Source organism: Mirounga angustirostris, unplaced genomic scaffold (genome assembly GCF_029215605.1).
Source record: "Mirounga angustirostris isolate CCGP_5_RB_7025 unplaced genomic scaffold, mMirAng1.0.hap1 SCAF_13, whole genome shotgun sequence".
NCBI classification, from domain to species: Eukaryota; Metazoa; Chordata; class Mammalia; order Carnivora; family Phocidae; genus Mirounga; species Mirounga angustirostris.
The window spans coordinates 16,251,923-16,537,117 of NW_026991721.1; the positions used below are offsets into that span (position 1 = coordinate 16,251,923).

The 285,195-nt window shown below is 53.3% G+C and overlaps 2 protein-coding genes across 7 annotated transcripts; one reads left to right on the top strand and one right to left on the bottom strand.

Annotated features, from left to right (window-relative positions):
- Positions 1-29,362: 29,362 nt before the first annotated feature.
- TP53I11 (tumor protein p53 inducible protein 11) lies at positions 29,363-45,295 on the top strand. 2 transcript variants are annotated; one of them, XM_045893857.3, is made up of 9 exons: positions 29,363-29,535; positions 30,068-30,194; positions 38,968-39,040; positions 39,811-39,959; positions 40,562-40,620; positions 40,854-40,902; positions 41,318-41,414; positions 42,380-42,481; positions 42,981-45,295. In XM_045893857.3, exons 4-9 carry the CDS (start codon positions 39,831-39,833, stop codon positions 43,112-43,114), a joined length of 570 nt encoding a protein of 189 aa, XP_045749813.1. In that variant the 5' UTR covers positions 29,363-29,535; positions 30,068-30,194; positions 38,968-39,040; positions 39,811-39,830; the 3' UTR covers positions 43,115-45,295. The 2 variants fall into 2 exon arrangements, with proteins under 2 accessions (XP_045749813.1, XP_045749812.1); XM_045893856.3 differs by lacking the exon at positions 30,068-30,194.
- TSPAN18 (tetraspanin 18) lies at positions 45,293-227,193 on the bottom strand. 5 transcript variants are annotated; one of them, XM_054511975.2, is made up of 11 exons: positions 226,902-227,193; positions 194,481-194,557; positions 72,710-72,792; positions 65,420-65,508; positions 65,136-65,204; positions 63,700-63,894; positions 56,779-56,853; positions 55,510-55,608; positions 54,755-54,937; positions 50,501-50,584; positions 45,293-48,410 (listed from the first exon to the last, which is right to left on the bottom strand). In XM_054511975.2, exons 5-11 carry the CDS (start codon positions 65,196-65,198, stop codon positions 48,363-48,365), a joined length of 747 nt encoding a protein of 248 aa, XP_054367950.1. In that variant the 5' UTR covers positions 65,199-65,204; positions 65,420-65,508; positions 72,710-72,792; positions 194,481-194,557; positions 226,902-227,193; the 3' UTR covers positions 45,293-48,362. The 5 variants fall into 5 exon arrangements, with proteins under 5 accessions (XP_054367950.1, XP_064432677.1, XP_064432678.1 ...); XM_064576607.1 differs by lacking the exon at positions 65,420-65,508 and having other exon boundaries at positions 65,136-65,208; positions 72,710-72,794; positions 226,902-227,192; XM_064576608.1 differs by lacking the exons at positions 65,420-65,508; positions 226,902-227,193 and adding an exon at positions 226,579-226,719 and having other exon boundaries at positions 65,136-65,208; positions 72,710-72,794.
- Positions 227,194-285,195: the final 58,002 nt, after the last annotated feature.

Consider the following 285,195-nt stretch of genomic DNA (forward strand, 5'->3'; position numbering starts at 1 on the left):
GGGCTCCTTCTCCAGCCCTTGGGGATAATCGTCTGCATTTCCTGGAGGCAGGAAGTGGTTGGAGCAATCAGCTGGGCTCTGTCGGAGATAATCCTCCTGGATACCTGCCCATCTCACACTTCTGGCCTGGCCCAAGTCCCCACAATGGGATAGTGGGTGCAGGGAGGCCTGGGAAAGCTGCTGGACCCTGAAATGTGGATGTCAAAGCCATGGCTCCCTGAGGCCATCCATTGTTAAAAATCACACAGGTTTCATATTGATTCTTGAGTCAAATCCTGGCAAATGACTTATCCCTTCTTTCCCCTCTGTGAGACCAGGATAATAACTCTGTGGCCAGGATGGAAGAAATAACAGATGGGAACTTGGCGAGGACAGAGCTTGGCCCAGAGGGAGCTCGTTCCTGCTCCATTAATCTGAGCCTCAGTTTCTTCATTTGTGAAATGGGAATAATCATACTGCAGTGCAGCCACAGTGAGCGCTAACCCTAGGAGTACGACCTCTGGGGTCCCAATCCTAAGCGGCCTGGGACTAGTCACTTAACTGCTGTGTGCCCCCTGTCCCTTCTCTGGTTAGTTAAGGGCTGGGTGAGGGAATACAGATGAACGGAGCCCTGCACACAGTGCCGTCGGTAGCTCGTATGGGAAGGGCTTGGCCAGTGCCTAGTACCTCCTAAGCGCTCCCTAACCAATGGATGTTTTGTTCTTGGAGTTCTCTGGCCCCCATAGTGAGGAAGGTCACCTCCATACACCTCCACAGCCCTACGGCTTCAGCCTCCAAGGCACAGGCCCAGCGGGCTGGTTGCTGTGCTCAGGTGGGTTGCATGGAGTTGACCTTGTAAAGAGCACGGGCCCTGTGTGCCCCCCGCCCCACGTTTGGGGGCCTTTTCAGGCCTCCGGCTGTCACCCTCAACACACCCCTTCCATCCTCTTCCCTCCCCACCTAAGCGCCCATCCTTCACCCACCTTGTTCCCCGCCCGCATCAGCGAATTGGTGATGACTCACGATAGAGCTGGGGTCGAAGCTGCGTGGGTGATACCATCCTTCTCAGAGGCATTTACCTTCCCACAGCTCCCGAGAGCACGGGCCCTGCCATCTCGGAACGCTTGCCAACACCAGGACCCTTCTTCTCCCCAGGGAACAGTCTGACATGGCAACCCATTCCAGGTGGCAAGATGTTCCCCTGAGATGTCCTGCAAAGACCTCTCCGGCTCACAGGGCTCCGCGTGTTGGCGTCGGTGCGTTCCTGCCTAAATGGGAAAAAGCAGCTTCCAGTATTCTGTCTGATGCCTCCTATAATGAGAACAGCAGCTGTGGGGGCTTTTACCTTTCTTTTTCTGGACTAAACAGGCCTGGACTGCAGGCTTCCTTTGCCTCCCTCCCTGATGCTCAAACACCCAGGACAGACAGACTGCCAAAGCCAGGGGGCTCCTTCGGCCCTTTGGCCTCTGAGCAGCCAGCCTGGGCTTAGCCTCCCTCCCATCAGGTAATCCAGGGACCGGGCCAGAAGCCCCTCACGGCTTCATGTGCCCCCAGGAACTCAGCCAGGCTCTGGGCCAACCAATGTGGGGACTAGAGGCCAATCCACGGTCCATTTTCAAAACTGCAACTGGGAAGGTGAGGATTTGGGTCTGCACCCTAACCACCTCCTTTGTTAAATAAAACCAACCTAGAAAACAGAGTGCAAACCTCCAAACCACCTGTCTGGAGCTCAGCCAAGCCCGGGTAGAGTTCAAGCAATGTTGACAGTATTGGCAAGTCCGGGCTCTGGGCTGGGCCTGGCCTTAGGGACGAAGCTACACCCCCCACCCCTGAGATGGTCACAGCCCCGTGGGGAAGAGAGACTGAAGGGACTCCAGTTCCCTGGGGCGGGGGGGGGGGGGGGGGGGGGCGGGCGGCGCAAGGTGCTGTCCAGGGTGGACCCGGCTCCCAGGTGCAAACACATAGTGAAGTTTTGCTGATGGCGCTGAAGCCTGGTGCTGAGAGCCACGCAGCCCACAGCACACCCCCTTTCCCTTTGGGACCCTCTCTGACCTTGTCACTTTTGACAGCTCCTCTCCAAATACACAGGGTCCTATCTTTCCTCTCCACCTCCTGGAAGCAGCCCCCAGCCTCACTGGCTGCAGTGTCCTCTCTCCTAGATCCTGCCCCCCCAACACCCCTGCACCCCACACCCTCCTTGTATCACCTTCTGTTACTTGAATGTCCCTGCTGCACCCCCACCACCATCCTCCCCCGTCCCCAACCTAGAGACCCAGCTAGGTACTTTCCGAAAGAGTCATCATTCCCCTGAGGACAGATTACCCAGTCTCGTTTCAAATTAAAAGCAGCTCAGCTTTATCAAGGGCTAAGCTGATCCTGAAGTGTTTAAGCTCAAACGGCAAGGCTTCCAAGGCATTTCCTGCTAATGAGATTAAATGAGGTAATGTGTGCGGAGCTGGACGCACTTTGGGATCCAGCCCTCAGACCACCACGGGGAGTCTTTGCTCTCCTTTGATGTCAGGTACTTTAGAGGGAAAGTTTGCAGAGCTTAGCCACCTGTGTGATGCTTGGGCATGGAAGGGGCGCCAGGAATGGGGTGAGCAGCAACCTTCAGGCATGAGTGGGTAAAGGCGGGTTGTGTATGAGCGCATGCGTGCATGTGACCGAGAGGCGAGAACAGAGAGGTGTGTTGTGGGGTCCCACCACGTCCCACCGGATCTCGTCTCTCCTGTGGGGTCTCACTCAGCTGCTCGGTCTTGCTGCCACCGCCATGCTGGCCTCAGGAGGTCACTGTGGTCAACACAATCCCTTCTGGCTTGGCCTCAGCCCCTTGCCCTGAGTTACCCCCAGCTGAGCAGAGACTGGTTGTCATTTCCAAAATGATTTTGCGGGAAGAACAAGGTAAACACCCAATTATATGTATGCTGGCTCTATGGCCCATGGTGATTTCTTAAGGCCAGATTTCCCATTCCAGACTAAGGGAACAGCAAAGACATTTTTGAATCTCTGATTCGCTGCTTAGGATAGCCACACATCTGGACACGCAGGGATTGTTCTGGACACTCTCTGCTGACTAAGTGCCAACTGCGGTCCCTCATCAAGCTGGGGGAAGGGGACTTCCTTATCTCCTCTTTCCTGCCCTGTTCAGGCACTGTGCTGGGGGCTTCATGTTGTTAACTTACCCATTCTGAGTAATGACTTTGTAAACACAGGGCCCAGAAAGGTCAAGTTTCTAGTCTAAGGTCACAGAGTTAGAAAAACCAGCTTCAGTTATGGAACATCCTCTGTGCTGGGTGAAAAGCCAATCCATATTGTGTATGGAATATCACTGGACCCTCCCAAAGGACTAGTAAAAGCTTAGGTGCTAACAGCTAATCATATTGTCCCCCTTTTACAGATGAAGAAACAGATGCTCAGAGAAGGGAAGTGATTAGTCTGCTGGGACCCTCCTAACTTTCTGAGGGCTTTGCCTCGGTGACTACGGTAAATGTAAGGATTTTCAAGCGCTCAAGCTCAACTGGGGCAAGAAGCAGGGGGCTTTTGGGCCCACCTCTGCCCGTGTCCCCATCAGGCTGGGGTTCCATCTCTTGGACTCAGCCAGGGCAGGAATTTTGCATGCTGGGGTTCTGCTGAGCCTCTGCCAGATCCCCTCCCCCCTCCTCCTCCGCCAGCCCCTGAGTCCCCCCTTCCCCAGCACAGGACTAGCCCCAGCCGAGTTCCTGGATCACCTCCTGGGATTCAGGGTAGCCCTCCCTCCTGGTGCTGAGTCCCCATGGACCTTACTTTTTCTAGCACCCAGCAGGACCTCAATTGTCCTCTCCAGTAGGGTGGGCTGGCGGGCTTCAGGGGCCAAGACCCTCAGGCTTTAATCCTGTGTGACTTCAGGCGCATTAACTCACCTCTCTGAGCCTATTTACCTCTTAAGATACAACTGATGGTAGTACTCTACCCAGAGATGACGCAAAGCTTTCTTTACCCCTCGCCTCCTTTTCTTTTTCTCATTTTTCCCGTTCAGTGAGCACTATTTATATAGCGCTTACTCCGTGCCAGGCACGGTTGTAAGCACTTTTATTCCTAATTGAATCCTCATAACAACCCTGTGAAGGAGGCACCGTTAGTCTCTTATTTTACAGATGACAACTCTGAGACACGGAGAGGTTACAGAACCTGGCCAAGGTGACACAGCTTTAAAAAAAACAACCACCTTGAGATGTAATTGCCATCTAACATTATTTGACACACAGCTTTTAAGAGGCAGAGGCAGGAATCAGAGGCGGGCCCCAGAATTCACGCTTTTAACTTCCTCCCCTACACCGAGATAAGGTGTATAAAGCATTTTGGTGTAAGATGCAACCAAGAAGAAATGCTTCATAAACAGTCACTGTAGTTACCATGTGTCTTCAAAGCAGGTCATCCGACTTCTGTGAGTCTCCATGTTTTTCGTCCCCACAGTGGGACCCGTGATGCCTCCATGGCAGATTTCAATAGAATGATGGGTGTGAAGTGCTCGTCACAGATCCGCACACAGATCAAGCCACGAGCTCTCGGTGGTCCTCTCTGGAAGGCACAGGTAGAGGGGGCCGAGGACTGACTTTAGTTAAGACATATCCACTGAGCCTGCGAGAATAGGTGTAGAAAAGTCCCCAGCCTTGGGGGGCCCAAGTGAAGCAAGAGATGACACAGCAGATGTCCAAAAGTGTAGGACCTCTGGGGGTCCAGGCTGGGGGAGGGGATGTGGGGGGCGTCAGGAAGAAGGCTTGTGAACACTTATGGGGCCAGCTAATCTTCACAACCACCCTGAGCAAACAAGAGTCTCAGGGAGGAGACACGACAAGGCCAGAGTTCAAGAAAGGGGTGACAATGGGCTTTGCATCCAGGACAGGTCTGTTGTTCCTCTCCCCTCCGGACTGGCCTTTGGCGGGATGATGGGCCTCAGCTACAGGGCCACAGTCTGGGTAAGGAGTGACTGTTTCCTACAAAACGTCCAGCAGAAGGCAGGAGAGAGTCCCTCCTGAACAAGGGTCCTAAATAAGCAGGGGCTCCTGTGGGGTACGGGGCTGAGGAAGGCGCAGGGACCTGGCTTAGGACAGGGACAGACGAGAGACTGAATCAGGAGCAGGGGTGGCCTGGGCCTGGGGGCGGGTGGGCAGGGTCCAGCCCGGGACTGGGGCAGGGGATCCCCACTGAAATCCAGAGAAAGGCTGAGAGCACACCCCTGCCTCTTCCCATCCCACCCCCCAGAAGACTTTCCCCACGCATAGGTCTCAGAGCCATGTGCCCTGGGACCCATGGCTAGAGGGTGACAGGAGCCCTTTCCAGGGAGGCTGTCCGTTGTCTTCAGAGGCAGGAAAGCCACTTCCTATGGGCCCAACCGTCCCTTGAAGAACCAGGCCAAGCCCAGCGGTCTCTGTCTTCACTTTAAACCAGAGGAGGGCTACAGTGGATTCACCCAGAGCCATAACCCCAAGAGGGCAGATTCGTTTTCTTCCTGGAGAGCTCCTTCACAGCACCTCCATTTCCCATCGTGACAGTGACGGCCCAGCCCGAGTCCAGTGGCCCCAGAGTGAGGTCACTGCAGTGAGGTCTGACCTCAGTGTTGCCATGGGGACGCTCCGGATGCCACTGCCACCTGCCGAGCCACACCTTTCTTCCAGAAGGAGTGGGAGGGGCAGCGACTGATGTGGAGACTATGTGTCACCCTGCTCCTGGCCCACCAGGCTTGTTTCCCCCCAAACATAAATGGTCATATTGGGGTGGGCCAGGGAACGCTTGTGGGGCCTGCTGGCTCCATTGTGTGTGTGTCTATGTGTTTGGGATGCAGGGAGAGGAATGTATGAGCCCTCCCGGGGTGCTGCATTTTCTTCTCTCCCTGCGCCACTGGGCTGGGATGCTGCTCATTGTGCTCCTCATGGACCCAGACTGCCATTCACAGCAACCTGGTCTCCATAGCAACCAGCTGTGACATCACAAGGAACCTACAGACCCTGTAGCCCCGGCAGAGGAGAGGAAGCGTGAATGCATCCTGCGGGGCCCAAAGGCTCCCGCTTCCCCTCCTGAGGCCCCTCCTGTGATAGGGGAAGTGGGCGTAGAAACCCCAAGTGGGAGAGGGTCTCTCCTCGGAAATAGCAGGTTTTTCTGTGAGATGCAAACCGAGGCTTCTCTGGAGGTTTGTGTGGAGTCTAAATGAAGTCTCCCTCCCCCCACTTCCTCCTCTCTCTCTCATCCCTTCAAAATTACATCTCCATTTCCTCAACTGGAAAATGGGGATAATAGAAGTCACTCTTCGTTGAGCGATTATTATGTGCCAGGCACTGTGGATTTTCTCATCTGCCTCATGACAACCCAATAAAGTATTTTCCTTTTAGAACTCTTCCTTTTATAAGTGGAGGAGAATGAAGCACAGCAAAAGGATTTGAACCCAGACAGTCTGGCTCGAGAGTGTATTCACAGCCTCCCCGGGGCTCACTGCCACCTCTATTTCCAGCCACGCTGTGGTAAACGGTTCCACGCGGGCTTCAACTCACTTTGCATTGCCAGCATCTCGCCTCATGTGAGCACAAAGCCTTTATCTTTTTTTGCCCTGGGGCTTGTGCAGTGCCCAACCTGGACTGCTGGCAGGAGCATGCTCAGCGTGAGGCCATACTGAAGGGGGCAGTTAGCTTCCACTGGGCCACTCTCCACCAGTGTGGCACGGGAGCTGATGGATGGGTGATTCTGTCAGTCTGTCATCTGGCTGACAAGCCCGAGAGGCTTTTCTGCTTTCCTTTTCTCACTTGTGTCGGTCCCCTGTTTCTGCTCTCTGGGATCACCTGAACACAGGTCCTTGCATTGGGTTCTGCTGAGGAGGGGACCCCAGGCCAAGACAGTCAGCACTACGGTAGTGCCGTGAGCAACACCACAGGGCAGCATTCTGGACCTGGAATCCATGGTGAGATGCAGTGAGGCCCCTGCTGCAGTGGGGTGGGAGATGGGGACAAGCTTGGGCAGATGAGTATCACATTTATTGAGACTGTCTCTCTGTACTGGGCTGGCACGAGGTACGGGTGGACGGTGAAGGACGGGGTTCTGGGTAAGCTCTAGCATCTAAATGACATGGGGGCAGTGGTAATGATAAGGATGGTGGGGTTGGCCAGCTTCTGTTAACTGCTTTGGCAGCCTTAAAGAAAGAAAATATCACGCTCGGGCGCCTGGGTGGCTCAGTCGGTTAAGTGTCTGCCTTCAGCTCAGGTCATGGTCCCGGAGTGTCAGGATTGAGTCCCGTGGGCATGGGCTCCCTGCTCAATGGGGAGCCTGCTTCTCCCTCTGCCCTTTACCCTGCTTGTGCTCTCTCTTGCTTTCTCTCTCTCTCTCATAAATAAATAAAATCTTAAAAAAAAAAAAGAAAAGAAAATATCACGCTCAGTCAGTCTGATGTCAATTCAGGGCAGGCCACGAAGACCCAAATCCAACGTTGCACTGTTTAAAGACATACCCTCCTCCTGCAGCCAAAGGGGACCCTGTGCTGAAATCAGGCTCGGGATGGAGCTAAAGGGGCGGCAGGGCTGCAAAGGGGCTGAAGGCACAGCCCAGACAGACCTAAGCAAGGTCAGGGCCCTGCTGGGCAAAGTGTGGGACCCCGACACCTGAGCTGGGGATGTTTGGGTGGATGAATCTGAGGACCCTGGAGGCCCAGACCCCTCTGAAACCTGGACATGGGACTCCCAAAACTCAGCAAAGCACTCGTTGGTCAGTTGAGGCAAGGGGCCGAGTCTGGGCTGCCTCCAGGAAAGGCCAGCATGTTCCTCCCCTAGCCTGTCCCCTGGTCAGGGCCTGACTGAGAACCCCCAGCCACTGCTGGGTAGTGTGCATTCTCAAGAAGACACCAGGTCCACAGCTTGCCTCACATCAAAGGAACATGGGACTACTCAAATCTTGAGCAGAAAGACAAGCTGGCCAAGTGGGGACTGCCCTCAGCTTCGGCTCGGCTGGCCCTGGGTTCTAATCGCGCTCAGGGCCCAGGCGGAACGCTGCCCTGTCCATACCATCAATTGTTGGGACACTTAGGGGAAGCTCAGGGATCCAGAACGCACTATCAGTGACTGAGTAGGCATTTCTGCCGAGCGCTGCTGATAGGAGGCTACAGCCCTAAAACAGTCCTTGTCTCTCTCTTCAAAGCACAGTCCAGTGGGGAAGACAGACATGCGGAAACCAACGACTACCAGTCATGAGCGCTTTTTGAGATTTCCCTAAATGCTAGGCTTTGTGCTAAGCTCTTCCGATACCAAGTATGATAAGATCCGTCAAACATCCCAGTGAGGAGAGGTGGCTCTGCCCATTGTAAAAAGGGAAACGGGGGTGGGGGGCAGGGCTGAGATTTGCACCCGGCCTTACCTTACTCGGAAGCAGGTGCTCCACCCTCCTACATGGCCTACATGGAGCGGGATAGCCTGAGCAGAAGACCCATTTGGCCTGATGTGGAGATCCAGGAAAGCTTCTCAGACTGGTGCCAAGGACGTCAGCACATCCAAAAAGCAGGATTGATGTCAATCGTGGTTAGGTCATTAGTAAGCATTGATTGTGAGGGCTCAAGTTTTCGGAAATGACTCAAGACACCCGGGATCAAAGCCAGCATGAACTCTAGCCACTGCTCTATCCTCAGACAGTTAGGGAGCAGCCCCTGGCCCTGGCAGCTCCCCGGGTTCCAGAGCCTCAGCTCTGTTCCCAGGATCTGGGGAGTCCCAACACTCCTGGCTCAGCTTTTCCTCTCTCAAAGCCTTTCTGATGAAAGAGGTCTGGATGATGGGGGTCCCCATCGAGGTGTCTTCTGGCCTGGAGTGAGGTGGGGCCGTATGGTTGGGCTCCAGAGGTTTGCATCAGAGAAATCCACTCAGGTTGGGTTCGGCGAAAAGCGGGGACTTATTTATGAGGCCCCAGCAGTGTCTTCCAGATTGCTCAACCCAGGCTGGCAAGAAAGACCAGGTCTGGGGAGACTAGAGCTGAGGATGGGTGCCACTGGGCCTGGCTCGCTCTCCTCATCTGGGCTCCTCTCTGTCAGCTGGTTTCATTCCGCTCTCTCTTTGCCAAGCAGGGCCTTCCATTCTTCAGAGGCCGTGGCTGCCCGGAGCAACTGGGCCCACCCTCCTGGCTTGAGCCCAGCCATGCAAGAGACCAAATGGCTGTGTCCTGCTCTCTCCTCCCTTTCCCAGAGCCTAATGTTTGGGAGAGAAAATTGATTGGCCCAGATTGGTTCATGTGTCCAACCTGAGTCTAATCCCCCATAGCTGGGGTGTGGTGAAGCCCTTGGGGGTGGGGAGGGAGGAGTCACCGTAGATGGAGGGGTCTTTGGCTTATAGGCTGCGCAGACTTCCCCCAAAGCAGCCATGGCCAGGGACCTACCTCTGCATCTACCTCCCATCTTCTCTCCTCCCCACCCTTGCCTGATGCCCACAAAGAACGTTCTCTTTCTTTCTTCTCTCTCTCTCTTTTTTTTAAGATTTTATTTATTTATTTGTCAGAGAAAGAGCACAAGCAGGGGGAGTGGCAGGCAGTGGGAGAAGCAGACTCCGCACTGAGCAAGGAGCCCGATGCGGGACTCGATCCCAGGACCCTGGGATCATGACCTGAGCCAAAGGCAGACATTCAACAGACTGAGCCACTCAGGCATCCTGCAAAGAACTTTCTTAATGTTCCATTGACCCTCAGTGTCAAGCAATCTGTAAGTCATCAGCTAAAGCTCTATCCCAACAATAGAGTTAATAAAATTTCCATCCTTATAATTGTCATTATCATCTATTATTTATTGAGGCTTTCCTATATTCCAGGCATTGGGCATAGCTCTTTACTCTTACTACTTCTTTAATCTTTACAACGATGCTATGAAGTAGGGACTATTATTATCCTCACCTTACAGAATAAGAAACTGAGGCACAGAAAGGTGAGGCAACCTGCCGAGGTTGCCCTGGAGTGGCAGAGCTGGTATGGAAGAGGTCTGCATGGATGTGCTCAGCTCTGCGCTGGAGGCTGTGGGGACACGGAGCTATGTGGCTTCTGGTTAGTTCGGGAGGCCTCCCCACCCACCTCACCCCCATGAGAATCTCAGGGCCAGGACTGATGATGGGAGGCTGTGGCATGGCTAGAAGGGATCACAAGAGAGGGAGCACGGGTTTCCTGCAAGATTGGACTTGGGTCTCAGGATGAGTCGGATCTGAGCAGCAGAGAGGCAGTCAGGAGGGAAGGTCAGGAAAGACAGAGGAGACAGCTGGGTGGTGGCCCAGGCTGGCTGCAGAGCAACATCATGTGCCAATGTTTGGGTGGGTGGGGAGGCGCCAGATACCAGTGGGCCTGCCTTCCTGCTGTACCCCTGGAACCAGTGCTGTTAAGCACACGAGGCTGCTCCTAGCACTGGTCGAATTGAATTGACCTGAAATAGCAGGTAAAGGTGACCCAGAGTGGGAGGAAGGGGGTTTAAGCTGCGGCTGAATGAGACCACGTCCTCTTACGTCTGTGTGTGTAGTTGCTCTCCGGATTGGTCCCCACAAAGTCAGTAATGTTGACAAGAATCATTCTTCCTCATTTCCAGATGAAGAAACCAAAGCACAGAGAGGTGGAGCAAGTTGTCCAATGTCACACAGCAAGTGGAGGCTCATACTCAGTCCTCCTTAGTTGCAGATCCAAGATTCCCAGGAGGAAGGGGTTTGGATCAGACCTGGGGACAGGTTTCCTGTGTCTAAAAGAAATCATGAAATACTAAAACACTGCCATTTAAAGGGAGAGAGAGGTGTTTGGGATCCACACAGAACTGGGTTTGAATCCTGACTCTGTCACTTCCTAGGTGACCTTGGGCAAGTCAGTCATCTCCGTGAGGACAATGGCAGTGCCTCCAAGAGGGCTTTGGAGGACTGAAGGACTCAATGGATGCATGTGACCCTCATGGCGACTAAGCACTCAATAACTATGAACTGTTGTTTATTACCATCAATGTGACTGAAGTTGCTTAACCTCTGGGTCTCAGTTTTCTCAACTGGGAAATGGGGGTGATGTTCAGGAGGGATCCTGAACAGGGCGGTTGGGAAGACAAAACGAGACAACATGCCCAAGTCCTATCCCGGTGCCTGGCTTAACACACGTTCTTTCCTTCCTCCCTCATGTCAAATCTACGCTTGTAGCGTAAACGATGCACTGGTCTAAGAAAAGCACCACTTGCAAACTTGAACGCACAGGCATGAGCTGAGGAAGCATAAAGCACTTTCCCTCTCCCCCGGTGAGAGAACCTCCACGGCTTCGGGGTAAAACAGTTGTGTGCTGAGTGGGAGTACTTAGTGCCAGAGGGATTGTACTGGATTCCGCTTCCAAGATTCTCCTCGGGGCCTGGAGATGCAGTTAAATGGGGCAGAAGCAGCCAAGGCCGGCCATACCTCTGGGCAGTTGGGGCACATCTGCAAGGAGATCCTTTTGGCTGGTTAACCAGGGGTAAGGCAGAATGTTCTGGGTTATAGGACAGGGACCACATTCCTCTCCTGAAGACTGAGCAACAGACCTGAACCCCTCTTTGTTTTTTCTTTTTAAACAAACCACCAATTAATGAGTACTAATTATGTTCCAGGCACCATGTTAAGCAGTTTATATCCATCCCAGCCACTGCCCTCTGTGCAGCCTTGGGCAAAATTACTTAACATCTCTGAGCTTCATTCTCCTCATCTATGAAATGGCTTTAATAGTATGCCCACCTCAGAGGATTGTACGAGGATTAAATGAGCTAATACAGTAGCAGTCTCAGCGAAAGCTAGCGACGGGTTTTGCTGTTCATTATGTATTTTCGTCAATGTAATTTTCACAATGACCTTGAAAGTAGGAACAATTGTCCTTTTCCTCTTCCTCATCTCATGCCTGTTTGCAGGTGGAGGGGGGTGGTTGGAAAGTGAAAGCTGAGAGGTTAAATGAGTGGCTTCTGAGTGCTGACCTAAGCATGTGCAAATGTACGTGGAAAATGTGATAAGTCAGGTTCTTGAGCCTGAGTCTGCAGAGGATGGCTCCATGAGTCCAGGATGAGCCCGATGATGTGTTTGTAGTGGGTACAGCCTCCCAGGGTATTCAGAAGTGGGGAGCTGGGTCCAGTGACTGGGCAAAGCACCCCAAGCTAGGGAGGGGCAGAGGGTTTGAATGTAGAGATAAGACCCTAAACTAGCATTATTTACACAAAAGAATGCTTCCCACTCGCTTCTGCCCCCTAGGGCTGAGGAGGAGAGGTCCTCATCGGACCCTCTCTCCGAAGAGGAGGGCTGGGGGGACTCTCTTGAGCAAGGTCCTCCAAGCAACCATTTCAGGCCACCCCCACCCATCATGGCTTCCTTTCCCCAAAGCCACCAAGCAAGCCAAGACCGCGCTTGGTGGATTCTGGAAGGTTTCACCACCAGCCAGGGACGCAGGCCCCATGGGCTGCCCCCAGACTTCTCTCCCAGGCTTGTCTCTACCCTCGGGTGCCGCTGGGCATTCAGAGAGCCTCTGGCAAACTTCAGGAGCTGCCAAAGCATTTAGTTCCTTTGATCATTTTATTAATAAATGTGTACTGATGCCAACGACATGCAAACTGCCGCCTGGGAGCAGAAGTGGAAACATGCTCTGGGGAATTTTCTGGCTGGATGGTGGCGACATGAGAAACAAACAGGGATCTATGGGGAGAAGGGAGCCAGGCAGCCGGATGGCCCAATTTAGGGCATCTCGGGGCATTCAAGGACCTCCCGGGTTTGTGAAGACCTTTTTGGGAAAAGGAGAGTGCAGAGGAACTGGTTGGGAAGGAGCCTGGTGCTCCGATGCTCCAGCCAGAGGACTCGGAGCCCCTTGGGGCTGGGAGACTTGCCTGGCCCAGCCGGGGACAGCCAGACCCACCTTCTCCCCTAGGGCCCCCCTAGACCCTGGGTGTATGGGGAGGGGCAGGGTGGGTGGCAGTCAGATCCCACAGAGGATCTGAAACCCCAGAGCAATGGGAAGGGCAGGGAGGCACCTGCCCCCAGGCTGCCAGCCTGATGTCGGGCTCCGGAAGAAAGAGTCTGAATCACACGTAGGAAGTGGGGGTCCCCGGGGCCAGGCACATAGCAGACACTCAGTACACACGGCTAGCATTATCAGCACCTTTCCAGGATGTGGTCAAGAGAAATACTCAGAAATGCTGTACCCAATAACGACAGGCCAGAAAAGTGGGTCTTGATGTAGAAGTCACTGGCAGGCAACGTTGCGGGGGGCAAATTCCAGGCCTTCCTCGCTCAGCCTCGCGTGCGGGCACCAAAAGAGCCCTCTCCTCCAGCCAGGATGTGTGTTCTCTTCTATTACTGGCCAGTGAATAAATAATCGGAAAGCCTTGCCAGGATCCGCCGTTTACCCTTTAAGGGAATGAACTTCTGTTTCATTTGGGGAGTTAAAACAACAACAACAAAAAAAACCCTCCCCAGACAAGAGCCTGGGTTGGGAAGAGTGTTTATCCCAGTTTCTGTCCCCCAAGTGAGCTAGACAGATGGTATGGATGGCGATGGGAACCTGAAGATGCCCAGGAGAGGCTCCCCCGCAACCCTCCCCGCCCCCCCTCCCCGCCCCAGCCGCAGGCACCACCTGGACATGACCCCCTGCAGAAAGCCAGCACTGCCCACGCAGGGCTCTTCACTAAGTGCACCCAGGCCCTTAAAACAGCAAAACATGGAAATACATTTATTCAGTATACACTTGACTCAATCTATATATTACTCAATACGATCATTCCTTCACGATCATTCCTCAACACGATCATGCATTATTGAGTAACATATTATGAATGTTATCAAACACACCAATATAAATTAAAAAGTAAATTAAACTAGACTAAAATAGCTTTTGGAGATGTTTTAATAATGCTGAATTGTTTTCTGCCATCATTAGCTAAGATCTCAAAGCAAAAAGCTATACTTAAGGTTTGGCTCATTAGTTATAATGGTAGATATAAATTCTTCAAGTTGTCCCCTCACTCCTTTGTGAGACTTGGGGACCACGTTCTTGTCAGACCCAGTCCGACCGTCCTTGTCTTCGCTTTGCCTGCGGCAGTCTGAGCGGTTCCCCCCGGGAGCGGAGCGTCCATACCACCCCTCGCTCTGTGCTTATGCTCTGTTTAGTGTTTTCTTACTTTATTTTTTCCCCTTCATTTCCTGTTCTTTTTAAGTCCCTTGTCTGTTTGGTGAAAAATCAGGTGAAGGGTATTATAATCTATAAAGCTGCTGAACTCACATGAAGAGAACAAATTCTTTGCTAAAAGCCAGGAGAAAGGCCTGGCGGTAAGCCTCTCTGTGCAGCCCCATTCCCATTGGTCCCTGGTGTAACATTTGACATAAAGACCAAATATGGGCATCAGCATCAATCTACAAATACGGGTGAAGTTTAATTCTTCTCCCTTTTCTTTTTGATAAAATGGAAATAGAAATAACAATGTCTAATATTCTTTTCCCCTCAAGGAGCTATTTTGCACACCTCTTGATACAACACTTCAGAGACTTCAGTGTCAAGCTTCTCACTGTTCCCCTCTCCTTTTTTTTTTAAGATTTTATTTATTTGAGAGAAAGAGAGCACGAGTGCGGGGGGGAGATGCAGAGGAAGAGGAAGAAGCAGACTCCCGCTGAGCAGGGAGCCTGATGTGGGACTGATCCCAATCCCAGGACCTGAGCCGAAGGCAGACGCTTCACTGACTGAGCCACCCAGGTTCCCCCATCTCCCTCTCTTTTTAACCAGTCTTACTGCAAACAGTCGCCAACATGAGCTGATGAAAATATGGATGTGATTAAGCTACTGCCCCTTCCTTGCTTCCCATGGGCCTTGGGGGGACAAGTGAAGCTTCTTACCAGGTCTTGCTGCTTCTGCTTCTCCCAGCTCACCTGTCCCCCATCTTCCCCTCCTCCTCTCTCCTGCTGCATCGGTCAGGGGGGCCTCCCGAGCTCCTTGGTCCCCTCCTGCAGCACCTCCATCCCGCATAACACGCGCTGGCTTCCTCTTATCCTTCAGGTCTCAGTTCTCACGTCAGCCCTCAGAGAGGCCAGGGTCGGCCCCTCATCTAAAGAATATCCCCATGGGGCGCCTGGGTGGCTCAGTCGTTAAGCATCTGCCTTCGGCTCAGGTCATGATCTCAGGGTCCTGGGTTCGAGCCCCACATTGGGCTCCCTGCTCCACAGGGAGGCCTGCCTTTCCCTCTCCCACTGCCCCTGCTTGTGTTCCCTTCTCTTGCTGTGTCTCTCTCTGTCAAATAAATAAAATCTTTAAAAAAATAAAGAAAGAACATCCCCCCGCCCGCTACCCCTTCTCAGTGCCCCTTCAAGCATCAATCACATTTTGTCACTATGTAAATCTGTTTGTGGACTCTGCTCTCTCCTCCACTCCATGATAAGCTTGGGGACCACCAAGCTTTCACAGCTGTGTGCCCAGAGCCTGGTACATTGTAGGTGCTCAATAAATGTGTGAATAATGAAATGAATGCGTCAGATCTGAAAGGATCTACAAATGTTTTCTTGGACTGGACTCATCTCTTGGCCACAGCTAGAAGCTCTGGGATATGGGGAAGGAGCCTCCCACCTCCCAGGGCTCCTACCTCTCCAGCCTCCCTCACATCATGGAGGCCGGAGGTAACTGTCCAAGGCGCTCAGAGAAAGCCCGGAGTGGTTTTCCAGGGGGGGAAGAGGCTATGGAGAGGGAGGTGTTCACAGTCCTCCTTGAGGGCTGAGAACCTGGAGCGTCAGAGAGGGGTAGCGTTGTACCTAAAGACACACAGGAAGGTCAGGACAGAGAGCCCTGCCAGGAACGCAGGTGAAGAGACAAATTGGGGTTCTCTTGGTCTAATAGGCTGAGCTGCTCAGGGAGCTGTGTGGTCGTTGTGGGCAGGAATGCTGTCACAGGGCCGAGGCCTGACTTCACCCTCTCTGGGTACCGGAGTCTGGGCTCATATGATGCCCCTGGGGCCCTCTTGGGATGTCCACACAGCCCGGTCAAGGAGGCACAGACGCAGCTGAGAGACTTGTCGGAGCTCACCCAGGTAGTGAACGGTGGAGCTGGGATCACACCTGGTCTCTCCTGCACAAGGCGAGGCTCTTCTGCCCTCCCCCTCCCACCCTCCCACCCTCCTCTCCGTTCCCCCCTCCCCAACCCCTCCCCTCAGACCCCCCTGGTTCAGGCCCAGCAACAGCTGTGAGGCAATTTGCAGAGCTTGTCCACCCTGTGATTAGCCGCATTCGGGCGAGCAGACAACCGTGGGCGGGGTGGGGGGGGGTCGGCAGGTGTGGCAGTTCCTGGGCCCGAGCCCAGCTTCTGTGGCTCAGTGCCTGCCTCTAAAGGCAAATGAAATCTCACCCTGTGGGAAAGATTGGAGAGAAAGCAGGAGAAAATAGCTCCTTTCAAGAAAGGGGCCCAAAGGGACCTTTGTTTTACTAGATTCCTGGAGAACCTCTGTGAAGCGAAGTTTTTTAAAATATATTTTTAAGGAAAACGGAAGCCCAGGAGAATGGTGGGGTGCGGGGGGGAGGTGGTAGTGGGGACCATTTCTAAACGTTCTTCCCTCTTTGGGTCTCAGTGACTTCTTTACAGTGAAGGAATCGGCCTTGACAACCCAAAGCCCACAGCACGTGGGCCTCCCATTCAGGACGTTTAGACTCTGAGGACAGGCTGCAAGGTTTCCAGAAGGTGGGAACTTGATTTGGGTCTTGAAGGATTTGCAGGAGGAAGGCCAGGAGCAGTGACAGGTGGTTGGCCAGGGCCAGGTCTGGGGAAGCAGCCTGAGGCCTGACTGCAGGGGAGGGAGGAGAGGGGGGGCTGTCAGAGGGAGGCAGGGGCTGTGGTGGGGAGAGCCTTGACCCAGGAGCCAGAATACCTCCCAGCTCTGCCACTGACTTGCTGGCTGATGTGCTGTGAGGTCTCTGCCCCTTCCTAGGCCTCAGTTTCCCCATTGGCAAAACTGGAGGGAGAGGTTTACACTGGGCGGCCTCTGAGCTCCCCTGGCCTGCCGTGCCATCCCATCTCCAGCTGAGGCTGCAGGCCCCACTCCACTTCCCGGGGCCCTCCCACTGCTGGCTGTTGGGCCTGCTAATCCCCCTTGAACCCATTTCTTCCTGGCTGCTCTCACCAAGGGGGGCTTGTGGGGTTGTCCTCTCCCAGGAAGAGAGGACTCTGGGACTTGGCAAGTGGGGGGAAGGGGGCAGGTCTGGCCTCCATCCGCCCCCTCACCTGCCAGGGGCCCATCTGTTCCAGGCTGGGTCCCACCTGAGAGGCCATTCAGCGCTCCCTGCCTGGGCCTCCTCCCTGCCCCCACCCAGGTCTGAGCAGATGGCCCAGTTGCCATCCCTCCACACAAACCGGGGAGCCCCGAGGCCCTGCTGGAAGCGGGGGACGGTGGGGTCTGCCCTTCTCTTTCAGAATTGGTCAGCGTGCAATTTCAGACCCTGGGCCCCCTACCTCACTGGGCCTTTGTTGTCACACCCGGCACCCTCCCCACCTCGTGCTGCCCAGCCAACCCCCCTCCCCCATTCAGAGAGGCCCCCACATGAGGCACCACCACCTGCCTGAGGCCACAGAGCTCCTCAGAGGACAAGCCCGACTGGAGCCGGATCGCTGGCTCCTGGTGAGCGCCCCCTGCCTCACAGCTGTGGTCTTTAAACTGCAAGGGCATAGGGATCTCTTGAGGGGCTGGGGAGGGGGCTGGTTAGATTGTGACCTGGGAGGTCTGGGGAAGGGCCTGCGAATCTGCATTTTCGGTCAGCTTTTCAGGAAATTCCCAGGTCTCACGGGCGCTGCCATTCTGTCCCGTGTGTTTCGAGCCTGAATGGCAGTTAAGGGTCCGAGACGCAGGCAGGACAGGAATTATTCCCATTCCATGCAGTTTCACACGGAGCCAGGCCTGGTCCTGAATACTTAGGGCTCAGTTGATGGCTTCTGCACAACAGGCCCCTGCCATCTCCCCAGGGGAGCACAGGAATGGCCCTTAGATCTTCTCTGCCGCTCTTCCACCTCCTCCCAGTTATAACACTTAAAGGCCCCCAGTCCTAGAAAGATGATGATGTCTCCCCCGATCCCCAGTGCACTCCTAAATAAGATTAGCACTAAACTCTAAAATAACTGTAAGCATGTCCCATGATGGCGATAGCACTTCGGTGTGTTTAAAAAATATATTGAATTCTTTAAATTCATTTTATTGGTGGCCCTGCTTCTGTGGCGCCCACAGCAATATCCCCGTTTCCTGAGATAGCTCAGTGTCCCTGGGCCCCATCCAGTGTGGGGTCTGGGCGAGGAGCCCGTTGGCCGCCGAGAGCCCCACTCTTCCCTGGCCCTGGTCCTTCCTGTCTCCCCCACCCCCAGTCCCTCCAGATTTCCTCCCTCAAAGCTGGAATGCACCCGGCAGGGGAGACTGTGTCTCCAGGAGGGGCCCTGCAGCAGCAGACTTGTGGATGGGCACTTGAAATGTGTGTCTCTTGTCTCCTTGACCATCTGGCTTCCCTGCCTGGGGGGGCTTTGAGGGAAAGCCCAGGCTCCCTCCTCACTCCTGTGGGGAAGGGGCCCCTGCCTAGCCATCTTTAGAGATGAGAGAGAAGGGCAGGCCACCCAGGGATGCAGCCCAGAAGTCACTCACTCCTCTGGGGACACTGGTGTTAGATGGTGCTGGAAATGCAGCAGCTGGGAGGGTCAGCGGTGGCTAAAAAAAGGCAGCTACGTTGGGTGCCTTGTAAGGCACTGGACGTCCCTGGACCTCACTGAGGTAACACAGGGCCTATACCCTAATCCCACTTTATAGGATTATTCAAAGATGAAAAGAAACAGCACGCACACGTACAAGGCATTTAGCACAGAGCCTGGCTCGCAGGGAGCATGCAATACACTGTCCTTATTGTCACTACGAGGTACTTGGACATCCTAAGAAAGAGCATTGGAATAGGTATCAAGCTACTCACATTCCATTTTTTTTTTTTTTTTTTTGAGAGAGAGAGAGAGCACAAGCTGGGGGAGAGGCAGGCAGAGGGAGAGGGAGAAGCAGGCTTCCCGCTGAGCAGGGAGCCCGACGCGGGGCTCCATCCCAGGACCCCGAGATCATGACCTGAGCCGAAGGCAGACGCTTAAGGACTGAACCACCCAGGCGCCCCCAAGCTACTCATATTCTACTTTGGGCTCTGCCACTAATGTATGGGTGGCTTTGAACAAGTCTCATAGCCCTTCTTGGGGCCTCAGTTTCCCTATCTGTAAAATGAGAGGCTGGGACCAGATGATGGCCCTGACTTCCATCACTCCATCGCTTTCCAGAGCTCCCATGTGTCCTTCCTGACTCAGTTAAATGCCAGCATCTCCAGGAAGCCTATCCCGAGATGCCCTAGGCTGTGAACCTACTGTTCACCCCTCCAGCCCCCGCCATCTGCTGCATTCCTCCCCCCCTCCCCCCGTGCAGGAAGACTGGGTCCTGGGAGGGTTCCCACCCTGGCTGTGTGTGTCACCTCAACCTGTGATTTGTAGCTCTAGGGTGAATCAGGAGATTAAGGCGACACTTTGCCAGTTCCCTCGGGCCGATATTCCTCCCTCCATTTTACGGATGGAGACACTGAGGTCCTGGCTATCACACAGGCCATGCCACACAACTCAGGGAGCCTGGGAGTCCCAGAGCGTCAGCCTGATCTCCCGCAGTGATGGACGGCTCCCACAATCATCAAAGCAGTGACTGCTCCTTAAAGTGGTGATTGTTTACTCTTGACCGTGGGGGCCTTTCTTTTTCTCTTTTCAGTTTGCATTCACCAGCTGGGGGGAGGGGACCGCACGTAGCAAAGCAGAAGGTCAAGACAGAATAGGAGAGGGGGCAGGAGGGCTGGACAGAGGAGAGGCCAGAGTGGCTGTGGCATTTCTGACCATCTTCCAGGCCACCCTGGACCCCTGGTGGGCAGGGGAGAGCAGGGTGCGGGTAGGAGGCAGGAGGGTGGGGGCAGGGTTCTAATCCAGGGCCAGGGAAGCCACGCCCACCTCTGCTCTCAGTCTCCCCCTGATCCCCCCCCACCCCACTTCTCAGACACCCACAACAGGCCAGCACTGTGCTGGGCACAAAGATAGAGCAGCAACGAGAGACAGTCTTGCCTGGAAGGAGCTCTGGGCCAGCCCCAGGCACTTGGAACCTGGCTGCCAAATCCACTACAATGCCCTGAGGGCGCTGCTGGGGTCAGCTGGTAGGAAGCGGGAGGGGGCGTGTCTGTGTGGCCCAACCTTGAGTTAGAGGATGGGGGGAGGCAACTAGGGGATTCAGGAAAGGTCGCCAGAGGAAATGAACTGAGATAGGAGAAGCATGAGCAAGAGCCAGCCCATGAAGACCGGGGCATGACAGCGGAAGAAAGTCCAAGCAGAGGGAACAGCACATAGAACGAGTCCGGATGTGGAACAGAGTGATGCACAAGAGGGCAACTTGGAGTAGTATCCGATCAGAGTCTGTCTTCACCAGATTGCAAGTTTCTCTGATGCAAAAATGGAGTTCCCCTTATCATTCATTCCATGTATATATGTATGCATGCATGCATTCCTTCATTCTTTTTTTTTTTTTGGCTGGAACAATATAAAGTTTATTACAAGTCATGCAGAGTGAAGTGGCATGAAGATCTAGAATGGCCTTTACCCTTGGGGCTACCATGTACTGTTGCACAGGCTGTGTACTGCAATGCTCCCTCTGAGATAGGAGTAATGCCCTATGGCCCTGCTCTACACCGCCCTTAATTGGTAGTAATTATTCTTCCCCTGCCTCAGCTTATGTAATATGTATAGAGTATTCCACTGGGAATACAGTGGTGAGACAGATCAAGTCCCTACCCTCAGAGAAGGTATATTCTAGAGGAGGCAGGTAAAAGAAACAGGTAAATTTTAAAAATGTAAAGGCAATCTTAGATATGACACAATTCTCTAAGGACACGAAACAGGGTGAAGCAGTTGAAGGACGGGGTCTGCTCTGACTTGGTAATGTGGGAAGGCCTCTCTGCCAAGGTGACCTTTCAACTGACACCAGGGGTGAGAGAGAGAAAGGCAGCCCGGTGAAGGCCTCAGGGGAAGAGCATTGCAGGCAGAGGGAACAGCATGTGCAAGGGCTGGAGCTGGAAATGCTCAGGGGATGCAAGGCCTAGGGCCGCACTGTTTATCGTGACAGGGCTGGATTTTATCCTAAGCAGGAAGGAAAGTCATGTTTCCCAGTCTCTGATCAAGCTCCCTTTGAAAGAGTGACCGGAGGAGGCTCAGCTGGGAGCTGGGGGGCCAGTAAGGAGAGGCGGCAGTCCCAGTGGGAGCTGGGACTCCCAGCTTGGGCTGGGGAACTGGGTGGCGTGCTAGGACAGGTGGCAGGAGCCGAGGTGAAGAGGCCCAGAAGGGGCACGATCGAGGGGGGTATTCTTACTGCCCTCAGTGCCCATAACAACAAGAACAACGAATACAGGGGTATTCCTGAGCACAAAGCACTTCTGCAGCACTTTTTCTCACCTGGTGAAGCAGACAGGACACCAGTGTGTAAACGGAGGCTCCGAGAGGTGAAGAGTCCTGCCGAGTTCCCACAGCCTGGAGGAGGCCCACGGGCACTGTCTCCCTGCCTCAGTCTCCCCACTGACACCCACGCCCTACAGGCCTGGCTGGGGTCCCCCACAGCAGGGTGGCGACAGCACCAGGCCCTTTGGGCTCCTGTTGACTGCCTTGGGCTGAAAACACATGTGAGCAATTGGCAAAACACAGGGAAGCTGCAGTTCAACATGCTTAGACTGGCAAATGCAATGTGCCCTTTTCTTATGTAAGGACGCAAAACAATAATTTATTTATACTCAGAAGCCAGAACATCATCTCCTGCCAAAGCTTCCTGCAACCGCCCCTCCTCCACCCCCACCCCCACCGAGGGGCTTCCAGAATGCCCTGGGGTCTGCGGGGATGGTAGGGGGGACCCAAGGGCAAGAGCAGAGCTGCCCTGGGACCTTTCAAGTGAAGGCGCAGAGATATCATTGAGAGTATACCAGTCCTTAATTATTTCTCATCTGATTGCCAGAATAAGCCTGTGAACAGGAGATGAGAAACCTAGGAGACAGGGACCAGGGTTTGAATCTAGGCTCTGTCCCTTATCAGCTAGTCATTTGGGAGAGACGCTTGTCTCTCACTCGGAGCTAGGACAGCACCACCTCCTCGTGGAGGCTGTGTTGAGTCCACAAAGTCTCCTGCCTCTAGTAGGTGCTCAGTAAACATGAACTAACCTCGTGAGCCTGGGGTTGCTGTTATCCCGGTTTACGAATCGGCAAACAGAGGCCCAGGGAGGCTACCGAAGTTACCTGAAGCCACACAACTAGGCAGAGCCATTGGCAGGTTTGCGGAGTTCTGTGGTCTGGGTCTGAAGACTGTCACCAAGTATTAAATGTACCTGAGGGCTGTCCACTTCACCTCAGATTTACCTGGTGCTGAGAGAGACCCACTGTGTGCCAGGCCTGGCGGGGCGATACTTAAGATGAGCAGACGAAGAGCCACCGGCCCCAAAGCACGCGGCCTAATGCGGGCAGACGGCTAACAATAACTCCCATAAGGCAGTGTGTCGGAACTGTCAGCAGGTGCTCCGAGGGCTGGAGAAGGCTGCCTTGACAGAGGGGTTCCGGATGTTGGGGGGCGGTCAGGGTGCTGGGACAGACCTCCCAGAGAGGACCCGCTGCATGGTGGATGGGAGGAGGGCATTCCTGGCAGAGGGCCCAGCCTGGGCAAAATCCAGTAGGGCTGCAGCATGGGAGCATTTGGGGGGATGGCAGGGGCTGCTTCTCAGGGTCTGGGCATGGTGGGGCATGTGGGGGCCAGGCCTGGTGTGCCGATCCCCACTAGCCCAGAGAGCCATGGCGTGTCCTTGGCGCCATCTGTTCAGTGGACACCAGCTGCGGTGCTGCCTGAACCAAGCCTTCTCCGGGCCCCCGGATGCAGAGATGCACACAGTACTTTCCACCCTGTCCACAGCATCCTGCCACTCGGACCCCAAACGGGACACCGAGACACCAACTGATCCATGGTAGTTAGCAAGACCTGCTGTGGGGCACGAGAGAAAAAACGCGGGCTTTGGACCCATTTGGGGATAGGAATTCTTGGTGCCAACCCTTTCTGGGCCTCAAATCTCCATCTGTAAAATGCGTCACCTTACAGAGGTGAGCTGGATATGAAAGCCACGCGTCCTGCACCCACAACTTGCCCTCTGCGTTGGTCTTTTCTCTCTCCCCCAGCTCGGAGGGGCAGTGGTGGAGGGGAGGGGAAGCCCTGGCTCAGCCTCCGGTCTCCCCCGCCCCCCCCCCCCACCCACCCCCGCCCCAGGACAGGGGATCTGCCTCTGAGAGACCCTCTGCCGCGAGTGGAGGGCTGCACCCAGCCACGGAGGGGTTAACCCGCTTCGGGCGTGGGAGGAGGAGCGCGCAGGGTGAGGACTCCTTGGCAGGTGCTCCCTCCACCGCCCCGGAGCCCCCAGCCCGCCGTGAGCGCGCGGCACCGCGCCCGGCCCCGGCCCCGTTATGTAAGGAGGCAAGGAGGCCCCCGGAGCGCGGCCACCGGCCGCCTTTGTTGCTGCGATCCGCCTCGGCAGCGGCCCCGTGCGAATTAATAAACCGATCACTCAAAATGGCAGGCTGGGCTTTATTTATGTAGATTCGGGCTGGGGCACCCGGGAGGGAGGGAACGATCAACACGGCCCGCGCCTTCGGCCCAACTCCGCCCCGCGGCCCCCTCGCTCAGAGCCCCTGCCCTCCCTGCCCTTGGCCAGCACTCTGCTCCGTAGAATGCAAACACAATTACTCCAGAACCACACACTGTGGGTTCCGGGCCCATCTCTTCCACTTCTCTGATGGGAAATCTGGCAAAGGGAGACTCAGCCTTACCTGTAAAATGGGCCGAAGAATACCAAAGCGTCAGTTTGGGTGAGAGACTCTTAAGAATCGGCTTTGCAAACTCTAAAGCCAGGGTTCTCAGACTTTAGCTCCTATGAGAAATCAGCTGGAGGACCTGTGGGAATGCAGATGCTGCCCCAGCGACTCCTTCCCTCCAGACTGTGATCTGAGGTGGGACTAAGAATTTGCATGTCTAACATGTTCCCTGCCACCCTGTTTTGAGAACCACTTCTCCAAAGTGATTTTTTAAGAATTCGAATCCACTGTCGGAAACTCGAATGACTTTGGGTAGGGGGTGGGGCACTGCCTTGCAGGAGGGTGGGCTATCCCTGCCCAGGGTCAGCAGCATAGCCAGAGCCATCTGGGGGCACTGGGCCAGACTACCTGGGGTTCCAGTCCTGACCTCAGTGCTTTCTAGAGTGTGGCCTTGGGCAAATTTTGTAACTCAGGGGGCCTCAGTTTCCTCATCTATCAAATGGGGCTAATAATGGTACCGACATCCTGAGATTTATGACGATTAGATACATATAATGTGCCTAGACCGGTACCTGGCTCACAGTAAGCGCTCAGAACGCTATCTATTGAGATGATGATAAAGCCCTCTGGGGTATGGTCACCAAGTGGCCCAGCATCCCCTTGGGCTGGAGGCCGGTGAGGTGCTGGCCACAGCCCTAGCTGGCCACCTGGGGTCCAAGGCCCTGACCTCACAGCCCACAGCTCTCACTGTGATGCAGTCCTGGGGTCTATAATCCGCAGCCCCACCCACACAGCAATTCTTTTCAATCAGGGCTCAGCACCTGGAGAGTCTGACCCAGCCTGAGGCTTTGCAGAAGCATCAGCTGGACCCACAAGGGAGAGTCCACAGTCCGTCCTGAGTTTTGGGGTGTCTTGGGCCCCCAGACATCCCCCTCACTCTCCCGGCTGGAGGGAGGTGGAGGTGGAGGATGGCTTTCCTGCAGACAGCCACGTGTACCCCCACCCCTCCCCCCCACTCACTGCCATTGCCCCACGTTCATTCATTCCTTGAGTCAATGAACATTTATTGAGCACTTACTGTGAGCCAGGCCCCAAGCTCAGGACTTACATATAGAGAGTCTAACTTAATCCTCCAAGTACCCTAAGAGTCATCATGAGTTTCCTCTTTCCATGGGGCAGCTGAAGAAACCGAGGCTCAGAGAGGCTGAGAAAGTCGTCTAAGACCACAGAGCTAGTTAGCAGAGGACTAGGGCCTTGTGCCTAAATCCAGGATGGTCTAACTCCCAAGTCCTGCCCGTACCTGCCCTCTGGAGCTCAGCCCCCTAGAAGCAGGAAAGGGTCGGCTGTGGTCCTCTGGCCCCCAAGCTGTCCCACCCTTACTATAGGAAGGGCTGAGCCCCTTTGCTTCTACCCCCATCCTGATGGGTTGTCTCCCCCACAGGTGAGGAGCTGACAGCCTGCAGCCTGGCTGGTCGCAGTGAGGATGACTCATAGGAGGGAGGGCGGCCTCCAGGGAGTGGGGTGGAGGGAAGGAGGCCTGGGCAGTCTCCCCAGGCTGGAGGCGGGGGCCAGGCAGTGTGGGAAGGCCTGTCTCAGAGGGCCTGCTCCGGCAGGCTCCTCTCCATCCCCAAAGCTGTGCTCAGCCTGTGACCCCAGCAGTGGCGAGGAAACTCCCAGAGGTCTTACCAGGCAGGCTCTCTAACCAGGAAGGAAGCTCCAGCGGAAGTGAGGGGAACCGGGAAGGGGAACCAGGAGGGGTTATGAAAGCCTAACTCCTCTGCCTCACTCCCTGGGACAGTGGCCCCTTCATCCTGGTCCAAAATGGTGCTCCTCCTGGCAGCTTCAGCTAACCGTGGCTTGATACCTTCCTTACCCCAGAGCTACCTTTCACAGTTTACAAAGCACCAGCTCCTGCAGAGTCCCTCTCCCTTTCTCCTTCTGGTTACTACTACTAATATCAACAGTAGTGCCTGTTCCTTGCCAAGAGCTTAACATCTGTCCTCTTTGTTAAACTCCCAGTAACCCCTAAGAAGTAGGCTCTACCCATCCCCCCATTTTACAGACCAGGAAACTGAGGCTCAGAGAAATGAAAGCACTGGCCCATGACCCATACCTAGGATTTGAACCCAGGTCTGTCCGCTCTAGAACCCCTGGGTTCAACCACAGGGGCCTCTGATGACATCCTCTTCCTCTGCGTGCCCCACCCCCCATCCCGAGGGAGGGGGTCACTGCTGAGCCCAGTCCCCAGCCCCAAAGACTAGGCCCAACGGGCATTCCCCTGGCCTCTCCGCCTCGCCCCCCCAACACGAAGGTGCCAACGCTAGTCCCATGCCGCACCTTTGAAATCCAGTTGCGTTTGCGCTCCTCCCCAGGGATTCACAGCCTACACGTGATTTTGGGCCACGGACACCGGCATTTCCTGTGCCCATGCCACCCTCCGACCACGCACCTGCCCACATGCCACCCATCTGCACAGATGCACACGTGCACACACCAGGCACGATGAAGGTGCTGCCGCCCTTGCTGAAGGGGACGGGGCAGGCTGCTCCCAGGCTCCAGTGGGAGGCTGGTTGGGGGGAGTGACCCTCCCCCAGCTGGCTGGCCCTCGGCTCCACCTCCACGCCCACCCCACCCCACCGTCCTGGGGCTCTGAGGGACAATTTCACAAAGAGAATCCCAGTAAACATGATAGTACCAGGGATCAGAATTTCCAGTTTACAGATCTTTCTCATCTAATCCCTCACTTGACAATGACGAGCTCCCAGAGGCAGGCGTTTTTATATTTCCATTTCTCGGGTGCAGCAGAGGGTCACACAGCTAGTTAGGAGTGGAGCCAGGGCCGTAGCCCCCTTATCTCGTCCCCTCCGCTAATGCTCCTTCTCCCGAGCTGCAAATAATTATGACACCTCCTGGTCAGCAGGTCCGAGCACCTGTTCTTGCCTACCTTTGCCTTGTTCTTGCCTAGCACTTGACAAATGTCAGTTTCGGGCTCACGACAGCCCAGCACGGCGAACTTTTTTATGCCCAGTGTAAAGATGAGGTAATGGAGAAGCTAAGAGCAGAATGGCAGTCTAAGGAACGTTCCTGAACTAGATGCACATCACTTTAGAAAACTCTATGGGAAGGAAGAGAGCAAGAGTTTCTAGTGGGCGCTTTAGGGAGTGTAGACGCGGGGGTAATGGAGAGCTTCTTCCCTCTCCTGCCCACCCAGCCCTCTGCCTGTCACGGAGAGCTGTCTCCACTGCTGCTGCGTGTGCATCTGTCTCCCAGGAGCTGTGAGCTCCCCAAGGACAGGGACTGGGTCCTGTTTACCACCAGAGCCCCAGCACTCAGCACCTTGCCTGACACACAGTTAGGGCCCAGACAAGACTGCCTCCTTCATGAGGCTGGGGGGAGAGCCTTTTCCCCGCCCCGGGGTTCCCCGCTGATGGGCTTGGGATACAGAACACACAATCAAGACCTGCAGGGCTCAAAGGTTATCCACATCCTATGCCACCTAAGGTGTGAATCCCTCCTCTAGCACCCCTCATGGACTCTTCCCTGGCTTCTGCTTGCATGCTGCTAGTGACAGGGTGCTCACTACTACTAGGGCAATGCCTCACATGTTGGAGATCTTGGGGTGATTGTTACAGAGTCCCTCTTATGGATGTGAGGTCAGGCTCTTGGGTATGTACAGTGGTCACGCCAAGGGCAGCACTGACAATCAGAGGTGACACTTCACACTAGTGAGGTCGGTACCCTCCGAGCGGCAGCAACCCAGAGCCCTGCATGCTGGGAAGACAGAAGAGGCAACAAAGGAATTCATCATCCCAGACTGAGCCGGCTGAGACTCTGAGCTGTTGCAAAGACTACTATCGAGCCTCGAGTCCTGTGGATCTTGGGTCTGTGCTTCACCCAACACACTTAGGAACAATGCTGATCTGTAGCTCTAGCCATTCATTCATTCATTCACTTACTCATTATTGGCCATCCGTGACTGAGGGCTTTGTCTGGAAGCAGGGACGGTGGCACTGTGGGCCACAGAGGTGCCTCGGGATCAGAGTTGTTCCCTTGGTAATGAGGACAGCTCAGTCGCCAAGAGTTCTCGCGAGCCAGGTACTGTTCCGTTTACTTCTGTGTAAAGGGCACAGCCTCTCCCGCCCAGGCCCAGCTCTGGGGAGGGCAGTGAGAGTCTTCTTGGCAAACAGTCAGCGCTCAGTAAGTGTGCGTTGCTGCCGTTCCATAACCAGGGGCACTTCCTACTATGGGTCAGCCTCATTTTGTAGGCGGAGGGAACAAGCCACAGAGAGCTTAAGTAACTTGCACAGGGCCACACAGTTCCCAAATCGCTGGGCCAGGATTTGAACCTGGGCGGTAGGTCTTGTCCCACAGCCTGCTTGATTAACCCTTCAGGAACTGATGCGGAAAGAGCTCAGACCCAGAGTCAAAATGCCCACCTAGCTAGAGATCCGGGGCAACCACTCACCTCACCTCCACCTGCTCTATTTACTGATCTCATGAAATGGAGCGTGTCATCAACCTTGCCTTTCTGAAACCACTCCCCCACTCCCAACAGATAAGATGAAGAGAGCCAGGCATTTTGCTCAGAAGGAGGGTGCAGGGTGGTGGGATTTGGGGTGGGAGGCACATTACCGGTCACAGGGGTTTAAATGAGCCCAGAGTGGGTGGGGGCGTTGTTTGTAGGAGCCTGGTTCTTTTAGGCTGACAGGCTCCCAGAGAGTCTCCAGGACCCCCAAACCACACCTTCACCCCCACTTCCCCCACAGGATGTGCAGAGATAAAAGGTCTGACAACTGTGCCTCCCACCACATGTCCAGGAGCCCCAGATAAGATCTTTGTCCTGTGACAGTGCAGTTTAGAGCAACATCCCGGAGACCAGATCTTAGGGTGGAGGATGAAGAAGGTGGGTGTGTATGTGGAGGGGGTGGGTGTCCTGTGCAGGGGGAGAGAGAAGGGTGGGTCTAAACTGGAAGCCCAAATCAAAAGTCACTAACCATCATCTGTAAAATGGGATTAATCATGCCGCTTTCTTAGGCTGTTGTGAGAATCAAATGAGTTAATGCTCGAAACTCCTTGAGCACACGGTGCCTGGCACGGAGCGGGCGCTCAGCAGATGGTGACCATTGTTGTCACTGTGTTCCCTACACACTTGGGTGTCTACCAGCCACAGCAGTCCCTTCCATTTTAGACACTGGCCTAGGCCCCAGGGGATACCCCGAGGATATTTAAGACAGTGTGGTTTGCCAACCTGCGGGGGTGTTGAGAGTCTCAGGAAAGGGGCGCAGTCTTCAGAACTTGCCAAGAAAGTCTTCCCGGGTGGCGTGCGGGCCCTCGGCTTCGATTCTCCAGTGCCTTGTCCCGGGGCGTCAGTGCGCCCCCCACAGGCAGTCCCTGGGAGCCTTGGCCGGGGAGCCCCGGAGCCCAGTGGCCCCAGCCCCTCTCCCCCTCCCGCCCGGCGGCCCCCCTCGGGGGCGAGGCAGCCGGCGCGTGGGAGGGGACGGTGCGCCATTGGCTTGGCGCGGGACTGAGAGGAGGGACCAGCGCGGGCCGCCAGACTCGGGTAAACCCCGGGCGCGCAGGACGCCGCGCGCAGTCCCGCCCGGCCCGGCCCTGCCCTGCCCTGCCCCGCGCGGGCGGCACGATGTGAGGCGCCCGAGGGCCCGAGCGTCCCCTGGCTCGCCAGCTCCGCGCAGCGCCGGCGCCAGCATGCGCTAGGAACGTAAGTTCTGTTCCCCGCCGCCGCCTCCGAGCCCCGCACGCTCCCCTCCCGCCGCCGGCCGGTGCCTGCGCAGCGCAGCCCAGCCCCGCGGGGCTTCTGCCGCCGCAGTGACCGCGGCGGACCTGGGGACCCCGTGCGCGCGAGCTGGACGCCCCAGGACCTCTTGGCCCCGGCGGATAATGCCAGGACTCCAGGGGTCCCCCCCCGCAAGGCGCAGCCCCGCAGCCCCTTCGGTTACCTTCCTTGGCGCTCTCCACTCGCCGCCCTTCCCGCTGCCTCGGTTTCCCTCTCTCCCCCGGCTTTCTGCCTTCGCTGTCTCCTCCCCGTTGGACTGTTTTATTTTCCCCCTGCCTCCCCGTCTGCTTCGGAGCTAGAGAGAAAGAGGCAACAGCAGTTTCTGTCTCCCTGGGGTCTGACTGTTGTCCCCGCGCTCGGTTCTCTGTCCCCTCCCCCCCATCGCCATTGTTCCCCGGTCCGAGGAGTGCGCGGCACAAACTTGCGAGTGCCCCTCCTTCTGTCTTCGCCCCCGCAGGGCCGCGGACGGCGGTGGCGGAGTTCCCGCTGGCCGGACCCACTGGTTGGGCGGGCCGTGGGGGCGCCCAGCCGCCCGGAGCTCCCCGCCTGGTCCCCAGCTCTCAGGCCCGGGTCTCAGAAAGTGGGTGAGTGCCTGGAGCTAGGAGACGAAGGACACAGTGGAGGAGGAGGAAGCCAGACTGGGAGAGACCCTGGTCTCCGGGCCGGCGAGGGAGGAAGGGGTGGGGGTGGGGGAGGAGGCAGAAACCGTAGCCGCGCCTAAGCCCCAGTTGTTGGGTGGGAGGGTCCGGGAAGCACAGGTGGAGACGGCCGCCCCCCAGTCTCCCCTAAGTCGCGCGCTCAGCGGGAAGGTGACAGTGTGGGGCCATTGGCCTGGCTCTCGGTGGGCTGGGGCTCCCTGCCAGGGGCAAAATACTCGCACCCATCCTGGGGCGGGGTTGGGGGGTCTATCGAGGAACTGCCAGAACCCCGCGCGCATCCCTGGCGCGCCCGGCAGGGTCGGGCGCTTGCGTTGCCTCCCCTCGTTCCGCCCTCCCCGCCCCCACCCAGTGCCGGGCTCCCGCCTCCCCCTCGCGGCCCCAGGGGAGCGGGTTTCTTCTCTGGAGCAAGGTGGGCGGGGTGGGGGGCTGGAGCGCGCAGAGGCCAGAACCCCGGGGCTCCTCTGGAGCCAAGGCCGCGTGGGCTCCCCACCACCGCCCCGCGCTTCCTGGTTGATTTCCTTCGGACAAACTTCCTGGTGGGGCCGTCCTGCGGGGAGAAGGCATCAGGGCCGCGGGGATGGCCACCTCAACGGTGCGGCCTCTTGGACCTACACCTCTGGTGGCTGGTGTAGAGGGGCCCACGACCCTCTGCAGCCCAAAGAGCCCAGGGACACAGAGTGGGGTGGGGTGGGAGGTGCTGGTGGAGCGCCAGGAGGGGACACTCCGTGCCTTAGCCTTAGCCGAAGCTTCACACCAGCCCCACGCTCAGCCCCGCAGGAGGGAAAGTTTTTCTTGTTGGGTTGTTAGGAAATAAGGCACTGTGTATTCTCCAGGTCTCTGTTATGCCATCTATAAAATGGGCCATCTGGTCCTTGAGGTCCCCTCTGACTCCATTAGCCAGGAGCAAGCTGCCCTGGCTTCTCTTTTTCTGCCCACGTGTTGTGGGTTTAATCAGTTCTTCCAAATTTGGAGTGCAGGGCTGGGGCCCAAAGGCCTTCACCCATGTCTGGCTGTCAACACCTGCTGGATCCCTACCCCCAGGCTCCAGCTGTAGCTTCTCCAACTCTGTACTCTGCTGCCTCCCTTCCCCCCGCAAATCTTATGCTAGCCACCCCCCCCCCCCCCCCCCCCCGCCCCAGAGAAAGGGCCTGCCCCTCACTATGTGAGGGTAGGAGAGCAATGAAATTAGCAGTGACCCCTGATATGCATAGTTCTCGACTCTTCTTTCCTTTGATTGAACAAATTGTGGGCCCTATACCAAAGGTGATTTAGTGAACCAAGTGCCAGACAGTTCGGGGCACTGGGAAACAGCTGAGAACAAAAAAAAGATTCTTTCCCTCATGGAGTGGACACGTAAATGGTGGGGAGGGACAAATAATAAAGTAAAGTATATAGTGTATGGGGGGGTGAGGGGGGAAAAGTTGAGTGTCAGGCATGTTGAGGCTGGGGTGGTTTTGCCATTTTAATGGGGTGGGGTTGTCATTTTAAATAAGGTGGTCAAGGAGGCCTTCCTGAGGAGGTGACTCTTGAGCCAAGGCTCTGAAAGAGTGAACTGTGGGGATAGCTTGGGGAAATAAAGATCCTGCAGCGAATGGCCTGTGCAAAGGCCCTGGGGCTGAAATGTGTCCGCCATATTTGAGAAACTGTAAGGAGCCACTGTGGTTCCAGTGGAGTGAGGGGGTGGGGCAGAGATAAGAGGCAAGGCTGACTGAAAAGGGATAAAGGATGTCCCTTTCACAGATGAGGGAAGTGATGCTCAGAGACGACCTGAAAGTCTCCACAGGACATGCAGGAGCCACAACGGCAGGGCGGGGTGCCTGATGTTTTGCGTCCTGGTCCATACTATTTTCACTTCACCCTGCATCTCAGCTATTCACTGGCAACACTGGTTTGCGTCCCTGCCAGGGTCAGGCCTGGCCAAGTGCCAGAAACGTGGAGGGGAGCCACCCAGGCTTAGTACCTCAAGGTGTTCTGTATCCCTGCCACCCATTGTCAGCCGTTGTGAGCGCCTCAGGGCAGCATCTTCCTCCTGACCCAGCATGACCCTTGTTCCCTTCCCATTTCCTTCTTAAGGCCACCCCTTGTAAACACCCCATTTTGTATCCATGTGTCGCTCCTTGAAGGGGACTGAAGCTGGTACGGTCAAGGGGGAAACGGAGGCAAAGAAGCTGAGTCTCCTAGCCTGAGAATAACAGCAGCGACGTTATTACTGAGCATTCACTATAAAACGGGTACCATTCTAGGTGTTTTTGTGCATCTTCTCATCAGTGGGTTGTAGGTGTCCTTATTACACCCATTTCACAGATGAAACTGAGGCCCACAGAGATGGTGTCACTGGCCCAAGGCCATGCAGCTAATAAATGGTAGAACCAGGATTTAAGCACAGGCCTTATGAGTCCTGATCTACTCCTTTGACCCTGAGCCAGAGCCCCAGACCCTGGGGGGAGATGATCAGTCCTGGACTGTTGTTCTTGCCCATAGCATCCTGGGAAAAGTACAGGGACCCTTTTGCCTGCCTCCCTCAACCCACCCAGAAGGCAAATCACCTCCTGCTTCTGGAAAAGTTGGCTTAAAATGGTGGAGCATCCCTGCAAGGAAGTTCGCCTGCCCCCTTCTTGTCCTCCCATTTGGGAGGTTTGGAGAGAGGTGGGAGGGGCGGTGAGGGGGATGGCATGTGTCCGCTGCCCCCTCACCACAGCCCTGGTCCCCGGAAGCACCAGCTGCCTTTGAGGGCCCTGAGTGGTCACTGGGCTGGTGGGGGCCGGGCAGGCCCATTCCCCGTTGAAAAGGACAGAAATTCCCCTTGCACTCGCCCTCTGTCAGCAGGGACAGGGATGACCCAGTGACATCTGAGTGGTGACGGCTGGCCGTCGGGGGGCTGAATCCCCCTTGCACAGCAGCCTCAGACCCGGGGGGTGAGGCCCAGGGATGTCCCCTCCTCAGCTCTGCTCTCCCAGCCTTTCCAGGGTGCAGGGAATGTTTATTTTTGGTCCCCGAAGATCTGGAGATGTTTGTTTGTGATGAACGTTTGGGCTTCCCTCTGCCACTCTGGAGATCAGGCACCTTCAAAAGAAAGAGAACTAGTAGATAAATTCTGTGTGTCCCCAGGGGCAGCCCAGCAGCTGGGGCTAGGGCCTCGTGTCCTGCCGGCGAGTGGATTTAGAAGCCACATCGGGAACATGACAGAGACCACACTCCCAGTTTTCCTTAGATGAGGTGCCCGAGTTCCAAAGTCGGGCCCTGGTTTAGCTGCGGTGGCAGACAGAATCTCTGGGGACCTCAGCTGTCCTGTGTCCCCGCTGGGCCCCATACCAGCTCCCATGTTCCTAGAGGTTCTTGGAAATGGGACGTGGAATCCCTTCCTTGAGTCCGGGACTAGGTCTGTACCTCTGGCGGGCTTCGCGTCACGCCCCCTCCTGTCCCCCTCCAGCTCTACCTGTCGTCCCACCGCTCGCTTCCACCCTGAGCCCGGCGGCGGGGGCAGGTGATGGATGATGCGGGACCAGCTCCCTGTCTACTCATCTACTCGAGAGGCAAGGCTGACTCAGGCAGGCTCGGCCTTTAGAATGACTATGCTCTCGAAGGACGCACCTCCAGGAGGCTCTGCTGCTGCAGCCTCGCCTTGGCTTGGTGCCTTCGCCCCGAGACCCACATGACCAAACCTGCACCCGGGAAGCCACGGCGATGACGTCAGTCATGATGTCAGTCAGGCATCAGGCAAGCCCCCTTTGTGTCCTGTGACTTCCTGGTTTCGCTGTAATTCTGCCACCAACCTGGTAAGTCAGGCATCTTGACCCCCATTTACAGCGCAGGAATGGAGGGTCTGCATGGCTAATGGGCCCCAAGGCTCAGGCTAGGAATGAACATAGGTCCGTTCACGCCCACGCCTCTCCAGCACAGCCCTCGAGAAGTGAGATTCACTCTGCCTGAGGGCTCAGGCTGGGGGGTTCTGGGTTGGGGGTCTTTGAAAGGCCTCTCGGCCAAGGAGCTGATGGGCTGCCCCAGGAAGGGACCACGGGGTGGATGATGGGGCAGGGGGGCTCTGGACCTTCTAGCCTCCCTGGCCTCCTTGCTGGCCCTCTCCCCTTGCCCCCCCTTCTCTCTGACCGCCCGCCCGGAGGCCCCCTCTGTCAGTGCCCCCTCTCCTGGCGCTGCGTGGTCCCACACCCCGTTTCCAGCTATTTTGCTCCAGTGTGATAAGAGAACAATGGGTCTCCCCGTAGCCCTTCCCTGGTCTTGCTGGAGTCACAAGGCCTTAACCCAAGAGAGGCTAGACCCCAGGAAGGAAGGAGTTCAGATACTGGCAACCTGCCGGGGGCTTTCAAGGGGCGATGTGAGGAGGAAGATGGCTTACGGCTTAGCTCTTCCTAGAGGTCAGGTTCACCAAACAGCACCCCAGGCCCGGCACACACACACAGACCATCTCCTCTCAGGATATCCATTTATAGCGTAGTTAACTTGCTCCCGATTTCAGCTCTGCCACTTAACCCTGAGAAGCTTGATTAAGTCCCTCAGGCCTTAGTTTCCTCGTCTGTAGAATGGGGGTGACAGTACAGCCATTCTCATGGGGTTGTTTGGGGGCTGCCAAGAATTCCTGGCCTGGAAGTACTTGTCCTCTGCCTCCAGCCCTGGGGTGGATGCTCTCGGGGGCAGTTCCTGCCAGATGGGGAGGGACAGGGGGGCACCGTCCCTCCAGCAAAGGGTCTTGTTTGAAAAGGAAGTGGTTCTTGGCTGTGATGTTCAGCATCACAGTGACTCCACTGCATCACCGGGAGGCTCAGCAGCTGGTGGGTGTGCTGGGCCCCAGGCCCCCTTCCTCTGTGCCTCCCCCCCGCCCCACTGCTGGTCAGGTTTCTAAGCCAGCCCTCATGGGCACAGTCTCCATGCCGGGGACAGCTCTGCAGTCCGACTGTTTCTATGGAAACCAGGCTTCCTGGGAAGGCTGCAGGGGGTGGGGAGAGGTCCTTTGGGACCAGCATGGGAATGACGCCCCAGCCCCACCTGACCTGCCGCCAGGACAGGGCCTTGGCAGCCGCCCCATAAGCAATGCCGTTAATTGCTGTCCTGTATGGAGCCCATAGTAGGTGCCGGGCCCCCTAATTGCCTTTGCTCAGGGTCTCATCACAGCCCCGTGAGCTAAAAAATAGTACCGTGGTTTCACCAAGGAAGAAATGGAAGCTCAGAGTGGTTAGGAAACTTTCTTGAGGTCACAGATAAGAGAAAGAGTTGAGGTTTGAGCCCAAGCTTGCCTAATCACTAAGTATATGCACCCCCCCCCGTTCTCCCCTGACACTTGCACCCCTGATAAGTCTCTCTGTTCCCGGCCTCTCTAGTCATGACCCCCTCTGTCTTGCTGCCACTGGGAGCTCTTTGGGGATGTTCTTCCTGCCCTCAGATGTCCCTGCACTTGATGGGAGGGGCAGGCAGGGGCGTGGTGGGGGGGGCAGTGCTGCAGGGAGTCAGATCTTGGCCAGCGGTCAGGTGGGGGAGCAACCCCTTCCCCAACTCACGACTTGGTGACAAATATTTGGTGAGCTCCTCACATGCCAGGAAGTGTCCCAGGCTCCGTGAGCAAGACCTACAGAAAGCCCTGCCCCGGGGCGCTGATCTTCTAGCGATGGCCACAGCTTTTTGAGGAGGGGGGCATCGAGAGGTCTCACCACACTGTCTCCCCCAGTCCTGACCCCCACCATTTCCTGGGCACTGCATGGGCCAGACCCTTCGCCAAGAGCATCCGTACCCACTCTCCTATGTCTTCAGCACCCTAGACCCACTGGTCCGAGGCCACCGGCCCGTAGGAGAGGTCCGATTAGAAGCCAGCCCCGCCTGACTGCAAAGCCCCTTTCCTGCACTCGCCAGCCACTGGCTCGTTGGCCCTCTCCGGGCCTCAGCTTTCTGCCTCATCCAGTGTGTGTTTGGAGCTTCCCCTCCCCTTGGGCCCTGCCCCGTCTAACTGAGTGGGACCCCGGGTGTTCTGGGTGGGGTTAAGGAGGCCTACTTCCTGTGGCCCGGCTGCCCCTCCCTGGCCCATGCCGATGGAGCGCCCACCGTGTGCAGAGGTGCAGCAGGGAGATTCTCGGACTAGGCAGCAGCCCTGCCTTCAGATCGCGGGGTCTCCGGGAGCCCAAGTGCCCATGACGGGACCAGGGTATGGGCTGGAAGTGGCCCCCCGTGGCCACCCACACTGAGACCCACGGGAGTCCAGGCGACAGAGGAAGAGGATGTGTCCTGGGAAGGCCCCTGAGGAGGGGCTGTGTGGCCCTGAAGAATAAGGAGGGTGGAGGTGGGGAGGAGCAGGGCGCAAGGAGGACCTTCCTGGCTGGGCAGTGGTTCAGAACTGGGAACCACCATGAAAAAGGACAGGGACTTGCTGGCTTTATTGGGAATCAAGGTCGGAGAGGCCCGCCAGGCGCAGAATGTAGAGGGTCATGAACTCGGCCTCTAAGGGGCTGCAGGCTACCTTGTCCCAGCTCCTTGCTTGGCAGGTTCTCCTCCACCCGCCCCTGCTCTTAGCCTCGGGCAGCCTGGCACAGGGGAAGGGGGGAGCCCTGGGGGCCCTTCGAAGGGCAGCTGGCTCTGGAAAGGAAGCAACGGCCCTATCAGGCCGCTGTTCGCATTGTGCGCGGCTCAATGGCCACATGAAGAACGGGAAGTAGGAGTGTGGGCAGGCAGGGCACTTGGCCCCGGGCCCTGCGCATGTTCCCTCTCCTGGGCCTCCCGCACTCACACAGAGGGAATGTTCTTATTAACCCCATTTCACAGGGCAGACACTGAGGCTGGGAGAGCTACAGGGAGCTGCCCGAAGCCCTGCGGCTGGTAAGAGGGCAGACCCAGGATCCGAACGCACCCCCGGCTCAGCCGCGGTGCAGGGAGTGGAGCGGAGGGAGGTGCCCTCTGTCCTCACCTAGGTTAAAATGAGGCCAGGCTGAAAAACACCTGTGGAGTGGGAACGGGAAGAAAGTTCGAGGGCAGGTCTGAGGGGTCCATGTATGTGGTTTGCCTTGGGGGGGCATGGGGGGGGTCTGGCACGTGCTTAGGGTACTGCAGCTGTCTACCTGTGCTCCCCAGGCGGGGCCCCATGCTGTGGGGGAAGAAGGGACAGAACTCAGTGCTCAGAGTAGTTAGCTGTGCCAAGGCAGGTGTCGGGGACCCTACTCCCTGATTTCACTCTCCCCAGGAGGCCCTAGGGCCGTTTGAGGGTGGTGAGCTCCTTGCTGGCGGCTGGGCTCGGTGGGGAGGCCACCGTGGGTCCCTCCAGCCCAGGTGCCTGATGGCGGTGCCTGTGGATGAAGCCTGTCCCCCCTAAGAGTCATGCTGGCATCCAGTGGAGCCCAGGCCACTGCAGTCCCCTTGCTGTACCCCGTCCCAGGAGGCTGGCACTCCCACAACCCACAGCCCTTGCTTTGCAGGTTCGGGCCTGTGGTGCGGAGGGGAGCGTTGTGTGTGTGTTGGTGGGGAGGGCTCTTCGGGCAGAGGAAGGCAGCTGACGCTCTGAGCGGGGGTCACTGAGACAGCCTGGGGCCTGGCCGGCTTGACCTGAGTGCCACCTTACGCCACGGGACGGAGACCTGTGCGTAACTGTCAAACTCTGGAAACAACCCAGATGGCCTTCAGTGAGTGACGGGGTCAACCAACTGGTGCATCTTCCGCCATGGAATATTACCCGGCCCTAAAGAGGACCAGGCAGGGGAAGCACCCAGCAGCCCGAACGAGTCTCAGAGGCATTTTAGCATTACGCGGAATGGAAGAAGCCGGTCTCAAGTGGTTCTCGGCTATATGAGTCTATTTATCTAATGTGTTTGAAAAAACAAAACCAAGCTAGAGTGACGGCCCGGAGATCAGTGGCTGAGGGGGGCGAGAGGGGAGGGCAGGTGTCCTGATTTGCAGGTGGTCCTTCTCTGCATCTATACATGTGCTAAAAGTCATGTAACTGCAACAACAAAGAATGTCGGTTCTGCAGTATGTAAATTAAAAAATGAAAGGCCAGAGGGGAGGCTGGAAGAGGAAGGAGGGTGAGGGCTGGGCGCCCCGGTGCTTTCTTGGCTGAGGCCCGGCGAGGGAGGCGGGCCCCGGCGGTTCCCAGCTGTGGCTGGCAGCTCTCGTGGAGGGCTCCCAGGCGGTGGGAGGGACACCAGGCTGATTGTTGCCTCGCTCTGGAGTCACGAGAAGTGGTGGCAAGTGCTGAGGTGTGGGGACAGTGCCCGGCCGCCCGGGGGAGCAGTGTGGTTAAACCCTGCCTTCTCCGGTGGGGCTGGCCACCCCCCCATCAAATGGTCTTGGGCATTGGAACTGTCTTCATCGTCAACCCCGGCCACCTCCGTGCCCCCAGGGTTGGGGGGGGAGGGGACCGCATAGTGACCCCCATTTCGTAGATGAGGAACTAAGGCCCGGGGGCTGGACATCACTCACCGGAGACCCCGAGGCCGACCAGCGGGTGTCTGTGGGCCTCTGTAGAATGAGATGCTGGAATACGGCATGTGGTGCTGTCGGGTGGGGGGTCCTGGAGTTACTCAACCCTGTCTCTGTTGAACTTTGTTGACCTTGGTTTCCTCATCTGTAGAATGGGTGTAAATCGTTCCCATCGCGTGCCGGGGATGGGGGGGGGGGGCTGTGACTAGAGGAGCCCAGGGCCACCCCTGGGCCAACTCTTGGAAACCTTTGCCTCACTGGAGTCCACACTTTTGTCTCCTTTGCATAGGTTTTGTGCTGATTGAAGGCGAGACCAGCAGTCACCTCATCTCTGTGTCTCCCAGCCCAGTGCCTGGCACAAAGTAGGTGCCCAAGACTGAGCCCGAGGTGGAGCTGGGGGGTGGCTGGGGAGTGGGGGCTCTGGAGGATCGTGAGCAGACAGGGGTGGGGAAGAGGCCGGTAGTGGGTGTCTCCGGCCAGAAGGCTCTCCTGGCCATCCTTCCTCTGGCTCTCCTGGGTCCTGGGGACACCCCCCTCCCCTTCTTTCAGTCCTGGCAGGTTTGAAGGAGGTTGTCTGCGAGACAGGGAGGGAGGGCTTGCTGGACAGAGAGATTATCTGGGCAAAAGTTCAGTGTGGCACCTGGACCCCAGGACTTGGGCAGATGTTCCCTCTTCTGGCACAACTGGCCCGGACTCCTGTTTGCCCCCACCTCCCAGGAACCTTTGAATGTGGTCTCCACCTGGGTCCGAATGCCTTTCCCAGGCCCACACACTCCCCCAGGGCCATCTGTAAGGCTCCAACCAACCTGATTACCCGGGGTGTGCCATGTCCGTGGAGGCCAGATGGGCTCACACAGCTGGAAGAGCTTTAGGGACATCCTCCCCCTTCCATTTTATAGATGAGGAAGCAGAGGCCAGGAAGAGGAGAGGCCCTTTCATCAAACAGCCAGGTGGTTAAGGAGCCAAGTACTAAGTCTGGGCCCCCCAGATTTCTTGCCGGTATTCCAGATGCTGCCCCAGGCTGCCAGGGAGGTCTCACCAGGCCCCGGGGTCAGGTCTGGCTGTCCCTGAGGTCTGGGAGCTGGGCAGGACCTGTGGCTGAGGCTGGTGTCTCCCCTCCGCCCTTGTGTAGGCACCAGGCTCCAGGACAAGATGGCGGCCAAGCAGCCCCCACCTCTCATGAAGAAGCACAGCCAGACGGACCTCGTGAGCCGCCTGAAGACCCGCAAGATCCTCGGCGTGGGCGGGGAGGACGACGACGGGGAGGTACACCGCTCCAAGGTGGGCCGAGGGGCCTGAAGCTGGTCACACCCAGGGGTCCGCCTCTGAACACCCATTTGGGGAGGCAGGTCTGGCCTGCCACTTGGGAGAAGAGTAGCCACGGCCTGTGGAGCTGCGGGAGCCCTGGGACTTAGCGCCTTTTTTTTTTTTCTAGGAACTTAATGGAGATGTCAGGGCAATAATAACAAAAATGAAGACAGATCATTAGAATGAATTTCGTGCTTATTATGTGCCCATTACTGCACCAGTTGCTTTATAAGTATGATTTAATCCTGCTAGTCCTGGGAGATAGTTATGAACCCCTTTTATCGGTAAGGAAACTGAGGCTCAGAGAAGTCAAGGTCAAGCCAGTAAGTGGCACAGCCAGGCTTTAAGCCTGTGTCTAGCAGACCCCTGAGCTTTAATCTTACCCACCATATTTTCAGCTTCCCGTAAGCTCTGGTGTCAAGAAGAGGCAGAGGGGGGTGGCCTCAGTGTGACCTTCCCAGCCTGGGGGACCCTTTGGCTAAGCAGAAGAACCCAGGTGGGTCCCTGGGCATGCCAGGGGCTCAGGGAGGGGAGTGAGTGGGCTGGGCATGCCCCTGACCCCTCTTTGTCCACAGATCAGCCAGGTCTTGGGCAATGAAATCAAGTTTGCTGTTCGGGAGCCTTTGGGGCTGAGGTGAGCGTCGAGCGTGGGTTTTGGTGGGTGCCGGGTTATAGGCAGGTGCTGCGTGAGGCCCCGCCTCGTCAGCTTTGCCCCCGTGTCCCTGTGCCTGTGACTCCATCCCATTGCATTCCCTCCCCCTAAAACCAGTCATCCCTGGACCTCTTGGCTGGAGAGGGAAGGGTCCCCTGGGGCCTGGAGGTGGCAGCGAGTGGGCCTGGCTGTGACTTTTCTCTCCACGCCCCCAGGGTTTGGCAGTTTGCTTCTGCTGTGCTCTTCTCCGGCATTGCCATCATGGTGAGCCCCCCTCCCGCCCCCCAGGACCTGGCCCTGGGTCTGGCTCCCTATGTCCCGCCTCCGGGCCTCTCCTGGGGGCTCCCCTCCTGCCTTGGGGCTGCCTCTCCCCGCATGGCCCCGTGCTGAGGCCCTGCCTGTCAGGGCTCTCTAGCTCCCTCCACAGTCCCAGCCTGAACCCTGCCTGCTCTGGAGCATCCTGGATCGCATGGTCCATGTTCCTGACTCCTTGCCCCTGGGAATCTAGAGCCTTCTGTCCTGACACAGGGGAGTGGGGGACAGCCACGGCTCTGACACTGGACTACCCCAGACACCTCAGCCTGGCTTCGGGGCGGGGGGGAAGAAGGAAGATGTCCAGGGGGTGTTTCAGCAGCAACCCCCTCCCACTTTACTCTGAACTGCCCACCCATGCCCGCAGGCCCTCGCCTTCCCTGACCAGCTCTATGATGCCGTCTTTGATGGAGCCCAGGTGACCAGCAAGACCCCCATCCGCCTCTACGGTGGTGCGCTCCTCAGTGAGTATTGCTAGGACAGACGTGATGGGCAGCTGCGGCCCAACAGAGACGGAGAGGAGCTTGGTGAAGCCTTTCTTTGTGCAGGGGCTCCCCTTCCCAGCACCCAGCACCCCGCCTACCCCCTTCAGTCTCTGCTGGGTGTGTGCTGCCATCTTGTGGCCACTGCTGGAATACACCCAGGGGACGGGGCTGCGTCTCTGCCATCTTCTGGGGCAAAGGCTTACCGAGTGCTTACTGTGTAGTGCACCCCCTGGTCATTGGGGTGCGGAGATGAATGAGGCTCAGGCCCTGCCCTCCAGGACCTCGCCACCTAGAGGAGGAGGCAAAATCAACACAGTGTCTGGAAAATCCCTCCCACCCTTGGGCCTCTCGTTTGAACCGTCCTGTTTCCTCTCCGATTTGAGTCACACACAGTGCCTGGTAGGAAGCTGAAGTACAGCTTTTAAAGCTTAGCACAGGTAGCGTCCGTCCTCTTCACCCGAACATTCTATGGCTCCCTTTTGCCTGCAGAATAAAGGCCCAGTCCCTCCACCTGGCTTTCGGGGTGGTCTGTGGGGTGGATCCAGCCGACCTTCCCAGACCTGCCTCCCCCAGATCCCACAGTGGGCCCCGGACCCCAGCCACATGTCATGATGCCCAGCCTTGCTGTTTCAGCAGGCCTCCCTGCCTCTGTACACGCAGTCTCCCCAACCTCGTGCCCATGGCGCCAACACCCATCCCTCAAGGGTCTGCATCGGTACCGGGGGAGGGGGCAGGGGCTGGTGGTCACTGGGGCGCCTTCAAGCCCTTCACCCAGGCAGTGGGAGACCTAGGGTTATGCGGTTAGGTCGGATGACGGATGAGTTTTAATTTGGGGAGTGTGCGTGGGGGTGGGGGATGTAGAAATCTGGGATCCCGCCCCGCTCCCAAGGGGGTGGGTGGATCAAGCTGCCGGCTCCCAGTCTAGCCTTCTTCCCCCGCCCCAGGCATCTCCCTGATCATGTGGAACGCTCTCTACACGGCCGAGAAGGTTATCATCCGATGGACTCTGCTCACCGAAGCCTGTTACTTTGGGGTCCAGTTCTTGGGTGAGTCCTGCGGTGGTCAGCGAGACAGGGAGGCTGATGGGGTGGGGGGTGCGGGCAGGGCAGCTTGGCCCCTGGCTCTCCAGCTCCTGCCACTTGGCTTCCAGGAAGGGATGGAAATCTGAAATCTGTCTGGGGGGAGGGGCTCACGCGGCCGTGTTTACCTGTATGTCTGCACACTAGTGCTCACACTCTGGACACATACGTGTACCTTCTTGAATATACGTCATGCGCGTCCACGGCCTCCCACACGCACGTGCACCCGCAGCCTCCCCTAACCCATCGCTCACTTGTGTACCCAGCGCAGGTCGACAGCGCATACCCAGTGTGGCCCCCACGCTCGCCCTCACCCCCGTACCTGCCCCGTGGGGGACATCAGACCAGACATGTCCGTGAGGTCCGGCGGCCGGCAGGAGCCCCCGGCGCAGCAGGTCAGCCTGTGTTGGGGGCTGAGGCACACCCCTCCTCTGACCTCTGTCCCCTCCCGGTCTTTCTCCCGCAGTGGTCACTGCCACGCTAGCTGAGACGGGCCTCGTGTCCCTGGGGATCCTGCTGCTTCTGGCCAGCCGCCTCCTTTTTGTCGCCATCAGCGTTTACTACTATTACCAAGTCGGCCGAAAACCCAAGAAGGTCTAGCCACTCGCTGGGCCAGGGGCCCCTGTGGAGCAGGGAGGCCCCGGGACCTCCATTTCCCTCTGGCTCCTGGAAGGCAGGAAGGACCCCACTCGCCTTCCTTTCCTCCTGGGCACCCCCAAATGCTGTGATCTCCTGGACTTTCAGGTTTGGGGAGAGACAGAGCCTCGGCACCTCTGCCCTTCGCCCCACACAGCACCGCCTCCTTTTCTTGGCTCTCTTGGCCTCTGGATCCCCTGGATAGACACTGACTGAAGAGCTTGAGTCATGGGGTATTGGGCTAAGGCGAGGCTCCTGCCCCTTCCGCCAGGAGGCCCTTCTTTGGTTTGAGAGAGGTGTGCCCTGCTCCCCCGTCCTCCCCGCACCCCCACCCAGTCTAGTGCCCACACAGCTGAACGTGGCCTCTATGTATGCCTGGGGAATCTGACCGCTTGACCCTGTGCCCGTACTCGGCGTGGGCCCTCGCCACCCGTGGGAGCTGCCGTCGGCCCCGTCGGCGCACGTCCCGGCCCTTTGCACAGCCCAGCTGTGGGGCTGACAAGCCGGGATGGCTGTCTTTGAGCTGGTACCTCCCTCTTCAGCCTCTCTGTGAGGCGGGCCACCTGTAGCCAGAGCCTGTCCCCAGCCCAAGCCCGGCCACCACAGGCTCTGTCCTAGGACCTTGCTCTAGGCTGTTCTGCCTCCAGCCCAGCCCCTGGAGGCTCCCAGGAGCCGCCTCCCCGCAGCTGGCCTGGGTCCAGAGGCCACCAGCAGCCTCCCTCCCCCCCAGGCCGGCCCTGGCAGTGGGCACAGAGCGAACCCTGTGGAGGCTCCTGTGAGTGATGGGGTTTGGAGATGAGGAAGAAAGAGAAGCAGCGGCATTTCCTGGCCCCTTGGTATGTCCTTCAGGGTCTGCTGTCCGCTTGGCTCAGCCCCCTCACCTACCCTCACCCTCTCCCCAGGGTGCTGCCCTGAGACCCGGCGGGCTAGGACTGGGTGCCCTTCCAACTCAGCACAGGAAATAAATAGAAATATCTCAGCAGGCCTCGCTCACGTCCCCCACCCCAAGTGCCCTGGAGGAGGCGACGAGCGGCTCCCTCGGAGCTGAAGCACCCCCTGCCGTCCCGCCGCGCCCTTCCCGGCCCGTGGGCCCCCGTTGTCTGTCACTCCCCATGCTCCCCTTCCCTCTGGGACACAAGCATGTGCCCCAGGCGTGGTGGCCCTCATGTTCTGGGGACAGGTGTGGAGAAAGGCAGCCCGGGCCCCGCACTTGCTTCTCGTCTTGGAATCGAGTGTGTTCGGTGGGGCGAGGTGGGTGGTCTGCAGGGGCGGCCCGGCTCTGGCTGCTGCCGGCTACACCCCTGCCCGGGAACCTTGCCCTGTCGGCGCCGGGCCCACTGTCCCTGCAGCCACGCAGCTGGTCCCCAGCAGAGCAGTGCGACTGCTTCTGTCCCACAGCTGAGGGGAGAGGCCTCGTGAGTCGGGGAGCAGACAGGGACCTGGTGGCTAAGGAGAGGCTGGGCTCTTTCCTCACCTCCGTCTCCTGCAGTGTGGGTCCCTGCCCAGAATCCGGCTGCTTGCTCGCCTACCTGTCCTCCAGGGCCACAGTCCTGTCCTCCTGACGCAGGCCTTTTAAGGCCTCCTGACGTCGGCTCCTCCTCCGACGGGTGATGGGTGGTTTGTCCTTGTGCCCAGTGGGCATGGTGGCCGGCCGGGAAGTCGAAAGCTCGGGCTGGCCAAGCGGCCTCACCGCCCGCGCGGCCTTGCCCCTTGGGTGGTCAGGAGGGCCTGCCGGGATGACGCTAGCTTGACATTCCATGCTGCTGGCTTGGACATCGGCGCTAGGCCCAGGGGGAGGGAGCCTGGCAAACAGCCATGTGGTCTGGGGACATGGGGCGGGGGCACATTAAGGCAAGGAGCCATTGCTGGGATGGAGGCAGGGACGATGGAGAGGGGGACCCACACATCTGAAGAAGACCCAGGGTGGGCCCAGCTCTCCATCCTGAAGGCTTGGGACGACTCCCCCCGACCACCACCACCCTCTACCCTTGTCCCTGGAGCCCAGCACCCTCCGGCCAAGCTCCCGCCTCAGCCCCCATCTCCCCCCACCCCAAGCAAGACCACCTTTCTTCACAGTCACTATTTATTCTTCGTTCCTTCTTCTTTTTGTAAGAAACAGTCACAAAAACCAGTGCAAAACCATCAGTGTGGGTGTCCTGTTTTATATTACAAAAACTCCTCTTGATATAGAATATAAAAAGGGGGGGCTCCCAGGAAATAAACATGATAAATTAGCTCTGCTATCTACCGCAAGGAACATTTACAGTTTTCAAAATAGACTTTCGACCTAGGACCCACGGGGGGAAGGGAAGAGGGGGCTTCTGGGAGATGGGGATGCTGGGGCCTTGGCTGGTTTGGGGTGTCCGGTCTGGGCCCCTTAGGCATGGAAGGACGAGAGGGACAAGAGAGCCTCCAAACCCTTTGGATGGCTTCCCTCTTCCAAGAGGCAGGGGCTCTTCCCTGAGGGCAAGCACCTTTTGCCTGTCCTGGGCTGTATGTGGACCGGCCCAGTTAGATCTCAGTGCCTGGGAAGGGGGCAAGCCTGACTGGGGCTGGGCTCTAGTCTTCACGCCTCGGAATGGCTGCAGACAACCTTGCAGACCCCTACCAGCCTGGTCAGTGCTAGAGACTGCCCGCTCTCCCTTTCCAGCCCCGGTGTGGGCAGCGGCGGATTCGGGGCTCCTTGGTACCTTTCGGGAAAGCCCTTGGGGATGAGGCTCACCACCCGCCCTTGAACCTGCCTCAGCCAGATGTTCCTCTGGGACCTGCCCTGCCTCCCACTGATTCTCACGGGGGTGGGGGGTGGCAAGGGGTGGGAATGGACAAGACTGGGGGAGGGAGGGGGGCGGGTGCCAGAGGCCAGGCCCTTCTTACCTTGAAGGCCCCAGATTCTCCTGGCTGCTAGGGGACCAGATGGGACCCGGAGGCCTGGGATGCCCCTGGACTGGAGCCACACGGCTGCCCCGTGAGATCAAGTCCCGCTGTTTTTATTTTTGTCGACCTCAGACCAGCCATTTGCCTCTGCCAGGAAGCTGGAGCCAAGCATGTGGGTGGGTGGGTCTAGAGAGGAGCAAGCCCAAGGCCTTGCTCAGGCTGGGCTGGGCTACCAGCTGCAGGGCGCTCTGGGTCCTGGGGACGCCCAGTCGCTGGGGAGTTCATGGCATCATGTCCGGAGCTGCCAGGGCGGGCTGTTACAGGGACAATATGGAAAGCCCCAGCTTGGAGACCAGGAGGGGGGCCTGGGACTGGGGGGGGGGGAAGGGGGGCCAGCAGAAGGATGGGATGGGGAAGGGGAGAGTGGGGAGGAGGGTCAAACCCAACTTTTACAGCAGGCACAGAGCTCAGGGCTGCATCTCTAAAGGGGGTCGGTGGCAGAGCAGGGAGGCACAGGGCTCCAGCCATAGCTCCGTCTCTCCCAGTGGCTGGCAAGCTGGGAGGCTGGAAGCTGACCCAGGGCCTGGGATTCAGAATGGGCTCCCCCCAGACCCTGAAGGGGGGCTGTGGGGAGGAGAGAGGGCACCATGCTTACCCTCCCAACGCCATGCCTGTGGCAGACATCACTAATCAAGCCTTAATTGTCTGGCTGACATCACCAATCAAGATTATGCTGTCCTCCCCACCCCCTGACCCCAGGCCAAAGCTCAGATCCTCTGAACAGCCCCCGGCAGTCACTCCTGATTCACTGGGGTGGAGGCATCTTGCAATACAGTTGCCAACACTGGTCTAGAATGTGAGGCCTGTGTATGAGGGACTGGTTTGTGGGTGCTGTGTGGGTGTGAGTCTAGGGGAAAACCTCTCCCTGCCCGAGCCTGGAAGAAACACTCAGAAGTGTGCTATGGACCATGAAGGGACAGGAAGCCATGTGGCAGCAGAAATGAGATGTCTTGGAGCTCTTTAGCCTGCAGAAAATGGGGCTTGGGGGAGGCAATGTGTGGCCTTAATACTTTGGGAAGGAGAGAGAGTGAGTGGGATGCCATGGATGGAACCAGAGAAAAACAGAGAACTCTAATGTGCACTGAGCTGATGCTAAAAAATCAAAGCAGTCCGAAGACAGAAGTCTGTCTTGGGAGGTAGTAAGCTCCCCATCATTGGAGGTATGCAAGAAGAGGGTGGCGAAGTCTTGGCAGAGATCTTGCAGAAGACATCCAAGCCTCAGTTCTGGGTGGGGAGAGGAGAACCAGATGATCTTGGGGGTTCCTTCCAGCCCTGGGAGCCACAGAGTTGATGGAGAATAGGGAAGGGGTTGGGCTTGTAGGAAGAAGTGGGCAGTGTGGAAAAGAGACTGTCGTGTGTGTGTGTGTGTGTGTGTCCCTAGGGGCTTAGAAAGAAGTATGGGGAGGTGGGAGGGGAGCAGGGAGGACAGTCCAGAATTTTCTTAGCTGTGGAGCTGGGAAGTTCTTGACCAGCTGGCTTTCTCTCTCCTGGGGAAGGCAGGATGCTGAGGCCAGGGAGGGGTGTGAGCAGCAGATCTGCTGGGACCTACAGAGGCCTGGAAGGAGCAACAGGCAGCCGAGGGACGACTGGGTTCTTGTTCAGAATTGTCATGCATATGCTGTGTGACTGTGAATGAAAAAGTACCCCTCTCTGGGCTTTCCAGATTATTTGATCCAACAGATGAGGGAAGCAAGGACCCCGCCAGCTAGGCCATTCTTGGATCCAGTATCTGCAGCCCACTCTTGGCCCCAGCCTGGGGCAGGGATAATTCCATCCTCAGAGGACCAGGGGTTGAACGTAGGTTCCAAGTTCTTAAGGACATGGTGACTGAGTCTCCTTGGGGCCCCCCGGGGCTTTGTCGACCTCTGAGAGTTGCTTTTGCTTCCTTGTTGGCTAAATCCACACTTTCTTGGCATCTGGAGCTGAGGAGAAGGCCCAGGCCCGGGGCTGCCAGAGGCTGGTGGGACCGAGGAGGGAACCTGGTCCTGGGGTTCCTTTGGTCTCTAGTGCAGACTCCTCCCTGGGGTTCAGGTGCCAGGACCCCTGCAGAGAGCCCATGGCACCCACCCGGAGACCAGGCGGGGTCCATCAATCTGTAGTCTTGTCTTCATTTTGTTGTGTTAAAAAAATAGCTATTTTCCTCTGCCCCTTCTCCTGGCCACTCATCATGACCTCACCTCCTCCCCTGGGGCCAAGAGGGCAGGGGCACCGGGGAGGGGAGGGCTTTGGGTGCTGGGCAGTGATGGTGGGTGAGGCTTCAGGCTCCAGGCCACGCCCTCTACTGGATGCCCCGGAAGAGACACATGGCAAAGATCATGGCGAAAAGCTGCAGAGAAAGTAGAAGTTGGCTTGTCAGCCTGGGCTCCCAGCCAGGCACGGGGCTGTCCCACCCCAAGGGGAAGTAATCATCGGCCCAGAAAGGGGGCTTACCCATCGCTGGGCACACTCCTGCAGGAGGGATCCCTGACGTTCCCTGAGGGCAAGCACCTTTTGCCAGCCACTGGTCCCCTTCGTGCAGCATAGGCATGGAAAGAAGGGGGCTTTGGACATGGGTTCATATCTAGCTCCCCTATTTGCCAGCAGCAACCTTGAGCCAAACGTGTCCCTTCTCTGGGCCTGAGCCTGTCCTGAGGGCTTCCTGAGCGACAGGCCCAGTTCTAAGTGTTTTCTCAGAAACCTTTGACAGAGCAGGAGGCAAGGCACAGAGAGGTCATGCAACCCGCCTAAGGTCACACAGCTGCAAGGGAGCTGGGGTTTGAGCCTAGGCACTCTGACCCCACAGCCCATGCTGAGAAGTGCTGCGCACCCCGCTTTCTAGCTCACAGGAGGGGAGTAAGACTGAAGTATAAGGTGATTAATGAGGCAGTGATGCCCGTTAGATAGTGGATGTGGGAGAAAGTGCCCAGCATCATTAACAGGCCGGGAAGATGTAGCCCTTGCTAGAGTTGAGAGCACAATCGAACACCTCCCTAGGGCCCTGGGGGAGGCGGCGGTGGGCAGGCAGAGACCCAGATTCAGGGATGCCCCTCTGACCAGAATGGCTGAGGCCCCCACAGACAGGGGTCTTCTTGCAAGTAGCACAAGGGATAGTCCCCAGACCACAGGCTCAGGGCCAGATCTCTGGTCGGGGAATTGGGGTGGGGGAGGCGAGGCCGGGACAGGGATACAGCAAAAATCCCTTTTTGGGAGCATAGCTCTGCCTCCCATCAGGGTGCAGCTGGGCTTGTGGGTGGGGGGGCGGTGAGGACAGCAGGTCAAGAATACAGACATTGTCTAATAAGCCCCTAGTACAACCCGCCAGGCATGGAGTCCCCATCCTCTGCCATCCTCACAACGCCCCGCAGCAACCCCGGCCTGGGAGCAGGGTAGTAGCTCCATTTTGCAGAGAAGTCCTTTATGGCCCAGAGGCCCCATCTGGGGAGACGCAGAGCTGGAGTTAACCCCGAAAAGCCCGTGTTCTTCCTGCACGGGACACACGCCTGTGGATCCCACAGTCCCAGCAGATTTATCTGTCTCTCGTTCATTCCCCCCGCCCCGTCAGAGACTTTGTTCGCCTGGAACCGTGCTGGCATACAGTAGGGGCTCAATCTGTGCTTGCTGAATGAACGAATAAATGACCCCTCCCTCTGCCCCATCTCCAGTAGTCTCCACAAAACTGCTCCACGTGGGGCTAGAGGACACCCTGAGAAGGAGGGGCAGGGAGGCTGCCTGACTTCGTCTCCCCGCCCGCCCACGACTGGCTGAGGCCCGGGAGTGGTCTTTCCTGGAGATGGTCAGGCACCGGCTACGCGGTCAGTCCAAACTCCGGGAGGAGAGGTTTGAGATCCAGGAGCGGGGGAGGTGGGGAGAAAGGAGGGGCAGCTCCGCCCCTCGGCTGAAGCGCCACCTGGTGGCGGCGGCCGGAGTCTGCAGCTGCCTTCCTTTCGAGGGGGCTCCGGGACTGGGGCTGAAGGGGGTTTAATTAAGACCGTCCTTGTGAGGTCGACAGGGCCCCACAGGCCCTGAACCCCCCCGCAAAGAAAGGGCCTGATCTAGAAGCACAAGCCGCAGCCCCTCCCTCCAGGCAGCGGTGTTGAAAGTCTGTGGAGTTCTCTCTGGATCTCTGGGGAGGATTAGCCAGAGAGGAACAGGGATGGGGAGGCAGTGGGAGGAAGATTAGGGGGTGACTCTCAGAGCCTGCCCACTCACTGCCGGAGACTTGCTCAGATGAGCCCAGAGTCCAACAGTGACTCAGGCAACAGAGAGACCCAGCTGGGCTTACCGCCCCACAGTTCCCGCAGTGGGGGACCCATTTGGTCCTGGATTTAGGATGTGGAGACAGAAGTAGGCTGGGCGGTGCAGGCCATGGGGGATCTCTCCGGGACCCCATCTGTGCCTTGCTTCTGGGGAGCCGCAGAAGTGGGGGCTTTTACTTACCTCGATGGCCAGCACCCCTATGGCGAGGGCTCCAGCCAGGTAGACGTAGGTTTCAAAAGTGTTGAGGATCACTGTGTAACAGCCCTGGGAGGGAAGGACCAGAGGTGAGGCCATAGCTGGAGACAGTCTGGGGCCAGGGGCCAGCATCAGGACCGAAGCATGAAGCCTGGGAACTGGCCTGTGGCCCCAAGCTCGGGCAGCAGCAGGCTTACCCTGTCAAACCCCTGTTGGCACCGCTTGGTGGGGAGGGGGTGGGGGGCAGGAGGCTCATGAGCAGCAATTTGGCAGCATGACGCCAAAGCCCCTCCTGGCCCTCCAGCTCCTCAGGTGGGGCTGGGAACGGCCAGCCTGAGCACCGCATCCACCATAAACGCTTTGGGTAGCAGCCACAGCGATTGGAATAATGAAAAACTTCCCCCAAATATCTGGCCTCCCTGCTGCTCTCGAAAACCCAGGAGATCCAGGGGCGCCTGGTGGCTCAGTCGTTAAGCGTCTGCCTTCGGCTCAGGTCATGATCCCGGGGTCCTGGGATCGAGCCCCGCACTGGGCTCCCAGCTCCGCGGGAAGCCAGCTTCTCCCTCTCCAGCTCCCCCTGTTTGTGTTCCCTCTCTCGCTATGTCTCTCTCTGTCAAATAAATAAAATCTTAAAAAAAAAAAGAAGAGAAAAACCAGGAGATCCAGCAAGTGGAGTCATCATCTCTATATAGCGGTCCCTGTCAGATGGGACAAGGGTTCCCTGGGGGTCCACAACCCCCGTCATTCCCTGTTGAGCTACACCCACCCTCTCCACTCCTTCTTATTACCTGCCTGCTGGCTGAAGGATTTTGGTGTTCAGCCTCTGCCCTAAGGAAACAGCCCATTCCTCAAAGCCCAGCGCACCCTTTACCTCCTCCGGGCAGCCTTCCAAGACGAGCCCAGCCCTCCAGGCCCCTCTAAATGGATGAATTCCTGTGTTACTACTGCTCTTTCAAGCAGCGCTGGGGATATACACACTGAGATAAAGATGGATATAGACACACAGAGAGAGCACGAGCGATGCCCTCCACTGTTTACCATTGAACTCCAATGAGCAGAAATGAGGAAATCCCGAAAGAAGGTGATCCATGATGAATATTCAGACTCCCCCACTGGTATGAGTCAAACCCACCAATGCAGTTTTTCCAGCTCTTCTTCAGCCTTCCCTGGGTCAAGACAGTCACCCAGGCAAGTCAGGAATGTGTTCTCCTGCTGGAAACGAATCCAGGGCTCTCCCAATAGATGATGACCTTGCTAGAGAGGCCACGAAGATCACAGAGACCAGGCTTTGACTGACCGATGCCCTCACCTTGAGCCAGTCTTGCCCTACTCACTCTGCTCCAGCCCTACTGGCCTCCCTCTCTTGGTTCCTGGAGCACACCATGCTCCTTCCCACCCCAGGGCCTTTGCACATGCTGCTCTCACTCTCTGGCTGGAATACTCTTCCCATGCCAGGAGGATGAGAGTGTAGCTCTTTATGTCGACCATCACAGCAGCACCCAGACTCACAACCTGCCAGGGAGTGGGTGGGGAGCACTGGGGATAAAGCAGAGGAATGTGATGCTGTGAGGAGAGAGGGCTTAAGATCACCCAGACAGATGGGGAATATGGATGGTTTCCTATTGGTGGTCACCACTCTGGCCTGGAGTCAAGCTCTAGCAAGGTCATCATCTACTGGGAGAGCCCCGGATTCGTTTCCAGCAGGAGAACACATTCCTGACTTGCCTGAGTGACTGTCTTGACCCAGGGAAGGCTGAAGAAGAGCTGGAAAAACTGCATTGGTGGGTTTGACTCATACCAGTGGGGGAGTCTGAATATTCATCATGGATCACCTTCTTTCGGGATTTCCTCATTTCTGCTCATTGGAGTTCAATGGTAAACAGTGGAGGGCTAACTGAACATCCACAGATGAGTGCCCTCTGCCTTGGCCCTTGATGGCCACATAACCGAGTCCTGGCCATCAAGATCTATACAGATGTCTACTGGGGCTTTCTGGGAAAGACGGTGGTGCCATGCTTTCCCTTCTGTCTTAAACATGGGTGGGATGTCTGGAGCCATGGCAGCCATTTTGCCATCAAGGAAAGGCCACGAAGATCACAGAGACCAGGCTTTGACTGACAGGACAAAGCTACTGATGTAATGGGAGAAGCCACCACCTTCCAGAATTCTTGCTGTGTGTGAAACACAGAGGGCATTTGCATAAGCCCCTTTAGTTGGGATTTCGGGTCCTTGCATTCAGACGTTTTGCTCACTGATTCAAGACTGTGACGGGGATGCAAGGCACAGTCAGAAATGCACCCTGGGCTTTAGGGAAATGGGCTTTGGAGAAAAACCAAATAGTGATAGTCCCTCCACAGAGGCTTTGAAAAGGAAGGATGCTCAGGGGGGATGTGAGGGTCTCTGAAAAGGATCCCAGAAAAGGATCTCAGGAGGAACAGAGGAAGAGGCACCATAAAGAACTCAGGCAGCTGCAGGGACCCTCCCAAGGAGCTCTGATCCCAAAGTCATGCGCAGGAGATGGAAGGAGGTGTCATCACCAAGGATGAGTCCCAAAATGGGAAGTTTATGAGGATGAAGCCCTACAGGAACAATGAAGCCTCCCTGAACAATCCACAGGTGGCCTCAGGACATAGGCTTGGCTCTGGGCACCAGGCATCCCAAACAGCAGGGCCTTGGACAAGGCTGGACAAGCTAGAAGTTTGTTTGCCTTTCGTATGAAATCCTCAGCTGAGGTGGCCCGCCTGTTTCATGCAGCCTTCAGCGGCCCAGGCCCCTCTCATAATGCCCTGACATCCTAGGGCACCACCTTCCGCGGCCACGTCCCAGATGGCGATCACCACAGCTTCATGCCTGCCAGGGGGGAACGGAGGAGGGGCCGGCCCTGTGGTTTCTCTTAAAGACCAGATGCAAGTTGTATAAATGGCTTGGCTGCTGCGGGGTCACTTGGCCTCCCTGCCAGGGAAGCAGGAAGTGAAGTTTTTCCCTGGTGGCGATGGCATCTTCTAAACGCCATCTTTCCAAGGAGGACTGCTGGCTCTGCGACGGTATGAGGAATCTGAGGTCCAGAAAGGGTGTCACAGCAGGTAACAGTCCGGGCCTGCCTGACATCGAAGCCTGAGACCTCCCCCGCCTCCCCTCCATGTCCTGCAGCTTCTCCTGGAGGCTGAGACCCAAGCCCTTGGTGGCCCTCCCTGCCCCAAGCTCACAGTGGCCTGAACCCAGGGCCCCTGTGAAGTCCTCTGACACCACGTGTGTGGGGGAGGGGGTGCTGAGTTCCAAGCTGAGGCTGAGAAGACCTCAGCGGAGGGCCAGGGGCAGGCCTCAGCACGCGGCACCTCTTCTTGGGGCTCTCCGAGGCCTGCCCTATGGCCCCCATCCCAGTCTTGTCCAGCTTGGCATCTGGTTTTATTTTCTTTATAGTAATCATGACCATGTGAAATTATTACTTATAGTTTGCTCCTTGGTTATCATGCGCTTTCTTTAAGTAGATCATGAGTGCCTTGTCTCCCATCTCTTGCTGTGTCCCTTGCATCTGGAACTCTCCCAGGAGCTCCTCGTGAGAAGCCTAATCAAGCGAGGGGCATGGGGCATGCCCTGGGTTCATCCTTGTTTTCGCCCTCCCACCCCCAGCCTGGTCTCACACACACACACCGGAGGGGCCAGGGGCCCAGGGAGGGTTGCTGCTCAGTGGGAAGGAGGAATCAAGTACAAGGGCACTATCTGTCTCACAGCGGGTGTGTGTGTGTGTGTGCGCACAAAGCAGGGGCCCTGTGTCCCCCCGAGACGGCATGTGCAAGAAAGGGAAAGGGCTTCTTCCTGGGACTGAGATAAAGTCCTTGGGTGGCAAGAGAAACAAAGAGTCTGGTAGTTTCCCTGACCTTGGAGGAGAACCTTGCTCCCTGGGGGTCAGAGGGGGCTTCTATATGGCACAGGTGAGCTTCCCCCACAATAAGAGCTAAGGAGGGGCCCCCTCTATGTAATTCAGGTTTGAGCTCCTGACCTGCATTGTCAGAAGCTCAGGGAGTGCTCTCCCTGGACCACCGCACAGCTCCTACTCACCCTTTAACCTTTAACCCCTGACAAAGGCCCACTCCTCTGGCTGGGCCATCGCCGGCCCATCTGCCACCCTCATCCTTCCTCTACTGTGGCTGGATCTCAGGGACTTCACAGCCCCCACCCCCCCGCCCAGCTCTGGCCATCCAAGTCCCCCCGCCTGGGGCGGGGAGCGGGGCCTGCTACCTGCTTGTTCAGGAACAGGTCCCTTCCCAGCAGGCACTCGTCCCTGCTCAGCAGGACCCCGTCCCGAGTCTGCGGTTCTCTTCGGCAGCAGGCCTCGGGCACCTCGTCGCTGTCCAGAGTCAGCAGTCGGAAAACTGACGCAAACCGGAAGTCTTCAGGCCCATTGACGCCACAACAGCCGAACTAGGAGGAGAGCGAAGGGAAGAGTCTGGGGGGTGGGAGCTGGGCCCCGGGGGCAGAGGTGGACAGATGGCCTCCCCCAAGGCCACCATAAGGCAAGGTGGTGGAGCGGAGTCAAGATTCAGCTAGGGGTTGGCTCCCTCTTCTCCTCCTGTGTGACCCCGGGAAAGTCGCTCAACCTCTCTGAGCCTCCGGTGTCCTCCTGTGTAAAACGGGGATGGTGGTGACAATTCCCGCCTCCCCGGGCCTTAGCGCCCACTAAACAGTGGCTGTGATTACCCTCACTGACAATGACAGAGGACTAGGGTCAGGGATAGCAAACAGGTTTCAGCCGGAGTTTGGACTGTTGTTCGATGGGCCTTTAATGACGGCCCAGAATGCTGGGTGGATGGTGATTCCCAGGCCCAGGCTGGGCTCAGCGGGCCAGCCCTGACTGGTTAGTGATGTCTGGCGCAGGCACACGAGCCAAGCGGGCTCCGGAGGCCAGACGTTTGCTGCACCTGGCCTCGGGGCTTTGAAGGCTCACGGCATCCCTGGGCGGCGGGGTGGGGGGGAGGGGGGGGGCGGTCACTCACTGTGATCATGACCGAGTTCCAGGTAGCAGAGAAGACATCGGTGTCGTTGTTGCCCTGATAGTGCTTGGTGAGCTCCTTGGTGAAGAACTCGCGGGTGAGCTGCAGGAAGAGGCAGAGGGCGGTGTGAGACCCCCACGCCCCCCAGCAGCGTGGGGCAGCCCCCACCCTGGCCTGGTCTCTTCAGCTAGCTGCTTCTGGAGGGAGGCAAGGCCCCAGGGCCCCAGGGCTGGGCATTCTCCTAAACCACTCACTTGGGGTGGCCCCTGAGTCCCCACTCCAGGGCCTGTGGCCTCCCCTTACTGGATCACCGGCAGGAAGAGGAAGTCTACCCACACACCCCTCGGTGAGCCTGAGGCCGGGGCACGCACGGAAGCTCTCTCAGCCCTGCAGCTCTTCTCAGAAGCAGGGTTTATCCAGGTGGGGGGCTTGCTCCTAGCCCCACTCCCTCTCCCCGAGCTGCTCATCAGAGCCAGGGGGTACCCCGGGTCCCCGGCCCTGAAGAAGTCACGGTGTGGAGCGGGGAGTCTGCAGATCCAGTTTGTAGACGTGTCCTTGGAAGGTGCTCCTGCCCTCACAATATTCTCCCCAGGCCTCACCACCGTTCTCCCCGCTGTAGTGAAAGGACAGGGCCCTGCATAGTGCCCAGCTGCAGACTCCATTCTCTGCCCACAGAGCGGCTGCCTCTTCCCCTCTGTCCACGGCTTGCCTTCCTGCTCCCCCAGACCAGCTTGTGTCTCCGGACCCCTCACGCCTCTCTTTCCCTCCCCCTCCTGCTTCCAGGCCCCCTGTGGCTGCCGTGCCTAGCTCCTACAGACTCAGGGGAGGGGGCTGGTGCCCTGGGTGGTTGGAGCTCCTGGAAAAAGTGGCTGGTGAGGGCAAGTTGCCCAAATTGGATAATGGCCAGGGCCTCCACCGAAAGGGCTCTGCTCTGTCCTCCTGCACGTCACACATCCCAGGGCTTGGGGGATAGCCTCGCTGACTATCCCCTGCCCGTCAAACGATTATGGCTGGGCACGGGGTGGAATGGAAGATTCCAGAATCAGGTGTGGGTTGTATCAGCTGCTTTGGAAGAGCAGAGACCCTAAAGGGCCCTCCGATTCTGCCCTCTGGAAAAACCCTTGCAGGAAGAGGGTCACTGGGGTGGGGGGACCATGATTTGGGCTGGAATTGCTCGCTGAGAGGCTGCCGACTCTGCGGGACCCTCTCTGAGGAGGGGAGGGGCTGGCCACGAAGGGGGGCCGGGGCACGGGGGGGCCCCCCCGCACGTACGTTCTCCCTGAAGATGAAGGCCAGGATGGCTGCCGAGAGCTCCGCCAAGAAGATGATGAGGATGAACAGGAAGAACTGCAAAGAGAAGAGGCAGGCTCATGAGCCCCAAGGGTGGCGGGAAGGGGACAGGTGACCGCTCGCTGATGCACCCGTCCGTCTGTCACGCAATTGACCCAATGTACCAATTTTATGAGACAAAGGAACCTCACTGCCATACCCCAGACATTTTTTCATAATAGGCATACCAACAATTCATCTTTGGGGGCCAGCAAGGTAAACAAACAAATATGCCTTCCGGGCAAATGGCACCCCTTCCACGATGCCCCTTGTGCAGTGTTCAGCCTGAACAACGCCACCCGGTAGCCCTGGAGGGTGATCAGTGTTGACCTGTTTGGGCCCTTTCCACGTGGAAATCCGGAGTTCCCTAGGGACCCCTGATTGGCTTTCCCCACCCTGCCCGCCCCAGCACCACCTCTCCCTGCCTGGCCCTCTCTCCTTCCCATGAGCAGTGGGGAGACGATGTTTATCTTCAGCCACAATAAAGGAGCAAGATGGGAGGGAAGGTGATGGATCCAACAACATCTGGAAACCCAGGCGCCGGAGTTTGAAATCTAACAAGACCCTTCTCTGCTCTACTCACTGCATTTCTTGATGTTCCCCAAATTTTCCACGATGCCTCCTGTCTTGGGGCCCTTGCAGGCTACCCTCCCTCTGCCAGGAAAGCTCTTCCCTTTATGAAAGCTCCTCATTTTCCAGACCAGGCTCAGCCCAGCCCCTCGCCTGGTGGTGAGAAGCCTTTCCTGGCTCCCCCTCATCACAGTGCCCCACAGAGGTGCCCGCCCAGCAGCTGCTGCACGAGCCCCCCCCCTCCCCCCGCCGGCCCCCAGATCACGAACAGAAGCACAGAGGCTGTAAGAGCACGCGTGCTGCATTCCCAGTGTCCGCCAGCAAAGACGTCGGAACAGGGCTGTCAGACGAACCAGTGAATCCAGGACTGACCCGCTCACCACAGGACCTTGTTCCCTGCCACATCTCAGACCCTGGTCAGTGTGGGCACTGCTTTGGCTGAGGGCTGTTGGCAGAAGAAACAGGAAATGACTTTGCCTTTATTATTCAGTGTTGTAGGTGCCGTTGGCATTTCCAGTCTGTGACAATCCCGGAGTCGTCAGCCCACCTGGAGACCACCAGCAGAGGACCAAATGCCCGCTGCCCACGGAGACTGGTTCCTCCACACCCTCCCAGTCACCGCGGCCGGCTGCCCTGAGACCTGCACTGGATGTGCCCAAGCTGGAAGGAGGTGGAGGGTCCTGGGCTCAGCATCAGGCCAACTCAGCCTCTTTGTCCCTTCTTGTGGCTTGAAAAACCCCTTTGAGCCTCAGTTTCCTTGTCAGTAAAATGGGGATGCTAACATCCACTCCTGGGATCATCATGGGGAATCATGAAATAATGGATGTAAAAGTCTCTCTATGTCGTCAGAGGGCTGAGCAAAGCTTGTCGTCGAGGGCCTTACAAGTGTAGAAGGACCGTGGAAGCCAGCTCACGCGTGAGCCTCGGAGGGCCTGGCTGTCAGGGGTTCGCTCAGAGCGTTTCCTGCAGACATCCGTTGCTGTTGGCAACGCCCCTGGGTAGCCCTCCCCTGGATCGCATCTCTCCCAGTCAGAAGGTTTCTGTCACTTTATCCTCATCCTGGGAAGACCCCAGTCATGTTCCCTCCCTGACTTTTCAGCTCTAACAGCGACCGCCCCACACAGGCCCTGTGGTTTCTCCAAACTGCTTGGGCTGCAGACGGAGAGCCTCGGGATGGATTTCGAGATGGTCTATCCAGGGTGCGGATGTGAAACATTCCAAGACCTGTCAACAGCTTCATTTGTTTTTTAAATGTCCAACCCCAAGGAGAATGCCTTGCATAAACACCCCTTCACCCTCATCCCTAGTGGTCATCTATCTTCAGCCACGGGCTGGCTGGTCAAGCTGCCTCCCACATGGGCTCCAGCTCAGAGAGGCTTGTTTGGCCTTAGAAGCATCATGCTGCCTCTTCTCTCTCTGCTGGAAATTGTGGCTCAGGACTGGCCTGAGGGACTCTTCTGAGCGCTGGGGGTCTGTTTCCCCAGGATTGCTAGGGTCTGGGGGGAGAGTTCCCTGCCCAGAGGGCCCCCTGTGCCCTGGGCAGGCTTGCCCTCCCCACCCCACCACGACTCCCACAGTCCATTCTGCCAACCCCACAACCCCCACTTCCACAAGAGGCCGTGCAGCCTCTCATCCCCCGTGACAGTGATGGAGGCCCCTGGCAGGGCTCCTGGCACTTCCATTTGGCCGGTGATGGATGGGCATCCGGCCCTGTTTCACATGGCCGCCATGGGACCTCCTCCCTGCCCTCTGCCCTCTTGGTGCAGTCGCCGGCAGTTCCCAGGCTCACAAAGAGAGGCCCTGGAAATGGTTTCCATCCTCAGCGAGGCGACCGAGCTGGCTCTGGCTATCGATCATAGTTGAGACAGTCATCAACTATGGATGAGACCGAGCTCACGCCGCGTGCACAGTGCGTGCTCGGTGCCCCGGGAGCGTGGGGCACTCCGGGATGATGCAGCTAAAGGGCTTTGCACGAGGCCGGCACAGCACAGAGCTGCTCAGATGGTGGCTCAGAACCAAGAGGCAGGCACGGCTGTCCCGAGGGCAAGTGCTGGTGTGGGCAAGTCCCGAGAAAGTCATGCCGGCTATCCTCTATTGCAAGCTTACCACTGAGGCGCCATGGATCGTTCGCGGCTCCTTCCTTGGGGTGCTTTGGGCAGCCTGGTGAAGCAGTTGCGGTTGCCATCAACCCTTCCAGCTTACCCGGGGGGAGCCGGGGACCCGGAGAGGGTAACACACCCATAAGAGCCTCCAGGTCTGAAGACTTTCAGATTGCCCATAGGGTCTCTTGTGGACCAACCTAATTCTTTTAGTTTCATGTTTATCAAGTGCTTGCCTGTGCTGGGAATGGAGTTAAGCCAGATGCACATTTTTACCTTGAGCTGTGATTACAATACTGTGGCTGGGAAAGCAGTATCCTCATCTCCATTTTACAAAGGAGGAGCCTAGGTTCAGAGAGGTTAAGTAACTGCTCTCAGGTCACACAGCCAGGAAGTAGCAGAGCAGAGATTAGAACCAAGACTTTTCTGACTCCAAAGCCCATGCTCTTGCCACGCTTCTAAGACCACCTCCTCTCTGTCCCTTTATTCCAGGGCTATTCATTGAGTGCCTACTGTGTACCAGGCACTCTGCTAGGTCCTGGCAAACTCATATACACAAGGCAGATGTGGTCCCCATTGTCATGCAGTTTACGTTGAGCGGAGGTTCCTGATTGCCGAGATGAAATTCAAGAACCAGCCTAGTAACTCACTGAAGGAGAAAGTAGGGCTCTCCAGAGGGAGGGGGTCTGCAGATCTCCTTGCCATTGTCCCCTCCTGGAGCAGGGTTTCCCCAAGCCCTAGATGCCACTTCTGCCCACTGACCTTCTCCAGCACGAAATATCTTCCTCTTGCTTAACAGGGTTATCGCTGGTTATTTGGAGAAGCTCCCCCTGGACGCGGCCACGGGGCTTGTCCTGATGCCTCCGGCCTCCCGGGGCTTCCCCTCATGGGGCGGGGCCTTTCCCAGGGGTTTTAAGTTAATCTCACCTCATCCCATTTGCCGAAGGACACATTTGCCAGTAATTCCCGAACATCAAACGTTCACCACTTTGCTTCGGATGGAAAAATTAACAAAGGGATGGAAACTGCTATTTTGCCTCCTCGCAAACATTTCCAGACTTTTCTAGTCCATCTGCCTATGGGCACCTCTACTTTCAGTTCTCGTTTCTAATAAATGTTTACCAAATTTACATACTTTATGTGCCATTCAGCTCATTTATCTCCTCTAAATACACGCATCTCCTTTTGCTGTTCTCCTTTCCAATTTAGCATGCCTTTGTCATAAAATATTAAAAAAATTTTGTATCTTTAAAATAAATAGATTAAAAACATTCTGCGAATGACTCCTAGGCAAGCAACCACGAAAAAGGGATGCCACAAAAGGCCCATTATAGGCTGACATTATCCTATTGTATTTGAAAAGGCTGTAAAATTGATCGACAGGAGTGTTTGGAAACTGTATCTTTAGAAAAATTAATCATTAGGTGATGTGGTCATTAGGCTCATTGATCGGCTGAGGGTGATGGGGCCCTGGGGTTTTAGCCTCAGAGTGGGGGTTGGGGAGGGGATGCTCTGTTACCCCCACCCCAGGCCTCCCAATCGGCTGAGGTGGCCAAAGTCACTCCCTCTTGGTCCTGTTCGTGACGAGTCTTCTCTTCCTCCCCAGAAGGTTGAGGAACAGGGTCGTCAGGCTTCTCGAGGGACCCTGGAGGCTACCACGGGTAAGACATGGTGCCCCTCCTCAGCAGGAACCACCACACGGCCAGTCCAGGTCAGAAAGAGAAGCAGTTCTTGTATTTTGAGGTCATGTATCTTTTTGAAAACTTTCCAGAAGCTGTGGCATCTCTCCCCAGAAACATACATGTTCACACAGCAAAACACATGCAAACACATATGTATAGGCACACACCACACACACCACACACACACACCACACACACAATACACAACACACACAACACACACACAATACACAACACACACACAACACACACAACACACACACACCCAACACACACCCAACACACACACAACACACACAACACACACACAACACCCAACACACACACAACACACACAACACACACAACACCCAACACACACCCAACACACACACAACACACACAACACACATACACACCACACAACACACACAACACACACACAACACACACAACACACACAACACACAACACACACAACACACACAATACACAACACACACACAACACACACAACACACACACACCCAACACACACCCAACACACACACAACACACACACAACACCCAACACACACACAACACACACAACACCCAACACACACACAACACACACACAACACACACAACACACATACACACCACACAACACACACAACACACACACAACACACACAACACACACAACACACAACACACACAACATACACAATACACAACACACAACACACACAACACACACAATACACAACACACAACACACACAACACACAACACACACAACACACACACAATACACAACACACACACACAACACACACAACACACACACAACACACACACACACACACTAGGCCCTAATGTAATATTTTGCACATAATTTTAGGTGAATTTCAGACATGTGAGTCCATTTTAGGTTAGGAGCCTCTTGACTAGCCCTGGTCTGAGACACAGGGAGCCTGGGTCCAAGAGTCCCCTGCCTGTGACTTGCACTGAGACCTCAGGCTAATAGGCACTGGGCTTCAGAGAGGGGAGGAGAGGGGAGGGATGAGAGGAGAGGGAGAAGGAGGAGGGGAGAGGACACAGGGAAAGTAGGGAGAGAGGAGCAGAGACTAGGAGAGCTCAGGAGAAGGATAAGGAGAGGCAGCAGGAATAGAAAGCAGGAGATAAGAGGCAGAGAGACGGAGGCAGAGAAAACAAGAAAAGAAAGGGATGAACGTAGGTAGGTCTCCTAGATCTTGAGACTAATGGAGAGAAAAGGGAGGAAGGAGAAGGTGGCGGAAGAGAGGGGTGGAAGGGGTACTTTAAGGTTCTAAGGGAGCTCAGCTCTCCCTCGGTGGGCTGGGGCGAATCTCAGGTGGTCCCTAGGTCTTGGTTTTCTCCACAGGGACCATGTACCCATCCAGTGGCAGGCTCAGAGGCTGCCGGTTTGTGGGGAGGACTCTCAAGGCCCCCAGCCTGCTCCCAGCGCAGCGCCCCGGCCTGGCCTCCTGTCTTGGCTTCAGAGATGAGACCCCGGGGGGCTGAGGCAAAGCGGGGAAAAGAGGGGTTGGCGTGACCTGGGACCCACATCCCAGCTCCTTTTAAAGTACCCGTGGGCTCCCAAGCCTGCGTCGCCCCGGCTGGCACTGTAGAGGGCTTTCCGCCAGGGGGCGCCCGCAGGTTTCTTTGTTTCTCCTCAAATGCGAGGTTCGCAGTGTGCAGGCTGCTGAAGGCCAAAAGGGACCCCGGCTCCCGGGTCACACATTTCACAGCTGATTTCACTTCCTGTCTGGGATGTGGGGAATCTCACCGTGACACGAACGGGGGCCGTACGGCCTGTTCTAATCTGGGGAGGAGGCATGGTGCCAGATCTCTCCCTCCCAAAGCCACGGGAGCCAACGCACTGCAAGACAGTCCTCCCGCTGAGCCGCCCACGCGTCCGGGATTGCTCGACTCCCGACCCCTCCACCCACTCCCCCACGAGGAGCATCTGCACGTTGACCCACCCACACACACTCTTCCCTAAGCAGGGCTGTCTTCACCTGGCCCTGTAGCGCGACTGGGCTCCAGCTAGAAGCTCTCCAAGCCCTGGGCGCCCACAGGACCTCACTGGGGTGGGAGACCCACCCACCAAGTCCAGGAACATAGGCAGAGGCCCAAAGGACCCAGCCCACGGGAATACGGAAGGTCAGAGAAACAGAGCATCCGCTGGTGGCCTCATTTGGTGCCAACCTCCAGCTAAGCTGCCCCTTGTTTAACAAGCCAAGATGCCAAAGCTCAGGGAGGCTAAGACACCAGACCAAAGTCACATCATTAGTTAGGGGACAGAGCAGGGTGCACCTGAAACCCAGGCCTGCCCACTGCCCTCTCATCCCCCTGGGCCTCCCACCGCCCACGTGCCTGTCCACCAGGGCCACTCCTGGAGGACAGCCTAGCTCGCTGGCTCAGACCTGGGTGTGACCGCGGAGGGCCCTGCAGTGTAGACACAGGCCCCCCGCCCCCACTCTGCCCCCGGGGGCACCCACAGGTGGGGTGGGGGTGGGGCTACTCACAAACAGCAGCAGGCACTTGTTCTCACGGACGGCCCCACAGCAGCCCAGGAAGCCGAGCAGAAAAAGCAGGCCGCCCATGGCCAGGAGGATGTAGGCGCCCGTGATAAGCAGGGGGTTGGCGGCCACGATCTCCCGGAAGCCGGTGGGGTCCACCATGACCCAGATGCCGATGCCCAGCAGGCAGGCCCCACCCAGCTGCTCTCAGGGTCGGTCGGGAGCGGGGAGAAGAAAGAGGCAGACAGGGGGGTTAGACGCTCCACACACACACACACCATCTCCCCTGAGTCAGAACAAAACAGTTTGGCCTCATCCAGATTTGACTGGGGTGAAGTGTCTGAAATCCCTGTGTAGTGGGAGGATCAGAGGTCCCCCGAGGTCCCCCAGAGGCACGAGCCAGCAATGCCAGGCTGTGGCTAAGAGCAAACTGGTGAGCTTTGGGTGTCTGAGAGGGGTCTGTAAGCTGGTGGGCAGAACTGCAAGGCTTGGGGCTCGGAGCAGGAGACAATATTCTTAGGTACAGGGGTAGGGGCAGAGGGGCGGCGGAGAGGCCGGAAGGACCCAGCATTGGTTGGAGAGAAAGGGAAGGCCAACAGGGACTGCTGATGACAGAGTGCCCATGGTCACCCTGTGCTGGACACTGCCTTTCCCCTCCGTCCCTTACAAAGCTCTGGTAAAAGCTACCTCCTCATTGCTCTTAAGGTTTTGGGGTTCAACAATTGTGTGCTGAAGGCTCCTTCAAGGGCTCAGACTGAGCTGCCCAAGGGGACATAGCCCCATTGCAGGTGGGGACACTAGAGCTGGCCACCTGAGCGCTCAGGGCCTCTGTGCTTTCAAGTACAGAATCCACAGGCTGAATGCGGCTGGAGCTAAGCTAGCCAGTGCGGCCACATTCCAGGCACTTCCTAATAAACCAATCTTGCTTAGTTTTCAAAAAACCTGTTGAGGTAGGTAATGAAGGGATGAAGATACTGAGGTTCAGAGAGGTGAAATGTGTTTCTGATCACACAGCGGGTAAGATGCAGAGCCGGCTTTGGGTTCAGATTACATCAGGTGGTCACAGCAGCTCAGCCCAGCCAGCTCGGAGGCGTGCAACTGCACTGGGTTGAGTGGGGCTGTCTGGGCTGCCCTCTTCTCCTTCCCCTCCTTCTCTCCCACCCTCCACCAGGGGTCGGATCCCCAGGCAGCAGCCAGGATGAAGGCCCCTACCCTTTGTACAAAACATCTCCCCTGTGACCACGGGCTCTGTGGAGTGGGGCGGGCACCATTGGCGGCCTCTCGTCTGGGAAATTCTGGCTGGCTGGGGAGATTTGCTTCTGGCACTGGCCCCTGTCCTGCCCCCAGGACTCAGCCCGGTGTGACTATTTCTCAGCCACGGTCTGTTCTGCCCACCCAGCAGAGGCCTAGGGAGATCCCAGGCACGCTCCAGCAATACTTACAAATATGAAGAAATTGAAAACAAACATCAGATACTTCATGCAGCTGAGACAGTCGCCTTCCATGGTGTTCTACCTACAAGACAGCAAGCCCCTCAGTTTCCCTGCTGGGGGACCCCACCTAGAACGAACCCTTGCCCCTCCCCCGTGGGGCTTCCCCGTGGTCAGCCCTGCCCTTGCAGCCCAGATGGTGGAGGAAGAGGGAGACCGGTAACAATTACCTCTCTCGGAGGTAGCTTTTTACCTCGTGGGGCCAGAGTGAGGAGTGAGAACTCGGGGAAGCAAACCTGCCTGGGTTCAAGCCCAGTTCTACCGTCCGTTTGCTGTGTGGCCTTGGGCAAATCACTCTACCTCTCTGAATCTTGTTCTTTCCAACCTGAGAAAGGAGATTAAAAACAGAAGCTTCCTCCCAGCCGTATTGTGAGGATTCACGGAAATAATGCAGTAACATGCTTAGAACGATGTCCAGCAGGTGGCAAGTGTTCAGCAGGGCTGCCTCGAGACAGGGCTTGATTGCAGAGGTGAGCCTTCCATTGGGCAGACGAGCCACCCAGGCTCAGAGCCTTCAGGAACTTGCCAAGGTCATGGAGCAGGATCAGAATCCGGGCCTCACAAACTTCCTGCCGCCCCACACGCCCTCCTGCTTGTAGGACAGCCCAGGGCTATTCCATGGTGCCAATGGACGAGTGTCACAGGGGAAAGGGGGGGCGGGCACCTACCTAGGGGCCCAAGCCCCCTTCCCGAGGCCAGACCCTCCCCACGCCCTGACTACCTCCATAGTGAGACCTATGGCATCCCACCTACCTAAGGAGCCTTCCCCGTCTCTGCCTAAAAGTATGCCCCTGGTAGCGAGTCTCTGCATACTATTCTGTTCAGCCAACATTTACTGTGTATCGACTGGGTGCCACGAACTGGGGCTTGAAGCCAATAAGATGCAGCCCTTCCGCATCCCCAGGGGAAGCAGACAGCAGCATCTGCTCTCACGAGTCAGACCTCAAGCACACGGTCACGTCCATATTCAGTAGTCAGTATTGCCATACTTTCTTCATGACGGCCCGGGGAGCGACTTGGGGCAGGGGTCAGAGGTCCATGGGACAGGTGAGGAAACCAGGCTCACGATGAAAATAGCCTGGCCAACCTCCCCCAGCTGGTAAGGGCCACGGCTGCAGCTCAGCCTGGCCTGAGTCCCTCTCCAGGTGACCCCAGCAGGTGGTCTGCGCTTCCGTGACAGGACGTGGTGCAAAGGGTCCTGGGAGTATGTGTTGGACGTGGTCGAGTGTAGGGAAGCTGGTGCTTGGTTACTTTCCACGGTTTCCCATCCTCCCTCGGGAGAGAGCTGGGCTCAGTTTGTGGCAAGGCGTAAGTGATTATCAGAGAGATTGAGGGATTTGCCCAGGGCCACAGAGCGTGTAGGAAGCAATGCTAAGATCTAACACCAAAGCCCATGCACTGTGCCTGGTACACGGTGGGCACTCAGCAAATCTGCGCCGTCCCCACCCCAGACCATAACCCGATGCCCTCCCCGGCAAGGAAGGCCTCATAGTCTAAGGAACAAAGGGGCCAGGGCTATGCTCGCCTCCCGCACTCCTGGCTCATTCCACTTGGAGATGACAGGACCAGCCCCGCGCAGCATTTTGGTCAAGGCTAGAGGGTTTTTAAAAGTGCATTTGAATCCATGGGGAGAAAAGCACAGGCAGAACCCGCTGCTGGGGAAGGGCGTGCAGGAAAGGCTGGTGCCTCTCATCTCCTCTTCTTGTGGTTTTTGCTAGTGTGCCAAGCATTGACCTTGGCACTGGGCAGTGGCCATGGCACCACCCGGGCATCTGGGAGTCCATGAGGAAGGTGCTGGGTCAGGCAGCCAAGGGCCCTGGGGCCCGAGGGCTTCCCTCCTTACATGGCCTGGCTCCTGCTGGCTGCTCGGCTTGGCTGATTGAGCAGGGGACACCCAGGCAGGGCACAGAGTACCCAAGCCAGATGCGCTTTCTTATTTTATTGGGTGGCAGAAACCAAAGCATCAGACCACACAGTGATGAATACAAAGCCACTCCAAAAGAAAATCAGGGAGTGAACTTGAACCGAGGGCTCCAGGCTCAAAGCCTTTGTCCTTCCGAAGGTGCCTGGCCCAAGGGCTTTTGTTAGATTGGGTGAGAGGAGAAGGGGAACACAGGGTTCCTGGGGTCACCTGACTGGTCGCCACCCCTGGGAATAATAACATTGAGCATTTAGTAGGTGCAGGGCTCCATCCTCGGCACTAGACATGTATTAAGTCACAAAAACCTATGAGATAAGTACAATCATCATCCCAATTTTCTAGAGAAGGAAACTGAGGCAGAGAAAGGCTAGGCAACTTGCCTGAGGTTGCAGCTGGTGAGTGGTGAGGCCGAGATTTGAACCCAGGCAGTCTAATTTGGAAGAACAAAGGAGAGAGAGAGAGAGAGAGAGAGTGTGTGTGTGTGTGTGTGTGTGTGTGACTCTTCTTTCCTTCACTGAGCTGTGGCCTGAGTTTATGAAATGTCATCTGCCTCCAAAGCTAGAATCTGGTGACACCATCCACTCCGTCTCAGGGATCCTTCAAGTGCCTCCAGCCTCAGTCCCGCTCCCAGCCTCCTCCTCTCTCACCCAGATGTGGCCTCAGCCCTGGCCTGGGGTCTCCCTACCTCCAGCCACTCCCCTTCCAGCCAGTGCCCCCACAGGGGCCTTTCCACAAGGCACATCCAGCCACATCAGGCCCCTGCTAACCGCCTGGCCTCTACAGGAGACCAGCCACCCCTTAACCGTGGACTGCAAGGGCCTCCAAGACTCCCACGACCACCTTTTGGTATGCTTCTGCCCCATCGACATCAAAGGACAGTCCCCGGAGCTCACTTGGTGACTTGATCCCTTCTGCTCGGACTGCCTTTCTACCTCCTCCCTTCCCACTTAATTCCTGTTCATCCCTCAAGGCATCACCTCTATCCCCGACACCCTCCATCCTGTCCCTGCCTTCCCAAGAGCTCCCACGGCCACTGCTGATCTCCACCCCCGCCTCCCCCACACTGTGTAGGATTACGTCATCAGCCAGTGTTCTGGTGAGCTCCCGGAGGCGTGGGATGGCAGCTGTGCCCTCCTCCAGGGACAGAGCAGGGATTGGTACGTGGTCTGGACTGCATAAAGCCCCACCACCTAGCCAACGTTAATTAAACAGCACGGGCAGGAAGCCTGGCTCGAGGCTAAGGGCTTTGCGTGCATCGCGTCTTTGTGTCCTCGGCACCCCCAGCAGTTAAAAAGAGGGGGCTTGAGGATCCACACAAGCAGAGGGGCTCCCAACCTCCTCCTTTCCTCTCTCTGCTGTGCCCTCTCCAGAGCGAGGACAGGCCCCACGTGACTCCTTCTGATGCCCCATGTGCCTGCCTTTGTCTCCGGATCTTCTTGAGGCCGGAGAGCCTAGAGCTGCCCCGGATAGGCAGGATCAGGAGGACCTGTCCCTTCCTTTGTCCTGGGACCCAACCTCCCAGTGGGCAGTGGGAGGGCTGAGATTCGGTGGGGACCCCCAGGTCTGACCAGCTAGCTGTTTAGCCAGCCTGCCTTCTGATTGGTCCACGCCAGTGCCCACCCATTCTTTCTTGACCATCTTGACCCTCACCCTTAGCCGTGGGTCATCTCTGTCTCCTCCATCAGCCCTCAGCCCGGGCTCTCTGCCTCCGGGGCAGCTCCCCAGGATGCCATCTCCATGCCCACCTACCAGCCACACCCCTCCTCTACCTCTAGCCTTCTAGAAGCAGCATCTCACCTGCATCTAACACAGTGGTTCTGAGAACAGGCTCTGGAGTCGAACACACCTGGGCTCCAATCCTGGCTCTTCATCTTTCTACCGCTATGTCTTTGCTAAATGACCCAACCTCTGGGAGCCTCAGTTTCCTCGTCTGCAAGAATGGGCATTGGGTTGCCCACATCATCACTGTGGTGAGAAGTCAGTGACTACACTGGCCTGGAGCGGGGTGGACAGCCCTTCCCATGGCCACGCCAACCCGGCAGGTGTACGGGCCTCCCTGGGCCGCTGTGCGCCCTGAGCTCAGGACCCCAGGACAGTGGCCTGAACCCTAGGCGCTGCACTCCGGCCCCCTCTCCTTTTGGTACCAGGCCAACTCAACTCCACATGTCTGCTGAGACTCGGCGCCCTTTGGAAATGGGGACAAGGACAGGAAAGAATATTTATTCAGCACTGACTCCTTGCCAGCCACATGCCACCTCCACGAAGCCCTCTTTCAATGACCCCATGTGCCCTCTTTCAATGACCCCATGAAGAGGGAAGCACTGCCCATTGTACAGATAGGGACACTGAGGCTCAGGGAAGGGAAGCGACCTGCCCAACATCCCAGGGCTTATAAGCATGCTTCTCAGCCCACCCCAGATCCTGTGCTCCACCTGGTCTGGGGGCAGCTTTCAGGTAGAGAGAAGGGCAGAAGGAGCACTGGACTGGGAGTCCAGAGCCTGAGTCTCCTGCCCTGTGAGTCACTTCCTCTCTCTGGCCTCAGCATCTTCTTCTGCAAAATGATGGAGCAGTTTGATGACTTGTCAGTTCCTTCCATCAGGCTTGAACCAGATGGGCCTTTGGAGGGCAGAACTGCCCCACTAAGATGCTGGAAGTCTGCGAGACGCCAGGCTCTAGCGGCCCCCTCCTCGGCCCACCCAGGCAAAGCTGCTCCCCAGGGCAGGATCTGGCTTCAGCTGGCTTTGGCTTTGTAGCAATTAAGGGGCTTAATAAATACGGCAGCTCATAAACGGGCTACCTGTATTTATTACGTACCACGTTCGTTACCGATTACATCTAATGGGTAGCTTGTGGCGTGCTGGGCTCCTGGACAAATGCAGTAAAAGGAGCGTTGTCTCTGGGAAGAAGAGCCTCTGACAACCTCAAAGGTGAAGCAGGTAGAAAAATAGATGATGGGAGCTAGAGGGCAGATGGAGATCCAGAGGCCCAATTCCAGCTCCAGGGCGAGGGGTGTGAGTGGAGAGAGGGCGTTGGTTCCTGACCAAGGATCGAATCCCAGCCCTGCTAGGCTTCGCTGGTGGCTGGGGGCAAGTTCCTAAACTGCATGCATCTGAGTTTCCTTGTCTTTAAAATTAGTATAAAAATAATGCTTTCCTCATAATGCATGGAAAATAGGGAGCGCAGGGCTTGGCACGTGGCAGCTCTAGCAACAGCTAGTAACTGTTGGCAAATCTTAAATTCTTACCACGGGCCAAGGAACATGCACAATCTCAATCCTCATAAAGCTCCAGGGTAGAGGTAACTTTATCTCCACTTATCAGGCCAGGGAATTGGGGCTCAGAGAGGTGCCATCACTCATTCAAGGTCACACAGCACGGAAGTGCCTCAGCCAGGATTTGAACCCACGTCTGTCTTCATCTGGAGCCACAACTCTTCATCATCATTTTCGATAAGTGCAAATTACCTCGCCCCATTCATCCATCCTCCTCCACAATGCAGGCCTGTCTTCATACCTCCACTGGTACCTCATTTCTCCCTGTTCAGGGCGATCAGCCTTCTGGGCCATCATCCACCGCCAGGCTGAAGTCACAAGACTGACGCCAGCCCGCTCCACCTGCCACCAGGCGTTTCTGAGTGTGGGACACACCTCCTTAGCCAATTGGCCAGACAAGAGGGACAGACAGAGCCCAATCCCTGCCTGGGATCTGGCTGAGAGCGCCACTCACCCACAGAGCCCTTTGGAAGTTAAGTGAATCACAGCCCAGTTCCCTAATTTACCTCTAAGGAGGGTGGGGACATAGTCAGTCTCTGGAAGATGGGCTGAGAAGAATCTTGAGACTATGAGGTCCTGTTTCTCAGAAATGATGCTCAAAGGCACTTATGAAGGAGAAATGGAGGTCTCTCTGCTGAAGGGAAATGATACGCCCTCCCTGGGCCCAGGGTGAAAGGCCCACTGGGGTTTGCCCAATCCCTGGAGTTGACAGGGACCTGGAGGGGAGCCTGGCCCCTCCACTTTCCAGCCTCATGACCTCGGACAAACACACAGTTTCCCTGGGCCTCTGCTTTCACGTCTGCAAAATGGGGCCAGGAATGCTGACCTCAGGAAAAAGTGTGGGCTGAAGATCGAATGGGACTAGATGCAGGGCACCTCACGTCACACCTGGCACACGGTGGCTCCGTCCCTCTTCCCTCCCTGCGGCTCCGCCGTGAGGCGGCTCCTCTCCCCTACTCTTTCGGACAGCAATACACTGGCTAAGTTCCCCGCGTCAGGAGAGAGGGGAGGACTCTGATGCGGAGGATTTCTGAGTGGGAAGAGTGGTTCTCAAACTGGATTCCCTGAGACTGGCAATCTCCTAAAGCTATTTTCAGGATTGCAAAGAACACCTCAGAAATCATCCACTCGCTCACCACCAGCTGGCTCAAGGGGCAAGTATCTTGGGTTTTGGGGGCAATTAAATCACCCCAGGCTGGGGACCCTATTTCTTGGGTTGTTCAGAAGCTCTAACCCCCATGTATATATGACTTTGCAGTACAAAAAATGCAGGAGAAACTCGAATGTATGCCTAGGAAATGACTTGGTAAAGGCAGCACTGTTTGGTAGATAAAATCCTTTAAATCTTGGGGCCCAGAGGGATGAAATGTGGGAGTCAACATTGCAGGCAGAGTCGACTTCATGTGAGTTCAACTCCCCCCGTGCTCGGGGAGAGCGTGTAGGGGAGCCGGCTGGGTGCTGAGGTTCCACGCAGGGTTCTGACCCAGGGTGAGCATTGGGGGGGGGTTGGGGGCTGCGGCCCTGGCTCTCATGGTCTCAAGGCTCCTGTCGTGGTGCCTGTCATGGTGTCCCCTCACCTGGCCAAGTGACGGCTCTGGGCTCACAGACAGGTGTTTCATCATACAACGTGACCCCCAGATGCAAGCGACTACTCCTCATACAACGAAACCCAGTGGTTCAGAGCTTTAAGGGGATTTAAGGGAAACTTCTCTCTGACACTACTGATCGTGTCACTGGTGGTTTAGAAGCTGGTGCTTGTGTAATTTATGACACCAGCATTTTCCGTAACAGAAGTTCTCGGTCATAAGCAGGTAGGGCCCCCTCGCTTTGGAAATGAGAAAACAGGCTGAGAAATGGAAAGGGGGTGCGGCCAAGTCAGCAAACCAGTTAGTGATGGATGTGAGCCGAGCACCCTGGTCTTGAAGGCCAGGTCAGGGCCCTGGGAATACACTCCAGGCTCGGTCTTGTGCTTGTTTATGTTGGTAGCACGTCTCTTCCCTTGTTAGAACGCATGCTTCATAAAGGCGGGGACTTGTTTTGTTCACTGCCTTATTCCTTGAGTCCTGAGCAGTGCCTGGTACACAGTGGGTCCTCAATTCATAGGTCTGAATGAATGAATAGTGGGAAAAGAGAAACGGAGACAGAGTGCAGATCTCACAAATCAGAGAAACAAAGGTCAGGAAGAGAGGGAAAGACGGAGAAAGACAGACAGCAGGAAGTGACGTGGGTCGAGACAGACAGACTGAGAAAGAACTGAGGACGAGGCAGGGCAGTGTCAGGGGAGAGGGCAGAGGTACACAGGGAGAGAGGGGGCGCCAACTGCTGACTTGTCACCTGGGCAGTTCTTTGGGCGTCAGCAGGACAGAATCTCCCGGCCAGAGGGCCTCTTGTATATTCTTTTATTGGCCCAGCTTGTCCTAGAAGGAGAAAATATCCAATTACTATAGCAAGTCAGTAAGGAGCCGCCACGTTCAAGAAGCTGTTTATGAAAACCTGCCCTACGGATGCACACAGGGCAAGTGCCTGGCTAATCTGGGTCCATTAGCGCTAATGAAAAGCTCTCAGCAGCTGGGCCCACTCCAGCTGGGGAGGCCCGCACGGGGGGCCTGCCCTCTGCCCAGATGGCAGCTCCTGGGTCCTCCCAGGAGCTGTGCGGGGAACCACAGTTTTAAGAGACTCTCGGCTTCTGGCACGGGCTTCATCTGTGCTGATGGACCGCATGTGGCTGAGGCACTGAGAGGAGGCGGCGGGCCTGGTGAGTCACACACTTGGATGCCACCTGGATGTCACCTGGGCATCTGCAGCGAGGCCTCAGCCGGGAGAGTGACAGCAGGGGCATGTTCCTCAAACCCCCGCCCCAAGGGAGAAATTGGATGCTGGAAAGCGTTGCTTCGCCTCACAGAAGGATTTGCCAGAAGGCTCCTATAGGGAGCCGGAGCCCAGCCGTGGAAATGAGGGCTTGCTTTCAGCCGTCAAATGGGCCCAGATGGAGGCCTGTGTTCTGCCACACCTCTGGGGAAGCCCACGGCTGGGTCCTGTGCTAGGAGGGCCTGGAATAGTGAGGAGCTTGGGCCGCGGGGGGGGCGTTCTCATTGCGAGGAAGGGGGAGACTTGGGGGTCTCAGGTGCCAGATGAGATTCCTTCCCGTTCATATCAGTGGAGGGGTGGTGGACGAAAGACTCCTCTCCATCCATGCATGCATCTGCTCGGGAGACACGTATTGAGTACCTACTGTGTGCTGGGCGCCCTGTTAGGAACCGGGGATGCATCTAAGCTCACCCTCTGTGTCGGGTAGTGGCGGTGGAGGAGATTGGAGGAAAGAAAGCGATGACGATAGGGCTGGGGACCCACAGGAAGGAGGACTAACCGTCCACGGGTGTAACTCCACTCCACTGGGGGCAGTTGGGGGGGGTTCTTGGGGAAGGGGCAGCACAGGGGAGCAAGTCTTGAGGAAGCGTGGAGGCGAGGCTGGGCAGATGGAAAGGCAAGAGAAGGGGCCTCCCTCCTGAGAGCTCGCTGAGGCCCCCCATACCCCTATTTGGCCTAAACACACACACACATGGCAGGCTCGTCAATCGCCTGTCTTTGGATCTGCGGCAGAGAGCTTTGGGCTACAAGCTCACACGTGAGCTCCCTGAATGCTCACGACACCTGGAAGTAGGGCTCACGGAGGCACGGCCCTTTACCAAGAGGAAGCCAAGCCCGGCGGGGGAAATGGCTTGTCCAGCATCACACAGCTAGGACGCCTGGGAGCTGGAGTGCAAACCCAGAATGGGGATCAGAACGAGCTCTGAGAGAAAGTGCTTTATCCGCCCGTGTGGGATCACACTGCATCCTCACAGCAGCCCTGCTGGGTGGGCTATTGGCCCATTTTACAGAAGGAAACGGAGACTGACTGATATAAATGGCAAAGCTGAGCATCCTCCTGTGATCCCAGGAGATCCCAGGCAAGGCGTCCGAAAAGCCGTACTGGGAGCCAAGAAGGGGAGGGGGGCAGATGCCCAGCCCCATCTGGCCTAAACAGTGATGAATCCTGTGAAATCGGCCCTCGGGCTGAGGGGAGGTTCTGTGCACCCTGGCCCCTACCAGGCAGGACACAACCAGCAGGGTGGGCACGAGGGAGTGGGGGGAGCAGGGAGAAACCCCCTGGGTCCAGGTAACGTCCAAGAGGCTCTGGGCTGGAACTTTGTCCAGGGATGGCTCACAGGGCGAGAGGAAGCCAACTCAGGCTCCTTTCTAGAGCTAGGGTCTCTGCAGTTAGGGAAAGGAGCCCCAATTCTAGTTCAGGGGCTGTACCCCATGCCTAGCCCCGCTGCGGGGCTCAGGGAAGTGGGGAGGAGTCAGTTTTCTCCTACCCCTGTTTTTCCTCCCCCAGCCCAGCCCTGTCCAGCATCTCAGGCTGGCAGTTGTCCTGAGTATGATGTGACCCATTTTCCTCTGGACACTGAGACTGGAACGAGAGGCCCTGGTGGCACACAAGGCCCATCCAGTGACAAGGAGGAGGCACTGAACTCCGTTTGGCACCTGCCCGCCTCCTCTTCACTGGATATCCCTGCCCCATTGTATGCCGGCTCCTGGGCTGAAATGAGCTTACCCCTCTTTGGGGTTCCAACTGCCCTGAACAACCTCCCATCTCTCTTTGTCCTTCCTGCTCCCCCAGTCATGGCCTGGCTCCCGTTTCCTGACCCAGCAAAGATCTGTGTTAAGGGGAAGCTGGCAAAGGGCAGCCGAGGGGATGCCTGCCACATGCACCCCATCTCAGCTGGGACGGCACTTGCCTTGGCCAGCTCCTCTGAGACCTTCTTCTAGAAAGTCACTAACCCTCCCTGAGATGCCACATTCTCCTCTGAAAACTGTGATCCTCAATTTCAAAGTCAAATGTGGTTGTAAGAATTCATGATATGGGGGCGCCTGGGTGGCTCAGTCAGTTAAGCATCCGACTCTTGGTTTCAGCTCAGGTCATGATCTCAGGGTCCTGGGATCGAGCCCCAAGTCCGGCTCTGCGCTCAGCCTGGAGTCTGCTTGAGTTTCTCTCTCTTTCCCTCTCCCTCTGCTCCTCTCCCTGCTCATACTCTCTCTCTCAAATAAATACATCTTAAAAAAAAAAAACCAATTCATGATATGAAGCACATGAAATTAACTGATATGATATGAAAACCCTTGGAAACCTGCAAAGTACTTTTCCCATGGGGAGCTAGTATTACCAGTAATATCACATAGTGGAAATAAGTGGAGTCATCAGTGGAGGAGGGCATGGGGGAGAACCCTGGGCAAATGGCTTGGTCGGGATAGCTACAAACATCTTTCCCCTATGTGGCCCTAAATTCAAGTTAACTGCTACTATTTTGCGATAACTGACTCTAACGATAACTCATAGTACTGCGTGTTAACCACGGAGCAGGCTTTGCTAAGCATCTCTCCTTTGTACTCCTCGCCTACGAGGTCGGTACCCTTATTATCCCGTTTTCTATATGAGGCAGCTGAGATTGAGAGAATGTAATGAACTGGCCTGAGCTTATTCACATGGTTAGTCAGACACGGCCACGATTCAGGCATAAGCCAGCTGGATTCCAGATCAGAGCTCCCAACAAGACACCAGCCCACGGAGAGGACACGCGAAAGAGGAAGAGCTATGCCTTGGGCTCCAAAATTTCCAACCCAGGGCTGCTCTATCCTGAATCAGGCAACCAGGCCGACTCCCAGGGAGCCAGCTAGCATCCTCCCCTGTGCCACCTGGAGGTCCCTGGGGGATGACCCAATCCTGCCATCCCTTGACAGATGGGAGCCCTGAGGCCCAGAGAGGGGCAGAGACGGGTGAGGTCACGCAGTGCCTTGGGGTTCTCTTGTGCAGGCCCCTGCCTGGGCCAGACAGCTCTATTAACCTTGCCCCTCCCACCGCCCCAGATGGCGGTTCAATCCCATCTGCACAGTGAGGGCCCGGGAGGGGTTCTCTGATTAAGAAGAACAGCTCAGTTCATAAATCACTCCTTTTACTCTCACTGCCCTCGGCTCCCGGGCATACTTTCTGGAGAGAGAGAGAAGGAGGCAGGTGGACACGAGCGATGGAGAAGCCCCATGGGAGGAAGCAAATGCAGGTCTGGGCTGGGGTAGAGCCCAGAAGTGTCTTGCAAGCGCCCCAGCCAGGCGAGGGCGCTGTGGGCCAGGGCAGAGCCTTCAGGGTCCCACTGGAGCCACCACGCCCCGCAGCAGCCTGGCTTCCCACCAGCAGGGCTCTGCCCCGACAAGCTGCAAGATCTGGGCCAGTCTGCCTCCTGAGCTTCTGTCTCCTCACCTGTAAGATGGGGGTTTTCAGAGCCTTTGTGGCTACCGGGGGGGGGGGGGTAGGGTGGGGTGAGTGGGTGGGTGGAATGATGGAGCTTAAAGGGCTTTGGTGGCTGCACATCCAGTTCCTTCCTTCCTGCATGCCAGGCCCCTGCTAGTGCCAGCCCTGGGCGTGGGCCAAGGCGCAGACAGCGGTGGCTTTCCTCCCGCAAGGACTCACTCAAATCTAGTGCCAAGCCGTAACCCCACATTGGAGAGGAGTGTTAACAGCCATCCCAACCGAGTACTCTGGGCCAGCCCCAAGAAGCAAGGGCGGGGCTGGAGGGGGCGCTTATTGCGGGGGGGCCGGGGTGCGGGGAGCACAGGGCCATGATAAGGCGCTGTGTCCTGGGTGCTCACCTAGAGCGATCTTACTCGATCCCACAAAAAGCTAGGCAAAACAGACGATCCCACCATCATTCCCTTTCACAGCCCGGGAAACCAAGGCTCCACAGGGCTAGAAAGGTCCCAGAGCCAGAACCGACACCAGGTTTGCCGGCCTCTGAGCCCTGTTTTCCTTCATCAGGACACGCACGAGGCAGAGGCTTGTCAGGATAAAAATGACCCTTGCCATCAGGTTCAAAGCTGAGGGGGGAGGAATTATTTGCTCGCTGGCTGCCTGCTGGGCCTCCTCCCAAGACAGACAGTCTCGTAAACAAGCAATTGGCCCGAAATCCTGGTGTGCCTGGTGATGGCGCGGACATGGGGACATGGACACAGCTGAGCGGGGGCTCAAATCTAATTAGGCTCCCGGGGGCGGCACCGTGAAGGTTAACCAGGCAGAGCCTGCCAGGGATGCAATGGGATCCTAAAAGACAGCCTCTCCTGCCCCCCAGACTCACAGAATCGTGAATGTCGAGGGCACAGAACGTCTGATCTGCAGGTCTAGGAAGGTCCCATCTTGAGGGTCCCTGCCACAACCCTTTCCCCTGTCCCAGAACTCCCATGGGCCTGTTTCCATCAGAGAATCTTCAAAGAAGGAAGTGCCTTCGGGAAGGTGACCTCCAAATCTCTCTTTTCACAGCGGATGCTGAAGTCCAGAGGGGGACGGGGTCCTGCCCAAAGTCACACATCACAGCTGGAAGCAGGAGCTCCCGATTTTAAGTCTGCTGCTCTTCCCCGACTCAAGGCAGCCTCCCAAGACTGACATCTGAATTTATTTTGGCTCCTGACAAGATGAGGCACAGACCACCTTGGTGAATCCTCCCGACCACCTGGTAGTTGGGTGCTCTGGATCTACCAATGAAGAAACTGAGGCTCAGAGAGGTGAAGTCACTGGCCGAAAGTCACACCGTAGGCTGGAAGAATGGTTAGGACAGACAAAGCAGAATTCCTGTCCTTCTGCCCTGGCTGTCTTCCAGAGCTATGGCTGTAGGGACTTTGGGCCTGCTGATGCCCACAGTGACCCTTGCCACAATGCACACTTCCCATTCTCTCCATGGACCTGGGCTGGACTGAAGCCACAGAAGATGCTCATCCCAGACACAGGACAATGGGTCCATCCTCCTGCCTTGGCGCTCCGACGGCCTGTTTGCAAAGGCCTCTGGGGACAAAGGCTCTGCGCCCTCTTGCAGAGACTTTCACTTGCCACGGTCAAGGTGCTGAAGGCAAGGCAACCAATTTGAACTTGGACGTGAGCAGAGAGGAGCGGTCATTCCGTGCACTGGGCACAGGATTTGGCCTCAGGACAGCAGAATCCAAGGGCTGGGAGGGACAAAGGCCGGGCAGAGTGCCGATGCCGGCCCTCCTCCCAAAGCCAGTCCTGCCCTGTCCTCAGGCCTCCCTGAGCCTCAGGGAAAGGTTCCCTGACTGCCAGCCCTGGGACCCAGGGAAAGGGAGGCGGGTGGAGGAAATGAGCGGACATTCCAAGCAAACAAGGCTCCCAGGCTCCAGGGGACATCCTTGTGGGGCTATGACAAGGACACTTGGGTTCTGGGAGACGGTGTGGGTACCAAGCGGATGAGAAAGAAAGCCAGCCTTCCAGTGAGGGAGCAGACGAGAGATTTTAATCCTCTGGAACCCTCCTGCCTTTGGAGAGAGCCTGGGGCTCGGTGGGCGGGAACATCTCTTCTGCTTCCCCCAGAGATCTGAAATGGAACTGAATACAGGGAAGGAGGTGCTCGGGGCGTGGCTGGTGTCCGCTGGTCAGGGGTGGGCGCTCTGGGCCTCTTGGCCACCCACCCCAGCCTCGAGTCGCGTTCAAGGAGCAGAGTCCACACAGAGACCAGGAGGAGCCTGCAGGCCCGGCGTCCTCGTCAGGCTCGCTTCCTGAGGGGCACCCACAGGATGAAGTGTCGGGGGACCAGCCCATCCTTATGGTTTTCTAGCACATCCGTGCCAGCTAGAGGGAGGCTTCTCCAGAAGGGAGGTCGCCCCCATCCAGTAGCCAAGGACACCCGCCCAAGGGCACACCGCCCAGTCAGGGCTGGATGACATCGACCAGCCCCCCAGCCTGGATGTTTCCTGCCACACATCGGGGGCAGCCGTGGCACATGCTGGGGGTGGTCTCAAAACTCCGCCCGGGCACAGCCCACAGAAAAGGTGATGTGGCCGTGGCAGGAGCCACAGGATGCTGGCTCTAGGGCTGGAAGGGGCAGGGAAGGGGGACACCCGATGTGTTGTCCGAACATGTTGTCAGCCCTCTCCCACGAGACAGAAGCCCTTGGTGGCCAGAGCCATGTCTCCTGCCTCCTCTGAGTCCCTTCAGAGGATACACAGGGTACTGGCTGGAATATTATCGATCTAATAACTGCTCCTTCTTCCCACGTGCCAGGGATGGGGCTGAGCACTGTCCCCAACACCACCTTCAATGGGCCAATTATTTCTGAGTCACCGGGGAGTTCAGTGAGGCTCAGAGAAGGTGAGTGAGCATCCCACAGTGGCCCAGCTGGCTTCCGACCCCAGGAGGCACAGCGCTAGGTGCTAGAGCACCTACCGGCTGACCAGCTCTTAGACCACACTAGACAGAGCCAGTGGGCAAGAGAAGCCCGCAGGCCCGAGTCCTGGGTTCAAGTCCAGGAAGTTCTGTGTTGCCTGCCCTCTCTCTAACCCTGAGTCCTTCCGCTGTTTCCTCGGCCAACTGCATCTCTAAGCCTCGGTGGGGAGTAGGAGCCCCCAGCCCTCCCTCTTTTCCCACATTTCATCCCGCCCTCAGGGCCTGGAGCTGCAAGAGACCCTTTGAAAGACTTGGTAATCCATCCCAAAATATGCAGGGCTGTTGCTGGGGCAACCTGGTTGCTGCACAGCCCGGATTTAAATATTTAATGGCTTCTGAGGTATGAAGGGGGCCTGGGAACAGGGCAGGAAAGGGCACAGGTCTGAGCCCCAGGCGGGGCGGGGGGGGGGAAGGAGTGGGGGAGCCCTGGCAACTCCTCCAGAGAGGCCCCCACCTCCCATGTGCAGGAGGCCGCTGAGGGCTCCAGGCTGTGGCTGCCCCTAATGTCCCACAGGATAACACAGACTGTGACTGGGACCCAGGCAGTGGGTGAGACCCAGAATTCCACCGGTAGGGGTAATGGGGGGAGGTGACGGGGGGAGTTCTCTTTTGCAGGTGAACAAGAGAAATGGATTTTTTTCAAAAGGGCCTACTGTACAGTGGACGCCGTGTGAAGTTCTTGCCTTCTGTCCTTTGAACCTCACTATCATCCTATGGGGCAGGCCTAGTATTCCCAATTCACAGCTCAGAAAAGTGGGATCAGAGACGTGCAGTGACTGGCCCCAGGACACACAGCTGCTAAGCGGCAAACTTGAACCCAAGGCAGTGGCCTCCAAAGCCGGTGCTTTTTCTGTCAGCAGCCAGGGCCAGAAGTGCTGCTTAAACTAGTAACAGCAATGGCTAGCGTGTATGAAGTCCATTCTACGGGCCAGGCACTGTGCTAAGGGCTTTGCGTGTTCTAATTCACTTAACCCTTACGACGACACTGGGAGGTAGGCACTGTTACCCCCATTGTCCAGATGTGGAAGCTGAGGCCCCAAGAGGGGAAGTAAGACACCAGGATCACAGGTAAGCGGGGGAGGCTGGATTCAGGCCTCCACAGTCCACTCCGGAGCCAGTACTCTTCATCTAGTGCTTCTTCGTCTTTTTTTTAAATATTTTTTTTATTTTTAAAAAAGATTTTATTTATTTGACAGAGAGGGTGGGAGAGCACAAGCAGACGGAGCAGTAGAAGGAGAGGGAGAGGCATTCTCCCTGAAAGTAGAAAGAGGATTTCTACTCTCTGCCATGCAGGGAGCCCGATGCAGGGCTCGATCCCAGAACCCCGGGATCATGACCTGAGCTGAATGCAGACGTTTAACCATCTGAGCCACCCAGGCGCCCATCATCTAGCTCTTCCTACCCCACATTTAGAAATGTGTATAACAAAAACAACAAGTTAATTAATTGAAGTCAAACTTAAAATCCTTTTTTTGCCCTGGCGTTTTGTCCACATCCTCCAAAGCTGGATAGGATGGCAAGAAGAAATTCTTCCAACAACTTAGCAATGAAGATGAGTCAGCTTGAGGCTTGCTTTCATTGACTTGCTCTACACACAAGCCACGTGCACATAAACCCACACAGACTGCAACGTGACGGCCACACAGACATGTGCTCACAGACAGACAGACCCACGTGCACAGACAAATGTACAAACATATACACAGACACACAAATAGACACCGGACAGATGTAGCCACACACCTATGTACACACACGGGGGGTGTGCACGCACACACACACACACACTCACAGATAGGGCCACCGGGCACTTTCCGCCTGATTGAACTAACTATAGTGTCAGGAAAAAGACATCCAAAGTCACCCGGCCCACGCCTCTGCCAACATCAAGAATAGCTGGAACAGGCAAACCGATCGGATCTTATTCTTAAATATCTTCAGTAAGGAGGATAAACCCCACGACTTCATTCTGATGTCTCCTCAAGTAGGGAAGTTCCTCCTGGCATCTAAGCAAATTCCATCCTGCTTGACATTAATCACAGCACAACGCTTTCCCTCCATACTCTGCTTTACAGCTCCCAAAGCCTTCCTAAGCTTACACTCTTGCTTCATCCTCACAACCATCCAGCAAGGCAGGGCAGAGATTATTTTAATTTATGGGGAGTAGGGCCCAGAGGGTTAAGGAGCTTGCTTGAGATGACACACATACTGTTCAAGGTGGGCTTCCGTCCCAGTTGTCGGGCCCTCCCTTTGGCTGCTGATTTCACCTTTGTTTCAATGACCCAGTTTGCTGTCAATGTCACATCAATTTCACTTCTCTCCTCTCTGTCTTGAGCTTCCTTGTATCTCAGCCTGTGTTCAGTGAGGGGACTTCACTGGCCCTGGCTCACTTCCAACCTGCCTCTGTGATGCCTGGTGCAGCATGGAGAGGAGACCCCTCAAAGCTGGGTTATCCTGGGTGATCCCGAAGCTTCCCTACCCTGAGTTAACAGGTTTCTTGTACTGGGGCAGATGGGTGAGGCTTCCCCCCCATTCTCACTCACCAGGGCAAGAATCCCTGAACTCCCCCACACACACCCCTCCCCAGGACCCAGGAACTGTTGCTGGAGCAGAAATCAAGCCTGCTCCCTCCCCCTCCTAGCCTCCTGTCCATGGGGGTCACTGCCCCAGTTACATTTGCTTGGCAATAAATATTAAGAGTCAATGGGTCTCCCAGGGCAACTGCACTGAGTCTAGTCACCTGGCCCGAATTAGGGAGGCCACAACCCCTTCCCATAAAGGGAATGCTACAGGTATTTGCAGCTCAAGTTCTGGAGGGCAAACAACAGAAAAACCAAGAGACACCATGTCAGAGCTCCTGTCTGGCTAAGAAAAGCCTGCGAGGAAATGAATCAAAGGAAAATCTGGGGCGGGGCCTGAGTTGATGGACAGGCAGGAGTCAGAAAGCCCTGTTTTCTTTCCTCCCCATAAAAAATCATCCCAGCTGCTCCTAGGATGCAGGTCTTAAGGGATGCAGGTCAGGGGTCGGGGAGGGAAAGAGCTGGGCTTGGGTGGAGACAGGGACAGGGAGTAAGGAGGGGCGGGGGCTCAGACAAAGGGGAACGAAGGCATCCTCCATCCTCCCCAGAAGCCTGGTCATCAACTCCACCAAATATCATTATTTCCAGGCCAGGAAAGATGCTGGCAATCCCACCCAGAAGCCTCGGGGATGAGCAAGTATTCAGTCTTATGGAGCACCAGGAGAGGATTTCTACTTCCTTCTGACAAAATAATAATAATGAAAAATAAAACTTCTTCAGGTCCTGGTTTCCCCATCTGTCCAATGGGACAGAAATCCCTACCTTGTGCTCTTCCCGTGAGCTGGTGCTGGGCAGGATGGGAGACCTAGGGAAGGGGACAGGAGGGGATCTGCCAGGGACTCAACTGGAGCAGAGGTGGCAACTTTTTCCTTAAAGAGCCAGACGGTAAATATTTTAGGCTTTGCAGACATATTGCTTCTGTCACAATGATTCAACTCTGCTTTGTTGGAGAAAGTAGCCACAGATTGCATGTAAAGGAATGGTCATGGCTGGGGGCCAACACAAGTTTATTTACAAAAAAAGACGAGGCAGGATTTGGCTCACTGATTGTGGTTTGTGGAGCCCTGACCCTAAGGAGTATTTAGGGAGTGACCCTGCGTCAAAGCAGCAGATTAGAAGTGAATGTGGTTCCCCCTGTTGTACAGGGAGCAGAGAATGGGAGAGAACAGAACTGGGTGTTCAGAGAACTGGGTTCCAGGCTGTGCAGCTTCTGCCAATTCCCAACACCTCCCTGAGCCTCAGTGGCTTCACTGTGCACACGAGGATAAAGATGGAAGCGCTTCCCCAGCTTACGGGGAAGGTCCAAGGGGGGCCGTGTGGGTGGGGGGCAGTGCCCTCAGCAATCAGCAAACCCTGGCCAGGAGGCTAAGTTAACCACAGCAGGCAGGGCTCTGGCTGTGCCCCTGGCAGCTGGTAAGGGGGGCATGCCAGGGTCTGAACAGCCCTGGGGGGAGCTTTCCCGCAGAAGGGGCTGGAGGACTTGGAGCCGGTTACCCTCTGATGCCAGGGCCTGGCCCTACTTCCCTGTCCAAATCCTGGAATGCGTCCTTTGTCAAGCGCTCTTTGGAGCGGGGACTCCCCTGTACCAGGGCTGCCAGAGGGCCAGGAAGGCTGAGCCCTTGACCTTGGCCCTGCTACTGCTGAGTCTGGCACATGGAGACACCATGTCCGGCCAGCCCTGGTGGGCCTGCCTGCTGCAGGTCTTCCGTGGTTCTAACGAAAGGCAGATGACCCAGGCAGAGCCTATTATAAGCCAAAGATGAGCTCTTTGATTAGCCTCTTGTGCCTGGGAAGGCCTCCTCCCTCTCCTGGTAAGGCCCAACAGCAGTGAGAAGGGGCAGAGAGGCTGGTGGATGGTGTGGCCAACTCTGAGCCAGTCATGGCCTCTGCATCCCCAGGGAAGGGAGGAAGGCGTTGACGATGGTGATGATGAGTTAGCATTCACAGAGCACTTACTATGTGCCAAGAACACGTCTAAACACTTCATATTGATTAACTCACGTAATTTTTACAACAATCTATGAAGTGGGCACAGTTATTCCGCCCATTTTACAGATGGGGAAACTGAGGCACAGAGAAGTGGAGTAACTTGGCCAGAGTTGCACAGCTCTTAGGCTGGCATTAGAACCCAGGCAGGTAGTTCTAGCACGTGGGATCAGAGGGTGTCTAAGATGTCTGAGAGCTGGTGGGGCAAACCATGGAATTCTCCAGAATTAGGAAACCCACTAGAAAAGAGGGAAAAGTGGGGGGCTCAGGATCTAGGCTTTGATTTGCCACCAGCCAACAGCATACTCTTGAGCAAGTTACTTGTCCTCCGTGGGCTGCCCTGGGGAGACAGCATGGGGCGTGGCCAGAGGCATCAGAGTAACAGGGGGACTCATCTCTCCCGCTCACTAGCGTGCGGCTTTAGCTTCTCTGAGCCTCTGTGGACCATGTAGTCTCATGGTCATGCGAACACCGATGAGACCACTCTGCCTGAGACATGAGAAAGCTCTCGAGAAGTTGGAGCCGAACTATCATTGCTCTGGAAGCCATACCTTTGCCCGGCCGTCCTAGGCCCCGAGCCAGGTTCATGGCTCCCAGTGCCAATGCTAAGCACACATCTAGGGGTCATGGGCTCCATTTCTGGCTGGAAAGGATTCAGGTATTGTCCTTTTAGGAATGGAAATGGTGGTCTGAACATGTGACGAGCAGACCCCATCATTTAAACGTGTAAACCCAGCCCAGTCTGCAGCCTCAGAGCTCACAAACGCGAGTGGAATAAAGGGGTCCGGGTTTAGGAAGGCTCGCTGAAACAAGCACTTGGGGGGCAGAGGAAGGTGGGTCTCACCCCTTACGGCCACTGGATCACAAGGTGCACGAGCGTGGCGGTGAAGGCCCCACACGCTCTGTGCACACTGGGGCTACCCTGCGGAGCACACACAGTGGGTGTGCCAGCCACCCATGTGTCCTCTGCGCGGCGGGGGCGAGGGTCCTGGGAAGGGGCTTCAGGCCGGGCTCAGATCAAAGGCGAATTGCCTTTTTTGCAATTTCTGAGGAGGTAAGGATAAAAGGTATGTCCTTGGTCCAGCGATCTGGGTTCTGCCTCTCCATCTTAGAGTCTTGTCTCTGCCTCTGTCTGCTCTCTGTCCCCTGTCTAAAAGTGATCACACGTGTGCACACGCAAACCCCCCCCCCCACCACCACACACACACTGGGGAGGTGGAAGGCTACCTGCTTGTGTCAGCTGCAACGCTTCTCTGAAAGCACACCTCGCTGGGGGCCTGGACATAAATCCCCTAACCCTGCCCTGGAACTGTGACCCCCCCCAACCCCCTGCAGGCGGCGGCCACAGTTAATTTAGAGGCTCTGCATGTGTGAGCCCTTCTACAAAGCTGGCTTGCCCAAGGCAACCTCAGGTCCGGTGGGGCCCTGCTGGGAGGAGGGGGTCCTGGGGCGCCTCCTTGCTGGGAAAAGGAAGAACCTGGCAGGTGTTTCATTTCCCCATGGCAGCCCAGTAATTAAGAAAGGAAGCCTCAGCAAGTTCATGGGGCAGGGACCACATGGGGATGGGGTGGGAGGTGGGGGGGACATACAGAGCAGGCTTTTCAAGGAGGCTGTCCTGGCTCCAGTGTGACCTTGAGCAAGTCACTTCATGTCTGTGCCCCTCTAAGGTGACTTCAGAGCCACCAGGCCCTGACCACACGTGCAGAGCTAGGTCACGTCCAGGAAGACCCAAGCAGCAGGACTACATGTAGCTATCCCGAGCGTCAGGAAGATGATTCTGAGCTTTGCTTGAGGCCGTTACCCCCCTGGATGCTCCTTCCTTGGTGTAATTGTGAATAGCAAATGTTGGAGAAGAGAGTCTGTGGGAAATGGGTCTCCCGTAGAGGCATCATATCGGGCTTTCTAAGGTAGATGTTCCAGTAAGAGATAAACCCCAAAGAGAACCTGGATCCCATTACCTGAGGGACGAGGGGGGACAGGTGGGAATAAACCACCTCCTCGCTGTGTGCCCCCGGGGGCAGGTAGGGCCTCACCCCAGTCGGGGTGATACTCAGGAGCAGGCCCGGATGCACTCAGGAGTAGGCCTGGCATGCGGCAGGGGCCCCCGGGGAGGGTCCCCTCCCACGGCTGGGCTCCACGTATCTTCACACGCACCTCAGTGAAGGCTTCGACAACCTTCTGAGGTATGGATACTTTGGGCGTGTGAACTGGAAAGCCAGGTCTCTCTCTACTACTTTTTAATGAACTCACCCCATTTTAAGGTCAGTGTTCTCTCTGCAATAAGGACTTAGGGACCCTTGGTGCAACCTCAGCAGGGATGCTCAGCTGCCTGGCTGTGCCCAAAGGGGACTGGCCTTCCCTGGCAGTGGCAGGCCCAGGACTGCATGATGGGCCAGCGATGTGGGGGCTCCAGAAATGTAGGCAGCTTCTCCCTCTACTGACCCCTCTCCTTCCCAGCTTCTCCCCCCTGGGTGAGGCCTGGCTGACAGGGCCAGGATGGAGGAGGCCATCAGGGTTCCTGCCAGTCAGAGGAGGAAGAGAGCTAAGAGAGGAGCCATCCCTCACCAACAGCAGAGACCTGGCCCTGAGGCTGCCCCTTGTCCCTTGACCCAGGGTCAAGAGCTCTGGCTGAAGGAATCCTCTACCCCCTTGTCATTTACTTACTCCCGTCAACAATCCTCACAACAGTTTATAAGCCCCCCGCCCCCATCACTGGGCTCATCTCCAACCATCCTCCTTCTCCCTCAACCCACGACAGCCATACTGGTCTCTTCCACAGGGCAAGCACATTCCTACCTCAGGGCCTTTGCACCTGCTGGTTCTTCTGCCTGGGACCCTCTTTCCCTCAGCTATTCCACATGTCATAAGCCCTCGCTTCACTCAGGTCTCTGATCAAATTCTTCAGGGAGACCATTCCTGACCATCCCCACCCCCTCTCCCCACCCGCCTAAAATAGTCTCTCTCTCTAGTCACTGTCTGTCCCTTTGTTGTTCCTGTTATTTATGTTCTTTCCCCTTCCTTTGAACGCAGGAGGGCAATGACTCTGTCTGCCTGGTTCATTGCTGAATCCCAGCATCCGGTACAGGGCCTGCCACAGTGTGAGTGCTCAGTGGATGTTTGGGGAAGGCAGGAATGAAGGAAGGGAGGAAGGAATGAATCCCTGTGTGGGTCTCTTTCACAAATTTCTGATCTAACCCTTGTTAAAAATCCATCAAAAGGTGCAGGACCAGCTATAATTTGTGGGACCCAGTAAAAATGAGGAATCTTATTCAAAAGCTAAGAATTTCAAGAGGCAATAGCAGAGAGCATTAAACCAAGTGTGGGGCCTTTCTCAGTGATGGACCCTCCAACCCACCCCGGCTCTGCATCTGCCCAGATTGCATACTGTGACCCTGGCCTTGAGGACGTGTTATTACTGTTGCCATGGTGCCATTCAGAGATAAGAGGATCAGGAGGGTGTAGGGGCTTGGGCAACGTCACACAGCATTACGCTATGGCTTAGAACCTTACAAACTCTTACTCCCTGGTTCTTGCAGTGGCTACAGAAGAAATATCATTACCTCCACACACCTAGAAATCTTGGGACCCAGCCCAGAGAAGAAAGCGAGAGAGCAAAATTGCCTGCAAATCTCTTATTCACCTCACAGATTCATGATTTATAGATATATCATATATCATATCACACATATATATGGCATTTTATTTCAAAATATATCCAGAGTTGTTTTTTTTTTTTTTAAGATTTTATTTATTTATTTGAGAGAGAGAGAATGAGAGAGAGAGAACACATGAGAGGGGATAGGGTCAGAGGACGAAGCAGACTCCCTGCCGAGCAGGGAGCCCGATGCGGGACTCGATCCCGGGACTCCAGGATCATGACCTGAGCCGAAGGCAGTCGCCCAACCAACTGAGCCACCCAGGCACCCCAGAGTTGTTTTAATATAAAAAATAAGGTATTGTTTTCCAAATCTTCGAGGAGTGCTGATGTTCTATTAGGACATACGGGGCTAATCCTGAGAGTCTGGGTACCCGCTGGCTCGGGGATGAGTGCCCCAGGCCCCATGGGTACCCACAGCTCAACTGAGAAACCATTATCCCGGGTAGAAGACCCTAGGCTCAACAGCCCATACTACACAAGAAATGCTAGCTTCGTTCCCTCATTCATTCCCTCCCTCCCGCTTGGTCCAAAGGAAGCCTCCTCCAGGGTGGCCACAGACCCAGATGGCAGGGAGCCTTCCACAGGCCTGGGTCGGGAGGCCGGATCTCATTATTCCAACAGAGACAGAGGGGAGCCCGGCTTGGCTCATTCCTCCTGGGGAAATGTGCCTCGGCCTGTTAGCGGGAAGAGGAGAGTGTTATTACCCTGCTTAGCCAGCCAGGTTCACTCGCCACACTAATTGGAACACGTAATGGTTTGTTAATATAGTCTAATTTGGGGAGGCTGGCACACCAGGGTCTCTGGGGTCGGGGTGCGGCGTGGGGGAAGGGAGCCTCCCGTGGTATCACCAGGGAGGGCTGGGAGTGGGGCTGACACGCTGTTTGGTTTTTGGTGCTTGCCTTGCAAAATGATGTCTTTTTTTTTTTTTTTAAGATTTTATTTATTTATTTGACAGAGAGAGACACAGCAAGAGAAGGAACACAAGCAGGGGGAGTGGCAGAGGGAGAAGCAGGCTCCCCACCGAGCAGGGAGCCCGATGCGGGGCTCGATCCCAGGACCCTGGGATCGATCATGACCTGAGCCGAAGGCAGACACTTAATGACCGAGCCACCCAGGCACCCCGCAAAATGATGTCTTAATCCAGCAGCCAAAGACCTGAAGTCGGTTGTGCTGCCGGGCGGGCACGCGCGCGCGTTTACATGTGTACATGCACGTGTATGAGTGTGTCTGTGCATGCATGTGTGTGTGTAACTGTGTGCAGGGCTCTAGGGCCGTGAGGAGCGGGGCGAGAACATGGCTACATCACACCTACAGGCAGAACGCGGTGGTCGAATTTTGAGACCGCAAACAAAGACATCTATTTTCCCATGAATGGCTCACCCGGCCCCTATTAACACTAATTAGGAGGCCTGGGAATTCCCCATAACTTCGTAATTACTGTTAACAGACTTCACAGGGACCGTGAAGGAAATGGAACACCCCTGTCCTGTTTCACAGCCAAGGTGATGATGGTGCAGGCGATAGCCCCCCCCACCCCGCCCACAAGGCACTGGGACTCCCCCATGGGGGCCCCGATGTCCACACTGCCCAGGAGGCAGTCCAACCGAGGCGGGGGTGCCCTTGTGGGGAAACTCACTGGTGCGTGTGGCGGTGCTGGGGGAACTGGGGCAGGAGCTCAAGGAGGACAAGGACGTTATCTCAGGAAGAGACCCCGAGCTGAGCTTTGGGTCTGGAAGTCGAGAAGCAGACAGACCCCTCCGTGCCCAGGCCAACCTTCCCGGCCTCCCGCCCTCTCAGCCCCTGTCCATGAAGACGAACCATATTTTAATGGCGGCACCAACGAGGTGGCAAGATGGCAGCCATGACTTCACAGAGTCATCAGGCCCCCTCCGCAGCCTGCTGCGCCCTGCAGCCAGACGTCTTAGGAAACCACAGTTAAGCCATTAGCCGGAGCCCTCTGTTGCCTGGCGGTGGCATGGCCACTTCTGCCAGCTGACAGGCGCGGGGCCTTCCCAGAAGGGGCGGGGCAGGGGCCCTGCCCACAAGGCCTCATTCATGCACACAAAGACCCTCCCCGCCGCCCCCCTCCCGGGGGTCCTGCTGTGGGCCCTGTCAGGGCCTGCGGGGAAGCCGGCGCCGGCTGTCCCGCTGTCCCTCTGCCCCCGCTGGCCTGCTCTTCCAGCCCCCACCCCCAGGAAGAGCGGCCCGTCTGTCTAGCGCTCTGGGCCTGGCTCTGCTTCCAGAAGACAGCTCTTTGTTCTTTCCTGTCTGCCCAGGACCTGAGATTCTCCATCCAGGAGGGAGCTGAAAGCCTACGGTCTTAATCGTATTAAAAAGGGCTGAAATGGTATCAAATACTAACGGACTTTTGGTGATGTTTCTTTCATTCTTGATACTCAGGTGACTTCTATTTTTTTTTTTTCTCATAAGGAACATGTATGATTCATGATTATTCATTCACAAATCACCGTGAACGGGCCAGTCAAACCCCCCACTCTGAAGCTGCCGGGTCTCTCTCCGGGTCTCCCACCTTTTCTCCTGTTGTCCGCCTAGAGAACTTCTTCTCGCCCCTCAATGCCCAGCTTGACATCTCCTCAGCCATGAAGCCCTCCCTGATTTCTCCAGCCGAGGCCGTGTTTCCTGCTGATTGTTCTGCACTTTGGAGATGAGAAAATGAGGCCCAGAGAAGGGCAGGGGCCTCGCCAGTCCTCACAGCTAGGTCATGGGTGGTGGAGGCTACTCTAGAATCCAGAAGGGCTTTTGTTTACAGCATCCAGGGGTTGGCGGCAGGGAGGGGAGGCTTAGCAATATCCCCCCTTGATTCTCAACACCCCCTTCCTTCCCTGGAGCCAGCGCCTGCCCCATCGGGGACAGCCTTGACCTCCAGCTTTGTTCTGCTCAGGAATGAGCCAGGGTGCTCTTCTCTCTGCCTCCAGGCGCACAAATCAGTGAGGCACAGGATGAAGAACAGAGAATGGCCTGGTTGTTGTTCCACAAAGGGGAGTGGGGACAGGAAGCACTTGGGGCCCTTCCTCCCTCTCTGGAGCTCAAGGCTGTGTCTGCCACCCCTGCAAGGGCCAGGCCCAGCCTCCCTGCCCACCCGGCTCCCCACCCCGGCCCCTCCCTGGCTGGTCCGTTGGAGGCCTGGCTTACCCAGCCCCGTGGCCCTGGGTCTGAATCTCACTTTGCCCCTGAATAGCTGTGGTTCCACAGACCTGGGCCTTGTTCCTGGCAATACTAATAGTTCATACGACAGCCTACCCTCGATTAAGCACTACTAGGTGCCGGGGCACTGGGTAGGTGTTTCATATACGCCATGGCTCATCTTCATGACTCCACTTTCAGGCACTCGTTAGGGCTCCTGTTTTGCAGGTAGAATGTTGCCACTTCCCCAAGGTCAAGAGCTTGAAGTGACGGAGCTGGGACTTAAGCCTGGACCTCTGTGGTGCTTACGAGCCCGACTCCCCACGAAGTTATATGGATTGGATGAGATCATCGCACAGGCTAAGCACTCCACTGATAACGTGTCGACCATTATAGCTTTTCTCATTTTCACTCCTGATGAGAGCAAGCACTGAGGTGAACGAGCCGGGCTGAGCATCGACGGGCAGGCAAGGCTTCCTGGGGGCCCGGTAAGGGGTGGCAGAGCCCCTGGCAGTTCCTACCCGTGGAAACCCCAGGGCCCAGATTGCTCCTAGCCAGAGAGTGTTATTTGAGAGTAAATATTATCTTACCCTCCAGCTTAATCCAGACCAAGCTTATCTTTCCCACCAAAGAGCCCGCCGCCCAGAGAAAGTCAAGCCCTTTGCTGGCTTGCAGCTCTGCTGGGGGACACCAGATCTCTGGGAAAGCCCGAGAAGTGGTCTGGTATGTGGCAGTGGCATCAGAGAGACTGGCTCTGGGCTGGGCTGTCCAGCTCTCCAAGCCCACGCCGGGTTGGGGGGCGCCTGTGGGGGAGAAGGCAGGCCGGGGCACATTCCCCTTCTGCATGGGCCTGCTATCCCAGCCCCAGGGCAGATCTAGCTACAGTGGGGGTCAGGAACATGAAGCCCGACCTCCTCCTGTTTCATGCCAAGTCTGTTTATGCCACGTCTGTTTCCCTCCTGCCTTTTCCTTTGAAGCGTGGGCAGAACTCGTTTAGACCGGAGGCCCTGACCCTCCCTGGGCCCCCAGTTTCTCAAACAGAGGGTCACTAGATGGGGAGCAGTCCCAGAAGACTCTATGCTGTTGAGGGTTGGGGATCCTCAAAGGGTCCCGGGAGCCAGGCTGGGTCAGCCCAGCCCCTGCCCAACCTCTCTCTCTCATGCTCCCCACTCGGCTGTCCCCTAAAAAGTGCTGGCAGGGCCAGACATAGACCCGAAGGACCAACGTCCAGGTTGGGGGTCTGTGTGGGTCTTGATGGCAAAACTAGAAACAATGGGTACAAGTTACAGGAAGAGAGAGTTTGCCCTGATACAAAGAAGAGTATCCCCCATCTCCTGGGAGGACTGGAAATGTCGTATAGCTGTTAAAAGATAGATCTGAAATCAGAGAGACCTGGGGTTTAAATCCTGGCTTCCCCCACTTCCTACCTGTGTGACTTTGGGTAAGTGCTTCAACCTCTCTGAACTACAATTTTTGTCAGCTGTAAAATGATTCCATCTCAGAGGATAGAACCAAAGCTCAAATGATGTCAGGAAGCCTGGTGCATACCATGTGATCAGGATGCCCAAGTCTCCTTCAGTCCTGGGGCTAGTGAGCGGGCTGACACGGGGTATTCAAGCAGATGTCCGACGGTCTTAGCGTAGGGTTGGGTACAGAGGATTTCCTTCTTGCACTAAAATAAAGATTGAACTCAGTGTCTCTATGAGATCTCCCAACTCGAAGAAGACACACTCAGGACATGGCCTTGGCTGGCCGTGGGAAGGTGGGCATATCAGTGGGTGGGCACCGTCTCCTCGCACCTCTACCAGGATGTAAAAAACAGGCGTCCACATGTGGTATATGCTTCCATTAACACGAAATGTCCAGAAAAGGCAAAATCTACAGAGGCAGAGAGGAGACTGGTGATTGCCTGGGGCTGGGGGCAGGAATAGGAACCGATGACAAGAGGGTACCAGGTTTCTCTCGGGGGTGATGGAAATATTTCAAAATTACGTTGTCGTGATGGTTATGCAACTTCTCAAATTTATGACAAACCATTGGATCATACCTTGAAAATGAGCAAATTTCATAGTATGTAAATTATACGTCTGTAAAGCTATTAAAAAAAACCCCAAATAGCAACACCAACAACAAAGTCGAGAGGGGCCAATGCATGGTTGGGGGTGATGCCCACACCCCAGGGGAAGCATGGCAGTGGCAGACTGAGGCCGGAGGTCACGGCCAGTTTCGAGACTCCTTCTCCACCTGCGGGTTCACATCAGCACTTTCTTGTTATTTCTCACCCAGTAAGAGAAATTATAACAGACCCACTGGCTGACCTCATGAACACCCTGAAGTGAAGCCCCAGGGATGTGAGCAGGCAGGTTCTGCAGAAGGATGGGGAGCCCGGGAAGGGGGTAGCATGAGGAAGGAGGCCTACTGGAGACAGCCCTCCCAGGAGCCTCTGGAGGTCAGTGCTGGAGGATGGCTCAGGGCATTTTATAGTTTGGGATCTCTGAGTTAGGATGTAAGCCCAAGGCTCAGCCTGGCCTTGTCTCTAAGGCACTCGTGGGTCCACCTGAGAGAGGTGAGGATAGCACCAGTCATGTGCTGAGCGCTGCTCCCAGCCAGGGAAGGGCTGATATTTATCCTGCACATGTGACACCCTAGGGTCTACAGACGAGCACAGAAGACCTGTGCTCAGAGTCTACACACTGAGGAGAGAGCTGACTTCCTTGTGGTTGCTCCTGTGCAAAGCAGGAAAATAACTTTACAAGCAATCTGAACACTGTTGTCTTGACTGGTAGTGAGCTCTCCATTGCCGGTGGTATGTAAGCAGATCAATGAACACAGCTCTCAAGGAGTCAAAACAGATGACCTTGAAACCCTTCCTCATCCAGTTAGTCGGTAAGGCCACAAAGCCTTGCTGTTCCTTTCCCTTGAGGGTTAAATCTATACTCAGAATAGAGCAGAAAGGCCTAGAGCCACCCTGAAGGAGGCGGTCTGGCTGGCACCTCCTCCACTAGAACCGCAACTCCTCTGAGCACTCACCACAAATCCGCACTGATTGCTGGTTTGGGCTAATGTGATACTTGAGTACACACAGGCCAGACTGGGGCAGGCACTGCAGGGCTCCAAGCGAATGCACTTGAACCTGAACTACCCCAGAAGTGGGTGCCTGGGAAGCAGCGGCTGCCGGCCCAAAGCAGCTGCCGAGCCAGGCACATGGGCCCTGTCTGGCCCTCCAGCCGGAGGCCTGTTGCATACCTGCCCCCCACTCCGGCACCGGGGCCTTCTCTCTCCCTAGCTCTGGCCTCCCTAAGGACTCAGGATCCGGGCTGCCTTCTGCAAGCTCCCTCCTCTCAGCCCCGGACTCACCACAGGATGAGCTCATCAGAGGCCCCTTCCCAAACAAGAGCCCCAGGCCTGGGAGAGGTCCCGGTTCCCTTTCCTGCGCCTGCCTGGCCCTAAGAAGGCAGGGAGGGAGGCTGGGGCCTCTGAAGGAGGCCGGGCCTCCGAGGAGGAGGAGGTGGGGCTGGGGGCTTCCCCTGCCACCTTCTCTCCATGGGGCCGGCAGGCCAGCACTGAGGGGCGGAGGCCAGGGACCTCCTGACCCAACCCACCATCCACCTGGGCCCCTCTCAGCGGCTCCCAGCCTCCACCCAGCTCCAACCTCAAAGGGGGCCTGGGCTTGCTTTTCCATTTCTTGGTGCTGCCCCTCCAGGTCTGGAACCTAGATGTGCAGACCCTGTTGTAGTCTCCTCTCCCTCAGAGATGGTAAGTGGAGGCGCTGGGGGTAGAAGGCATGAACGCCCAGACTAATTACAGTGCGAGACAGTTACAGAGTGTTCTGGAGGTACTCAGGGCTGGACAGAAGAACACCACCTGGGCTTCAGCACTCAGTAGGTGTGGCTCCCTGGTGGGAATGTTCTGGCAACAGGGCAGGGCTCCTCCAAGACCCAGGGTATCGCAGCCCCACCCTGCCTCCGGCTCCCCATCCACCACAGGCTCAGCCCTGCCCTCCAGAAGACAGCCCAACGCCTGTTGGGGTCCAGAGAGACACTTTATCTCAACTACCCATCTTCCCAAGGTGCAGATCTCCCCCCACCCCCGCCCCCGCATAAACACTTTCCTGACTCTGCAGCACTGCTGGGGAAACCCAGCTCAGAGCACAAGAAGCCCATTGACTAGCCCTCCCCTCCCCCATGCCCTCCTCCGCTCTAGCCAAGCACGACCACTTGTAGGTCCTGGGCGGTTCTGCTCTAGCATGCCCCAGGGACTTTGCATGTGCGGATCCCTCTGCCAGGAATCCACTCCCCTCCACCAAGTCACACACAGATTTCTTTGTCTACCTCTAAGTAAGACATTCATAAGCCAAGCCTTCCCCAGCACCTCCCCTTCCCCAGCATGAGCCCCGTCACCCCTTCCATGCACCGCTGCATCAATGCGTTAGACCGCCTGCTACCTGCCTGTTGTGGTCAGTGAGTCTCAAACTTAAGTTTGCATGAGCATCCCCTTGGGGAACTTGTCAAAGTCCAGACTGCTGGATCTCACCCCCAAACCTCTGATTCATTAGGTCTGGGGTGGGAGCCTGCAGATGTGCTTTTCCACCAATTTCCTAGGCAATGCGGATGCTGCTGGTCTGGGGACCACCTTTGAGAACTGCTATTTAAATCCTGAGCTCTTTGAGATCGATCTTGTCTGATTTTTCTTTCACCCCCAGTCTCGGAACGATTCTGGTTTATAGTGGGTACTCAGTAAACAAATGAATGAGAGGTACTGATTTATCTGTTATAGCCAGTGTGGGTGGCAGGAGAATTTACTGAGACAAGTTTTCCTGATTTGTTCGCTCTGCTGCGGGAGCTCTCTCTCCCTTTTCCCAAGTCTTTGGCTCCCACGTCTTGGGGGTTGCTGGCTTCCAAGGCCAGGCACAGAGGTTGCTGCACCTAGGAAGATAGGCCACTTTCTGGGCCCTGGAAACTTCTTGGAGGGCATGGGCTGGAGCCCGCAGAAGTGGAGGGGTATAAGCCTGGGCGGGGGGGCGGGGGGGGGCAGGCAAAGGCAGCAGGCCCAGGGAGAGCATTGTTGGGCATCTCTGGAGATCAGCAAGAAGTAGATTTGGGGGATCCAAGAGCCACAGGTTCAAGTGCCTTGATCCTGGAACAGCCTTCCCAAGAGGTGATGGGACTTCCATGGGGCCACCCTGAAATGCCTGGGAGAGGCTGGGAGTCTATGCATCCAAACTCATGGCTGAGAGCTGCAACCAAACATCACCCTGGGCCCAGCGTGGCATGGAAATGGCCACTGCCCACTCGCCCTCACTGGGCCCCAAGGCTTGGCAAAGGAGCCTCCCATTAATGTTCTGGGCCACACAGAGGCCACTGAGACTCCTACAGGATTGTAGAGGGCAAGAATCCTCCCTCCCCAACATGCCTGGGAGGGAATGCCCTTCAAATGGGCAGAGGGGGCTCCACGGCAGATGGTCAGATCTGAGGAAGCAAAGGCAGGAGGCATACCTCGCACCCCAGTGTTGTTAAAATTCAAACCTGCTGCAAGTCCACTTAGCCCCGATGATATGCCGGCCAGGGCGAGGCCCGGGGCTCTGCCTGACGAGGGAAGCAGTGGGGCACCAGAGGGCACAGACGTGGAAGTGCAGACTCTCGGCAGGTGGACAGGAATGAGCGGATGTCCTGCCAGGAACATGGAAGCCCAGGCCGGACTGAGCCTGGGACTCCCCGACAGAAGAGGGAGCCCGGGCACGCAGCCGGACACGGTGTCTGCAAATCTGTCCCTCCAAGCTTGGCTTGAATGTGGCGCGCCCCAGGCCCCCTGCCAGGACTCTAGGACACAGAACACTTGAGAGCCTCAAGACTCAGAGCAAACTGCAGCAGGGAGGCCAGGCTGCCTCAAGGACACAGACTGGTCCCCCACCCCTCACCCCCCACCCCCTGATCCAATGGGACCACTGAGGCCTGGACTTCTGGCCCGGACGGAAATTCAACACAATAGCCACCTGGCCACCATCCCCACGTGACTGCACACCTGTCCCCTGCTCTTGGGGAGAAAAAAAAGGGAGGCAATTTCCAGACTTGGAAGCTGTACATTCAAAGAGAATGTTGCTAAGAAAGGGAAGAAGCTGGCTGGTGTGGAGGGGCGGGGTGAGGATTTGGGATTTGCTTTTTAATTTAAACCCTTTTGGATCATTTGAGTTTTTAAGGACCGTGTATTACTTCTATAACAATAACTTCTAAAAATAATTTTTGTCTTAACACAAGGCAGTCTACAAAAATCTGTTTGGAAGAGAGAAGTTTAGGCAACAAATAGCAGAAGGGGTCATCAAATACACCATCATCATCCTTCTGGTGCGTTCACCACATGCCCAGAGCTCTGCTCTGTGATTTTACACCCATTATTTAATCTAAGCTCATCACGGCCCTATGTGTTGGATGCTATTAGTGCTATCATTTTCCAGATGAGAAAATAGAATTTGAGAGAGACTAAGTACCATGCCCAAGGTCACCCAGCCCTGGAGCTGGGCTCTGAACTCTGCTGCATCTGGGGCAGGCGAGCTCCCATCTTAGATCAGGGCTCTGCCCCCCACCGCCTCCTGCAACCATGGCTAAGAAACTGACAAGCTCACAAACCATTTGTTCTGAGTCCGCTCCACGACTTGAAAACCATGATGTTGCCCAGGAGCCCAAATCAAATTGTCACAGGCAAACAAAGCCATAGCCTGGTGTCTCCAACCACCTTGGAAACTTGGACCGAGACTGGACAAGCATGTATTGCCGGGAGTTGGCTGTCATCTGTCCATCTGTCAATCCGTTCACCGGCTGCTGGCTGAAGGCCCTGCGTGTCCAGCTCCGTGCTGCATGCTTGCGGCCAGAGAGGGCGCGAGGCCCACAGCCACCAGGAGAGGACCAGGTGAGCACAGGGCAGATTGGGCCCCTCGGCGCCTTCCAATTTGCAGGCATCGTGTCCTCCGGAAATTTCCAAAACCTCTTGCAATTCGGGATCTAAACAGGCATTAATGGGGGTGTGAATGAAACAGAACCCTGCAATCCACACCCAGCAGAAGCCCTTCTTCTTCTCCAAAGTACTTAGTCTGCAGAACGCTGATGCAGCGCTTGGCAATCCGAACCATCTCTCTGGCCCAGGTGCGGTGCTGGCTTAACTGTGGTGGGTTCTCTGGCATTTCACCCAGGTCCTAGCCCCGAGATGGAAAGGGAGGGGTAACGAAAGCTCCAGAAGCCTGGGAGACGGGGGTGGGATTTCTCCCAGGGCTCCAGCCTGCAGACCCGAGCACGCTCGTGCTTGGCATGAGGTCCTGCGGCCAATGGTGTTGGTGGGGCCAGCCAGAGGGCAGAGGCTGCCCCAAAGTGCAGCCGGGGCCGCTGAGAGCATGGAGCTTGGCTGTCCTCTTCAACTTTCAGAGGCCCAGACTCACAGCAAGTGTTCAGTTAATATTTGATGATCGAATAAATAAATGTGATTTTGAGGAAGGCAGCTCTACCTCCACTTGGAGATGGGAGAGGTGTGACTTGGCCCGATCACCATATTTTGGAGGATGTGGACTTAAGCACCAAAGACTCTACTGAGGACCCTCCCACAGAGTCATAAAACTGAAAATATAAATAATAAGAACACAAATAGCATGCGTGGTATCACCAAGTACTGACCATCTGGCAGGCACACGGATAGGCACTTTCTTCCCTTAGTCATCTCATCAAATCTCTACAGCGGGCCTGTGAGATGCGTAGTATCATTATTCCCAATTTATAGATGGGAACACTGAGGCTCTGAGCATCAAGGCCATACTACCTGCAGAGCTAGGATCTGCACCCAGGTCTGACTTGGAAGAAAACCCTAAAGCTGGGAGGGGCCTCCCCCTTATTTTAAAACTGGCAAAGTACAGGACAGGAAGGCTGAGGACATGAACAGCAGGGCTGGGACAGGAGACCAAGTCTTCTGACTTCCAGCCCTGGCTCTGTCGTGACCTGCGAAGCTGCAGGTGAACATCATTTCTCCGTTCTGTGAAGAACCTCAGAGATGGGGGGATTCATTCCTCTCGGTCCCTGTGCAGCAGCCCCTCTTTTGAAGGGCCCCTCCACAACTCTCTTTCCTGAGGCTTAAGGAAAAAGAAGCCAAATGGAAGAGCCACTCAACTCCAAACCCAGGCTGTGGTTTAAGGCAGACTTGAGGATGGCCACAGGCCTGAGCAGCCAAGCCTGGAGGCCAGCAGGGAAGAAGCTGTCTGCACTCATCTCATTTCCTGCCTGTCACAGTCTCCCAAGCCCCAGGGTCCCACCTCCAGGCTTTTGCTCTCACTGTTTCTTCCTCCTGGGATGCCCTTCCCAACATCCTTTCCAGTCCCATATCCCACCCCAGTTTTCAAAGCCCAGCAGGAATGCACAATATTCCCTGACTTCTCATCACCATCACCACCCAGAAGTGACCTCTCGGTCTGGCCCTGGAACCCCCAAGCCTTCCTTTATAATTCTGCTCCAAACCCTCTTACTCTCTACCTTGTATGTCAGGGATTTGCTTTCATGCCTGTCTCCCTAGGACAGGCTGGGAGCGCCTTAAGAGGCCAACCTCTGAGGTGTTTCGAATGAATGAGGTATGGCGGGAGTGAAGGCTGGCCAATTCTTTCCGTTTACTCATGAGCACTCCCAGACTGGGTCTCTAACTGTGGCCTCCCCTCCCTCTCCAGGACCTATCACAAGCTGCATCTTACGCTCTGAGTCCTGGAGAGTGAGGACCAAGCCATTCCAGTATCTCTGCGGCATCAGTCCTAAGTGAGAGCTTTGAAAACCAGCATGGAAAAGAATCAACCCACAGACATTCACCAAGTTCAACTGCGGTTCAGCACTGAATGAGACACTGGACAAGGGGCGAGGGCAAGACACCCAGAGGAAGGGTCCTGCCCTCAGGGGATCTCCCAGAGGAGAGGGCAGGGACCTTCCCCCTTTGCTCACTCTCGATCCCTGGAGCCTGAAACAGCGCGGGGCCCATGGTAAGAACGCACTAGCCACCGGCTGAAGAAATGAATGAACACTCGTTGACCCAGCAGCACTGAGCACACCATATAAGGCAGGGTGGTGCTGAACGCTGAGCTGGTCTGTGTGGTGAGTCAGAGCTGCAGAATCCACAGGCGAGACACACACACACACACACACACACACACACACACAGACTGGGGCACGGGGGTTTGTGGTTGACAGAAATCAAGCGAAGGACCGAACATAAAAAGCACTTGGCCACAGCTGCCTGGGAGACAGCATCATATGCTGTGGTTTTTTATCTTTTTCCTGCAGAACAATCTTTTTTCAAATGAAATCATACACCACACCCTAAATGCATAACAGAGCTGCCACGGTGGATATCAGCTACTGCCGAGAGGCTGGCCTGCTCTCGTGTGCCCTGGAACCCCACAGAGGCCCCTGGGCTCCCCAGAGATGGGGTTCCCGCTCAGTCAGAGGCTGCCTCCTTCTCCCCCTGCCCCTCCCTCTGAGACGCCTCAGAGTGGCTGCGGCTGAGGGGAGGGCTGGGAATGCTCCTCTGGGAAGGAGGCCTTCACAGGCCAGGGGCTTCTGGGAGCCCATTTCAGACAAATACCCCCTAAAAGCGGCTCAAGAAACTTTCCCAGCCACGAGGAAGTGGGGGGAGAAAGGAAAAGATCCTCGCAGCAAGTGGAGGGGAACCCAAGGCAACCAAATGTGGGGTGGCTGAAATGAGGGGTGCTGCTATGGAGCACAGGGACTCCATGTGGGAAGGACTTTCGGGGACAATCCTTTTGTTTGTTTGTTTATTTTTAAAGATTTTATTTATTTATTTGACAGAGACACAGCGAGAGAAGGAACACAAGCAGGGGGAGTGGGAGAGAGAGAAGCAGGCTTCCCGCGGAGCAGGGAGCCCAGTGCTGGGCTGGATCCCAGGACCCTGGGATCATGACCTGAGCAGAAGGCAGACCCTTAATGACTGAGCCACTCAGGCACCCTACGGGGACAGTCCTTTTGGAAAGCGAAGCATCACCTGCAGATACATTGTGTGTGTGAGTGCGTGTGAGTGTGTGAGTGCATGTGAGTGTGTGAGTGTGCGTGCATAAATCAGGCTTTCAGATACCAGATCCACAGACCCCGAGGTACTCCTGTCAGGGAAAGGCCACCCCGGTGCTGTAAGCCATAGGAAGGACCCGTTTGGGACAAATCGGCATTCCCGTTTGCTCCACGGCCCCTGCCCCCTGCCATGGCCCGACAGGGTCATCTGTTTCATCTGCCTAGCATTCCTTCCTCCATCAGAAAATAGCACCCGGGTTTTCCCCTTGGGGTTCCCCGCCCTCTCCCAATTTCAGACCAATTCTCCCCTCCACCCAAGACACACACTGCCCCCCCACCACCCAATCCTGACCTAGTCCAGCCAATCAGCACATTCTCTCTTCCTGGTTTCAGTAATTGGTCAGAAATGGTCACGTGACCAGAGACCAGCCAATAAGCTTCAACTCTGGAACTTCTGTTGGAGCTCCTGGGAAAAAGCAGCTATCCTTTCACGGATTTAGAAATGAGCAGGATGTGGGTCTGGAGCTGTTGGTCATTGCCCCACCACCCCATGGGGTATGCGGTCCCCAGGATGGAAAACCCCAAGGAGGGAAACAGAGGACACAGACATGGGCACCATTTGAGCCTTGCATTCAGCTCTGCCTTGCCTCTACCAATAAACAGTCCCCAAATGGTCAATATATTGGAAGCCATTAAGAAGTGAATAAAATGCTTGTCTTGCTTAATCAGGTTGAAGATGAGGATTGGTTCCCAACTGACATGGCATCTGACCTCAGTCTGGCCTTTGCCCCTGGTCTCCCCAGCAGCCAGCCATCATTTCTGGCCCGTTGCTGGTTCTTGATGAGCTGGGCCACAGCTCCAGCCTTTCCCAGTTGAGCCTGGGGACCCTCAGACTTAAGGACTGGCTAGAGGCCAGCAGCCTGGCCAGACTCGCCTGCATCCCAGCCTTCGTAGCCATCTGGCACCTTCCAAGGGTTGTGTTTTGGCTGATCTAACTTTGGCTCAGGTCCACTCACTTTGTCCCCGGCCCTCATTGTTCTCCCTCATTGACCTTGGGCTCGGGTAGGGGAGACAGACACTAAACAATGAAAGAGAGTCCTGGAAAGCAGCCACTCCTGACCTTGGGGCAGGAAGAGTTACCCCAGGACTTTGGTCCATAGTCTCAAGGAGATGGCCGTGAGCAGAGGCTGCAGGGGGTTGGCGGGAGAGTATCGGGTTCGCATGTCAAACAGGCTGGGGAAAGTTCCAGAATCTCTTACCTGCCTTACCACCTTGGGCAAGGTGCCCCTCCAAGTTTTATAATCCCCAGCTCTAAAATGGGGTCATGCCACTACACACCTAACAGAAGGACTAAAAGTGCTCAAAACTGACAGCAGCAACTGCTGATGAGAAATGTGGAGCAACAGGAACTCTCATTCATTGCTGGTGGGAATGCAAAATGGTACAGCCACTTTGGAAGGCAGTTTGGCCGTTTCTTAAAAAGCCAAATATATTCTTAACCATATGATCCAACAATCATGTTCCTAGGTGCTGACCTAACTGGCTCACACTTAGGTCCACACAAAAACCTGCATGTGAATGAAGAGCAGCTTTAATCATAATCACTTAAAATCGGAAGCAACCAAGATATCCTTCAACAAGTGAATGGATAAGCAAGCAGTGGTACAGCCAATGGAATGTTACCCAGCAATAAAAAGAAATGAGCCATTAAGCCATGAAAAGACATGGAGGATATTTATTTTTTTAATTTTAATTTTTTTAATGTTTTTTTTTAATTAAAGATTTTATGTATTTGAGAGAGCGAGAAAGAACAGGAGCAGAGGGGAGGAGCAGAGGGAGAAGGAGAAGCAGACTCCCAGATGAGCAGGGAGCCCGACGCGGGGCTCGATCCCAGGACCCTGGGATCATGACCTGAACCGAAGGCAGACGCTTAACTGACTGAGCCACCCAGGTGCCCCAGACATGGAGGAAATTTAAACACACGTTGCTAAGTGAAAGAAGCCAGTCTGAAAAGACTACCTACTGTATGATTCCAATTATATGACGTTCTGGAAAAGGCAAAAGCATGGGGACAGTGAAATGATCCCTGGTTGCCAGAGGGATGAAGCAGGGAGGGAAGGTGAATAAAGGGGTGGGTCACATATTCTGGCAAGGGTGAGGGTCCCCCAGTATCTATTTTCCCCTTCTTCCTTCGAAATAGAGCTGCAATTGGGCAGACGGCCACCCAGAATGAAGACTATAATTTCCAGTGTCCCTTGCAGCTAAGTGTGCCACATGACTGGCCAATGGGACGTGAATGCAAGTGATGTGTGCACCCTCTTAAAGAAAGTGGCGCCCTTTCCTCTTCTGGTTTCCTCTTTCTGGCTGAGTAGAACAGAGAGGCTGCCATGATCCATCGTGGATCATGTAGACCAGCGATGGTGAAGCCACAAGATGGAGAAAGTGGGGACCCTAACATTTTTGCGTGGAAAAATCCTCTTAGCTCAGAATCTTACTTAGAGAAAAATCACCCTCTCTTGTTGAAGGAACTATTATTTGGAGTTTTTGTCCCACACAACCCAACCCACGTCTGGACTAATGCAAGGGCCTTCAAGGACGGTCCTGAAGGTTCTGTATAAAATAGGCAAATCTTCATACTCTCATTCATTCAACGGATCAAAGCCAGTTTACTGTGCTGGAATCTGGGGATTCAATTAAGAACGAGGCAGATGAACCCTTGCCCTCATGGACTCGCCCTTCTAGTGCAGGAGATGGGCCGTCAATGCGAGAATGAACAAAGTACTATTAGTACCAGTTAACATTTCTTGAATTCTGAGCTTACTATGTGTCTGTCCTGCTCTAAGCCCTTTTCGTATATTTCCTTCTTTTATCTTCACCACAAACCCAGAAGGTGGGTGCTGTTGCATCCTTGTTTGACCGACGAGGAAACCGAGATGCAGAAAGGTTGAGGAACCTCCCCAAAGTCACACAGCTAGTAATTGCTGGTTTCAGAATTTGAACCCAAGTCTGCTGGACTCTAGAGCCTGAACCCCTGGGCTCTCCTGCTAATGAAGGGTATAAAAGAGGACAGTGTGATCAAGGATGACAGGGTGCCCTGCTGATGGTTTCTATTAGCAACAGTTACAACAGACACAACGGCAGAACCCCGGGCTGAGCAAGCCTGAACTCCCTTCCCTGGGTGGCCGGGGTTGGGAGGTCTGGAAAAGGATCGGGCCTGTTTCTAGATGCCAAAGTCAAAGGTTTCAAGTCGCTCTGATGACGGCGTCAGAGGTCCTGGCCACTGCAAGCTCGGGCCGTCCAGGAGATGGCCACCTGTCACAGACAAGCAGATCAGCCAAAACTGCTGGGTTGGGGGCAGATCTCATCGGTTCATGCTGCCCCAGGGGGCTCCTTTCTGTTTGAGATGCTCTCCAGGCCCCGAGGGGGCCACATTATGAGGCAAAGATGGCAGGAACCTGGGGTCATGCATCAGGATAGAGGCCCCAGCTGAACTTGCCTGGAAACAAGTCTAAGACACAGAGATAAGCATATGCCTGTGTATGTACGCCCTGAATAAAAATACATAAGCATCACACCCACTGTGTCTAGCACAGTGCCCTTTGCAGAGCGGGGAAGCTCGACAAATGTTTCACGGTTTGCTTTGATGTAAAACATAAATGTATATGTTGGAGTGAGTGGGTGGAAACTCCACGAGAGTTTGAGTGCATTGGAGGAAAGAGCCTTCCTCGTGTGAAAATGCATTCTTGGGATGCTCCAGCCAGCCAAACCAATGGCTTCATTTTACCAATGAGGAAACTGACATCCAGAGAGGGGCCCAGCTGGAGTAACCTGGGCACACGGCAGGGGTCTGCTGCATGCCATCAGGTGGATGCTGGTCACGGATGAGAGTCAAGAATTGTTTCCCGGCTGTATCCAAACCCGGACAAGGTGTGAGAAGCAGGGCCCGCAGTGGCAGGTAGATCATGGCCTCGTGCTGGGCAGGGGACCCTGGGTAAGTCAGGGGTCCTCTCAGAGCATCGGTCTCCTCGTCTATAAAACAGGAATAATAATAGCATCTCTCTTCGAGGATTGCAGGCAGTTAAAATGACTTTCATAAGTCTGTGAAGCCCATAGCAGAGCCTTCACTTAATAAATGTTAGGGATGTGATGCAGGGGAGGATACTGGGAGTGCCTGCAGGGGGAGGTGGAGCACTGGACCGGGAGTTGCTTTGTGTCCTTGGCAAGTCTTTAGGCAAAAATCTCTCCATTCCTCCAGTCATTCCTTCCCTCTGCCCCCACCTTGCTCCCCCTTCTCTGCCTCTCCTGCACCAGCATGGGTCCCCAGCCCAGCACTCCTGCCTCTCCCTGCGGGCTGCAAATGCCCCACTTGCCCATGAGATCCCCACGCCCCAGCCCACATTTCAACAGCCAGCAAAATGCAAATGTCATTAGCAGTCTGTGAGCTGGTGAGCACTGATGTCACCAACTGGGGAGGGTTGAGGGCTGTGGGAGTGAATTCCCCAGGAGGGGTGGCATTCTTGGCTTTTTCCAGAAGGGTGAGATAGAGAAATAAATGGCTGCTGGAAAGAAGGAACAACAGAGATTGCTTTAGCAACATGCTGTGCAGCTGTGCCTTCCGGGGGTTCCCCACGGTGCCTGCAGTCCCTGCTTTAGCCCCCATCAGAGGGCTGTGTCTCAGCCTCTCTGGGCCTCTTCCCACACACACTTGATGAAGAGGCTTATCTGGGGGACCCCTAGCCTCCACCTTTCATTTCCACCCCAACCCACGCTCCCTCAAACTTGCTGAAAGAAGCAGACCACCCACTCAATGAACAGCCATGAAGGACCCCCAGCCCCCACCCCAAGATTTGCAGGCAGGAGTCCTGGGTTCCAGTCCCAATGACACACTAACTTGCTATGAACACTCAGGCACATCCTCTTGTTTATGGGGCCTTGGTTTTTTCATCTGTGAAAGGGGGTGTTGGGCCCACTGACAGTCCCTACAATCTCACGTGGTCAGCTCTAAAGCCTGGGCTCTAGTAACTCACAGGCGGAGATACCAATATAAGGCTCCTCCTTCTCTAACTTCCTGATGATAATGGCACCGATGACCCCAGTAGGTGACCTGAGGCTTCCTGGAGGAGGGGGCAGATGTGTGTGTGTGGAGATGAGAGCAGGGTGCTGTAGGCAGTGGGGCAGGGTGAGCAAGGGCATGGAGATACCCAAGTGGGGAGCCTTGAGCCAAGGCTGCCTGTCAGGGCAGAGCGGGAGATGAGATGCAAAGGTCCTGGGGTTAGTGCTTTATGTGCATTTCCTCATTTCATCCTCACTGTGTTGTCATTCCCATTTTATTGATGAGAAACTGAGGCTCAGAGCAGTTAAATAACTTGGTGGACCTATGACTATTAAATAGCACAGGTTAGATTTGAACCCATAGTTGATTTAAGAGCAGAAGCTCTTTATCGCTGTGGGATGCCCATCTAGACAGTTTAAAATAGAATGTGAACTAGAGAAATGTAGGATCCTGTGTGTCATAAACACCTGCAGATGAGCTCACTGTGGCATTGGAGGGTGGGCCACACTGTGGCCTGGAGAGGAAGCTCAGTGTGTGAACGTGTGTACATTGTCAATGTGTGTCTGTCATTGTTAAGTGAAGCTCCAGCCCTGAGTCCAGGCCTAGCAATGTCAGATGGGCAGGACGTGGCTGAGGGGCCGTCGGGGCCGTCGGGGCCATCGGGGCTGGGGAGTGGGCAGTCAGAAGGCCCAGGCCATCCCGCAGGGGCCCGCAAGCCCTGTTCTCCGGGCTGTGAGCTGGGCCTGGCCTGCGTCACCTTCCCTGGCTTCCATGTGACCAGAGGCCGATTCCCCTGCTGCCAGGGAGAGGGGCACATCCTGCCCTTGGCCCACATCTCCTTTGACATTCAACCTGCCTCTCTGAGTCCCAGTGAAAACCCACTGAGCTGTGGAGATGACCGCCTAAGGGAAAGTGCATGCCAACTGTAAAGTGCTGTGCCCACCAGTGTGGTTGTGATTCTAATCCCAGTGGCCAAGATAGCCCAGGGAGTCATAGAGAGTCCCCAGGGAGCCTTGAATGAGAATCCACCCAATGCCTTTATGTAAATCCCCTGTTCCCCTCTCCTGGGCCTTAGTTTCCCCATGTGCAAAACTGAGGATCTTGAGCCCAGATCCAGAGTGGTCGACAGCCCCCGGGGTCTAGTTTCCTTTGCCAGAATTTGCCATTCACAAAGTATCTGGATTTCATTTGTCAGAAACCAGAAGGCCATTCATGCAGCAGTCCGCTGAGTACAGCGGACCCAGGGCAGGGATATTTTGATGGGAGGTAAGAGGAACATGGTTGACCTAGAAGGAATGTGACAAATCTGGGAAGATGGAAGGAAGCCTGCAGGAAGGGAGGGAAGCTGAGCTGTTGACAGGTGATAGAACCTGGGCAGAGTCTTTCCCTAAGTTTGCGCGGGCTGGCCCTGGACTCCACAGAGAAGACACAAGGACGTCTGTTTCCTGGAGATCACTAGCAACATGAGGATTCACTCATTTGGTGAGCATTCACTGAATGCTTGCTCTGTACCTGGGACTCCAGGGGTGTTAGAGATGACTGAGGCACAGACTATGCCTTCAAAGAGGCTCACAGTTGTGGGGAAGAGAAGGCAATGCCCTTGTCTTCATAGTTCAAGGTGACTAAGGAGGGTTCATCATATAGCTCTGAGTTCAGAGGAAGGAGAGGTCCCTCCCAGTGTGGGCCCTGGGGAAGGCTTCCTGGAAGAGGGGGCAGATTGAAATGAGATGAGAGGAGGGTGCTGTGGGCAAAGGGGCCAGGGTGAGCAAAGGCATGGGGGCACCCAAGTGTGGGCTGGGTATTCAGGACCATGAGCCAAGGCTGCCTGTTGGGGCAGAATGGGAAATGAGGCAGGAAGGGAAGGCAGGGGTTGCCTGGGTAAGGTCTTTGAATGCCAGGCCAAGGAAGATGAACTTTGCTCAGAGGCAATGAGGAGCCACTGAAGGTCCTAGAGCAGAGGTGTACTTCAGGTAGATGAAAAGCAGGAAGGAGCCCAGGCACTTGGAAACAGATGGTGAGAGGGTGGAAGTTCAAGGGGCAGAGCCTGGTAGAGGTGGTGGGAGGGTAAAGGGATCATGGAGGTGGGGCGGGGGCTTCTGAAACTGGCAGGTCAGAGGGAAGGGACACAGGTGTGGGAGGAAAGATGCCATCTAGACCTGTCGGGGTTGCATCCCAGCTCTGCCACTCTCATGAACTGTAACAGCCCCAGGCAGGTCATTTAACCACTCCGAGCCTGTTTTCTTCTCTATAACGTGAAAAACATAAAGCCACTTCATGGGGATGTAGGATTCAACCGGATAATACGAGAAGCACTTGGAACATAGTAAGTGATGGTTGGATGCTTGCTTTCTAAAATTTAAGCTTTTATGGCTTTTATTAATTAGTGGTGCCTTTCCCTCCCTCCGGTGAAGACACTGGAGCTCAAAGTCAAATGACTGGCTGCACCCAGGGGTGCTGGGGCCTCAAATCACAGCCGAAGCAACTTATGAGCAAATAAACCTGGGCTGACTCTGAGAAAAGTCTTGATTTTAAAATATTGCTGAAGAAGAGGGCTGTTTTATGACTTTTGCACTGTGTGCTTATTAAACCCAAGCTATAAATGTGAACTAATAAGTAAAATGAGTCAAGTTAATGAAAAAAATCAACCTTCAGGACGAATCCATATTACCTAATGGCAGTCCATAAACATAAACATAAAATTTTAAAATACAAGAATGAATTGCAATGCCCAGCAGCTCGAGGAATCTGCAATTTCTCTCTCTGAAAAATAAAAGCTATTGATTTTAGCTTGGGTTCTCATTGCTCATGAGTGAGTCTTTGAGAAGTCATAAGGGAAGGAATTATTTCCAATTGTTTACTCACTAAGGATCATATGTACTGAATTTAAATTGTCTCCGATTCCGAATTAGTACAAACCAAATTAGAATCTGAGTACAGAAAAACTGAAAAGGCCCTTGGAGGCCTCTGAGCTCAGTTTTCTTTGTTTTACGGACCTGGAATCCAAGGGACAGAGAGGGAAAGGGACTCGCCCAAGAGCACACAGCAAGTGGGGTAGGAGCCAAGCTAGGATCAGGGCTCCTGGTAGCCAGGTCGGCATCCTGTTCTGGTCCCTGCAGCCTCTCATCAGGATCAGCTCATTCGATCAGGCCTTTTGGGGGGGCTGGGTGTTACGTTGGCCTCAGCCCAGGTGGCTCCTACCCTAAGAACTTTCTCCCCACTGCTGGAGAAAAGCAGCCTGCCCAAGAAAGGACCCTCAAGGCCCGTGTAACACGGAGAGCAAGTGAGTGCTAAGACAATGTGGCATATACTGTCATATACGGAACCCGTGAGCCCCGGTGCCAACCAGGCTTTGGCCGGGAAGAAGACATACACACTGGTGGCCTTGGGTTCTGTCTTGAGGGGGCTGCAGAGTAGCACAGACCCAGGCCCAGGGAGGCTGGGGTTCAGAGACCTCATTGTATGGTGGGGGAAGGGAAGGGGCTCTTAACCCCTCCTGGCTCTCTGCCCCTCTCTCTCTCACACGCACACACACGCGCACACACATGCACACAAGTGAACGAGCACAACAGGAACCAGGGAGCTTCGCCTGTGATTCGGGCATGTGTGTGTGCACGCAATTATGAAGCAGATGTTTAATTACTACCTGAGTGTTATTAATCAACACGATTAATACACAACCCACACCACATAATTACTTTGCAATTATACCAAAACGAAATATTTTATTGCTGAGGGTTTGCTAATTACCCGGCATTGCCAAAGGACAGGTATAATGGACAGCAATTTTTCTTCCTTCCTTCCCTCCCTCCTCTGCCTCCCCCTGCTCTCCCATTCATCTCCAGGGCTGCTGTCCCCACCACAGAGACCTGGGAGCTGAGGCAGGCTGCTGGCTCCTCCCCAAGGGGCTGCTGCGATGGTCACCTCTGTTTTACTGGGATCCCTAAATCGTCCTTGTCCTGTCCTCTCGGCCCCTCACTCCCACCCCGGGGGGCTTGAAAATGCACATCCTTTCCAGAACTAAAGAAGGTCTCCTGCAGGCCTGCCATTGGGGCAGGGGTGACCTGGGGAGGCTCTGCAGGCAGCTGCTTGGGGTTGAATCCTAGCTCCACCAGTTGGCTGCTGTGTGATTCTGGTCACGTTAACTGTGCCTCAGTCTCCCCACATGTAACATGGAGAGGATAACAGTAATTACCTCGGGGTTTCTTTTGAGCATTGAATGTGATACCAGGCATAAAGCACTTAGCACAGCACCCAGCACAGAGGAAGGCTTCAGGAATATCTATGATTGTTCTCATTTACCCAGAAATGGCCCCTCCATTCATCTTCCCAATCACCGGGTCTCCCAAACTGTCAGGTTTGTGGATTTCACTCTCTCCCTTCCCCTACCCTGACAGCAAAGTCCCGTTTACCTAGAAACATCTCACATTGTCCCCTTCCCACTCCGTCCCACCTCCAGGGGTCTCACTTCCCTAATCTGAGCCTTTGTCCTCTCTTCTGGCCCAGAGCCACAGCCTTTACCTGGTCCCCCTGCTGCCCCCCACCCCATTCCATCCTCCACCGAGAAGGGAGACAGATCTTCAGGAGAGCAGCTTAGACCAGGTCACTCTCCCACTCAACAGCCTTCTGTAGCTCCCCATTGCTTGTGCAGCAAGGTCCACCTCCTCCTCTGGTGTTCTAAGCCCCAGAAGATCACACATGCCCCAGGTTCCTCCTTCACTTCTTAGGGCATTAGCATAGCACAAGCAACTAAGATTTTGATGAAGAGTGAATAAATGTCTAGCTAGATTTTAGAGGCATCCATGTCCACCAAGCTAGAATGTCCCAGAGCATTTTATAAGCCTGCGTGTCTCCACAGACTTGGGGTTTATCCTTCACTATCCACGTTCACACCATCCTGGTTTCCTCCTACTTCCCCTGACAAACATCCTCCCTAAACCCAGCTACATTTAAGAATGGTCAATCTTGGGAGCGTGGGTGGCTCAGTCGGTTAGCGTCTGCCTATGGCTCAGGTCATAATCCCAGGGTCCTTGGGATCTTAGTAGCATCGGGCTCCCTGCTTAGTGGGGAGTCTGCTTTTCCCTTTCTCTCTATCCATCCCCCCCGCTCATGCGCTCTCTCATTCTCTCTCTCTCTCTCAAATAAATAAATAAATAAATAAAATCTTAAAAAAAAAAAAAGAATGGTCAATCTTGAGGGCATAGTAAATGTCCTGCTGAGCAAAGAGACCATATAAGGACGCTCAGATGCAGGGCTAGTGTGTGGTCCGTTTGAGAGATGAGCCTAAAGGACATCGTGACAGCCTCCGTTAGGGATGGCACTCATTGGGGAAAAAACCAAGAGAGGTGTTTGTGCACGTGGCCCTGGCCCGCACACAGCAGCCCAGTGAGGCTGATGTAACTACTTCTGGGTGAGCATCGACTCTTCCAGTTACCGAAATATTAAATAGTGTGGGCCACTCATTGAATCGCTCAATAAATGTAAGATGTCGGGCTCTGGAGTCAGACCACTGGTGACACAGTCCCGTCTCTACCTCTGGCTAAGCTGTGTGACTTTGGGCTCATGCCTTAACTTCTCTGAGACCTCAGTTCTTCCTCATCACATGCGGTTATCACAGCTCCTACTGATAGCCTTGCTGTGAGGAGGTCACGCACACTTTGATCAGTGCCTGGCATATGGAAAGAGCCAGACCGATGTTAGCTATTTTGTTATTAAGAAGAATAATAGACCCTGAGGGCGCCTGGGTGGCTCAGTTGGTTAAGCGACTGCCTTCGGCTCAGGTCATGATCCTGGAGTCCCGGGATCGAGTCCCGCATCGGGCTCCCTGCTCGGCAGGGAGTCTGCTTCTCCCTCTCCCACTCCCCGTTTGTGTTCCCTCTCTCACTGTGTCTTTCTCTGTCAAATAAATAAATAAAATCTTTAAAAAAAAAAAAAAGAAGAAGAAGAATAGACCCTGGGAATATGGCGATTCCACGTCTAACGCAGAACATGGCAAAGAGTATTAGATCAGCAGGTGGAGAAGATGCTGCAGAAACATTCCAATGCAAGGCAATAAAGTGATAGTCATTTGTCATTCATTCATCCGCTCATCCCCTCGGCCTCCTGTACAAGTCACTGTGTCAGGCACCCGGGAAGGCAGAGGGAGTCTGGCGCTGTCTCCGCAGTGAGGCTGAGCACAGCTCACCAAGAGCCGGGAGAGGGCAGGGGCTGGGAAAGCTCTACTCCCTGCTATCTCCCCAAAGCCTCACTTGCCTGTCACCCCTGGATGCTAGATGAATGGGCAGCTGTGCTGTTGAAGATGGGGGAGGCAGCACTTGGGTGGGTAGCTCCGTTCCAAGAGCTGGGGGGAGAAGAGGAGGAAAGGCATGCCAAAGCCCAGGCACAGCCGATGCGTCGGCACAGGGGTCTTAACTGGCGTGACAGGTGCGGGGCTCAGCAAACAGGCTGTGCTTGGCACCGGCGGGAAGGGACAGAGGAGGTGGGGTGGGTGGGCCCCGGGGCTGGGATAGAAGCCTGGGCCAAGGGGGAGCCAACAGAAACTCGTGGAGGGGCCACCGGGACCATCCAAGTCCTGGGTTTTCCTCCTTTGTCTGAAGTTCAAGCCTTGCTCTTGGGGGTCTGAAACCCCCTCCCAGGAAGCTGATGGATAGGCTTCCAGGTAGCTTGGGATCACCTCGTTCTCTTGCCTGGCATTTGCATAAAGCTCCCTGCTCAATCACAAGGCAAGGCCACAGGCAAGTTCTGGGTGGCAGCGGAAGCAGGACGAGCCCAGACAGAACCAGGAAGCGTGCCCACTCCAGGTAGCTGCAGGGAGGGGTACGCGAGGCCAGGATGCCGCTGTTTTCCCTCAGAGATGACGCGGGCGCAGCCACTCCTCTGCTGGCAGGCACTCAGGCTGCATGCGATGAAGGCGACAGGGAAGAGGACCTTCCTTCCACACCCCAAGGGCGTCCCATGTCCTCTCCCCATTCCATGAGCTCACTCGTCACGCACACCCAGGCACACACTCATGCACTCTGGCACCTTGCCTCCCTCAACGGTGGGCGAAGCTGATTCCAAACATCACTCACCCTGTGACCTTGATGCCTTACGTGAACATGTCTGAGCCTCAGTTTCTTCGTCTGTAAAGTGGGGACAATGGCACTTCTCGTTGCCAGAGTGAAATGAGAAGACACAAGGAGATTGGCTGGCGCCGGTGTCTGGGGCTGAGCGAGTCTTGATAAGTGGAAGTTATTATTAATATTACAATTATAGCTCCAATCACATCCTGGGAAAACCCCAGCCAGGCGGCTTCCTCGGCCCTCTGTGCCATCCTCCCGTCAGCAGGGACTCTGGGAAGTGGCTGACCTTCATCCTGGTCCTCAGTGGGATGGTGTGAGGCCCTCCCAGGCCTCTGGCAGCCCCAGCCCTGAAGGGGGACTTTTCCAACCCCCCCCCCCTCCACCGCAGCCACACACAGACGTGGTTTGGGAGTTGACCTTAGTTTTCTGGACACACAGTGGTCATTCCTTGGAACCATGGGGAAAGTAGCCTGGCATTATTAGGGCTTCTAACCTCTCCTGAAACGTGTCATTTCTCACCAGCAGAATGTATTCATATATCCCTTGTGAAATAACAATGGGAATAAATCATTCATTCGGACACAGACACCTCTGGGGAAATCCCAGGCCTTGACTGACCCCAGCGCTGAAGGCTTTGGCTGTGTTTCTCATTCTTGGAGGAAGGGAGCTGAGAAAATTGGCCTTTTCCTCTCTCAGCCCTGGGGACAGGGGTTGTCAGGGATCAGGTAGTCTACGACGGGCCTGTACGAGGAAAGGAGCTCATCTGGGCCAGGCCAGGCAGGAGACACCCCACCCAAGGAAGGTCTCCAAGCAGGCCAGGCAGTGAGAACAGGAAGCCTGGCCCCACCCACTGAAAAGGTGCTGAGGGCCTACTGTGCGCCAGGCCCAATGGAGCTGCTGTCCACATGCAGGTCTCGCCGCCCGTGACCTCCCTCGGTAATTCAGTTGCACAACCACGGCCACTCAGGTTCTGGTTCTAGGGAGCCGCCCCTAGATGAGGGGAGTGCCTCAAGGAGACAGATATGGCTCCTGCCGTCATGAGACTCAATGGTCATCGGGAGTCAAGTTTGAAACACTGAGCGACCATGACACGATCCCTTCGACCGTGACCTTCCCCTCCCCCGCTGCCATCAACATCAAGAGTTTCCAATGCGCTGTGCAACAGGCTTTCCCTCCTGATCTCATCGAATACCAGCCACAACCCAGCCGAGAGGGTTTGTGAGTTCCCATTTTATAGATGAGGAAGCTGAGGCTCAAACAGATGACACTTTGCCCAAGGTCACTTGCAAATCATACACGGCTGCACCTGGATTGGAACTCAGTCCTGCGTGACCCCTGGGGCCCAGCTCTTGGCTCCCACTGACAAAGAGCACCTGAATACCACCGCAGAGACGAGGGGTGGGAAATCCCAGTGGTTAGGGTCCCCCCTGAGCCAAGCTTGCTGTCCCCCTCTGCTGCCTCGTGTGACTCCTGGGCCATGTGGCTCGGGGGACCGCAGACTGGGGGAGGGAGCTCTGAGAGAAGGTAGAAGTAGGAATCACTGGTGACTGCCTCCCTGGGGCCACCTGGGCCCCTTCCCACATCCTTAGCCTGGGGGCTCTCTCCCTCTCAAGTGATTCTCATTGACGCTGGCTCATCCCGAGCCCACCACCCCCAAGTCCCATTATGTCTCAGACTTTGCAGCTCAGCCAGGTGGGTAACCAGCAGGGAATGGGAATTTTTACCTGTTAATTTGGTTCCTGCTACTTGCCAAGCCTGAGCAGCCCCACAGCCAGCTCAGAAAGGAGGAAGGGATAGAGGGATAAGGAGCCAAGTAGGGAACACCACATAGGCAGTCACTGGGGGCTTCACTGGGTGGGGGGTAGTGGTCCAGTGGGGCCAGGGGAGCCAGGAAGGGCATCTGGTTCCTAGGGCACCAGCCACCTGCTCACTCTGCCCCATTCTCGTGGGGAAAGGGCCAAACGCCTCAAAGAGCCCGAAGCTCAGGGGAAAAGCTGTGCCCTACCAGGGGCAGGTGACCCCTACCCCCTCAGCCTTCCTGCCCACAGCCATCAGCCTTCATTAACATGACCTCTCCCTCATGTATCTTGAGCATCTCACTTCCCTGGGCATCGTGTGCCATTTAACTCTCAAATCCTTTCCCATCCACCCTGCATCAGGTAGTATCATTATCACACCCATTCCACAGATGGAGAAACTGAGTTTCAAAGAGGTGATGTATCCTCAACAAGTTCAACAAGGCATTACTGTATGACCCCACAATCCCATTCTGAGGTATACGCCCCAAAGAATGAAGACAGGGGCTGATCAGATCTGTCACGCATGTTCACAGAAGCCAGAAGGTGGAAAAAGCCCAAATGGATAAACAGGTAAATGTGATATATCCATACGGGGGAATATTATTTGGCCAGAAGAAAGGAATGAAGTCCAGTATTGATACATATTATTATAACGTGGATGAATCTCCAAAACATGATGCTAGATTAAAAAAAACAGCCAGACACAAAAGGGCAAATACTGTATGATTCCATCTGTATGAAATATCTAGAATAGGTAAACCAATACAGACAGAAAGCAAATCAGTGGGGGCCAAGGGCTGGGAGGAGGGGTTTTGATGAGTACAGTGTTTACTTTCGGGGTGATGAAAATGTTCTGGAACTAGACAGAAAGGGTGGTTGCACAACACTGAATGTACTAAGTACCACTGAGGTGTTCACTTTGGTTAACTTTACATGATGTGAGTTTCGCCTCAATTAAAAGCAGAGAAAGGAAGAGTGGGAGAAGAGGTGACGTAACTCACTAAAGGACACGAGCTGGGAAGCAGGATTCCAGCTTCACGCTTGGGTCTCTGTGGCTGCAGGACCTGTGCCCTTGGCCACAATCTTCCAGTTGCCTACCATGCACTTTCCTGCCTCTGGGCCTTTGCTTCTGCTATGGCCTCCACCGGGAAGCCCCTCCCTCCTATTTTTGCTGTCAATATCCTACTCATTTTTCAGTAGCCTTGATTAAAAGCCACTCCTGCACCCGCAGCCCTTCCCAGTCTCCTTGGGGGTCCTCTCCATCTTAGAGGCCCACAGCCCTCTGCCCTCCCATGGCCAGCTCCCCCCTTCGGCCTCCTGCTAGACTTGGCACTGTGCAGGCCTTTCCTTCATCCCCCCCACACCCCCACCAGCCTCAGAGAATAACCACTCTCACAGGACCCTCGTCAACATTCAACAATATTCACGCCCACTGAGTTCATAGCTCTGCTCTTGGCATGCAGCAAGCACTCAATAAATGGAGGTTGTTCATGGACTGGGTTCACTCCTGAGGGGCTGGGACCTGCTGATTCACCTCTGCTTCGAGGGCACAGACCCTGCTCCCAGGGGACCTCCTCGAACAAGAGTGGAATGGAAGGGGAGAGACAGACAAACGCCCCTGACGAGCGGACACTTTCCTACCTGTTTTCCCGCCGGGCAGGAAGCCTGTCTGGGTTCACAGTTTAGGATAAATGCGACTCCTTTTCCTCTTGGCCGGGCAGGCCCCCACACACACCTGCCCAGAGCCGCTGTTTCTGTTCAGTGCCTGAGGCTCCTTGGACCAGCCAAGCCCTGACTGTTCCTGGTGTTTTGCTCCAGGAGGCCCTCCTACCACCAGGTTCCGAGGGTCCAGAAAAATCAGAAATTCCAGCCTCTCGGGAGACAGGCCCCTGCCTTGGGCTCCCCCCATCAAATCACAGACCTATCCAAAATCCCGGCTGGCAGGGACAGTGACCTTCATCAGACACCTGGGATGTATGCTGGGCGTGGAAACAGAGGTGTGAACATGACCCGACAGCTTTGAGCTGGAATGCTGGAGTCGCACGGAGCTGGGAGGGATTTGGATTCTGTCACTTCCTGGCTTTGCTGGACAGGTTATGTCATCCCTCTGAACCTCAGTTTCCTCATCTGTAAAATGGAGATAGTAAGAGGACCTACACCTCACAGGGCCGCTGTGTAGTTTAAAGGAGGTATTATTGTGTGCAAAGCACTCAGCATGGTGTTGGCACAGAGTAAAAGCTCCACCGATATAGCAATGATCGTGAGTGTTATTATTCCCATTTTATAGATGCAACAACTGAGGCCCAGGAAGGGCAGGAGGAGTTCTGTGGGAGTCACAGAATCCCCAAGCTGATGCTTTACTTCTCTTAGCAAGCCTGTGTTTCACTTATTTTTTTTTTTAAAGATTTTATTTATTTATTTGAGAGAGAGACAGAGGGAGCACAAGCAGGGGGAGGCGCAGAGGGAGAGGGAGATGGAGAAGCAGACTCCCCACCGAGCGGGGAGCCCAATGCGGGGCTCGATCCCGGGACCCGGGGATCTTGACCTGAGCTGAAGTCAGATGCTTAACCGACTGAGCCACCCAGGCATCCCAAGCTGGTGTTTCAGATGAGACACACTCGAAACAGCCACTGGCGCCTTGACAAAGTGTCCCTGGGGTTGGCACTGGTAACGGCTCAGCCTTCAGGGCAGAAATGCCACAGGCTGTGCTTACTCACTCACTTCTGTGTGGCTTGTGTGCCGTGTCGAGGGTCAAGGGAGATAGCATGGTGGGCGGGAAGGACACAGGGTTGAGAAGCCAAAGACCTGGGTTCAGGTGGGGTTTCACCCATTTCCTGGCCGGGTGACCTTGAGTAAGTCACAGATCCAGGCTTCTGTCCATGCAGTTCTCTTGGTTTGAAATGCCATATCCCGCTTGATGAACTCCTATTCATCCTTCAAGACCCAATTCACATGTTGCCTCCTATGTGAAGCCTCCAGCTATCGCAGGGCAAGGTGGCCACTCTTGTGCTGTGTTCCCACCACATTTTCTTCATCTCTGCAAATTCTCCAAGGGCAGGGACTGTGTCTGGCTTGTCCTCTGCAATGTCCACTGAGCATGATGCCCAGCATGTAGTAAAAACTCACCTAATCACGAATGAGTCTCTATTCCGGCCCCCCTTCCCTAGACACTGATCTGAGATGCGCACCTTACTCACTAGACTTTGAAAGCCCAAGCACATGACTCATTGAACTGTGTCCCCTCACGCCTGCCCAGGATGGAGTCAGGCTTCAGCAAAATTCAACTAAACTTGATCTCTCGTAACTGCTCTGTTTACCTCGATGGCTTCAACTACTGAATACGCAGTAAGACAACCATCAGGGAAGTACTGGATTAACTAAGGGAATGATACACATTTAAGGTATTAGCATGAAGAATAATTCCAAATACCCACATAGTGCCAACCTTTTCAGTGTGCTTTGGAAGCTCTTTTGAGTCTGCAATGGAACGTGAATTAGTTGAAGATGCCAAGAAATTAACTTCAAACAAAACATGGTGGCCAAATTAGGAAGTCCCCACACACGGGAAGGCAAGGAGAGGGGGACTTCCCAGATCTCGCCTCTGTGCTTGGCTGTAGATGGTGACCCAGACTGGGGAGGGGAGGATGGGAAGCCCCGCCCCCCTCACTGACACCCAGAGCAGAAAGAGGGGGCTTTGGGACCCGAGAAATCCAGTCCAGCCATTTGCCAACCCTGAGATCTTGGGCCAGTTCCTTAAACCTCTTTCTGTCAGGTGTGGGGTCACGGAGAGATGGAAGATGATGATGATGCCCACCTCACTGAGCGGTGATGAGCATTAGGGAAGGTGAGATAGTCAGATGTGGGCAGCACCAGGCTGGGCACAAGGAAGGTGTCAAGAAACATTCATTGCTTCCTTCTTACACTATCCTTGGGCACCATTCAGAGAGTGAAAAAGGGGGCACCCAGGGGGCTTGGTCGGTTAAGCGTCCAATTCTCGGTTTTGGCTCAGGTCATGATCTCAGGTGGGGAGTCTGCTTCCCCTCTCCCTCTGCCCCTCCCCCTTCTCTGTCTCTCTCTCTCTCTCAAATAATATAAATCTTTAAATGAAAAAAAAAAAAGAGAGAGTGAAAAAGCAAACCATAGACTGGGTGAAGTATTTGCAATACAAATGTATAGCAAAGGACTCATATCCAGAATATATAAAGAACATATACAAATCAATAAGAAAACAATAAAACAACCCAGTTTAAAATTGGGCAAGATAGCTTCCAGGCAGAAGATACCCAAATAGCCAACAAGCATATGACAGTGTGTCCCCGTAATTACTCGCCAGGGAAATGCAAATAAAAACCACCCTGAAATGTCACTACAGAGCCACCAGTTGGCTAAAACCAAACAGATGGATGATACCAAGTGTGGGGAGGAGGTGGGACAACTAGAACTTTCCTCGCCTGCTGGGAGGACTGTCAAATGGCACAACCATTCTATTTGGCAGCATCTATAGAAGCTAAATGTGTGCCCGCCCTATGACAATTCAGCATGCCCACTCTGTCACGCACCCAGAGAAATGTCTGCATGTGCCCACAAAAAGACGTGGATTTGAATGTGTGTCGCAGCCTTATTCATAAGCCCCCAAGGGGGAAACAACTCAATGCCCATCCACAGAAGAATGGACACATAAATTAATCTAGATGGTGGTCACTCCGTGTATTAAGGAACCCATTGAGCTGTACACTGGAGAAGTATGCACTTTACTGTCTATATTTTATACAGATATACATACATATATATATATATATATATATATATACTCGACATCAAAATAAGATTTTTAAGAAATTACTAGAGTAGATGACAAATCAGATCGAACCATCTCTAAGATCTACCAGCCCATTTACGATTCTCAGAGCCTGGAGAACAATTCTCAGGTTCTTGTGCTGGAACTCAGGGATTCTGCGTTCATTCTCTTCTCTCTCTTCCCTTCACTGTCATCTGGCTTGCCCAGAGGGGCCCCTGTTCTTGCTCCCTCTCCCTCTCTGACTTTGTATGACTCAGTCAGCTACTCCTGGCCTCATCACCCCATCTGTAAAAAAAAAAGGGGGGGGTCGTGCTGCCTGGACTCCCCTCCAAGTAGAGAAACATGGTCATGCACAGAAAATGCTCTCTGCATCACAGAGCAAAAATGCTAACTGCATTCCCAGAATTGCTAGCAGATGTATTATTGTGAATCAGGCAGAATTGCAGTCACTAGGGGCTCCTGGGTGGCTCAGTCGTTAAGCATCTGCCTTCAGCTCAGATCATGATCCCAGGGTCCTGGGATCGAGCCCCACGTCAGGCTCCCTGCTCGGTGGGGAGTCTGCTTCTCTCTCTCCCACTCCCCCTGCTTGTGTTCCCTCTCTTGCTGTCTCTCTCTGTCAAATAAATAATTTAATAAGATCTTAAAAAAAAAAAAAGAATTGCTGTCACAATGGCGAGGGTGTGGTTTAGAAATCAAGCTTGGCCCTCCTGTGTTTCTGTGGCATCGAGGGATCTAAGACAGTGGCCATGGAGCAGAAGTCATCATGGGAAAGGGACAGCCCTGGGTTTGACCTGGGAGGATGCTGGCGTGGTCCCTGAGGCTGTCAGGCCAGAGCCATACAGGGCTCATCCTTGAAGGAGACAGAGGCGGTGCTGAGCCTGGGGCTTCTGCCAGCCCCTCAAAGGAAGGAGCCTGGAGGCTGAAGTCTAAGATCCTGGGTTCCAGGCTGCCTTTGCCCTGATGTGCCGTGACACTGGCCACCTGCTTCCCACCTCTGGGGCTCACATTCCCCACTCACAATAAAGGGGAGGGCCAGATCATATTTAGAGATCGTTCCAACTATAACTGTTCATGAACCTACAAACTGCTTACTTCTTAACATCAAACTCACATCATGTCTCTCCCTGCTTAAAACCTTACCTATGGCTTCATATCAGGGTTCAAACAAAATCCAAACCCCTGAGCAAGTCCTCCTCCCTCCATCTTTGAACCCTCGAACCCATTCCTGCCCCAGGGCCTTTGCACACATTGACCCCTCAGCCCAGAACTCTCCTCTCCCCAGCTCTGCACAGCCAGTCTTTGCCTGCTTTATGGCCCCCGATCAGGGCTCCTCCTCAGATGCCTTCCCTGATCAGATAAAGCATCCCCCCTCCCTTGCTGTTTCTTTTCCCACCTTCCCACTTAGACGACGTGTAGTCATTTGATGAATTCGTGGCTCCCTTTTAAGTCCCATGCAGGCAGCCACTGCGTCTGTGACCGTTAGACCCTCTGGCCTCTACACAGTAGATGCTCGATAAATTTTTGTGCATGTTTTAAGTCTCCCGGGCAGTGCTCCGGAGCTCCTGCCGGCCTCAGGGGCTCATGTCAGTTCCCCGAAGGAAAGAGAACACCCAGGTACCGAGGGCCCATCCCGTGGGGGATTCCAGGCTCCCTGCAATCTTGCACCACGTTAATTCTCACTTACAAGCCTCAGAGACAGAAGGAGGAGGGAAACTGAGGCTCGGAGCAGTGAAGGGAGGTGGCCACGGTCACATACCGGTACCCGGGACGCCTGGGCGTGGAGACAGCCGGCTCTGTGCCACGTGCTGGCCTGTGACTCCATCTCTCCAGGCTGTGCTTTCCTCGTCCTCGAAATGGGGCTAAGATCGCCTGCCTGATCTACGAGCTATGTCGTGATCAAGCAGGAAAACTAGCACGCGAGGCTCTGAGTGCTGCCTGGCGGCGCGCTGCTGCATGGATGTCGACTGGCGCCAGAGCCTGAGGTTTGCTTTGTCCCCCGAGTCTGCACCTGCCCCGCCAGGGGGGCGGCCACGACGTGCACGATGCCTTCGGGAGCCAGCTGCCCTGCACTAGAATCCCCCTCCATTCCCGCTCAGAGCTGGGTGCCCGCGGGCGCACACATTATTCCATTCCTTTGAACTCCAGTTGTCTCCTCTGCAAAATGAGACGAATTCCCTCACCCTGGGGCTGTTATGAGCATTAAGGGAGATCACCTAGAAAAAGGGCTTTATTCCTTCCAAAAAGCACAGTGCGAATGTGGCTCGCCTTTTGATGTCTGAGGACTTCTAGCTATCATTCTATCAGCCCCTAAAAAAGGGAGGCACCTCCCCAGGTGAACCGGACAAGGACACTCAAGGCTGCTCCTCCCCACCGTAGGCACGGCAGGATGCCCACTCCAGGCAGTCTCCTTAACTGCTCAGCACTGAGTTGCGCATCAAGATCAGTCCCACTTTATAGATGGGTGGACTGAGCCACAGGTGGCCTGAGTAACCTTGCTCAAGTTTCCCTGGCTGTGGAGGTGGGGTTTTCCAGTTACAGCTTTGTGAGGGGATGAGGATGGCCACCCACTCTGAGTGTGGCATCCAGGGGCATGCACACAGGACAGGGAGGGGGCTCGGGAGGACAGGACTCCGCTCCGGGCCCAGGAGAACCATCCAGACCAGAGAGCCCCAAGGAATAAACAAACCACACCCACCTTGGCCTCCCTAGACAGACATTCACTGGCCTCTCTGTGACAGACACTGGCCCTGGCCTCTGGCTGCCTCCCTGCTGGTAAAGGTCCCCCAGACCCCTCAGTGGCTCCTGAGCATCTAGCCCCCCATCACCCTGTCAGCCCCTCCCATGCATGCTCAGTTTTGTGGGGGTGCTGCTCTTGGCAAGTAGACATTAGTGGGACCAAGAGAAGGCAGGTGGGGGGTGGCAGAAAGGGACCCTCGGAGCAGAGAGACCCCAGGGGGTGTGGAGAGAGGGAGGCACGGAGAGGCAGGAGAGGGCTAGATGAGAGGGAAGAACGGTAGAGGGATTTGGGTCCAAGAGAAGACGTGCAGGGGGAGACAGAGATGCGAGGACCCACAGGAGGCTGCAAGGGAAGGAAAGAGATGGGCCAGAGACCCAGGAAATGGGAAAGAAGAGCCTGAAAGAGGAACTCACGAGAGGGAAGTAGGCCGATGCGGGGTCATGTATTTGGCCTGATCCCAGACAGCAGCTGGGAAGTAAGTGGTCTCCCCTGGCAGGAGGCAAGGGAGGCAGCCTGCATGGAGAGGGGATAGGACAGGGAGCTGGGAGACCAGGGTCCGCGGCACCATGGCTCGGCACCCAGCTCCCCTGGGAGGTAAAATGAACAGAGCCGTATTAATGTGTCCACAGCCACCTGTTGTCCTGGGTTCTCCAGAGAAACAGACCAATAGGAGACCCACATCTATGGATGTCGAGAGATTTCTCTGAAGGAAGTGGCAGATGCTAACGTCAGGGCAGGCGAGTCTGGGATCCGCAGGGCAGGCCAGTGGGCTGGAAACAGGCAGGAGTCAGTGCTGTGGTCTGGGGGGAGAACTCTGTCTTTTCTGGGAAACCTCAGTTTTTGCTCTAAGGCCCTCCTACATACCCAAAGTCAACTGATTACAGACATCAGCCACGTCTGCAAACACCCTCACAGTCCGGACTGGTGTCTGGGCCAGAAACTGGGTGCTAGAGCCAAGCTAAGCTGACACACCCCCTAATGTGTCAGCTATGGTTGCCGTCAAGGCTTGCCACAAATTTCGCGGCTTAAGACAACACACACTCACTACCTTACAGTTCTGAAAGTCTCCAGGGAGATTCCTCTTCTCTGCCTCTTCCAGAGTCCGAAGGCTTCACCTGTGTGCCTCCTGGCTCCTTCCCTCTTGAAGGTCAACAGTGGCGCATGCACTCTTTATCCGGCTGCATCATTCTCACACTCCCTTCTGTCACCAAACCTCCCCTTGCCTCTGGTAAGCACCCATGTGATTAGATTGGCCCCACTGGGGTAATCCGGGAGAATCTGCCCCACGCAAGGTCTTTAACTCCTTTAACTCCACCCCATCACACCCGGGCTATAGATTACTTTCCCAGCAGAACCACGTCCCTGGGAATGATCCAGACCCTCAGGGAAAGCACAAGAAAGACTCTCAGGAAAGAAGAGAACTAAGAACTTCAAAGAACTATGGCATCAGACAAAGAAGTGACTACTCCAGCCAGGATACTGTATGCCCTGTGCATCTGCAGGGTGATGTCCTAACCTCTCTGTGACTCTTAGCTTCCTGCACTGTCTTCATGAATGGCTCCCAAGACTAGGCCCCACGTGCCACACACTCACTACGCGCTAGCTAGGAGCTTCGCCTACTGCAGAGGCACAGTGGGGGCTCCTGCCAGGGACCCCTTCTTCCTCAGAAGGCCTGCGCCTACTCACGGGGGGACTGTCTTTGGGCACCTGGGGCCCTCTGTCCTGTGCACTGGGAGCCAGAAGGGCCTGGAAGCGTACATCTCTCTGCACCACACTCAGATGGCCCTTAGCCAGTGTCTGCGGGTGTGGGAAGACGGAAGCTCAGCTCCCTGTCCCAAGTTGAGGCAGACTCTCCGAGGGGCAACTTAAGGGTCAGGCCCGCGCATGGTGCCTGCCGCTCCTGCCTTCCTTGGCTTCCTCACTTTCCCTGTCCTGCTCCCCCCGCAACCTTCTTACTGGCTTCTTCTGGAACTCACTCTTAATAAATCTTCTATCCACGAATGCTTGCCTCGGGTCTTCCCCTGGGGCATCTGGACTATGATCCACGTGTTATCCCCTTTAACAGCAACCCTGGGAGCGGAGTGCTGTGATGATTCCCATTTCTCGGAAAAGGAAACTGAGGCCAGAGAGGTTCCGTGATATGCCCAGGTTACCGGGTGTGTAAGTAGCTGAGCACGATTTGAAACCGTGCCAAGCCCGCATGCCCAGCCTCTTCTCTACGACTCCCCCTGGTCCTTGGAGACATGAGACATGAAGGAGGGGGTGCAGGGGAGATGCATTTAGGGAAGGACAATGGATGAAAACACCCTATGGGGCCTTGGAGCTCATTAAAGTTAAAAAAAAAAAAAAAGACTCATCATTTGCCAACTCGGCAGGCATAGTGTGATCTGAAACCCAATCCGAGCACCTCACCCTGGGGCTGCTTCCTTCCCGAGAAGGAACTCGGGTGCCTCTCCCCCTCAGAGCTCAGGCAGGGATCTGTTTCCTCGGGGGGGGAGGGAGGCTCCAGGGCCCGTTGGAGCGGGGTCCTTGTGCCAGAGCAGCGAGGTACAGGCTAGAAAGGACCTGATGGCTCGCAGTTCCCCAATCCCCAACCCCCCCACGCCATCTCCCACGGGTCCTACTGAAAAGGAGGAAAAAGAATCATACAAAGCTCCCTCTTTGCTCTTGGCATCTCATGGTTCCTGTCCGGGTTTAAGCCTTGGAAACAAAGGCTGATCCCTGGGCCACTCGTGGCTGGGCCAAGGGGACAGCAGGAATTAAGGACCCCTCAGACGCTGTCATAAATTCCTTTTCTGCACGTTATTTACCTGCCCAGCAGGCTCCATCTGGGTGGGTGATGGGCAAAGCAGCCTCCCCTCCTACATGGGCGTGAGCACGTAATTGCGGATGATCAGGAATGGGGGAGGTGTGTCTTTATTCCCCTGTCTGTGCCCGGATCCCAGAGGCCCCACAGGGTGACTTTTAGAAAGGAGAAACCAAAGGCCCAGGTGAGGCATGTATCAGAGCCGGGGTTTGCACGCAGGCCGGAGGGGACAGTATCTTCTCAGCTCCACGGCGTGGCCTGCCTGCTCCCAGCTCCACTTCCCTGCAGGGCCGACAGTAACCCAGAGCGAATTCAGCCATGGCAGGCGAGCTCCTTGCGGTGTGATGATGTTATTCATCCTCATGAGCCTGGTCTAGCATAGAAGAGAACATCATTCAACAGCGGCTCCCAAGGGGTCAAAAGTGGTCATTAAGGAAGGGCTGCTGGTGGTGACGGGAGTGGGGGACGAGGGCAGGAGGTCAGGGAGAGTAAGGTAACTCCCTTGGCATCAAGGCTGCTAGAGGCAGAGGAAGGGTACTTATCTACCAGCCTTCGTTGGCTCTCTGCCAGCAGGGAGCTAGGGGCCTTTCTTTGTCTCCAATCCTGAAATGAACCCAGCAAGGTAGTCCTATTATTCCACTGTACAGGTGAAGGAATGGGGCTCAGAGAGGTTAAGCTACTTGCCCACAGTCACACAGCCAATAGGAAGGAAAGCTAAGGAACACACAACATGCTACAGAGTTCAAAGTCAGGATAGAGTGTTTCTGTTGGAGGAGTAGAGGCAGGCTTCCTGGAGGAGGTGCCTTCCAAATGTGGAAACTTCAGGCAGGCGGAGAGGGGAGAAGGGTCATTCCTGGTGGAGTGAGCTGTGTAAGCAAAGGCACAGAGTGGGAGTGCAGAGTGGTGTATAGCCTTACTGGACAGATGACAAAGGGGCATTGTTGGAAAGTAAAGTCCCAAGGATATCCAGGATATTCAGGCCCATGCTCTGTAGAAGGCCTTGAAATGTCAGTGAAGACTGGCATTGGGAAGCCACTGAGGTTCTTTGGATAAGTGAGCGTCTCTAAAGGGAGATGGTGGGGAGGCTGTCAACTGAAAGAGGAGGTGGGCCGCAGGCTGCTGCTAGGCCAGGGAAGAGCAGGGGCATCCGGGACCTGAGACCATGGGGTGGGTGAGCAGGCACAGCTCCGGGAGGCCTGGCTGCAGCAGACCAACAGTCTCGAGCTGTGGGGCCAGAGGAAGGGGTCCCTGAGAGAACAAGGATGCCACAGAGAGAAACAGATCTTTCTGGGATAGTGTGGTTTGGAGGGAAAGGACAGGCAGGTTCCAAGTGTATCTGGCCGTCAACATGGACAGAGCAGCTCGGAGGTGGGAAGATTCTTTTGGTGCTGGAGGAGGGACACACTCGAGATGTGGAATTGGAAGTTCTTGGGTAGAGAACTAGAAATAAAAGCTGGGCTGGGGAGGAACAGGAGTAAAAGGGAAGGAGGGAAAAAGGAGAGAAAGGGAATGAAGGAATCATCCATTCATTCATTCATTCACAACACTGTTGGATGTGCTAGTTGTGCTGGGTACACAGATGTTGGCAAGGTGCCTTGAACCAGTGGATGAAAAGGAGGAGGCAGGTTGCTGGGTCTGAAATCCCACCCGCAGCCACTGAGGATGGGTGCTAACTTGGGGCACATGACTTGACCTCTCTGTGCCTCATTTCCCTCCTCTGGAGAAGTGAGTATAACGACGTGTATGTCATAAAGTGGGGAATTGAGCGAGATGACGTATGACACAAGTCAAGGGCTTGGACAGGTGGATCGCATCCACCAAACTCAGTAAGGGGAGCGATCTCCTTTTGCTCCCCTCCTCCCTCACCCCCTTTGATCAATGGCCTCTTCACTATTCTTCGAACACTCCAAGCTGTTCCACCTCCAGTGGTCTGGGCGCCTTGGCACTGGCTCTCCCTCTGCTTGGAATCATTTAACCCAGATCTTCACTCAGCTCACTCCCTCATTTCCTACAGGTCTCTCCTCATATGTCACCTCCTCCAAGAGGCCTTCCCAGACCACATTGTCTCTGGCACTCCAGTCACTCTCTGAAGGCAAGCTCCGCACAAGAACAGAGACTTTGCTCACTGTTTCCGAAGCACAGAAAATACGGCCCAGTGCCTAGTGGACATCCACATACATTTGTGAAAGAATGAATGAGTGAGTAAATGAATGACCCAGACATTCTGATGACCCAGACTTCTCCAACAGGACAGGGGAGCAGTCAATGAACTTTGTCAATAAGCAAGGTGACGTCCAGGTTTGGCTCAATGGGCCTGCCTCTTCCAAAGCCAAGTTCTAGGGTACCCAGGCCCATAAGGGCTTGGGCGAGGGACATTGACAGCAAAGGACAAAGGACTAAAACAACACTTGACAGCTCTGGTGTACCATGAAGCCCTAACATCTCTCCTTTGGGCCACATCTTTTGTCTGAGTCCCGAGCTCTGATCACACACATTATCTTTTCATCAGTTCCTGAGGTAGGTAGGACCTGTTCCTTTCAACAGGTCTGATGGGGTGGGACAGATCAGGATTCCCAGACGACCTCTCCCGCTTTTCTGCTTCAGCCCGAAGCCAGAACTCGACCCAGTGTCTAGTGGGCCATAGCTCCATGGGCCTCAGACAGCAACAGTTCAGTGGCATGTAACAAAACCATTTTAATTGTGACTTCGTTGGCAACATTTAATAAATGGGAAGCATATCTTTAAAAATCTGAGTTTTCAACTTTTTTTTTTTTTTTAAGTCCGGAAGATCTGAAAATACTGGGGCCACAAAGTAGCTTCTGTCTTTAGACGGAGGACGTGGTGAAATGTGTCACAGTCCCCGCCGCTCCCTGATGTCTCCCAAACCAGAAAGCCATGGTTTAAATGCCCATTATCATTCAGCCTGGACTCCTGGTTGGTTTGTCTGTTTGTCACTCAGCCTGCTCACTCATTTATGCTAGCTGCCTGGCTCCTGTAGGAACCTGAGTGATCCCTAGGCTAAGCTTCTTCTGCCTCAGTTTCCTTACCTGTCAACCAGATGATCTTCTCTGCTAAAAAAACCCAAAAAGATAGGGGCACCTGGGTGGCTCAGTTGTTAAGTGTCTGCCTTCGGCTCAGGTCATGATCCCAGGGTCCTGGGATTGAGCCCTGCATTGGGCTCCCCGCTCCTTGGGAAGCTTGCTTCTCCCTTTCCCACCCTCCTGCTTGTATTCCCTCTTTCGCTGTGTCTCTCTCTGTCAAATAAATAAAATCTTAAAAAAAAAGAAGATAATGAACATGAATGTGCCTACAGACTATGGTTGGTATCGAAATGAGGCTCAGTAAATAGTCCCCCTTCCTTCTCCTGCCTAGCTACATTGGCTCAGCCATTTGCTCCCCAATCGGTAAAAAAAATATGGAGTAACACCTTGATGCCAAGTGCCCTACAAGACACGGGGATGTGGTGGTGAGTGAACAGACATGGTCCCTGCCCCCACGGCACTCAAAACTCTTATTAAAGAAGTAATCCAGCAAATCAATCTGTAATTCCAGTTTGAAATATGTTCCACAAAGGCATTAAATTGAGTGGAATGAGAGAGAAGAGGAAGGTGTCCCCAAGGAGGTGGATCTGAGTGGAACACTGAAGGATAAGGGGGCAGGTGCAGAGGGCTGGGTAAGTGGTCTACACAGAAGGGACAGCCTGTGCAAGACCCCGATGCAAGAAAGGGCCCTCACTGTTCTAGGAACTGAAACGAGGCTGGTAGGGGGTGGGTGACATGTTGGGGCACGATGTGACCTGGTGAGGAGAAGAGGCAGACCATAGAAGGAGTAGTGGTTTTATTCTCAGTGCAGTGGGAACACAAGATGCTCAGAGAGGCATGGTTGTTCAAATTGCCTTTTCTCAAAATGCCTGGGCTATAAAACAACAATAAGATACTGCCACAGAATTATTAAAATGGCTAAAATCCCCCTAAAACTGATAATACCAAATGCTGGCGAGGATGTAGAGCAACAGAGACCGCCATTCATTGCTGGTGGAAGTGCAAACTGGCACAGTCACTTTGGAAGATGATCTGGTTGTTTCTTATGAAACTAAACATATTCTTACCATATAAACCAGAAATCGTCTTCCTTCGTGTTTAGCCGAATGAGTTAAAATTTGTGTCCCCACAAAAACTGGCACACAAATGGTTACAGGAGCTTTATCCATGATCATCATCACCAAAAAAACTGGAAGCAACCAAGCTGTCCTTAAATAGGATAAAGAAACTGCAGAACTTCCATTTGATGGAATATTGTTATTCAGCAATAAAAGAAATGAGCTATCATGTCAGAAAGAGACATGCGGGAACCTTAAGTGCATATCACTTAGTCAAAGAAGCCAGTCTAAAAAGGCCACATACTGTGTGATTCCAACCATGCAACATTCTGGAAAAGAAAAACAATAGAGGCAGTGAAAAGATCAGTGGTTGCCAGGGGTTGGGTAAGGCAGTCAGGACAGGCAGGAAGAGATGAATAGGCGGAGCACTCACGATTAACAACTGAGCTACCCAGGTCCCCCTATCTTCTTGGTTTTTTTTTAGCAGAGAAGATCATCTGGCTGACAGGTAAGGAAACTGAGGCAGAAGGAGCTTAGCCTAGGGATCACTCAAATCCAGAAATGCCTGCAGTTCATGTACCAACTTTTTATTTATTTATTTTTAAGTCTTCGCTGCTCCAGGAGCACAGGGGAATTTTAGGGTGGCGAAACGACTTGGTATAATACATACAGTAATGATGGACACGTGTCAGTACGTGTCTGTCAAAACCCATACGATGTACAACACCAAGGGTGAACTCTAATGTAAACTATGGATGTTAATTAATTAATGTATCAGTTTTGGTTCATCAATCATCACAACCATTCCACAATAATGCAGGATGTAAATAATAGGACAAAGTAGTGTGTGCGCATGTTTTGGGAACTCTGTACTTTCCGATTAAAATTTTTGTAAACCTAAAATTGATCTAAAAAAATAAAGTCAAAAAGACATAAACATACATTTAAAAAGAAAAGTCTGGGAGGAGACGGAGAGACTGGGTGAGCAGGAAGGGCTGAGTGGAAGGGGTGAGCAGGTGTCTACATGGGAAATCGTGGTGGAGGCTTCCAAGAGGGTGATGATGGAGAGGAGGAGGGTGGACCCAAGAGTTATTTAGGAGGTAAAATGCACAGGACCAGATGATGATGGGCCGTCTGAGGGGATTAAGGAAGGAGCGAGTTAAGGAGGATTCCCTGGCCGTGGCCTTGACGGTGGGTGGACTGAGACTCCATTCACCACAGTCCAGCTGCAGAAGGGCGAACAGCCTTGGCAGAGAGAACCTGAAAAGCCAGTACAGAGCTTGTGGAAAATCCAGATACTGGGAGATGTGGGTCTGGAGTTCCAGCAAGCGGTCTAGCTAGAAAGTGGGGAGTCTTCCTCCTCCTAAGGAAGTGAGCTCATGTTCGTCAGTTCAATTCAGCCAGCTTTTCTGGGGCCCCTCCTCAGCGTGGTGGCACTGTAGATTTACCCATGGCGACCTCAGCCCTGCAAAGTCCTCGTGGATCTCCCCATCCCCCCTCAGATAGGAAACAGTGTCCCAGAGAAACCAGGACAATTGCCAGAGGCCCTCCAGCCAGCCCAGGGCAGGGTGATCATGGGGCTCGCACCTCTTCGCCACCTTCTTTTGCAGGATTCCACACTGCCCTTTCCCCCACGCACCTGTCTCCAGAGCCCCGGGCACACCTGGGCTTAAGCACACATGCGGGGTTCCTAGCTGGCAAGACAGTGCTGCGAAACGTGGAAATGGGTCTCTCGAGGGATGTTTTAAATCGCCTATGGGTGAGAGGAGCAGGTATTCAAAGGTGGATAATTTTAGCCTGAGTTCAGGCTGAGGCTGTGACAAAGATGAACAAAGGTGACAAAGCTGAACCCCTTTCTCTACTCCAGTGCAGACATGCGGAGTCCAGGACTCGGGAGGGGCCGAGGGACAAGGGGAAACTACGGCCAAGGAGGGAGGACAGAAATTGGGGCACATGGGAATGCAGTGGGAGGCACGCTGAGTGGGGTCAGGGTTGGGGCCGCACGCTCAGCCAACTATCAGGAACCCATTCTTTCTAGACGTTGGCACATCGGCCAGGTGCTAGAGGCAGGGCTGGGCAGAAGGCAGGGGGGACGAGCACATCCTCTATCCTCGTTCCTTGCTTGTTTCCCACCGATTCTTTTATCCCCCACCCCCAGAACACTGGGCCTGGCTTCTGCCTCAGTTCTCTCTCTCCATACTTCTCCTTGAGGAGCCCCTCCCCCGACATCCGGAGGTTCAGAGCAGGGCACATGGATGGCATGCGAGGGACGTTCATCATCTAATTCAACTCTCCCACCGCATCTCTCAGTTTCACAGATGAAGCGACTGAGGCTCTGGGGGGTGGGGAGGGGACGGTAAGGGACTTCAGAGTCACACGGCTTCAGGGTCAGAGCAGAGCTGAGAGCCAGATCTCAGATGCCAAGGCACTCCTACCATCTCTCCCCAGAGCGCCCTGCCAGGCCCCCCAACATGAGTTCAGCATCAGAAATCATTCAAAACAGGAGCCCTCCAAGGGTGAGCCCCCTCTTGAGCTCTCAGAGCACTTGACAATGATGCCCGAGGCCTGCTGGTCTTGGTCAGTGTACGGGCTTTCCACACTGGGATCCCTGTCCCGTGTTAGGTTACATCAGGGATCTGGAAGAGCAGCCCCAGAGCCTGGAGGTCCCAGATGGGGTCTGAGGTCAGACGATGGCAGCCAGCCCGGGAAACCATGGGCCAGACAGGGAAGATTAAGTGGGAGCAGTGCCCTGTGGGAAGGAGTTCCGCCCATGGCTCCCACCCAGCCCACAGGGGGCCCATCACCCAGGCCCTCACCAACTAAAGGCTCCTGGGCAGGCCACAGGAGGGAGCACCCTAGGGCCCAAGCACCTTCAGGTGTTGAAGAAAGGGCCTCCCAACCAGGGAAGGCTGGGGCCAGCTGGGCACAGGAACCTACAGCACAGGGAGGGGAAAAGGCATCCAGGAGAAATGACCTTATGCAGAGAGTAAAACCATGCCCTTCCCCCAGAGCCCCGGCACAGCTCCTACTGCTCGGCTCAGACTACCAGCACCTGCGTGTGTCTCGCTGGACACACAGGCCATACAGACAGGAAGAGGCGGACCCATGGCATGAAGAGCAAGCTCTGCTTTCAGAGTCAGACATTTCTGGTTTGAAATCCTGGTGCTACCACCTGCTAGCTGTGTGACCTTGGGTAAGTTACTTAACCTCTCTGTGCATCAGTTTCCTCATCTCTAAACGGAGTGAGAGAAGATGAGGCACGTAAAGCTCGGAGCCCAGTGCCTGGCACCCAGCGAGCTTAGGGGCTACGGCTGGAGATACTCACGGCCAACAGACCCACGGACAATCCAAAAACGCCTGCTGTTCATGTACCAACGGAGGCAACTTCTTATTTATTTATTTTTAAGTCTTCCCTACTCCGGGAAAACCCTGGTGGAAAGCACCCTGGTTTCCAAGGCCACCTTGCCTTGTGCGTGCTACAAGCTGAGCCGAGCAAGCACCCACAGCTAAGCACACTAACGGAAAAACCAACCAGTGGGGTCTCCGTTGTAGAAGCCAGGGAAGTCTGAGGGTCCGTAAAATGGCCTTGTAAAAGAATCCAGGCCCCGGGTGATACAGACACCCAGACAAGCCAGCCGGACGCGATTCTCTCAGGCTCAAATGCTGCCCCAGAGACATTCCGGAACCCTTTCACGAGACAGCCAGACCCTGACTCCTGTTTCCTGTTCCCGCGCAGCAGGAACCCCCCAACCCCAATGCTTGGCCACATCCAGTCACGCAAGACCAGCCTTACCCTAGGAGGGGTTCAGCCCCTGCTGGAGCCCGAGAACCCCACAGCAGACACCCTGAGTGCAGCAAGGGTAACAAAGGGCGGCAGGACCCCGTCTGTGAGAGGCATGGGGGTGCTGGGGCTGGGCAGACCTCCACACAAAACCCCCATGTTTCCTGGCACATGGAAGGTGCTGGAAAACAGCAGCACTGAGCTGACTGCCTTCTAAGAGTCCTTTGGTTGGAGTCAGACACTTACAATGGGGGGAACTCTTTGCCCACCTTTGATACTCAGGAGGCACCAAGGGCCCTCAGGTCAGAACACCTCTGGTCTCCCGGCGTGGTGCCCTGAGTGGCACCCATGTCCCAAAAGGCAGTCAGTCAACCTCTCCATCCTCAGCACCACTACTAAAGCTTGGGCACACTCTGTTGTTTTCCTGGCCTCACTGAACTGTGAGGATCTGTTTGGTGCCTGTCTCTAGGACCAGAAAAGACTTTCTTGAGGACAGGGGTAGGCAGAAGTTGACTTGTATATTCCTAGCACCAAGCAAATTTGGCATGAGCTGGTGCCAAGAAACATCTGTGGCATGCATGGATGGATGGATGGATGGATGGACGGACAGGTGGATGGATGGACAGACGGATGGATGGATGATAGCCGTGTCCCTGCAGAAGCATCAGATGCACAGTCTGTCTTTGCTCAGGCTTCTCCGGACAGGAAACAATTATCTCAACAATCACAGCACAGTAAAAACTGGCCCTACAGGAAGCCCAGCCCCTGTTTACACTGAAACCTCCTCTTAGTGGGTACAGGACTGGGCCTCCAAATCCCAGGCACAGACCCTTGGGCCCTGGGCTTTATCTCTGTGCTTTCTCCTTCCTCCCATTGTCCTGCCTGGCTTCCCACAGCCCCAGGCCAGGGGCTGGCTTTGTTTGGAGGTCACAGAGCCGCCCTGACTGCCCCAAGACCCAAGGTAGAGCAGAATGCCCCACTCCCCTCCTGGGGGAATATTCTTTTCAGATCTTTCCCAGGGACCCTCCCGTCACAGCTTGGTTTCCTCAGCGACACTGAGGCCACCACAGACAGCTCCTGTCCTTGCCCCTTTTCCCAGCTGGCTCGTGGTCAGGGGCCCCCCCAGAGAGGCCACCAGATAAGCCAAAATGGGGAATAGACAACATTTTCCCACACCAAAGAAGTCACGGGACTGACAATTTTGAATACTAACTAAGAGGGGGTGTGGAATGAGGAGTGCTGACCCAACCTTCCCTAGCAGAGGGGGAAGAATCCAGAGCCTAGAGATTTCTTGGAACTCATCTAAACTCGAAGAAACCCAGAAGCCTTAACTCCAACCTCCCAACTGTGACAGTGAAGCAGGCTTGACAAGGAGGGAAGATTCTGGAAAGCAGGATGGGGCGGTGGCGGTGGGGTCAGTACCAAGCCTTGTGTTCAAACTGATTTACAGCAGCTGGCCACAGAGCAGAACTCCAGAACGTGTTCTTGGAGCCAGGAAGAAACAAGCCCCGTGCATCCTGGTCTTGCCGTGCGAGTAGGACAGAGAGACCCAGGGTGGCTGACTTCTTTCTCTTGCTCCCCTCCAGCTATCGGGCCCGAATGAGCTCCTCTACAGAGAGTGATACGAGGTGCTGAAGACAGAAATATCTCACGGCAATAGCGATCCTGTCCATCCTGCTCTTGAACCTAAGTGGTGACCTTCCATTGCTGATGATGTGATGATACTAACAGCAGCTCATGTTTCCCGGGGGGCCAACGCTACGCCACGAGTGTCTTGTTGATCCTCCAGTAAGTCAGGGAGAATTCAGAGAGGTTTGAAACCTGCCCAATGTCACACAGCCATGGCGGGAAAGAGCAACTCAAACTCAGTTCCACCAGCTCAGCCAACCCTTAGCTCCTTCAGTCCCCTCATCATGGTCTGGCAGGACTTAACATGATACAGTGGGGGAAACTGAGTCTCTGACCAATGATTTCTCTCTCTTTTGCTCTCATGAGCAGGGTCCTGTCTCCATTTAGGGTCTGACATTTTCCCAGTTGGACTGTGTCTCCTCAGGTTGCTGGCAAGTACTCCTCAGACAGGGCAGAGAGGGTAGCTGTCCCTCAAACACCCCTGCTCCCCTTCCAGAGAGAAAGGTTGTGGCTGAGAAGGGGCTGGCCAGCCAGGAACTACATTTCCCAGTCTCCTTTGCACCTATGTGTCCATGTCACCCATTCTCACCAATGGGAGTGAGTATAATGTGAATCCTTCCAAGTCAATGTGATGAGAAAAGGGCTGGCCAGCCAAGAACTACGTTTCCCAGACTCCTTTGTACCTATGTGGCCATGTGACTCATTCTCACCAACAGGAGTGGGAGTGATGTGATGAGGAAGCAGATGAGCCTTCTCAAGCTTTTCTTCCTCCTTCCATGGTGTTCTTGGAAGCCACAAGTTGAAGATGGAAGGAAGTAGGGGCCCTAAATACTGTGTAGGAAGCTGTCCTCCACTTTTGCTGAAGAGCTGCCGAGTGGCAAATAAATTTGCATTGTGGAAAGCTGCTGAGATTCATGGTTTACCTCGTGTGGCACCCAGCCATGTCCTAACCAATACGCTAGTCCTGGGCTCTTGGTTATTATGAACCTTTTCATCCACAATTGTTATTGGGAATGCTGTGGAAGAGCCTAGCAACCCCCAGAACCCAGCTAGAAGTTCATTTCATTCAGAAGACATTTACTGAGTACCCCCCATACCTGGCCCTGTCTCATCGACATGCAAAAGTTCCCTTGACCTCTCCCCCAATGCACTTGAACTCTCCCCCAATGCACAGCCATGATTCTCTCCCTTCCCTGTCTTTCACAACCAGACTTCTCTCAAAATCGTTGTCTGTCCCTCTTTTCACCATTCCCAAATCTTCCATTCACTTCTCAACCCCATTTCTCTATTGTGGTTGCAGGTTGGAGTCTCTGGACTTCTCAGAAGCTTGGTTCCTATATCAAATGGCCTCATCCTTTCAGGAGCATAGCCATCCACACAGCCTGTCTATGTACCTGATTTACTCTGACCCTCACGACTACCTCAAGGGATCATTATTCAGCTCCTTTCTAGACATTTCTGCAGACACCTACTGCATGGTAGATAACGTTCTAGAAGAGGAAGAGGTGGTAAAGAAACCATCCCTTGAGAAGCATTCAGTCCAGGTAGGGTAGTATATATCCCATTTTTCAGATGAGGAAACCAAGGCTCAGAGAAGCTAAGTGTCCAAAATGACATAGCTGACTGGTGACATCTTGCCCACTGATCTGACACACAGGAATCATCTGGAAAAGATGATCGATGAAGATAACATGCTTCAAAAGGTTCAAACCTTTGTATGAGTCTAACCCAGAATGCCCACAGGGGGACAAAGAAAAGGAATAAAACAATCCAGGCTCATCTTCTCTTCCCCCTTACTGTATTATCTGTAATGTTCTAACTAAAAGTCAAGTGCTCTTAATAATCCCCAGTGAGACCTAAGGAAATATCTTGGTCTTAATTTTAGCTCCATGCCAAATCGCCCGACATCATATTAGTCAAAATTATTTGACCTTCAAAAGTTACATCCCTTCCCTGTGTTTCAGCTTCCCCGAGTGTACAATTAGAGGGCTCACCTAGATGATCACTCGGGCTCAATGCAGTCCCCAATGTCTGTAACTCTAGGACATTCTTACTTGCTTACCAGACACTGGGAGCTGCCTCCCCTGTTCACTTGATCCTACTACTATGTTAACATTTTACTGGGTCTGTCACTAGTTTGAGGTCATGGATCTTTCATAACAACCCTATGGAGTAAGTGCTACCATCTTATAGATGAGGATATCAAGACACAGAAAGTTTAAGTAATTTGCCCAAAGATGCACAGCAAGTAAGTGGCCAAACCAGGATTCAAACCAAGCAGTCTAGTTCTCCAGGGTTACGTTGGCCCCTCCCACAGTGTCATTTATTTGCAAAAGATTCTGTCCCTAGCTCCTGAGGAGTGGACATTGGACACATGACCTTGCCCATTTACCACCACAGCTGATTGGACCAGGAAGGACACCTGTACCCAGGGCAGCCCATCCCTTGACCTTCGGAGGGGAAGGCATGGCCTGGTGTGGAAGGCACTCAGTCTTGCACAGGGAGGTTCAGGGAGCATGGCCAGTTGGATCTGTGGTGCTGATGTGAAACCCATGAGGACGTGGGGTCCATTCCCCAGATGGTTATGGTCAGGATAAATTAGCAGACCATGCTAGTCAAAGTAGAGAGAGCAGTGAGCCACCCGGGGGGATCCTGACCAGAGATAGAATTCCTCAGATGGTTTTCTGGCTCCAGGAGCTTAGAAGTGCCCCCATTTTTGCTCCTTGGATTTCCTGGAATCCCAACTATATCTTGAGAGCAAGTACAAGTAGTCCTCTATCCCCCGTAGTCCCAAGGAACTTGCTAAAACTACAACCTCTGAGCAAACTGATTTCCCTTGTCCTTGCCAGACACCTTTGCTGGGTCTGAATGTACCTTTACAAAACCAATACACTCATAAGTAAGCCATTGGCTCAGGCTCTGGACTCTTCTGTAATATAGAGATTTGTATTGTCACAATATTTACTGTTATAGGATTTGACAAATAGAGCACTGGTGTGAGAGACAATATGTATGGGGGGCAGGGGGGAAGAGAGATAGAAGTTTAAAAAAACAAACCTTCCCAGCTCAAGAAAATGGAAAAAGCAGAGTGCATAACAGAGGGGGGAAAAGTCAATTAAATCATGATAATTACTTCCGCTGCCATACCCGAGAGCAGCATGAACGTCTATTAATTAGGATTTCCATGTTGACTGTGGCCATTTGACTTAAATGAGGCTGCCAGTATGCTCAGTAAAAACTTTCTCCTGGAGAGCAAATGTGTGAAAATATTTTTACCCTGACAATTAGCAGTTTTAAAGAACCCTAAACACACACACACACACACACACACACACAGCCAGGTTCCCTGGGCCCCTGTGGTTGACCTGAAATGCAGTGGTCTCTGCAGCCCCAACCCCACTCCCAGAAGTCCAGATACTCTAATCTTACTCCTTATAATTATCAGCTCCTCCCAGCTCGCTCTCTCAGGAGCATGAAGATGCTTGGCGGGCTACAAATTCCTACACAGAAGCTCAGAACAGGAGCCTGAACGGTTATCTCGTCCAGCTCCAGCTTCTGGAAAGATCAGCCCAAATCACTCAAGAGAACAGTCTGTCTTAAGGTGACATGGAAGGAGAGGGCGTTCAGGATGAGTTGACTTCATCCTCAGAACACGATTCACATCTAGAAACCAGAAGCATCGGTGGCTTGGATACCAGTGCATGTTCTAATCAATCCATAAAACTTGGGTCTGAGATGAGCCTTCCTGTTCAGGCAGGCAAAGGCCTGCACTGTTTGCGGGACTGTCAGGTCCAACTGTGGAGTATCAGGGTCATGAGTGGCATAAGAGATCAACTGGGCCACTTGGCAAATGGGGAAACTGAGGCTCGGGGAACTCCGGTGGTATGCTTTTAGTAGCAGGGCCAGGATTCAGGCCTAGGCCTTGAGCACTAGCCAGGGCTCTTCTAGTGATATAACAGGCCAATCTAGGACACATTATATTATGTATCTATTATATCAGTATAAGAACTATTGCTATACAGTGTCTGGCATATAAAATAAGGGCAATAAATAAAAATTCATTTCCTCCTCCCTTCCCTGCAAGGATGAGGGAAAGACACTGTCTGCCCTGTTTCTCTGGGGGATTAGGTGGAGGATGGAGGGACAAGGGGGACGGTGGGTTCTCCCGCTCTGCCCCCAGTGAAGCTCCCTCGATCCCTTCAACATGGTCTGGCAGGACTTAACATTATACAGTTGGGGAAACGGAGACCCAGATCAATGATTTCTCTCTTTTGCCCTCAGGAGCAGGTCCCCCTCTCTTGCTTCTCAGAGGAGAGAAGCAGGGAGCCAGGTCTGAGACAAATGCAGGACACTGAGCCAGCCACCCTTCAACAAAATCGGTGCCACCTCCTTGCCTGCCCCGGTCAGCTGGAAATAGAGACCCCAGGCTGGAGGGGGAGGCGGTGGGGCAGGAGGGGGGCCCTGCTGAATGCTCTCTGGCCAGCTGGTGGGGCTGAGCCAGGAAATCCTCTGGTCCTCAGGCCCCAGGCTCTCCCTGGCCTCAGAGTCAGGGGTGGAGGAAGGTCAGGGTCAGGGCCCAGCAGGGCTGCGTCCTGGAGGATGTATAGAAATAGCGTCCTCTGCACAGGCAGGGCTCTCGGAGGGAAATGGGCTTTCCTGCCATTCACCGTCACTTCTGTAGCTGCCAAGTTAAACAACGGAGATTGCCCGAATCACACACTTAACCAGAGGCAAAATTTGGATATCCTGACTGGCAGACTAGTGCTCTCTGCTCCCCTAACCTAATAAACGTTCAAGGCTGAAGGGAGCAGATATTAGTTCTCAGCATGGAAAGAATCAGAGGTCTACAGACAGACTCTCCGGCTTCCCAGCTGAGGGATCTCAGCTCTAGGACGCTCCTCTCTGGCCTCAGACTTCCCAGTTACGAAGCAGGAGTAACTGCAGGTTCCCCAGGGCACCGTTGTCAGGGGGGATGTAAGTGAAGCCACACGGGGAAAATGCCTGGACCGCAGCAGCTAAGGGTTTGGACCCAGGGTCAGCGGTGCGGAGGGCCCTCTTATGCTCCGGTCAACTCTGGTGAGAACCTGTCTCCGTGGTCCCTGTCCCTTTAGCCTGGGCCCCAGAAGAACCCCATGTGGGGGAGACCACAGGCCCCAGCGGCTGCGCCTCCAAGGAGGATGAGAGGCACGTGGAGCAGATTCAAACCCCATCTGCAGCCAGAGCCCGGAGCCTGGAGTCCAGGCCAGGCCAGCCCAGCCAAGGTGCCGTGGACCCGCAGCCCTTGAACATGCGAATAAACATTGCTTTAAGCCACTGAGCTTTGGAGTCTTTTGTTTTGTGGCATTATTTTGGTGGTAAGTACCCCAACTCCCATTTTACTAGGAGAGAGAGGGTAAATGACTTGCTTAAGCTCACAGCGCTGGTAGACAGCAGAGCTAGGCCCTGCCCAGAGCCTCGGGCACACCTTTAGCTGCCTCTCCAGCATGCCGAGGTAGGGTGGATCACCCTGTGGCCCCCCGGAAGGGTTTCCAAGCAGGCCCTGGCACCTGCCCCTCCAGCCTCACACTTCCCTGAAAAGGGACCTTCCTTAAAGTAGCCCCATCTCACCTGGATGGCTCAGTCGTTAAGCATCTGCCTTCGGCTCAGGTCGTGATCCCAGGGGCCTAGGATCGAGCCCCGCATCGGGCTCCCTGCTCAGCGGAGAGTCTGATTCTCCCTTTCTCTCTCCCTCTGCTGCTCCCCCTGCTCATGTGTGCGCTCTCTCTCAAATAAATAAATAAATAAATAAATAAATAAATAAATAAATAAATAAATAAATAAATAAATAAATAAAATCTTTAAAAATAAATGAATAAAGTAGCCCCATCAGACTGCTTCCCGCAGCTCTGGCCCCAGAGCCCAGCTGGCCCTAGCAGCCCTGCCCTAAATGTCATCCACACCTGAGCCTGGGCACTCTGATGATCACCTCCTCATGCTTCCTGGGCAGGGTCAGAAGTGAGGAGGAAGGGGGGAGGAGGGAGCAGCGGACAGCAGGAGGAAGGGAAGGCTGCCAGGCTCTGGCTGGGCTGGCCCACCCTCTGCACCCAGACAGCGGGCAGCCTGGGAAATCTACACTCACTTTGATTTGGCGGCAGAATTCACTGGAGACAGCAGGCTCAAGGAGAACAGGGAGGGACAGGAGAAGCAGGCAGTTAGCATCTATTTCTCATCGACTCCTTCCCCAAGCGACTCTGTCAGGGTAGAGTCCCCAAATGTGGGCAGGGGCTCACCTCCTCTGAGAAGACAGCTGTGGCAGCACAAAGAATCGGGCATTTGCAGTCAGATGGGTTCCAGTCCTGGCTCTTTGGGCCTTAAAACCCAGAGAAAGGACGTACGATCCATCCCCAGGGCCGCTATGAGGACTTTATGGGATTCCAAGCACCAGGGCCTGGTATAGACCCCAAGTCAGGGCTGCACGTTAGCGACTACTGTTCTCTGGTGATGGGCTGTGCCGGGGGAACACACAGCACTCAATTCTGATGAACGGGAGGAGAAAATACACAGATGCCAAAGACAAGCACAAGCACAAGCATACCCAGCGTGGTCTCCTGCCAAGTTCAGGCAAGAGTGATCCAGAAATGAATGGACGGCGTGCCCGCAACCCTTCTTTTGTCATCCATGGCAGACATCACTAATCGATTACAACACTCTTTGCGGATCAGCCCAGAAGGGACCTCAGAATGCTCTCAGCCCAGTGTGTTGGCAGGTGCTACCATGGCTAGGAGTCAGCACTAACAGGAAATCCCATTTACCGTCCCTGCTCTCGAACAGCCCAATTTTCTCTGCCGCAGCACTCAGCCTCCTTTATGTTCCTGGAACATGCAATCCTGTTCCCACCTGGGTGCTTTTGCCGGGCCCTCTGCTTGGCACACTCCCCCTCCTCACGTCTCACGGCTGGCGGCTATCACACTCCATGCCCAACTGCTCCTCCTCAAAGAGAAGTCCCCGCTGACTGCTCGGTCTGAAGAGGGGCTACACACCCCTCCCTCCACCATGATGCCCTGTCACAATTTTTATTTTCCTCAGCGCACCTACCATGAGCTGTGTTCATTGAAGGTATGTATTTAGTATCATCACCCCAGCATCCTCGGGGCCTAGAACAATCCTCAGCATCAAGTAGGTGCTCAATAAGTATTTGTTGAGTGAATCCCATCAATCCTCAACAATCCAGAACCCCCTTCACTCACTCACTCACACACACACACCCCCAACAACGGCAGAGGCAATGCCTCACTTGGGCAGGCCTCTGGACCCACACCCTAGTTCTGGGGGTGCTCCCTGGAGCCCAGCAGCCCCTGGGGAGGGGTGGGTCAGCAGTGCTGCTGGGGAAGTAAGCCTTTGGCCTCTCATCATTCTCAGTCACCTTCTGGGAATGGGGACAGGTTTATTTTGGTGCCTTGGTTTCAGACCCGAGATGGGTTGAGAAGGACATTGAGATGACGGGAGAGATGCTCCCAGGCCCTGATTCACCCTAGTCTGTGTCTAGTTCATGGGTCAAAGTAGAAGCCGCATCCTAGCTGGGGGCCAGGAAGCACCCCACCACCACATCAGAGTCTGGAGTCCAGGTGGGTTTCCATTTATTTCCACACTGGCCAACATCAGGTAGACCCCAGTGTGAGGTCTCCTGAGCACTTCCGGCCCTGAGAGTCCACGATGAAGCCTCTGCACCTGCTCTCACCTCCTCTCTCCCCTTCACGACCACGGGCCACCACCCTGGAACTTCCATGCGACTGCTCCCCCACATGATGCCCATTTTCCCCCCAAACCTGATTTCCTCTGTCTGGAATGTTCTTCTGTCCACTCCTTGCACGGCCAGGTTCTTCTCATGGTTCAGGCCTTCACACAACTCTCACCTCATCAGAAACATACCCAACCACCCCGCCATCTTGTTTCATGACCCCTGTAGCACTTTCACTTCCTGACATCATCTCTTTTATTCACTTCCTTTAATTTTCCTCTTATATCTCTGCCCATCAGACTTTAAACTCCATTAGGCGGTACCTTGCAGGCCCTGTTCATAGTTTATATCCCTAGTTGGCTGGAGCTCTGTAGTGGCTCAATAAGCTATTGGCCAATGATGAATGAATGAATGAACGAATGAACGAATGGGACGACAGATACTGCCCACGACTCCCTGTGGGATCCAGTCCTCCTAGATGCAATTTCTCTCTGGAACTGCTGTGCTAACCCAGGCATGGTGAATTGTAGGGAAGACACAAAGTGTCAGTCAATGAATGAGCTGTGTAGTTTTCAGGGCCTCGGGTTCCACACCTGTAAAAGGAGGCATCACAACAGTCAACTCTTCTCAAACCCTGTGACCAGAAACCCTCCGGAAGGGGCTCCCACCTGCTGCTTTGCTACCTTCACTACCTGCTACCTTTCAAATCAGCAAATGAGCAAACTCAAGATGAGGCCTCCTGGTAAGGCCCGGTCCCTCCCGTCCTGTCCTGCCTGAGAAAGGGGCAATTCTTTCTTCTATGAAATAATGGGACGGGAGATGGTAGTTGCCTTTTTTTTTTTTTTTAAACATCCTTACTCTCCAACAGGAAGAGGCCATCAGCCAGATGCAGATGTCAGTCCTGCCTTAAAAAAAAAAAAAATTTTTATTGGTAAAGGAAATGAAGTCTGGGACCCTCCACCCTGATTCTCTGCTGACAGGCCACAAACAATGAGGCATTTTCTACCACACAATGAAGAATTAAACTGCCCGAGGACTCCTTTTTTACTTTTGTCTGTTTCCTATTTTGGGCTTCCTTTGAAAAAGTGGTTGTGCTGCTTTATAAAGTTTGATGATCTCTGAGGCCCCATTCCCAGGGTCTCTGCCCCCTTGATTCTTCTTTTCACATCTTGGCCTCTGCTTTGCTCAGACTTTTCTCCCGGTCTGGGTGTGCCCGCATCCTGGGTATACAGAGCTGGGCTGATAGGATGGCTCTGCCCGGCGAGGCCCTCCATGGTGGTCTGCCAGCGGCCATCGCACACTCACCCACACACTCCTTCCTGGGCCCCTCCGTGCCGGGTCTTACAGATTTTGCAAAAAAAAGGCAAAATCACAGCACTGGAGTTGTATGCTGTGTATGCCATGTGGCCAGAGCTGGGAGCCGTTGTACAGCCCCCATTTTCAGCCTCATTCAGAGAGACCTCGTGTCTTGTTCCAGGTCACACAGCAAGGAGAGGCCCAAAGCCAGTTCTTAGAGGTCTTTCTCCCAGCAGTGCCTGCTGAGTAGAAATTTCAAGAACCCTTTGCCAGCCTGTCTGGGAAGTGAGAAGCATAAACCTGTCTCCAACTTACTCGCCCTCCTGGGTGATGAGCACTGGGGCAGCCCCACAAAAGCAAGCATGTATTATGATCCCCACTTTCCCCTGTGGAAACTGAGGCTCAGAGAGCTTATGTGAGTGCCCATGACCATACAAGGAGTCCTAAGCGGACAAGATGGGAAAGGCACCCACATTGGCTCCAAGCGGATCCTCTTTCCTTTGTGTCTGTCCCCGAGTCACGGTCATGGGTCTCTGCCCACAGGGGGTTCAGCTGGCCTTTCTCTGCTCCGGATCATCCCTCTGGAAGCAGCTTGATGGAGCCCCTGTCTTGCAGAAGAAGGAAGCAGCAGGCTGCTGAGGTCAGGAGCAGGCTGGAGGAGCTGGAGAAAATCTGGGGCAAACTTCAGGGCTACTCTGAAGGAGTAAGGGGGCTGAGCGCAGGAGACCAGGGCTGCTGTGAGGTGAGGGGTGTGTGGGGCATCTGAAAGCGCAGGCCTAGTGCTGGGGGTGCTCCACAGAGACACGGCCGTGCTCTGTCATTTCACTGATTAACTCACACACAGAGTATTCATCTCTGTCACAGAGCAAAAGAAGTCACTTGTCACTGTGTGTGTGTGGACAGGTTTGGGCCTTACTGGGAGCCCCAGAGGCCCCACGGTGTCAGGGGCGGCAGCCTCCCTGGGCTAGGGGCTGTCTGCACCATCCCCTTCCCCTCCCTCGGACACCCCTTTTGCTAAGAACCCATCAGCCCCTCCTCCAGCCCAGTGAAGCTATTTCATGAACCTGGCATGTGCCTTAACAACAACACCTGACTTCCTTCGAGGGGTGAGTTTGGTGGGTAGGCAGCTGGAGAAGTCACCCTGTCATCTGCTGAGCTCCCCATTTCCCATGGGGCTTCCTTCTCTAAGCTCCTTCTTTGAGCTGGGATTGGCCAGTTCTGAAGGGGTACAAAAGTCAAAGTAACTGCTACTCCCCAACCAAAGGCAGACCCTAGCTTCCGGCCCTAACGCATAACTCACCTTGTGCTTTATGTAGGTATCAGATTCCACCTTAAATACACACACACATCCCAACCTTCAGGACCCCTAGAGCCCTCCAGCTGCCTAACCTTGTCTGAAACACCTGCCCCCCGCCCCCCGCCCTCACCGCCGTGGGAATGCCAGTCCCACCTTCTTGGTCCTCATCCTCCAGGGGCCAGATTAGGGAGTCACTCTCTGTGAAGACGGGTCCACACCCCCCATCAGTTCCCACCCCGTCTTCCAGCAGCCCCTAATGCACGCTCTGTGAGTGTTTATTTGCATGTTTCTCATCCCCACTGGACTGTCTTGCATGAGAGCAGCGGCATCCTCCAGCTTAGCCACAGCCTCTATTGTACACCAGAAACAGAAGATCCCTAGGTGGCACGCCTGGGTGGCTCAGTCGATTGAGCATCCGGCTCTTGATTTCGGCTCAAGTCATGATCTCAGGGTCGTGAGATCGAGCCTTGGGTCAGGCTCCGTGCCAGCGCTGAGTCGGCTGGTCCCTCCCCCTCTGCTCCTCCCCCAGCCCCACTCACACGCACGTGCTCTCTCTCTAAAATAAATAAATAAAATCTTAAAAAAAAAAAAAAAAGAAAGAAACAGAAAATGTCTAGCAAGGAAGGAAAGGGCGTAGTAACAATAATCACAGAACCAAGCCCCTGATAGGAGTCAGGCACCTGGCGAAGCACATTACAAACGGGAGCTCATTCCATGGTTACCGTAACCTTCTGAAGAAATTGAAGCCCAGAGAGGTTAAGTCATTTGTCTAAGGTCATCCAGCCAGGAGGTGGCCAGATCTGAACACAAGCCTGCAGATCTGGAAGGGACAGGCTGGTTAGGCCTGCCAGGCCACGGAGGACAGAAGATGTCCCAGCCTGGAGGCCCTCCTGGTGCAGACCTGGGATGCTTGTTTTGAGTCAACCTGGGGAGTGGCATGATTCATCTCCACGTGCAGCCTGAAGCAATAGCCCGATGGCGACACGTGGTGTGGACGGTCCTGCCGGTTCACAGGGTTCACTGTGACAGCTGTCATCCCAGGAAGCGAGCTGATCCTTCTATCCTCCTTCCGGAGCTTCCTCATTTCACCGCTGACAGCCAGCTTCGCTGAAGAGCTTGTCGGCACATCAGAATAGTACTGTGATTCCCTCGCTGAGCAAACCTTTGCAGATTCCCAACTTTATACTCGGAGCCAAAGGACGTGTATTTTAAAAAAGCATAAACTACGGTACAAGCCATCAAGGAGTTTATCACTAGAAGACTAATAATGCTTGTATTTCTAATTCTATTTCCAAGGCTAACTGCGGCGCGTGCCTCTCTCTCTCTCTCTCTCTCCTCACATCCTTTGAATGGTGTTGAGTGCCTAATGGAGGCAGTTAAAAAACCAAAACATCAGATTATGTCAATAAACATCAACAGAGACACAATCTCCCAGTGGGACAGCAACCCGTGGAAAAGCAATAGCGACCGTGTGAGAAGGCGCAGGCCCACGTGTGCACGCTTGTATGTGTGGATAAAACTCTACTGACCGGGAAAACGGAGGTATTTATCCGCGTTTATAGAACAAGAAGTTTGTTAATTATTAGGGATGAGATAGAGATCAACCACATTTTTCCCCACCTTTTATTTATTTTATTTTTTATTTTTTAAGTAGGCTCCATGCCGAACATGGGGCTTAAACTGATGACCCTGAAATCAAGAGTCACGTGCGCTACCGATCGAGCCAGCCAGGCGCCCCCAGATATTAACCAAACTTTAAATTATCAATGCCTGCTGGTTTATTAATATTCCCAAGTGACAATGCAGCATGAGTCTGCCTCATCCTTTAAAATGTAGGGTAAGTGGTATATACCCCAAAGATTTGAAAACAGGTACTCAAACAAATATATGTACACGGTGCTCTGAGCAGCACTATTCACAAATACCCAAAAGGCAGAAACAACCCAGATGTCCCACAACAGATAAATGGATAAGCAAGTTGGACCAGATCCATACAGTGGACTATTATCCAGCCATTAAAAAGGAACGGAGCACAGACACGCCTTGCAAGGTAGATGAACCTCTAAAATTTTATGCTCCAAGAAAGAAGCAGCTCACGAAAGGTTCCATATTGCATGATCTCATTTATAGGAAATATCCCTAAGAGGTCAATGCTTGGAGAGAGAAGACCGATTGACCTGGGGGAGAGGAGAAGGGAGGGAAACCGCTTTCCTGGGTAAGGGGTCTGACTTTGGAATGATGGACATTCTGAGAACTCGATAGGTGGCGTACCACACTGGGAATGAACGGAATGCCACCAAAGCCTTCATTTCAAAATGCTTCATTTTATGTTATGTGAATTGCACCTCAATAAATTACGTAACAGTTCTTTTTGTAGTACTTTACAGATTTTTTAAAGGAAAGCCCAAGCTTTCGCGATGATAGAAGGCAACAGCGTGATGCAGGACAAAGCACCGCTTTACGAGTCAGGAGCCTGGATCTTCTCTCTCTTCTAATCCTGGGACTTAAGGCGATCACTTTTGTGTGCTCTCAGCCTCAGTGGAGAGCCCCCCTCTATAGAACGGGGCCCGGGCAGGCTGTGTGAGGTCCAGCAGGTGCTAGGAGGGACAGTGATTCTGAAAATGTAACAGTAGTAAGCTAACATTTACTGAGGATTCACAGGCCAGTGACTATGCTGGCTGTTCATCTCATTTAATCCTCATAATGAACCCATTTTACAGAAGAGGAACCTGAGGTTTAAAGAAAATCAGAAGTACAGCCAGATTTCAAGTCCAGGCTACTCTCATCACAATACCACACTGTCTCCCCCCAAAGCATACTCTTTACCATTGTTCGGGAGAGCTGCTGGGTGCTGTGCTTGGCATATAGTGAGATAAACACCGAGCACCAACCCGCCCCAGACGCACGAACGCACCTCAGCTGCACACCAATGTTCAGTCCTGAGCAAAGGAGCTGGATCCTTCTGCCCCACATCGCACCTGTGGCTCTCTGCTTCTCAAATGGCTTCTTTCTTATTTCTTGGCATCCACTGATACGAATTTCCTTGAAAGTGAACTTCAAATTCAAATCCTTTTGTTACAACGACAACATTATCAGATGTTCTTAATGTGCCGATTGCCATCCTGGGTCCTGGGACTACAGAACTAAATAGGCATTTGCTCCAGTTTCAAAGAACTCGCAAGGAAGATACATGAGAAAATAAACAAGTATTCTCAATATTCTAAGCTCAGGGACAGATGTCTGCTCAGGGTGTGCTGGGTGTGTGTCAAAGGAACTCACAGGAAACTCAGCGTGGCACAGTGATAAGAAGGTAGGTCTGGTTCAAATCCTGCTGGTTTCATAGCTGAGCTGTGTGATGTTAGGCAAGTCACCTAACCTCTCTGTGCCTCATTTGTAAAATGAGGCCAACTGTACCTGGCTTAGAGCGCTGTGCTGAGGATTAAATAACTGAGGATAAATTAACATGTGAAGTGCTAAGAACAAGGTCCGACACATGGCAATTGCTACATAATTAGCGCTAGCTCTTATTACTACCACGGTCTCTGCCTGTGGAGGGTGTTGGCCTAGGAAGCGCTGAAGTCATGAAGTTCAAGAAAGACACCCGGCACACCACAAGAGCTCCAAATGCCAAACTAACTCAGGCCTATTTTCAAGTGCAAGTCCACGTGGAAATGCAAGTCTTGTATGAATAAGGACAATTACAGTTATCACAAACCATGGCGAGGAAGACAGAACCCGGAAGACTGTCCACAAACCCAGACCCACTGGGAAGTGAGAATATCAATTTCCAAGAAATGTTATATCTCCCTCCCTGCGTCACTGCCAGGCCCCAGGGAGTAATTTCATGTTCAAATTGCTTTTTAATCCCATGAGATTGCATCCTCCAACCCCGCGTGGTCTCCAGAGGATGCATTTGGACAATTTCACCTGCTTTGATGCTGCAAAGAAATGCAAAAGCCACAGATCAGGCAATGATCCCCAATGTCCCCTTTCTAGAAAGACAGGTGAAATGAACAGCATAAGCCTATGGGATGCCGTTACCTAGGGGATCCTTATATATAAAAAGGTGTAGGATTTTCCGGTCGATTTCCGGTCTCCTCTCCCAGCCTGCCCATCCTCACAGTGGTTCTCTGGATCCAGGTTCAGGAACGCCCACCCCTGGGGCAGGAGGAGCAGGGGGTGCCTAGCAGGACTGTGGAGGTTTCCAGTCCTCCTTCTATCTCTTCCAACTGTACGACCTTGGTCAAGTTACTTCACCTCTCTGAGCCTCAGTGCCCTCATCTGTAAAATGGAAATAATATCGCTTTTCTCATGGGATTTTTTACGGGAGCAATAAAATTTCAAGTGAAGTACTGGGCACATAGTGGGAGCTTAAAAACAAAAACAAAAACAAAAATCAAAACAAAGCTTCCTGAATTGCTAAAACGAAACATACAAAACAGTCCTCCTCTTGGCCCCATTCCACCTTCGAACCTGCAGGAGGCTGCCTCCCAGGACCACACCCCAGGGTCAAGCATCTAGGTCCTGGAACCCAACCAGTGCCTCATTGCCCCCTCTCTCAGACGAGTGGACTCTGGGTCTTCCCATCTGGATCCCACTGGAGGCAGTCAGATTTGAGTGGCATCCAGCCCACACGGCTTTCCCTGGGTGCCCAGCACTCCACACTCCACAGGAATGCCCCCCTCTGTGCCCCAGGGGTCCCACCACCCTCAACTTACAGATGGGGAAACTGATCCTCCAAGGCACTGAGTGACTCACCTATGGCCACCAGGAGCTCGGTGTAGCCGAGATCCAAACACAGGTAGGAATGCCAAACACCCTAATCCACTCAACCGGTATTCCCCAAACATGAGCCATTCCCATAACCCCTCACAATATTTGCAATATCCCCCTGCATATGACCATTGCTGGTTTCACCGTATCCATATCCCACCTGTACTATTTGTTACCGAATCTTGCTCTTTCGAAGGACTTAAAACCAACTCATTTTTTAAATCTAACCTTGTCTTAAGTAATACGAACTAGGAAACCCTGGGGTCGATGTGTTAAATCTATTTGATCAAATACTCATTTAATTACTATAAAGCCATTAAAATAAAAAGCACCCTAGTTCATGTAAGTTCCGTCTAAAATCACCTGGCCTGTCACATGCTGCCAACGGCTGATGCACTTCCTCTCCCTCTGGAAACGTGGAAGGAACCGGCCTCCCAAAGTTATGTTTGACTTGGATCTGCCAATGTTGCGGCCAGTGTTCCAAAAACTGCTGGATTGAGAGTTTGTGGAATCAGAAAGTGTTCTTCCAGCCCCAAGACAAGTTAGACAGATTTTTATCGTGGGACAAGTGGCATTAAAAGGAAAGCTTAGACAAGCTTCTGTCGTCATCCAAGCAAGTTGGAGGTTGTCTAACACGAACAGAACAGGCGTAGCTGAGCAGCTACATATCTTGGGAAACGCTCTGGATTCTTAGAAATCCACCTCCCCCACCCCCCAACAGGCCTAGTGCAAGTTCAACGGTCGTGGGCTTGTTATGAAGGAGGCAGGCAAATCCAAAACAGTGTCTTACTTGTCTTAAAATAAGATAAGCACTACATCCAACAAGCCCTTAATAATTTTTTTATGAACAACGTAAGTTGAACTTCATAAAGTACAACCCCTTAAAGGGGGAAGGTGTATTGGGTTGAGTACTGTCCCCTCAAAATTCACGCTTTTCATCGGAACCTCTGTGTGTGGCCTTATGTGGAAAAAAAGGTCTCTGCAGATGTAGTTTGTTAGGATGAGGATATACTTGCTGAGGGAGGGCCCTACCCGCAACGATCCGAGAGAACACACAGGGAAACAGACACAGCAGGAAGATGGCCATGTGAAGACAGTGGGGTAGGGTTGGGGGGACACCCAGGATGGCCACCAACTGGCAGAAGCAAGCAGGAAGAGGCAGGAAGCGTCCTTCCCTAGAGCCCTGACGGGGTGTGGCCCAGCCGGCACCTTGATTTCAGCCTCCTGGCCTCCAGAAATGTGGGAGATTACATTTCTGTTGTTCTAAGGCACTCGGTTTGTGGGTGATTTGTTACAGCAGCCTAGGAAACTAATACAGAAGGCGAGCATGGAGGTCCAGAGAAGCCAGGCGGCTCAGCTGAGGTCCCACAGTTGAGTTCATCTCAGGACTGGGACTAGAACCCCAGCCTCCCAGCGGGGGCGCCTGATCTTATCTTGAGGGGAACAGTAGCTTCCCAGAAACAGCAACCAGAACATCAGGTGGGCATCGAGAGCCCTCCCCTAAACCTTCCCTAATTTAACACTGGGAAAATGCCCGAGACATATTTGCCTCGGTGGAAGCAACTTCTTTTTTCTTTAACTTCTGTATCACAAAGAGCTGTGAAAAGTGGCCAGAGAGGCCACCTGTCATTAGCCAAGTCTCTCGATCCATTCTCACTGGCTTTCCAGACAGACGGATGCACACATCCGCGGCTCCCATTTCGAGGAGCCCCACCCAGGCATCCATCAGACCCAACCCTTACGAAAAGCAATAGCCAGCAAGGTCTGACGGGTGTGGACAATGCCGGGCTGCTCCAGTCCGTGGCCGAGGGGACCTGCTTTCGCTCCCAAGACGCCAGACAGGCACTGCTGATGACACCCCCCGGGGCGGCACGGGGTTGCTGCTAACACAGCCAGCCAGGAGGAGCTCTATTATTTTTCCATTGCTCGGAGGCTGGGCTTGTTGCCCTCCCCCCACCCTTAGACACCCCGCTCGCTCTAACCTTCCTCCCAGCAATCACCAGGGGAGGGGAGTGAAGAGCTTCTCTTGCTTTCTCCTCTTCCTCTTCCCTCCCCCCGCCCCACCACCGCTCCCCGCCTTCCGCAGAAATGCAGTCTACTTTATTGTTTTAGGCTGGGGTTTGTCAATGCCTTTGGACTTGAAAGAAAAATTGCGATCCACACCGTAAAGATAAACTCATCACACTGCTAGCATAGCAGCTACCAGAGGGGAGCTCAGAAACCTCAGACTGCAAGGGATCACACCCCCATGCACACTGGTCCGCAGATACTAGTTCAGCGGCTGCTAAGGGCTAGGCTCAGTGCTGAACTGAAGTGAGTAAGGCAGCCCTGCCTCCCTCCCTCCCTTCCATCCACAGATATTTGTTGAGCTCTTCTATTGCCAGGGACTATGATATATTCTGGGTCCAAAGGAGTAAAACAAAACAAAACAAAACAAAACACAAAAGACCCGACTTGGCCCCTGCCTTGTGGCCCTAAGTGAATTTGACATCTAGAAGCAGAAAGAGGCAAGGAGGAGAGTGAAGATGAAACACTGTAATCTGATAAAGACTAAATAGACAGGCTCTGGGTTGGCAACATTCTATTCTTATTTTCAGGGCTTAATAAATGCAGGTCAAACTTCCATCTAAGTGCGGAGAGGATACTGTTGGAAAGGGATTCTGTTGTAGGAAGGGTGATGGAGTGAGAATCCTAACTTCTTTTTCCAAAGCTGAGTTCATTATCCCTCTGGCTCCTCCAAATTAGCTGTTTCCCCAACCTTTGAATTCCCCTCATTTTTCTTGGCAGCCCCAACAATCTCATAGTAACCTCAGCTCAAAGGCTCAGACACATCATTTCAGTTCTTGCCCCACCCAGTTCCTTCCAGAGTCCTGTAGAACCTTCCATTGCCTCCTGCATCTGCCCCTTGTCTCCCTCTACCTCAGTGTCCCTGCCCCACTTGAGGCCTGTATCTTCTATTACTTGGACTTCTGCAGTAGGCAAGTCATTCCAGTCCATCCCCTCTCGCCTCTTCAGTCCATCCCCTGCACTCTATCCGAGCAAGAGCCCTAGACCACTGGCCTGATTCAAAGCCTTCAAAGGCTCCCTAAGGCTGAACAATTAAATCCAAGTTCAGCATTCAAGGACTTCCATCACCTGGCTCCAGTCCATCTTTCCAATTAATATTTTGCTACTCCTCTACACGTTCCCAGGGTTACCACCAAGAGGAATCATTCCTTCTTTGCTGAAAAGAAACGCCCCATGCTTTCTCACGGCCAGGTGCTGGAAGATGCTGAACGTAAGCTGGAATACCTCCCTCCCACCCCCAGTCCTTAACTCCACCTCAGTCAAGGATTTCTCCACCCCCTCCCACTTTTATCCCCTAAAAGCCTACCCTTGTGGATTTTGCTTCTGACACCATTCACACCCTACTTTGTGCTACAGTCAGTATTCACTCCCTTTATTTTCTTAGGAGGCTGAATCCCTAGGGGGCAGAAGTGTGGTCTTAGAGACCAGTGAATCACCATTAATGCCTAGCAGGCCCAGAAAACAGCACGCACTCCATTATTGGGTGGTAAGTAAAATCTCCTCTATTGTTTCTCTCCCCAAACCTGTCCACACACTGTCCCCTACCATCAAGGGCCTGGTGTGCCCATTTACCGTAGCAGCTCCGTGTTAAAATACCACCACTGTTTATAATAATGTTTTATACTCATGTTAAATAATAACATTAAAAATAATGTAGGGCGCCTGGGTGGCTCAGTTGGTTAAGCGACTGCCTTCGGCTCAGGTCATGATCCTGGAGTCCCAGGATCGAGTCCCGCATCAGGCTCCCTGCTCGGCGGGGGGTCTGCTTCTCCCTCTGACCTTCCCCCTTCTCATGTGCTCTCTCTCATTCTCTCTCTCTCAAATAAATAAATAAAATCTTTAAAAATAATGTGAACAACAACACTAATAGTATCAATGGGTTTGAGCAGACTCGGGAGGGATTCTCCTAGCAAAGCCCTCAATATACAAAGTCCTCCATCATTTCCTCTTCTTTCCCACTATTATGGGGACCAATACGGACAAGCTGAGGTTTCCTACCTCCCAGGGGGATGCCCTAGGGTCCCCCCACCAGTAGACCCCCCAGCCACCTCTCTCCCAAGTTCCTGAGTCTACCCTGATAGAAACAAGACGTGTGTGTGTGTGCGTGTGCGTGTGTGCGTGTGCGTGTAAGCAACGCCCATCCCCAAGCAGGTCCTTCCTGGGGAGCAGTCCTGACTTCTGCCTCCTGGCTCCCCCTTCACCCCTGTAATCCATTCTCCATGCGGCAGCCAGAGAGACTTATTTAAAATGCAAATTAGAACCTGGAGCTCCTGTGCTTAAAACCCTCTGAACATTTCTCATTGCACTTAGAATAAAATCCGGACTCTTCAAAGGCTTGAAGCCCCTACCCCCACCCCCACCCCCACCCCCCAGTGCTCTTTATCCCCCAAGTGTTCTCTCCCTCCCCACTCAGCCACATCCAGCACTGCTGCCCGGGTCCCTGAGCACAGCTCAGAGCTTTGCGTTTTCTGTTCCCTCTCCTGGAAGGTTCGAGACCCATTGAAGTCCCCCGGGGGGGCCTTTCCAACACCAGTGCTTCCAGACACTCCCTCTGTTGCCTCTTCCATGCATGAGGGACCTTTCACCTTCCTCATGAGACAGCTCCAGGACCTAAAGGGGAGTTTAAGTAGAAAATGAGAGGAGTGGGGACATCTGTCTTTGTTCAACACTTGACTGGGTGCCAAGAATGAATTACCATTAGGGTTTTTGAGTCTAAAGTTGGCTCCTGGACCTGGGTTCAAATCCCAGTTTCACCTCTTACTAGCTGTGTAATCTGGGCAAGCTGCTCCATCTTTCTGTGCCTCGGTTTCCTCGGGTATATAACGGAAATGAAGATGGGCACTCATGTTTGGAGGGGCATTAAGATGATGCCACAAATGAGACATGGCCCATGAAGGGCCCGGGGTGCACTCAGCAAGTACTGGGGCCACTGGAGAACTTCTAGGGGAGCAGGGCTTTCTGCAGTTTGCCATGCCCTCAGCCTTGCTTAGAAAAAGCATAGGTCTACAGGGTGCCCAGAACATTCCACAGACCGCATCCCTCCAACACAGAGCTGGCCCTTTCCCCCATGAAACTTCCTTCTCTCACAGCCACACCAGAGTCTGTGATGGGCCCCTCAGGCCTGCAGAGGTACAAACAGGCTCTTACAACTGGAATGGGGACAGGGCTTTGCGGGACTCTGGCCCCAAGTCACGTGGCAGGAGGAGACCAAGCCAGCCTCCAATCTGGACCTGCTGGCCTCCTGCGTCATCCTCCACCCAGGCACGGGTGGCCCCTGGAGCGCATCTCTGAGAGCTGTCCCACCTGTGCCAAACCCAGCTCAGACGCCACAGGCCTCTCTCCCTCCCCAGCCAGGCACTTCTCCTTTATCACGAAGGGGGGATGGGGCCCTTTCCAGCCAGAGCCACCCAGCAATAAAAACCTTCTGTGGGGACGAAAGCAGTGTCGCTCCAAAGCTTGGGACCCCTCGAGGTGCTGTGGCCCAGCTCCTTCCTTCAGACAAAGAAGGCACCGACGGCCCTGCTCCCTGAAGGCAGCCAAGAAGGTCCAGGGAGTTTAAATGACACTTCCACGGCCACTCAGGGGGCAGTCGGGGGACTTGGGACAATGAGGTGAACCATCTGCCTGGAGGCAGCACTTGGTATGCACCAGGTGTCTCTGTGTCGCTGCCTCGTTCTGACACTAGAACCTTCGAGAAGGTCACTCGACAGGCGGAGAACTGGGGGCTTTGAGCAGGTCAGAGACTCCCCCAAGGTCACGGGGAAACTGGAGCTGGGCTTCAAACCAGATGGCTTCCTTCTGTCCCCTGCACTCAACCGCCGCCCTGAGCCCCCTGACTCACGGGGACACTGTTCACTTTCTGCCGCGCCCGCACCTGAAGCCACTGTGCTTTCTCCAGATGCCACCTGTATACTCCTTTACTCCCCAGGTGGGTATTGGATGCCTTCTGTATGTCTTCTGTGCTAGCACACACACACACACACACACACACCCCCCGCCCACAGAGCCCACGCAGGAGCTCACACTCCCCTGAGAGACAGAGGTGAACAGACGAATAATAAACGGCCTGGGAGTTATGCTAAGGTCTGCGGAGGAAGCAAACAAGGGGCTATTGAGAAGAAGGGCAATCTAATATTGAGAAGAAGGGTTTCTGAGGAGGTGACATTCGGCTTATCGTTTTAACTGATAATTTGGAAGTTGTCAAACAGACAGAGAACACTACGATGAACCTCCGGGTACCAATCCCTCGGCTTAAATAATCTGCCATTCTTATTCTGATGCTAGTTTAAAATAAATAAATAAGCACGTGTGGTTTAAAAAGTGTCAGGCTGGGGGTCAGAAGACCTGAGGTTTGGTCGTGGCGCCACCCTTGACTGGTGGTGTGACCCTGGGCTGTGGTCAGGCCCCTGCAGCCCAGGCAGGGTGCCCGCAGGGCAGAGAGCCATGGTGGCCTTCGGGAAGTCTCCTTGGTGGGGAGCTCTGCAGTTACCCTGGATTTATGATCTGACCGAAGGCCTAAGAAGTCCCAACCCTGGGAATTGCCCCTCTCAGGGAGAGGCCACGAGAAGCCTGTGGGATATCCGGCCCACGTGGGCAGACCAGAAACCTGCAAACAGGTGTCACCTAGAATCTGCTGGAAACCCAGGAGGAGGCACCTTGGGGAGATTGGATGCGAATGCACTTTGAGCAAAGCTTCCCACTGTGGCACAAATATGAGCCCACTGGAAGGGGATTTAGCTCAGTCAGGAAAAGCCCTGGACAGGTGGCTTCTTCTCCCAAAGAGAGGGGCTCATCTACCCCCGGGCCTGGTCCCTTGTGTTGGATGGGCTTTCATTCACAGTGTACATTTCGAGTGTTAATGCTCAGCTTAGATGAAATTCAGCTAAGCCAGAAGCCGCTCCAACCCCAGATCTGCCAGATCCATGAGCTCTGGGGGCCTCCGACAATTCCTTTTACCTCTTTGTACCTTAGGGTCACCTTCATCACAAGGGGCCAACGTTGTAATACCTGCATGGTCATCCTGAAGATGGTGATCCGAAAGCAAGTCCTGAATCTTAAAGCACGCACCCGGGGGCAGGTGGCGGGGGTGGTGAGATCACCCTGGTGGGAAGAGTGCCTGTCTCACAAACACCTGCTAAGCATCCTGACACAGGCATTGGCAGCTAAGAGCAGCTCTGAAAGCAGCCTGCCTGGGTTCGAATCCTAACCCTGCCACCTGCTGACTGTGACCTTGGGCAAGGCTTGTCCTTCTCCCTGCCTCTGTTTCCTCTTCTGCAGGAAGGAAGTAATAGCAGGCGCTACCTCTCGGGGTTGTTGTGGCTGCATAGATCATCACTGGCACATAATAAAAACTCAATAAATGCTCCTCCTTTTGACATGCCAGCAAGGGTCATTTGCGTGGTTCTGCACCACAGGGCCCCTGGCCCGCCCGGGAGCCATGGCTCGTTCATTGCTGTTCTCCTATGCACAGAGGGGATGTCTGTGGGATGAAAATGAAATAGAGTGGGGGCTGGGGGCCCCTAAGGGAAGAATGAACTGGCTGATCTAATCAAACTGCTAAAGCTGAGGTTGGCGCTGTGTTGTGGTTGTGCTGTTTGGACCACGGGTGTGCGATGTGCTGGGGGGTGGGGGTGTTGAGGGACAGGCTCTTGGGGCTGCGAAAATCCTTCTCCCCAACCAGCCAGGTTTAGTCTGGTTTTCCAAGGGGACAAGGGTTCAGAGAGGTCTGGGGGCGGGCCCCTGGGGAGGGGGCCGGAGGGGTCTACAGCCTCACAAGACTTCCATTGTATCCTCCCCACACTGGCAGCCCCCCCCCCAGTGGCCCAGGCCCTGGGGAGCCCCTGCAAGAACAAAAACCAAGGGAGGGGAAGGGTGAGGAGGGGCAGGCACTGGCTGAGACAGCCTGAGAGTGGGGGTGGCGGGGGGAGGGCCAGACGTGCCAAGTCACAAAGGCCTGGGTGGGAGGTGGGCTTCACTGCATGCGCCCCCTCCTCAATTCAATAAGGAGGGACAGGGAAGAGATGGGGAAAAGGAGAAAGTAGCCAAGCCTGGACAGGGCTGAATAAAAGTCCTTTATTTGTCTTCACAGCCCTTAAACGCACAAACTTGAAACCCTAAACCCTCCCTCTTTATTTCTTTTGGATGTGGCTGGGCCTGGCAGAGCTTCTCCCTCTTGCCTGAGCTCCTGACCAAAATTATACCAGTTTCCTGTTTAAAATTCTCCAATTCCATGGGCTTCTGAGATGCTCAGCATCAGCTCCGGGACGGCTGGGGGCAGGGCAGAGGGTGGGCTGCCCAAGGGAGTCCAGACCCAAGCTAGGAAGGCAGATACCAAATGGAGGGCCCCCAATGTGGCTTGGCCAGGGGCCCCCCTAGTGGGATACCGTAGTGGTCAGGCTGGGGGCAGGGGAGGTTCTGGAACCTTCCTGAGACTATATCCTCGTTCTGCTACTTTCCAGCTGTGTGACCCTGGGCAAGCCACCTAATCTTTCCAAGTGTTGCTTTCCCCATCTGTGGAAGGAGGATGGTGATGATCACACCCCTGTCGAAGAGCTGCTTTGAGCTTTAAATGGAAGAAGCGTGGAAACTGCTTAGGACAGTGGCTGACCAGCTCAGGACTGAGTCAGGGATAGCCATTATTATGATGTTAATGATGGCACCATATTTGGAGTAATCCTCAACTGGGGAGTGATTTCCTAAGAGCTCAGTATGGGATGGCAAGACGCCCCTCTGACCCTCTTCAGTGACAGCCAGCAACTGAGTGCATATGAGGGGGGCTGGCCTGAAAAGCCTTTCCTGAACTGTGTTCAGATGTTAATAAGCCAGCAAAATAAGCTCTGCTGGTGAAGTCTGGGAAATGCTGGCTTAACCCCAGTTAAATAGGTCTTTTGTGTAGGCTTTTTCAGAGCCTTTATCCGACCCAATGTGCATCTTGACTCTCCAGAAAGGGAAGCAACATTCACACTGGTCCCTAAACCATTCTGCGGCACAACTGTTTAGAGCCAAGCGTTATTGTTCTGTGTCCGCCACTTAGGGAAAGGCCGATGTTATTCCACCCTAGGCATGGGAGTATTACTCACTTACTTACCTAACTACACTCTCCTGTCTTTCTGAACCCTTTCCCCTCCTTCATTCACATTGCACTCCACAAGAACTTCATTCTGTCAGGCCCCAAACGAGGCACAGGGTGGTAAAGTGATGAATCTGGCACAGAAACAGTCCTTAAGAGTCCTTAGTCCCATCAGGGAGGCACTGCAGGTGCCCCTCCTCCACTTTCGTGTCTCTCAGATGCTCAGAATCAAAATCTACTAGTCGCTATCCCTCTTGTCCATCATCCCTCACATCCAGGTCTACCCTAAGACAGGTCCCAAATCCAAGTACTGCTCACCTTTTCTAACTACTACTGCACTGGTCCCAGTCTCCATCATCTCTTGCCTGGATACTGTTTGGGCCTCCTCAATGACCTCCCAGCTTCCACTCTTGCCCCACCAGAGTCTCTTCTCCATGGAGCTAAATATAATCAGACATGCTACTCCCCAGCTTAACCCTATCTAACAGCTTCCTCTCACTAAACCAAAACCAAGTTCCTTGCTCCGTCTTCTAAGAACGCCTCCCTCGCTCACCAACTTGCACACAATTCACTCTGCTACTCGTGATCCTCCAGCCATGCTGGTTCCCTTTCAGATCTCACCCCAGGGCCTTTGCACTTGCTGGTCTCTCTGCCTGCAATACTCTTGCCCTGGAACTTTCCCCACAGGTCCACCTCAGCGAGGCCTTCCCTGACCACCCCACCCAAAGTAGCTCCTCCCATCCCAACCAGTTGCTACCACATTTCCCTGTTTCCTTCCTAGCTCTACCTCCGTTTAAAATTTTGTATGTAATCTATTTCCTCATTTATGTTCTGTCTCCTCACACTGGACAGTAAGAAGCTCCACGAGCACAGTGCCATCGTCTTATGTATTGTTCTAGGCTCAGTACCTAGAATAATGCCTATCCATAGAAAGGCTTCCCGAAATAGTTGCTGAAAGGACGAATGAAGGAGAATGTTCAGTAGAGAGTGGTGGGGACAGTCACTGAGTTGTGGCATCACTGAGTTCCCTCGTACTGGCCCGACTAGGAAAACTCTCCCACACCCCTCACCCCCAGGCCTGTCACACTTAAGGTCAGATCTGAACTCCTCACCACGGGCGGGCTCTGGCCACCGCATCTGCACTACGTACCCCCTGCTTCCGGGGCTCCAGCCATACTGGCCTCCCTAGGCTCAGCACTCAGGGCCGGTCCCTGTCCTCACAGCAGCTCCTGCCATGCTGGGACCCCTCTTTTCTCGCTTACCCACTGCAGCGAGAAGAGCTCGACAGCATCCAGCAGATGCCACTCCCAGTCCCCCAGGCCTGAAGTTGGCACGAGATGATGTTGACAATGCCTGCCCTGAAACCATTCTGCCTGAGTTCCAATCCAATGTCCCAGTGCTCACACGCAGATGATTTCTTGAAACCTCAGCTTCCTCCTCTGTAAAATGGGCTCAATGAGAGCCCTGCCTCCACTCATTCATTCATTCTGCCAAACAGCAGGGCAGTGGTGGCAGCAAGACATCAGGTAGGAGGCTCCTGCGCGAATCCAAGCAAGCGATGGTGGTGAAGACCAGACGTCTACCAAACTCCCAGTAGGTTCACACGGAGTAAATGCCACCTCCTTCCACCTGCCGCCTCTGGTTGTCTAAGTCCCCGGGGCCTGAGACCCCATTTCATGCTCTAGGAGCCGGAAGAAAGGTGGACTCTCTCCCCAAGCCCCCTGGAAGAATCAGTTTTACTTCTTGGAATCTGATCCGTTCCCAGGTGCTTTGGGGCATTAGGATGTGCCGCTGTGGGATGCACGTATTTTCTTGGTGGGGACACACGGGGCCACCTCCATGCCCTGAGCCCATGGCAGACTTGCTCCAAGGGCTTTCTGTGGCTCTGGAGTGATCTGGGACGGACCAGAGCCGCAGCCTGTCACCGGCACTGCCCACCCCAGACCACAGGAGCGGGCCGTGGCTGTCTAAGCACCTGTAAGTCCTTTCTGTGCCCTCCAACCCCCTCCGGTGCCCCTCCCTTGCCCCTTCCACACCACGCGGCGTGTCACTCATTTGTCTGTGTCCAGGACACCTTGTCCATCATCAGCTCCTACAGGACAGCTGACCGAGAACTCACAGGATGCCAAGGGAGAGCAGAGAACGGAGGCTCCGAGTCTTTGCTAACTGATTTTGACAACTGTAATTTCATTTTAATTCTTTACGCTCAGCCTTCAGAGTTCACTGGCAGATGACCAGAGGTGTGTGTTTTGTGCAGTGGAGGAGGCCCAGGATAAGAGACTTGTGTTCAGTTTTTACGGGTTTTCGCTGCCTCATGGGAAATGGATGTCAGGGTCCTCTGCCCCCGCCCCCACCCCTACCCCCCGGGGGCTCCCCGACCATCACAGATGAATTATCCTATTTTCCCACCACGGAGACAGAAAACGAGAACCCAGCGCTCGGGGTCACGCGGGCTGGCTAAGCCGCCGTCCCTGTTCCTGGCTGGGCTGTGCCTCCCTGGATTTCGCTGCCACCCTCTCTGGGGTGTGGCCTGCTCACAGCGGATCCCTGAATGTCGGGGAGGGGGAGGGCGGCGATGGCTGGTCTTGCCCCCTCGTGGTGCGCACGGGGGAGACAGTGACCAGAAAAGGACAGGTGTGTCCTCAGTCACACAGCAACAAGCAAACTGCAGACCTGCTGCTCCCAGGCTGGCGCAAGCCCACCAGCCCCTCCTCTGCACGGCCCCCCATCCTGCGCCAGCCTCTGGATTAAAGCAACACGGTATTTGTTAACATGCATATTCCCGGACCCCAGGCCTGAGCCTGCAAGCACACGGTCATTCATGGGACACTGGCATTTATCAGGGCCGCGGCTGCTGGGTTTCTTATATTACCAGCTCTGAGGGCGCCAAGAATCTCCCCCTGCCCCCAAGTAGCATCCTCATCTCACTTCTGGTATCCCCGGACCTGCAATTCTAGCCCTGCAGAACCTTCCCCCGGGGCTAAGCATTGCCCTCGGGGTTCCTCCCAACACGGATACCTGGGGAGGAAGTCCACAGTCACAACCCTCATGTCTGCTGAGCGCACGGCACTGTCACCCGTCCGATCCCCCACAGCACCGCAGGAAGGCAGACAAAGCAAGGCTCACTTTGTTCATCTTCCAGACGAGAAACCGCAGGCTCCAAAAAGTTGACTTCTCCAAAAGCACGTGGTCAGTGAGTTCACAAACCAGACTCTGTGGACATCGGAGCCCCACCGGACCCTGCTTGGGGGGTGGGGGCTAGGGAACAGGAGCCGAGATGCTGGGGTGCTGGGCGCGTGGGAAGGAGGAATGAGAAAGAGAGAGGCCCTGCTGGGGCCGCCACGGCCACCATGGTCTCCCTCCCCATTGTGACAGCCTGGAAAAGTCCATTCATTCATTCACGTATTCACTCATTCCTCACAGCCTCCTGTGGTGGGCTGGTTTGTAGGGGACCACCTGTTAGCAGTCTGCTGTTTTACAGACTGACTATGTGACCTTACCTATAATTAGGGGGTGAAACCTACTTCTCAGGGTTGCTGTGAAGGGTTTGAAAGTTACCTCCCGCATGTTAAAGTGCCTAGTATGGCACCTGGCGTACTCTCTAGTCTCAGCTACAGCTTTCCAAGGAGGGCGGACTCCTGGCTGTTTGCTCCTTGTTCATTGTTATCCCATTCTACGGATAAAGCAACTGAGGCTCCAGGTTAGGCAGCTCCATATTTCAGCCACTGGCAGAGCCAGAATTTGAACCCTATGTCTATCTGAGTCTTTAATGCTAACCCCCACCCTGAGCTCTCCACACACACTACACATACAAACACACACACACACACACACACACGAAGCCTCCGGCTATTTGGGCTTTAACTCTAGGAAACACTCAGTGGGGGTGAAGCTGGAGAGGCTGCAATTTCCCAAACAAAACTTGACTGTGGTTCTTTCTCTTTCTTCCTCTTGCTGTGCATCCAGAGGCAGCCCCTGCTCCAGCCCACAAGATGGGGCACCAGGGGAAGGGGGCCTCTTCTCCCGCCTCTAATGGCTAACGTTCATTCTCGAATAACGCAATCAGAGCTCAAGGATTAATGGACGTGGCTCCTGCTTTCAAGTCCCCCCACCCCCCGCTGACAGATCGCCTAATTCCTCCCCCCACCCCATTCCTGAACCTTGCAGGAAAAAATACAGGCGGCTTGCTTATCTTAGTGTGGGGTTGCCATGGAAACGGCATCCCTCGTGAGATGCACTGTCATAACATTTCAGGGCTGTTCAGAACACTTAAAGACACAGCCTCCTCCTCCTCTCCGGGGCCTCAGTCCTCCAGCAGGTTGTCAGATGCTTAGGGAGGGGGCGGGAGGTAAAGAACTAGGAGGACCCCTGGCTTTGGGAATGTCAGCTCATATCCTTCTATGGCTTGAGATCAGCTGATGCCTGGCAAGTGACTGGGAGGGCTTAGAGAACAAATATTCTTCAAGTGGCTTCTGAGCTGGGCAGTGGGCTCTGCTTGGGATTTTCGTGATCAATCACGCCACCATCCCCCCACAAAGTTAGCATGATGATGACCTCCATTTTACAGAAGAAAAAACTGAGGCTCAAGGAGGTAAGGTCACTGCAGTGGGCACTACTGGTGTTCCAGGTGACCCCGCATCCCAGTTTTAGAACTCGAAGTCTCGCAGCCCACGAAACCCCTTAGTCCCTAGCCAACTAGGGAGGGCGGGTCACCTTACCTTCACCCTCTTCCCCATCTCTTCTCCCCACAGACATGGTATGCATCCCCCTGCCCCTGGGGGCTTGAATGCCTGCACCTGTGATTTCTCTTCAGCAGATGGCCCCTGGGCCCCTAGAGCTGCTCTGCCCCGCAGCCAAGAGCTGGACGTGTTTTGAGCCAGAGGTGGCCCTGAGCCAGTGGCTGGCAGGCGTGGGAGCAGGAAAGCCCGGTTCCCCTGCCTTGATTGGAGACAAGCTCTGAGCCCCCCTGTGGAGTCGAGCTGAAGCCACCGTCTATGGGACTTTTCCCGGGACTGCCTGCCTTGGTATCCTTCCCTCCCTTAGCGGCAACACTGGGAGCAGATCCTTAACGCATCACTTGCATAGAACCCTCCTTGCAGGGTCTGCTCCTGCAAACTCCCCAGCCCCAGAGGCTGACCTCAGGTCATACAGTAGGCCGTGCTGGACTCCCCTCACTTCCACACCCCCCACAAATCCTGGACTGCCAGCCACACTGAAAGACCCCCTTTCCACACAGCCATGCCCGCTGCAACCCCCGGGCCTTGGCACATGCTATCTGTCCGCATTCTGCTCGACGCCTCCTTCCCAGGCTGCTCCCCCCGCATGGAGGTCCACTTGTCCCTCAAGAGCTAGCTGAGGCGTCCGCCACCAGAAGGGGCTCCGCGGGGCCCGGGGACTTCACTGCGTCTACATCACTCCCACACATGGCTCCACCAAAGGCCCACTCTGGAGAGGATGTGCCTGGTGTCCCGGAGCCGGCCGTGAGCCCCCGGGCAGGCCCCCTGCTTCCGTCTCCATGCCCCCACGACCCACTCAGGGCCCGTCATGAGGTGCTAACAGACACCAAACGAGGGAAGGAAAGCACCCGGAGGCGGTACCGGCTTCGTGCCAAGCAGCCGGCAGGACTTACCCTCAGGGCCCTACCCGCTCCCCCTGACTGCCTCTGCACCCGCACTGGGTCCCCTCCAGCCCCGGGGCTGAGCCCTCCGTGTCCACAGTCCCCTCTGCCTACAGCTCTTTCCCAAAGAGGCTCTTGAGCATGCGCCCTCCCTTCCTCAGGTCTCTGCTTAAATGCTCCCCTCACAGAGGTCTCCCTGACCTCTCTGTCAGCTGCCCCCACCATCGCACATTGATTTTCCCACTACCTTAAGTATATAGTTATTTATATATAATTGCTATATGAGCCAATAATAAATATATATGTATATTTAGTTATATGCATACGATTCAATATACAATATTTATAGAACTCCCTAGAAACCAATTCACTTTGACTATGTGCTTAGGTTTCTGTTGCCCCCACTGGAGTGTGAGGTCCCCAGGGAGGGACCTTTGTCTACTGCTGTGGCCCCAGTACCCAGAACAGTGTCTACAGCACATTGTAAGCGTTGGATGAATATTTCTGAATGAATGCATAAAATGCTAGCCCCTCAGGGACTGCTGAGAAACAGTGCTTTGACGTAAGTGCTATTACAAACTCACTATTACAAAGCTCACTGCGAGAAAGGACTTGTCCGAGGCTGCACAGCCAAGAACCAAGGGCACCACCCTGAATGCTACAGCCCTGGGGCCTGACCTCTGGCCTTGACCTTGAACCTTCTCCAGCAATGCCACACCCTGCAGGCCGCTCGGAGCCCGTCCCCTCTTTCTGAAGCAGATGCCTGAACCTTGGTGACCGGGCTCTCCTGTGGCTGGGATGCACTGGTCACTAGGGAGAGGCGACGGTCCACAGAAGGGGTGACTGGGCTGCCTCTGAGCACCCCTCGGTACCCACGAGAAGGAGGTGAGGCTGGTGGCAGCCTGGATGGTAAAGATTCAGAACGGACACAGACTCCCCCACCAGCCCCTTGATTACTGCCAAGGCCTCCAGCCTCCCCACACCGGGGTCCAGGTGGAAGCTCTCCAACCTCTTCAGGGACCCGACATGTCCGTTACTGATTAAACAGATGAGCCAATTAGTGCAAAAGTGTGAATGGAAATCATTATGATGTGTTTCAGGCAAACCTCCCTCTTTCTTCCAAAAAGTGGGAAGAGCAGGGGCCAAATGTGATTAGTCCCATTGCTCAGAGTCTAGACCCGGGCAGGAGTGTCTCAGAGGCCACCCCTCCCACCAGGCTTGTGATCGCACTGGGGACCTGAGTAGACTTCATTTTCTGAGAGCCTGGAGAAGGGTCTCTCCTGCTATGAATTAGCTGGTCGCAGCCCCACTTTACAGACAAGCAAGCTGAGGTTCAGAGAGAGAACACGGGATTCTAAACCCCATGGTGTCCTCTTTTGGGGTACCTCACTCTGCTTGATCAGGTTCCTTGGACGTCTGCCGTCCTATCTCCTTTCCCGCTCTCCTAGACCTCAGAGCAAGCGGGCATGCACACACCCGCATAAGCATACGCACCACAGACAGACGCCTTCTCTGGCCCCTCCAAGTCCAGCAGCAAAGTTGCCGCCTCATTGACTGATTAAAGGCTGTGAGTCCATGATTCTGAGGTCTTGGACTCAGGGACAGAATGAGGACACCCTCAGAAAGACCCTGCTCCCTGGTGTACCAGCCAGCATCCCTTGGCCCCCTACACCACTCGGAAAGGGGACACCGACATGAGGCAAGGGCTCTGGAAGGAGTCTTTCAGCCCCACGCACCCTGCACAGTCCCACACAGACCAGGGTTGGGAGGAGGTGGGCAGGGCTACGTTCGAACACGGACTATAATTGTTTTTCCTTTTCCAATGCTCGCAGTGTCCTGCCGACTGACTGTGAAAATAAAGACTCATTTCCTACTGATCTGGGGTCTTTTTTTTCCTCCTCATTCCACAAATACCACAGTTCTGGGTTTACGGCACACAGTTCGCCCCTGCCCTGCTTCTGGAGCAGCATAACTAATCTTGTAGCCTCCTCGAGAGCACATCTTCCTCTGCCAGCCGCTCTGAAGGACCGACAGGGCTTCGCCGCTTGCCAAGGCCAGCCCCACTTTTGTCTCACAGAATTTCTACAAGCCCCCTGCACGGTATCATTGCCAGCCTTTGTGAGACAAGGAAACTGGGGCTCAGAGAGGTTAAGTAACTTGTCGTACGCCACACAGCAAGTTCACAAAGGCACAGATAAATCACGGAAAAGCCTTTTCCTCAGCAGACATAAATGCTAAAAGAGCTATTTTCCTACCAGAAGGCCCCAATTTGGACAATGTAACCCCAGTGCTGGCTAACGATGGGAAGCGCCCTACAAGATCTGATGCTGGGTGGTTGTTTTACTCCCCTGCCCATGACTTATTTCTGTTGGGAAGTGAGAACCTCAGCTTCTCTGATGATCTCAGCTCTGCCTCGCGTAAACATTCATAAGCTGTGAAAAGAATTCATTGATGAATTCATGCAATACTCTCTCCTCCGTGGGTGAATGAAATCCAGCGACAGACGTGCCGACGTATCGGTGAGGTTGCCTCGAGGGGAGAATCTGCACGTCTTTCTTCCTTGGCTGTTTCCCCTCCTCTCTGGATGCCCCGCGTGGCTCTCACGGAAAGCTGAGGAGAAAGGCCCTCCGCCGCCCATGATTGCGTGGTTCCTGTGCTCTGCCCCGCACGCCGTCCCCCCCGGGCACAGCCCTGCCTGCAGAAAGGCGGACGCAGGCCAGACGCACGGGTCCTGCCTTTGACTTGGCCCCTCTCTTGCCTCCGAGCAGTGGGGAGGGCACGCGTGTAAAATCAACTCTGACGCATGACCTCCTTAACCCTGGCCAGCTTCTTCAGGGGCAGGAGAAACAAAGCCACCATCGAGGTGCCACCAGCTCTCCAAAGTGGCAGCCCCTAGCCACGGGTGGCTAGTTACGTTTAAGTCAATAAAAATCAATTAAATTAAAATGCCAGTCCCCCTCTGCCGCACTAGTCACACTCGAAGTGTTCAAGGGGGCCAGTGGCTCTCATGTGGGACAGCGCACATACAGGACATTTCCGTCCTCACAGAACGTTCCACAGGACAGCATGGCTGCCAGAGTTACTGGCGCTGTGGGTCCGCACTCTGCCAGTGATCACGTCCATCTGGGGAGCAAGGGCCCCGGGACGCAAGCTGCTCCCTGGCGAGCCTGCTCTCTGAGAGCCTTGATCTACCAACTGTTTACAGAGGGTCTCTGGGCCCCTGCATGCCTCATGGGAGAAGAGACATGAGGAAAGTATACCCAGCCGACTCCCATTCCCATAGTCTGCATTCTCTGTCTTGTCTCCATCTGCAAAATGGGGGTGTGATACCAGCGAGAATAGAACACACCTGGCCATGGGCCAGGCTCCCCACTGGCCCCCAGGGTGTCTGCCTGCCCTGGGCTGTCATCAGGGGCTTTAAGGCAGACACGCAGCCTGGGAACAGCAAGTGAGGTGAGCAGGGACACCGAGGGCTTCCGAGAGCTGCAGAGAACAGCCTCAGCCTATTACCAATCACCTCAGAAGCGTCCCAAACGAGTTGGCCGACAGCTCAGCCCGACCCCGGGATTTTTCCTGGACACAAACAGTATTCACACCTGCCAATCTCTAGGCCGTGTTTGCTCTGGAGCTGGCCAGAGGCTAAATGTTTTACATCTTTGAACCCTCATAATGAGCCTATGAGATCAGAAATTTATTTCCATTTTACGGATGGGAAAGTTGAGGCTCCGGGAAGCTAAGAAGGCCATTCAGTGTGGCTCTTAACCGCTCAGCTGGCTGCCCTCCTCCCCGTGCCTTTCCTCACTCTCCAAGAGGGTGAGAATAAGAGGAGTTAAGTGACGTGCCTAAGGTCATGCAGATGCTCATAAACCCTCTGCCGCAAGCCCTCTGCCAGCCGCGGGCACCTCGCATGCCTGCCCTCTGACCATGCCCATCCCAGCACTGCATTTGTGCTGGTTTGTGCTGGTACCATTGCTCAGCAGCCGGCAAGGGTGAGAGGCCCCAGGGCCCCGAGCTCAGCTTTGCCAGGTCTAGTCAATGACCCGATGCAGACAGTGTGAAACAGAGGCGGGGCAGGGGCTGCGGTGGGAGGCCTCCGGACAAAGGGAACGCTATTAATTGTATGAGCCACCTTGCCAAAGTCACAGATATTTTGTGGAAAAAACCCACCGTGGGCTGCAGCATGGGCCAAAACGCAAATGAGGCACTAGTGGGGGAAAGCTGGCTCCAGGGAGTGGGGCGGTGGGGTGCACACACCACCGGGAAAATTTTTACATTGGGGGAAAATATAACACCACTTGTCTCTCTTCCCTGGAGCAGCCGTGGGGCTGCAGGAGCGGGAAGGTCTGGAGTAGCACCCACAGCGGAGCTCTACAAGCATTTGCTGAATGAATATACACACGAAGAGAATGTACGAAAGGAACGGATATGGGAAAGCCATAAAAGAAAAAAAAATAAAGGACAAGAGGATGATAAACGCAAAGTCTGGAGTGAGAAGAGGTGGGCTCAGGCAGGGCACTGGGTCTTGGGTGGCTCTGGGTCTCAGCGGTGGGTGCTCATCTGTAGGACGCACTGTTACCACGAATCCCCTGCAATCACTGGCTGAATATCCTTCAGCATCTCATCAGGGTTTCACAGAAACATTCACAACGTGGACTATATGGAGCCCCTAGGAAACATCTGGATTTGTACCCTCGCCTTGCCCATGGTTAGGAGAGTGCGTTGTCTCATTACCATGGTAACGATTCAAATCACCATAGATGTTTTTAAGGCGCCTTTTATCTATATAGCGCTCCACATGTTGATAGCATTCACTACTCGCATCAATGGGTTTAAACTTCGAAGTAAGGAGTGCAGCCGTCCTAGGGCAGAAAATGCTAGAAACCAGCAGATCTGCCCGTCACTCACAACTCTGCCTCTTTCCAGCTGCGAGACCTCAAATAAGCCATTGAACTTTCCAGAGCCTTGGTTTCCCAACTGGGAAAATGGGAGAATATACTTGGGTGGACCATCTTGTCAGGCGGTGGCTCGTTAATCCTCGCTGATCAGCCGAGCATTCGTTGGGCCACGGCTGTGTGCCAGGCGCAGTCCTGAGAGCTGGGGACACAGCAGAGGACATGACGAAAGGAGCGGCTGCCCTCTCGGGGTCTGCTGTCCGGGGATAGACAGTGGACTAGGCATATGACAGCGGTACCTCCTTCCATGGAGACAGATAAGAGAAGTGACAGCACAGGGCCCCTGAGAACACTTACAGCAAGAGCTTCAACACTTTGGAGGGGCAGCACTGGGGGGTATTAATGCCTGAACACATTCTCATAATCTGTGGTCTTGCCAGAAAGGTAATGGGTCGACAGGATTGTTGTAAAGCCAGGAATGAAAAGGCTTTAGAGAACATGGGGTAAAAGGGAGACCAGGAGCCAGGACCAGGAGCTGCCCAGTGCACACAGGACAAAACCCTGCCCTACATCAGCACTGTTGGCAGTCAGCTGTTGCTGTGGACTCCAGTCTTCCCACCCCAGGCCCCGGCAGCTAAAGGGGAGGGGGGGAACGTCTGAACCGGCGTGATGACCAGCGTCCACTCCAGCTGGTGAGGGCTGGCACCCACGTGTCCTTAAACCATTTGCTTTGTGCCCCTGAGTCAAAGGGTGGGGTTCAAAACTGCACCCCAATCTCTCCCCACAAGCCACCAGCACAGGCTGTGCCCTGAGCCCTCCCTCCCCACCCCAGAGCCAGGCTGTGGCTCTGGGGTCCGCGGAAGTTTCCCTGATGAAGGCACAAGGAAGGGGAAGGCGCCGTACCTGCATGAACAGCCCGGAGAAGTGTGTTCTCAAGCAACAGCCTATGGGAAGGCAGCTCCAGGGGAAAGAATGTGGACACACAGCACTGGCCCAGACAGCCAGGGGGAGGTGGCAGAGCCTTGAGGCCACATGGGAGACACTGGGATCCATCCTGGGAGTGCTGGAAGTGAACCAGGGGCGAGCCACGACCAGATGTGCGAGGCCCGGAGAGCGCTCTGGCTGAGACAGGAGCGGTATCTGTGGGGCCTCGGAGGATGGGGGCGTGCCTGGTGTAAGTGAGTCCCCAGAAACAGCTGTGCCACATCCCAGATGCACATGTGCTGTGACTAGCTTCTTCGTCTGTGGCTTTCCTGTTCATTTCCTTTTTTTTTTAAAGATTTTATTTATTTATTTGAGAGAGAGAGAGAGCACATGAGAAGGGGGAGGGTCAGAGGGAGAAGCAGACTCCCCGCCCAGCAGGGAGCCCGATGCGGGACTCGATCCCGGGACTCCAGGATCATGACCTGAGCCGAAGGCAGTCGCTTAACCAACTGAGCCACCCAGGCGCCGTTTTTTTTTTTTTTTTTTTAAGATTTTATTTATTTACTTGAGAGAGAGAGAGAACACAAGCGGGGGGAGGGGAGTAGCGGGTAGGGGCGGAGGGAGAGGGAGAAGCAGACTCCATACTGAGCAGGGAGCCCGTTGTGGGGCTCAATCCCAGAACCCGGGGATCCTGACCTAAGCCGAAGGCAGACGCTTAACCAACTGAGCCACCCAGGTGCCCCATCCTATTCGTTTTCTTCACAGTGTCTTTCGATGAGCAGAATTTTACAACTTGGTGAAGTCCACGTCATCAAATTGTCCTTTTAGGGTTACTATTGTTAATGTCCCGTCTAAGAAATCTTTTCCTATCACAAGGCCATGAAGATATTCCCCAATGTTCTCTTCTAAAAATTAAAGAATTCCCTTCACTCAATAATAAAAAGAAACAGTCCAATCCAACCTGGGCCAAAGACTTGAATGTATATCTCACAAAAGAAGATATTCAAATGGCAATCAGGTGCTCAACTTCATCACCAATTAAGCCAGTACAAATTAAAATCACAATGAGATAACACCACACAACTACAGAGGGGCTAAAATTAAAAAGCTGAGCGTGACCACAGTACATCTTGACCCGGCTGCAGAGGACCCCAGACTCTCACACCTGGCTGGTGGAGGTGGACCCCGGGACGACCGTTTTAGAAAAGAGTGTGGCAGTTCCTTATAAATTAAACGCATACCTACCCTGTGATGCAATCTTTCCACTCCAAAGTCGTCATCCAAGAGGAAAAAAAAAAAGCGTATGGGGTGCCTGGGTGGCTCAGTTGGCTGAGCGACTGCCTTCGGCTCAGGTCATGATCCTGGAGTCCCGGGATCGAGTCCCGCATTGGGCTCCCTGCTCGGCAGGGGGTCTGCTTCTCCCTCTGACCCTCCCCCCTCTCATGTGCTCTCTCTCATTCTCTCTCTCTCTCAAATGAATAAATAAAAATCTTTAAAAGAAAAAAAAAAAGCGTATGTCCACACAAAGGCTTGTACTCAAATGTTCATAGTAACTTGATTATATAGCAGCCCAAGACTAGGAACATCCAAATGCCATCCAAGGATGAATGGATAAACAAATCATTGTAGGTACATACATATTCACCTCTATAATCGAACACCATGCAGCAGTAAAAAGTAATGAGCTACTCAACATGGATGAAGCTCAGAAACATTAAGCCGAGTGAAGGAAGTCTGACACAAGAGCGTGAACTGCAGAAGTAGGCCATGTCTAGGAAGTTCTGGAACAGGCAGAGCTAATCTATAGTGAGAGAAAGCAGATCCGTGGTTGCCTGGGCAGGAGCCTGAGGGAGTGCTATCTTGCTGGGAATGTGGATTACACGGGTATATACATGGTCAAAATGGAGTGGACACTTGCGATCTGCATGTCAATTGTGCCTCAGTGAAGTTGTAGTTCTTTCCAGGGGGGAAAAGAGAAAAAGTTGCCGGGTGTATGTACAGGGAGAGTACGTCGACCCAGGTGATGGATGGAGGTGTTGAATCCCTGTCTCGCACACCTGCAACAAATGTAGTAACACTGGATGTTTACTAACTGGAATTAAAAGAAAAACTTAAAAAAAAAAAAAGTATGTTGACTATTTTTAAAAAAAATTTTTAAGACCTGTTGCTGTTTATTTATTTATATCGAAATATATCTGACATACAACATTGTGTAAAGGTAAGGTGCACAACGTGTTGACGTGATACATTTATTTTTTAATTTTTTAGATTTTCTTAAAAATTTTATTTATTTATTTGAGAGAAAGAGAGAGCACAGACAGGGGGAGCGGCAGGCAGAGGGAGGGGGGAGAAGGAGACTCCCCACTGAGCAGGGAGCCCGATGCGGGGCTCCATCCCAGGACCCTGCGCTCATGACCTGAGCCGAAGGCAGACGCTTAACCGACTCAGTCACCCAGGCGCCCCAGACGTGATACATTTATATACTGTAAATGAGTGTTCTTACAGCAATAGCGCTTTTCTCAGCTCACATAATCATCCCTTCTTTTTCGTGGTGGGAATAGTTATGCTCTAGTCTCTTAGCTGGCTTGTTGACTATAATGCAATCTTGGTGCCTATATTCACGAGTCGGTGCATTAGATCACCAGGATTTATTTGTCTCCCAGTTGCAAGTCTGTACCCTTAAATGACATCTCTTCTATTCTCCCATTTTTAAAAAAGCTCTGCAGCCTGGCGTGGTTACCAAACATGCCAGGGATGTGGGAGGAGTGAGAGAGACACGCACAGGCTGCTGGAAGGTTCCATTCATTCGTCATCCAACAAAGATCTGTCGACCCCTACTGCGTGCTGTGACAACCTCTGAACAACAAAGGCGGATAAGATAGTGTCCCATCCATCGAGGAGCCAACAGTCATTGTGTGTGTGTTTATGTGCGCACATGCGTGCATGTATGTGCAAGCATGTGTCACACTTCTCTAGAAGTTAGCCTCATCTTTTCCAATGACCAACAAAAAATGTAATAGTATTTAAAAAAACAAACAGCCACTCAGCCACCTCTTGGTTCTCCCCGCCCCCGGCCCCTGGCAGCCCCAGCATCTGGACCTGCATCAGGTGAGGCGGTGGCAGGGTCTCTAAGTGGGTTCTGGGGACTGTGGGCCGGCCTCCAGCAAGGTCCAACATGCAGATGCCAGCAAGGTTTCCCAAGCCCTCACCGGGCCTCACTGCCTCTTTCCTACAGACAGTGCAGCTGGCTGGGGCCTCCGGCGCAGCCCCCCGATGACTAAGCCGCCGGTTTCTGGCTGCTCTCTTTGTCCTTTGCACAAACCCCTAGAGTAGCCGATTTCCTTAATGTGTGTGATAAGCCAGTCCTATCTCAGTCACTTTCTCTTAAATGGACAGAAGAAAGGCACTGACCAACCATACCTAAAAAGTAGGCATTCCACAAACAAGGCTCAAAGACCCTCCAGAACTTCGAAACTCTTCACCGATGTCCCCACTTGTCACTCCAGCTCTAGGATGCTAGCACGTTGCAGGGATCTACCTCACCCCATCCCGCCCCTGTTGGAAGGAGGGTTTTGATAAGGGTGACCGAAGTCCCCAAGTGAGTGCTTATGGCTGCCATCCACAGGGCCAAGGGCCCTTCCTGAGAGTGAAGCATCGGGATCCCCATTTTATAAGTGGGGAAACTGAAGCTCAGAGACGACATGACATGACCAAGGCCACACAGCTTGCCACTCGGCAGAAACTGGATTCCAGAGCTTCTGGTTCCAAAAGGAAGTCATAACAAGTCATGTCATTTTCTCCTTAACAAACCTCAGAATCATGAAGGAAATGCCTCCTTTGCTGCTACCAATATGTACTGGAATGAATGAATGAATGAATGAATGAAGGGAGGGAACAGGAGGAGTCAGGAAATGCACCCAGCTTCAGAGGGCATTTGCACAGGGCCCAAGATTATTCCCTGACTCAACCTCCCCACTCTCCCTGGAGCCCTGGCTGGGTTCAGCCTCTAGGTAAAGTGGTACCAACTAATCCAGAGTTCTGTAGGCCTGGAGCTGAGGAACAAGCAAGAGCATCCAGAAGTCTGGTTGCAGCACCTCTGTGTGCGCGCGCGTGTGTATGGGGAGGAGGGAGGGCCAGGGAGGACACGTTTGGAATGAGGGGATCTGCAGGAAGGAAGGAGTATGCATAGGCAAGGACATGTGGGTACTAAGCAGGACCCGGGGTGGATGTGTAGGAGAGGTATGTGTCGTGTGAGAATGTTGCATGGATGGGTGCGCGCAGGAGTCTGGGTGTGAGCAGGAGGGTGAGTAGGTATGTGGGTAGGCAGGTGCACGGGAAGGTGAGCAGGAGGCCACAGTGTGCAGTAAGCAGGTGTGTGCACCCTTTGAAGCAGGTGGAGGCAGTCTGGGTCTTAACAAGGCCACAGCGGTGTGTTCCATTCACTCCCCAGGGGGACTAATTTTAGCCACAGCCCTGATCCTGAAGGCTCCCAGCCTAGGGAGGTCACTGCTCCCTTATTAACCCTCCTCAGGATCTGACCCAGCTGGCCTGTCCACTCCCTCCTGCCCACAGCGGGTCAAAGAAGAGCCCTCACCGAATACAAAAAGGGCACAGTGCTTTTCCTATCATCTGAGGACAACGAGGCTTGAGGAGGCTCTAGACGGTTCTGAAATTTCCACTCTCTCCCTGGCCCCACTGCAGAATCCTGGTGGTAAAGGACTTGGCTGACTTCACATGAGCTGGGGTAAAGTGAGGACAGAACCAACAGGGAAACTAAGGTGGGGAGGAGGAGGGTTGAGGAGCACGCAAAGCTAGAAGCAAAGTGAGCACAAAAGAGACCTCTCTCTGCTAAGAAGAGCCCAGGGGTCAATCTTGGGGCAGGCTTCCAGGACAGACATAGGCAGCCTGCAGCCATCACAAGGCCCCACGGGGGCCAGACCAGGCCCTCCCGGAGCCTGGGCCGAGCCTCTCACTGCACAGACTCGACCTGATAGCATCTGGCTGACCTCTGCAAGGATGCCTGGCGTGTGCGACCAGGGACCAAGACCAATGTCCCAGGGGTCTCCCATGCCCTCTGGCCACTGGACAGGCAGACACTGCCATCTGTTTGGGACGGTCAAGGCCTGCCCTGCCCTCCACAGTCAAGATTCTGAGAACCACAGACCACAGGACCGTCAGCTCAAACCAGGACCGAGGGAAGGTCTTGGCCACCTGGCTCGCCAGTGTACTCCTAGGAATGTATTCCTAGTGGATTCAGAGGAGGAGCACAATGAGGCTTTGTGGGGAGAATGAACAAAGGAGTAGACTGACAAATGCTGGGTGGCTGGCACTGAAAACTTCCTCAGAGATCAAGCGGGCCAGCCCTCTCCCCATTTCACAGGTGAGAAAACCGAGGCCTGGAGAGAAGATGTGACTTTATCACAAACCCCTGGCCGAGGCTACCACGAGGTCCGGCCATCCCCTGCAAGGCCCCCACTTCCCTTCCGAGGGCTGGTTTACACTGAGCATTAGTGCACACCTCACTTTTGGTTCTGGGGTCCAATGAAGGTGATGTCTGCCATGACAAAGGGATAGAGGGGAGACTGCATCTGCCTCGTATTTGCTCCTCCCAGCCTCGAGTGAAGGGGAGATGGGAGAGAAAGTCCTCTCTCTCTGTAAGAGGCCATTACCTGCCAACTCAGCCTCTCACAACGGAGGCTTGTCAGCCCAGCTATCTATGGAATCTCTTCCATCTTGGGTACCCTCCTTGCCTCCCACCCTCAAAAAGAGAAATGATATGGCCCAACCCACATTTCTAACTCCTCCTCCTCCTCCTTCCATAGGGCTATGCTCTAACCCCCCAGAAGACGCCCTGCCCCCAGGAAGTTCCCTGGTTCACACCTCCTTGGCTTTGTGTGCCTCCCCTGCCTGGGCTACCCTTTCTGCAGGGGGAAAAAAAAGTCCTTCAAGGCTCAGGACTACTGGCAGCCCCTCTGCCCAGCCTTCCCCAGAGTCCTACCGACAGCCCATCATGTTCTACTCCCCAGCCCCCTGCAGGTCACCAAGCCACGGGTTCCTCCAGCAGAGCTCCATCATTCTTTGTACACACGCCCCCTCCATGGGGAGACATGGTGTTCACCCCCGGCACCTGAACCGGGGCTGAAATACAGTAGGTGCTCAATAAATGCACGATGAATTACGCTGACACCTGAATTACGCCTCTTCAGGAGCTGGCATAAAGATTAGAAGGAGGGGCAAGAAAGAAAGGGGAGGGATGTGGGAGGCAGGCGGCGGGGAACCACAGCATGATCTGTTAACAGTGGGAGAGGAGAAAGAATGAATTCATTTCCTCCCTGTAGGTAATGTGCCTGTAAATATTCACAAACCACGCAAGTTCTCTTAGCCTTCCCATTAAAGATAAATGCATAAATAAACCAGTCTCCCCAGGGGCTCTGCACACAGGCTGTTGTTCCTGTCCTTGAATAGCAGGGTGACTATTTAGTTGCACCTCTCCCCCCAACACACAACAGTCCCAGAGGGTGTCCAGAAGTCGGTGACAAGGGAGAGCAAGCACCAGGCTCAGCAGGAGGTGGTGCTGGTCACTCCAGAGCGGAAGTAGGTTTTCCTACAAGACCTGGGGAGGCCAGAACAGGTGGCCTCATTTGTCAGCCTTGGGCTTGACCGAGTGTGTTCCTCAGCCCCCAAACCGAACACCCGGATGCCCGTAGCGGGTCCAGAGGTCACACACAGAGAGCCCTCTGTGCTCCCAGTGGATCCCCTGCTAAGGAGAAAACAAATGGCTCCTGGAAATGCTAGAGATGTATGACCTACGGAGAGGGACAGAGGAAGTCCCAGATAGATAGGCTAGATGAGGGCCAGGGTCCCCCGGGCAGCGGTCCCTGTCAGCATAGGAGTCATCCATTCGGCAACCAGGGCCCGTCCTAAATTACCCACAGCTCCCTCTCAGTGTCTTCTCTGAACACACAGGGCAGGGTAAACAGCCAGATGGTGGCAGGAAGCAGGCTCAAGGTGTGTGGGGGGCTCTCCTTCCTCAGCTGACTGTACAAACTCCTGCAGCAACAACAGGGAGCTTGGGCCCAAAGCCCAATCTTTCTGACAGGCTCAGGATATGAATGAAATCCAGGAAAGCGTGGTTAGCCTGGACTCACTTAACCAGCTCCCAGCATGACAATAGCAAACCTCTGCATAGCACTTGCCCGCGGATGAGCTCATTTGCTTTTAATCTTCATGGCAGCCCGAGGAAGCACCTGACTATTATCATTCCCATTTTACAGATGGGAAAACTGAGGCCCAGAAATATAGTCTCACAGGGAATGGGAGTGGAGTCAGGAGTCACACCAGACATTCCAGCCCTGGGGTCTAGCCACCAAACAACTGGTGCTCAGAGGAGAGAGGTCAGCAAAGTAGAAAGATGCTGGGTGCAGGGCCTCGGGATCAGGGTATGTTTGATATTTTGGAAGGATGGGGGTTGTGTGTGCCATTTTTTTAAAGATTTTATTTATTTTTTTATTTGAGAGAGAGCGAGAGAGCGCGAGTCAGCAGGGAGGGGAACAGAAAGGGACAAGCAGACTCCCCGCTGAGTGCGGAGCCCGATGTGGGGCTTGATCCCATGACCCCGAGACCACAACCCAAGCCGAAATCAAGAGTCAGACACCAACTGACTGAGCCACCCAGGCACCCCTGTGTGTGCCATTAAAAAATATATATATATGAGGGCGCTGGTGTGCAGCCCACCCGCATCATTACCTCACTTCATCTCAACAGAAGCTCTGGAAGGAAAGGTTATTATGCCCAATTCACAGATCAAGAAACTGAGGCTCATGAAGCTTAATGGTCTTCTCGCAGGCTGGGATTCGATTCTGGGCCAACTCATCACAGCCACTTCTGATGGCTTAAAACCCAGTTCCTCCACTAGCTGGAATGACTGGGACCAGATCCTTCACCTGGTGGACCTCAATTTCCACATCCGTAAAATGGTGCCTTCCTGAGCCCCACCCAGCCCAGGTGGCTGGGAAAAAAGAAAGAGATGGCAGCCAATGTGAAGGGCCACTGCAAAGCATACAGCCTCCACCTCAGGCTCTCAGGCCCAAGTCCCGGCTGCGAAGAGAGGGCTGACATTTACAACAGTGCGTCCCGACGCCCCACAGGATGCTCTGCCAGCAAAGAGATTCAATTATGGCCATTATGGTGCACTTAGGAAAACCAGGGAGCAGGCTAATACATTTTAGAAAGATTTGCAACAACAGAGGTTGAATCCAAACGAGTTTTCTACTTAACCCTCAGTTAAACAGAAAAATCCATTTAACCACAAGGCAACACTGTCTTCCCACTCTATAGTTAATCACTTTGTATCTTACTGTCTGCCATCTAGATGTATATTTTATCACCCTTAAGCCTCCTTGGAATAAAAAATAAGCTCACTGATGGAGAGAAAGATGTCAGAAACCTCTGTGGGTCTGAGCCCTAGATCACCACCCTCCAACCTGTTACCTCCTCAGACAAGGCAAGAAGGAATTGCTTATATTCATCACTGCTGAAGACGCTGGTGGTGGACTCCCTCAGAAGCAGCTCCACGGGCCCCAGAGGGAGTGCTAATTCACACCTCCCACCCTCCTCTTCTCCCCCTGACAGAGAGCAGACCCAACATCTGTAGTCACTGGAAGCTTCCAGAAAGAGGCTGGAGAAGGGACGTTCTTAGCATGAATCACAGGGGCTGGATTCCTTGAGCTCCCAGTGAGCTAAGCCACAGAGCAGTGGAGACCAGAGTTGTCCGGGAGGCCTGATCAGGAGAAGGGATGGATGCAAGTTTCTCTTCCATGAAATGGGAAAGAACACCTATCAGCCAGATAGTTTTCTCTATATTAAATAAAGCAGCACTGACCGCGTACACACAGATACTCCAGGTATAGAGTTATCGGATAAAGCACAGGATGCTCAGTTAAGTTTGAATTTCACATAAACAACAAGTAATTTTTTAGCCTATGTCCCAGATATTACATGGGACTAATATTGATGGGACATACTTAAACCAAAAAAATTCTTCGTTGTCTACACGAGGTTCCCATTAACTGGGCAGCCTGTGGCTTTATTTGCTGGCCCTATAGCAACCCCTTCCAGGAGGCATGCCTCTGTCAGTGGGTAGTGGGAAGCCAGCGAGGGGCCCCTAGGCCAGGGCTGCTCAGGGAGGAGTCCACAGAGCTGTCCTGCAGCAGGGCAATGGGAGCGAAGAAAAGCAGGAAGCCCAACCGACCGGCTTTCTGAAGGCACCTCTACCGACCATGCGCCTGAGTGGGAACAAAAGCAGGAAACAAATGGGCCTCTTGTCCTGAGCGGGGGGGACTGAATGATTTCTCTTCCCTCGTTTCCCGAGCTCTTAACATTGCTTTATTGTCTTAACAATAACAGTGTGCACACGCACACCCGAGGGTTTTTCTTATCTTTGGGAGTAATCAGGTGGTTTGATCAGATTTCAAGTTCATGGAAGCTGTGGGGGGAGGCGGGGTGGGAATGAGAATTTTTCATCTCTGTATGCAAGAGGATGCTTAGTGAATGATGGAGGGAGGGAGAAAGGGAGGTGAAGAGGGTAGGGAAGGAGAGTGGGAGAGGATTTCTGAGGGCCACAGGACCTCCCAGCCTGGGGGAGCCAGATCTACTGCCCCAGGGCTCCTCGCTACCTCTCCTGGGTGGGGGGGCCCTGCAGGGCTAGGTGCTGTTTGGACAGCAGGCAGCACAAAGCCCAGCCTCGGGTCTGAGGCCCCCTGCTCCCCAGCCCCCTGCATGTACCCAGCATGGGGACCCACTACAGCACAGAGGGACAGACCCGGGGAGCTCCCCGCAGGGACAGAAAGCAGATTCTGCACCCTCTGCTCTGCCCTGGCCCTCTCTCATGGGACACACTTGCCTCTTGGTTCAAGTTCAGTTTAAACAGATGTTGTATTCCTAAGAAGCCCTGTCTTTGAAGTCTGGGAGAAAATCTCAGCTCCAAAGGGACATTTCCTACCTAAAAGGCTCTCCGGGGAGTCTCGGCAGAAATAAAAACCAAAAGCCCTGGATTTTTATCTCTTGGTATTTATGAGATTTTTCATTAGAACTGCTGCCTCCACAGATTGCTCTGTGGAAGAGAAACAGGAGACAGAGGGAGGGAGGGAGGGCAGGGATCCCACTGAGCAGGGCTGGACGCGTCACCAGGAGGGATGCAGCCTCACAGGCACCAGGGCAAACCACCACCGTAAGGCCGGAGCTTTCCAGAATGCTAGATACCATACACAGCTGGTTCTCAGAACCCGATGAGCCAAATACCTAGCGGCTCAGGTTCTGCGCCGCCTCCTGCCTTAGCGAACACTGGACACCTGGAAGGCCTGTCTGCCCCCATCCCGCCTGGACACCGCCTGGTCATACAGCAGGCCCCACCACAGCGTCTCCTCCGCAGGATCTTCTGAGAATGTTCTGTCCCCTCCCATCCCCTCCCAGCAACACCCTCTCGGAAACCAGCTCCCTAGGGCAGGGCAGGGGGAGCGGATGGGACAAGGTGTAGGTACTAGGGGATGAATTGTCTGTAGGATATTTAAATACAAACATAAAACTGACCAAAAGCTGACAATTCTAAACAATGTCAGTGAGAAATCACTCTGCCTTGAAAAAAAGTCTTTGAACTGTGGTCACTGCTGAGTTCCCTTCTTTCCTAAGAAATTTGACTACTTTTCATCCCTGTACCTTATTTACTCCGAACAAGAAGTTTGTACGTCTTAATCCCCTTCACCTATTTTGCCCATACCCCACCCTCTCCCCTCTGGCAACCCCTAAATTTGTTCTCCAGATTCATGAGTCTGTTGCTGGTTTTGTTGGTTTATTTGTTCGTTCATTTGTTTTTAGATTCCACGTGTAAGAGAGATCATGGGGTGTTGGCTTTTCTCTGACTTATTTCACTTAGCATAATACCCTCTAGGTCCATCCATGTTGTTGCAGAAGGGAAGAGCTCATTCTTTTTTATGGCTGAATAATATTCCATTACACACACACACACACACACACATCACATCACATCTTCTTTATCCATTCATCTGTCAATAGACACTTAGGTTGCTTCCATAGCTTGGCTATTGTAAACAATGCTTCTGTGAACATAAGGATGCAGTTATCTTTTCATATTAGTGTTTTTGTATTCTTTGGGTCAATACCCAGTAGTGCAATTACTGGATCATATGGTATTTCTATTAATAATTTTCTGAAGGGGCGCCCGGGTGGCTCAGTTGGTTAAGCGACTGCCTTCGGCTCAGGTCATGATCCTGGGGTCCCGGGATCGAGTCCCGCATCGGGCTCCCTGCTCAGCGGGGAGTCTGCTTCTCCCTCTCCCACTCCCCGTTTGTGTTCCCTCTCTCGCTGTGTCTTTCTCTGTCAAATAAATAAATAAAATCTTAAAAAAAAAAAAACATTAAAAATAATAATAATAATAATAATTTTCTGAGGAAACTCCATACTGGTTTCCACAGCAGCTGTACCAGCTTGCATTCTCCCCCAACAGTGCCTGAGGGGTCTTTTTTCTCCACATCTTCACAACACTGTTGTTTCTTGTCTTTCTGATACTAGCCATTTTGACTGGTTGTGAGGTGATATCTCACTGTGGTCGGGATTTGCATTTCCCTGATGATGAGTCCGATGTCAAGCATCTTTTCATGTGCCCATTGGCCATCTGCATGTCTTCTTTGGAAAAATGCCTCTTCAGATTCTCTGCCCATTTTTTTTAATCAGAGTATTTGTTTTTCTGGTGTTCACTTTTATAAATTCTTTATGTATTTTCGATATTAATCCCTTATCAAATATATTATTTGTAAATATCTTTCCTCATTCAGTAGGTTGCCTTATTGTTTTATTGATGGTTTTCTTTGCTGTGCAAAAGCTTTTTATTTTTGTGTAGTCCTGATAGTTTATTTTTGTTTTTGTTTTCCCTGCCTGAGGAGACAGATCCATAAAAAAAGTTGCTAAGGCCAATATCAGAGAGATTACTGCCTGTGTTTTCTTTGAGCTTTATGGTTTCAGGTCTCACATTTAGGTCTTTAATCCATTTTTAATTTACTTTTGTGTGTGGCATAAGAAAGTGGTCCAGTTTCATTCATTTGCATGTAGCTTGTCCAGGTTTTGCAACACCATTGTGGGATACACTGTCTTTTCCCCATTGTATATTCTTGTCTCCTTTGTCATAGATTAATTGACCGTATGAGTGTGGGTTTATTTTAGGGCTCTCTATTCTTTTTTAAATTTTTATTTAAATTCAATTAATTAGCATATAGTGTATTATTAGTTTCAGAGGTAGAGTTCAGTGATGATTTATCAGTTGTGTATAACACCCAGTGCTCATTACATCATATGCCCTCCTTAATGCCCATCACCCAGTTACCCCATCCCCCCACTCCCCTCCCCTCCAGCAACCCTCAGTTTGTATCCTGTGATTAAGAGTCTTTTATGGTTTGTCTCCCTCTCTGATTTCCTCTTGTTTTATTTTTCCCTCCCTTCCCCTATGTTCCTCTGTTTTGTTTTTTAAATTCCACATGAGTGAAATCATATAATAATTCTTTCTCTGATTGACTTATTTTACTTAGCATAATACCCTCTAGTTTCATCCAAGTCATCGCAAATGGCAAGATTTCATTTTTTGATTACCGAGTAATATTCCATTGTCTGTGTATGTGTGTGTATTTATATATATATATATCACATCTTCTTTATCCATTCATCTGTTGATGGACATCTGGGCTCTTTCCATAGTTTGGTTATTGTGGACATTGCTGCTATAAACATTGGGATGCAGGTGCCCCTTCGATCACTACATTTGTATCTTTGGGATAAATACCCAGTAGTGCAATTGCTGGGTTGTAGCGTAGCTCTATTTTTAACTCTTTGAGGAACCCCCATACTGTTTTCCAGAGTGGCTGTACCAGCTTGCATTCCCACCAACAGTATAAAAGGGTGCATCCTCGCCAACTTCTGTCATTTCCTGACTTGTTAATTTTAGCCATTCTGACCAGTGTGAGGTGGTATCTCATTGTGGTTTTGATTTGTATTTCCCTGATGCTGAGTGATCATGAGCATTTTTTCATGTGTCTGTTGGCCATTTGTACGTCTTCCTTGGAGAAATGTCTGTCCATGTCTTCTGCCCATTTCTTGACTGGATTATTTATTCTTTGGGTGTTGAGTTTGAAAAGTTCTTTGTAGATTTTGGATACTTTGGGCTCTCTACTCTGTTCCATTGATCTATTTGTCTACTTTTGTACCAGTAGCATACTTTTTTGATTACAGCTTCGAAGTATATCTTTAAATCTGCAATTGTAATAACTCCAGGTTTGTTCTTCCTTAAGAATGCTTTGGCCAGGGGCACCTGGGTGGCTCAGTCATTAAGCGTCTGCCTTTGGTTCAGGTCATGGTCCCAGGATCCTGGGATCGAGCCCCACATCGGGCTCCCTGCTCAGCGGGAAGCCTGCTTCTCCCTCTCCCACTCCCCCCTGCCCCCCGCTTGTGTTCCCTCTCTCGCTGTGTCTCTCTCTGTCAAATAAATAAATAAAATCTTTAAAAAAAAAAAAAAAGATTGCTGTGGCCATTCAGGGTCTTTTGTGGTTCCATACAAATTTTAGGATTATTTGTTTTAGTTCTGTGAAAAATACTATTGGTATTTTGATAGGGAATGCATTAGATCTGTAGACTGCCTTGTATAGTACGGACATTTTAACAATATTAATTCTACCAATCCATGAGCATGGTATATCTTTCCATTTGTTTGTGTCACCTTCACTATCATCAATGTCTTAGGTGAGTTTTAACAATATGTATGTAAGCTTCAAATGAGCACAGTTTTATTACTTAGAGTTTAATAGACACTGTGTTTACATGGAAGTTAGTTCAAAGAGCACCACTTATAGAGCCAGACCCAATGCAAGCCAATGCTGGTAAGCACGTTCATTTCAAGAATAAGAATTCAGAATCTCTGGAGTTTTCATCTCCAGCCCATATGCCACTAGATAGTCTCCCATGTAAACAGTAGGTTTGAACTAAGCAATGATAGTGCAGTGATTGTGAGGAGGAAAATGAAGAAATTGGATCATCACCAGTGTTGCCATGTCTGCACAGGTCATTCTCCAAACTGTGTGAAGTTCACTCTTTTGGAACTTTCCTTGAGTATTTCTTTCTTTTTTCAAAATATCCATTAATGTAATTAAAAATTCTGAACCCCCATTAGTTTTTCCTTTTTTGTGCTGTAATATTTGTTTGTCAGCTGGCCTGGTTATACATGTGAAGTTTGCTAAAAGGAAGGTTTCGCTCTCTGTGTTTCTTTTCTGGCCATTATGAGAATTAATTTTATTTCATCGTTATTGCCAAAACTAATTTTGTTGCATACAGGAGGCAGGTACCAAAAAAACATCTTCCTTGCATGTCAAATACCCAGCTGCACCTGTTCTATTTTATGTCAGGCACCGACAGCTTTACAGTACTCTCCTTCAGAGCAGGCACTATGCCCAGGACTTGCTCTTGGGGTTGGCATCTCTTCCTCATTCCATGCCACTCAACAGCTCCCAGGATATTGCGAAAATAAGATCCATCTGTCGTGGTGACCGGGATGGGCCACACACTGGGCAGCTCCAGATAGCCACCAGTGGGCACCTTCCCCAGGTCTCCAAAGTCCCTGCATCCCTCATCATCTTCTCCATCTACACTCACTCCCTAGATGATCTCATTAAGGCCTGGGGTTTGAAATACTCTCTATAAACTATGGCTTCCAAATTTGTCTCTCCAGCCCTGACCTCACCCCTGACCTCCAGGTTTGTACCTCCACCCACATTCTTGCCACCTCCATTAGGATAGCTAATAAATCCCTCAACTTAAAATGCCCCCAAACAGAACTTGGAATGTTCTCTTCCCCCTCCGACCTAAGCCTAGCCCAGTCAAGGCTCCCAGCTACAGGCACAGACTCTCTGGTCATCCTTGACTCCTCCCCCACCCCATCCAACCCATCAGTGGCTCTGTCAGCTCTACTTTCAAAATGGATCCTGAATGTTTGGGCTTCTCAGCACCTCCGCCACCATTTTGTCTTTCCAGACCACTTCCTCCCATGTCTGGATTCTAACACCAGCCTCCACTCTGGCCTCCCTGTCCCCTACAGCCTGTTCTCCACCCAGCAGCCAGAGTGATCTTGGTAACATGTCAATTTCATCCCGTCTCTTCCGTGCTTACTGGCTCCCCATCACACATAGAATCAAAATGCAAAGCCCTCACCCTGGCTGGCAGCTCCTTCCAAGCCATCCTCACTCTAGCATGCTGGCCTCCTCACTAATATCCAGCACATCAGCCACCCACCTGCCTAATGGCTCTGATTCTTGCTTCTCCCTTCACCAGGAAGTCTTCTGCCCCAGACGAAAATCAAGGCTTCACGGCGTTCAGATCTCTGCTCAAATGACATCTGATCAGGAAGGCCTTCCCAGGGCCCCTTACCCAAAACAGCAAACCCCTGGCCACTCCCTGTCCCCTCCTGCATCTCATACTGCTGGACGTTCAGTTTATTTGTTAGGTCTCTCTCTCCCCAAATAGAAGAGAAGCACCACGAGGGTGGAGACTTTGCTGTTTTGTTCACTATGAGCTTCTCAGCATGTGGAGCAGTACCAGGTACATAATAAGGGCTGAACATATATTTGTTGAATCAATGAATGTGGGCTCACATTTGATATTTGCCTTCAAACTAACTCTGGGCTAGGTATTGTTGTCACCACGCCCATTCTGCAGATACAGAAGCTAAGAATCAGAGAACAGAAAGGAATTACCCTCACAATCCCTCAGACCGGTGATAGATTTACAATCAAAACATGGGCTCCATAGAACAGGAAATCAACAGAGAAAAATCAACAAAACCAAGAGCTGGTTCTTTGAGAAGACTGATAAAATCGACAGGCCTCTACCCAGGCTGACTAAGAAAAAAAGAGAGAAGACACAAATTACTAATATCAAAAATGAAAGAGGGGACATCGCCACAGTTCCCACAAACATTAGAAGGATAAGAAAAGAATACAATTACTAATTCTAGGTCCATAAATTTGATAACTTAGATGAAATAGACCAAGTCCTGGAAAGACACAACCTGCCCAAATTCATACATGAACAGACAACCTAAATAGGCATGTATCTATTAAATAAATTGAATCGATAATGAATAACCTTTCAAAACAGACTACAGACCAGATTCATTGGTGAATTCTACCAAACGTATAAGGAAGAACGTGTATCAATTCTCAAAAATCTCTCCCAGAAGAGACAAGCAGAGGGAATGCCTTCTAACTCAATCTATGAAGCCAGAAGTAAACTAATACCAAATCCAGGAAAAGAAAAGAAACCTATGGACCCAAAGCTACATACAGATGGTTAGGGCAGCTTTATTCTTCACTGCCAAAACTTGGAAGCAACTAAGATGTCCTTCAGTAGGTGAATGGATAAGTAAGCTGTGGTACATCTAGATATTGAAATATTATTCCGGGTGAAAAGAAAATTCTGACACCTGCTACAGCATGGACGAATATCAAGGACATTATGCGAAGTGAAATAAGCCCATGACACACACGTGTGCACACACCCCCCCCCCGCACACACAGAATAGCCCCAAAACACAAATACTCTATGATTCCTTTATATAAGGTACTCAGAGTAATCAAAATCATAGAGACAGGAAGAAGAAGGGGGATTGCCAGGGGCTCGGAGGAAAGGAGAAAAGGCAGTTAATGTTTAATGGGTACAGAGTTTCAGTTTTACAAGATGAAAAGAGTTAAGGGGATGGATGGTGGGGATGGCCGCACAACAATGTGAATGTATTTAATACCACTCAACTGTACACTTAAAAATGGTTAAAGCAGTAAATTTTATGTTATGTCTATTTCACCAAAGTAAAAAAATTGGGGGAAAAATGAGTGATTGAGTCATGAGAAGACATGGGGGGAGCTTAAAGGCATATTTCTTTTTTTTTTTTTTAAGATTTATTTATTTATTTGAGAGAGAGAGCGCACACATGCAAGTGAGTAACCCCCAGAAGTGGGGAGGGCCAGAGGGAGAGGGAGAGAATCCTCAAGCAGACTCCCCTCTGAGCCCAGAGCCCGACGCGGGGCTCCATCTCAGGACCCTGAAATCATGAAATGAGCCAAAATCAAGAGTTGGACACTTAACTGACTGAGCCACCCAGGCGCCCCTTAAATGCATATTTCTAAGTGAAAAAAGCCATTCTGAAAAGGCTGCATACTGCAATCCCAACTGTAGGCCATTCTGGGAATGGCAAAACTATGGAGACAGTAAAAAGATCAGTAGCTTAGCGGGGAAGGAGGGATGAATTGGCAGAGCACGGAGGATTTGTAGGGCAGTGAAACTACTCTGTGGGACACGATCGTGGTGGATACATGTCATTATACATTTGTCCAAACCCACAGAATGAAGGCCCACCACGAGCAGTGAACCGGAATGCAAACTATGGGCTCTGGGTGATAATGATGTGTCAGGGGGGCCTCCCTGATGTACCATAGGCATCACTGTAGTATGGGTTGTCCATAGTGCGGAGGCTCTAGGTGAGTGAAGACAGGGAGAATGTGAGAACTCTCTGCACTTGCCCTCAATTCCGAACCTCAAACTGCTCTAGAAAATCAAGTCTATTAAAAAAAAAAAAAAAAGGCTTCAGGGTGCAGAGCTCAATCTCCTTCCTCCATCCCACAGTGCCTTTCTATCCTAACAGAACCCTGCCCATACCCCAAGGAGGGAGACACCTTGGCGACCCCCCAAGGCCCAGGGGATGACAGCATTCATTTCTTCTCCTATCAGCCGCTCTGGACAGGTCATTAAACCACCCCAGTGACCGGAACAGCGCTGCCAGCTGATTTGGGTTTTCCCTTTATTTTTAGCCTGTTAATGACAACATATTATTTCACACTCTTTAACTAATAAAAGAGGCAGCTGGGCACAGCAGAATGATCAGCAGACCCGGTGAGAAGAATGAAAGACTAGGCCCAGCTCTGACATACCTAATAGCTGTGTGACCTTGGGCAAGTCACTTCCCCTCTCTGTTGCTGACATGCATCTGATAATGGTGTTCCTACTTCCTCTCTCTTTGCCACATCTAGCCATTTGAAAATGCTTCAGCTGTGAGTCACAATGTGAATATAGGTCATTATTAAAAAAAACAATAATAATAATAATAATAATAAAGCTCTTAAGGGCACGTTCTGCACAGTTTTGCGTCAGGAACAGGAAAGCAATGATTTGCTCCATCTTTCGATGAGGAAAATGAAGACTTATTAGTATCTCTCCATGATGTCAAGGAGTAGTCACTCCACAGAACGAACCGGTCTGTCTGGCCTTGCTCTCACAGCCAAGGGAATGTCAGGGAAATGGAACATCTCCCAGGGAAAAGTTCCACGGGTTTTGTCTCCTACCAGGGACAGGTTGTGTCCGGCCCTAGGATGAACTTTCTTGTGTAAATTTAAAACACTTGAAAAAGAAAGGAAGGAAAAGTTTTGGGATGGAAAGTATCCAAGAGGGCAGAAAAAGACCAGGTTGCTGTCATGAGTTACATATGGACACAGGGCTGGCCTGAGGCCAGACGTTCTGGCAGACGTTGGGCTGAGTGAGCAGGAAACTGGAGTGGTGAGAACCTGTCATTCTGTCCCCTCACACACGTGTCCCAGCCAGAGAGTGATGGGGAAGCCAGGAGGGAGAGGAGGCCCAGGGCCGGTGCCCTATCCTGGGCTGAAACTCAGGGCTTGCACCCCATCTGTCAGAACTGCAGAAAAATGAATGGTGAGCTTCAGACAGGTGGATGATATCCACCCTTTCCGGAATGTTGCCTCCTTCCTGGGTGGTGGGCTACACACCTGATATTCATCATCTCACTTAATCTTGACCACGAAGCCTGCAATTGCAATGACTATCTTCATATAACAGGAGAGTAGATGGAGTTCATTTGCCCAAACTAATAAATAGCTAAACAATAGCCCCAAAGTTCATCTAGTCCCAAAGCTATGCTCTCCCTTCTGCAAGAAACTACCCCCTGATTTATAAATACCAGATGGAAAATGATGTATATAGCAAGAGTGAATCCCTTTTCTACCTGGCCAATGAAAAGTTGGGAGCCTGAATCCAACAGGGATGCGGGACTCATTGGACCCCATGCCACGTCGGCTGCATGAACAGAAGTTAAAGGTCTGGACCAAGGGAGGTGCTGGTCCCACCCACTTTGGCTGGGGTCAGAACACGGCCGGAGCTCTGGCCTTGGCTCTGAGGGCTGAACTATGAAAACGCCCAGTTCAGGCTGGAGTCCCCCCCAGAGGAGGGTCAAGAGAACAGGAAGTCAGGAGTGCCCCGAGACCTGCATCCTCGGAGGGAGGTAGAGGTAACGACGACCTTTCAGCAGCAAACGGTAAAGTGTGTGCAGCCTGGAGGGAAGGGGGTGATGTTTCTTCTCTGTGGGCCCACAAAGCAGATTTGGGGCAAGCAGACCGAGGGTACAAGAAAATGCATTTCAACGCAGCAGAATAAGACACTTTAACCTGTCACAACCTGCCCAGGACAGCCCAAGGCAGCATAGACTGCAGTGGAGGCCATGCGCCCCAAGTCCACTGAGACAGGTGGGCAGGAGACTGACAACCACCTGGCAGGTCCCGTGGGCCGGACATTGTGCCAAGCATTCAGTTGCCTTTAAGCCCCTCCCAGCCTTTGTAGAGCTGACCTGTTGACCTGCATGAGCAGCAGAGGATACTGACCCACCTCCCAGAGGCAATGAGGTGCTTAGAGAGGTCGGGTAACCTGCCCAAGGTCACACAGTGGAGCAGAGCTGTGACTAGGACCCAGGTCTTCCTCCAAATCATACTGGGGGTGGGTAGGAGGTGAATTAAGCTCAGCTGGACCACTGGCTTCCACTCTCACCTTTGGCATGTCCGAGGTCTTCCCAGGATGGGGGAGGATCAGAACATCACCCTTCCTAACTTCTCTCAATTCCATCATGATCTTTTCACCTCAATAACTGTGGCTTTGCTTCAGGGCTACATTCTCTCCATGCTGCACTGCCCTAGATCATTCTGGAAGCCTCCCAACTGCTCTCACCTTCCTCTTAAAATCCAGGGACATTGGGAGGTACATTAGAATCACCAGGGAGCTTTAGAATATACTAGGGCTCCTCCAAAAGTTACACATAAAGCTATAGTAATCAAAACAGCATGGTATAGGGCTTAAGGAGAGACACATAGACAAATGGACTAGAACTGAGAGCCCAGAAACAAAAACCTATACCCCTACGGCAAATTGATTTTCAGTAAGAGTGCCAAGACTATTCAATGGGAAAAGAATAGTCCTTTCAACAAACGGTGCTGGGAGAACTGGACAACCACATGCCAAAGAACGACGTTGGGCCCCTACCTCACACCATATACAAAAACTAACTCAAAATGGATCCATGACCTACATATAAGAGCTAAAACCATAAAACTCCTAGAAGAAAACAAAGGGGTAAATCTTTATGACCTTGGATTTGGTAATAGATTTTTAGCTATGTCACCCAAAGCATGAGCAACAAAAGAAAAAGTAGATAAACTGGAACCTGGGGACAGGTTCTCCTGGGGCAGCCAGGCTTCTGTCACCTCCTCCCCGCCACCTGCTTCCCGCGGTCAGATCTCAGGAGGAGGAAGATCCCCATGCTTCCTAGAAACTGCCTTCACTGGCTCGCTCAGCCTGCTGCAGAGGGCTGGCTAGGGAGATTAAAAACATCAGGGGACTTCCCTTTCTCCCTGAGCTCTGAATTCCGTGCAAGGCTGGGTGGAGAACGCAGGAGGAGGGCTACCATGAGTGTCACGGGGTGATGCTGTGAGTCCTGCAGGGGGCCTCCTGGACGCTGTGGGTACCTCTGTGGGTGCTCTGGGGAGCCGCAGAGGTTGTATGGGTGCTGTCCTGAGAACGTGGGAAGCCACTGGGGTGCTGTGGGGTGCTGTGGCCAACACACTGTCTTTGGGACAGGAGCCGTGTGTTTAGGTCCCAATCTGACTGCTTTTTGGACATAAAACCTGGAATAATTTACAATTTCTCTGAATCCCAGCTGTCCTCACCTATAGTTTATTAATACCTGCCTCTTGGGGCATGGGGACGATCAGCGATTATCTACAGAAAGGGTCCGGTAAATGTCGTCGGGAGTGAAGTGTAAACCATGGGATAAAGGCTCAGGAAGAACTGTTCACACCCAAGGTGGCCCCACACCCCAGGGTGTCAGAACAGAGAGCTGACACAACCCAGGCCCCACTGTCGGCCCTTTTATAGACCATGCGTGGAAAGAGGTATGTGTCTCCACAGTAACCTCCCTGTTTGGTCACAAACACCCGGCTCGTCCATCCCAAGAGCCCGAGCCTCTTCAAGGGGGTCACCTTGGGAGGCCACATTATCCCAGGGGACTTCTGTCATGCACAGCAAGCAGGAGGGTCCTCCCCCTCACAGCCACCCAGTGAGGTGCATGCTATCTGCCCATTTGATAGATGAGAAAACTGAGACTCTGGACACCAAATCACTCACCCGGAGTCAAAGAGCTACGGAAGAGCAGAGCCGGGACCCAGCCTCGGCCAGTCTGGCCCCCAAACCCCAGCAGACATTTCCCATAATGGCACATACTGTCTGCCTCCTGCTGATGGTCCTCCTTGTATTCTCCCCGGGGACTCTACATTGATCTGTTTCCTAGCTAACAAGGGGGGTGAGGCTGACTCACTTTGCTCCCCTGCAACCTTCCTGAAGGTAAACCGAGAACAAAAGCACCCCTGCTGCTTTTCTCCGTACTTAAAGAGATTCCTGCCTCTCGTATACTGAGGCTCACGGCTTCCCCTGATGGAGAAACATCCCTAGCAGAGAAGTCCTGGGGAAGTTAAGCTTTTCCCGACTCGCTTCAGCGCCTTCTCCTGATTAAGAAAAGCGTGCGGGATCCTGGCTCTGCGATAAGGCAGCGGCTTCCTGGGGGGAGCAGGGCGGGCTGCCAGGAGGCTGACGGTTGAGATTCTGGCCCAGGCAGCCGGCAGGGCAGGGTGAGCCACATGACACAGGGGACCCGGGGCCCAGCCTGGCCCTGCGTTATCTGCGTCTGGGAGCCAGCCACCGTGCCTTGGATTCCGGCCTGAAACATCCCGGCTGGCTGGCGGCACACTCCAAAAGTGGAAGGATGAGCCCAGAGGCCGGGGGAGGGTATCAGATCGGTGACTGGGAAAGTGACCCAGTGCTTCCCAAGCACGGCGCCAGAGGCAACTGGAACCGCAAATGCCATCCCATGGCTGGGGGCGGCACCCCACAGTGCGCACAACCCATCAATCCGCGCTTCTAGAAGCAGTCTTGGGGTGGGAAGGTGGGGGGGGTGTCTGTACCACCCTCATCTCATCTTCTCCCAAAAACAACCCATGGGTAGCGCTATGCTCCCATTTTAGAGATCAGAAAACCAAGACCAGGGGCGCCTGGGTGGCTCAGTTGGTTAGGCGACTGCCTTCGGCTCAGGTCATGATCCTGGAGTCCCGGGATCGAGTCCCGCATCGGGCTCCCTGCTCGGCGGGGAGTCTGCTTCTCCCTCTGACCCTCCCCCCTCTCATGCTCACTCTATCTCATTCTCTCTCTCAAAATAAATAAATAAAATCTTAAAAAAAAAAAAAAGAAAACCAAGACCTGCAGAGATGTCACAATGAGCCCAAAGGTTCAAAGCCAAAAATCTAGGATAAGGAAACAAATCATTTTTATGTCCTTTCAAACATTGTGATTTCAAGAAGTGATCTGGCTTCCAGGATTTTGTTAACCTTAAGATTCAAGTCACAGAGTCACTCAAAGGAAAATACACAAGAATTGTAGGGTCGGTCAGACAAGGCTTCAAATCTCCACCATCCCCCACTCACAGCTGTGTGACCTTGAGCAAGTCACTTGACTTCTCTGAGGCCTGGTTCTCTCCTCTCTAAGATGGAGGTGATTTTCGTGCCAAGACCACAGGGCCGTTAAGAGGACTGAATGGATGGTGTAGGGCTTGTGCCTAGAACAGCGCCTGGCATGCAGAGGCCCTCAGTGTTGGTTGATGCGATGCTTCCCAGCAGCCAGGCCTCAAACTCAGCCCATCTACCTCTCAGACTCTGTGGTCTTTTCACCAAGGCTCTGAGGCATCCTTTGGCCAAGACTGGCACTCAAATCTCCACAGTCTTCCCCAAGCCCCCACCCCCTCTCTGCTTCCCTGCTGCCTCACCACACCCATCACTTCCTCTCGTTCAGCCTGGGGCTGGGAACCTCAGAAACTGAGCCATGAGGCCTGGGACAGAGATTCAAGTCACTGTTGCCCATTCTACTGGTGAGAAAACGAGGCCCCATGAGAGAAATGGCTTCTAAGGACCCTTGAGGCACCTGGGCCAGAGGACAGATGTCCTGGCTCTTCATTCAGGAACCTTCCATGAGGCCACGCACCCCATCACCAGTCCTGGGATTGTGGGCAGCCCAAGAAGCTTCCAGAACCCAAGAAGCAAACCAAGACTTTTCCATTCTCATTTCCATCCTGGAATGTGAACTGTATCCAAAAGAGTCCTGAGGTAGAGGGTGGGGGTGTCATTCTAGAAAGGTCTTTTCTTCTCACAATCCTAAGACTATGGAGGGTGTGGGAGGAGGGAGTGGGGAAGAGCTCTGCCTTCCCTGGGAGGGCTCACTGCCTCCCGTGCTTCAACCCTCACTTCCTGGACCAACCCCGAGGAGCAACCATGACGGGCAGTCCATTCATGGGGCAGCCGCCAGCCCCAGTGAGACCCTACCCTAGCACCAGCCTCTCTCCTCATGCCTCAGCTGTGCTCCCCAACCCTGAACAAAAATGTCTGGGGTGGGGACAAGAGGGAAGCTGCCCTTTGCTTGCCCTGCACTCCGGCAGCAGCTGAGAGCTCTCTCAGTTGGCAGGAGAGGGTTTGTCGAGTGGAAAGAGAAGAGGAGAGAAGATCAGACTCTTATTTGAATAAGATGCCGCCATGTTGCCCTGTGGCCAAATCATACCTTTCAACTGGCGTCTGTTCCTTCCAGGAGAGTGAGGATTCTCTTGAGGTGGCTTTCTGATGGCTTCAGGATCAACTCTAGAAGGAGAAGAGAGAGGTGTAAATTTTAAGAAGGCAACAGCCAGTGGGGCATGTGGCTGCTGGGGGCCACCTCAGTTCAGACCCCCTAAGTTCCTTCTCTCTTCTTCCGTCTCTGCAGGTGCAGAAGCCAGACGGGACAGTCTCGGCCAGAAAGACAGAAAGAACTAAGCACCCAGCCCCACATCCCATTCCGGGATGGCGTCCCCAGAGCCTACGGACTGGCACATACTTTCAGCCTTCCAAAATACCCAGGAGCCTGTCCCGTGTGCACGTGATGACATCACGCATGCTAATCACAATATCACATCACATTTCTTTGCTTCTGGCTAGAACATTACCAACTCGTCGCGGAAACTCCATTCTCCTCAGGTGGAAAAAAGCCTTTCTGAGTAATGGTGAAACTGAAGGAGAATTAATCATTGCTTAATGAATGCAGGCTTTGGGGGCAGATCCACACTTTCCAGATCTGGTATCCATGAAGAGATAAATAAGAAGAGGCTAGGTCTTTGGTAGTGAAAGAAGCAACTCAGCCCCAGAGTGCAGGGGCCAGAAGTCCAACCTCTCCCCCCAACTTCCTCTCTGTCAGTTTGACGGAGAGCCCCCGGGTCACAGGAGAAGGATCAAATTCGCCACGTCCAGGCCACATACCTGCCAGCCAAGGCTGAGGCCAGCCCTGGGGGACCGGCTTGTTCACATGCACGGCTGAGGAACAAAAGAGTGAAGCCGACAGCACAGATGGGATAGCCGAGTCCCCTGACCCCCAAATCTCCCAGACTCCCGCCCTCCAGGACCGGTCGAGTTTCACGTTGTCTCAGATGATGATGTCGACAATCCCACGAGACGGTATCCCCACTTTGGGGATGAGGGCCACAAACCCAGAGGAATAAATAACTTGCCCAAGGTCATCACGGCGAAATGGGGCAGAGCCGGGACTGGAAGTCAGGTCCGTGGGAGGTCAAACCTGGCGCCCATACCATGTCCACAGGGCAGGAGAGCAATGAGCTCCAGGTCTGCTCTACGGATCCTAGCTCAATGCACGCTGCGCATAGAAGAGTTTCTCAGGACTCCCTGCAAACTGATGGGGACCAGGGCTTGGCCAGAGGACGGGACCCCAGTTGGCTATCTTTGCCTCCGAAGTTCACCCAGGCAGAGTTGACCCAAGGAAGCTCACATATCATGGAGCAGACCAAGGCTACAATCAAAGGAATTCTATATATATATATATATATATATATATATATATATATATATATATACACACACACACATATATATACACACACACACATTCATATCCATCCGTAGACAAAGACACACACCTATGGATAGGGATATGGAGATATATGTATATAACTTTGATTGTAACTACAAAAGTGAACGTTCTTCCTTATCCATTCATCACATTTCATAGAACCATTGCAAAATCTTTGTAACATGACCCTCTAGGCTTTATTCCATGTAACCACTTATGTGTGTATGTGTGTGTGTGTGTGTGTGAGCATGTGCCTGTGTGGGCCCCCATGGAGATGGTGCAACTCTTTACACAAATGGGATCTTACCACACACGTTCTGCCTCCCCAGCTAGCAGTTGCTATCATGTCTACCCATGGATCTGAGACTATATAGATCTTCCTGAGTCTTCTGCCTCCTCGTAGGAGTGGACCATCATTTATTTAGATATCCCACCTTAGATATGTGGGATATTTCCCTTCCCACCTGTTACAACGTTGTTGCCACCATCCCCTTCCCGCTTACATCGCCGTGTGGGAATGTTCGAGCAAGTCCACAGCCCAGATGCCTGGAAGTGGGATTGCGGGCCAGGGGCTCTACACATTCCACATTTGGCTAGCTTCTGACAAACCCCTTTCCTCAAACAGTGGATCAATTCCTCCCCAAAGAGCAGGACACAAGGAGCCCCATTTTCTTGGATGTAAATTTGTACCCAGGGCTCTGGGCAGGCTTCTGCCTGCTGAGCTGTCTTTCTGGTCACCTTCCAGTAGCCTGGAAGGCCAAGTCCCCTGGACAAAGGGAGGCATTTATTTCTTGGCTCCTATAAGATGGCCACCGCTCTGCTGCCTGGGGACATGTCTGAGGAACTCGGGCCCACCTGAGCCAGGAACTACATTTACGGGCTCAGAACTGATAATGAGCTTTTATGAGCTCTGGGGACCACGAGGACCACGTATTAATGTCAAGTGTGCCCATCAGCCATGCAGCCTGGGTGAATGTCACACATTAACGAAATTAAAGGCGGGAAGGAGCTGCAGGCTGTGTGTCAGGCAGTGTGGGCCGGGCCTGTCAATAATAAAATTACTTTCCAGGCTTTGCACTCCTGAGCCTGAAGCTGTCTCCCGTCTTCGATGGAATTCTGCCTTGCTGCAGCCCAAGAGGAGATTAGTTTATTACCAGTCTGCCAGGAAAGGCAAAATCCAGCACTAATCCTAATTCCCATTTAAGCAAATCTGCATTATGTGAGGGAAACCAGCTGGGCTCAGAATTTCTTCCTCCTTCCCCTGAGATCTCATTCCATCCCTCTCCTCTCCACGGAGGGGGAGAGGGGGGTCACCACAGATGTCAGAGCAGGAGCCCTCCTGGGAGTGGGAAAAGAATCCCAGGGTTTAGGGCCAAGAGGGGGAAAGGTCTGGGTAAACAAGAGGCTGCATCGGAAGATGGCGGGCTGGGAGATGGTGCTCACCATTGACCCGGTTGTCTCTGGCTGCGGGAAGGAAAAGCCACCACCCTCCCAGCCCCAGGCTTGCCCTCGCCTTGAACAAAGATGCCTTGAGATCCTGAGTCCACCTCTGAGTAGCTCTGTCACTGTGAGCATGTGACCTCCCTGCTTTAGGCCTCAACTTCTCATCTGGGAAACCGCTAACAACAGCTGATAGCTCATACGATGTTGTAAGGATCACATGAAAAAGGGACAGATGGGTCCCTGGAGAGTCTGACACACACCGCCCTGTTTTTTGAATTAAGACTCCTGGGGTTATAACGGCACCATTATTTGACTGCCTTGCTTAGTTAATTATGACACGACACTTTGTGTATGATGCATCCTGGTTTCGAAGACCTTAAAATAGAAGAAATAAAATAAGGGGTGCCTTAAAATCCATGAAATAGAGGAAGTGCTCAATCAAGGGCAGGGAGCACGATGACTAGGAGCCAAGTTCTCCTGTTGTCTAAGGTCTAGCCCAAAACTTGGATCTTCTTTTTCTTCTTCTTCCTTCCGAACAAAGCAAAGCTACTCTGTGTGTGGGCAACCAGTCCTCAATTTGTAAGAAAAATCCTGAGAGGTACTTCAGTGTCCTGGATGAGACCCAGCCGAGAGCCTTGAATCTCTAGGTTGATGTTTCCCGCTCTAGTTTTAAACCGAGACGGATCACATGTACACGGCGGTGCGCGCACCTTGAGGACACAGCCTCCTGAGTCTTTACAAACACAGCACCCTATGTGATGCAGCCAGATCACAGACTCCTCCCTGGTTTCCCAGCCATTATTTCTCCACCATCCCACATGTCCCAAGTCACCCGTGACCCTCCTCCTCTGTGGCCCCTGCCGGTCCCTGCCTGGGCTGAGCCTTACCGTTGCCTGTCAGCTTGCTGCAAACAGGCTCCCGGCCGGTCCGCTAGCCTGCGGCCTTGTTCCCTCCAAATTGCCCTCTTGTTTGCTGTCAGACTGAGCCCATAGATGTGTCTCTCTCTTGCTTCAGTGGGTCCCCTGGCTTCCCTTTGCCTATACACAGGCTTTTGATCATCTGAGCTCCACTTGTCTTTTCCAGGCCTTCAGGGTCCTCACAATATGCACAGACCCCATTGTCAGACTGAACTCACCGGGACCCACACGTCCCACTGTTTTGCTCACTCTGCCTGGCAGTCCCTTCTTCCTTTCCTAACCCTGAACTCTACCTCCCCTCCCACTCTCCAAAACACCCGGCAAACTCCTATTCATCCTTCAAAACCTTCCTTCAATATCTCCTCTGAGAAACCTCCCCAGACCTCCACAGGCATGATTAGTCACTGTTCTCTGGGCTCCGATAACAATTTGTGTTTATAGGTAGTCAAGTCAGCATCACAGCACAGTATGTGTTCTGTTCCGTATGATTTTTCTCATCTACCAGACTATGAGTTCCTCTAGGATAGGGATGATCTCTTACTTCCTCTGTGGTCTCAGTTCCTGACTCAGCAAATAAAGCTGGCTGGATGGATAGCTGCTAGGATACGTGGATGGATGGAGGAGGAGAGACTGGATCTATAAAAGAGCCTGAATGGTGGGAGGGAGGAAATGGGTTATAGTTGGTTGCAGGGATGGATGAATAACAGAAGCGATGGAAGGATGAATGGATGGATGGATGGATATATGCACGCAAAGATGCATGCATGCAGAAATGAATGGATGTGGGAATGCATGGATGCAGCATGGATTAGGATAGATGGATGCATGCATGGACGGATGCATGCATGCATGGAGGGATGGATGATAGCAGGGACAGATGAAGGCCGGGATGGAAGGGGAACAGATCTCCAAGAGGATGGGTGAAATGAACAGTGGGAAGACAGAACTAGGTTAATGGCAGGAGAGAGGGAATAAATGACTCAACCACTTGTATAATTTTCTCTGAACCCCAGGGGGCTGAGCCTCTTGCAGCTACAGGCGGTGCCTTGCTTTCTCCCTCTAGAGTTTATGGATCTGCGCAGAGACCACTCAGCCAAACGTCGGCAGCCCCCAGTTCCGCCCCATCTCACCCCACTGCTCTAGCTGTGGACTCACAAGTTGAGACCTCAGGAAGGAGCGGTCAGAGTTATGTCTTGCCTTGGTCTTGATCCAGGTGGTGAAGACCAGTGCTACACGGAGATCGAAGTTTCCCTGAGTCTGAGTCTAGCCCCAGCTGGTGGGGCAGGTGGTTTGCCAGCCGTGGGACAGGTCTGCGATAGGTCAACTGCTTGGTCTGGAGCAGACGGATGGCTGATGGGGGTGCCATGCTCCCTTGCAAAGATACCATTTGGGAGACCCTAAAATGGCTGAGGGGCCAGGCTACGTGGACAGCAGGGCACGCTTTGGATGGTTACCTGTGAGAGGGCTCCTGGGAGAACAAATTGACCTCTAGAGCCTGCTGTCTGTCTGCAGCATGGGGCAGGGCAGGCGGCAGGTGGGGAGCCCTCGGCACTGAAGGGTGGGCCACAGACCAGGTTTTCATGGCCCACAGGCCTGGGTTTGCATCTCAGCTATGCCACTTGCCACCTGTGTGACCTTGGCAAAGCTCCTTATCTCTCTAAACCTCAGGTTATTCACCTGCGAAGTGTGGACAATCAGAGTCCCACCCCACTGGCCTGAGCTGGGGGTCAGAGGTGCTCACGGGCTGTAAGGGATTCACACGGGGCCCGGCACTAGCAAGCACTTGATCAATAGAGGTCGCAGGAATTACATAAAACAGAATCTGCAGCCACTTTCCGTGAAAGGGGGAGTGGCCATGATCAGTGGTTCCAAGTTATACTCTCCAAACCCTTCCCTCTCTCCCTCGGGGGTCCGCACAAAGAACAGACGGAGTCTACACATCATACACACCCTAACACTTAGCTCACGACAGCCGGACTTGCTCATATTTTATACATCATGTTCCCACATGATGTTGAAGATCACTGATTTAGAGTTGATGGCCTAGAACCCCAAGTCAGTAGGATTCTAGGGGAGGTAAAAGGGATGTCTTCCTGGAAGAGGCAGCAAGGACAGAAGGGAGGGAGGGAGGAAGGTGATCAGCCCAGTGATAAGTCTTTTTCTAGTTACCTGCTGCCCTCAATGCCTCTCTCCTGAGCTGTACGCTCCCCTCAGTCGCTGTCTCTGTCTCTCTGCCTCTCTCTCTCTCCCCTCCTTCCCCAGCCTCCGCCTCTCTCTGCCTGCCCCCCCCATGTTAGCCACCCTACATCTCTACCTGGCTCCTAGGTGGAACAGCCATCCTTCTGGGCCCCATGACCACAAAGACTCTTGGTCATGTGCCCCAAGAAGGGGCAGCATCCTCAGCAGGAGCCTGGAGGCCAGCTCAGCCTTGGCCCCTCTCCCCACACGATGCCAGGCTGGGCCACTGTCAGCCAGATGCATCGCCTGTTGACAGATAAAAGTGCTGCAGTTTATGGCCCCAAAGCAAAGCCAGGGCTTTGTTTGGCTCTATTTTAAGCTGGCCATGCAGGGGGGTAGTGTGGGGGTGGGGGAGAGGAAGAGGAGCCAAGACATGTTCGGGATGAGTTGCTGCTGGGTTCTGTGACTCAACAACAATCACCCCCACCCCCCACGGGCCCGCAGCCCTTAATGAAGCCGCCAGCCCCAGCATGCTTTGCCTAGGTCTCTACCTCCTCTCCACCTGCCCTTGACTCGCGGTGGGAGGGAGAGTGTTTCTCTGTGCTGCCCGCCCTGTCATTCAGCCCCATCACCCTCTGTTCCCATAATGAGTCCCAGAACGGGCCTGCTAAGTGTGCCCCAGGGTCACAGTGGGGCTGAGGTGGGAGCCCTGACATCCTCAGAAAGACTGGGGGTTTTTTGTTTTTATTTCTTTATTATTTATTTATTTATTCATTCATTCATTCATTCATTCATTCATTCATTCATTCATTCATTCATTTAGCTTGGGGCATAGAGGACCACTCCCTCCATGGAACCAGGCACAGTGCAGAAGGTGCTTGGCACCATGAGCAGGGTCTCTGGAGGGTCCACCCAGCTGGTAAGGAATCTGAGTCAGTCTGAGCCCATTAGCCCTGGGTAGCTTGGGGATGGTGGTAGGGCCAGGGAAGAGGGCATAATTAACACGTGAAGCTGCTTATTTCTCCATGCAGCCGTCACTAGTAATCATCATCTCCCCTGTCCCCATGTTCCCATCACGTCTGGGGGTTCCTGAAGACGGGCGAGCCAGGGTCTCTTGTGCCCTCCCCGGTAACCCCTGTGGGAGACAGGTGCCTCCATGATGCTCAGCTGAGTGTGAAGAACGCATGGCCTCTGGGAGCCTGAGACCCCTTGTCTCCAGTGGGCCTAGCCCTGCACTTGCCCCCTCTTTGTCCTATTTGGAAGCATTTTCTTGTCACTGGAAGGAGGCAAGGACAAGGGCTGTCCATGCCCTGGAGCTCTCTTTCTTCCTTTTGATCTTTGCTCTTCCTCCTACACTCTTCCCATTTCTCAGATGAGGAAAGTGAGCCTGAGCCACAGCAGCTTTATGTAAGTAAACATGGGTGCACTGCTCGTGGAAAAGGAAAAACAGAAAGCATAAGTGATTCTAGCAACCATGTCTGCCAAAGAAGGCTCACTCATTCTCATGAGGGGTCCCCAGAACACCTGCCAGGCGAGTGCCCAACATCCCAGACCTGGATAAACCTGATGGTTTAAGGGACCTATCTCTGATGGGAGAGCTTGGCCCACCACCCCACTCAGCTCCACTGTGCCACCTGCATGAACAAAAAAGGCAAGAAGTGAACTCTCTAACTCTTCCACCAAGTGGCCAGTGCCCTCCTCCTCCCCAGCAAAGGAAGGAGCTGATACTTAGAGAGGTCCAGCCACTTGTCTACAGTCACAGAGCCGAACTGGGCCAAGAGAGGACAAGAGCCCACGATTTTGCCTGCGCCCAAAGTCCCCGGAGTCCCTTTGCTGAGTCCAGCCTGCACTGGGCTGTCCCCATCGCGCCCGTCCTCTAGAGGATGCATCTGAGAGGCTCTCAAGCCATTGGCTACTTGAACAAAGATACCTGGGCTTTCAAAGATGTCAAAACAGCCCAGTGCTCCTAGCACACAGTTCAAGGATGGCAGACTGTCTTAAGGCTGAAGTTGACTTTGCTGTGGGTTGTGTCTCAATGTGTTCCAGACCTTGAACTCAATGTGGACCCACCGTGTGGTCTTACGCATCCAAGAGGGCCCGTCCAAGGATGTTCTGCCTCAGAGAGGAGCAGTTTGAAAAAGCCACATGACAGTAAAAGAGATGTTTCCAAACTGGCCACCCTGCAGCTAGCAAGGAAGCCAGAAGCTGAGAACTCGTAACCGGAGCTGAGTGAAGGGGCCAACCCCACAACCCACCGCAGCTTCCTTCCAAAACCTGGGGCTCTGGGGCTTGTCATTCAGACTTTATAGCCCTCCAGGCTTGGGGGGTGGAAGGGCACCCCATGTCTCTGCAATTCTTCCCCCACTCAAGTCCATGTAAATATATTCTAATGCAGAGAAGGGTCTTCGGGGAAGTAAGACAGCAGAGCCATTAGCATTTTGATGGGTTTTCCCAACACGTGGAACAAGGGCAGTTTAAAATTCATAGTGTGGAGATTAATCCCAGGCACACCTCTCCCTCCCCAGCTTGAGGTGGCCAAGAACTTTTTACCCCTTGAAGACTTTGATTAGGAAAGAAAGCTAGGAACTCAGTCATGGGAGTCCTACAGAGAAGAGCCAAGATGGTTTTCTAGACTGCGTGTGGAAGGCCTTCTAAACACAATTATTTGACAGAATCAGGGATAAGGGCGGAGAAAAGGCTGTGACACCGCTTGGGCACTGGGGTTCTTCCAGAAGAATCCCAGCTGAGCCCGACAAGAGTGCCAAGGGCACATTTGTCTCTCATCAGTGACATAGGCCAGGCCTCTTACCATCCACATTCACGCATTCAGCAAGCATCCCCAGAGAATCTCCATGCCCCACATAGCAGGTGCTTGAAGGAGACGGAGCAGGAAGACAGTAAACTCAGCAAATCCCTGTTCTCAAGAAACTCAGTCTAGATGGAGAGAGAGAGAGAAATGGGGATGAATCCAAGAAAACGGGGTGAAGGAGGGGGCAAGAGCAGCTGTCCTGGGACCGTGAGGTGGAGGGGGCCTCCACCAGCTGGGCCTAAGGGCAGATCACATCTTTTGGGGGAATTCCTGTCCTTCCTCAAAACTTTCCTTTGAAAGTAGATGTGATGTTGTAGCAGGTGCAGAAGGCAAGATGCACGAAGATACAGATATTGTTAACACAAATGATGCAAAAGTTGGAAACCAGGCAAGGAGAGGCCTGTCTTTCCAACATCATCATGGAATATTGTTTAGGGGGCCCACCTACGGATTCTTTAATTATCGTCAGTAGAGGATTCTAGAGAAATGTAACTTCAACTCATGTGAAGTTACTTGTGAACTTGGAGTAGATTTTTTGGGTCTGGTAGAGAAAAGAGCCACAAAGGTTATGATTTTATTGCTCGATAGGGATTCGCCAAATTATATCCAACCCAGCCACCTTATTCCAGTATTATCGCTCCAATGTTTATGTAACTGCCATTTGTCTGATTCTCTGGAGAACCGGCTTCACCATCTTACTGGCTCCCTCATTCATGAGTCAAATCAATCTTTGACCCATGTTCATTGCAGATTTGCATGAGATCTTAGAGGATTTCTAATTTTTAGAAAATTATACTTTGGCAGTGCATGCCCGATTACACACACACACACACACACACACACTGCACAGGGGAAAAAATGGAAAGAAATATAGCAAAATGTTACCCATGGGTATCTTTTGGTAGTGGGCATAGGTATGCCAGTGAGTTTCATAATCAGAAAAAAAGTGCTAAACCTCATTTTTAAAATGGAGTCACACACATTCATCTAAGATTACCCAATCAATAGCTAATGCAAATTGCTTGCCTATCCCATCTATTGGGCATGGCTCGAAGCACTCTATGTGGATTATCTCACTAAAGCCTCCCCACTGCCCTAGGAGAAAGGGACTATTACTACCCCATTCTACAGATAAGGAGGTGGAAACCCAAGAAGGTAGCCTCAGGTCCCAGCTGTAGGCTGTCAGAGCTGGATCTAAACCCCAGGCAGCCTGGCCCGAGGGGCTGCCTGTTTAACCACCCTGCCAGACTTCTGCCTCCCAAGTGGAAAAGGAAGAAATAAACACATCTGCCAGGCGGCCGGGGTCAGGTCTGGAGAAAACGGTGTTCCCACCCACTCCCAGAGCTCACAGCGTGCTGGGAAGCCAGGCGCAGGCCTCGCCAGCCTTGAATTGAATTCACATGTGTCTCCCCCACACTTGCGGGCTGGGAACCAGTCTTCCCCATGCTTGGGCCTCCCATCACCCTGGGAGGGGACACGATGGGCCCTGGGCCTCTCTACCTGCTCTGATAGCATCACCTTTAACTAAGCCAGTTTCTGCACCCGGACAGCCGGCCGCTAATGAACAGGTCCTTCCACCCCTCTCTTCACTCACGCAGGGACTACAGAACGGCTTCATTACCTAGATCATAAAATGAAGGGCAGCCAGGCTTCAGCAAAGAGGGGCTCCGGGGGTGTTGGGAAGGACCTCCAGGAGCCCTAGAGGCCACGGGCTCTGCTTCTAAGTCACCGCATGACGTTGGGCAAGTCACCAAGCCTCCCTGGGCCATGTCACCTCGCCTTGAAAATGGGCAGGGGGACCCATCGTGCTCCGATGCCCCGGATGTTTGGCCAGCATCCATTTTGCTTTCGCTGCCGGGGTGTTTTACATTTGGGAGGCGTGAAGCCCACACCAGGAACCCATGCCTGTTGATGCTCACTAAAGCTCTCCACGTGGCAGGTCCCTGCTGGCTAAGTCCGTGCGGAAATTAGGTTTTGAGGGAGGAATACCATGTGATCTCTGAAGACCCAACTGGGGGTGGGGGGCTGCAAAAGGGGGCATGTAGGGGGTGGGGAGAGATGCTTCATTTAAGTAAGACTCTTGAGAGCCCCTACAGACCACCGATTCATGCTGGTCACTCTTTCTTTCTTTATTCGGGTCAAACACATTTCCCTAGTTTCCAAACACCTGCCACTCAGGCAGGATTATTTGGGTAAATACCGTGTTTCAAAGGCTCCCAAATAAAAAGCCCCGTTTTCCTTGATTTAGCAATAAATATCCGTCCAGTCTTTACCTATGGCTTGTGAGGAAGGGTGGGGACAGAATAGTTCAGAAATGTCAGCCGCTTAGTCAGTGTCAATATTGAAAGATGCGTCTCTAGGTGATTAATTAAGATGGATGGACAAAAGAGACACAGGCGGGCTCTCTTACAAAGACAGAAAATGATCCCGCTAATGAAAATAATCTAGCAGACGTGCATGCTTCTGATTCCTGGATGTGTTACTGCCCCTTTCGGGGTTTCAGTGTCATTATCTACCACCTAATGGCCTGTGATTCTCAAAATGGGGTTTCCCAGGGCCTCAGAAGCTATCAAACTGGAGGGAGGAGGTGAGAGGGGAGCAGAGCAGCCCCCAATGGCCGCTCCCAAAGGGGCAGCTCCATTTTGAGTGATCTCTTGGAGGCTCCATGTAGAACTTTCTTTGAGTTCTACGGCTACAAATAAGTTGAATGCCACTAGACAAAATCATCCCAGGTCCTTCTCACTTTAGTGTCTGTAATGCCCAAGATGGTACCTTGGTCAAGAAACCCCAAGGCATTCTGGTGGCCAAATGTGTTCTATCCAGAGGCGTCATGGCAACCCATGGATAACATAATTTGGGGATAGAATGTCTCCAACTCCAGAACGGGGGACTCTCCATGCCAGGTAACAAGCCCCCATCCCAAGCCAAAGAGTCTGCCAAGACAGATCCTAAATCCACAATAAGAGCTGGCACAAACAGGGACCCTGGCATTGTCCCAGGTGCTTTACCCCTCCATCCTCACAGCACCCTCTTGTAATAGGTGTTGATCTTCTCTCCATTGTGCACGTGGAGAACCTGAGCATCAGAGAAGGTGGATAACCTGCCTAAGGCCACAAGCTCCTAAGGCAAGATTTAAGCACAGCACCCTGACTCGTAATCACTGCCTGAAATATCCTGCCCCAGAAAGCCACAGAATACCATGCTGAATGGGGACTTGGGGACCAACTGGTCCCTCACTTCTATTTTAGAATGGGTGACTGAGGCCCAGAGAGGGTAAGGGACTTGCCCAAGGTAGAAAGAATGAATCTGTAGCAGAGCAGGATTAAAACACAGACTCTGTCCTGAAATCTCATCTTCCCACGCCACCTTGGCACCATGAGGCCACTCAGGACAGCACGGTTTGGTGATCAAAGCTTCGCTCAGACCACTGTCCAGTTGAAGACCCAGGTCTGTGGGTCTGTCCAATACACACTGTGACACCTGCCTCATCGTACCCCAGTTTCACTATCCCTAAAATGGGAACAACATTCGCGCTTGACCTGTAGGCCTGTTGCAAGGATTCGGCAGGACAGTGTATGCCATGTGTATATTCTCCATGAATCCTAGCTCTCTTTGTCCATGGAGCCTGGGGCAGGGTGCAGGGGGCCACAGAATGAAGTAGATCCTTCTGGTGGGCTGAGTGCAGGAAACAGAGGGTCTCTGCCCTGATTCCACCACCCCTCCCCTATTAGCAGTGCCAAACTGACCACCGCCCCCCCCCCCCCATTTCCCCAGTCACCTCCGCTGAGGACATCTGGAGGAAGTAAAAGGAACAAGTCCAAGTGAGATGCCACGACATTATGTCTCCCTTAAGTCAAGAGTGAATCATCCTCTTGAACTTTCTATTTTCTCCTGACCTTGTGTGAATTCCTAGCTCAAAATAAAATGAAGTCTCTTCAGTACCAGGAAAAGGCTACAGAGTAATTTTCGGTCAGCATACGGGCTGTGGAATGAGACTGAATCCACTCAACGGCGCAGTCAGGGAATTTAAAATGCAGAAGGAACCTTATCTCAGAACATCTGAGATAACGCATAAGAAAATGATGATCTCTCTAAGCATAAACTGAAAGCTTTGCCTCTGCAGGGAAGCAGGAAACTAAGGCCCAGAGAGGTTGAGCGACTTGGCCCACATCACACAGCCATGAAACCGGTTGGTATAAGAGGCGGAGCAAGAACCAGGTCTCCTGCCCTCGTGGCTCTGTGGCTCTGCTGATGTTCGCGGTGAGAGGGTGAGGGGGTGAGGGGGTGAGGGAGAGCGAGAGAGGAACACGGAGCCGGGGGAGTCTGGGTGTGAGAATGAGCGTACACAGTTGAGAAAGCGGGAGCCTCTGAGGTAGAAGGAAAACATTCAGGCCATATTTAGTCCCACCTGCCCTTTAACTGGGTGTGAAAAGATGAGTGTGAATGAGTGTGAGCGTGGATGAGTGAGCAAGACGGATGGGGGGTGCGCAACTACAAGGAAATTGGCGTGCTGGAGAAAGAGAACAAGAGGGAAAACATTTGGGCCATTTTCAAATTCCCACAGTTGAATAAATCAAAACAGATTGTTCTGAGACAAAGAGGCCATTTCAAACCACATCCTTTACACCAGCGTCAACCCCAAATGGCCCACTCGGTGCTTTCTCATGGCCTGGAATAACAGCCCCAATAAGATGCACAACCACAGCCAGGATTCTTGAGCCCCAGGGATGAGCCAGGTATGGTTAACCCCCATCTTCCAGATAGGGCTACTGAAGCCAGGAGAGTGCAGGTCCCTAGGTTCATACACCTCCCTGCCCCGGGGACCTCTGGGACACCCCCCTGCCCTGGGGACCTCTGGAAGGCAGCAGAGATCCCCCCCGGGAGATGCGCCTGGAAGCACTGCGTCCCAGAAAGCCATCCCCCCCCGCCCTGAGGCCAGGCCGCCCTAGCTGCTGCCAGCAGATGGAGAAGGAAGGAGCAGGGAGTGAAGATAGCACGTCCCCGGCACCAGCCGCCCCACGAGGCAAAGCAGGTGCCTGCCTGTCCCGGAACGCCCAGCACCGGACTGGCAGAACTTGCCGTGGTCCTCAGCTCACCCGCGCACTTGGCCCTGACCGGCCAGAGAAAGGCACCTGCCCTCCCAAGCGAGGGGGACACTGGTGCACAGGCTGGTCCAGGGAGGAGGGCACTGCGGGGGCCCCAGAGAACGGGTTTCCCATCTCCCACCCCAACGTTAGCAAAGGGAACGCTGTGGCCACACCTCGAATCCACCACGTCTCCTCTCCCAGCAGCAGGAGGGGGGCAGCCCCAGACTGGCCGGGGGAGTGGGCAGATGCAGCTCTGCAGACATCCAGAGCCACCAGGCAGACAGTGCATTTTCAAACCCTGGTCTTGTCCTAACCCCGAAACAGTCCTAGATTGTGGGTGTGACTCTTCCCACTTTACCAATGGGTAAACTGAGGCTGTTTAGAGAGACTAAATAACACCCAAAGACACCAAGATGGTAAATTTAGACACAGAACTGTACCCCAGCATGACCAGGACCTCGGTCCTTTCTAACTCACCCATCACTTGCAAAGCTCTTCTCTCTGACAGAGGTTGGGAGTCCCAGAGGGCCGCATTTTCTTATGGGTTCCAAATGCAAATCCCAACAAAAACCCTGCTCACCTCAGCCCACTCGTGCTACATGGGAGCCCAGGCTCTCAGAACATCCCATTTATCAAGGAAAGCAGAAATCTGGCGTTGTTGGCTACATCTCTCAGTATTTCAATGGGTTAGAATCCGCTTTGTGTTTTCTATTGAGTTGATAGAATTTTAAAATTGAAATATAACATTTACACGGAAAAGTACACAGATCTGAAGTGAACAGGGCGATGACTGCTCATCGTCATCGATGAACTGAGTGTACCTATGAAAGTACCAACCAGAATAAGGGGACAAACAGACCAGCCCCCGGGAGCCCCCCATGCCACTTCCAGGTACTCCCCAACTTCCGCCCCAAGGTTATCCCTATTGTGACTTCTAACACCAGAGCTTCCTTTGGCTGACCTTGAACTTCATATAAATAAAATCGCACTGTGTGGACTCTTCCACATCTGGTGTCTTTTATTCCGCACTGGGATTCTGAGACTCTTCCAAGTCACTGTCAGCATTAGGAACTTATTCTCTGCTGTGTAGTACTCCACCGTGGGACTATTTCCATTCTACTTTCTGTAGACATTTGCATCATTTCCAGGTATTGCCTGTCTCAGACAGTGACGCTAGGAACATTCTTTTTTATTTATTTATTTGACAGAGAGAGAGAGACACAGCTAGAGAGGGAACACAAGCAGGGGGAGTGGGAGAGGGAGAAGCAGACTTCCCGCGGAGCAGGGAGCCCGATGCGGGGCTCGATCCCAGGACCTGGAATCATGACCTGAGCCGAAGGCAGACGCTTAACGACTGAGCCACCCAGGCGCCCCGACGCTAGGAACATTCTTATACATGCCCTTGGGAAAATGCACGCATAAGCATGCATTTCTGTTGGGTATATACCTAAGCGTGGAATTGTCCAGTCATAAGGTCAGTGTATACTCACCTTTGGTTACATTTCCCAATATGTCAATGTTGGGTGAATTTCATGCAGCTTTGCTGTGGCCTATAGGCCATCGTTTTGCACCTTTGGTCTGTGTGCTTTGTTCCTCTTAGTCCATCCTCCTTGAGAGCATACTGGCACCTCGCAAATTAATGTAATGGTGGGGGGAATATTCTAATCCTCCCTATACTGATGTGTGAAATGTGGCTTTCCTTTAGTGAGTGCTCTTCTATCGGGAGGAAATTACATTAAAGTCACTTGAGCAGTCTCTGCAACATACACATGCCCAGCACTGAGCTAGTCCAACCACTTGGGACCAACCAGACTTCCCGAGGATGGACACACCCAGGAATGATTATTTTGAAATCTAGCTCAATTGAGAACCATCGCCTTAGGTCATTCAGCAGCCAAGCTAGTGACAGTAGAGCACCTCGATTCCCCAATTCCTAAAGGCTCTATCCAGCACCCCAGGGTTCCCCAAATCTCCCATGTGCTAGCTCTCCACCCTCCTCCCATCACAACAGACATCCTGTCCCACCCTTCTGCTGGACTCGAGCAGGTCCTACTGATCAACCAGAGCTGGCGTTTGGGATGAAAAGTATTTGCCATCCAGGGACCACATCACGCTGCTCCTGTTATTCAGTATTGGCCCAGGAAACCCTTGCTACTCTACGTGGCTCAGCCTTCTTACACTCAGGATGGTTATAGAAAAACAGAAAGGACCAAACCCAAGCCCGGCCTCATTCTTTGGTTTATTTGAATCTGATTCCCCCCGACACCCACGCTGCTAAGCTAGCTGTGAAAACAATCTGTCTCTGCACTGGTGTGTTTTTGCTTGGTTGCGTTTGGGTTTTGCCCTGGGTTTTATAGATGGCAAACAAGCCCAGAGACGGTTAGTGCCTTGCCCAAGGTCAGCCAGCAAGGCTGCACCAGCGCTAGAATTTGAACCACCTCCCCTTGTCCAGTTGGGGGTTCTTTCTCTCTACTCCAGTGGGCCTTTCGCAACCAATTAGGATACACCAGAAAAAGGCAGACACATGACGGTAACCTCTTTCAGCTCAAACCCATCACATCTGTTTCGCTTCTTCCCCGCTAAGCAGTAAACAGTGGGGACAGCGCCCAGGCTGGCTGTGGGCTGGGATCTCAGCGCACAGACAAGGGCCGCGGCCAAGAGCAGGCCAGGCGAGTTCTCTTGCTGGTCCCTGGGCTATAAGAAAGAGACTTTCCCCAGTGCAGCTGAGAGTGGTGATCCGACATAGCCGAGAATTGCCCTGTTCCGAAGCGATAATGCACACAGCCCAGGGAGGGGCGTCCACGTGGCCGTGTCTCCGGCAGCCCAGGAGGCCCCGCTGTCTTACCACTTTCCATCTTTATTAACATTTGCACAGAAACTCACGGTGCCTCTGGCTGCAGAGGGAAACCAAGCAATCTCATTTTCTCCCCTCAACCAGGCCACATGGCTCCTTCTTGTTCCTCCCCCTTCCCTCGTGCTAAAACTCAAAAAAAGGGCCAGGGCGGGGGGTGGGAGGGGGGCGGTTCAAAAATACCAAAAGTTCCTTAACATCTGCAAATTTGCCTTCTGAGGCCGTTTTCAGCAAAATGTGCCCGAAACTGGGTCCAGCAGTACTTCCTCCCTCAGGAACAGCTTTGTCTTCACCTCGAGTCTTTCTCTTCTACGGAGCTGTGGGCCTTTGGGGGGTGGGGGGAGCAGAGGAAGGCCGGCCCCCCACACCCCTGTCCACCGTCCATGTCCACCATCCCAGGCAGGCCTCCAGAAATGGCCGCAGTGCTGGGACCCTTCCCGGCTCCGGAGCAACCCTTTCTTGGAGGTCTAGCTCACCGCTCCCCAAACTCCTGAGGTCTGGCTGCTGGCGGTGGGCACGCGGCCCCAGGCAGGCTCTCCCGTGCTCTGCTCAGCACGGCGTGTCCACTCCCCTCCTTCAGCCGCCCACCCACCTCCCCACTGGGAGCCAGTTTCCACGGAAGGGGAAGGAAGAATCAGATTAACCAGCCTGAGGTCACACAAACCAGATAGTGGCAGGGCCGGAATCTACCCAGGAGGACTGCACCCCAGGCCCCCAGCTCTGACCACCTCTCCACACAGCTCTCTTTCCATTACCCACTGAACCGGCGGGGACAGGCCTTGACTCAATCCTGTTTCTCCTCATCCCAGAGGTATAGTTGTTCAGCCCTTGGTGGTGCCATGAGGCACCAGCCAGTACAGGCCCTGCAGAACCCACACGAGCACACACATCATCGGCTCCTGAATTCTTCGGGTCGGCAGGGGAGGGGAGGAGAGCTACTTCTGTTCACAGCCTCCTGTTAACCAACAGCAGGGACAAGAAGAGAGACGTAAGCCAAGAGGATGACCTGCCACTCCCCACAGGAGGGCTCTAAGAACAGCGCCTTCTAAGGATGGTCCATGGACCAAGGCCTAGTCAGTGCCTAGGAATTAGGCAGCCTCGGGAGTGTCAGGGCAGGATGGCCAGGGCCAGCTAGAAAAGGCCTCGGAGAGGGTTGGCAGGAAAGGAGGTGAGCTGGCCACTGGAGAGGGGGGTACCACACCTGAGTCACCCGCACGAGGGGCAGGGGGTCCTCCAGCTGTGACAGAGAGTTAGCAGAAACCCTGTGTCCCCAGAAGGAGGGACAGAGGGAGCCTGAGCCTGGGGAGGAGCTTGGGAGGGCCCAGCCCCAGCCAGAGAGTTCCCCGTGGTGGGTACGGCTTGGGGCTTGAAGACCCAGAAGAGACTCAGTTGCACAGGGCCGCCTGGGTGGCTAGCTACCCTCAGCCTCCAATCTTCAGGAAAAGTCTAGTGCACACACAAGGAAAGAAAGAAGGAAGGAATGCACGCCTACTCCAAGCCACACTGGGAGCCCCTTTCTGCATTCCGCAGACCTCACAGCAACACTCCCCTTGGGATGGGAAGGGCCAGGCCTTGCGGGATGGTTCAGACAAACCCTCCCTTTTCTCATATCCCCCTCCACCAACTGGGCCATATCATAATCTCAGCACCTCGGGCTTCCCTTCCATGAAATGGGGATTAAAAATCTCCTCCCCCAGTGGGATTGACTGGGCATCAAATGGGATCACGTATATGGGTCCAGTGTGTACCTGGAAAAATCCTGCCGTGCTCCTAGAGAGAAAAGGGAAGGGAAAAGGGCCCACGTGGCAGGTCGCCCCACACCCAGTGCCAGGTGAGGTACCTGATTGGGCCTGTGTCGTGGCCTTTTTCCCAGATGAGAAAACAGAGGCTCAGTTAGGATAAAAAACTTGCCGAAGATCATGCAGCTGCTGAGGGTCAGGATTCGAACTCAGACCTAGGGGACCCCGAAGCCAGAATTCCACTCACTCACAGACAGCCCCCATTCAAATGCCATGTGGACGCTGCGGCTGCCTTTGGAACTCTTGCTTCCAAAAGAGTGGTTAATTTTAATCCCGTACATTTCAACTCAGCAGACCCGAGTGAACTCATGCACACAACTTTAAATATATTATTAGCATTATTATTGTTTTGCCAAAAAGATTCTATCAGCGAGCTTTTTTTCTCTCTGCACACCCATGTACCTCTCAAATAGGTTTGAGCAGACCTTTGTGAGCGGGTGGGCTACTTAGAAACAACAATTGCCCATTATTTAAATTCGATTACATAGCAACCACTTTTTCAAAAGAATATTTTTATTTGAGCTCATTGTGTAGCAAAGCATCAGACACTTTCTTTCTTCAAACTACTTTGAGAAGGAAAAATTATCAAATGAAAGGAAGGAAATGTTATGCATATCATCCCAGCTATTGAAAATAATGCTGATGGATTTTCCTCTTTCCCTCTTAATTTATTTAAACAACACCCCACTTCCATCAACAACCATGCCTGGGCTTCCTGAGTGCTTTTCTCCAGGGGATTTGAGGCTTTCTGGTCATATTCCCCGCTGGAGACTCTGAGAGGAGACTGTCGAGTCGGAGGAAGACCCAGAAAAAAGCAGCACCCACTCCCCAGTATGTGGATGAGATGTCAGAAGTCCACGGTGGGGCGGAGGGCTGGTTGGAGCCAAAGCAGGACTAGACCCAGGCTCTGACTCTGGACTCCCAGTACAGTGCTCTCCCTGTCTCTTCAGTTGGGGGACAGGGGGGACAACAACATTTCACCTGGGGGGGAGGGGGCTGGGCTTCAGTCCAGAGCTCCTGGTGCCCCCACTCTGCACCCCCCTTTCATGGCAATACCACATTCCAAGGTCTCCTGGGATGCATCAGGCTCTGAACTCGGCCCCCAGTGTCCGCATTTGGTCTCTGGGCCACATGATGGGGGAAGAGCCCTGGGCAGCTCCCACCTGTCGCCCGAGCTCTAGCCCCTTTGAAGCGGGACCTCCAGCTCATCCAGCCTCTCCCAGAGCAAGCGAGCAGGCAATGGCTTCAGAGGTCTCTCTCTTTGCCTTGGCTCCTCAGCCCACTTCCCCGGCAAGAAGCCGCTGGAAAAGAAAATAAAACAACAACAAAAAACCCTTTGATCTGCCACGGATGGCCTCATCCAACCCTGGGGGAAGGTGGAAATCACCCTATGTCATGACCTGCTGGCCTCCCTCCCATAGGGCCCAGGGCTCTTCCACAGACCCACCTAACCTGGGCCCCTGGGCCCCTGGGCCCCGTGAGAGAAAAGCGTCACAATGACATCTGTGGGGACCAAGTGGGGGAGGGGCGGGGGCAGGAAGAGGCCAGAGAGGGCCAAGCAACTATGCGGGAGAAGAGATGGCTATCGACCCAGCTGACCACACCACAACAGGTGGTCCCCATAGATTGTCTACTTGGTGGGGCATCAGGAAAGGGGGGGCGGTGAGAAGACCCTTTCTGTTCATCCCTGGAGAATCAGGCAAAAGCTTCATGGTGCAGTGGATGGAAGGCCTCCATCACAGAGGGACGAGGGAAAGAGCAGACGCGTGAGCCGTGCCTCTCCCATACCCCCACGGTCCAGCCTGGAGACTCTCTACAGCTCAGGGAACAGTCCTGTTCACTCTGGCGCCCCCTCCTCAAGCACCCCCTTCTGTCTCTTGGCCTGAAGGCAGGCTGGACGTCTCCAGAAGCGGATGTCCTAGGAGGAACCATGCACCAATGAGAGACACACGTTGGTGACCACTCGCTGGGATGATGGCGGGTGCGCTCCGGCAGTCGCTGGGAGGGTCCCCGGCTGCCCCCAGCAGTGGGCTACCCAGCACATCTTTTATTGACTCTCCTCCCCTCCCTGCCCACTTCCCTTTCTGGGGCCAACCTCATACATAAGTGATTTGCACCCAAATCTGTGCTCAGGGTCTGCCTTAAGAGCCACCCAGCTCAGACAAGGCAGCGAGGGATGCAGAGCCCCCGGGACGGACGCCCCTGGGGACACGTAATGAAGGGTGCTGTGCTCACACATGTGCCCATTCACCTAGCGGACAATTCCAGAGAGGCAAGAAGCTAGTGACCCGGTGGTCTCCGGGGGAGGGGCCTGGGTTAAGACTGAGAGTTTCCAGTGTTGTTGGAGTGGGGGGTGGGGTGGGAGGGATGGGGTGACTGGGTGATACACACTGGGGAGGGTAGGTGCTCTGGTAAGCGCTGTGAATTGTGCAAGACTGTTGAATCTCAGATCTGTACCTCTGAAACAAATAATGCAATATATGTTAAGAAAAAAAAAGGAGTAGAAGAAGGTAGCAGGAGGGGAAGAATGAAGCGGGGAAAATCGGAGGGGTAGACGAACCATGAGAGATGATGGACTCTGAAAAACAAACTGAGGGTTCTAGAGGGGAGGGGGGCGGGGGGATGGGTTAGCCTGGTGATGGGTATTGAGGAGGGCACATTCTGCATGGAGCACTGGGTGTTATGCACAAACAATCAATCATGGAACACTACATCTAAAACTAATGATGTAATGTATGGGGATTAACATAAGAATTAAAAAAAAAAAAAGACTGAGAGTTTCCACGGAATATACCTTTGTTCCAGTTGTTACTCTCTTAATATGTTGACTCTGATGATTTTCCCCTGTCTTTCACCAGTAAAACATGACTATCTTCAAAGAGCTTCCGAGAGCTCCTGGAAAATCAGATCAATGAACTAGGGAGAGGGAGAAAACCCCGGGATTGATAATCACCCTCCTTTCCTGAGACCCTCTCACTTCCTTCCCACCCCTTCACGGCCTTGACCTCTCTCTTAGCCTGGGAATAGGAGGACAGGCCCCCATTCCGGCAAAGGTTTGGCAGCAGCCGTGGAACAAGGGGTTAAGGGCTGGAAGGGCACAAAGGGCCAAGTGAGAGACCTCTGAGACCCCTGGATCCTGATATCCTCCCTACTCTGGCTGTTGAGACACAGGCTGGCTCCAGTAGGCAAGGCCCCAGTGCCCCCCAGAGGAGCACAGCCGGAAAACAGACCATCTAAGGCTTGAGTGGGCTGGCGGCTCACACCGCCTGGCTTTGCATTTCTACACTTGTGCTTACCAGCTGTGTGACCTCGGGCTAGTGACTTAACCTCTCTGTGCCCCAGTTTCCTCGGCCATAAAATGGGGACAATCATAATACTGAATTAGAAAGTGTTATGGGCTAAACTGTGCTCCCCCCAAATTCATGGGTTGAAGCCCTAACCCCCAGTACCTTAGAATGTGATTGTATTTGGAGATAGGGTCTTTAAAATGGTAATGAAGTTACCATGAGACCGGTGGGGTGGGTCTTAATCCAATCTGACCAGAGCCGGGACACTAAGAGATCTGGTCACCCGGGAGGCATTGGGGAGGCGCACTCGCAGAGGAAAGGCCACGTGAGGACACAGGAAGGCAGCTGTCGGAAAGCCAGGGAAAGAGACCTCAGAACGAACCCAACCAGCTAACTAACACCTTGGTCATGAACTTCTAGCCTCCCAAACGGAGAAAATAAATTTGACATGAATCAATTGATTTAATCCTCACAACAGCTCAATAAATTAGGTGTTATTTTTAGTCCCATTTTAAGGGTGAGACGATGAGGCACAGGGGGGCTGAGTAATTTGCCCAAGGCTGTGGAGTTAGTAAGGGGTAGAGCTGGGACTGTAAACCATGATTTTATTGGATGAGATCAGACCTGATCGCCTGATCAGTGAGGAGCGCCTGGCACACTGCAAGCGATCGATACACGTTAGCTGTGCTCATTATCCAAAACAACCTGAAAAAGACTGGCCTGCGGAGGAGAAAATGAAGAGAGGTGCCTCCTGATCACCTGCCAGCTACCCAGGCCTGTGCCCACAGTCTGGGGGGTGGGGGGAGGTGGCCCCTGCCCTCTGGGGCTTGCACTAGAGTGGGGGAGGCAGACATTAAAGAATGACAGGGACAAAGTCAACAATGGCCCGATCCGATCCGAGGCAACAGGAAGAGAATTTGGCCCATGCAGGAGTCAAGGAGGGCTTTCGGAGGAGGTGTTGCAGGGGCTGGGTTCCAAAGGATGAAGAGGAGTCTGGTAGCTAAAGAGGGAGGAAAAGGCATCACAGGGAGGGGGCAGTGCATGCAGAGGGGTCCTGTTGCAAGTGGGGGCGACAGAAGGAAGCAAGGAGGCAGGTGGGCTGGAGCAGAGAGGCAGGCTTGGGGTGGGGGGGGCAGGGGCTGTGAGAAAGCCTTTGAACACAATTAAGAATCCACTGAAGGGTTACAAGCAAGGTGGCCAATGTGATCACATTGCACAACAGATGTTTTTCCTAACAAAGTGTGGAAGTCGAGCTTCCGTAAATTGAGTTTTATTTTTAAGGCAGTAGGGAGCAATGGGAATCCGAGAACTAATCTGTCTGGAAATTGAATGAGGGCCCCCTGATCCAGCTGGCACTTTCATAGATCCGGGCTGCCTCGAGTGGGGTGCACTTGTTAGGTAAAAATCCTGGAGGAGGAGCACCTGGCCGGCTCAGTTGGTAGAACGTTTGACTCCTGATCTCAGGGTCGTAAGTTCGAGCCCCTTGTTGGACGTAGAGTTTACCTAAAAAAAAACCCAAAACCTGGTCTGGTGGGTGGGGGGACAGTGGGGCAGTGTCTCTGATTGCCATGGGAACACTTGATACCGTAAATGTGGCCACGTCCTGAGGCGACCACAACCTTCCAGGCTTCCCTTCCCCGGCGTCTCCCCATCTCCCCTTCTCCAAGCTTCAACTTGTGCTTGACTCCATGAGGAGGCCCGTGCTGCCCCTGCTCCCAGACATAAGTGGCTTTCCTGAGCTTTCCATGGCACCCAAGGCTCCCTGCTGGGTTTGTTCCTGTCATATCTTCGGAGCCCCCACAGACGAGGGGCATACGGATAGAGGCCTCAGTGCATAGCAAGGAATGGTGTGATCACAAAGATGCTGGGACGAAGAATCCCCTCATTCACTCATTCATTCAGCATGTACATAAGCATTGATTCAACCCCAGGCAACGAGCTACACCCTGTGGGGTCTCCGCCTTTATTCCATGGATGGAAACAGACAATAGAATATCTATAATAATTCTAGCATTCACTGAATCCTTTTGAAGTGTCACATTCAATCCTCAGAGATACATTTGTGTATTTTAATCTTCATAAAATTCTGGAAGGTGAAATGGTGGCACAGAAAAGTTAAGTAATTTGTCAAAGGCCAAACAAAGGCCATGGTATGTGACTGAATCAGGATTTGAACCCAGGCCCTTATGTTCAGAAGCTGGACTCCCAACCTCTGATTGCATGTTGTCTCCTCTGCCTTCACTGCATGGGGACCAGGCTGCGTATCTGAACCCTCAACCGCATCAGCGGAACCCCCAAACCCTCTGGGGCTCCTCTGGGATGGGCTCTGGAGCCCAGAGCTGTCTGCTCAGGCCCCCTAAGCCCCCTCCTCAAGCAGAGAGGCCCAGACGTTGCCCCTGGGGAGAAGAGCCCAACTTGCCAAAGTCACAGTGACTTCTGGCGCGTAACAGAACCCAGGATAAATAGCAAGCACGGACGATTCGTCTCAATAGGCTATTCTTAACGTAGGAGAACATGGAAAAGACAGACAAGACTCCAGAAAGGTGGGTTGGAAGAACGTCGCTGGCGCCTTTCATTCAGTCATTTCAAATCGTTATTTCTAGAAAACATCCTACCTGCAACTGGTTACAATTCACATATGTCCATGTTCCTTGAATCCAGACCGGACACCCCACCTGTCCGGACAGCAGCATCTGACAGGTGCTTAGCTGCGGACTAAGTGTGCTTTAATGCAAACATTTACCTCCTCTCTGCTCCTCGCTGGGCTAGAAGGTGGCTATAAATCCCCACCTTATTGCTCAGAAAACGCAAATGTACCAAGACCGATTTACCAATCACCTGCCAGGGGTATAGACATAGGAACCTGGGCCAATTCTTTGACCTCTTGGGTGTAAAATGGGGCAATCCTAGTACCCACTTATTATGGGTTGGATGGTGTACCCCCAAAAAGATACGTGGAAGTCCTAACCCCTGGTACCTGCAAATGTGTCCCTATTCGGAAATGGGGTCTTTCCACATATAATCAAGTTAGGATGAGGTCTTTCGGCCCTAATCCAGTAGGACTGGTGTCCTCATAAGGAGAGCAAAGATGGACACAGGGGAACACCATGTGATGAAAGGAGCAGACACTAGGTCCTGTCCATGAGCCAAGGGACACCAAGGATTGCCAACAGCCACCAGAAGCTAAGGAGGAACAAGGAAGGACCCCCTCATAGAGCCCTGCCAATACCTTAATTCCAGGCTTTTAGTCTCCCGAACTGGGAGCAAAGACATGCCTGTTGCTTCCAGCTCCCAACTGTGGCCCCTTGTCACGGCAGCCCTGGGAAACCAGCCACCTCTAGGGCTTTCGAGCTGCTCCGGCCCTACTCCAAGTGTTTCAGGTGGCAGAGGCTGCCAAGTGAGGTCAGGGGGCAGGAGTGGATGAGGGGTGTTTGAGGGGCCCCGCGATGCCCATCTCCCGGGCCTCAGTGGCCTGCACGCCCGCCAGTGCTTCTCAGAGAGGCAGGAGACAGCCTACCTCCCTAGCATCTTGGTGGCAGCTTTGGCAGAAGCTCACTCTCCTCAGCCCCAGGTGCAGGCATCCACTATGCCCGGGGGGGCCCCCCTCAAAATCCTGTCTGGAGGAACCACTCTCTTCCTAACCAAAGACCCTTCCACTCCGGTGTCCAGCCCACCGGCTATTCCTTTAAGGGGGACAGTTAATCCCCATTATTCTGGAGGTGTTTATGTTTTGGCTGGAGAAGTGCTTCATTCCCCTACAGGCTAAAAGCCTCAGCAGAGGAGCGCCCGGGCCTGCTCTGCTGGCGGGGGCCTGAAATGTCAGGCACCAGGTGGCGGGGGTGGGGGGGTGCTCATCCCCCAGGAGGCTGAGGCGCACTGCCAGAGGGAGCAGACCTGCCAGGGAGAGCGCTGCCAGACAGGCAGCAACATGGGAGGGGGTGCTCCGCAGCACCCCGAGCCCCGCACCCATGTGGTAATTAGACTCCAAAAGACAGGCCCGGATCCAAGGGCCAGAGCTTCAAATTCTTCTCCCATTTTCAATGGAAGCCATGTTAGTTCAACAGGAGAGCAGAGGCTGAGGCCATGGCGGGGGCGGGGCGGGTGGCCTGGAGTACCTCCACATCCAAGAGGTAAGAGTTACAGGCCGGGGTGCTAGGCCCACTTCTAGCCTCTCCTCGGGTGCTGATGCTTTGCAAAGGCATCTCTTCCTTCTTACTCAAGTGGCAGACAAGAGATATGCAAACATGTTGACACCTTTAAGCACCAGGGCTCGACTAGCCTTACGGCTTCCCGTATGCTCCCCATTTTGCAGACAAGAAAACTGAGGCTCAGAAAAATGAACGAGCACTAAGTGGAAGGGTCAGGATTCCAACCTGGGTCTGACTATCTTCCTGCCGGCAGAAAATCAGGGCTGGAGGCCCTCCTTCTTGTTCCCTGCCCAATCCCACAAGGAGCAAAAGGGCCAGCACGGAGCTGCACAGATGGGACAGGAACCACAGGTAACTCTGTATGTCATGGGGGGGGGGGGGTGCCACGCTCCAAAGCTTAAGAACTCCAAAGTAACTCCCAAAGCAGTGGGGGGGGGGGGGGGGGGGCGGCAAATGCCCACAGATTTGACTGTGAATACCTACAACTATGGTTTCTCTCACCTCATGCCCCTACCCTTCTCCCTCAGCATCCAGATAGGTCCTGCAGTCTCCCCTCCATGCCATTAGCAATGGGAGGAAGAGATATCAGAGGTAGGTTCTGGAAGATCCTGGAAGTTCACAGGGCAGTAAATTTCAGTAAGCCAAAGGAGGCCATGGGAGCGCTGGGCTGAATGAAGGTCAACGGCCCAGCTTAGAAGTGACCTTGCTGTGTCCTCACTTGTAAGTCCCTTGGCTCCTCTGTATGCAAGCTCCCTCCAGTGTATTATGGACACTATACGATCTGCCCTGTGATCACTTCCATGTACACAGTCTGAAATCTATAAAGAGCAAAGCATACCATGGATTCTTAGGGAACGGAAGTGTCCATGTTTTATGGGCTGACTACATACTAGGTCTATGCTAGAAGCATTAAATGCATCATCTCAATTAATCCTCAAAGTACTCTCTTTGGGAAATGTAAATGCAGAGTTAGTGCTCAGCAAATCTTCATGCACTTCCTGGCATTCCCAGCCTCCCTCGCAGCTGGCTGGGGGCCATGTGACAGTTCTGACCAATGCACTGGAGCTGGTGTGATGGGGGTCACCTTCTGGCTGAGGCAGCTGGGTGTCAGAGTGCCTTTCCCACCTCTCTCTGCCCCTCGGCTGTAACTAGGGATGCCATATATTCCAGAAGGTGCAGCCACGGAGACGGTGAAGTCACCATCCGCCTGGGTCCCTGAGTAACCCTGTGGAGCAGAGATCCACCCCAGGCCAGTCCTGTGAGCAGGAATTACACTCGCGGTGTGAAGCCACTGGGAGTCTGGAGTCCTCTGCGGTGGCAGCTGATACTTAGCTGAATGCTGTCATTGCTACATTGTGGCTATTCTTCTGCTTTTCACAGATAGGGAAACCAAGGCCATAAAGCCAGTGGGTGGCAAAAACAGTGTTCAAATTCACATCTCTGACTCCGACATGCATCTTCTTCCGCTAACAACCTGTTGTTGCTCAGTAAGGTCATTTCGCTCCTGGAAGGAGCCTTGGCCCCCAAAACTCCTCCCCCTCAGTGTCCCTCGGATGGCTGAGAAATCGATGCAGGAGAAAAGAAGGAGTCTCTTCAGGCACTGAGCCTGGAAGCTGAGCAAAAGCAGGGAGGACAGGGCCTGACGGAATCTCAAAGCTATCATTCCTGGGGCTTTGGGGCTCACAGGAGGTTCTGTCTGATATAATACACGAGGAGGAAATATCACACAGGGGTTTAGAGCCCCGGATGGGCAAACAGATTGACCTAGGTTCAAATCCCAGTACAACCACTTTCTTGCTTGATTTTTCGGAGCCTCACTTTAACATCTGTAAAATGGGGACGAGATCTGAACCAGCCTGGTGGGTGCAGATGGGATGAAGCGCTATCTAGATGCTGGTCGATGGTGAGCATGCCCACAACGTGACCCACCACGAAGATCATCCCTGGGAGGGCTCAGGGCACCAGCCTTGCTGGAGGGGGTGAGGCAGAGGGGCAGCGGGAGGAGGCTGCCCCCAGCTGGGGGCCCATAAAGCCCAGAACACACACTGGCCCGGCCCATGTGTCCACAGCAGACCAAGGGGCAGAAGACAAAGAGGGAAGCAGGGCCGGTCCAATGTAATGCAACAGAGCAGAGAAGTCAGGTTATTTATTTTAAAGTCACAAGTGTCTTCTAGCAAGACAGCCTTTTATTTGGGTGACTCTGGGAATTGTTTATCAGCTTAAACTCATTATCTGCACATATGGTCTTCATACTATGGTTCAGGGCGGGAAACAAAGGATGGAAGGGAGAGGATGGGCAAACACTAGGGGAGGAAATATCATCCCTCAAGTGCCAGAAGCCGGGATATTTTCAGTGACGTCACACTGGGCTTCCTGCCATGGGGATGGGGCTATCATGCGAATACTCACAAGGTTTTAACTCGGGCGTCCCTCAGTGAGGGAGGGAAAGGAAGGGGGAAAAAAGCAATTTATTTTATTCACTCGTGTCTTCCATTCTCAAAGCAGACTCTTCCCCGCCCTCACACACACACACACACACACACGCGCGCGCGCGCCAAGCCCCAGTATATCAGAGCTGGAAAGAATCAAAATTGACCCCTCCCATTTCACGTAATGACCGTGATGAGAGCGAACATTTGCTGAGCATCTACCACATGCAGGGCACTGTCCTAAGTGTTCCACATGTTCTATCTCATTGACGATTCACAAAAAATCTGATGAGGTATGATTCGTCCCGTTTTGCAGATCAGGAAACTGAGGCATGAGAGGCTGAATGGCCTAAGGTCACACAGCCAATCTGTAGGAGAATACCGACATTCAAACCCGGGGAAGCCTAACCACCACACAATATTGCTGCTAAAGAAACAGCAAAACAGGCTCAGAGAGGGGCAGTGACTCCCTGAGGTCACAAAGCTCCATTTGAGAATCCACAAGAGAATCAGGGCTCAAACACAAGTCTCCTTACTCAGGGTTCAGGGACCTTCCCACACCCCCTGTTGCCTCTCGGTCCACGCATGCACGCACAGGACCAGCGAACATGCTTATGCTCATCTCCAAGTTGCTTAATTCGTTAATTAAAACAGCAATCTTGGGTGCAGACAACGGACAAGGGTTGGACCTTAAGATAATCAGTGCTGACATGAAAGACCTACTTTGCTAGCTGCAAACACTGGGGCTCATCATCTCACCCTTTCTTTTCAAAAAGAGTTTCCTTCTCTGCACACACACCCATCCCCCCCACCCCACCACCCCCCGCTGCAGGATCCAAGTGCTGATTCAGGTCCAAGGTGCCAGCCCGTGCAGCAGGAGGAATCCAAGCTGCCAGGTTTGCTCCATGGCATCAGGTTGCAGAAATACCCGATCGACCGATCATCTGCTCCGGGGGACCAAAGTGCTGGTTTCCAAGGCCCCTCTCCCTCTGCGGTGTACCAGCTGAGCACGAACAAATGTTCCTGATTTTCCTTCTCTCCACTGATGAAATAGGCCAGAAGAGCAGCCCTCTGGAAAGAGGGGTCCCTCAGAGGGGCGGCCCAGCCACCAACATGTGCTCTCCTCAGGGAAGGGGAGTGAGGGCTAGACACGCAAGCACTGGTCACCGACATTACCTTCTCTGTCCAAAACAGCGGTCTGATGGGGGACAGAAACCTGGCTCATTTTGTTGTGCAGGGGTGGGGCAGGGTGGGGCAAGACAGCGGGAGAGGTGCTCTCCACTGGACTCAAGGCAGAGCAAGGGCTGCCTGCTTCCCTAAGAGGTTATACCCTCCTGCCTTTAAGCTGCAAGCCCAGCCAGATCTCCTGGGCCAACACGTTCAGTTTACAGACTGGGGAAGCAGATTCAAGGCCGAAAGTGACTCGCCCAAAACCGCACTGCTGATCCAGAAAAGGTAGATTTCAAAGCAGCCCCCAAACCTTGCTGTTTCTTCCCCTCCTTAACCCCTCCCACAAATCCCTGCCATAATTCCTTGCCTCAACACCCCTTCCCCTCCTGTCTTGCCCAGCACCCTGTGTTCCAGCCCACCCCCACACCACTAAAACCTCATCCAGTAACTTGGTAGCTCTTTCTAGGCTGACGTGGAATTTTTTAAAGGAGGAGGGAATACTTCGTAGATGACCCAAAGTATCCTAACTCTAACTCCAGAGGAACTTCTGCTTCTGGAAAGTGCCCCGGTAGACTGCCATTTCAGCCCTGGGGTTGGGTAAAGATGTCCTGAGGGCCAGTGTTGGAATGGATTTAGGGACAGGGAGATAAGGAGACTGAATTTCCAAGACTTGAAATTTTGCTGAATCAGAGATCTTGGAGTTTACACCGGGTCCACACGTGATATGCTACCCAAACGCAAGCACCAGCGGCCCTGGGGTCTCAGTTCCCTCCTCTCCTTAGGGCAGGTGGGGTGGGCCGTGGATGGGGGACAGAAAGAAGGGGTACACAGGAGCTGCCGGCCCTCAGGGGACCCGTGCTCACACCCAGGTCCCAGGGGCAGGGCTGTGCCTGGCAGGCTTTCCCCTGCAGAGAAATAAGAGCCACTAAAAACAAAACACGACCCAAAACTCCTTTTGTTTTCGGGCCCCGTGGAATGTCTTGAAGACATATCCAGAGACATCCATCGGGCCTCTCCACCCTTTCCTCTGTCTCCTCCCCCCACCCCTTCTGTTCAAAATAAAAATCATGCTGATCTTTCTTTATGGCACCTCGGCCCTACAGCATTTTGGTAACATCCAGCAAAAACGTGGTGGGCTGTATGGAAAGCCAGAGCCTCAACTAACTCTCTTTCTGGGACTGCCCCCATTTCCATCACCTTTGCAGGGGACTCTGGGGACACGGGAGGGGGAGGGGCTGACCAGTGAGCACACATTGCTAGCCAAGAGACACATGAAAACTTCCCACGGCCACTATAAGGCCACTGCCCAGTCTTTGATTTGCTCATTTGTCCTCTCTTGGGGTGCAGGGAGGAGGGAGGGAATTAAAGAGAAAGAGGACGCACTTCAGTCCGCGTTCAATGTCGAGCAGCCCCTAACAGGACAAAGCTAAGGCTCTTCAGAGATGCCCGCAGCAGTCCTGCTTCCTAAGGCCGCGACACAGATACACAGGATCCACTCACGGGGGCCCTGAGGTCAGAAAACGGGACACACCACAGGTGTCCACTAACAGCTGTGAAATGACCTGATGAACGTGGCCTGTAGACCCAAACCCAAGAGTGGAGGGACCCTTGTCCCCGTCTGAGAAATCCACCACTTCAGCACGGACTGCTGAAATCCTTAAGGGGCCCTCATGACCCGGGTCCTGTGCCTGCCAGCTTACTGTGCCCAGAGAGAGGATGGATAAGAGGGGTACCCCCAAACCGTCATCCAGCCCACACCATCTGGCCACATCCAGGAAACAAAGGTACAACTTTTACAAGAAGGGTGCATTCAGCAATTTGGGCTGCAGACCCCAAAGAAACCTCGACAAGTTGATCCTCTCATCCCCTTTCTCTACACCAATTCGCTATTAAAGTTTCTCTCGTTGTTGTTTTTCTGGGGGTGAATTTTTTATTCACCCATGCACCTTGCCTGCTCCCCAAGAAAAGCCACCTCCTGACTACCAAGCTTTCCTGCACACGGTGCACCCCAGCTTCACGCTCGGACCTCTCCCCCGCCGTCGGACGGGGCCGGGGGGTGCTCCTCCGCGTGGGAGCCCCGCGCGTGTTGGAGGGTCTGTGGTTGTAGGTCCTGGATTTCGGTGCAATGGTCTCGCAGGAACCAGGACTCGCCTTCCTGTGGGTGAAAGGGCCGGGGAAGGGCTCCCCCTGGCGGGGGCCAACTCACCTCAATCTAGCGGGGATCCAAAGCTGGCGCGAGCCCACCCGAGCCAAGCAACCCTCCCAGAGGACTCCTATTATACACCCTAAATCTGGACGTGCCAGAGAGGCTCGGATCCACCGAGCACCCACGGAGTCTCCGCTTCGCTTCCCCAAACCGCGCACACCGCGTACGGGATAAGGGGGACCCGGGAGGAAAGTGTGGCGCCCCTGCCCCACCCGCCCCGCCCGGCTGCTGGGACCCCAAAGGCGGCCCGCCCTCGGTGCCCTGGCTGGGCCCAACAATCCTGCCGGCCCGGATCCTCGCTCCTAATCCCTAGTCTCTACCTGACCTCCTACAGAGTGGCCTGGTGCGCACCCCCGCCCTCGGGGCGCAGCCCCCGCTGAGACCCCAACCTTGTTAACCACACCTGCTACCCCCCGCCATCCTCCCGACGCCCCCCACTCACCCATCCAGAGCGCCCAGCGCCGACTGGGACTGCACCTGTCTGGGGGGGGGGAAGCTTCTAGCCCGCGGATTCGGAGCAGGGATCCGGGGCGGGGATCGGGGCGAGCACTTCTCCCCTGCCCCCTCCCCAGGCTAGTTTAAGTAGAACTTGGTTTCTGGGCTTCCCCGGGACCGTTCTGGGATCCCTCCCCCGTTCCATCCCCACCCCCGACCGTGCCCAACAGTCGCCGGGGGTGGGGTGGGGGGAGCGCGCCAGGGGTCTCCAAGTCCCCGGGGACGCAGCCGCGGGGCGCACGGAGGGCGCGGAGGTGCGGACCCCCCTACCTTCCAGCAGCAGCAGCCGGACCCCGCGCCAACTCCCGCCGGCGGCCGCGGGGGAAACTTTCCCCGGGCGGAGAGGCGCGCTCGCAACTTGCTCGGCGCCGGCTGCCTTCCCGGTGGCGGCGGCGGCGGCGGCGTGTCCGCGGACCGGCTGGCGCGAGGCTGCGGCGGCGCTGGCTCGGGGCTCGGGGCTCGGGGCTCGGGGCCGGGGCTCGGGCGGCCTCGCGCGGCTCCGCTGTGGATCGCTTGGCGCTGCGTCCGCCCCGCAGCCTGGAGCCCCCGAGACGCCGGCGGCAGCTGCAGCCGCGCGCCCGCCCGCCCGCCGGCCCCACCTCCCAGCCACCGCTCCGTCCCTCCCTCTCCCCCGCGCTCCCTCCCCTCCCCAAACCTCCTCCCCGCCAGGCTCCAGTCGCCGCCGCCACCGCTGTCGTGGCGGCCGCCGAGAAGGCACGTCTCCTCCGGCGGGCTGCCCCTCGCCTCCTCCCTGCCTCGGGCTCGGCCTGCGGTGCGGCATCCAGGCCTCGCTGCGGGGCCCTGGGGCCACCCTCTGCCCTGCTCCCGTCCTTCACCCCCTGCCCGCCTTCCCGCCCTGCTGCCCGGGCCCTCGCTTCGTCTGAATTCGGGAGATCCGCTGGGGAAGTGGGGAGAGTGGCATGCTAGACCCGGAGTATTTATTCCGGGGAAACTTTCACGCTGGCCCCCCATAACCGACTGCAGGGTTGGAGGGCGGATGACCGTCCATCCGGACCCCGCTGCTTCTCCTGGGCCTCCTGCTGCCCTGGGAGTACCTGTTGAAAGCCGGAGGGATTCACCCTGCCCAGGGCTGCTTCGGCGGGCTGCGGATAATAGAGGCCTTGGACGCCGGTGAGGAGGGGGCGGGGCTGACCCCAGACCAGATGCAAATGAGTTGATTGCGAGAGGCCCGCGCTGTGTCTCCAATCTCAGGACCTATCTTTTCATTTGTTCCGCTGCCACAGCCACACACCCCCTCCCCAGCCCCTGACACAGGACTTCACTGAGACACTTAACCTCTGAACTTCCTGCTGCAGACGAAATGAGCAAGCAAGCAGATCGAAGGGGACAGCCCAAGTGAAAGTGCTTGGTAACCCCCCAGATGAGAGGGGTTCTGGATGCCCACTCCTCGTCCCTAGGGAGCTCTTTTTTGGGGCCCCTGCTCTGAAGCTTCCCCGGGGCAATGCCTGATGGCCCTGGAGATTCACGCAGGCCGGAGCTCTGCAAGGGGCCCCTTGGTCAGCTGATTCTCACTAAAGAGTGAGTGACTGATAGGCTTTGAACCTATTCCAGTCTTGGGTATAAGGGATGGTAATATCGGGCCCCAGGGCAGTTTCCAGGGGCAGGAAATCGCTGCCTTTCCTTACCCACATTCCAGGAAAAGGATACACCCCTCTAAGGACTTTGAGGATGTCTGGTCCTTTCAACCCATTCACTGAGTCCTAGGGTAAATTGAGAATGGGTAAATTGAAGAGGTGTGACTGGGGGAAATAAACGTGGTCCGCCTTTCAAATGGACCCCGAGTGAGCAATGCTTAACTCAAGGGAAGAAAATCTCTGATAACGCAATTTCTGTAAAACAAGGACAAGCAAAACGCTAAACGGATTCAGCCTCCAGGGTCACCCCTTCCGCTGCCAAAACAGAGTTGGGGGAGGCTGACCCTTTGCGCTGAAAAACCCCACAGGCTCTGCGTTTATGGAATGCTGTTGGAAGAGGCAGTCTGTGTGGGCCTCCTTGGACGGAGGCGCCACATAAATTTAAAGAGGGAAAAGGTTCAGCCTCTAGTGAGGGTGCTGGGGCCTGGGAGGTGGAGGCCAGAGACAGCAGGAGCAATAGATGGAGTTTCTGAGGGTCTGGGGGATTGGCAGAGGCCGGCAGGGGGAGTGGGGGAGGGAAGCACCGGGAGGGGAAGGCAGAGCAGGCCAGTTCGACCACTAAGCCGCCCAGCTGGGAGGTCAGCCCCAGCTCCAAGTCAGAGTTTCCCAGACCTCAGCCGTTCTCCTGCTTCCGTCAAGAATCCGTGCACCAGATAAGGCTGTTTGCTTAATAGCTTTCTTTAAATCAACTCTTGTTTTGTTATTTTTTTACTTGTTTTTACAAAGAAATGTTATATCATTCCCATAAATGGAAAACCAGCATCACATTACTATAAACAGAAGGTCCCATAAAAATAAATACAATGAAAATAAAAGTGTTATTAAATTCTAACAATGTATATTTAACCACAATAAAAAAAAATTTTCCAGCAAAATACAGCTGCCTAAGGAAGGTGCTGAGCCCAAGGCCCCACTCTCTTGTAAAGGGAGATTAACAAGGGCTAGAAAGGTGTTAAAGACACATTAGCAACAAACTGAGACTCCAAGTTGTGATCAAAAGGGTTGAAAGAGAACAGAAAGGGACGCCCCCACCTCCAGCTCCGCAGGCCAGGCCGCCAGGCCGGCAGGGAGACTGAAGGCCCATGGAATCTCCTTGAAGACCTCTGATGCCCCAGGAAAGGCAATTCTAAGTACTTGTTGGCCAAAGTTAAGGACCCCAAGAGCTTAGTCCTGGGTAGGAGGAGGTGATCCTGGTGGCAGAAAGCGGGCCTCCTCCTCACAGGGTGACCCTGGGGCAGTTGCTCCTTTCTCTGGACTCAGTGTCTCCACCATATGCAGGAGGCTTGGACAAATGGTCTCTGGAATCCCATTTACTATTCTTCGATAAAAGCAAGAAAGGCACCGGGTCATGGCTTATCAGGAAATTGAGAAAGAGAGGGTTTCACCCGGGAGGGGGGGAGGGGAAGGGGAGGCTTGGAAAGGGAGAGAACATTGAGGGGGGCACCGAGGAGGGTCAGCACTCCTCAGGAGGGAGGGAACGGGGTGTTAGGGCCACTGTTGACCAACTGCAGTCTAGGTCGTCCGAAATCCAGAGGTGGCCCAGCCCAGAAGATTCCAGATTCCCCATTTACCCATCCTGGAAGGAGCCTTGTAGAGAATCCACTGTAATCCAACCACTTCATTTTATAGAGGGGAAACTGAGAAAGCAGCATGGACTAGATCCTAGTCATGGTTGGAGACCTGGGCATCAAACTGAGGCCCTTTCGACTTCTCCTGTGTTTGGGGTTCTAGTAGAAACAGTTCTTTTGAAAATACTCACCTCTCCTCCAAGGGGCTCTTAGACTTCACTTTTCTCTGACAGCTGGAAAAAAACGATGAAATGGTCTGAAAACCCCAAACTCACTGGAGTGTGGCCAGTGTTGGGCAGCCCATGTCACTGGACAAAGGACACCGGAAGTGAGCATCCACACGCTGGCACCATGGGGACCCTAACGCAGAGCAAAGAGCCCCAAACCAGGGGTCCACGGGCCCAGGTTCCAGTCCTGGCTATCTTGACAATTCCTTCCTTTCTTAGGCCTCCGTGTTCCCATCTGTAAAGTGACACATTTGGGTGCTATCCGTGGGTCTCGAGTTGGGCCAGCAGTCCCGTCCCCAGGTGCCTAAGGACTGGGGGACAGAGGGCGAGGCGCCCTTGCAGCTTTCCTTTTTCTCTGTTTTGTACGACGGTGTCTTACATGAGAAAGTGTGTCCTTCACTTATAAAGAATTTGAAGTCACTAGAAGTGATGACCTTTTCTTGCTCCTAACCTTTGTAAATTTAGGGCTGATTAGACAGGGACCCTGCCTTGTTCATGTCTGGGTCTCTAGGACTTTCTAGAGTCTGCGCTCAGAGGAACATTGGATGCCACCTGCTAACTGTGCCCCCTTGGGCCAGCCACTTACACTCTCTGAGCCTCAGCTGACGTAGGTTTAAATGGGAACTGGAACCACACCTCTGGCACTGGGTGGCTGTGAGCTTCTCAGGGAAAGCTCTCAGCCCAGCCCCTGGCACATAGTAAGTGCTCAGCAAAGGGCAGACTCATGTGTGAATGGACGAACGGAGGATGCTAGAAGGGCCAGGTCCTTTCCCCAGGAGGTGTCTCGACCTTACAACCTAGCTTTTCCAAGGCAGCTTGCATATTAAATATTTAATCATTGCCTCCCTGGTTTTTTTTTTCCTGAATTGTTTCTTTTTATGTGTAATTTGCAATCATTTCCCCCAAAGTGACAGTTCATTAAATGTACAACTGAGTGTGATTGAATCTGTTTATTTTTGTGATGATTTTCATAGAATAAATTTGAAAATCCTAGGAACATCCTTTGGCAGTTTGAAGACTGTAGGGCCTGGACAAGTTTCAGGGACCCTCCTGCTTTCCCTCTTGGTATCCCTCCACCCAGCTGCCCACAGGCCATGGCCAGCCTCTCTGAGTGTCCTCAGCACCAGGGCCAAGGGCTTGCCTGCCAAGGTCCTCCTTCAGCTCCAGGAATGCTGCTGGCTGGGAGCTGGAAGAAAGGGGTGGTGCTCCCACCCTCCCCCACAGCCTCTGTAGGAAAAGAGGTAGATTCTGGATGGCTATCCTGGGAGGGGCCCTGGGGTAGAGTTTCCTGGGTGCTTTGTAGAGGCTTTCCGGAAAGCAGCTCCCTGGAATAGATCCTACGAGATAGGGAGACTGTTGGACCATCATCATCCGCCTTCATTGTTTTAATTAACTGCTAGTAATAATACAATACTAATAACTGCCATCAGGGAGTGCTTTCTAGGGTAGAAGCTCAGGTTGTAAGGGCAGATAAACCCAAGTCCAAAGCCTGGTTCCTTTATTCATCAGCTCTGTGGCTTCGGGCAAGGCACTTTGCCTCTCTGTGCTTTAGACTCTTAATCTTTAACATAAGGAACGCGTACCATGCCAGGCGCTGTGATGAGACCTTTAGAACACAGGCTCACTTGAGCCTTCTAACAACTCCATTAGGTAGGGGTGACTAGGGATCCTATTTACAGAGACAGAACTCAGAGACCCACCCAAGTTCATCTAGCAATAAAGAAAGCAAGTTCAAACCTTTCTCTTTTCACTTTCGTGAGAGCAGGAGAGAGCAGTGGGCAGGGGGAGGTTAAAAGACTTGGGGCCACCCTGGCATTGAACTTTCCAGCTGTTGGCCTTGGCCAAGTGACCTGACTCCTCTGAGCCTCTCTCTTCTTCCTCTTCACAAATGGGATGAGAGCACCTACCCAAGGAGGCAGTTGTGAACATCAAAGGAAAAGACATCTGCAAAGGGGCTTTGATAAACAGAAAGCACGTAACAAATGTAGCTTCTTCGTCTTTTTTTTTTTTTTTCTTAATCACCTTTATCATCCATGTAGAATGCTGAGATGACAAGTTTGGAACTAGGGTCCCCCGGGTACAAGTCAGTCATGCAATAAATATTCATGAAGGTACCATATTTGTGAACTCGCTCCACACCTGGACACCCAAGCCGGAGTCAGAAGAAGGAATGTGTGTGGTCCCTGTCCTTAACTGGATGATGGATGGGGGAAACAGTCAATACGACTGGCAGATTTTTAAATTTAAGACTCCTCTTATGCAACAGTTCTCCCATTTTACAGATGAAAATGCTGAGGTTAAACTGGGGTTGGGCTGGGGCCACTTATCCAAGATCTGCCAGCAACTTGACTTTGGAGTTTAGGGGATTTGAGTCCTGCTTCCCAAATCAGCTTTCTTCTGACCAAATGTCTTGCCTCATTTTCTGCGCTCCAAGCTTCAGTTGCTCGAGGATACCTTCTCCCCCTCCGTGAGATCTGAGTGCCTGCATCTCTCTTCCCCAACCCAGAGCCTGTTGTGTACATCTTTCTGCGTTCCCATGCCAACAACTCCCAAAGAGGAGGAACGGGAAGGCAAATTACATCCAGGAGTTGCCCTAGAAGACCCTAGAGGTGGGTCCATGGCCAAGGGCTCATCTGCCCGTGAGCAGTGGACACCTCGTCTAGGGTTGTTAAATCCAGCCAAGGAAGTAAAAGTGGGACTAAGATCAGCTTCTTTGCAGTGCTGGAATGTCGCGGCTCTTGGACTCTGGGACAGAGGAGCCCTGGGCTGAAATCTCAGCCCGCTGAGACAGACCCTGGGCAAGTCACTTAGCCTCGTTGAGGCTCAGGTTCGGCCTCTGCAAAATGGAGATAGTATCAGCCTCTAGGGGAGTGGGAAGGTTGATCGAGCTAACACATGGAAAGTGCTCACAGAGGGCACAAGGCAAATCTGGAAGACTGTTGTACCTATTTTCCTTGCAGACCAAGTGTCATGGGTACATGAAGTTTTGAGAGCCTACAGTGTGCTTTGGGGGAGACAATGCTACAAAGACCACCAGCCAAGAACTTTTCTGAGCTCTTACTAAATCCCCAGCACTTTGCTCGCCACTATACCTGTATTAATTCCTCCCAACAATCCTAGGAAGAAGTGCCCATTATTGTCCCCATTTACGGAGGAGAAAACTGAGGCTCGGGAAGATTGTTACCTGTCCTCGATTGCTCAGCAGGGGAGTGCAGAGCTGGAATCTGAACCCAGGCAGTCATATTCCAGAGCCCACGATTCTGTATCCTGACTCACTCGACTTCATGTCCATTATCTCTCTGTTTGTCCAAATCACCCAGAGATTATTAGTATCATGCCCATTCTACAGATGAGCCAAGAGGAGAAGTGAGGTTCAGACGGGTGGAGTGACTCACTGCGCAGTACAAGAGCAGAGCTAGAAAGGTCCCAGGTGCACTGCTCTGGCTCGTGGCTGTGACTTTTGAGACTGGGCAATGGGTTCCCTCCAAGCAGGAAGGGCTGTCTGTTCTGGAGCTAAGTGACCCCACAGGGAGTCACCTCAGGCCACTGGGATGTGTGCTGGGCATGGCGACAGGAAGGCCAGTCCCCCTCCTGGTCATTGATTTCGATGTCCATTCTGGGGCACCCGTCAGCAGCAGAGAGCAGAGCTGAGGAACCTGGATCCGTGCCCGGCTGTGTCCCAGCTCGGCTCGAGGACAGATCTGTGCCTGGCTGCCACAGTGATGGGGCTACTTCTCCCTCACTGCCTCCAACCTCCTCTCCTCTCCCTCCCTCCCACCCCCTTCCTCCCCTCCTTCTCCCTCTGTTAAGGCTTGAATCGTGTTCCCCCAAAAGATAAGATCCTCTTACGTCCGCTCCCCGCTCTGCTAAATGGGAACTTACACTTGTGAGAAGAATCCCGCTCTCTTCCCTGCACGAGGATCTCAGTTCCCCTCGTGGAGCTCACGGGGCCTTGACGGTGGAAGGAACCATGCTGATTGGCTAGTCCTCTGCTTGAGTGCGTGAGTGTGTGTACAGGTGAGGAACATGTCGGTGCTTGTATGTGAGCATGTGTGTGTCTATACTTGCGTGTGCACATGCCTGCATGCGTGTATAGACGTGTAAATGTCATGACGTATGTCAGTGTGTGCATGGGAGAGAGAAAGGAGGGGGATACGTCCATGCTTGTGTCTGCTTAGTGGCATCTCTTTTTTTTTTCCAGAGTGAGGCTGATTCACTTACTCAAATGAATGTTCGCATCGTGACTGACTCATTTAATGGGAACAGCTAGTTCATGTGCCAATATGTGAACTGACCCTCAAGACCCTTTCGCCAAAAAAATACGGACTGTATCTTGTTCTTGAGTTATCAAGGGCTGGACGAGGATCACGTGCTTCTCCCAGCGATGCCTGCTGGCGTCGGGCTAGCGTTCTGACAAAAGGGGACGTGTGAGAGCTTGGGAAGGAAGGCAGGAAGAAGGACCCCCAGAGGAGAGTCTCGCGCAGTTTATCAAAGGTGATTTTGCCCCACCGACTGTCCTTGCGGATGAGAAAGCCCACAGATCCCACAGATCGCGGCGGAGAGGTGGCAGCCAAGTTCATCCGCTGATTTGCGGCAAACCTGGGGCCAAGGCCCGTGTGTCCGGCTGTCCACGTCTCTCCTTCTAGTTTTCCTTCTTCCCAGGTGTCTGCCTTCTCCGCCACCTTGCTTTTGATTCCAAATACGTAAGCCCTAATAAACCTAGAGACAGCCTTCTGCCTGATTTATCCCCAGTTATAGAGAAGCCAGAGCCAATTATAAGGTGGATAAAAGGCCCCATGTGCAGTTTTTAGAACTGCTTCCCCAGCATAAACAGCTTAACTCTGTAAAGCTCCCCCAGAATGTTTGCTCAGTGGCGCCATGTTTTAAGAGGCTGACCTTTGCTACAAGACCTCGGGTCCACTCCGATGATTGCAACGTAGCAGGTCACGGCGGCTTGCCACGGGTGTGCACAAACCAGCCGCTTTGGGACAGCCTTGTCCAGCGTTGAATTCACAGAACCTGGCACCTGGTAGGGGCTCGATAAGTACCCAGTGAATGGAGGCATAAATTAAATAATCAATAAATATCAGCTTGTGCAAAACAGAACTAGGAGATGAAATCCTCTGAAGGGAAAAATATCAAATAGCCTATCCTCCTCTGCCAAAAAGATCTCATTTCTTCTGATCATCTGGCCCGCCAAGCACCCCGTTACCGGAGAGACCACGCCACGTCCTGGGGCATGATCCCTCAAAGCAGAGGTTCCAGCCTGCTTTAGATTTCCGCCTGTGTGCTGGCCACCATGCCGGGTAAACACTGGGCATAAGATGGGGAATCCGACGGATGTGGTCCCTGCTTTGATGGCGCTCCCAGATCACGGGCAAGGCTGTCTACTGTGGGATTTAAACATAAAAAATTAAAATTAAAAAATAAAAAATAAATTAAAAAACTAAGGAGGAAGCAAAGGGGGAGATGTTGACAGCAAATGCAACCAGACGGGCCAAGAAAGGCTTTTCATGACAAGTGAAGCTGACCTGTGAGTGCAGAGGCGGCCCCGGTCCCTCCTCCCGCCTGGCATCCCAAGGCAGGGAAAAAGCGCTGCTTATGGGAATAGGGAGTGACTCGCCCCCCCTTAAGGGGCCCACAGCGGGGGCTTTATTGGAGATAAAAACCCACTGAACAATCCATACTCTACTTGCTCTAGCCTGGAGCCACTGCCCCTAAAACAAACGAACTAACAAGAACTCAAGGGAACAGTTAAGCCCTGAGAGAGCTCCCTGGAGCCAAGGACACCCAACACCTGCTGGCTGTCTGGCGGTGGGGGGTGGGGGTAGGGGTGGGGGTGGGGGCAGGGGTCTGACCCCACCCAACATCAGCAGTTCGAGATTCCAGGTCCAGCTCTGCCGGTGCCATGCTGGTGGCCTGGACAAGGCCCCGCCCTTTCCGAGTGGTCCGGGTTGGCGGAGATGAGCCACGGGTCCCTTCCAGCTCACACTTTCTGCGGCTCTAATAAATACCTCTCTCTTCCCTGTCCTCCCTGCCTCTCTGCCTGCCGTGCCTCCACGTAGGATGCTGCTCATGCCGGGGTTGTCCTGTGTCACTCTTAGCAGTGTGACACTCACCTTCCAAAGCAAGTTTCCTAGGGCGCCCTTGGCCACAGGGCTCACAAAAGACTCAGCCAAGCCCAGGCCTGGGAGGGAACCCCAGCTTACACCACTGGGCTCAGAAGTGAAAAGGTAAAAATGCCGGGTGCCAGTGGTCCAGGGGCCTGGGGAGCACGTGGGCAAAGGGCTCAGGTAGACCCTGCCTCTCCGCATTTGGCCTTCCTGTGGCTTGCCAGAGATGGTGATCCAGGCTCTTTCTCTCTGTCATCCATAGAGGAGTCCATTTCTACTAGGCGTTTCCCCACAGAGCACGCCCACCCCTACACAGACCTCTGAGACTAGGGTGGAATACTGATCAAAGGTCAGGCCTGCATCTGTCCTTGCTGTTTTCAGAGGAAACTGAAGTTCTGACAATGACCTACCAGGCCCAGCCTCACCTGTCCCCCACCCATTGCCTTATTTCATCTCCTCCCATCTCCCACCTTGCTTACCGTTCTCCAGCCATATTAGCTCTTGGCCATTCCTCCAACACTGGCATTCCAGACATGTTCCCACCCCAGGGCCTTTGCACTCACTGTTCCCACTCCCTGGAATCTTGGCCCAGATAGCTACATGACTCACACCATCTCATCACTCCCAAGCAGCAAGGATTACCCTGGCCACCGCTTTTAAAATTGCAAATTGCAATCCTAATACCACTAATCCTGTCCTAATTTTCATAGGACTTCGGGTCTTCTAAGATCCTTTTTTTTTTTCTTTTTGGAAGATTTTTAAAAATTTATTTATTTTTAAAGATTTTTATTTATTTGACAGAGAGAGACATAGCGAGAGAGGGAACACAAGCAAGGGGAGTGGGAGAGGGAGAAGCAGGCTTCCCACTGAGCAGGGAGCCCGATGTGGGATTTGATCCCAAGACTCTGGGATCATGACCTGAGCCAAAGGCAGACGCTTAACGACTGAGCCACCCAGGCGCCCCTCTTCTAAAATTCTGTATCATGTACTTATTCATAATGTTGGAGGATAAGCTAGTTGTGGATGGAGGTCCTTGTGTCGTTCACTGGTGTATCCCTGTACCTAGAACAAAGCCTAGCACAAAGGAGACACAAGATGGGGAACGCGTGGATGGGTGGGAGCCTTGGACTGGGACTGTCTGAGAACAAAGACAGTGCTCTTAGCGTTTTTGTTTCCATGCAGCAGGCCCTGACTGGGGACCCCCCAGGGCTGAGCCCAGTGCTAGGCACCAGGAGCCCATTAGCTGCTAGATCACCGATCACCGATCACCACCACTACCACTAACACAACAGGAGCTCACGTTTGCTCAGCTCTCACAATGCCAGGCTTCGTTCTCAGCGCTTTGTATTTGTGAATTCATCTAATCCCGGCAGCTACACTCAGTGCTGGGTCCTGTCATCACCCCCACATCCAGAGGAGGCCCAGAACATGAAGTAGCTTTCCCAAAGTCTCAGTGCCGGCAAGTGGCAGAGCTGGGCTTGGAGTCAGGGGTCTGGCCCCAGAGCAGGTGCTGCTGTCAGGGAGCCTAGACACTGATAGAGGGGACAGACACTGTGCCAGTGACTGACTCGTGCCGAGACAAAAGGACAGTCCAAGCATGCTGAGGAGGCAAAGGGGGAGATGTTGACAGCAAATGCAACCAGACGGGCCAAGAAAGGCTTTTCATGACAAGTGATGTTCATTGAGGTTTTAAAGGATGTATAGGAGTTCACCCTCTGAAGAAAGGGGGAGGATGTTTCAAGTCAAAGGGAGGAGGGCAGGAAATATCGTGAAAACCCTCTGGGAATTGCGAGGGGTTCGTATGATGAAATCATGGGATGCCCACGGGGAAGGGGGGAGGAAGCCAAGCCAGAGAAACAGGTAACAGCTGCCGAAATGCTAAGCTAAAGAATTTTGGCTTTATGAGTTCTGGAGGCTGGGGGCTTAAGTGGGGTAGCAAATTTATTCATTCAATCAACAAACATTTTGAAAATGTTTGCAATGGAACAGGCACAGTCCCACGTTCTGGGATGTGTGAGCTTCAAAACTCACTCCTAGGAGATAGAAAAAGGACCTGGCTTAAATCCTGACTCACAGCAGAGGTTCTATGGTCAACTGCTAATGGAACGAACGAATGAATGAATGAAAGAATGAACTTCATTCCTCTACCCAGCTCCCTACGAATGAAGCTTTGACCTATTGCACGAAGCTCTGCACCCTGTTCCTCCAATCACCCATTCCTCTGCCCACCCCCTGCAAGGAAATGACAAGGAGAGAGATCTATTAGGACCTGGGTAGTCGTCTAGAGACCATCACCAAGTGCAAACACCTCTGCCCCCCCTCAGATCACTGGCACTGGCAAAGGGAGGCAGCCTGGCCCTCGCTTCCTGGTGCCTGTTCCCCCGCCTGGGCTCAAATCCCCGGGACAGTAAATCACAAGACAGAAAAGATGGGGCAGGTGATCTTGCTAGTTTGTGGGAGGGCTCACTTGCGAGCAGGGCTTGGCAAGGGGATTTATTTCCTTTAAATCTTCTTCCTCCTGCCCTTTTGCTTCAAATTTCCTTTAGTTCATCTCGTGTTTACGGAGGTCGGTTAGAGCCCTCTGGGGACCTCCTGAGCCTACTGAGAGTAAGTTAGTTAGGCAGGCACATGTTTATTGCCCACCTACTGTATACGGGCCACCGTGCTAGAAGTCACGCCAGAGGGCAACCCAGTAGAACACCAGTGACCACCGACAATTACCAGAACCTGCTCCCAGCTGTGTGCGTCAGCTCATTCAAGCCACAGACAGTTCTCATCGGCCACTCCTACTATTAGAGCCCACTCCACAGAAATGGAAGCTTTAGTACCAAAGGGAGGCTGAGCTGTCTGAGGGACAGTGCTCTTGACCGTGACTCCGTGATAGGACAGGAGGCCCATGCCTGGGTCTGGGGTGGGGGTGGGTGGTCGGGGGTGGACAGGATAGGATATGTATATGTGCACCTGCTCACAATACAAGCAGAGCCTCTTCACGGACAATGTGCGTGTGGTTGTTTTATGTCCACAAATCCCTTTAAAAAATGGAGCCTAATTCCCTTCCCTTTAAGTGTGGGCCTGACTTAGTGATGCCCTTTTTTTAGGGAAGTCTGCTTCTCCCTCTCCCACTCCCCCTGCTTGTGTTCCCTCTCTCGCTGTGTCTCTGTCAAATAAATAAATAAAGAATTTTATTTATTCATTTGACAGAGAGAGAGCACAAGCAGGGGGAGCATCAGGGGGAGAGGGAGAAGCAGACTCCCTGCTGAGCAGGGAGCCTGATGCAGGGCTCAATCCCAGGACGCCGGGATTGTGACCCAAGCTGAAGCCTGATGCTTAACCAACTGAGCTCCCCAGGCACCCCTAATGATGCCCTTATAACAAACAGAATGTGGCCAAAGTGACTATTTCAGCTTCCACCTTCCTTTCTCCGGCTCTGTCTGTCTCTGTTTGTCTTTCTGTCTCTCTCTTTCAATCCTCACTCTGGGGAAGCCAACTTCTACGAGAAGAGGTCCATGTGGTGAGGAGCTGGGCCCCCAGCCAACAGCCATGTGAGTCTGCCATCTTGGAAACGGGCCCTCCGGCCCCAGTCACACTTTCAGATGACCACAGCCCCAGCTGCCATCTTGACTACAACTTCACGAGATGCCCCACACCAAAGCAACCTAGCCGTACATCATCAATTCCCGACCCACAGGACTGTGTGAGAGATTCTTTTCTGCCTCTGACTGTGGAGAAGATTTGTTTTGCAGCATCGGATAATTAATGGAATGTGGACCGGCCTTGGGAGAGAGCAGAGAGAGGCTCCTGGGATCTTAGGGGTAGGAGGGCAGAGAAGGGGGCTCCGTGGAGGGCAGCTGTCAGTTGAGTGGATGGATTGGATGTAGAGGGACAAGGATGATGATGATGTCCGGGGTGTTTGCCGTACACCTCACAAGCTTCTCATGCATTACTGATGTCATCTTCATAATAGTGCTATGTAGTGGGGCTTTATCACCCTGTTTATCTTTATCACCCTCTACTTAAAGATGAGGAGACAGAGGCTCAGAGGGATCCAATGAGCTTCCTGAGGTCACAAAGTCCATGCAGAGCACAGTCAGACTAGACCACACTGAGCCCAAAGCTTGCGCCCTCGACCATTATGCTGCCCTTTGATGGGAACCTGGTACTGAGGGACTTCAGGGTGGGGGAACATGGGAACAAGAGTGAGGGCCCAATGGGCTGGTGACAATCTATTGCTGGGGAAGAGAAGAGCCGGGAGGACTAGAGGGCTAGGACGTTTGCAAGTCCAGCCATCGGCAAAGGTCGTGTGGGTGGTCACGACGGGGACAGAGACACCTTCCCACCATGCTAGATAGCCCCGGGAAGTAGGTGGTTCGGGTTTGACATGTGTGCTTCTGCTGTGGGAACTCAAGGATGGCACATTTGATGGGGTAAAGCTCAGCTGACCCCAAACTACAGTGGAATACTATAGGGATGCATTTCTCCTTCATATAATAGTTTCAAGATTAACAAGTTTCTTCTATAGTTTTCCACCAAAGTCATTATCATTTGAAAATGAGTCCCTGGCACCGCCAGGTTCTAGCCAGTGGGAAGGGGCAAGAGAATGCAGAAAAGGTCCAGCCAGGGTCTCAAGGCATGACCCAGGAGTACCACCATGACTTCTACTCACAGCCTTTTGGTCAGAACTTGTCAGTGGCCACATCCAGGTGCAGAGAAGGACGGGAAATGCAGCCACCTCAGTAGCCAAGTGGACACCTGCAGGTGCGTTACTATGGAGGAAAAGGACAGGGATTTGGGGCACCACCAGCAGCCTCCGCAACAGGGGGATACTGGACGGGGCTTGATCCAACAGATGGGACACTGTAAGCTTAATCCAGACTGCCCCCTTTTCTTAACCTTTTCAAGGTAAGGAACATCTTTGAAGACCTTGAGAAAGCTGAGGACCCCCTCCGCAGAAAAATATGCATATACATAATAGTGATGGACCCAAAGTTTGTGTCCCCCCACACTTCCCTGCCAAATGCCTATGTTGAAGCCCTAACCTCCAATGTGCTGGTATTTGGGAGGTGATTAGAAGGTGAGGTCTTGACGGTAGGACCTCTATGATGGGGTCAGTGCTCTTACAAGAGAAAGTGACACCAGGGCTTCCTCTCTCCACCACGTGAGGATCCAGTGAAAAAGCAGCCATTTGTACATCTGCTGGGACCTTGACCTCGGACTTCCCACCTTCTAGAACTGTGCAGAATAAATGGATATTGTTTAAGGCACCCAGTCGATGGTGTTTTGTTATAGCAGCATGAGCCTACTAAGACAATAATTTTGCATACAAGTTCAGGGGTTCTAAGAATCCTTTGGCATCCATGCCCTTCAAGTGAAGAATCCGTGGGTTAGAAGCTGGTCATAAATGCATTAATCACTGCGATTCAGATCTGAGCTACCCAGCAGCCAAAGCAAAAAGGAGATCCTGGGTTCTATAGCTCTCCTTTGTCTTGGCGGGGGAAGCATATTGAGTTCTTTGAAAGAGAAAAATCTCTTTCCTGGCACCATCGTCCGGGAGGAATTTATCTTTTGGCGGCAAAACAGTAGAGCTTGTGCAGGTTGCCTGGGAATCCCAACCTGGCAGGATGGCAACACCACCTTGAAATGCGGAACACTGTCAGCTTCGTCTCCCCAAGGATAGGCGGTGCCCTGCCCTGGGTGTAAATGCAGCTCCCGGTTCTGAGGCAGGCTGCTAAACAGACGCGTGGGGACATATGGAAGGCCCTGGGCACACAGCCGCCTGCAGGAAACGCTTTGAGCAGCCAGCGTGCATTGGCTGCCACTGTTCCTTGTGGTCCCCATGGTCCCCACCCAACAGCCCAGACCCACCACGCCTCTGGGCCCCCGGGGGGAAACCCTGCCTGGCAGCTGTCCTGGGGACACCAGGGGCAGAGTGCTGATGACTGATCCTAGAGCACACAAGGGTTGTCTCCGGGTCCTGCGGGGGGGGGGGGGGGGGGGCTCGAGTCCCCGCCCCCGCCCCCGCCCCTCCTCCCCCTGGGCCCAGTGCTCTGCTTCTGATGCTGCTCATGTTCTGGGGACCATTCTCATACTTTTCTCCTCTGCTCTGCTGGTCTGGCTTTCACCGTGTGCTCTCTCCGCTATGTTAGCCCCTGGTTGCCTCGGACCCTGGCCCATTTGGCTCCTGGCAGCCCACCCGAGTCTGTTCTCCCTGTATCAGTCTCCCTCTCTTCTTCCTGTCACCTGGTCACCCCCATCTCTCAGCTCTCGTTTTCCCTTTCCCTTTGTCTGTCTGTCCACCCCTCCATGTGTCTCTCTGTCTCTGGGTCTGTTTTTCCGTCTTCTGTGACTACTCTCTGTGCTTTCTCCATCCAACTGCCCCCACTCCTTCCTCCCCTCCCCTCCTTCCCTTCCACTGCCTCCCTCCCCTCCATCCTGCTCTCCCTTCCCTCTGTCCTCCCCCTGTACCCTCCTTCCCCTTCCCTCCCTCCTTCCTCTCTCCCTCCCACCTCCTCCCTCTCTCCCCTCCCTCCCCCCTCATTCCTCCTTCCCCACTCCTTTCTTTCTCCCTCTCTCCTCCCCTCCCCCGTCTGTCCCTCCCCCTCACCCCATCCTCCCTCCCACCCTCCTTCCCCTCCACCCCCTTCTCCCCTCCACTCCCTCCCCTCCATTCCTTTCTCCAACCTCTCTCCTCCCTCCCTCTCCCTTACCCTCCCTCCCAACACCCTCTTCTCACCTACCCTCCCCCTCCCTTACCTCCCTCTCTCTCCTCCCTCCCCCCTCCCTTCCTCCCAATGCCTTCTTCCCTCCTACCCTCCCTCTCTTCCCACCGCCCTCCTCCCTCCCTCCCTCTCCTCCTCTCAGCGTTTTAGCTCAGTGCATCTCCCTCTCTGTTACCAGTATCAGTCTCCATCTCCAGGCCTCTCACTCCGTCCATCTTGCTTTCCTGAATCTCAGAGAAGGGGTCTGAGGCCCAGAGAACACTGGGGTGAAGCACAAGGACAGTGAATCAACTCAGAACCCTGAATCTGTGCCTTACACATCGCCCCTTCCCCACAGCCCGGTCACTCTAGTCTCTGGGACAGCCCCTCATCGCCCTCTGTCCCCCCGCCCCAACACACACACACACACACACACACACAGAGTAGCCCCAGAGCCCAGCCTGGCCCGCAGGCCTCTCCGTGATCCTGGCTCCGTTCTACTCCGGGCTGGAGTGCCTGGTTGCCATGGTTACCCCCGCTCGCCTCAGAGGCCACAGGGGATGGCTGGCGCTGGTGGCTTGGACTAACTGGGACCAGAAACACCTCCCTGGCTCCTGTGTCCCCCCAACAGGCGTCTCTCCCCATCTCCAAGGTATTCCAGCCTGGAGAACCCACTGTACTTCTCTAGGAGGCCATACAACCTTCAAAAGGACATTTGAAGGTCTTCCTTCGAAGGAAGTCAGACCCACGGCTCCCTCATCTCAGCTGGATTCATGACCAGGACACCATTAGCCAAGTGTAGATCAAAGCTGCTGAGCCCTTGCTAACACTCATGCATGCAATCATTCAATCATTCATTCATTCAAACATTTGGAGATAGAGGGTTGAATAAAGATAGGTCTCTACCTTGGAGAAGCCCCACAGAGGAGAGGGACAGAGGACTCTGGAAACACGAACCTGCCTGAGCCTAGAGCATCCAAAAGGTCCCCCAGAGGACAGGGTAATGGCTGGCCCTAGAAGGTGAATAGGGATAGGAGAAAGAGAGTGACTGAGGTTTGAGTGCAAATGACTCAGCTTGGGCAAAGGCACTGGGGTCGGGGAGAATGTCACAGTGCGGCTAACAGGAGCTCTGTGAGGGCAGTAGGCTTCATGCCTCATTCAGTGTCGGGCAGAATACATGGTAAACCAATGCTGAGGGAGTGAAAGAAGGGGTGAATGAAAGAGCTGCAAGAGGCTCAGCGGAGGCTGGAGGCACGAGGCGCATGGAGGGGTCAGGACAGAAGAACTGCAAAGAAGTTTCCAGGCAGGTTGTATTGAAGACCTTTTCGCCCATGCCAAAGAGGTGGGACTTCATGCCTCAGCCAACTAAGGGTTTTGTTTGCTTGCTTGCTTTTTTAAAGAAATGAAACTCTGGCAGCTGTTTGGAGGAAGAACAGGAGTTTGAAGTTGTAAGGTTCGCATGTCCAGAGCTGACCTGTTGGTCTTCCTCAGCGCCGCTCCCCCCCACCAAAGCTGCAAGAAGCAGCAAGAGCCGTGGCTTTCTCCATCCAGCTGATGGCAACTCCATCCTGCCAGTTGCTCAGGCTGAACACCCTGACGTCATCCTTGACTCATCTCTTTCTCTCCCCCTTGCATCTGATGCGTCCGGAAATCCTGTTAGCTGCACTTTCAAAACGTGCCTGGAATCCAACCGCTTCTCCCCACCTCCACCTCCCCCGGCCTCGTCCAAGGCACTCTCACCTCTTGCCCTGCCTACTGCCCCAGCCCCTAACCTTCTGCTTCCCCGTCCCCATGCCTCGCCCTCCCCCTCAGTCTCCTCTTATCCGGCAGCCACAATGATCCTGTTAAAATGGGAGTCACATCTTGTCACTCCTCAGCTCCAAGATCCGAGATGGTTCCATCTGATGCTGGGTAAAACCCGAAGTCTGTGTAGTGGCCGAAGGGCCCTGCGGGATCTACCCTCTCACCCCTCACGTCCCTGATTTCCTCTCCTACGAGTCTGCACCCTCTGTACCCTACAGCACTCTGGCCTCCTGACTCTTCTTCAAACGCTTCAGGCAACCGCCTGCCTCAGGGCCTTTGCACCGGTGGGTTCCCTTTGCCTGGTGTGCTCTGCCCCCAGAGGCTTTGTTGCCTTCACCTTCACTTCCTGCACAACTTTGTTCAAAAGTCATCTTCTCAACAAGCCCCACCCAGCACTGTGTTAGTCTCCTAGGGCTGCCGTAACGAAGTGGCACAAACTAGGGGACTTAAATGACATAAATCTGTTGTCTCACAGCTCTGGAGGCTACAAGTCCTAAATCTTGGTGTTGCCAGGTTCGTGGTTTCTGCAGGCTGTAAGGGAGAACCCCGTTCCACGGTCTGCTCTAGCTGCTGGGGGTTTGCGGGTCATCTTCACTAGTCCTTGGCTTGTGGATCTCTGCCCTTCCCCTCACACCTGGCGCTCTCCCCATGTGCGTGTTGGGGTCCAGATTCCCCCTTTTCATAAGGACGCAGTAGGGGCCCACCCTAGCCCAGGATAACCTCATTTGGACTAAACGAATGACAAGGTCACATGCTGCGGTTACAAATGAAATTTGTGGGGGAGACACAATTCAACCCATTATAGCCCCCAAATTTAAAATTGTACCCCCACCTCCGACCTCCCCAATCCCAATCTCTCTGTATTTTTACAGTGTGATCACCCCCTCACATCTACACTGCTCACTTGTGATGGTTATGGTTTGTTGCCTCCCCTCCCCTTACGTGAATATAAGCTCCATGAGGACAGGACTGAAATGTCCCAAGTGCCTAGGTCATGCCTGACACATCCCAGGATCTGACGAACCTGGCCGGGTGAAAGGGGACTGACAGGAACCCGGGGACCATTCAGGAGGCTGTCGTGGTACCCAGGCCTTTGCAGCCCAGACCAAGGCCATGCAGAAGGGCTGACAAGCAGGGCATAAACTAAGAGGATATTATGTGGACAGAATTTGGTGGCTTTAAAGGATTTAAAAGTGTGTGGGGGGGGAGCAGGTAAAGATAGAAGACATTCCAGATTTTTCTAATCTTTTTCTAGCTTCTCAGCTCTATAGCAGCCACTGTTGGTTGGCTGCCCCCGAATCGTGCCCACCCCCGGCCTTGCCACCATAAGGGAGAAGTCAAGAGGCTCAGAGAGTCCGGCAGCTCTGACAGCCATAACGTTGTCGTGACATTAACCCAACACCAGCCATCCCTCCCTCCAGACATTTTGATTTGTGAAAAGCATAAAGCCCTATAGGCTTAACCTCGAGTCAGCTGATGTGACAGATCCTCAGATGGGCTCTCTCAATCTCCCTCCTTGGGGGCAAGTTGGAGGGCCGAAAACTAAGATTCCCAGACTCCCCTGCGGTGGGATTCCGGGGCATGAGGCTCTGCAGGTCAGTGCGCCCGCCTGAGGTGTGGAGGGAAGAAGAGAGGAGGCAGCCACCAGCCTCACGGGGTGGCAGCTGAGGAGACCGCAGGCCCCAATCACAGTGATGGCTGTGGCCTTCCCCACCGAAGTCCCCGGCAGCCCCCCGACTGTGCCACTCCAGCTCTCCCCATGTTTTTGCAAACTCCTCATTCCCTGATGTAATTCACGGGCTGCTTGGGATTCAGAGTTTCCCGCTTCCTGGGCTGAACCCCCACAGCCGGGTCCTGTGTCAACTCCCTCGCTGTTCTCTCCTTGTCTCCCCTCCCGCAGCCTGGAGAATTCCTTCTGGCTGGAAGCATGGGTGGAGAGCATCTTTTGTCTCCCGCACGCCCCTCTCCCGAAGATCTACCATCCCAGGACTTGAGCACCTCCCACCCTTTTGAGACCTTCAAAGTCCAGAGTCCATCCATTTCTGGTTCTCCGCTCTCTCTGGGGCGTCCTGGGTGAGGAAGTGGCCAATTTGCAATTCAGCTGCTGGTTCAGGAGGATGGAGGCTGGGCCCAAATTGGGCCCGGAGGACAAGGAGGAGACAGACGGATGTCGCAGTCCTAATCGTGATAGCTAAGGCCTGTGCCGCTCACCGTGCATTTTGTATTTTTCTCAGTTAATCCTACAACAAGTCAAAGAGGTGGGCACTGTTGTCATTCATCTTGTGCATTGCGGGAAACTGAGGCTCACAGCCTCCCGAGGCAGCCTGGCCCCTTCATGCTTAGCTGCCCCGACTCTGGTTGAGTCCTGGCTCTCCCTGAGCCCATGACCACTTCCATCAGGCGTCCACTTCCGGGCCCTGGTCTGTCCTCCTTGCTTCCTTCGGCAGCTGGGAGGCCAAAAGGTTTCACATTACAGGGATCGTGTCCCACCCAAAATGTCAGGGCCAAGGCAGCCTGACCCACCTCGGAGGGCTTAAACTTTGGAGTGGAAAGAGGGGGGCCTGAGACTCAACCAGTCACTTGTGTGATCTGGAATACGTCTCCACCTGTCTGAGCCTCAGCTGTGACCAGGGCCTCCCTCCATCCCTGGGGGCTGCATCAGTGTGGATACAAAGAGCAAGGAGCCCAACAAAAAGTGACCTGAAGTCTAGGGAATTTTATTTTATTAATTTATTATTAATTTTATTTTCTCCAGAGAGAGAGTGGGCCCCTTCCTCCTGCTGTTCCTTTTTAAGAGGCAAAAGAACCTTCTAGAAGCAGTCCATCAGATCCCTGCTTGCATCCCACTGGATGGAATTGCACATAGGCCCTAGTTCCATGCCTGGCATCTTAGTCTTCTTGGGCTGCCATAATAAAGGGCCACAGACTGACTTAAACACCAGAAATTTATTTTCTCACAATTCTGGAGGCTAGCCGTCCAAGATCAAAGTGTGGGCAGGGTTTCTTCTGAGGCCTCTGCCCTTGGCTTGTCTATGGTCACCTCTCCCTGTGTCTTCACACTGTCCATGCATGTTTATGTCCTAATCTGTTCCTATAAGGACATCAATCAAATTGGGTTAGGATTCATCCTAGTAACATATTTTCACCTTAATTACCTCTTTAAAGACTCTATCTTTAAATACAGTCCCATTCTGAGGTACTGGAGGCTAGGACTTCAACATGAATTTCAAGAGGACACACTAGAACTCATAACAGCTGGTGATAGCTCCATAAATGTGAGCTATTGGTATTTGTATTCACATTTGTGTTGTTTTATTATTGTGTTCTCCGCCTCTACAATGGAAACTGAAGTCTCTGCTCTACCTAACTGAATTGTTTGCACAACATCAAAAGATCATATAAGAGATACTACTTTACAAATGAAAATTCTAACCCAGAGAGGAGTCCCTGCTAATAGGACTCAGGGAGACTATCCCCTGGCTCCTGTCTGCTTTGCTGGGTGAAACCTGGAGGCCTGGCTGATGGTGGTGCCCTGTTGTCCCTGGCTTTATGGTCTTGCCTACCAGGTGGCATCTCACAGCTGGAGTGATGACGGCTGAATGGGCCATTGGCAGCAGGGGAATTAGCAGCTCCTGGGGGTGAGGGAGGCTGGTGGGATGGACCAATCTCTGGGCAGGCACCAGGCTTGGCAGCTGATGGCAGCCAGGACTGACGGGTGGAAGGTACTAGAGCAGTTTCTGCCCTCTGGGGGCCAACTCTGTCCCTGCTCTGAGCATCAACAGGGGAATTTCTTTTTAGCTATTCCCGGAGGATTCCTTCTTACCCTGATTGAGCTCTCAGAGGGAGAACGTAAAGAGTGGAGGGGAAATCAGCCAGGACGAACAGGAGGGTCAGAGATGCCTTTCATGGCTGTGCCCCTGGTTGACCATATGCTTTCACTCATTCATTCATCCATTCACTCATTCATTCATTCTTTCTTTCTTTCCACAAATAGTTGAGTTCCTTTACATAGGTCAGGCATTATTCTGGGTACCAGTGATCTGGTGGTGAACAAAACAAAGTCCCTGGCCTCACAGAGTTTACAGTCTAGTGGAGACAGACAATGAATACATAAGCCCGTATTTATAGAATGTAATGGCAGGTGACTATGATGACAAGAGAAGCAGGGTAAGGGGACAGAAAATGAGAGAGAGCGGTATCTAAAACAGGGTCCAGGAGGGCCTCTCTGGGAGAAGACCCTTGAGCAGAGACCTGCATGAGGCAAGAGAGAGAGCCATGTCATGGGAATAGAATTCCAGCCTGTGGGGGGTGGGGCAGGCACGCTGGAACCCAAGAGAAAAATGTGCTTGGTGTGTTTGAGAAAGAGCCAGGAGCCAGTGTGGCTGGAAGGAAGTGAGCGGGGAGATGGATCCTGCAGGTCCCCCAAGGCCAGGGAGAACACTCTGGCTTTCACCTCCAGTGGGAGGGGAAAGCATTATCAAGTTCAAGAAAGGGTGTGATTTGCTGTGGGCAGAATAGAAGGGCTCACACTGCAAGAGCTTGCAAGAATAAGGTGAATTAATTCCTGAAAAGACTTACAGAAAGTGCCGTATGAGGCTATATGTCATTATTATTGTTGTTACCCATTTTACAGAAGAAGAAACTGAAGCTTTGAGTGATAACTAACTTGCCCAAGGTCAACCACTAGCATGATGTGGGAGCCAGTCTTTTATAAGAGCCTGGGCTCAGTGGCACTACGGATTAGCGATTCAGCAAACTCACATCCAAGTCTTGGCCCTGTCACGTATTAGCTGTGACTTTGGGGGACTAACTTTCCATGGTTCCTTTTCTGCATCTATAAAATAGAGGTGTGGCAGATGGCCTCAAAGACGGTACCCGTGGTCCTGGTCCCTGGTGCTCATGGCCTTGTGTCTTCCTCTCCACTGTGTAACCTGCTCCTAACCAAGAGGATACAACAACGTTGAAGAATGTCATTTCTCTGATTAGGTTACGAAAGCTTGCCAGTTCCATCCTGCGAGGAGACTCTCTTGACTTCTGAGCTTGCTGACTTTGAGGAAGCAAGCAGCCCTGTGGGACAGGCCCACATGGTAAAGAACCGAGGACAGTCTCGGGCCACAGCCCACAGGGAATACACTGCTGCCAACAACCCCTGGGAAATGGAGCCATGGACAGTCGGGCCTTCAGATGAGATTGCGTCCCTGGCAGACAGCTTGGCCACAGCCTGAAGCAGAGGGTACAGCTGAGCCATGCCCATGTTCCTGACCCCCAGGCAATAAATGTGTGTTTTCTTACACTGCTAAGGTTTGGAGTAATTCGCTACATGGCAAGAGATAACTAATACAAAGGCAATACTTGTGCCTACCACTGACAGGTATTTGGGGCACCAAACACAACGTTTTGTATGAGACATGTAGCCTCGTGCCTAACACAAAGTGAGTTTTAAAAGTAGCTATTATCACTTTAATAATTAAGCCTTCCCAGAGGGTAAATGAGAAGACTCTACTCCCTGAACTTTGGGTCTGAACAGTGCTTGGGGTTTACTTTTGCTAAGATCTGAATCTAGAAAGGCCAGGCTTGGACCATCTGCTCCAAGGTCAGGGCTACCCCTGGATGATTCACTTTGCCCCTGCAGAGGGTCCCAGGCATCCTGATGCCCACAACATGGAGGGTCCCATGCTGAGCGGTGGCCCGGTTTGCATCCCCAGCTTCAACTTCCAAGTGACCTCAAGGTTTGCACTCCTGGCTCTCCCTGCTCACCTCTGGAAGCCCACCCTTCTCAGAGAGGGGCCTGCCTCCCTAAGCCCAGAGAGGAAGGGGTTAGTGGGTCGGAGGAGGGCACAGCCCAGCCAGAGGCTCGGCGGTGTGCTCGGCCAGGCCTCTCCTTTGGGGAGCAGCCCCTCTGTGTCAAAGGTGTCCAGGTTCTGGCATTTTGTCCATGGGGCCAGGGCTGTCCTGCCATTGCTGTCGGCATGGGCCGCACCCCCTACCACACGTGCACAGGCAGAAGCCTCCAGCCATGAGTCATCGGCTCCAAAGCCTTATGACCGTGACCTTATGAGCCAGGCGTCTGTCCATGCTCTCAGAGGCAGGACGTGCCACATTCAGTCACCTGCACCACCCTCTGACCTCCCCAGCGCACAGCTGGGCGTAGAACAGGGTCTCGGGACGGCTCACTCTCTGTCTCTGTGTCTCTGTCATGTTGTCTTGTCTCTCCCTCATCTCCTCATCTCTCTGTCTGTTTGTCTGTCTCTCTCCCTCTCTGTCTCCCCCTCCACCTCATTCTCCCCGTGCCCTCCTTGGTGTCAGGGAGGCTCCCTTCATGGCTGTCCTGCTTCTTAACGCCACCCTGGGCTTTCCTGCCTGTGTGTCTCCTGAGAGAGCTGAGCCTGCCCCTCAGCCCACTGTCATCTCCATGCAGTCAAGTCCTGGCTCGAGGGCCACCTCTTCTGGGAAGCCCCCCCTCATTACCTCCTCGTCCCCTCCCCCACAACTGAGAGCTCACTCCCTCCAAGTCCCAGGAGCTGAGCTCTCTCTACCTGCTGCCATGTGATTTGTGCACAGGCCCACGCCCCCCTCTCCTCCCCCTCCCCTCCCCCTCGTCTACATGCACACCAGGCTTAGCCTTCCTCAAGGGCACTGGCAAACGTCAGCCCTGAAAGGGAGGTGGGAAGAAGGAAGGAGGGAGAGGAGACAGATAGGGACATAAAGACGCCAAATGAATTTATGAAGTGCTTCCTATGTGCCAGGCTTTGTCCAGCGTGCTCCCCAGGACAGAATCAGCAGCTCCCTCCGAGAGCTGGGGGGATGGAAGCAAGCCGGAAGTAGAATTGTGATTACTGCCACAGAAAGGGAAGACCAGGGCGGTGGGCGTCCACGGGCTACACTCCTTCTCCTGGACTTGGGGGTCTGACCAAGCTTCCTGGAGAATGTTGTGTCTATATTGGAACCTAAAGGCCCAGTTAGTAAGGTGAGGAGGGAAGGAAAAGTGTGGCAGACAGAAGGAACAGCCAAAGGGGAGGCTCAGCAGCCGGGAGGGTAGGGTGGGTAGATGGATAGATGAGGGGGTGGGGTGAAGGAAAGGTTGAATGGGGGCATGACTGAGTGAATGGGTGGGTGTATGAACGGATCCAAGAATAGTGTGGAAGATTCGAGAATGCACACCACCTGCCTGGCCAATATAGTGTCCTAGGGTCCGAACAGCTACCTCTAGCAGGAGGCAAGGGGGCGGATCTTGGGCCCGGCCATGATCCTCTGGCCCTTTGATCTGAATCACAGGCCGGCACTAATGATCACTGGCCCCACCCCAGGCCCCAGAGACCAGACCCTCGGGCCCAACCCCCTTCCATGCCTTTCTTGGAGGGATCCTGGAGATCAGGTTATTTATAGACGATAACCTCTCTGCCCCACCCCCCTGCAGACACTTGCCTCTCTCTGGCCATTTCCTTCTATTCTTCTGCCCTGTGTGAGGGCGGCAAAAGCCCCCAGTCCACAGAGGCCCGCCCCCCCCCCACCGCTTTCTCCTTATCTGCCCCCTGGTGCATTTCCTGCCTAAGGAGATAGGGAGAGAAAGGCAGGCCCTCCTGAGAGGGTTTGCGATGGTGGGAGCAAGGCTCTCGGAGGCTCTGGGACAGGGCGGACCACCCAGGGCCGAAGGGCCCCTGTCCGGCCAGGTTCCTCTGCCAGCATGGTGTGCCCAGGTGGGGGGCACTCAGGTCCCTCTGACAGCTCGGGGTATGCAAGTGGGGGGCTCCCGCACGTGGGGCTGGGATGGCGATGACAGTGTATGCTGCCTCTGCCTAGTCTTCATCCCTGGGTGAGTCACAGCCTCCCTTGGCCTCAGTTTCCCCATCTGGGAGAGAGGTCCCGGAGCTGGTGCGGAGTCAAGGGAGGTAGTGGAAGTCACAGCACGGCTGAGGACGGTTAGCGTCTAGCGTTAGAGCAGAGACTCCTCTGAGGAGCTGTGTGGGGAGGGGCGAGGGGGTGCTGGCCAGGCCTGCAGGACCTCGGGCAGGGCACGGGCAGGGGTGGGGTAGCGGGCGCATCTCCAGCCTGCTGAGCTCAGGTCTGGCACTTCCTCCCCCGGGCCTGGGAATTGTCTGCCTCTGGCTTCCAGGAAAGACTCGGGCTGCCTCCCCACCGCTAGCCCTCCCACACCCCCGCACACACAGAGATGCGCACGCACAGAGACAGACAGACATTTACGCACAGACACACGCAGATACACACACACAGGCACACAAACACACACACACAAACACACAGATTCACACACACACACACAGGCACACACAGACACACACAGAGATACACACACACAGAGCAGGGATGGAGGAGCTCCCTCCACTGTCCTCCTGCAGCAGGTGGGGGAAAGGCCCCCAGAGCCCCCCGGCCCCACCCTTACCCTGGGCTCCCACTAGGAGCCCGACACATCCCTTCCTCACCAGGGGGCTCAGAGAGAAGTGCCTGCGACCCCCTGTGACTTGAAAAACCATGGGGCGAGGAAGTGGCAGAGCTGACATCGAAGGACAGAGTGGTGGCTTCGGGTGCTGAGCACTGGGGGGCCTTGCTCCAGAGCAGACCCCAAACAGGGAAGAGCCTGGCTCTCTTCCAGGCTGCAGGCCGGGAGGAGTCGCCGAAGGAGGTGAGTGGCCGAGGGCAGGACGGGAAGTAGGAGAGGCGCTGGCGGCTTCACAGGGACGTCGGGGGTCGGGACAGCCTCTCTCAGGAGGAGACACTGACCTCTGGCCACCCTGAAACCGGGAAGACTGTTCCAGGTGGAGAGGCGCCAGGAGGAGAAAGAGTTCACCATCACAATGTCCCCATCCAGACTCATCCTGCCTGACTTGGCTTCTCCTCCAGCCATTACCTGCTGTCCCCGGTCATTCGAGGCTGCTCCCCGGGGGCCTCCCAGCCCCTCTGTCACGAGGCTGAGACCTCTGTCTCTGAAATGGTTCTGCCATCAAGCTCCTACCCGCATCCCCAGCCTGGATGGGGAGACACCCCTCCCTGGTCCCATAGCTCGAGTCCACATCCTCCTCCCTGATCCCAGGGATTGTTCCAGGACCCATAACTTCATGGAGTTATCCTGCTTGCGAAACTCCATGGCTCCCCATTGCCGAACCAACCAGAACCACGGTGCTTCGCCAGGCCTCTCGGTCATGTCACAATGACATCACAGTCTCCCATGCAAGCCCAGGTCCCTGCCACTGACCCCGTTGCCCCTCACAAGAAACACATCAGGCTCTCTTGTCCTCTATGCCTTTACTCAGGCCTTTCCCCCGGCCCGAATGCCATCCCCCCCCCCCCCCCACCGTGCATCCGCCTTCATTTCCTGTGGAGCTCTTACTCTGTGATCACCCCTGCACCCCAGGTCCCTGGCACCTCGCACGTGCCTCTGTCCATTGCCTCGACATGCTGCTGTGGAGGGGTCAGTATCCTGCCTTCTCATATCTGTGTCCCCGGTCCCAGCCCAGGCCCGAGAGACAGGAGGGAAAGCAGGGTGGCGAACTGGGTGACAAACTCACGTAGGGGTCCCGGCTCAGCAGCTCCCACCTGGATGGTCTCAGTTTCCTCATCTATAAAATGGGGATAATAATCTCTCTTACATCAGCTTGTTGAGATGATTCAATGGCACGAATCGCTGGATGGCACTACCCCAGGGGATGTTTTGGAAATGGATGAGGGCGTTCTGGATCGTCCCAACAGTGGGGGCAAGTGGAGAGAACTGCTGTATTGAGTGGGCAGCAGACTGGGGAAGGCAAGGGATGCGCAAGGAGGGGGACAGTCCTGCCCGGTGAGGAATCGCTCCATAACCCACATGACTGCCGCGTGTCCTGATGGACATGCGTGCAGGGGAGAAAAGATGTTTATAATTATGTGAGTCTAGACTCTAGCTCTGCCTTACATATAATAGAAAGCATTTTTGCACAGTTGAATATACACTGAATTTTCCAGAGGTGCAACTAAGTAAAGACAAAAACGAGAGAAGTCTGTATTTAGTTTTATTTGGAACATGCCAAGAACTGCTCACGTTTTTGGACGGTGGCGCTGTGGGAGTGGGGGCATCTCTGCTCTGTGCATTGTAGTCATCACCTTCCTGTGCATTGTAGTCGTCACCCTTTTGAGGGGTCTGCGCTGGGCTCGAGCTCCTGACACCTTCCTTATGTCTTCTGGAGCAGCTGGGCTGGAGCGCGTACTTGTTCCGACAGATTTGATTTCATGTAAGTTTCTTTATATATCTCCTTTATATTCTAGTTGGGGCATTATATATGGTTATTTAAAAAATCATGTGTGTAGATAGGTTACAGCATCCATGGGAGTAATTTCAGAGTATTAAAGAGGATATCACATAATTTTAACATAAAAAGATCTTGTCGGGCATGAGGGGCTGGAGAACCAGTTTGCAGAACACTGAGGAAGTGGTAAGAATTGAGACAATATTGTTAGGGGCTCAGCACACATTCGATGGGTGAATGCATGAATGACCAGAGACATATTGTTGGAGGGGCGGCTCTCTGATACCCCTCACATTACCACTCACAGAGGATGTCTTGCTTGGGCCCAGCGGGACCTGTCTGCTCTCAGTTCTAGAACTTTCCGTGGAGCCAGCTAAGCACAAGGCTTTTTTGGCTCCAGGAGCCAGCTCCTCTCTGGGTCAGGAAATTGTTCAGGATGACTTTAGCCTTGCCTTCAGGACCCCTGAACAGAGGCCTCTTGGATATGAAGGCCCAGCCAGAAATGGATCAGGCCCACTATCCCATCTCCTGGGAGGCAAGTGGGAATTCCTGCCCAGGTCCAGGCAGATGGGAAGGGAAGGGTGGGGAGCGTGGTTCTGAGTGTCACACTCCTTCCTGCTGGGAATAAAAACCATCACATTTGTTGGGGCGCCTGGGTGGCTCAGAGGGTTAGTCGTCTACCTTCGGCTCAGGTCATGATCCGGGGGTCCCAGGATCGAGCCCCACAGGGAATCTGCTTCTCCCTCTCCCTCTGCCCCTCCCCGTCTTTATTTCCACATTTTCCCTTTACAGGTAATGCACACCGTCAAGAGGACTCCAGACAGTATGGAGTGTGGAATTCTCTATTTTCTCCTACTAACAAGAGGCAGGCTGCCATTGTTAAGAACTCACCATGTGCCCTTCTTTACATTTTTGCCCAACACCCAATGCACTCATGTATTTTTTTTTCTTTTACAAAACCTAGATCATATTAAATCTATACTATTCTATAACGTGTTTTTATACTAGATAATGTGTTGAGGACACCTTCCCAAGGCATCGCGTACAGACCAACTGCTAGTCATTCCGTGGATGTACCTTCATTTATTTGGCTTGACTTTTTTTCTTAAACATCTTTTTTTTTCATAGAAGAAATACATGTATATGCTTTAAAAGTAATAAAAAGTGAATTTCTCTCTGGCGGCTTCCTTGAATAGAGGGAGGCTGACAGTTGGAATAGGAGAGAAGCCCACAGACATACAAGTTTTAAAATAAATGTTCTGACTCTTCTCTTGGAAGATCAGGTCCTGAGTGTTTATTTATATAAATAAACAAACAAAGGAGAATCGTTCATGAACCCATGACAAGAGAGTGTCACGGAGGAAGGATTATGACTAATCCAACTGGACCTGTGACTCTAGGTCTAATATAGGAAAAACAAAAAAACAAACCCTTCTGGAATTTAACTTAGAAAAAGGAAGTTGCACTTCCACCAAGATTGCCAAGAGCATATAACGTGTCAGCCTGGACATGCCAGGGTCTCTCTGGCCTCTGGATGAGAAGCCCCAGCCCAGAGGGAAGCAGAACTGAGAGACAGCCAGAACTGGATGCAAGAAAAATTACAGACCCCTGGATCCAACTGTGCTTGAAGCCTGCATGTTGACATTTTCAATACACGAGTAAAGAGATCCCCGTTATCGCTTCACCTGGTTTGATTTGCATTTCTGTCACTTGCAACCAACAGAAACCTGAACGTATCTTGAGCGTATGTCTTGTCCGTGCAATTGAGGAAAAGTTTGAAAGAGGAGGTGACACCCGAGCTGAGCATGCCTGGAAGGATGATAAACACACAAAAGGAAAAGGGGTCTCCAAGAATGAGGAGAGGCATAGAGGCGGGAGAGAGCAAGGTGTAGAAGTCTTGGTGTTTCTAGAGAGTACAGTGGCAGGGGCCTCTGGCGGAGAAGCCCACCCCACCGGGGTAAGAACAGGGAGTCCCTGCCACGCAGGTTTGGAGTCAGCCCGGTGGAGAGGGGAGAGAACCAACCCAGGTGTTGGGAAGTCATCTTGGAGGCCACGACTTGAGTCTAAATCCAGGACTCTTTTCACCCCCAAGACGGTGATGGCCGGAAACGGGAAACAAAATCCGAGCCCTGAGAGGAAAAGCGGGAGCACAATTCCCCGGGGCTTTGGTCAAGGCCCAGTTCTGAGTAAGAAACCGTATTTGATGTAGAGATCTCGCTGAAGCCAGAGCAGTCTCCGGATGGCTGGGGGGCACCACGAAGCTCGGGGACACACATCAGCTTGTCTTGGGTGGACCTCCAGCGCCTCTGTTCAGGCCAGTGTCAGAGAGACGGCCTGAGGGTCTTTTGCCCCCAGACCAGGCAGCGCATCATGAATAACTCCTTACTGGCTACGAACTCCTTGCTGGGCACGAAATCATTTTATGAGGGAAGTGCCATTATTATCTCCGTTTTACAGATGGGGACACTGAGGCACAGCAAAGTGATGGGACTTGCCCAAGGTCCCACAGCTAGTAAGTAGCAAAGCTGGGATTTGAACCTGGGCAGGCTGACTTTGCCCATGCTGTTAGCTCTCTGTCTAATGGGAGGCTTGGAAGTCTGAGGGTGCAGGCAGGTAAGCACCCTTCGCCTCTGCCTCATCTGCATCCTAAAAACACGGCAGGAATGGTGCTTTGTGGACTCGTGAGAGGTCTGGCTCCCCTTTTCCCTGCTGTCCCTGCGGAGGGCTTGTAACTTCTACAGCTCTGGGGCAGGGGTGGGAGCAAAGAGGACATGTCCCTCTGATCTTTCACCTTACCATGGAAATTCTCAACCCGAGGATCTGTCCCCAACAAAAGGAAGAGGTCCAGACCATGGGAATAGTTCAGAATAGTGAAAATCATAATGGTAGCCAACGGGAAAAAAAGAAATCAACTGGCTAGGACCCACAGGCCCTATCTTAGGGCAACGGTGAGGTCGGGTCTGATCTCAGAGGCAGTGCGTGTAGCTTCTAAAAACTCCAAGTCTTGCAGCTCTTTATAGGAGGGGACTGCATCCAATCTCACTAAGGCAGAGTAGGTAGTTGAGAACAAGGCTTCAGCATCAGCCAGTCCTGGGTTCTGGTTTCAAGTTTCCCCTCTACTGTTTACCGTGGGAGCCATGGGCAAGCCCTTTAACCACACAACTTAAAATGGGAATAATAAAGGTACTCGCTTTGTAGGAAGTTGTCTGGTGTAACGAATAAAGGTTTGTAAAGATGACAACCCAGGGCATCGAGCAGGAGGGCTGCTCACTAAGTTTATATTGGATTGAATGAAGTGAATGAAATACTTCAGTGAATAGAAAACATTTTAAGGTTAAGGAGGGAAAAAAGAAACCCAGCTGCAATTCTGGCTCTACACCAGATGGCGACTCGGAAATGTTATGTCTGAGTGGGGATGAGGACTGAAGGGTCAGGGGAAGCCAGGACAGTGGGGCGGTGGCTGGTGCAGGGGGGAGGCTTGGGACTGCACTGTGTTCTCCTGGACTGTGGTTTGTGTGATGTGGATGTGAAGAGGAGGCCCCCCACCAGTAGAGCACCTACTGGGTGCCATCCCCCAGCAGCGGAATCCATCCTCCCAGAAGTCTGCCTGGGGGGCTTTGTGACCCCATTGTACAGATGAGAAAGTCGAGGCCCAGGGAGTCTGGACACGCCCCAGCATCAAGACCAGGACGAACCCAGACCTGCCGACTCTCAGCTATCCTTCTGCCTATCCGACCAGGGGCGAGGCAGGGGGACGACTCTTCTGCAGACCCAACATGTGCTGTGGAGCTGCAAAGACATCTGGTTTCTGGATCTTGGGACCCCCCCCACCCGCAGGCCAGGGGAGGAGGAGAGGAGGCTTCTAAGCGGGGGACTCTTTATATCCCCCCACCTTGCTTTCCTCACTTAGCAACCTCATCGCAACCTCTGCAAAGGCCAGGTGAGAGTTCAGGGCTCAGCAGCTGGCCCGACACCAAGGGCAGAACCCAGACCAGTAACCCTCCAAGCTGAGTGCCCCCCGCCACTCCCTGCCCAGCCCCCACCCCCAGCCCGGGGCCTGCAGTAGTTCTCCGCTCATCACCTGAAGTGGGACTGACCCCCCCCACCCCCAAAGGAGGCAGCACATGGGGCAGTGCTGATGGGAGAAGCAGACGTGGCCTAATGGGGCTCTGGGGAAGGGAGGTGTCGAGTGTGGCAGGAGGGGTGTGACCCCAGAGCTAATGACATCAACAGACCCTAAGGGCAAATAGGGCCAAACTTCCTGGGGCCATGGGAGGGAGCAAAATGTAGGCCTTGAGCCTGGTGTAGGTGCCCTGTGGGCCCCCACCCCCTTCAATCATGTCCTAGTGTGGGCAAGGGTTCACCCTGATATTAATAATAACAACAAAAAGAATAACGGTCACAGTCGTCTACTGATGCTTGCCAGGCAGGTGACGAGTTTCCTCTGCTCGGTCTTGGGCTTCACAATGACCCTCTGAGGTAGGTACTCTCTTGTCGCCATTTTGTCTCAGAAGGAATCAAAGAGGTTAAGTCATTAGCCCGAGGTCACACAGCATCTAGCTGGGGTCAGAAGGGATCCGTAACCCACTCCCCTCCCTTGATCTCAGTGGCCATGTGACTCTCCAACTTCAGTGTCCATCAAATCATTTGAGGTGCTGGTAAAAATGCAGGCTCCTCACACCCACCTTGACTCCATAAATCAGAATGCAAGAGGAGCCAGGCTCTGGAAGCTGTGTTTTTGACAAGTGCCCCAGGTGATTCTTACAATCAGGCATGCCTGGAAAATCTTGCACTAGGGCTGTCGAAGGAACCTATCCAGAGAGAGCTAGAAAGTACCCAGATGGCAACATCTGGTTTCTAAAACTGTGGGCCGTGAAGGAGGGGAGGAGGGCTCTCTCGACATTCTGAAGAGGGTGGATGGGAGGCTGGGCCACTGGTGGAGGGAGGGGGACTTTCCATCCCTGCTTCCCTTCCCCAGGCCCCCTTCGTCCAGCTGCCTGGATGGAACGAGGGGTCAAAGGCCTCATCTAAAAGGCCCCGGCAGGTGGGTCTGTCAGGCCTGAGGTGAGGCCCAGTGGAGGGTGGCAGATGGACACCCCCACTCCTCTCCCTGGGGTCAGGCAAGAGCTCTTCCCGATGGACCTTCCCAGGCTCCTGCTGGCCCCCTTCCAGGCCCCTCCTCCCAGATCACCTGTGACTTCCAGCTGGTCACCTCATTGGGCCTACAGTTCCACCCCTCCTCACGAAGACACAGCAGGCCCCAAACCCTGGCTCCCTCATTGCCATATCAAATCACAACCACCCCAGACGAGTGGGGTGCTGTGTGACCTCCACCTAACCAAGCCTTAGAAGATGGGCCAGGTGTGTACTGCATGAGGGCACCCAACTCAAGGAGCAGGTGAGGGCTGAGAGCTGGGCTGACGGACCCCCAGTCACGTGCCCTGGCACAGGGCTGGAGCCCCAGGTTGGGGGTGTTTTCCAAATTGACATAAGAGCCCCATATGGGCAGGTCCATTCTGCAAGAGGAGGCTGAGATTTCCCCTGGGGTGCCTGGTTGCCAGGTCATGGGTCTTTGGGCCCCTGGACCCTCTCTAAGACCAGTCATTTCAAACTGCTTTGGCCCCTGAACTCTTATTTCAAATATCTTATATAAAATAATCAGTAACAAAAACACTAGCCAATAAGGTTTGAGCCCTTCCTCTGTGCCAGGCTCTGTGTTAAGCGCTTCGCATGGATTTTCTAATTTAATCCTAAAAATAACCTCATGGATAGTTACTATTATTATTGCCAATTTATAGATGCAGAAACCAATGCATAGATCAGTCAGGTAAACATGGTGCTGCTTCTCTGACTCCACACTTCTAGCCTCCAGGGTTCCTCAGAGCCCAGCTGAAAACCAGTGCACAGGTAATCCTAAACATTTCTGGAGCCATGGCAGCCACCTTGTGACAATGAGGGTAGTTGAGAAGCCAGCTGAGGGCCCTACTTCCACTGAGTCGCTGAATTTGCCAACTCTCCAACTGCGCATTCTGGATGAGATAAGACATTTCTTGCTATTCGAGCTCTTTTCATTGGTCTTTCTATCACATGCAGGCAAAACGTGCCAACTGAGGTGCTCCATGAGGTCTGCGGTGGAGTTGCCTGAAGTCACACCCTAGCCAGGGACAGTGGAAGGCTATTGCCCCGGTGGGGAGCTGTGTGACCCAAGCCTCCTCCCCATCAGGAGGTTCTGTCTCTTCTATCCGGGAGGGGCAAATCCATCCTCAGACCTTTCTAGACAAAGCAGCTGTCAAGAGAGTGTTGCTATAAGAGAGCTTCCATGTTTATCCAGCAAGAAAAACATTCCACCTAACGTGAGTGGCAGACAGACCATGACATGTGTCCTCTAACCAGAAACACACATGAGTCTGTCCTGGGTCCCTGGCAGCTTTACCCTGAGAGCCTTTATATCTGCCCATGACTTGCGTTTCGTGCAACCAGGAGTTCCTGTGGATCACTCGGGATCTTGGAAGAAGCCAGAAATCCTATCAGCTGGGATGTTGAACAAGGCTGAACGAAGGGACTTTATAGAGGTGCAAACGGGGAATGCCTGCGGAAGCACCCTAGAACCAGCCACAGCAGGGGGCCGTTACCTCCCTAGGCCTGAAGGCACCGGGGCAGAGAACCCCGCCAGGACTGGGGTGTGAGAGGGGCCCCCCACAGTGGGACACAGCTGAACCTAGTTGTAAACACCCCAAACCCTCTCCCCTCCCACTCTGGTCTCCTACCAATGTCTCCCAACCACCATGGAGAGTAGGGGAGCCTGGGATGCGATCCCTAGAGGTTGACCCCCCTGGGGCAGGGAGGGCAGGGCGTAGGGGGAGGGGCAGGAGGTCCACGGACGTTCCAGGCACTTGCTCCAGGACCTCCACGGCCCCCACGTTGTTGGAGGTGCAAGGGGAGCCGAGCGAGACCAAGGCCCCCCAGTTCCGGTAAGGCAGGACCCAGGTTTGGAGGCATTGAGCAGACAGCTGGTGGTGGGCTGCCTTACGGTCAAGTGGGGAGAACCCCAGGGGTGAAGGAGGCAAAGAGCCAGCTACCCTGCCAGGCAGGCGCCAGAGGGGTTCTCAGGAAGGGCGCTTGCAAATCAATGGCAAATGATGAAAAATGCAGACGGATAAATAACTTAAAAGATCCAGGCTTCCTGGAAGTGGTTTCTGATCTCTGCGTGGCTACTGGGCAGCCAGGCTGGCAGGCTCTATTTTTAATCAGTTTGGTGGAGACAACTGGTTCCCTGGGATTGCTTTGAAAGGGGGCTTTGCCTCTGTTTTCCCCATGGGGCTGCTTCCGCCCCCGTGCCCCGGTGCCCTGCCTCTCTAGCCCCAGCATACGAAAGGTCACCGGGAGCCCCTTCTGTGTACCCAGGAGAGGTGAAGACTGTGGGTTTGGATCTCAGAAAGAAGTGTGTTCAAGCTCCCGTCCTGCTGCTTGAATGACGTATCTGGGGGCAAGCCGTTTGATCGTGGAACCTAATTGCCTCATCCGTGAAATGGGACAACAGTAGTACCAACCTCACAGGGACGTTCTGAGGATTTAACACAACTGGGTCTGTGCAGGGCTCAGCACGCAGTACCTACAGAGGAAGGGCTGGATGAATGGGAGAGGAAGCTGAGCTGAAAATCGGAGGGGCAGAATTCAGGTCCACGTCCTAGCTCTACGGAGCTCTCTAGGCTTCCGTGTCCTCAGCTGTAAGATGGGTGGCTTGGCTGTATCCACCGTCTGTGGTTGACCCGAGGGCCGGGTGACATGATACCCATGTGGCGCCAGACTGATGGCAAGCGCTGGACAGATGGCAGCTGTGGTGGTTGATGTCATTATTTCATAAGAACCCTGGGATCAAAGAACAAATAATCAGAGTCACTACTAGAGGGCGGTGTCTGAGCGGGGGGAGGATGCTGTCGCGCGCACACACAATGGAATATTATTCAGCCTTTGAAATGAAAGAAACTCTGTCATTGACGACAACGTGGATGAACCTGGGGGGCATGAGGCTGAAATGAGCCAGATGGAGAAAGACAAAGACACCTGCTATCACTTATATGTAGAATCTTTATTATTATTATTTTTTTTAAAAGTTAAATTCATAGAAACGGGTAGCAAAGTGGTGCCAGGGGCTGGGGGTGGGGGGAGATGGGGAGAGGTCGGGGAAAGGTACAACTTTCAGCTATAAGATAAGTAAGGTGAGGAGCTAATGTCCACAACCATGGCTACAATTGCAATTGATAACACTGTATTGCATCATTGAAACTTGCTAAGAGATCAGAACTCAAGTGTTCTCACCCAAAAAGGGTGGGGGGAGTAGAATGTGGGGTAAAGGAAAGACACAAGACACGTTCTCATGCCCAGTGAACAGACCACGCCCCAGGATGCCATAGGTAGAGAGGCAGAATCTCTCTCCCCCCCGCACCGAGGGCCTGCATTTCCTAGTCGATACCGCACACGTGGGGCCCTCTGACCTGTCACAGTGCCTCCCCCAGCCAGACGGGTACCCCGGAGAGCAGGAGACCATGTCTCTCTTTCCCCATTTCCCATATCTGAGTTCTGGACCGGTATACAGTCAGTGCTCAATAAGGACAATTGCACATGTGTGCATTGTGTTATGGCTTACAAAACATAACCACGCCTGTTATCACCTCTCAACCCAAAGCCTCAGTCCTCAGGCTACCCCCATTTTACCAACTCAAATGGCCCAGGAGACTTGTCTCAGGCCACACAGCGACTGGGGATCTAAGTATGCTCGCATCAGAGCTTGGCTAGTCCTCTGAAATGCTAGCTGAGCTGGTGGTTTGTTGTTTTTTTTTTTGTTTTTTGGGGTTTTTTGGGAACACTTACAGTGTCTCAGACCACGTGCTCTGTGTGTTACATCCACCGTCTGATTTAACCTTCGTCACAGCCTTATAAGGGAAGTGCTACGCTTGTCCCCATTTTACGCTTGGAGATGCTGAGGATCCTGATGTAGAATTACTTGTGCCGGCCACACAGCCGCCGAGCAGAGCCCTGACTTGGAACCAGGTCCACTCGGGAGAGCCTTCCAGAGCCTTCAGAGTTCACCCTCTCAGCCACCATTCTCTGACCACCATTTTCTCTCCTGACTCCAAAGCCGATTGGGTGATGATGCAACACCCCTTCCTCCAAGATGTGCGTGTCACTTGTCCTCTCGCCTCATGCCCATACCCAGGACAAAGCAAGGCTGGGGGTTGGGGGACGTGCTGAGAGGTGAAATGGCATGACCAGGGTCAACGCAACAGTTAGGCAACAGATCCAGGATTAGAATGAGGTCTGGTGCATTCCAGAGCCTGCGTTTCTGTCATATGATATTGCCTTTAATCATATTTAATTAATTTCATATTTAATGTTACATACTTATATGTCATAGCAGAGTCCTTATAGGTCATTAATTTCTCATTTATGGTTCCTACACATTATGTTAAGGATTCGTTTGTTGTAGTTAAGGATTCAAGAGATGCTGTGTCTACAGTGTTTACTGCACATGGTTTCTATACAGAGTGCAGACTCTCCAAGCAGCTCTGAGCTCCTTTTGAGCAAGGACTGGGTTTCAGCTGCCTTTTTAGCTGTGGCACCCAGCCTGGTGCCCGGCACAGCATGGGTACTTAAAGCAATGAATGAAATAAATGAAGAGTGGAGGAGCTGAACGTCCAGCCACCTTTTCGAATTTCCTTTGCTGCTTTCCAGTGCTCTTTCCTTCCCATCACGACCTCAAAGATCTGAAGTTGCAGGAACCACATGTGGCACAACTGTATGACCCAGGACTCGTGTCAGCTGCCAAGGGGTGGACTGTGTATGGCAGGTTGGCTGAGCACATGGGCTCTGGACCCCGCTTGCCTGGGTTCACATTCTGACTCTCCCGCACTAGTCCCGGGACCTCAGGCAAGTTACGAGCCTCTCCCATTAGCAGAAGGGATTGCCACAGGCAAGCAAGACTCGGGGATAGGAGTCCCTGCCACCTGGGTGAAGGCATTTCGGGCTCGACCAAGGGGCCAGGCAGACGGGGTATTTGCAATCAGTGCCTTAATGCCTCTCCTCCATCTGACTCCCCTTGCGGCCAGCTTTGTGCTCTTGCCTGGCCAAACGCATAAAGCCTTGTTAATAATGAATAGGCCCCTGTCTGCCTTACTTAACACTGAGCTCCAAGCAGATGCACAGTCCTTTATAAATGATCTGGTCCAGCTGATTAGGCCCCACGGGGCGCATTCCTGCAGCCAGCCTCTTGTTCCCCGTAATGGAATCATAATGTTAATGTGATTTCAATTAGGGCTCCGTTACAGAACACAGGTGCTAGAGTGAGCCTGCGGGCTGGGAGACCTCCCCAGGGACTCATTTTCCTGGGAAAGGTACGTGTGTTTCCAAGGCCTCTGCTGTGAAAACAGAGAGAAGAGATATCAAAGCCCACATTCCCTGCTCTTTGGGGGCCCTGGACCTGTGTTTCTTATTTGAACTTGACTAGTGTGTAGGCGCCCTTAAGAGGAGGAAACATGTCTTGGGGACCCCTGAGGTCCACAGGCCCTCACACCCCTATTTGAGCAATTCGGGCCCAAGATCCAAAATATTACTCTAGGAAAATATCTTTCCATTGTAAATTATCACTGCAAAGGAGAGACCATCTTGATAAACGGCAACAGCATTTTTTTTTCTTACTAAAAATAGCTCATGTGTAAGGAGGGTTTACTACGTGCCAGGCATAATCCTTAGTATTTTATGTGTATGAACTCATTTTTTTAGATTTTATCATCAAAACGAAAGCATGCATTTTTGGAAAATTTTCTCGGGATGCAAGGATCCCCAAGAACACATTGTCAGTCCCCAGTCTGAGAAACCCTGATCTGGATCAGCCAATCTGGATGGCACCTTGAAGAGCACTGGACCAATTCTCGTCCTCCGGATGAGGAAGCAGACAGTCAGAGAGGGGAAGGGTCTTGCCCAAGCTCTCCCAGCAAGCCCGGGGCCAAAAGGAGACAGGAACTCGGGTGTCCTGACTCCCAGCTCTAGTGCCTTCCATCATGCTCACTGTGGAGAAAGTACAGAGGAAATTAAAAAAAAAATTCCAATTCTAGAAATTTCCATTGTTAAGATTCTAGATATCCTTCCAGTCTTTTTTCTATATACATATACGCACTTTATAGCATAAAATGGGGTAATAATGAATAGACTATTTTGTAATCTGGTGTCTTTCCCTGCCTAAATCTATCAGGTCCACTGGGCAGCCCTGGGACATTTATTTCTCAGACCGTGTCATAAAGCACCCCAGAGGTTCATTCTTGTTCATTCTCCTTAACCCAAAGCTGACTGGAAACAACAATGAATTTGGAGAAGAAGAAGAAGAAGGAAAAAAAGAATAAGACCTCCATCTTTTATTAAACTATAAAGAATACCTGCTAAGTGCTATAAAATATGATCTCAAACAAGAGAGAAAACAGTCCACAGGAGGAAGTGGGTGTCCCTCCAGATGGCACAATGGAGAGGACTGTGGATGACAGGGGTCCGGGCTGAGTTCAGGCCATAGACATGTCAATCACTTCCCCATCCAGACCCAGTTCAATGCCACAGGGCAGTGTGGGGTTGGGGAGGGAGCTTGCTTGCTGACTCACCTCTCTCTCTGCCCAGCACCTAACACTGCCCAGCATGGGGACACTGCTAGTGAGGCAGAGAAGGAGGGAGACAGGTAGAAGTTGCAGATTGCAACTCTGGAGCCTCACAGCCTAAAGGTCTTTGCTGAGAGTCTTGGAACGCTGAGCATGGAAACTGGGGGGCTATGCACTCAAAAAGGAAATGAAGGATTTAGTAAGAGTGTGTTGGAGAGCACACACCCAATCACTCCCCAGATTACCTACCCTGCTCCTTTCAACATCATCCTTCAACAAACAGCTGGCCTGTTCCAAGGTGAATGATGATCACAAAGAATCATCAGGGGGCTTAAAAAAAAAAAAGAAAAAAAAGAAAATGGAGGTGAGGAACATAAGCAAAAGGAAAAGAGCTTACATCATAAGAGGAATTACTGTAAAAAACAAAAACAAAAGCTGAGGGAGAGTTCAAGCACATAGCTCTCCATGCACTCAAAGAGATCACTGGCAGTCTGAGTTCTCTGAGCAAAGAGATGTCCAGGGTTCCTTAAAGAGGTATGGCAAGGCCATAGACAGAAAGAGACTGAATTGGCGGCACTCAGGAAAGAACTGGAAGCAAGAAATAAAGCTGTTTAGAAATTAAAAAGCAGGGGCGCCTGGGTGGCTCAGTCGTTAAGTGTCTGCCTTCGGCTCAGGTCATGATCCCAGGGTCCTGGGATCGAGCCCCACATCGGGCTCCTTGCTCGGCGGGAAGCCTGCTTCTCCCTCTCCCACTCCCCCTGCTGTGTTCCCTCTCTCACTGTCTCTCTCTGTCAAATAAATAAAATCTTTAAAAAAAAAAAAAAGAAATTAAAAAGCATATCGGAAAAAAAAAAAACAAGATAAAGAACAGAGAAGGGCACGTAGCGAACACCTGCAGAAAACCACACAAAAATAAATGGAAAGGCACAAATAAATGTATAAAAATAGTATATTATTTTACTAGGGCTGCTGTAATGAAGTAGCCTAAACTGGATGTCTTAAAGCAACAGAAATGCCTTCTTCCAAAGTTCTGGAAACCAGAAGCCCGAAATCCAGGTATTAGCAGTATTGGCTCCTCCTGAGGGGTCGGAGGGAGAATCTGTTCCTTGGCTCTCTCCTGGCTTCTGGTAATGGCTTGGCAACCCCTGACTTGCAGCTGCAACCCTCCAATCTGCCACCATTGTCACATGTGTTCTTCTCTGTGTCCCCTCTTCTTAAAAGGACGCCATATTGGATGAAGGGCCCACTCTAGTTCAATATGGCCTCATCTTAACTAATCACATCTGCAATGACCCTATTTTCCAATAAAGTCACATTCTGAGGTACCGGGGATTAGGACATCAACATATCTTTTGGAGGAGACCTAACTCAGCCCATAACAAGTAGTTATAGGAAAGACTAAAAGACATGAAGGACAGACCAGAAAGATTCAATATTTGCACAGTGTTTCCGAAAAATGGAATGGAAGAAAGATGAAAAATATTCAGACATAATGGGGAAAAACTGTCCTGCAATGAAGATCTGAATGTGGAGACACAAAATGGATTCAGGACCATTAGGATAAAGCATGATAATTCTAATAAAGTTCCTGAACTTCAAGGCCACAGAGAGAATTATACGGGCATCCAGGCAAAACTCCGTCTTGAGTCACACAATGGGAGAAATCAGGCTGGCTGCAGACCTCTCGACAAATACTGTGCCAGGGTCAGTGGGCAACATCTACAAGGTCCTGAAGGACAGAAATTGTGAATTTATACCTAGATATGTTTCCTTCCAATAGGAAGGCCAAAGACAGACATTCCCAAGCAACCAAGAGCTTTGAGAATGAGCACCTCTTCCTCCTTCTTGAAACAGACAACTGGGCAATAAAATCTAGCCAGCAAAGGATTTTTTTTCTTTTTAAAAAATTATTTATTTATTTATTTATTCATTTTGGAGAGGGGGGAGGGGCAGAGGAAGAGGGAGAGAATCCTCAAGCAGACTGCCCACTGAGCCCAGAGCCTGACGGAGGGCTCAGTCTCAGGACCCTGAGTTCACGACTTGAGCCAAAATCAAGAGTCAAACCATCAACCAACTGAGCCACCCAGGTGCCCCAGCAAAGGATTTCTTAAAATAAATAGCTCAGAATGGAGAAGGCAGGGTAAATATATTGGTGATAAGCACTGAATCCATTTAAATATAGAAATAACAATCTTTGGGGCGCCTGGGTGGCTCAGTTGGTTAAGCGACTGCCTTCGGCTCAGGTCATGATCCTGGAGTCCCAGGATCGAGTCCCGCATCGGGCTCCCTGATCAGCAGGGAGTCTGCTTCTCCCTCTGACCTTCCTCCTTCTCCTGCTCTCTGTCTCTCATTCTCTGTCTCTCAAATAAATAAATAAAATCTTAAAAAAAAAAGAAATAACAATCTTTGTGAATTTGGAGTATTGAGCACAGTATAAATGCTGTAAACATCAACAATAAAATAAGTAATATTCATGTGACTAACAAAAATTGGGATATGGAGGACAGAAAGTGGGAGAAAGTGTGAATGTGTCGATTTCCTCATTTTTCACAGGAAGAATCAGTAGATACTTGGAATAAAGTTGGAAAAATGGCATTTTTGAAATACCATAATTATTCTAATCTCATAATTAATATTTTACATAATCATGTTTCTTAACTTTCAATGGCCTGCTAGAAACTAATATCACTGGTAATGAAAAAGAATTTTATCTGAAATTTAGCACTTTCTTCTGTTTCAATTTTCTGATGTATTTTTAAGCTTTTTATTTTGAAATAATTTCAGATTTACAGAAAAGCTGCAAAGTGTTTTCCATATATCCTTCCCAGCTTTCCTTAATGCTCACATCTTACATAACCATGCCATATTTGTCCAAGCTAAGACACTGATGTTGGTACAATACTGTCAAAGTACAGACTTTATTTGGACTTCACCGAATTTCCTACTGATCTCCTTTTTCTGCTCCAGGATCCAATCCAGCAAAGCACAGTACATTTAGCTCTCATGCCTCCTTAATCTCCTTCAATATGTGACTGTTTCTCAGTCCCTTCTTGTCTTTCATGACACTGTCGAAGAGCCATGCTCAGTTATTTTGTAGAACTGTCCTCCAATTTGAGTGTCTGGTGTTTTCTTATGATCAGACTGATACTATAGATTTTGGAGAATACTGAAAAGTTCAAGTGCCCTTTTCATGTCGTATCAGTAAGTATATGATAGCAACATGACTTATTACTGGTGACGTTAACCTTGATCACTTGCCAGGTTTCTCTGTGAAAAGAAACTATTTTCCCCTTCCATACCTTATTTTGACAGAAGTGGGTCACTAAGTCCAGCCCTTAACTCAAGGGGAGAGGAATTAATGTCCACCTTCAAGAGGGAAGAGTATGAAAGAATTTGTGGAAACATATCAAAACCACCACAGTAATTAATAAATATTTTTGGAGAGATACTTTGAGGACATTCATCTGCAGTAATTATTACTCTTGTGCTCAAATGATAATTTCCAATTGCCCTCATTCATCCCACAGTTATTATTTGGCATTCTGCATAAGGAAGATTTCTCCCGTCTCCTGCATTTATTTATGTAGTCAGTCATTTGTTTATGTCAGTATGGACTCATGAATATTTATTTTATTCTTTGGGTTATCACCAATACTATCATTATCTATTTTGTTGCCCAAATTATTCCAGGCTTATCTATTGGCAGCTTTATCAGGGTGGCTCCAGGGTCCTTTTTCTTTTCTTTCTTTCTTTTACTGACAAGACTTAATATTTTAGAGCAGCATCAGTTTTACAGAAACTGAGTGGAGAGTACAGAGAGTTCCCATTTACTCCTCAGTTTTACAGAAACTGAGTGGAGAATACAGAGAGTTCCCATTTACTCCTCCCCAGCCCACCTCCATTTCTTCTATTATTAATACCTTGCATTAGTGTGCTGTATTTGTTACAACCAATGAGTCAATACACATTATTATTAACTAAAGTCCATAGTTTGCATTAGAGTTCACTCTTGGTGTTGTACATTCTATGGATTTCAACAAATGTATAATGACAAGTAACCACCATTATAGTCCCGTGCAGAATAGTTTCACTGCCTTAAAAATCTCTTGTGCTCCACCTAGTCATCCCTCCTTCCCCCAGGCCCAGGCAACCACTGATCTTTTTATTGTCTCTGTGCTTTTGCCTTTTCCAGAATGACATATGGCTGGAATCATATAGTGTATAGTCTTTCAGACTGGCTTCTCTTACTTAGCAATATGCATTTAAGGTTCCTGTATGTTTCTTTGTAGCTAGATAGCTTATCTCTTTATTACTGAATAATATTCCACTGCTCGGATGTACCACAGTTTCTTCATCCATCACCTATCCATTCACCTACTGGAACATCCTGGTTGCCAACTTTTCTAAACATTCATGTGCAGCTTTTTATGTGGACAAAATTTTCAAGTAAATTGGATAAATGCCTAAGAAAACAATTGCTGGATCATATGGTAAGATTATATTTAGCTTTGTAAGAAACCACTCTCTTCCAAAATGGTGGTAACTTTTGAATTCCCACCAACAACGCATGAGCGTTCCCAGTGCTCCACATTCTCACCAACATCTGATGTTGACTGCATTTTAGATTTTAGCCATTCTAATAGGTGTGTCGTGGTACTCATCATTGTTTTGATTTTCAATTCCCTAATGACTTATGACATTGAGCATCCTGTGTCCTTTGGAACATGCTTCCATTTTTTTGTTTTGTTTTGTTTCGTTTTTGTGAGGACTTTCTTCCTTTCTGGTACCATATGATGCTCCAGGCTCATATTACCTGTTTCAGCATTAGAATCAGCCATGTCTCCAAAGATCCTTGGTCTTTGTATTGGAGAATGGTATTTAGAAATCAAGATCCGAGGGCCAGGTGTGTTTGTTGCTATTGGGGTATCACTGCTTCCGGGTCCTTTCAGTAGACAGAGCTGGGAAATATAAGTATACGCACATAACTGCATTTATTTCTGTATCTACCTGTGTGGCTATATAATGCATATATATGATATACATGAGTTACATGTGTCTAATACATACAATAAACATGTGTTCATGCTGACATCTTTTTTTTTTAATTTTTTTTTAAGATTTTATTTATTTGCAAGAGAGAGAATGAGAGACAGAGAGCATGAGAGGGAGGAGGGTCAGAGGGAGAAGCAGACTCCCTGCTGAGCAGGGAGCCCGACGTGGGACTCGATCCCGGGACTCTGGGATCATGACCTGAGCCAAAGGCAGTCGCTTAACCAACTGAGCCACCCAGGCGCCCCCTCATGCTGACATCTTGAGTGTAATCCAAGATTATAGCATTCATTCTAGCCTCCCTGCCTTATTTATTTGTGACTTCTTTCTCTGGCAGTGAAAAACCTGGCTCTCACAGTCTAGGATATACATACTTATTTGTTCAGCCCTAGTATACATGTAAAGTAGTTTTAGCATGGTTCACCTGGACCCCCTGAAGAACAAATTAATGAGAACAGAGTGTCTGTGTATAGTGTTTCCTCTTTAGCTTTATGGTATCCAGTCAAAATATTGTTTTTAAAATTAGGTCATCTTTTTCCCCCACTGGATTCATTTTTTATACTGTTAAAGTCAAGTAAAATTAAATTCAGTATTTTTTTACCTAAAAATAGAAATTTGTTATCTCATATTATTACAGTATACCTCTCTGTCTTTCTACTCTCTATCCATCCTTCTATCCCCCTATATGCATAAAGGCATGTTTGGAATTGTAGTAATCAAATGTTAATAACAGTAGGTTCTGGGTGATAGGATTTGGGGTGATTGTTTTTTGCATTATTTGAGTCCATATTCTGTAATTAATTTTTGTATAAGCATGTATATTACTTTTACAGAAAATGAAAAAGTGTTCTCTAAAATCAGGGAGAAAATGGCCAACAGGTAGAACACTGCTAAGGGGTAAAATTCCTACTGAACTTAGTAGCTAGAATATAATTTTTGAGCCTGACGAAAGCTATCACTTGGGAAGAGTGAGGGACAGGAGCCAGACTGGATGGGTAGAGGAATAAATGGAAGGTATGGACAAGGCAAGCAATGAAGGTGAGTGCTCCTCAAATATGTAGCATGCCTAGGAACTGACTATCCTGTTTGAACATATTCCTGAGCCCCACCCACCAGGGGTCTAGTTCAGCAGGTCTGGGGTAGAGCCGAGAACTGGCTTTTCCACCAAACTCCCAGCTGATGCTCATGCTGCTGGTCCTCAGACCACACTGAGCTGCCCAGATGTAGCCAAGTCATTTGAGAAGAATGATTGGCTGTGAGAGAGGCAGGAGAGAACAATGGAGAGGAGTTGCTTTTTTGGTTTATTTTACTGTTGATGCCTATTTTTTATATGCACCTAGTAATAGAATTACAAAGAGAATTAGACAAATCAATAACCCTAGTGGGAGATTTTAATGCACATTCCTCAGTAGCTTGTGTAACATGGTGGCCAAAAAACCCCCCATAAACCAGTAAGTATGGAGATGATGTGAACAACATGATTAACAAGCAATGCCTGATGTACAGAAAAATACATCAAATAATGACAGAATTATTTTCAAGGGGACATGGAATTTGCCAGAATGATTCTACTGGGCCATAAAATAAGTTTCAACAGATTTCCACAGATTGAACTAACACAGAATCCAGTCTGATCTTTGACCATTGTGACATCCATTATGACAATAACCACAAAGTTTCCAACGTTTGCAATTTATGCATTACACTTCTTTTGCTTAACTTTTATTTGGAAGTAATTTCAAATTTACCCAAAAAAGTTGCAAACATAAAAATAGTACAAAGAACGCTCTTTACCCAAATCCACTTATTGTAAACATTTCACCCCCATTCGCTTTATCGTCCCCCTCCCCCACTCTCCCAACACACACACACACACACACACACACAATGTTTTATAAGTTCTCAGCTGAGAGCGACACTGGCTTACCCGCCATGGGACTGAGTCCCTCATAAGTGGATCCTCTAATCTTCAGTTGAGCTGCCCAAGCACCTAGATGGGACAAAAGTGAGCCTAGCCCCAAATTGCAGATTTGTGAGTTAAAAATCATTTTATGCCAATGAGTCTTGGCCATTTTGTTACACAGCAGCAGGAAATGGAACAGATATTGTGGGCCTTGGGGGCTCCCAAGGTACATGAGGGCATTGTAAGTATTATGAGGGCCCACTGAAGCTCCTGCATTTCCAATGAGACCAGTACACCCTAGGAGGTGATTTTCTTCTGCTGTCCTGGTGCAGGTAAGGAGACAGCTGAGAATTAACTCATCTAAGACTGGAATTTTGTAGGTGAGTACAAAAGATAAATGGAAGAGAGGGGATTCAGGAAGGCATTGGCAAGAGTGTCTTTGACAGGGTGGGTCATGGTAGTCTAGACAAAGGGAGGTAGAAGGTGGTTACCAGAAAGGAAGTAAATAGAGGGGTATGATGGTTAATTTTGTGTGTCAGCTGCGCTGGTAACAGGTGGTCCAGACATTTGGCAAACATGATTTCTAGGTGAATCTATAAGGGTATTTCTGGATAGAATTAGCTTTTGAATCATTAGAGTCAGTAAAGCAGTGCCCTCCCCAATGTGGGTGGGCATCACCCAATCCATTGAAGGCCTGAATAGAACAAAAAAATGGAGGAAGAACAAGTTTGGCCCTTCCTGCCAGATTGCTTGAGCTGGAACATCATCTCCTACCCTCAGGGCCCCTGGTTCTCAGGCCTTCAGACCTGAAGGTAATTCAGACTGAATTACCACTGCCCTTCCTGGATCTCCAGCTTGTACATGACAGATTATGAGACTTTCAGCCTCCATAATTGCATGAGCTGATTGCTTATAATAAATCTCTCCATATATATATATATATATATATATGTCATCTCTCTTTGTGTATATATATATATTCTCTCTCTATATATATATATGTCATCTCTCTCTCTCTCTCTCTCTCTATATATATATATATATACACACACACATACCATATGCCACACATATATAGGTGTGTGTGTGTGTCTTTGATGAAACCAATCTCCTATTGGTTTTGTTTCTCCAGAGAACCCTGACTAATTCAAGATCTTGTGACATTGACAGATGGCTGTAATGGGATATCAGGCAAGATGGAAACCAGGAAGCTGGGACCGCCAGTGAGAAGATGCATGAAGAACTGTGGCCACATAGGGCAAAGCAGTTTGGGGTCTGATGCGACTTTCTCCTACTGGCCACTGCTGATGGTCTTTCAAATTCGAGCCTTCCCTGACCTTTCAATACCCTTCTGTGTGCCCCTCAGGGCTCTGCCTCCCCTCTGTCCAGAGCCCTTTTCTCCCCCCGCCGACCTGCTGCCCACCCCCATGTCTGGCTCCCTGAGGGCTGGCTCCATGCTTTGTCACCTCATCACCCCCGTATCCCCAGCACCTAGTCCGGCACATGCAGAGGCCCAGAAAACCTTTGCTAAATGGACCAATGTGGGAACACAAGGAGTGATGGATGGACCAGAGTCCAAAAGGACTGTCGTGGTGCCGGGAGTCCAACACCCTTTCTGCCTTGTTCTTTCCATCCCACTTTCCAGAAGGTGAAATGAGAAGCCGGAGAGGTTAGAAGGCCTGCCGGAGTCACAGGGCAGAGCAGCCCTGGCCACCGAAGCTGTAGCAGAAGCAAGATCAAAAGCGAGGGGGGTTGAGGACACCTGGAAGGGAGCCCAAGAGTCTTTGCTCTGCGGTGGGTCAGCACCTCGCAGGACCATGGCTGACTCCCCTCTTCTCCCATCTTCCCCCGCCACAGGGGCCGGGGTGGGGAGTGTTGGATGACCTGGAGCATACATTTGGCAGCCTGTTAACTTCCTCCTTGCCCAGCTTGGGGGGGCGGGGGTAGGGGGCTGGCTGTCACCTCATTTCCGAAGCAGCTCCAGCTGCTGGGGAAGCAGCTGGACCGCCCAGCTGTATTTCCCCCTCACCAACCCCCCCCCCCCCCCGCCCCCAGCAAGTCAAAGGAAAAGGACAATTAAAAAGAAAACCCAGGGGCAGGAAGGCAGTTTTCCAAGCCCAGGTTGGGGCTGCCGGGGGGAGGGGGGGGAGGCACCCTGAGGAAATCCCATTAAATGGATGTTTATTTTAATGGGTAGTGAAGGGAGAGGGGCTGAGACCAATCCTGGGGGTGGAGAGAGACAAGAGAGGAGAGAAGATGCAGGGTCTGTGCCCACAGATGGGCCTTTGTGAGGCTGCCCTTGAGTGAGTAAGTGGCCTAGGTGCAGTGCATGAGGCAGGCAGTGAGTCCTGAGGTGGCTGGTGCACGGGCTGCCTTCTTGGGGAAGGGAGGCACTTCCACCTCTGTTCCTTCCAACGCACCTCCAACAACCCGAGTCCCTGTGACACTCTCTGCTAGGGTTAGGGCCGGGCAAACGGTGACCAATCAGCCCTGGCCCAGGCCCTCAAGCAATGGGGGAGACCCCCCACCCCAGCTAGTCAGGCTGTGATAAGGGGCGTGGGGCAAGTTCTGGTACAGCAGGATCACAGAGACCACGGGGACACGAATGTGGGCCCAGGGCCACAGGGCAGACATCCTCCCCATGGCTGTCCCAGCCTTTGGGACCCAGGGTCCTGGGAAAAGGGTGCCCTGAGACCTGCCCTCACCTCCAGGCAATGGTCTGGAGGGCAGCCACATCCTGAGCATCTGGAAACCGAGCGAGACACTGGGAGCCCTTCCCCCAGCTTCTCTGCCCAGGTGGGTCCCTGTCATCCCTGATGGAGCTGAGGACCTTCCCGATGACTGGTCAGATGCTAACATTCTTCAGGGCGAGCTCACTGCTGCTCTCCCACTCACTCCCTCCCGCGGTCCATGATGCCTTACCAAGACACTGAAGGGTATTCGAGCTGAAAGCTGAAATGCTGCTTCATTCATTCCCTTATTCATTCACTCACTCATTCATTCATTCAACAAACTTCCATGGGGCATCTCCTCCATGTTGGGGACTGTTCTGGGTGCTGGGAATTGCAGTGAAGACAATTAGAAATCTCCATCCCCTCCTGGATAGAGATGATAAAGAAGTGGGTAGAATATCTAGAATGTCAAATGTTGACAAGTGCCGTGGAGAGAAATCAAGGCCAGGGCAAGGTCGGGGAGGGGGGGTATTCACGGCAATATTCAAATAGCCTCCAATATTCCTCTTCATTCTGAGACGGAGAGGTGCGTGTGGCCAGGCCCAGAGCTAAGCTTTCTCTCACTCCCTCCTCACTGCTGCCCTGGGAGTCTCCGCTTTGTGAGTGACAACACAGAGGCCACCCAAAGAGGACACCACACCTGCTAGCAATGACAAGCCAGTTGGAGTGGGCCCCCACTGGCCCCCGACCCTCAAGGAGTCCGGTGCGAGGGGGAGGCAGAGAGGAGGTGGGCCTCCCCCAGCCATCCGGTGATGCCCAGCCTGGGGGCCCCCAGTCACGGGCTCTTGCTTTGGCTCTGACTCAGGAAGTCTTCACTGATCAGGAGTCTTGCTAAGTGTGTGGCTCTGGTCTGGGGACGGCCCCAGCACTGACCATGTCCCAGGCCCTCTTAGGGGTCCCACCTGCCCCTGCTCAGCAGCTAGGGAAGCAGTGCGCTCAGAAGAAAGAATGCTGGGTGGGAGTCAGGAGTCGAGGGTTCCAGCCCCAGCCCCCGACCCCAGCCTCACCTGCTTTGTCAATTCAAGGCCCCGTCACCTCTCTCTGTCTCTCTCCTAGTCTGTAGAAGGAAGGAGTTTGACCCAGAGAATCCTGAGCCCCATGGGGTCTATGGCTCAGTTTCCCCATCTGGACGAGATGCTTTAGCACTGATGACTGCACCCCTGAGATAAGATATGATGGCCTTCCCCATGAATGCAGATTCAGGGGGAGCCTGTGACGTTGGAGGGAGAAACTGGGCAGTGGGGGATGTGGGAGGCTGACTTTTCGCTGACATCCTTCCAAATTATCCACTTTTTTGTATCTGTGTGTACTAGCAATTAAAGAGCTAAATTAAAAAAAAAATTAAACTTGGGCACCTGGGTGGCTCAGTTGGTTAAGCGACTGCCTTCGGCTCAGGTCATGATCCTGGAGTCCCGGGATCGAGTCCCGCATCGGGCTCCCTGCTCGGCAGGGAGTCTGCTTCTCTCTCTGACCCTCCTCCCTCTCATGCTCTCTGTCTCCCATTCTCTCTCTCAGATAAATAAATACAATCTTAAAAAAAAAAAATTTAAACTTAAGCCGTTCCACAACGTCCCGCCTCCCAGGGGCTGTGAGCCTGCTTAGGTAAGTAAAGGCTCACGACTTACCCTGGAGTTGGCCTTGCTGCTGACGCTGGCTCAGGGCCTGGCACATAGCAGAAACTTCCACCCACACCCTCTGCATTTGCTCCTGTGAGCATGGATTTGCCCACCTCCCCACCCTGCACCTGCTGGAGTCAGGCCCCTTGAGCACAGGGGTCCCACCTGATTCATCTCAGAGCCCCCCACCGCACAGGCACGCACGTGCTCGCACACACAGGGACACACATACGTGCAGACATGCACACGCACGCACAGACATACATAGACATACAGACGCATACACACAAACAGACACGGCTACACACCCAGACACGTACTCCCACCCCACCCTCTGGGGTGCTTTACACATCCCTTAGTCAGTGATTAAGACATATTTACTAAATAATAAATGAGTGCAAACTCTCAGATCCAGGAAGCCAGAGCCCCGCCTGTCTGCAGCCTCCCTCGCCCCCCAACCTGCCTGCAGTCGGCCGGAGGGAGAGACTGCGCAGAGTTGGGGTGCTCCCGCTGCCTCTAAGGGACCCCACCCTCCGTCTGGCGGGCCTGTGAGCACTCTGGGTCCACCCCAGCCAGTCCGCACGCCCTGAGACCAGCAAGCCTGCAGTCCTGACCTCTGTGGTCTGGGCCATCTAGCCCAGCTGGGCTGTTCCCTGGCTCAACTCGAACCTGGCTCTCTCGGGATGCAGCGTTCCCCATTCACAGGGAATGGCCATCAGACCACACTTGCTGTGGAGGTGGGAACGGCTCCCTCCCTCCCTCTCTTGAGCTGCATTGAGGGTAAGGTGGACTGAACATCAAATGTTGGGGTTCAGATGGCTTATTGAAGGCAAGACCCAGTGCTGGCCCAGAGTGCCTGCCTACACCTGGACCCCAAGGCCCCTGCTGCCTCCCGGGGCACAGATGGAAGGTTCAAGAGGGAACTTGTAGGCATCAAGTTTCCAAATCAGAGCCCGGCTGCAGAGGGGGTACATCTAAGAACTACACCCAGCTCTGGAAGTTCCTGTGGGAATTATCTGGTTTAGTGGTTCACAATTTGGGGTTTCGTGCACCCCCAGTAATATACAATAAAGGGGGGCTGTCTGACAAGATTACCTTGACTAGCCCTTATTTCATAAAAGAAATGGCACTCTTCAATGCCAAAAATGTGAGGGGAAGGTGGGCATGATTTCAAGATCATGGACAGTTCTGCACATGGAAACCGCGGTGCCCTTTGGGAAGCTCAATATACAGTGCTTGTTTTCCTTCCTTAGCGATAAGACCGATAAAGACCTCGTTGCTGACTAGCTCCAGGAGGCAAGATGATGTTTGGAATGATGTAGAAACTGTGTGCAAACTGGGGCCCAGAAAGGAGTGACGAGTTCGAGGTCCCGTGGGAAGCAGGTGGGGCTCTTTCCGCACTGCCGACTCCTTAAAGCGAGGTGGGCTCCGAGGGCCTGGGGGCGTGGGGGACTGGTCCCTGCTAGAGGCCTGGAGGGGCGATGCCTAGAGCCCTGGAGGATGGGGAGCCTGTGGGCCCACCTCTTCTCAGCTCCCTGCCGTCTGCCGGGCCCTGCTCCAGAGCCAGGCTCCAGGCTGTGGCGTCAAACTCTTGCATCCTCCCCAACTGCCAACTGTTCCCTCTGGAATGCTCTGGGCCCTTGGCTGCCGGCTTTCCCGGCATGATGTTTGTCTGGTGCCAGGAGGGACAGGGCCACATGTCCCCCATATGCCACCGGGGTGGGACGTTCACACTGAACAGCTGAGCTGGCCTCCCCTTCCTCCCTCATCAGACTTCCCTGCCTCTCTCCTCCTTGTCTTCCTCAGGGCACCTCCCCCTCCTGACCAGGAAGGAGGTAAAATGGGGTGTTCTAGCATTTGCAGGGCGCCCACACTTTCCAAAGCAGGTCCACGTGCATTGGTTTCAATTAAGCAAATACACATACTCTAAAATCAAACAAAAATCAAACAGGCTCGTATCTTTTGCCAGTACCTATAGGGACAGGTGAAGGGGAGCTCCTTAGAGGTTGACCAGACATCCGTCTCTCCTCCCTTTTCTCCAACCCATCACCCCATCATCCATCTGTCTCTCCATTTCTCCCTCCCTCCCTTTATCCACTCTTCCCTATATTCATCTTTCCCTCTCTCTTTCCACCTCTCTGTCTCTTCCTCAATCTCTCTATCCTTTCATTCCTCCATTCCCTCCCTAACTTTGCATCTCTCCATCCATCCATCTCTCCCTTCCTCCATCCTTCTCTCCCTAGTCCTTCTACTCATCCTTCCACCCCTTTATCCCTGAATCCAGCCAATCAGTCATCTTTCTCTCTCTCCCTCCATGCCACCTCTCATCCATCCTACCATCAATCTATCTATCCATCCATTCCCCCATCCACCCAACCAATCAACCACCCACCCACCCATCCATCCAATCACCCATCCCTCCCTCTGTGCCTCCCTCAATCTCAGCATCCCTTATTCTTTTTTTAAATTCTAAGTCTCCCTTTTTTAAATTTTTTATTGTTATGTTAATCACCATACATTACATCATTAGTTTTTGATGTACTGTTCCATGATTCATTGTTTGTGTATAACACCCAGTGCTCCATGCAATATATGCCCTCTTTAATACCCATCACCAGGCTAACCCCTCCTCCCACCCCCCTCCCCTCTAGAACCCTCAGTTTGTTTTTCAGAGTCCATCGTCTGTCATGGTTCGTTTCCCCCTCCAATTTCCCCCCTTCATTCTTCCCCTCCTGCTACCTTCTTTTTTTTTTTTTTCTTAACATATATTGCATTATTTGTTTCAGAGGTACAGGTCTGTGATTCAACAGTCTTGCACAATTCACAGCACTCACCATAGCACATACCCTCCCCAGTGTCTATCACCCAGCCACCCCATCCCTCCCACCCTCCCACCACTCCAGCAACCCTCAGTTTGTTTCCTGAGATTAAGAATTCCTCATATCAGTGAGGTCATATGATACATGTCTTTCTCTGATTGACTTATTTCGCTCAGCATAACACCCTCCAGTTCCATTCACGTCGTTGCAAATGGCAAGATCTCATTCCTTTTGATGGCTGCATAATATTCCATTGTATATACATACCACATCTTCTTTATCCATTCATCTGTCGATGGGCACCTTGGCTCTTTCCAGTTTAGCTATTGTGGATATTGCTGCTACAAACATCAGGGTGCATGTACCCCTTTGGATCCCTACATTTGTATCTTTGGGGTAAAAACCCGGTAGTGCAATTTCAGCATCCCTTATTCTGCCATCCACTTTCCACCCTTCCATCCCTCCCTCCTTCTCCTACCCATCCCTCTACCCTTTTACCCTTCATTTAGCCAACCAGCCCTATCTATCACCCCTCCACCCTTTCTCTCACCCATCTCCCTCTCCATCCCTCTCTCCACTTATTGAGAGCTCTCCGTGAACCAGGCACCACCACCGTATCCCATGAGGGGACCAGCATGCTGCATACTGTGACATCTCAATAAGTATTTGTTGACTGGACCTAATGGCACCCCTGCCTTCCAGAGCTTACCCTACAGTGAGAGTTAAGTCCACAGCTAATTCCAATTCTGCTGAGTCAGCAGTTGAGACTCGTCTGTGCTAGGGAAGCAGGTGGACAGAAGAGAAGCACAGGAAGGATCACTGTAAGGAAGGAGTCCTTACAGTGAACCAGGATCCTTACTTACCCGTTCTCTGTGTTTCCTCTTAGCCGTCCTGGGAGGAAGATAGGATTTATCCCCATTTTATCAACTGAGGAGCTGGGCCCAGAGGCCCTGGTGCAGGAAGGAAATCTGAGTACATCTCTGCCCTACCATCAGTTCCACAGTAGGGATCAAATGTGTGATGCCTTTTCTGGTTTTATTGTAAATCCTTCCTCCAGCAAATCCTGTGTCCCCCCAGACACAGCCCCCACTTCAAGGCGTGATGGGTTTGCCCCTGCTCCTTCCCCTGGAATACTCTAGTCCTCTTCTCCCAGAAGAAATCCTACCTGCTCTCCTATATTGTTCCCCAAGGATGCCTCCCTCAGGATGTCTTCTAAGATTGCCCCTACCTCTACCAACTTCAGCAAGAGTTAACCATTTTCTTTCTTCCCACAAAAGTTTACTTACATCCCCCCCCCAACACACACACATTACATTGTCTGCCTTGTCTGAAGATGTGTTGAGTGAGGGGGCGGTGTGTCTGTTTTCTCCTTTTGAGCTCCTTAAGTGGGTTGGGGACCTACCATCTGAGTCACTTTGCCGCCCCCACCCAATGTACACACCTCACCTAATACCAGAGCATGTACACTGGGCAAGCAATATGGGTGAGCCAGATTGATAGTCCCAGGCCCAGCTGCCACTCTCCCAGGCCTGTCTCTGTGGGGAACTGGGAGATGGGAGGCCTGAAATCCCTCGTATCCCTTGCTGAGAAGGTATCCTTTGTACTTTACCCTTTGTAAGTTAGCTCTGACTTCTACATGTAGGTGTGTTTGGTTCTGGCTGAAAGCGGAGGAAAGTGGAGGAAAATGGCTCCCTCCATTTTCCTTTGTCATCTCTCCACCGTTGAGACATGAATGACTGACTGTGTCCCAGGGAGGGGAGGAGAGGAGTATTGAACGGGACAGAGTGAGAGCAGAGGGAAACAGCCAGGGAGAAACAGAACAGAGCCCAGCTTCTGTGGGGTTTTTTTAATTAATTAATTTATTTGAGAGAGAGAGAGTAAGAGCAGGGGGAGAGGGAGAAGGCAGATGCTTAACCAACTGAGCCACCCAGGTGCCCCAGCTTCTATGTTTCTGCTGGGGGACCCAGAACCTTGACCGGAACAGGGACTGTGACCCTCATGCCCCTGGCTCTCTGCCCAGGATGTCTGGGGGACTCCGTTAGACCACCTCTGAGATTTCCTGGAGAGTCCCATGTCATTGGAGGGCTCTCGCTGGAAGCTACTCTGGTCCCTGCAGGGGAGCCTCCGAGAACATGGTTTTGTGTGGGCCACGTGGGACTTCACGAGGTCATCCCCTCCCAGGCCTTGTCATGTGGGAGAGAACTCAGGGTCACGGTCTCTGGCAGGTGGCGGGAGAGTGACCATCCGTGGAGATGCCCAGTCCTTCTCATCCATCCATGAAAGATGAACAAGACGATGCTGGAGGTACCAATAACTGTGCTAAGTTTCAGGAGATGCTATGTTCAGGAGCCATGGCTTCTGAAAGGCCATTTTTGCATCCATATAAGGGATTCCGGCTGTTTTTTGTGGGGGGGAGGGAGGTGTGATTGGAGCTTGGGGCTAGGAAAACCCTCACTGGGGCTCCCCACAAGTCCCAGGCCCAGTTGCCACTCTCCCAGGCCTGTCTCTGTGGGGAACTGGGAAATGGGAAGCCTGAAATCCCTCTTATCCCTTGCTGAGAAGGTATCCTTTGTACTTTATCCTTTGTAAGTTAGCTCTGACTTCTGATGGATTTACATGTAGGTGTGTTTGGTTTTGGCTGGGCCTCCAACCCAGCTCTCTGTGGAACGCAGAGCACCATTCTGCCTATAAGCTCATGAGCCCCTTACCCCTACACCCACGATCTGTTGGAGGGCAGAAAATGCCCTCCGGCCAGAAAGCGCCATTCACCGACAGTCAGAACCCTAGGTAGGAAGGGGCATTTGAGCCCGGAAGGAGGGGAGGGGAGCGGAGAGCGGGGAGTGGGGGATGGCAACCCCTGATCCACCCCAGCTGTTCAAACATCCAGGCCCCTTCCCTCTTCCTTCCAAAGTCCCCAGTCAGCGCACAGTCCCGGATCGCAGCCGCCCTGGGTCCCTTCAGTAAATACCTCGCAGAGATTTCCTCCAGCAGACAGGAGGCTTCTTGCTAACCCTCCTAGGCTGGAAGCCCACCAGCTCCACAGGAGCCACCAGGGCTGGGTGGAGCAAGGAACAGAGTGGATGACCCTGCTGAGCTCAGAGGCAAAGCACAGGAAAGAGCATGGGAGGAGGTGAGAGGCCACGGTGCTGGCTGCCGCCCACACCAGCCCCTGGCACTCTCCCCATGCTCCCACCTCTAGCCCTTGTCCACACCGGCCCCTCCTATCCCTTCTCCGCGGCTCTCGGTTCTGCCCACTCCAAGTTCCAAGTAATTCCAGATGGAAACATCTCTCTCCAGCCGCTGGTCCCGTGGTGCCTTGTGTCCTGTGGCCCCGATCACGTTCTGCCTTACAGATATTAGGGTGAGGGTCATGCTGCCTTCCTGTAGCTCTCGAGGCCAAGATGTGAGCTGAGTCCTGCCACGTGGTCCCCAGAGGGTACTGGACCCAGTGGCCTGGGGAGGAGCAAGGAGAACTGGCGGTTACTCGCTTAGTAAGCCTGCACTGGCTGGGACTTTACTTATCTCCTTAACCCCGGTGCAAACATGGTGAGGGGGGCACCCCCGTCTACCTTTCACCGATGAAGCAACCACTATACTCACTGCCCTCCTTATTTACATTTTCTAAGAGTCCTGGGACAGAGGAACATCATGGAGTTTTCTACATCGCTTTCGTATCCAGTAACCTTGCTAAATTCTCTTGTTAATCTTAAATCAGCCAACCCTGAATGACACGGGGTCCGAACTGCGTGGGTCCACTTATATGTGAATTTTGTCCCCCAATAAATACAGTCCCAGACTGCAAATGTGTTTTCTCTTCCTTCTGATTTTTTAAGTAATATTTTCTTTTCTCTAGCTCCCTTTATTATAAAAATACAGTATTTAATGCGTATCCCATACAAAATATCCAAACAAAAAATATGTGTTAATTGGCTGTGTTCTCAGTAAGGCTTCCAGTCAACAGTAGGGTATTTAGTAGTTCAGTTTGGGGGGGAAGTCAAAATTCTACACAGATTTTTGACTGCAAAGGGGGGCTGGCACTCAGTTGGCTGCACTTTATCTGCGAATTCTTTTGGGTGGTCCATGAAACAATCACAGCTTTTGCAATCACCTCTTATTTTTTTCTTTCCTCCCAATATTTATATCCTTTTGTCTTTAAACATCTTTACTTTATCTTCTTTTCTGTCGCGCTGTGCTGGCCGGGACCTCCAACGTAGTATTAACTAAAAGGGCTATTAGTAAGAATCGTTGTCTTATGGGCTATTTTAAAGCAAATGTTTTCAATCATTCTTCCTGCTTTATAATGTCTGTGATAGGGTTTCCATAGATACTACTTATTAGGCTAAAGAAACATGTCTTTTCTTCTTAGTGTCCTGAGAGTTTTTTCATGAATGGACATTGAAAGTTATTGCACTCTGTTTCTGCATCTGTTGAGTTTGTCATGTAGCATCTCTCCTTGGACTTGTGGATTGCGCTAAATGACATTCATCTATCTTCCTAAGTCAAACCAACT

Excerpts from the sequence above, each read along its gene's own strand:
- TP53I11 (XM_045893857.3), top strand. The coding sequence starts at position 39,831 with ATGGCGGCCAAGCAGCCCCCACCTCTCATGAAGAAGCACAGCCAGACG. Across the intron at positions 40,621-40,853 it reads CGGGAGCCTTTGGGGCTGAG|GGTTTGGCAGTTTGCTTCTG; the intron begins GTGAGCGTCGAG and ends CCACGCCCCCAG. Across the intron at positions 42,482-42,980 it reads CTTTGGGGTCCAGTTCTTGG|TGGTCACTGCCACGCTAGCT; the intron begins GTGAGTCCTGCG and ends TTTCTCCCGCAG.
- TSPAN18 (XM_054511975.2), bottom strand. The coding sequence starts at position 65,198 with ATGGAAGGCGACTGTCTCAGCTGCATGAAGTATCTGATGTTTGTTTTC. Across the intron at positions 54,938-55,509 it reads GGAACTCGGTCATGATCACA|TTCGGCTGTTGTGGCGTCAA; the intron begins GTGAGTGACCGC and ends CTCTCCTCCTAG. Across the intron at positions 50,585-54,754 it reads ACCTGTTCCTGAACAAGCAG|GGCTGTTACACAGTGATCCT; the intron begins GTAGCAGGCCCC and ends CTTCCCTCCCAG.